At 48.1% G+C, this 287,020-nt stretch overlaps 4 protein-coding genes, 1 non-coding gene and 2 pseudogenes across 6 annotated transcripts; 2 read left to right on the forward strand and 5 right to left on the reverse strand.

Annotated features, from left to right (window-relative positions):
* Positions 1 to 31,896: 31,896 nt before the first annotated feature.
* On the reverse strand, positions 31,897 to 50,121 carry SYAP1 (synapse associated protein 1). The gene is made up of 9 exons (XM_056131297.1): positions 49,807 to 50,121; positions 45,874 to 45,992; positions 43,806 to 43,872; positions 41,946 to 42,019; positions 38,450 to 38,589; positions 35,930 to 36,078; positions 34,721 to 34,779; positions 33,664 to 33,811; positions 31,897 to 32,203 (listed from the first exon to the last, which is right to left on the reverse strand). Exons 1-9 carry the CDS (start codon positions 49,982 to 49,984, stop codon positions 32,076 to 32,078), a joined length of 1,062 nt encoding a protein of 353 aa, XP_055987272.1. The 5' UTR covers positions 49,985 to 50,121; the 3' UTR covers positions 31,897 to 32,075.
* Positions 50,122 to 50,349: 228 nt separating this feature from the next.
* On the forward strand, positions 50,350 to 182,400 carry CTPS2 (CTP synthase 2). Of its 2 annotated transcripts, XM_056131291.1 has the most exons (19): positions 50,350 to 50,550; positions 63,064 to 63,268; positions 68,692 to 68,862; positions 71,974 to 72,074; positions 82,839 to 82,955; positions 83,096 to 83,179; positions 85,755 to 85,835; positions 89,262 to 89,413; positions 94,295 to 94,427; positions 96,808 to 96,896; positions 98,409 to 98,503; positions 100,712 to 100,774; positions 101,359 to 101,402; positions 132,561 to 132,657; positions 142,903 to 142,958; positions 152,373 to 152,469; positions 158,648 to 158,792; positions 180,586 to 180,689; positions 182,175 to 182,400. In XM_056131291.1, exons 2-18 carry the CDS (start codon positions 63,103 to 63,105, stop codon positions 180,653 to 180,655), a joined length of 1,761 nt encoding a protein of 586 aa, XP_055987266.1. In that variant the 5' UTR covers positions 50,350 to 50,550; positions 63,064 to 63,102; the 3' UTR covers positions 180,656 to 180,689; positions 182,175 to 182,400. The 2 variants fall into 2 exon arrangements, with proteins under 2 accessions (XP_055987266.1, XP_055987267.1); XM_056131292.1 differs by lacking the exon at positions 50,350 to 50,550 and having other exon boundaries at positions 63,047 to 63,268.
* On the reverse strand, positions 64,928 to 65,037 carry LOC130039491 (U6 spliceosomal RNA). Its single transcript, XR_008794910.1, has one exon. It is a non-coding gene; the product is annotated as a U6 spliceosomal RNA (small nuclear RNA).
* On the reverse strand, positions 114,786 to 118,120 carry S100G (S100 calcium binding protein G). Its single transcript, XM_056131298.1, has 2 exons — positions 117,986 to 118,120; positions 114,786 to 114,890 (listed from the first exon to the last, which is right to left on the reverse strand). Exons 1-2 carry the CDS (start codon positions 118,118 to 118,120, stop codon positions 114,786 to 114,788), a joined length of 240 nt encoding a protein of 79 aa, XP_055987273.1.
* LOC130039475 (uncharacterized) lies at positions 146,241 to 146,474 on the reverse strand (annotated as a pseudogene).
* A 3,969-nt stretch (positions 182,401 to 186,369) lies between the features above and the next one.
* On the reverse strand, positions 186,370 to 187,716 carry LOC130039294 (poly(rC)-binding protein 1-like). Its single transcript, XM_056131139.1, has one exon. It carries the CDS (start codon positions 187,714 to 187,716, stop codon positions 186,370 to 186,372), a length of 1,347 nt encoding a protein of 448 aa, XP_055987114.1.
* A 46,459-nt stretch (positions 187,717 to 234,175) lies between these two features.
* Positions 234,176 to 242,823, forward strand: LOC130039295 (interferon-induced protein with tetratricopeptide repeats 5-like; annotated as a pseudogene).
* The last annotated feature ends 44,197 nt before the right edge of the window (positions 242,824 to 287,020 follow it).

Here is a 287,020-nt window from a genome sequence, read left to right on the forward strand (position 1 = left end):
ACTGGGGCCTGCTCGAGGCAATCGACGAACAACAGGATGGTCGTGATCATGATCGTGTACATTTCTGAAAAGTACCATTATCTTGGGCTGGAGTGATGGCACAGCGTGTTGAGCATTTGCCTTGCACGTGGCCAACACGGGTTCAATTCTTTCGTCCCTCTCAGAGAGCACAGCAAGCTACCGAGAGTATCCTGCCCACAGGACAGAGCCTGGCAAGTTCCCCGTGGCGTATTCCATATGCCAAAAACAGTAACAATAAGTCTCACAATGGAGACGTTACTGGGGCCCGCTGGAGCAAATCGATGAACAACGGGAGGACAGTGCTACAGTGCTACCATTATCTTATATCATAAGCAAAACACTTCGGTCCTATTCTGAGCTTTCAAACCTAGAGCAGTGTGAACCCAAACTCAGATTCTATAAAACAAAATCTCTCTGGGACTGAAGATACATGCCTTGCCTGTGTGAGTCCCTGGGTTCCTTTACTGGACTTGAGAGGGTGCAGGACAATAGCCTTATCCACCGCAACGCCATCTCTCCAAGACAAACGTCCCCGCAAGGAGCACATGCTCTGCTTGTAAAAGCCCCTGGTTCAATCTCCAGAAAAACATGGTCCTCCAGCTCCACCGCCAGTGGCCTGAAACCAAATTGTCCCAGCAAGAAAAATCAATTGGTAATGCTGCTTCTAAATAGCCACCCAGAAAACTGAATATCAAAATGCCCCTTAGCTATGGTACAGTACTAAAAATGATAAACAGGAAACAATCTAAGGGGCAGGGAATATGCCTCAAAGTACTAGAGCACATGCCAGATGCCCAAGGTTGGATCCCTGGCACTGCCTGGTCCCCCAGCAACCCCCCAATAGCTTCCAAGTTCTGTGTGATCAATAAACCAAGAAAATAATGGACTCCAAAATATAAATAATATGTGAGATTTAGAAAGAAATTTCGAACAGAGAGAAAGCTTAGCACACCGAAGCACATACTTTGCATGCATGAGGTCTACATTCAGTCACGGTTACAGCCTGGTGCCCCAATGCCACTGAGCCAAATACCCAGGCATTGAGCCAGGTGTAGTCCCTGACCAGTGTGGGGTGTGGCATTAACCAAAAAATTTTTCATATATGTAAAGAGAGTTGCTTGTACATTTGTGAAGAAATGTTCAGAGGATAGCAAGTTGAACATACCTGAACATCTACCTGAACATAGCAGGTAGAACGCTTGTCTTGGACATGGCTGACCGGGTTCCATCTCTGGCACACCACACGGTCTCCTGAACCTGTCAGGAATGATTCATGAGCATCACTGATGTACCAAAAACAAATAAAAACATTGACTAAAAAATGTGGTAGTTGGGCTGGAGAGATAGCACAGTGGGTAGGACGTTTGCCTTGCACGCGGCCGACCCAGGTTCGATTCCCAGCATCCCATATGGTCCCCTGAGCACCGCCAGGAGTAATTCCTGAGTGCAGAGCCAGGAGTAACCCCTGTGCGTCGCCAGGTGTGACCCAAAAAGCAAAAAAAAATGCGGTAGTCATTTTTACTAAAAAAGCAAATGAAAGTGGACACTGGTGAACAGATTGGTTCTTAAACATTGTATTCCTGGAACTCAATCATGAATAACTTTGTGATTTTGTAGTTCAGGTGACTTAATACATTTTGAAAAGAAAAGAAGTTAGAATTTATATTTATAAATGTCTCCATGTATAAACAAAGAATTGTGCAAATGATCTCAGAAATGAAGAGCGTTTCATTGTATCTCTTTTGTTTATACGTGTCCTTATTTCAAAGGGATTTTGGTGGATTGTGAACATATATATGGATATATATGTGTTTATATATACATATAATATGTGTATGCAGTGACCTATCCTGTCATTCATACACACACAAACGCGTGTACCCACGAGTTCCTGGGTTCACATATTCCCAAAATGAAAGGAAACTAAAGACCAGAAAAAAATTATTGGGACATTGTGTGACTGAAACCCAATCCTGAAGAACTTTGTAACTGTGTATCTAATGGTGATTCAATAAAAAAAAAAGAACAAGAAAATTAAGATGAAGTCATGGGTAAACTGAATCCCCCACACACATGCCTTGGGTCTTGTACACAAGCTGAAAGTGTGCCAAAGTTTTATTTTGAGCTTCTTGACCACTGAGGAAAGAATTTGCAGAGTGATTCACAACATTAAAAAATAAAAACATACTGGTTGCTCAAGAGAAACAAGTTGTGCTCCTGCAAGGAATAGTAATTTTCACGTTTTCTTGTAACACAATGGAATGCAAACAGTGGTGGTTTTTACATCTGTTCACAAGTTCTTTGTTTTTTATTGGTAATTTTAAATAAGTTTTATTTGGTGATGCTTAGAGAAGCCTTATTATATATATGTGTGTATATATATAGCTATTTAAACACTGTGCTTTACAAAGCTGTTCATAATACAATTGTTATGAGCTTTTGATGTCCTAACACCAATGCCACCACCTGAATGACCTTCCCTTTACCATTGTCCCCATTTTCATAATCATCCCCTAAGCCTACTTTCTTAAAAGGCACGCAATAATTTGTTTTATATTGCCTGTTGCAATCAAATGGGAGTTATCAAAAATACTTCAGTAAAAGAAAATTCGTGAAAATTGTTCCATCTCACCATGGGGTGATTAAGTCTTTGAGGAATTACTAAGCTGTTGGTTGCTAGTCAAGCCTACCGTGTTACTATTTTGGTTTGTTGGCTTCTATGTTTTTTTTTTCTCCCATCTCATTGGGTTAAATTTGCTCCTACTGGAATCTTAGCACTTGTCTACAGGTTCCTCGATGATGATCCCCCTTCTTCTGCTTTTAAGTTGGAAGGCTGCGTGGTTGGCTCTAGGCAAAGAGACTTGGAGCTTCCAAAGAAAGAGTAGCTCAGCCTGGTTTTCCAAGTCTTCACACAACCCTTCCTTGATCACAGATCCATGGTTCTTTGTCTAGATTTTTACCTTAAATGCTTTGCTAGAGCGATAGTACTGCGGGTAGGGCGTTTGCTTGCGCGCGGCCCACCCGGGTTCGATTCCTCCATCCCTCTTGGAGAGCCCGGCAACCTACCGAGAGTATTCCGCCCGCACAGCAGAGCCTGGAAAGCTCCCCATGATGTATTTGATATGCCAAAATCAGTAACAAGTCTCACAATGGAGACGTTACTGGTGCCTGCTTGAACAAATCAATGAACAACAGGAGACAGTGCTAGAGTGCTGCAGTGCTTTCCAAGAGGTTTCTGTCAGCTTTGTCCTTGGGCTCTATAAAGTACTTTATCTCGGTTGGGATCCATTTTCGGTGTTACCATTATTTAGTCTGAATTCTTTTGGGAGGGGCCATGCCCGGCGATGTTCAGGGATTACTCTTGGCTGTACACTGAGGAATCAGTTCTAGTGGTGCGCAGGTGACCATATGGGATACCTTGCCTGCTGTACTATCTCTTGAGGTACTCCAACAACTTTTTTAAAAATGTGGGGGTTGGGGCTGGAGTGATAGCACAGTGAGTAGGGCGTTTGCCTTGCACACGGCCAACCCGGGTTCGGTTCCCAGCATCCCATATGGTCCTCCAAGCGCTGCCAGGAGTAATTCCTGAGTGCATGAGCCAGAAATAAACCCTGTGCATTGCCGGGTGTGACCCAAAAAGCAAAATAAATAAATAAATAATAAAGGTTTTTAAAAATGTGGGGGTTATTTAGAGTCACACCCCTAGTGCTTGGGGCATCCTATGTTGTTCGGGGTCAAACCCAAGCTTCCTGAGTGCAAAGCGTGTGCTGAGCCCATTCGCCCTCTCTGACTCCTTTTCCACCTCCTAAAAGGGAATGCAATGGTCTGTCTCCGGTAAGTATTTTCACTTTTGCTCAAGGAGGTCTATTAAGAACTCGGCCTGTGTCTGCCAGAGAGGCAGGCTGGGGCAGGGGTGTCGGGTAGAAGAAGGGAAATTAGGGACATCAGTGGTGGGAAATGTACAGTGGTGAAGGGATGAGTGTTGAAGCATTATGTGGCTGTAACCGAATCATGGACAACTTTATAACTGTGTATCTCACAGTGATTCAATAAAACATTTTTGGAAAAAGGAACTATGCCTATGTGGGGATGGAGGCGTACCCTAAAGGCTAGTGGGTTTACTTTGCATTTTTTTTTGCTTTTTGGGTCACACCTGGCAATGCTCAGGGGTTACTCCTGGCTCTGCACTCAGGAATTACTCTTGGCGGTGCTCAGGGGACCATATGGGATGCTGGGGATCGAACCCAGGTCGGCCGTCTGCAAGGCAAATGCCCTACCCGCTGTGCTATCTCTCCAGCCCCTTACTTTGCATTTTGAAAGCCTGTTCTAGCATTGCATCATGGTCAGGGCCCACCCAGCACAGCACTGCTGGGAGTAATCCCACCCCTATTCCCAACACGATGCAAGGAGTAGCCCCTGAGTACCTCCAGATCACATCTGGCTGTGGCCCCCAAACAAAAAATAACTATTCTTGTGGCTGCAGGTATAGACAAGCGGTAGAGTACATGCCCAGCATGTGCCCAAAGTTTGATCCTGGGAACTCCTATGATAACAACAAGGGGGCATGTGAGAGGTAGTTAGAGGTTAGGGTGCTTGCCTTGCATGCTACCAATCCCGGTTTGATCCCCGGCACCACATAGGGTCCCCTGAGCACTGCCAGGAGTGACACCTGAGCACAGAGCCAGAAGTAAGCCCTGAGCACCTAAAGATGTGATTTAAAAAAGGGGAGAGGGGCCCAGAGGAGAGCGACCGCCTCGTGGATCTGAAGCCCCTGGGTTCCTGCCAGAGGGATGTTCACATAAAAACAACTCCACATAGGCTAGCGGGTAGGGGGTCTCTGCCAGACCCCCCAAAGGTTGATGAACGACGTGACTGTGATCCCATTTATTCAGATGCTCTTTAGACCGTCACGCGCAAGCAGCCACAAATATTTCTTTTTTTTTTTCATTTTTATTAGTGAAACACCATGAGGTACAGTTGTAGACTTACAAATTTTTGTGCTTGGGTTTCATTTATACAATGATTGAATACCCATCCCTCCACCAGTGCCCATTCTCCACCACCACTGATCCCAGTATCCCTCCCACCCCCCATTCCCCCATCCCCCTTGCCTTTGTGGCAGGGCATTCCCTTTTGTTCTCTCTCTCCTGTTGGGTGCTGTGGTTTGCAAAAGAGGCCTTGAGTGGCAATCATGTTCTGTCTATAGTCTACTCTCAGCACGCATCTCCCATCCTGGGAGGATCCTCCCAACACCCTTTATTTGCTGCTCCCTTCTCTATCTGAGCTGCCTTCCCCTTAGCATATGCGGCTGGCCTCCAAGCCATGGAGTAAACCTCCTGGTCCTTATCTCGGCCACTCTTGGGTGTTAGTCTCCTGTTTTGTTACTTTATGTTCCCCAGACAAATACTTCTTAATGTCAGTAAGTTCAAAGACGTCCCAGCTCTCTGCCCTTTAAAGGTACTTCGGGACCAGAGCGATATCCAGCCAGGAGGGCATTTGCCTTGCATGCGGCCTACCTGGGTTCTAGTCCCTGCATCCCACACAGTCCCCTGAGCCTGCCAGGAGAGATCCCTGACCACAGAGCCAGGAGTAAGCCCTGAATACTGCTGGGAGTGACCCAAAAACAAACCCCCCAAAATGAAAAATTAAAATAAACAAAATCGTTCCACCATCTCTTTGCATGAAAGATAAGACATTGTTTCAGAGATAGGATTCTGTTCGCTTGAACAGCCAGAATCAGGGGACTAGAAGCTTAGAGTTTAGAGCGGGCTCGGGAATTGAGTCCAGAATGTTATCCTTAAGGGAACAGACTTTAGCCTTGCTAAACCCTGCTCAAGCAAGAGGCTTTTATATTTTAAACTATGCACATATCCTGAATATCACTGATTTCACTAACTGAGCCCCATTCTGACATCCATTATACTAAATAACAAATGAGTTCATCAATAAAAACCCACTTATAATCAGTTTGCTACTTTGCAAAGCCACTGGTGTTGATTGAGCTATGTATGACTAATAGAAGCATTTACAGTAGCTAGAATACAGAAAACAGACGCCCTGATTAATGCAACTGACTCCTCCCCCAGCTGTCAACTCCTGAGCGAGTTATTACCAGCCCTTAGCACGAGCAGCGCACACACGCACACCCCCCCCATACACACACATGTGTGTGTGCACAGAAACCTCAAAAAGGGAGAGTGGGGGAGGCCAGGGTAGTAGAAGCCATCCATGCTGTTTAGAGATCAAGAATCTTGGTCCGGGAAAAGAGATTCAATCCCCTGCATCACTTCTGATCTGCCTAGCAGGAATGACCCTTGAGTACCAAGCCAGGAACCAGCCACTGAGCACCACTCGGTGTGGCCCAAAGATACCCTGTCAGGAAAAAAAAAGTAAAAAAAGAAACAGTTTCGTTCACAAGCATGTCTACAGGGTGGAGATAGAAGCTGTGTTACTCTAATACAATGCCCTTGAACAGGTTGATGTATTGTTGCTGTTGTTGTTATTGTAGTACCTGCTATGGACATGCTTGTGAATGGAACTGTTCCTTTTTTTCACTTCTTGGAGCAATAGCACAGCGGTAGGGTGTTTGCCTTGCACGCAGCCAACATGGCCAACCCGAGTTCGATTCCTCTGCCCCTCTCGGAGAGCCCGGCAAGCTACCAAGAGTATCTTGCCCGCACGGCAGAGCCTGGCAAGCTCCCCGTGACGTATTCAATATGCCAAACACAGTAACAACAAAGTCTCCAATGGAGACGTTACTGGGCCCGCTCGAGCAAATCGATGATCAACGGGAGGGCCTTTACCTTTTTTCTGATGGGGTATCTTTGGGCCACACCGGGTAGTGCTCAGTGGCTGGTTCCTGGCTTGGCACTCAAGGGTCGTTCCTGCTAGGCAGATCGGAAGTGATGCTGGGGATCGAATCTTTTCCCGGACCAAGATTCGTTATGTCTAAACAGCATGGATGACTTCTACACCTGGCTCTGCTCAGGGTTTACTCCTAGCTCTGTGTTCAGGGATCAGTCCTGGTGAGTGTGGGGGTGGCTCAGGAGATCATTCGTGGTGCCAGGTATCACCCCTGGTTCAGGCACATGCAAGGCAAGAGCCCTACCTGCTGCTGTATTGCTGCACTGACTCTCCAGCCCCCGGTGGAGAATTATTTTCTTTTCTTACTCATCAAACGGGCTTGAGCAATAGCACAACGGGTAGGGCGTTTGCCTTGCACGCAGCCAACCCAGCCAACCCAGGTTCGATTCCTCCACCCCTCTCGGAGAGCCCAGGAAGCTACCAAGAATATCTCGCCCGCACAGCAAAGCCTGGTAATCTCCCCATGATGTATTCGATGTGCCAAACACAGTCACAAGTGTCACAATGGAGACGTTACTGGGCCTGCTCAAGCAAATCGATGAACAGCAGGAGGACAGTGACAGTGACAGTGACTCACCAAACACCACTGCAATCTAGTTCCCTCCATGGGGCTGACTGCAGAGAGGGAATGTCCATTTCCATTTGCTATACATTTTCATGCTGAGTACAATTCCGAGTCTCAGTGCTCATAAAGGGACATCTGAAGCCTGCAAATCTGGGGTGTCCTCTGGGTGGTCCTTCCAGGAAGCCTGTCTGAGCTGCTCTGGGCAGTAGCACTGAGTAGTAGTACTGCCCAGATCAGGCCAGTCCTAGTCTTCAGCGGAAGGGCTTGTTTTCCTGACGATTTCCTGGGCTCAGGTGGTAAACAAGGTGAGGACCAGGACTGTGCCTGGGCACCCCGTATTCTCAGAGGCCAGGAAAATGCCAGGCTCAGAGAACATATTTCATGCACACTAATTGAAAACAAGAGGCTCTGGATAGACAAAATAGACGGATCACCCAGTTTCCTGAACCGGTAGAGGTGAGGCCAAACCCTCAGGTCCCCAGGGTGACATCTCCCTCTTCATGCCACCTCTTCAAAAGTCTCCTGGTGCTGAAGTGCCACAAAACTAGGACAATCGGCCTTGACCTCAGGCGAGCAGCTGTGGGACCAAGATCAACACATGGCAATGGAACATTTTTGCTTGTGATTAAACATTTACTCAACACTCATGTATGCCAGATACTTTTTTTTTTTTGCTTTTTGGGTCACACCCAGCGATGCACAGGGGTTACTCCTGGCTTTGCACTCAGGAATCACTCCTGGCAGTGCTCAGGGGACCATATGGGATGCTGGGAATCAAACCTGGGTCAGGCAAACGCCCTACCCGCTGTGCTATCATTCCAGCCCCTACTTTTTTTTTTTTAAACAAAAAGGTTTTTAATTCGGGGCCAGGCAGGTAGGACAACGCTTGCCTTGCATGAAGCCGACACGGGTTCTCTCCCTGGTACCCCTTATGGCTCCCTGAGCACACCACCGGGAGAAAGCCCTGAGCATCGCTGCGCATGGCCCTAAGATAAACAAATTGAAACTTGTTTCTTTCTTCTGGGTTGGAGACGCACCCAGCTATGCTTAGGGCTTACTCCTGGCTCTGTGCTCAGGGATCGCTCCTGGTGGCACTCAGAGTACCACATGGGTTGCAAAGAATTGACTCTAGGTCTGACACTTGCAAGGCAGTGCCTTACCCACTGTATTATCGAGACAACAGGAGCTGAGAAGTAGAGTGTAAGGTCACCTTAAATCTCCGCCCATGGAATAGGCAGCCAATACGAATGTAGAATGGGATGATTCTCTCTCTCTCTCTCTCTCTCTCTCTCTCTCTCTCTCTCTCTCCCTCCCTCCCTCCCCCCAACCTCTCTTACTCCACATGCACTCTGGACTCTCTCCTCTCCCCAGATCAGGTAGGGCAGTGCACACCCAGACAAAGGGCCCAGTACAGGAGGGTCAGACAGGGGCAGGTCCAGGCAGGGCTCAGGTGCCCAGGGTAGCTCAGGTCTAGGCAGGGCTGATGCCCAGGGTAGCTCAGGTCCAGGCAGAGCTGGTGCTCAGGTAGCTCAGGTAAGGCAGGGCTGATGCCCAGGGTAGCTCACGTCCAGGTAGGGCTGATGCCCGGGGTAGCTCAGGTCCAGACAGGCTCGGACGCCCAGGCAGTGACATGGTACTGAGCACAGGACTCTCACCATGAGCACGTGGCCATGGCCAGACTCTAGAAAAACCAGGACTAGACAACATGAACTGCTGGGGGACAGCTGAGTGGCCCAGCGAGGTTGGGAACCTAGGGCTCTTGCCCACGGGGCCAGCTGTGGCTGGAGACGGAGGAAAGCGACTTCGAGATAGCAACAGAGAGCAGTGCAGAGACAGGACCCAGCCGTTATGCACAGGAGGCGAGCAGACAGCGTGGGAGAGGACAGGAAAGTCGTTCACGGGACGGGCAGCATCAGGGACAGGACCTGGCCATCGTTCACAGGTAAAGGAGAGGCCTGGATGTCCCGGGAAGGACCCGGAACCGTCTACCTCTTCTGGACAATAAACTTTCAATCTTTCAATTTTTGTATGCGAGTCTTTCATACAATTCGCAAGAACCCACCAGGGCAGGAAAATCCACTTTAGCGCTAAGGTAATTTGGCAACCAACATGGGGCCACTCAGCATGGGGTTCGACAGAAACCAGCTGCAGGATGAGGAAAACCAGAGAAGCAGCCCTGGGAACAAGCAAGGACTGAAAGACACTGGTTTTGTTACCCTCTCTAGAGCTAGAGGAAGGAGAAAGAAAACTTGGACTTTGTAGCTAGTTCATTTCAATTTGCAAGCATGGAAATATGATGGAACCAGAGATATAGGGCGAGTCCTTCTCCATAGCAGCTTTTTCTCTCTACTTATGTTCCAAATCAGTGGGGAACTCAGGCACAGCAAGTTCAGGACCACTAGAGAGCTGGGAAATAGAACAGGAAGAAGTATCAAGAACACATCGTAAGCAAAGAAGAAATCCGAATGGCAAAAAGGCACATGAGAAAATGCTCTACATCATTAATCATCAGGGAGATGCAGATCAAAACAACAATGAGGTATCATTTTACACCACAGAGACTGGCCCACATCCAAAAGAACAAAAGCAACCTGTGTTGGCATGGATGTGGTGAGAAAGGGACCCTCCTTCACTGCTGGTGGGAATGCCGACTGCTTCAAACCCTTTTGGAAAACAGTATGGACGATTCTCAAAAAATTAGAAATTGAGCTCCCATTTTACCCAGCAATACTACTCCTGGGAATATACCCCAGAGAGGCAAAAAAGTATAGTCGAAGCGACATCTGCATTTGTTTGCTCATTGCAGCACTGTTTTACAATAGCTAAAAAGGTAAAGGTAAAGGCCCTCCCGTTGATCGTCGATTTGCTCGAGCGGGCCCAGTAACGTCTCCATTGGAGACTTTGTTGTTACTGTGTCTGGCATATCGAATACTCTCGGTAGCTTGCCGGGCTCTCCGAGAGGGGCAGAGGAATCGAACTCGGGTCGGCCATGTTGGCCGCTTGTAAGGCGAACGCCCTACCCGCTGTGCTATCACTCCAGCCCTGGAGTGATATCTGGAGCGATAGCACAGCGGGTAGGGCGTTCACCTTACACGCGGCCAACATGGCTGACCCGAGTTCGATTCCTCCGCCCCTCTCGGAGAGCCCGGCAAGCTACCGAGAGTATTCGATATGCCAGACACAGTAACAACAAAGTCTCCAATGGAGACGTTACTGGGCCCACTCGAGCAAATCGAAGATCAACGGGAGGGCCTTTACCTTTTACAATAGCTAGGATATGGAAAAAACCTGAGTGCCCGAGAACAGATGACTGGTTAAAGAAACTTTGGTACATCTACCCAATGGAGTACTATGTAGCTGTTAGAAAAAATGAAGTCATGAAAGTTACATACAAGTGGTACTACATGGAAAATATCATGCTAAGCGAAATGAGCCAGAAAGAGAGGGACAGACATAGAAAGATTGCATTCATCTGGGGAACGTAAAGTAACAAAATAAGAGACTAACACCCAAGAATAGCTGTGATAAATACCAGGAGGTTCACTCCATAGCTTGGAGGCCAGCCGCACACTCTAGGGGTAAAGGCAGCTCAGATAGAGAAGGGAGCACCAAATAAAGGGTGCTGGGACTATCCGCCCAGGATGGGAGAGGCATGCTGAAAGTAGACTATAGACCAAACATGATTGCCACCCAATGCCTCTTTTGCAAACCACAGTACCCAAAAGGAGAGAGAGAACAAAACGGAGTACCTGCCACAGAGACAGGGTGGAATGGGGGGATGGAGGGGTGGGAGGGATCCTGGGATTGGTGGGGGTGGAGAATGGGCACTGGTGGTGGGATGGGTACTCGATCATTGTAGAACTGAAACCCAAGCACAAACATTTGGAAGTCTACAACTGTACCTCATGGTGTTTCATTAATAAAAAAAAAGAAATGAAAAAAATAAAGAGAAAAAAGAACACATAGTAAGCATATGGAAAACTTGAGCAGGCAGAAACCAATAGAAGTATATTTTGCTCATATGCGAAACTTCAACTCGAGACCAGTAGATATGGCACAATCCAGATCCCTAGATAGATGGAGAATTGAAGAAGCATATCATACTCAGCCACTGTATTCCAGGCCTGCTCAACCTCTTCCAGCAAGGGAGTTTTATAGCTCAGCCCAAACTTATCCTCCGTTGAAAAAGCCTCTTAAGTGGCCAAGGATCAGGTCAGAAAGATTATGGAAAAGCTTTTCTCTTTGGACGTTGCTAGTCTTCGGGCCAAGGATGCAGTCTTTTTTTTTTTTTAAAAAAATTTCAAATTTTTATTAGTGAGACACCATGAGGTACAGTTGTAGACTTACAAATTTTTGCGCTTGGGTTTCAATTATACAATAATCAAATACCCATCCCTCCACCGGTGCCCATTTCCCACCACCACAGATCCCAGTATCCCTCCCACCCCCCAGCACCCCCATCCCACCCTGCCTCTGTGTCAGGGCATTCCCGTTTGTTCTCTCTCTCCTTTGCAGTCTTTTGTGTCTCTGTTCTAACAAAAAATTGGTTGAAGTTAGTGCTTCCAACGTGAAGAATCTTTTGGAACCTACCTCTGTGTTTACTAAGGAAGCAACGAAAGTAGGATGTGTTCTGGTACAAGAGATGGTAACTTCAGGTTCTGTCCTTGAAACCAAATTGAAGGATGATGGCTACATGTGTGCAAAGGAAACGTTTTGTTGGGTCTTTGCAAAGAGAAAGATTGGTTCATTCAGGTTTCGTCTTTTCAGAAGATGTGCTAAAGTCTATTGCCTCATTTGGGAGAAAAGCAAGAAATGTGGGATCTATGGTTGAACAAAAGGGACTCCTGTGGGGGCTGGAGCAATAGCATAGCGGGTAGGGCATTTGCCTTGCACGCAGCCGACCCAGGTTCGATTCCCAGCATCCCATATGGTCCCCTGAGCACTGCCAGCAGTAATTCCTGAGTGCAGAGCCAGGAGTAATCCCTGTGCATCACCGGGTGCAACCCAAAAAGCCAAAAAATATACATTGGGGGCTGGAGCAATAGCACAGTGGGTAGGGTGTTTGCCTTTCACGCGGCCAACCCAGGTTCGATTCCCAGCATCCCATAAGGTCCCCAGAGCACCACCAGGAGAGATTCCTGAGTGCATGAACCAGGAGTATCTCCTGTGCATCACCGGGTGTGACCCAAAAAAGCAAAAAAAAAAGGTGGGGGGACCGCTGTGTGGTTCTGTTCTGATGAGAGAGCTAACCTGAAAGGTGACGTGCTTGTCTAGTAACTGACTCGAAGTTTCCAGCCAGGCCCTATCTGGGAATTCAGATGCCGGCAAAGTGGCTCCTGGCCCCTCCTTGGATACCATTGCCAAGAGTGGGGAATACAGGCAGTTTACAGTTTTTTTTTTAGCGCAACACCTTCTAATAGAGGCCCCAGGGACAGGGGGCAAGTTTGCTGTTTGGCACACAGGTCTTGTGACTTGGCTGAATTCAGGACTCATACTGAGTGTCCACCAGAGCGTAGCTCTTCGGGCCCAAGCGAGGTGATGACTGTGGCCCTACGCACCACAGACAGCTTTGTGTACAGTGCCCCGTGGGTTTGTGGCGGCTTCCAGACCCAGGAGAGTTTTGAACTCCACTAGAGAAATGGCTTCTAGGCGCAGGGGTAAATGCGGCTCTCAGGTTTCTAAGCAGGGAAGTTCTAATGGCCCCCCGCTTCCGAGATGGGCAGCTCTTTTTTTTTTTAATTTTTATTAGTGAAACACCATGAGGTACAGTAGTAGACTTACAAATTTTTGTGCTTGGGTTTCAGTTATACAATGATCGAATACCCATCCCTCCACCAGTGCCCATTCTCCACCACCACTGATCCCAGTATCCCTCCCAACCCCCATCCCCCCTCCCCCGTCCCACCCTGCCTTTGTGGCAGGGCATTCCCTTTTGTTCTCTCTGTCTTTTTGGGTGCTGTGGTTTGCAAAAGAGGCAATGGGTGACAATCATGTTTGGTCTATAGTCTACTTTCAGCATGCTTCTCCCATCCTGGGAGGATCCTCCCAACACCCTTTATTTGGTGCTCCCTTCTCTATCTGAGCTGCCTTTACCCCTAAAGTGTGCGGCTTGCCTCCAAGCCATGGAGTAAAATTCCTGGTACTTGTCTTAGCTATTCTTGGGTGTTAGTCTCACGAGGAGGTAGCTCTTGAGCCCTCTCAGGTGGTGACAGCTGTAGGTGAGTCCAAACCATGCCGGGAGAAGCAGGCACTTCCTGCCCACACACACGGGGCAACAAGTCACCGGAAGGGGGTGTTTCCCCAAGTGGAAGCACTGTTTGGTAGGCAGATTTCAGGTCACGCTGTAGTCTTGGGAATGTGTCTTAAGCACCCAAGCTCAGTTCTGTTCTGTACGTGGCCGCATCCTATGCGCCTTTCCCTGACGGCATTGGCTCAGGTTCCCAGAGACGGGGAACCCCAGGCTTCAAGTATTGTGGGCACAGGCAACTTCCAGCTAAGCTACTGGCTTATCTTTAACCCAGGAGGGCAACCCTCAGGTCTGCTCAGGACTGCAGCATTCGGGACAGATGGTGCATCCTAGCTTCGGTTTCAGAAGTCTCAGGTGGAAAGGGAGTTGGTTCAAGTGAACTTTATAAGCAGCACATCAGGTTTCCATGGTTACCTGGAGGTTTCCCTGACAGTGAAGGTAAAGGGTGTTTTTTTTTTCCTTACCTTTTGGGTCACACCCGACAATGCTCAGGGGTTAAGCTCGGGCCTCTCCCACTAACATTTTGGGGGTCACACCTGGTAATGCTCAGGGGTTACTCCTGGCTCTGTATTCAGGAATTACTCTTAGTGGTGCCCGGGGGACCATATGGGATGCTGGGGATCGAACCTGGGTCGACAGTGTACAAGGCTAACACCCTACCCACTGGACTATCACTGCAGCCCCCAGTACAGGCATTTCTGCTCCCTGACTCCATCCCTCATGGAGAGCATCTAGAGGCTCAGAGACTGGCAGCTGAATTCAGGGCACGAGGAGCTATTCCGTGTATGGGAAATGCGGAGCTGAGTTCTGTACCTAAAAGGTATCAGGTCTTGAGCCAAGACAAAAGTGAGAAACTTTGGCATCAAAGATTTATATTGACTGACGAGTCTGCACTGGCAAACTGAGCAGAACTTCATGGAAAGGGGCTCAGCTATCCCGAGAGCCCTCAGTCAGGTCAGAGGTGGGGAAAGACTTCCTCAGTTTCTAGTCTGGATTCCCAAGATCATCTGCCAGGAACTCAATCTGGACAACCAACTCTCAGGCTTTTTCTCACAACCTGTGGTGACGTGCCAGTTCCAAGGAAAGTTATTCAAAGGCTCAGGCCGGTGTAGTTTTATTTCTGGGGAAGTGAACTTCCACTTCTAGTTCATGAGATGCCGCCTCTGGGAAAACAGCGTCAGGGCCAGTGGGGATGTGGTTATTCTCCCACTCACAGTTGGTTATTGACCCAGGAGCACAGAGACGCCTCATTCATGGGTGCTAACCCACTCAGTCACTACAGACGCTGAGTCTGGTGAGGAACGGAAGGTGTTGTCATCAGGATACTTCTGCTTGTGTGTGTATGGTTATAAGGCAGGTTACTTCTGATATCAGGAAAGAGCTTCTAATGCAGGCTGTGAGCCCTAGGCCTAGCCCAGATAAAAGCAGAGAGCACTGGAAAATGAGCAAAGGGACTTAAGGTGGTACATGAGGATATCTCAGACTGACTCTAGAAACTCGGGAATGCTACATCCTCAGACTCTCGCTCCCAATATGTAACACAGTGGATGGTAGCATACTGGCCACCAAATGTTTCTTCTCAGATGTATGTTCTCAGATGGGGAACTGCCAAATGGTTCCAGATGACACACCTTTGGGATGCTTATTGAAAAACTGGGAAAAGTTTAACTCGAGGTTTTTCAGTAAGGAAGGACTCACACGCTTCTTCACCAAGGTCTGGCCACAACACAATTTGGGAAATCAGGAGGGATGGCCAGCACAAGGAAGCCCAGATCATGGCACTGCCTGGGAGCTGGATCCGTTTTGTAGGAATAGGCGTAAGCACAAAGACATACCTTACATTCACCTACCTTATGCTTTATGAGAAAAACCTGAACTATGCCGCAACTGTAAAGTGGATCCCAGGGGGTGATGGGAGGGAAATTGGGGAACCGGTGCTGGGAAATATACACTGGTGGAGAGATGGGTGTTGGAACACTTTATGACTGAAAGCTAATCTTGAACAGCTTTGTAAGGGTCTATCTCACAGTGATTCGATTAAAAAAAAGTGGCCCCTGCTTTACTCGCTAAGGCCCTGAGACCAGAACCATGGGCAACCCTTCAAAGTCCTCTTCCCAGATTCCCACAGCCAGACCTTTGCCTCTGCCTTGTACCAGCAGTGAAGTCAGAAGATTTAGGACCTAGCGCTTTGTGTCCCCTCAGGAAGTACCCCAAGGAGCACAGGGAATGTTCAGGATCTCTGATCCTTTCTCCTTGAAAGATCTAGGCCAGATAAAGTCAGATCAGGGGAGATTCTTGGATGACCCTGATAAGGACATTGCGCAGTTCCAGGATGATCCATTCCATAAAATGGCATGGAAAGAGATGTCATTACTGCCACCAGGAAGGGCCCTGGACCAGGGAATGTTCAAACAGAGGAAAACTCTGCAGAGACCCTGCCCATTATAACATCACTGGTTACAGGACTGCCCACTAAGTCCTTGGTCACAGAAAGGGTTGCTCTAGATTCCAACATGAACCACAGCCTCTAGAAGATCTAAAACATCTCTTGAGGCCAATAGTTAAGGGTGTTCATCACTTGTAAATAGTTCTATATCTTTCTATGGGTGTAAGGGATTTCTTTATACTTTGTTTTTCTTTTTTTGCTTTTTGGGTCACACCCAGCGATGCACAGGGGTTACTCTTAGCTCATGCACTAGAAATTACTCCTGGTGGTGTTGGGGGACCATATGGGATGCTGGAAATCAGACCCAGGTTGGCCACGTGCAAGGCAAATGCCCACCGTGCTATCACTCCAGCCCCATGTTTCTTCATATGGGAATACATTCTCCAATGTTTTCTGATCTTAGTGAAATGGTTTTTAGTTGTGACATGTCTAACCATATCTGTCTCTCCAGAGTTCTGGAACCCCCAATGAGCTCTTGACCAGCCATCATAGAAGCTGGTCATGATGGTCATCACAAAAACACCGTCACTCTGGTTCCAGCACCTTCTCAAGTGCTCAGCAGATCATGATTTCTAATCAGGGCTCTGGGGCAGTGTGGGACAGCGACACACAGAACAATCACCGAATTCAGAAGACAGCGGTACAGAGATACTGCAAAGGAACCTCTTGAGGATTGATGTCCACCAGCGGCAGGGAGGTGGATGATGACATCTGCACCATTTCTGGACGGATCAATAGGAGATAAACTAAGTCAGCCAGTTTCATCCACCTCAGAGTATCTTTAAAGAAAGGAAAACTCCCGCTAACTTTTATTCTTTTTGTTTTGTTTTGGCACCATCCCTAACTTTTAAATCCTGGGTCTGAACTCAGGGATCATTCCTAGTGGCACTCGGGGGACCATATGGGGTGCTGAGGATCAATCCTGGGTCAGCTGGGTCAGTTGGATGCAGGACAAGTGCCCTACCCATTGTCCAATATCACCAGCCTTCCCACAATTTTTTTTTTCTTTTGGGTCACACCTGGCAATGCTCAGGGATTAAGCTCTGGAACCTCTCCCACTAACATTTTTTTTTCTTTTTGGGTAACACCTGGCAATGCCCAGGGGTTACACCTGGCTCTACACCTGGTTCTCCCACTAACTTTTAAAGCAGCCAAGAATAATTTTTTAAATTTTTATTTATTTATTTATTTATTTTTTTAAGCGACCAAGAATATTATTCCATCAAAAGAGTTGACTATTATGTTTGTTTAATACTATTGGGGTTGTAGGTAATCAAAAGGAATACTTGCCTTTTCATAGAACAAAGTCCTTACTGTTTAAATCCATTGCCTGAGACCATTCTTCTGAGCTAATTCTGATTCAGCATTTGCTATACACTTCCACATTTCTGGCAGACACTGAAAGCGTTAGAACATGCTTAGGCATATTGATGGCCAGCTGTGGTGAATACTCTTAGATTGGAGTACATGGCGGCCCAACTCCAGCAAGCAGAGGACGCTGCAAATAAAAACTTGTCAGAGAGGGCTGAAGAGACAGCACGGTACAGCAGAGAAGGCATTTGCCTTGCACACAGTCAACCTGGGTTGGCCTTGTGAAAGGCAAACGCCCTACCCACTGTGCTATCGCTCCAACCCCAAAGTTTATGTCTTTTAATTTAGTTCATCTATTTGTGTTTTTGAGAAAATATTTCTGGCACAGAGACAGTCCAGGGGTTAAAGCACTTGCCCTGCAAGCCTGGACTCTGGCTTGATCTCAAGCACCACATGACGTCAGAGCACCACTGGGAGTGACCCCTGAGCACAGAGTCAGGAATAGTCTCTAGCACTGACAGGTGTGACCCCAAAACAAAAACAAAATTAATAAAAGTCTGACTTCAGATATCATTCTTTATCCCCACTCCTTTCCGAAGTGGATCCTAGAGCTACAATTTCAGATTCTCTGAGGATGTTGGAGCTGGAGCGATAGCACAGCGGTAGGGCGTTTGCCTTGCACGCAGCCAACATGGCGGACCCGAGTTCGATTCCTCCGCCCCTCTCGGAGAGCCCGGCAAGCTACCGAGAGTATCTCGCCCCCACGGCAGAGTCTGGCAAGCTCCCCGTGATGTATTCGATATGCCAGACACAGTAACAACAAAGTCTCCAATGGAGACGTTACTGGGCCCGCTCGAGCAAATCGATGAACAACGAGAGGGCCTGAGGATGTTGAAATACACAGCCCAGGACCCCCATCCAAAGCTAATTTAAAGAAGATTGGCATTAGGGATAGTTGTCTTCCCATTCATGTGTATTATCTGTTGTGAGTTCAAAGTGTGGGTGCGTTTGGTGGCTGAGAACCGTTCCCCTGCTAGCGATGGACGAATTAAGAGACAAGGAATGGAGTCCCAGGCTGGTTGGTAGTCAGGGACTCACAGCATTAGTTACAGAGTGTTCAGAGAAATGGAAATTGTGAAGAGTTGGGGTAAACAGGGGGGGTTGAATATTATCATACCAGTAAACAGATGTAGAGCCCCTCCTTCTGGTGACGTTCTTCTAGGAGACTAACTCAGGGACAAAAATCTCATCTCAGGGTACAGCACTCTAGATTACTAGGAGATTCGCTCCAGGGTGGGATTCCATCTAAGGGTATATTGCTTTCTCCTTTCCATAGTTAGTAATCCATTTAAACAATCATATTTAATTTACTTCTCACTAAAATTTTTGTCATTTTGTATGAGCACAGTAAAGGTTAAAGGCCCTCCCATTGATCGTCGATTTGCTCGAGCGGGCCCAGTAACGTCTCCATTGGAGACTTTGTTGTTACTGTGTCTGGCATATCAAATACTCTCGGTAGCTTGCCGGGCTCTCCGAGAGGGGCGGAGGAATCGAACTCGGGTCGGCCATGTTGGCCGCTTGTAAGGCGAACGCCCTACCCGCTGTGCTAGCGCTCCAGCCCAGATATGAGCACAGTAATAGATATATTAAGCTCAAAGCGTGGGTCCTCCTGGGGACATCTTGCTATAGATCCCAAACTACAGTCCTCAGGCCAGGTTCGTCTTTCCTAACCCCAGCAGGGTTGCTTCTTTTTGGGTCATGACAGAGTTTGTTCCATGACCGTGGTCTTAACTTATTATACTTCTTATGGCACTTATCTGTCCCTTTTCCATGCCAGGTAGCTTATGGCTTGCCTTGGGCCCATCCAAGTCCATCGCTGAGATCCTTCTTTTGGGGGTGTTAGGAAGTAAGGGCAACTGAGGCTTCAATCAAGTAAATGTGATGGATGGCTAGGAGTAAATATTATTTGGATTTAATTGACGTTCATATTACAAAAGCATAGCATCAACTGTCTTCCTGTGTCTATACAAAAAGGACATAGCTAAATCATGCAAAGGACACAAAGGACAGAGAAAAGCAATATATGATTATTATTGCCTGATAGAATTGGGTGTGCCTCAAGCATTGTGGTGGGAGTAATTCAATAAATCTAAACTCCCTGTGGGAGAAGCAAGGACAAACTAACAGTATCATTTCAATTTTTAGGTGATTTTTAATATCTCCTTGCATTCAATTTTTAGGTGGTTTTTAGTATCTCCTTACATGTACGTGTTTGACAGGTTTATTCGTGGCTATCTTTTTTGGTCATTTAAAATGGTAAAATGAAGGACCAAAAAGGACAGCAGAACAATATACTTGCCTTGTACACAGTTGATTTGGGTTTGGTCCCTGAGCCTGCCACAAGTGATCCCTGAGCACCGCCCGTTGTTGACTGCTAAAGTGACTCTAATTTTGGCTTATATGTTTTATTCATTTCTGGTATTTTAATTTTCTTCTACTCTTCTTGGAGGTCTCTAATGAAATTGCCTTAAGATTTCAGACAGTAAAAATGATCACCGATAATCCTAGCGCTAAGACAGTCATTATTAACACTATATTATCTAGTTTATCAATTTTTCTTCCTAGATAAAGAACATACACATGCATCAAACATTTTGAAACCCATGAATTCTTTGTGCTCAAGGCTGTTTTCAGGAGCACCGGGGCCCACAAACAATTCTTGGCCTCCAGGGCCATAATTGGAAAGACTCTGGGAGCTTCTGGAACTGTATCCTTCAATGCCGGGGCGGGAGAGGGGCGCTAAGTGATGCCAGAAATCGAACTTGAAAACTTGAACCAGTTGAGGTGGTTTTTATTTTGGGGGGGAGGGGAGGGGCACGAAAGGAGGGGTACTCCTCCATCTGGTGATGCTCAGGGGTTAGTCCTGACCCTGCACTCAGGAATTACTCCTGGGGGTGCTCTGGGGATCATATGGGACGACAGGATGGCCGCGTGCAAAGTAAATGCCATATCTACTGTTCTATCAGTCCGGCCCCCTTGAACCAGGAGTTCTTACAGAAACATGTGCTTGATCCCTGGTTTATGAATTCTTGACTATGAGGATTGAGGTCCTGCAATTCTTAGGCATTCTCTCTTGATATCAAGAAAACACCCACAGCTCCAGCCATCACACCCAGGCTCCAAGGAATTGAAAAGTGAAGAGAATAAGACTGACTCAGCTTTTCTGGAAAGCCTCATAATTAACAGGCACCCTTAGTTCTACTTACTTCTTATTGGTCAGTCTCGTCTGCTAGGAATGCTGGGAAATGTAGTTTTACCCTACCAAACTACTCACTGCTGCCCCCCCTCTAGACATTGTTGGAAGAAAGAATTGAAATTAGATAAGGAGTCAGGTTGAAGAATGACATTGTCTCTTTAGTTGTAACCCATTCTCATTCCTAATATTATCTGTGCTTTCTTGTGTGGGTCCCAGAGCACTGTAAGGTGTACTCCCACCAAATATATTATTCGTGCCTTAAATTTTGCTTGATAGAATATTTTTTTTTTGCTTTTTGGGTCACATCCAGCGATGCTCAGGGGTCAATCCTGGCTCTGCACTCAGGAATTACTCCTGGTGGTGCTCGGGGGACCATATGGGATGCTGGGAATCGAACCTGGGTTTGCCACGTGCAAGGCAAACGCCCTACCCGCTGTGCTATTGCTCCAGCCCCTTGATAGAATCTTTTTAAAAATTATTTTTAGAGGCTGTAAGGCCCTGCATTGATTTGGGTTCGATCCCTGGTACCCCATATGGTCCCCTAAGCTGTCAGGAGCAGTCCTTGAGCATAGAGCTATGAGCAAGCCCTGAGCACTGCCAGGTGTAGCCCTCAAACCAAAAACAACAACAACAACAACAATAAAAACACTGTTGGGGGGGGCTGAAGAGTTAGCACAGGGTTACAGGTGTTTTCCATGCATGCGGCCAACACCAGTTTGTTTTCCTGTACCCTCAAAGTGACCCCTGAGCATATAGTAGTCCCTTAGAGCTGGAGCGATAGCACAGCGGGTAGGGCGTTCGCCTTACAAGTGGCCAACATGGCCGACCCGAGTTCGATTCCTCCGCCCCTCTCGGAGAGCCCGGCAAGCTACCGAGAGTATTCGATATGCCAGACACAGTAACAACAAAGTCTCCAATGGAGACGTTACTGGGCCCGCTCGAGCAAATCGACGATCAACGGGAGGGCCTTTACCTTTACCTTTTAGAGCACTTGTACTGATGGTTTAGCCCAACCTCACATGCATGAAATTCCTAATTGATTTTTGAAGTCCTTGATACAGGGCACATATATATTTTTTTCAAAACTGGGCCTGAGAGGTAGTACATTTACGTAGGGTATCTGCCTTGCATGTGGCCAACTCAGGTTCAATCCTCAGCACCCCATATGCACCCCCCAAAAAAACCCTTCCCAGAGTGATCCCTGAGCTCAGAGCCAGGAGTAAGCCCATAGCACTACTGTGTGTGATTCCCAACACTAAACACCACAACAAGAAAAGATCTGGGCCCATATGGATTTATTAGTAAGTTCTTCCAAACATTTAAAGAAACTACCGCATATAGGTACAATGGAATACTAATCAACTAAGAAAAGACGAAATTGTGCAATTTGCTGTTACATGGCTGGATCTGGAGAGTATCATGCTGAGTAAAGTAAGTTAGAAGGACAGGTAGAGACACAAAATGAACTCTCATATGCGGGATGCAAAGTAAAGTATGGGCTAGAGCGATAGCACAGCGGGTAGGGTGTTTGCCTTGCATGTGGCCGACCCGGGTTCAATTCCCAGCATTCCATATGGTCCCCTGAGGACCGCCAGGAGTAACTTCTGAGTGCATGAGCCAGGAGTAACCCCTGTGCATCGCTGGGTGTGACCCAAAAAGAAAAAAAAAAAGAAGTAAAGTAGTGGAATAACAATGAGCTCAACACAACAAAATCTGTGAACTGCTCTAAAGAACTGAGCTTACTAAGATGGGGAGATAGGGGGATGTGGCCTATAGACAACGTTGGAGGGAAACTGACCTTCTGGTGGGTGATGTGTTACTGGTTGAAATACACACGAAACCCCATCACGAACAGTACTGTTAATCACAATGAAAATTAAAAGTGAACTGAAAAACAAGTAAATAAGGGCCTTTGAATTAAAAAAAAATAAACTTCACCCGCATTAGCATTTTGCTGGTTGTGGTATATTTCTCTACACATATAAATGCGCCCTGCAGTTATGCTTGCACTATTTTTTTTTCGTTTTGGATTTTGGGGCCACACCTGTGGTGCTAGAGAGGGGGTTGACTCCAGACTACGCTCAACGGTTGCTCATGGGGTGCTCAGGGGATCCATGCAGTTCCATTGACCACGGTGGCCTCCATCCATCGTCAGCCGGCGGAGCGATCTTTCCAGCCCATGGATGCACTTCGGCAAAGAAAAGGCGTCGTCATTTTAAGTTTTGTGGCTTGCCTTTGATATTTCACTTTGACATATATTATGAACTTCTCTCTGGTCAAACTTAAAATCTGACGTAATATTCTTAAGTGGCCACTTGCGTTCCTTCTCCCAAAGAAACCATACGCCAAGTTTCATGGTACAAAACCGAGCGGATGATCATGGCGGAAGGACTCGCCCACGAGGGCCAGAGTTTCCGGGTCTAGTAGGTTTCCGCTCTGGGACGACGGACCCCAACGTCATTTGCATACCCCCAAATCGTTATCTTCCTAATTGATTTTTGAAGTCCAAAGCCCGTTTTCTTTAAAAACCCTTCTCTGGGAGAAGGAAATCTTCTCTTTGCCCATCGATGAAGAGAACTGCGACAGGTTCTTGGGCAGGAATTAACTTCACCCTGAGTGTTCTAGGAGTGGGAGTTAGTTGGGTAGGCATTGCAGCTCCGGCAGCGTCAAACCTACTTTCTTTTCACCACTTTTACAGAGATAGAGGTGGTGAAAAGAAACTATTGTGGAAGCCGTTGTGTACAAATTTTTGGAAGGGCTTTGCTTAAAGGGCAAAGCCCGACAAAGTGTGTTTAATAATAGAACTTGTTTGGTGGTAGCCGTTTCTTCTATGTAGCCTTGCCTCTTTTGGGTTGTATCCGGGTCTTGAGGCAAATTGGCTATGCGAGGGGCAGGGTAATTAAACCCATAATATAGCTACTATCTTAGTAGAGCCGGGTTTAATTTCTCTGTCCTCTCTTCAATAGCTCAATTTACCATGACTATTCGACATGCCGACCAGCGATGGAGACGTTACTGGTCCCGGCTTGAGCAACAGAGGACAGTGCTATAGACTTACCCCACGGGTTATTCAGATTTTGATAAAGTGAATTACTCTAGGGCTGGAGCGATAGCACAGCGGGTAGGGCGTTCGCCTTACAAGCGGCCAACATGGCCGACCCGAGTTCGATTCCTCCGCCCCTCTCGGAGAGCCCGGCAAGCTACCTAGAGTATTCGATATGCCAGACACAGTAACAACAAAGTCTCCAATGGAGACGTTACTGGGCCCGCTCGAGCAAATCGACGATCAACGGGAGGGCCTTTACCTTTTTACCTTTACCTTAATCTTGGTTGGTGCTCAAGGCTCTGTAAGGGATGTCATGGGTAGTTTACACCCAGGACTGTAAGTTAATTTTGTGTGCATAAAGCCATTTTTTGCTGGAATTTATTTAGGAAGATTTGAGAGGAGAAAAGTCTCCGTAGCAGACAAGGGAAGACAATGTTCATGGGAGGTACAGGCTTGGAGAGCCAGTCTATTGGGGTTGGTTTTGGGGCTGCACTTGGGAGTGCTCAGGGTTTACGCCTGACTCTGTGCTTGGGGTGGGGGGAGTGGGTGTTTACTGCTGGTGGTGCACACGGGGCCATAAGGGATTCCAGCAATCAAGCCGACGCTGTGCAAAGGCAAGTGTACCTACTGTACTCTCTCTCCCAGGAAATTGTTATGAACTGTTTCCCGGGTGGTGTTTGCCTTTTGAATTGTATGTCTGTTTTCTTAAGCATGAATTCTGTTGATTAATTCAACGAAGAAATTAATTTAATTTGTGTCATTAAAATTGTGGGCTGGAGCGATAGCACAGCGGGTAGGGCGTTCGCCTTACAAGCGGCCAAGCTACTGAGAGTATTGGGTATGCCAGACACAGTAACAACAAAGTCTCCAATGGAGACGTTACTGGGCCCGCTCGAGCAAATCGACGATCTACGGGAGGGCCTTTACCTTACATTACCATTAAAATTGTATTCTTAGGGGCCCAGAGCGATAGGGGTTCGAGGGAGCACTGCCAGGAGTAATTCCTGAGTGCAGAGCCTGGAGTAACTCCTGAGCATCACTGGGTGTGACCCAAAAAAGCCAAAAGAAATACATTGGGTTATAAAGAAAGCTCAATTGAGTTAAATTCATGTTTGCATGCTGCTCCCCCATGTTCTTGTCCCATTACCCAGAATTAAAGGCAAGTCACCCCAGAGTCACAGAATTGGGTATTGCCCCCATACCAAAATAGTTGTATGGGAGTGTCTGAGAGATAGTAGGGTGGGTGCTTGCCTTGCATGCAGCTGACTTTGGTTTGATCCCAACATTTCCTATGGTCTCCTGAGCACTGCCAGGAGTGATTCCTCCTGGGTCACTGGGCATAGTCCTAAAATAAAGCAAAAATTGAATTGAAATCAAGAAATAAAAATAAGGACTAGAGAGACGGTACAGCCAGTAAAATACTTGCCTTACATGCTCATCAGTTTAATCCCCAGCATCGTTTATGGTCTCCACAGCACTACCCGGAGTGATCTCTCAGCAAAGAGCCAGGAGGAAGCCCCAAGCGCTGCTGGGTATTGTCACCAAACCACTGTCACTGTTCTCCCGTTGTTCATCAATTTGCTCGAGCGGGCCCAGTAATGTCTCCATTTTTTTTGAGACCTGTTGTTACTGTGTTTGGCATATTGAATACATCACGGGTAGCTTGCCAGGCTTTGCCGTGCGGGCGAGATACTCTCGGTAGCTTGCTGGGCTCTCTGAGGGGCGGAGGAATCGAAACCAGCTCTGTCGGGCTGGCTGCGTGCAAGGCAAACGCCCTACCACTGTGCTATCGCTCCGCCCCCCAAACCAAACCAAAAATAATATCGGGTGGCCAGAGATATAGTACAAGGGGTTAATTTGCTTGCCTTGCACGAGGCTGACCCCAGTTTGAGCCCCAGGACCACGTGGTTTCCTGAGCACTGAGCTTTGGTGTAGCCTTGGCCTCCCTGAATGTGATATGAAAAAGAAAAAAAATTGTATTCTTGTGCCACACTGAGAGAAGCATCAGTACTCACGTTGTACATTAAGTTTCCATGAAAGACTTAAAATTACCCCGTGCTGTGACTATTGTGTGTATCCAGATTTTGGTGTTGTCTATACACACTTCATCACACTTAGGTACCGGATCGTGGTAGAGATTACACACTTACTGGCATTCTTGTGATTAGAAGGTGGGTACTTGAGTAGCAGTTCCAGAATCCTGCATTATCAGGAAATGATCCATTATCTCCATTAGGACCCAGGCTTTAATCTGGCCCCAGCCGGACCAGCTTTAGTTCCCACTGGACAGGCTTACTTTTTTTTGCTTTTTGGGTCACACCCAACAATGCACAGGGGTCACTCCTGGCTCTGCACTCAGGAACTACTCCTGGTGGTGCTCGGGGGACCATATGGGATGCTGGGAATTGAACCCGGGTCGGCCACGTGCAAGGCAAACGCCCTACCTGCTGTGCTATCGCTCCAGCCCTGGGCAGGCTTACTTCATAAGGAGCTGGCGGGGTCACTAGCTCCCACCAGCAGAAAGCATATGGCTCGTCACGGTCGCTGGGAAAGAACAAGACCAATGAGTATCCAATCCCCACTGCAGAAGTGGAAAATCCTCCAAAGAGTGATAGCAAAAGACCTACTGACAAGGCTCTAATGATTGGGAGGAGCACAGTGGCTAGAGCCTGTGCCCTGCACTTAGCCTGCCATGCTGCTCTTCCATGCTAGAAGGATATGATTTTATCCATTGTGGGGGCCACGTTGGCAGGCTGGGAGCCATGGGGATGTCTTCGGGAGGTGCTCGGGGGGCCATGTGGTCCTGGGTGTCGAACACAGGGTCTTCTTGCGCGTGCCAGGAATAGCTCTATTGCCTGAGCACCTCCCCAGCTCTGACTTCTCTGCATTTGAGAGATCTCCGGTCACGGTCACGGTCCTCCCGTTGTTCATTGATTTGCTCGAGCAGGCCCAGTAACGTTTCCATCATGAGACTTGTTGTTACTGTGTTTGGCATTCACCCTGGTCTGAGGGCTGCCCAGGAACTGCAAAGGCTCCCCTAAGCCCCGAGTGATTCCTGAGCACAGAGCCAAGAGCAAGCCCTGAGCACCTCAGGTGTAGCCCCCAAACCAAAGCCTTCAATATTCCATGCTCCTCCAGGCCGGGGGTGTGGCTTTGTGGTAGAACACACGCCTTAGATGAGGCCCTGGCAGCAAACCAGAACAATGCTCCTGACACTTAATTGAACAGTTATTGAAGCCCACATACCTGGGATCTTTGAAATGTCGAGAAGTTCCCCTTTATCAGATCAAAACTTTTCGCTTGGGCTGGAAAGATAGCATAGCGGGTAGGGCATTTGCCTTGCATGCGGCCGACACAGGTTCGATCCCCAGCATCCCATATGGTCCCCTGAGCACTGTCAGGAGTAACTCCTGAGTGCAGAGCCAGGAGTAACCCCTGTGCATCGCCAGGTGTGACCCAAAAAAGAAAAAATATTTTTTTTTCGCTATTCAGGGAAAACTTTTAACACTGAGTGAGGTTTATATGTATAATAGAGTTTTGCATACTGGAAATAAATCAGGATGCAATGATCAAAAAGCATTAAAAATCAGTTTGTTTAACACCCAAAGTCATAAATAACTTAATCTAAATAAATGACATTATATAAAAACCTGATAAACAATTTGAAGATGTGTGAGGGATATTTAACCACATATGTAATTTCATGTGAAGTTTCTCTTTACTAAAAAATGGGGTGTATCCAGGGGGAAAGAGTGCTGCCCTCCACCTGCTCCCCATTGGTTACTCAGTGGCTGCCATCCGCCAGAGGCCACTGGACAGTCAGGTTTGGGCCCGCAGTGACGAGACACGCAGGGCCTCACGGCATGGGGGTGGAGCCGGCCCTTTCTTCCTCACTCCAATGAGACCCTGAGTTGCCGCCCACGAACGGCCTCTCTGGCTCCTGATCAAGCTGCTTAATGGCCATGGTCCCAGAGACTCAGAAACAAACTCGGAACCCAGTGGTTTTTGGCAGAAATGTGTCTGGACCCTGCAGTAGGTTACTGTCGACGGGCCATTCCAGGTGGGAAAGGGTGCTGTCCCTCCACCTGCTCCCCCTAGGAGGCTCGGTGGCCGCCATCCTCCAGAGGCCATTGGACAGTCAGGATTGGGCCCTCAGTGATGAGACACGTGGGGCCTCACGGGATGGGGGTGGAGCTGGCCCTTTCCTCCCTGTCCCAACAAGACCCTGAGTCGCCGCCCATTAACGAACTTTCTGGCTCTCGATCAAGCTGCTTAATGGCCATGATCCAAGAGACTCAGGCACAAATTTCAGAACCCAGCAAGTTTGGGCAGAAATCCCTCCAGATTTAATTGTTAAAATTTCGAAATTTCAAAATCGCACGGCTACTACTGCAGCCATGCGACATCATGTGTTATTCATAACCAGCAATAGAAAACAAGTTGTCTACTGTTGCCTTTTCAGCAGATCTGAGCATTGGGGTCGATCGTCGATTGCCTCGAGCAGGCCCCAGTAACGTCTCCTTCATCCTAGCCTTGAGATTATATTCAAGGCTCTTTAGGAGAATGAGACCCATCATTGTTACTGGTTTGTTTGGCATATTGGGTACAACACAGGGAGTTTGCCAGACTCTGCCGTGTGGGCAGGCTACATTTGGTAGCCTGCCAGTTTGTCCAAAGTAGGAATGAGATAATAAGATGTTATAATAGGATGTTGTGCGGCCGCAAATGCGGCCGCGCGGTTCCGGAAGCTGGTTTTTATAGTCTCTGAGTCTTGGTCGTTGATGGGATTACATGGCGCCAGGGGGCCAGTTGGTGGGTGTGACCCCCGCCTACTGGAATTTGGAGGATCTGGGTGGAGGATGCTCGGCCCAAATCTGAGTAGGCTTGGAGATCTCGGCCCCGGAACCCGCGTGACTTTGTCCCTCTGCCAGTACCTTCATGTGTGCGGAGAGTGGTCTCAGCATGGTGGTGGCTGGTCCTGGAGGTCGTTGGCTGCCGGAGCCCTGGTCGGGGCGGGAAGGAAAGCTCAACCCGCTCCCCTCCAAGGGGCCCTTGCGGCGAGGACAGTCAGGCGCGGGGGCAGGAGACTGCACTGTTCTCTTCCGGGAGCTGGTTTTTATAGTCTCTGAGCATTGGGCTAAGGTAAAGGTAAAGGCCCTCCCGTTGATCGTCGATTTGCTCGAGCGGGCCCAGTAACGTCTCCATTGGAGACTTTGTTGTTACTGTGTTTGGCATATCGAATACTCTCAGTAGCTTGCCGGGCTCTCCGAGAGGGGCGGAGGAATCAAACTCGGGTCGGCCATGTTGGCCGCTTGTAAGGCAAACACCCTACCGCTGTGCTATTCGTTGGGGTAAAATCCCAAATAATAATGGTGGGTCTGGTGTCAAAATATTGAATGTAATCAAAATAGAGAGAGTAATGTGGAAATCATCTGCCCCACAGGTAGGGGGAGGGTGTGGGATGGGGGTATACTGGGGTTTTTGGGGGTGGAGAATGGGCACTGGTGAAGTTATGGGTGTTTCATTGTATGACCGGGACTTAGACCCGAAAGCTTTGTAACTGCTCTCAGTGATTCAATAAATACAATTATAAAAAATTAAAAAATATATAGAAGATAAATACATAGGCAATAGGTTCTTTTACTGATTTTTTGTATTTTGCTTTTTTCAGATTATACTACTTCCATTTTATGATTGCATGTGTACTCAAATGTATTATCTCAATTAAAAAATGGGGTGTGGGGGCTGGAGCAATAGCACGGTGGGTAGAGGATTTGCCTTGCATGTGGCCAACCTGAGTTCGATTCCCAGCATCCCATATGGTTCCCTGAGCACCGCCAGGAGTAATTCCTGACTGCAGAGCCAAGAGTGACCCCTGTGCAACGCCGAGTATGACCCCAAAAGCAAAAAATAGAAAAAACAGGGTGTGTGAGGGGAACTGGGGCCAAAGAGATGGTCTAGCATACCCGAGGGCAGACCCAGGAGTAAGCTCTGACCACCACCATGTGGCCCCAAAACAAAACAAAACAAAGGGGAAAGTCTATTGCCAGATAGAGCAACCATATACAGCAAGAACAATTAGGATAGAGCCATTAGTAAGTCCTGATTTGTTTTTACTTGCTTTTTTATGGTGGCAGGGGTGGACTACTCCTGGCTCTGTGCTCAGGGGTCATTCCTGGTGGGGGTCAGGGGACCATATGAGGTGACAGGCATCAAACTTTCAGAACTTGGTTCCATACTCAGTACCTTCCCAGCTGGGGAGTTTCTCTTCTTTTCTCCTCTGCTTTCCAATGAACCTTTCTAGTTAAAAAACAAACAAACAGAACAGTTCATGGGTGGAGAGTTAATAGAGGGCTTAAGGCTGCTGCCTCGTAGGAGGCTGACCCCAGTTCGATCCCTGCCACCGCCAGGAGTGACCCCTGAGCACCAATAGGTTTGGTCCCCAAATCCCCCTAAGTCCCTCCAAATAAGTAAAATAAAAACATAAAAAAATAACACCAGTTACCAGCATAGCTTACAAAATCAGACATTTTACTTCTTGATGGATCCATACAAATATAGCATAAGTCTTTTTTATGCTGTGTATAAAATCTTATTTTACCCTTTTGATTTTCATGGGGCAGTGCACAATTAGATTCTTTTAAACACAGTAAGACCATCCTGTAAAACTGACAGTTTTTCAACTTTCTTTGAACTCCTTCTTATTTATTCAACGGTCATCATTAAGTTTTAGTGTAAGACTGAGAGCAAGCAGTCATAACCTGGTCTGCTTACATCTAGCATTTTCGTCTACTTAAGAAACATTTGACATAATTCCATCCCAGCCCCCCCCCCCCAGCAAATTCTATTCAAAACAACAAAACAACAAAAAACTTCTCCCTTTGATGGGATTATTTCAGTTGCCAGTTGGCATTTCTGGATCTGAATTCAGTAATCCGCAAACATTGGTGCCACACATGGAAATCTCTGCTAACTGGGTGCGTGGTTTCACAAAATACATTATAGCCCAGCGCGGGCCCAAACCACGAACTCAAGTTTGCTTCGATCCAAACCTCTGATTCTCTTTTTCACCGTATCTCTGTCAAAGGATCATAGAATACTTTTTATGTGGCCAAGAACAGAAAGAAGGGATCCTTGAAAACTGTAAAAGGTTTGAGAAGCAAATGTCTTAGGAATACTCAGACATTAAATCACTTTTTTTTGTGCTAGACACGGAACCCAAAGCCTTATATTCTACCACTGGGCCAAAGCACTTTAAAAAAAGAACCATATTCTATGAACTCAGGGCTACTGGAGTCACAGAATACAAATAGGGTTGGGTCATTTAAGTTCCCTCAACTGTATTTCTTATATACAGATGCATGATTTAAGACAGACGGAAGCTAGAACATTCATATGTGCTGGCGATTTAAACAACTGGAAGAAGACTGTGAGTGGGCTTCTAAGGCCATTATTGCTTAAAGGATAAAAGGCCCTGCTTTGTACAAAATCCTGCTGCAAACGTTAGGGGTAACATTATTAAACGTTAGTTCAAAAACAAGAAAGAAGAGTCCCCAGAGGGGGAAAAAAAATCATCTGCGCAGCAATTCTGTCAAATTGTGCTAGGTTTACATCAAGATCAGGATAATTAGTTTATCTCATCTATCAGCTGGAATTTTAGAAAACACCTAGCAAGAAAATAGTTCTGAAAAGTGCTTTCTCTTAAGTTCTTTGGTACAATTTGGTCAACTTGAAAGCAATTCATTCAGTACTTTTAAGGTATGTGCGTCAATAAAAATGCACTCAGAATGGTTAGAAATCCACCAGGGAAGAATAAATTCTACTTGTCACCTCACAGAAAAAGAACTCTAAAACTTTACTTGTGTTTCTGTGGCAAAGATATCCATTCCAGGGCCAGATAGAGAGTACACAGGCACAGTGCTGACCCTGCATGCAGCTGGCCCAGGTCTGATCCCTGGCATTGCATATGGTCCCCTGAGAACCGCCAGGAGTGATTCCTTAGCACAGAGCCAGGAGTGAGCCCTGAGAACAGCTGGTTGTGGCCCAAACTTCTGACCTGCCCCCCTCCCAAAAAGATGCTTATTCCAACTATAAGAGCACCTCTAGCCAGATAAATATTAAAGAAATATTATATAAAGCATCCCTTTGATTAGAATAACTGTATTCATTATACATATATATATATATTTTACATATAAGAGTCAAGCTTTAGCTTGGAAAAAGAATAATTTGGAATTACACATGTGCCTTTTGATTTAATGAATGTCCAGATGTCAGTTACAGAATGTTATTGGATTATGCTTTTGACTCAGGAAAGAGTTAATCTTCCTCCTGAAGCATTTCCTCGATTTCTTTATCCCAGTTTTCATCTTTTTTTCCTGATTCTGCGACTACTTCGTATTCTTGAAGTTCCTGCTGGAGTTCCTTTTCCCAGTCTGCGGAATCTTCTGAAAGAAATCAAAGATACAAAGATTATCCCTGAATTCTTGGTGCAGCTTTTCACAAGCCTGATGTGTGAAAGAAAAAATGCAAGTCCTAGTCTCAGGAATTTTTTTTTTTTTTGCTTTTTGGGTCACATCCAGCCATGCATAGGGGTTACTCCTGGCACACACACATCCCAGATACACACCCCAGATACACACACACACACACACACACACACACCAGATAAACCCTAGTTGGCAGCTTCTCTTGGCCCGAGCCACACACACGAAGACACACCAACACACACACACACACCCCAGATAAACCCTAGCAGGATGGCAGCTCTTGGCCCGAGACACCCACACATCCCAGATACACACACACACACACACACACACCAGATAAACCCAAGCAGGATGGCAGCTCTTGGCCCGAGACACCCACACATCCCAGATATACACACACACACACACACACACACACCAGATAAACCCTAGCAGGATAGTAGCTTCTACTGGCCCAAGACACACACCCAGACACACCACACACACACACACACACACACCTAGATAAACCCTAGCAGGATGGCAGCTCTTGGCCCGAGCCACACACACACAGACACACCCGACACACACACCCCCCAGATAAACCCTAGCAGGATGGTAGCTCTTGGCCCGAGACACACACACATCCCAGATACACACACACACACACACACACACCAGATAAACCCTAGCAGGATAGTAGCTTCTACTGGCCCGAGACACACACACACACACACACACCCCCAGATAAACCCTAGCAGGATGGCAGCTTCTACCGGCCCGAGCTTCGCGGCCATCCTTGGGCTGGGATGACTCGGCCAAATTCCTTTGCCTCTTTGGCCCGTTTCTCCTCTCATTCCTGTGCAGGCCTTACACATGGGGGCGCGGGGCCTGGTCACCTCTGCCAACCCCCACCTTTCAGTGAGGGAACAGAGAAGGGGCTGCTTGGCAGAACTGCACACAGGCAGTACACGTGCTCTGCCACTAGAAGGCGCTCTGTGGTGCTGCTCTGGAGACACAGCTGACTTATTCCTTGCTGGGTGGGTGTTCAAGGGGTCACTCCTGGCGGGGCTCAGGGGATTAACTGGCTGCATGCAGTTTAACCCCTGGATCGTCTGGAACCCCAAGCAGCAAATATTGTTTGGAAGAGGGGAGATCCTCTCCCAAGCAGAACTCAAGCCCTCTGCCCCGTGGCTAACTCGGCAGGTGGCAGAAGATGCTAGACCGAGGGTGTGCGCGGCTTGGGACAGGGGTCCCGGGATCACCCGGTCATGCTGCTGTGCTGGGCACTGCACCAGAGCCAGTTGGGCGCACCTTAAACCTGGCATAATCATCGCCCCTCCCCACCCCGAAGCAAGTTGGATGCCAAAGTTCTAGAACGCTTTGGAAACGTGCAGCAGAGCCAAGTGTTCGGCCCGGAAGGGGCTTCTCGCTAATACCTTCCAGGGCCGCTGTCTCGGCCTCCTTCTTGTCTAGCACCAGCTGCTCCATCTCCTTCTTCAGGTCCTCCTGATCGAAGCTGCATGCGTCGAAGGCATCGCTGACAAACTCGGCCACGCCAGGGCTGGTGGAAATCTCCTCTTCATCCTGGAAGGCAACACGGGGACACAGACAGGCGACCCAGTGAACCGGGTGCCCACCCGCCAGGGCTCCGGTGTGGGATGGAAGCTCCCAGGGCCCTTTTCTTTTCTTTCCTTTTTTTTTTTGCTTTTTGGGTCACACCTGGCGACGCACAGGGGTTACTCCTGGCTCTGCAGTCAAGAATTACCCCTGGTGGTGCTCAGGGGACCACATGGGATGCTGGGAATCGAACCTGGGTTGGTCGCGTGCAAGGCAAACGCCCTACCCGCTGTGCTATTTCTCCAGCCCCCCCCAGGGCCCTTTTCAGGCTGACCCTTCAATCGAGGAGCAATAAAGGCCCCCAAAGCTAGCTGCTCGGCGATCTGCCTAGAGAAAGTCATGTCCCAAGGTCGTAAGGCAGGGGACAGACATACAAAATCAAATCGCCCTTGAGGAACTGTACCGGGCCCCTTCTCCGGGCATGGACCCCCACTGACCGCGGACCTTCTCAGCTGCTCTGGGGCTTGTAACTAGATGAGAGAGCCCAACATGTGCTGTGCTCGCTCGCTTGGGATCACCCCAACATTCTGTCCAATGCCCTGATGAGAGCTCAACAATGGTCCCTAACTGCCCCTCTTCCTGAGGACAGATGCGACCTGTATTCATAAGCAGTTTTTTTTTTCTTTTTCTTTCTGGGTCACATCCAGCGATGCACAGGGGTTATTCCTGGCTCTGCACTCAGGAATGACTCCTGGCGGTGCTCAGGGGACCACATAGGATTGCTGGGAATTGAACCCGGGTCGGCCGCATGGAAGGCAAACGCCCTCCCTGCTGTGCTATTGCTCTGGCCCCTCACAGGCGGTTTCAAGCGGCATCTAACACCGGGTGACTTCATTCCCAGACCTTCACAACTATGCGCCAGTGAAAGCGTATTACCTCTTGTGTTTTGAGCTGAGATTTGATAACAACGGGCGGTGTTTTGGGCCGTACTGCCTCTGAGAAGCGAGAATAAAAGAGACAATCACTGCTGGGTTCAATTCTGATACACACAACTTACAAGAACAACTAAAATACCCGTAGTATGATACTCACTAATTTTCTTTCTTTTTTTTAATGTAGGAATACTGTTATTTATTCAGCCACTGATTAGCTGACTGAGCATGAACTCCACTGATACTCACTAATTTTCATAAGTGAGCTCTTACATTCTTCTTTCTGTTTTTAAGTTATATATAAAAAAATATAGCCATGTGAACCTATCTTTAGGGGAATTTTTTTCTTTCTTATTTTTTTTTTTTTGCTTTTTGGGTCACACCTGGCAATGCACTGGGGTCACTCCTGGCTCTGCACTCAGGAATTACTCCTGGCGGTGCTCAGGGGACCATATGGGATGCTGGGAATCGAACTCGGGTCGGCTGCGTGCAAGGCAAACGCCCTACCTGCTGTGCTATTGCTCCAGCCCCTAGGGGATTTTTTTCTGTAAGGTTTTGGGTCACACCTGGCGATGCTCAGGGGTTCTTTCTGGCTCTACACTTAGGGATCACTCCTGGTGGGGTTCAGGGGACAATTTGTACAGGTTGCTGGGGATTGAACCCGGGTCGATCCCCGGCATCCCATATGGTTCCGTGAGCCAGGCTAGAGTGATTTCTGAGCGTTGAGCCACAAGTAAGCCCTGAGCACTGCTGGGGTGGTCCTAAAACTGAAATAAACAAAGAGAGAAAGAAGGAGAGAGAGAGAGAGAGAGAGAGAGAGAGACAGAGAGAGAGAGACAGAGAGACAGAGAGACAGAGAGCCCGAGCTAAAAAGAAACAGGGTAGACGCAGTGAGTGGAAGACAAGGATATAAAGTCCCACGGTGGAGGGCACAGAAAGGGGAAGATGGTTGGAGATGCAGGGGGGAGGTGAGAGGGGAGAGAATGATAGGGACAGGACGGAGACACAGACAGAGGCAAGGGGAGCTAAGGGTAGAGCTCTGAGCACCACTGGGGAGAGGGCTGGGCAGGGAGGTATTGGGGAGAGGCCCGTGCAGGGGCCACTTCCTCTGGGAAGGAAGGAATTTTCCACGCTCTGTTCCTGCACTCGCGGGCCGGCCAGGCGTAAGAGCGGCGAAGCGCAGCTCGTTCTGCAGAGCGAGTCGCGCTGGTACCTGTGAGCGGTGCCGCGTCTTCTCCGCGTTGGGCCTTCCCGTCCTGCTTGGCGGCCTGCTGCTGGGCGGCCAGGGCCGTGAGCTGGGCCGACTGCTTAATCAGGGAGACGCGGTAAAAGTAGTTCCTCCAGAAGACTTCTTCCTTCACTCTGGCGGGAACAAACGATACACGCGAGAATGGGCTTTATCCGTTGCCGGGAGACCATCACACTGTCACTGTCCTCCCGTTGTTCATCGATTTGCTAGAGCAGGCCCAGTAATGTCTCCATTGTGAGACTTGTTGTTACTGTGTTTGACATATCGAATACGCCACTGGGAGCTTGCCAGGCTTTGCTGTGTGGGCGGGATATTCTCAGTAGCTTGCCGGGCTCTCCGAGAGGGGCGGAGGAATCGAACCCGGATCAGCTTGGTTGGCTGCATGCAAGGCAAATGCCCTACCCACTGTGCTATTGCTCCAACCCAGGGAGACTGAAAGAGGCGGATTTTAGGGGCACTTTGAACTCAAAGGAGATTCTCATGTGGGTTTTTTTTTTTGCCTTTTGGGTCACCCTCAGCAATGCTCAGGGGTTCCTCCTGGTTCTGCACTCAGGAATCACTCCTGGCGGTGCTTGGGGGACCATATGGGATGCCTGGGATCAAACCGGGGTCGGCTGCATGCAAGGCAAACACCCTCCCTGCTGGACTATTGCTCCAGCCCTCGTTCTCGTTTGCTTCTGAATCAGAAAGCTGAAGGCGTGGCTCAGAAGGAAGACTAGCTTCTCCTTGGCAGCAAAAGGCAACTTTTTGAGGGGTACGGGGTGTGGAACCCCACTAGTGATTCGCTGCTTCCTAGTGAGCGAAGAGTGCTCACAGTGCTCACAGCCAAATGGACATGTGGTCGCGTCGGCCTCCTGGGAAAACAGGCCCATCTAGGGGGTGGCAGCGCCGAGTGCCAGGCACGGGTGGCCCCAGGCGTCTCTGAGGGCCGGGCACAGGCTCTGGGTCCTAAAGGGCAGCTGGTGGGTTTGGGCTGATGGTCCAGCAGGGAGGGTGTTTGCCGTGCATGTGGCTGACCTGGGTTCGACCCCCCAGCACCACACGTGCTCTCGCGAGCCAACGAGGAATGATTCCTGAGTGCAGAGCCGGGAGTAAGCCCCACGCAACCCCGGGCGTGGCCCCCAAATGCATTCAAAACTCAGGAGCCTCCAGCTCCCCAAAGGAGTTGGGACACCTGAGCTGCACCTGGGGAAGAGGGACTGTGGTGCACTCGGGGACAGCCGCCATAGCCAGGCACTTCCTGCTCCTGGGCCTGGGCCAGCAGTGTCCTGGGTGTGGGAACACACAGTTCTCTACCCTCGGAGGCTGCGCAAGCCCAAGCCCACACGCAGATTCCGAGAGTGAGAAAGGGATGCCCGGAACAAGGGACAGGCTCCGACAAGGGCCCCGAGGTGGCGGCACAGGGGACAGGAAGACCCGCTTATGTGCAAGCACGAGGTCCCGCAGGGCCTTGGGCCCGTGGGAGAAGGCGGGGCCCGACGCTTTTTCCCCAGGAAGGTGGGATCAAGCGGCTCATCACCCCAAATTCCAGGGAAGTTCACTCTCATCCCTGGTGCCCTGTGCGTGCACGTGCGTGTATAAATGTGTGTATGCGTGCGTGAGTGTATAAGTGTGTGTATGCGTGCGTGTGAGTGTATAAGTGTGTGTATGTGTGCATGTATGTATGTATGTGAGTGTATAAGTGTGCATACGTGCACTTTGTGTGTGCGTACGCATGAGTGTATGTGTGTGTATGTGTGTGTGCGTGGGTGTAAGTGTGTGTATGCGTGGTGCATGTATGTGTGAGTTTATGTGTGCATATGTATGCATGCATGTATGAGTGTATACATGTGTGTATACGTGTGTGCGTCTACGTGAGTATGTGCGCGCATGTGTGAGTGTATAAGTGTACGTGTGCATGCGTGCGGATGTGTGGGTGTATAAGTGTGTGTATATGTGAGTATGTGCGTGTATGTGTGAGTGTATAAGTGTGCATATGTGTGCGTGCGTGGGTGTGTGTATATAAGTGTGTGTATGCGTGGTGCATGTATGAGTTTGTGTGTATGTGGGCATGCATGTATGAGTGTATACATGTGTGTATGCGTGTGTGCGTATATGTGAGTATGCGCGTACATGTGTGAGTGTATAAGTGTATGTGTGTAGGTATGCGTGCGTGCATGCATGTGTATGTGTGAGTGTATAAGTGTGCGTATATGCGAGTACGTGCGTGTATGTGTGAGTGTATAAGTGTGTATGCATGCGTGTATACGTGTATATAAGTGTGCATATGCGCGCGTGTGTGCACGTATGAGTGTCTAAGTGTGTGTACGCGGGCGTGCGCGTGCAGGGTGTGTGCGTGCATTTATTCCTGCACAGGGAGAGGTGGCAGGGCCGAGGCTTGGAGCCTGTTTTTATGCTCACAGACTGCTGTGGCCCCTTCCAGGAGCGTCCCTGCTGCGGTGCCCTGAGCAAGGCCCCCAGGAACCCGCAAAGGCCGCTGCTTACAGTTTGGGCACGAGTGCAAATCTCATCTTGCTCAGCAGCTCATCCTCCTGCAGCATGATCAGGGCGACTGGGTACATCTGGTCGAAGTCAAAGGTAAACTGCACGCCAGCCGGAGGGTCACGAAGAAAATTCCTCTTGTCCTTTGAGAAAAATACAGAACGCAATTAGTATAATATCAGCATCATCGATGGGAAAAATACTGAAATATTATTTTTTAGTTTTCGGGGGGGGACGCCCCACACCTAAGAGTGCTCAGGTCTTACTCTTGGCTCTGTGCTCAGGGATCACTCCTGGTGGGCTCGGGGGAACCACATGGGGTGCCGGGAATTGAACTCAGGGTGGCCATGTGCAAAGCAAATGCCCTTCCTGGCGTACTATAGCTTTGGGTCTGAAATCTTTTTCTGGAGGGGGGAGGGCAGCAGGTCACAGCAGCCCTGCTCAGGAGCCACTCCTGGCTGTGCAGGAATCAGTCCTGGAGGTGCTGGGGGCCGCTCTGTGGGGCCAGAGGCTGAGTGCTGAGGGCAGCGATCAAAGCCAGCATCCAGCTGCTGAAGGCAAGCCCAGGGGAGTCACAGGTAAGAAGGAGGTGACGCTCTGAAGCGTCTGTCCACAGCGGCAGAGGTGAGGAGAGCCTGTACTGCATCCCAGAACGCAGCGAGGCTCGGGGGATACCCGACGTGAGGAAGTGCATCACGAGACAGCCGGGCACTGTGCCTTTCCCTGGCATTCTTTGTCTGCCCTGAAGTAGTCTGAGAGCACCCTTGGTCCCTTTGTCCAGCGTGGGGACACGGGGCAGGTCGAGAACATTTAGAAGCCGATCCCTTGCGTTGGAACGGGATGGCTACGGCATGTTTCAAACAATGACCTCACACAAGAGGCCCTTGAAAAATGTCTTCCTTAAGTATCATGCTCAGTGAAATGAGTCAGAAAGAGAGGGACAGACATAGAAAGATTGCATTCATCTGGGGAACATAAAGTAACAAAATAGGAAACTAACACCCAAGAATAGTTGAGATAAGTACCAGGAGGTACATTCCATGGCTTGGAGGTCAGCCGCACCTGCTGGGGGAAAAGGCAGCTCAGATAGAGAACGGAACACCAAGTAAAGGGTATTGGGAGGATCCGCCCAGGATGGGAGATGCATACTGAAAGTAGACTATAGACCGAACATGATTGCCACTCAAGGCCTCTTTTGCAAACCACAACACCCAGTAGGAGAGAGAGAACAAAAGGGAATGCCCTGCCATAGAGGCAAGGTGGGAGGGGGGAATGGGGGGTGGGAGGGATACTGGGATCACTGTGGGTGGAGAATGGGCACTGGTGGAGGGATGGGTACTCGATCATTGTATAACTGAAACCCAAACACGAACATTTGTAAGTCTACAACTGTACCTCATGATGTTTCACTAATAAAAATTTTTCAAAAAATGTCTTCCTTGGGGGTTGGAGCGAATAGTTCAGTGGGCAGGGTGTTTGCTTTGCACACGGCCGACCCAGGTTTGATCCCCGACGCCCCAGATGGTCCCCCGAGCACCGCCAGGAGTCTTTCCTGAGTGTAGAGCCAGGAGGAACCCTCAAGAAGAACCGGTGTGACCCAGAAAAGAAGAAACACCACCCCCGGCCCCCACTAAGTCATTCAATGATAGGCTATGCCTCCCACTTTGCAAGGAAAGAATCTGGGGCCGGGAGTATGGCTCAGTGATGGGCACCTGCCTTCCGCGTTCAGGCAGAGCCCTCGGCACTGTCCCATACCGCGGACGGTGATCGTGGGAACCCCATGACACAAACGTGCTATCTCGGGACGGCAGCCACGGAATGGGAGCACTCCCGTGGAAAGAGATGGGCTCAGACTTGGCATGCACCAGGCCTGGATTCGATCCCCGGGACTGCACGAGTCCCTGAGTGGCAGTGGGATCCCCAGCACCTCTCACTGGGGTGGTCCAAAGCGCATGCGGAAAAGAGACGATGTCTAGGCCATGCATGTCCCGGAGGCCTCAGAGAATTTTACAAAACTGTATTTAAAATGCCCCCAATGGAATGTCCTGCCACAAAGGTAGGGGGGGATGAGGGGATGGGGGGTGGGTGGGAGGGATACTGGGATCCATGGTGGTGGGAAATGGGCACTGGTGGAGGGATGGGTATTTGATCATTGTGTAATTGAAACCCAGGCACAAGAATTTGTGGGTCTACAACTGTACCTCATGATGTCTCACTAATAAAAATAAATAAATAAATCAAGAAAATGCCCCCAGTGGCGCACCTATGCTGCCAGAGCAAATGTGTCGCCCACACCTTCCCTCTTGAGATGTGGACTTTCATGTTTTCATGTCTAATGCTGGGATGTGTGTAGGGGCTCGCTCTGCCCTTGGAGAAGCTCGGGCTCCCTTTTGAGTAGGTTACTCTCTACTCTCTCTCACGTTCTCCCCCTCCTTCCCTTCAAAACCTCCAAATAAAAACGGCGTAATTTCAAAAATAAATAAATAAATAAATAAAATGCCCCCAAAAATACTATGCAGCTGTCAGAATAGATGAAATCATGAAATCTGCATATAAGTGGATCAACCTGGAGCGTATCATGCTAAGTGAACTGAGTCACAGAGAGAGGGACAGACATAGAAGGACTGCACTCATTTGTGGAATATAAAGTAACAGAATTGGAGATTAACACTCAAGGCCCAGATAAAGGCCAGGAGGGTCACTTCACAGCTTGGAAGCCGGCCTCACACGCTGGGGGGGAAGGCAGCTGGGACAGAGAAGGGACCACTAAGTGAATGATGCTTGGAGGGTTCGCTCGGGATGGGAGACGCGTGCTGAAAGTAGACTATGGATCAAACATGATGGCCACTCAATACCTGTATTGCAAACCACAACACCCTAAAGGAGAGACAGAGAGAGTAAAAGGGAATGTGCCTGCCACAGAGGCGGGGTGGGGTGGGGTGGGAGAGGCGGGAGGGATACTGGGAACATTGGTGGTGGAGAATGGGCACTGGTTTAGGGATGGGTGCTCACTGTTGTATGACTGAAACATAAGCATGAAAGTTTGTAACTCTGCAACTGTATCTCACGGTGATTCATTATATATATATATATATATATATATATATATATATATATATGGGCTGGAGCGATAGCACAGCGGGTAGGGCGTTCGCCTTACAAGCGGCCAACATGGCCGACCCGAGTTCGATTCCTCCGCCCCTCTCGGAGAGCCCGGCAAGCTACCGAGAGTATTCGATATGCCAGACACAGTAACAACAAAGTCTCCAATGGAGACGTTACTGGGCCCGCTCGAGCAAATATATATATATATATATATATATATATATATATATATATAATAAAATAAAATAAAATAAAATGCCCCAAACCATTCCAGGCTGTGGAGATGGCTCAGGGTGCGAGTGCGATTCTTGGAGTTGGCCTCAGAGCCCAAACCACACCAAGCACGCACTGGCCGTCGAAGGGAACCCCGCCAGGGTCACCCCAAGGCACTCACCGCAGATAAGGCCAGGATCTGCTGCTGAATGGTCTCTTCGTCATGACTGTCGACCCATGGGGGCAGCGCGACTTCTACGCGGGGTCGGTGGCAGAGAGGAAGGAGAGAAGGATGGGTTATACAAGGGTCACACCGAGTCTGCGCGTGGAAGGAAAACGTTTCCACACGCACATCTTCAGCGTGCCAACAACAAGCTCTAATGAGATACGCTCACCGTCCCTTAGTCTCTGAACCGAGTCACATGTCAGATCACTGAAATCACTCAGATTACATGGTGGCCAGCACCTGGACCCTTGGACCAAATCAGTCCCGCCCCCTCACCCCTGTTGCTGGGGGCCTCGCTGCCCTCACGGTCTGCTCTCTCTCTCTCTCTCTCTCTCTCTCTCTCTCTCTCTCTCTCTCTCTTCTCTCTCTCTGGACCAGGGGCTCTGCATTTGCTGGCTGGTTGCTTTCGCCATTTCCTGGCTGGATTTTCTCGCTGGCCCTCGTGTTTCCCTGCGTGTCATACCCCCTCCTCTCACCCAAACGTCTCAGATCTGAAAGCCAAGTCTTTCACTGTCCCGCGCTCACAGCTCCGTGCCTCAACTGGCCTCCAATGTTTCTGTGGCCCACGCAACACCAGGGGCTGTGGTCGGCCAAGCGTCTTTGTCCCCAAGAGCTGCTCCGCATTTTTCACTTTCCAGTCGCAGAAATGCCTGATGCACTTGGCTGGCAGCTCTTTTTGAATGTATGGCCTTGATCAAGTGAAATTATTTTCTGCTTGCGCCCAATTCAAAGACTTAAGGCCACAAACCATAGCACCCAAAAGGAGAGAGAGAACAAAAGGGAATGCCCTGCCACATAGGCGGGGTGGGACGGGGGGCGGGGGGAGATGGGGGGCTGGGAGGGCTACTGGGATCATTGGTGGTGGAGAATGGGCACCGGTGGAGGGATGGGTACTCGATCATTGTATAACTGAAACCCAAGCACAAAAACTTGTACGTCTACAACTCTACCTCATGGTGTTTCACTAATAAAACTTAAAAAACAAACAAACAAACAAAGACTTAAGGCCAGTTTAGGGCATGTGCACCAGCAAAATGTATAAGTGATCCTGGAAGAGCAAACGTTTAAAGGACCGGAAGGAGAAGGGTGGGCAGGGGCAACAGTACAGCCCAAAGGGCGCTTGCCTTGGATGCGGTCAATCTGTGTTCGATCCCCGGCACCCCACTGGGTCCACCAGAGCCCGCCGGGGGTGACTGCTGAGCACAGCTGGGTATGTCTTCCAGGCCCTCCACCCCACAAAGAGAGGAGCGGCAGGCTGGGAGCTAGGTCAGAGGACTTAGCACAGGCTTCGTGTCCCTTGTTGGTTTTTCTTTAGGGCGAGAGGGTGAGGAGGCACGAAGAGCAGAGAGGGGAAGGGTGAGGAACTCAGTAAAGAGAAGGAAGAGAAATATGAGTCCAGAATGCAGCGAGCCGGGGCTGGAGCAATAGCACAGCCTGTAGGGCGTTTGCCTTGCACGCGGCTGACCCAGGTTTGATTCCCAGCATCCCATATGTCCCCCTGAGCACCGCCAGGGGTAATTCCTGAGCACAGAGCCAGGAGTAGCCCCTGTGCATCGCCAGGTGTGACCCAAAAGAAGCAAAGAATGCAGCGAGCCTGCTTGTGTGTCTCCCGTCTTCGGACGCACCTGCCTCTCTCCTGCTTGGAGCTAGGCTCCCCAGGGGGGCCATAGGCACTGCGCGCAAACCCCCTGCCACCAGGAACTGCCTCTGAACACTGAAGGTTTAGGAGTTTGTCTCTCCAGCCCTAAGCACGGCCCCTGGCTGCGCAATACCCTGCACCCGGTCCGCCAGGCAGCAACTCTGGGCCGTACATACCTGACTTCTTGGTATGCTGTTCTTCCAGGAATTTTTTCTGTTCCTTCTGGAAATCACCTAAGATGGTCTGTTCAAAAACATATGAAAAGCCAAATTTACTTGAAAAGCTTCTTATGCAGGTGGAGAGATAGCACAGCGGGTAGGGCCTTTGCCTTGCACGCGGCCGACCCAGGTTCGATTCCCAGCATCCCATATGGTCCCCTGAGCACCGCCAGGAGTAACTCCTGAGTGCAGAGCCAGGAGGAACCCCTGTGCATCGCCGGGTGTCACCCCCCTCCCAAAAAGAGAAAAGCTTCTTATTAGGTAAGTATGACATGAGTGACATCCAGGCTTATGAAGGGTAAAGAGTGGCTAAACATTTTTCTTTCCTTCCTGTTTTTGTTTTGTTCTGTTTCTGGGCCACTCCTCGCTGTGCTCAAGGGCGCACTCCTGGTACGGCTTGGGGAACCATACGGGGTGAGGGGAAGGAAACCGGGGTCGGCTACAGGCAAGGCAGGGTGGAGGGCTGGCATGCAGGCAGATCTAAGCAAATTTAGGCATTCAATTTCCCTTCATTATAGGTAGTGCGACATCTTATTATGACATCTCATTCCTTCTTTGACAAACTGGCAGGCTACTGAATGTAGCCTGCCCACACGGCAGAGTCTGGCAAACTCCCCGTGGCGTACCCAATATGCCAAATACCAGTAACAATGATGGGTCTCATTCTCCTAAAGAGCCTTGAATATAATCTCAGGGACTAGGACGAAGGAGACGTTACTGGGGCCTGCTCGAGGCAATCGACGAATAACAGGATGATCTGTGATCTGTAATCTGTAGCCCTTAGGTTGGCCTTGAGACTGGTCACTACCTTTGGACTAGCCAAGGGCTGGCACGCAGGGGGCCTGGATTTGACCCCCAAACTGCAGTCCCCAGAGGACCCTGGAACACAGAGCCCAACCCCACTCCCCAATAATGGCCAACAGAAATGACGTTCCCTTTGCCCGTATCCTACCATCTGAGAAAACTAAACAAACTCACTCCCGAGGGTCTTATTATTTGATTTTTAGCTTGGGGTTATGCCTGGTGGTGCTCAGGGAGACTCCTTCTAGAAGCCTGCACCACAGACCACTGAGTTACCTCCCCGGTCCCACAACTTTGTTTTGTGGTTGTTGGGACCATACCCGATGATGCTCAGGGGTTCCTCCTGGCTCTGCACTCAGGAATCACTCGTGGTGGTGCCTGGGGGACCATGTGGAATGCCGGGTATCGAACCTGGGTTAGCCACGTGAAAGGCAAGCTCTGTATTTCGCTCTGCACTCCCCACCCCTGCCCCGCCCCTCCCCTACCTTCCTTTATTTATTTATTTATTTATTTTGCTTTTTGGGTCACACCCGGCGATGCACAGGGGTTACTACTGGCTCTGCACTCAGAAATTATTCCTGGCGGTGCTCGGGGGACCATATGGGATGCTGGGAATTGAACCTGGGTCGGCCGCGTGCAAGGCAAACGCCCTACCCGCTGTGCTATCTCTCCAGCCCAGACCTTCCTTTAGTTTTAAAGAAACTGTTCCTAAGGGCTTAGGAGTGTGAAAACCTAACTGCGTGATGCAAGGGCATAATCATCTTCTGAAAAGGTCCTAGTTAAGTTTTCTGTTTTGGGGCCACACCCAGCAGTGTTCAGGGCTCACTCCTGGCTCTGTGCTCAGGGCTCACTCCTGAAGGGGCTCAGGGGACCACAAGGCGTACCTGGAATTGAGCTATGACAGGGTGACCATGCAAGGCAAGCGCCCTACTCACTGTACTCTCCAGAGCCCAGAAATGGCCATAAATTCACGAGAGGGAAACTTGAGTCATGCCCTCAAATTATTGATGAATTTTAGAACGTATTAAAATAAAAACTTGTTATTTAAATGAAGTCAGTTTATAACATTTTTTTGAACACAAAGAGAAAAAAATCAAGACTCTCAATAACTATTATTTTCATCAGAATGATCTTCTATTTGGGTTCACAAAATTCTTAAGAGGGAATGATTAGCTGTGAATGAGCTTCATAACATGAGTCTGTTTCCAAGAGACCCCCAATGCACCTTGTCAATGATGCCATCTATCCTTCCTTCCTCTACCGACTTCTTGATGGTCTGTGCTGTCTCGGTAACAGAGTCCGTGATCTTCTTTGTTGCGGCCGAAGCGAAGTTAAATAGATAGCCTGTGGAGAAGACAGTCTTGGCTCCATTTGCACATTTACTTATGATTTTTTCTATTGTATTTATGATTTTTCCCCCCTGAAAGAGCTCTGAGAAAAAAATATACATATTTATTTTGCTTTTTGGGTCACACCCGGTGATGCACAGGGGTTACTCCTGGCTCTGCAGTCAGGAATTCCTCCTGGCAGTGCTCGGGGGACCATATGGGATGCTGGGAATCGAACCTGGGTCGGCCGCGTGCAAGGCAAATGCCCTACCCGCTGTGCTATAGCTCCAGCCCCGAAAAAAAGCCCGAATACCATGGGTTAGTTAGGAGTTGAGTGAGGATGAGAAGCTCCTCAGGCAGTTCCAGCGTGACTATGTTGGAATCACAATCATCTATTTTGGGGGGAAGTGTGGTATGGGGGTTGGACCACACCTGGTGGCACTCAGGGGACCATATGTGGCGCTCGGGATTGAACTGGGCTGACGCATCTTCATGGTAAGCACCCTACACTACTTCTCTGGTCCCAGTTCTTTTGCTTTTAAAAAAATTGTATTCTGAGGGGCGGGCTGCCATTGCAAAGATGTCACGTTAACGTAATCATCTGAATTCTCTCGTTTCAGTGATTCCTAAGGTGGAGGACACAGAAATACAGGCTCATGGGACACTTGCCCTTGGGGGATGCCCTCCAAAGCAAAAAAACACCTCAAACAAAACGAGGGGAGCAAGAACATTCCTTACAAGGTGGCACCCGGGGGCTGGAGCGATAGCACAGCTGGTAGGGCGTTTGTCTTACACGCAGCCAACCCGGGTTCGATTCCCAGCATCCCACATGGTTCCCTGAGCACCGCCAGGAGTAATTCCTGAGTGCAGAGCCAGGAGGAGCCCTTGAGCATCATCAGGTGTGACCCAAAATGTCAAAAAAAAAAAAAAAAAAGATCAACTGACCCCAGATTTTAATGAACTGGTTAAAAAAGAATGAAGATAAGAGTTATCAGAAAGTCACTGTCCTCCCGCTGTTCATCAATTTGCTTGAGCGGGCCCAGTAACATCTCCATTTTGAGACTTGTTATAGTGTTTGGCATATTGAATATGTCACGGGTAGCTTGCCAGGCTTTGCCGTGTGGGTGAGATACTCTCGGTAGCTTGCCGGGCTCTCGGAGAGGGGCGGAGGAATCGAACCCTGCTCAGCCGGGCTGGCTATGTGCAAGGCAAACGCCCTACCCACTGTGCTATGGCTCCAGCTATCAGAAAGTAACAAGTCCAATGTCCACGGCTCTGGGCCTCAGGCCCAAAGACGGGGTGTGATGAAACTGTGATCTTGAGGAAGGGAAGGGCAGACTGCTAACCTGAAAATGCTTAATTCCCCTTCATTTTCATAGTCTCAGTCTCCCGACTGTCCTGGGAAGAACAACGCTTTGTGGATTTGGCTTTTGGGGGCCACACCCAGCACAGGGGTTACTCCTGGCTCTGCACTCAGGAATCAGTCCTGGCAGGGCTCGAGGGACCATATGGAGGAGGGAACAGAAGCCGGTTGGCCACCTGCAAGGCAAGAACCCTGCCCACTGTATATCTCCCCAGCCTGAATAATGTTTTTTTTTGGGGTGGGGGGCGGAAGTTGGAGTGAGGGGTTGAACCTCCGGCATGCCAAGTATGTGCTTTAGCCCTTTGAGAGAGCCCCGGGGCCTACGAATTGGTTCAGTACTCCCAGTTTAGGACAAAGAAGCTGAAAGTCAGAGAGGGAAAATCGTCCAATCGGCTAGGGGCAGACTCTGCTGAATGCCAGGCCAGGGTCTGGTCCCCTTCAACCCTGTCAGAGGCGCTCCAAATTTGGTGGCTGCATCTCAGCAAACCTGGACCGGGGTTTTCTCTTGTGAGCCCCCAACTCAAACTTTCAGAGTAGTTATTGAGTTTCTGGGACCTCTTATACTAGGGAACCCGCCTCCTCATGAAGTAGCCTCGGGCACTGTTTCTCAACCTTTCTCCTGCAGTAACCCCTTCAGACCCAGTTTACCTTCTGTGGTCCCTGTGTCCTCCCGACTGTCCTCAAATTTCTTACTGTGCCCCCCCACCACACGCAACTTTTGTGATTTTCATCCGTGGCCCCGGGTCCCACAGGGCTCCCGGTTGAGAAATGCTGGCTCAAGGACGCCAAGGGAAGCTAGCAGCCTTCCGACAGCCAGCAAGGCACAGTGAAACTCCAAAGTACATTGCCACATCCAAAACACACGAAAAAGAGATGATTACCAAATGCAGATATGAAGTTTCAAGCAGACAATAAAGCGCTCATTATTTCAAGAAGCCACTCCTTACCCTCCCTCCACGAGGATACAGGACAGTGTCTCTCTGACCCCTGCAACCGTTCCAGCCCTCCCAACACCCTGACTGCCTAGAGTGACTCTCCCAGCTCGACACAGTCCCTGTGAGCAAACCCACCTCCTCAGAGCCCTCAGGGTGCCAGCTTGATTTCTTCCCAATTTTCTATACAGGAAATAGTTGTCCCCCCCCCCTTATTCCCCTGCATTCGTTATTGTGGTCGTTGCCTGGGGGCCATCCCTAGCTTCTCTCGGGGCTTACTCCTAGCTCAGTGCTCAGAATCACTCTTGGTGTTGTGGGGGTGCCCATAGGCGGTGGGGATCAGAGCGAGTCACTGTGTGCAACAGGAGCTCGCCAAAGCTCTGGACTCTCTCACACCACACTGCTTTTACTACTCTTAGACCGTTTGGGGGGCTGAGGTTGGGCTTAATGTACTACTGACCAGAGTTAAATCTTTTTTTTTCCAGTTCCGCCACGTCAGTGGAAACATTCTGAGTACCAGAACCTCTCTACGTGGAAATGGTGTTTCTGGGGCTGGAGCAATAGCACAGTGGGGTAGGGTGCTTGCCTTGCATGCAGCCAACCCGGTTCGATTCCCAGCATCCCATAGGGTCCCCTGAGCACTGCCAGGGGTAATTCCTGAGTGCAGAGCCAGGAGTAACCCCCTGCGCATCGGCAGGTGTGACCCAAGGGGAAAAAGAAAAAAGAAATGGTGTTTCTGCCCTGGTGGAGCACTCGGGCTACCTAGCCCCCTCCCCCACCCTTGAAATACCTTTCAGAGGATTTTGAAAATGCCGCCTTATCTTTGCTGTCTACAGCTAGGCGGTTCCTTCACTTGCAGGACAGTCTGCTTCGGGGCTGCTGCTCTAGGACACTGTTTAAGCCGGGGCGGGGGTGTGCGTCTAAGGGGAAGCAGTGTGTATGTAGATTGGTCACTCTGGTTCCCAACTCAGAGCGCGGCAAGAGCCGGGCTTGGCGAGCAGAGTTGGGTTCTCACGGCTACCCCGACACGGATGACCCAGGGATGACCGGGAGCCGCTCCCTCTGGCCTTGGGCTAGTCAGGTCAATCCTGCAAGTTTCCCGCCAGAGACAGTGACAGCGCGACACCCCGCCCCCGCCCCCCCTCCGGCCCCCCATGAGGGGAAACGGCCGCACAGCTCCTGGTAAGGTGACGGACACAGCTGTGACTCTTTCTCAATCTGGCCCCTCCAAGCCCCCCTTCTTGTCGAAGGCCGTGGGCGTGACCATTGGCGAGTTAGCCAAACAAAAAGGTTCCTTGTCAAGCCTAAGGAGGGCGGGTCGCTCGGGGCCAATGGTGACGCAGTTGGGGAACTTCAGGTGCCGGAGGTGGGGCCCAGACCCCCACCGATCGCTCCCATCCAGAAGAGCCTGAAACACCCCTCCCGTCCCCCTTCCCCGCCCTCCCCCTCCCCGCTCCGACGGGTGCGAGCCAGGGGGCGTCGGGAGCAGAAATCGGGGCGCTCCCCGATTCGCTCGGCCGACGGGGGCGACTCACTTCCAAGGCCTTTGGCCTGGTGAAGGATGTCCTGGTCCACCTCCGGCTGCGGGGGCCCGTCGGCCGTCGTCTCCGTCCCGTCCAGGGAGCTCGGCTCGGGCGGGACATCGCCCTCCGGAGGCCCGGCCCCCTCGGACGGCGGGTTCAAGCCCAGCCAGCTGCCCAGACCCCGGAACATCCTGCCTGTCCGCGACGCCGCGGCCACCGGCAGGTCACCCCCCCCTCCCAGCGGCGGCGTCGCGCCTCCGGACGCTTAGCGCGCCGCGCGCCCCAGGAGGAAGGTCGGAAGCGCGACCCCCTCCCGCCAGCTCCCCAGCGATCGGGTCCAAGTGCGCCGTCGCGGGGCTGCGTCACTTCCGGCCCGGGCCCCGCCCCCGCGCGTTTCCGCCGCTGACGCGCGTGGAAAGTCACAAAGGGTTTTCCCGCGGACGCTCCGCCCCTGGGCGTGGAAACGGCATCGGCGTCGCCCCGCGGCCAGCCCCGACCCTCCAGGCCCTGCGGGGCCCAACGGGCGCACGGGCCGGGGGGGGGAGGCGGTAACGGGCGCCGCCGGGTCCTGGCCGTCAGAAACGGTCACCGCGGCCCGCTCGCGTCCGTCCGAGGAACTGAGGCTGCGGGCGGGCGGGCGGCAACCTCTAACTTTTAACGGGATCCGACCGACGCGAGCCACGGGCCGCCTTCTGGATTTTGAACCTGGATCGTGGTTTTCAACAAACACGTCGGGGAGAAAAGCTCGGACGTTTTGTAAGAATTAGCGTTGCGAGCTGTGTCCACGCGATGAAAGGACTGTCCCGTCCAAACGATCGCGGTTGTGTTAGACCCCCCAGACGAAACCGACCGTCCTGGCCGTTTTCGAAGTGTACGCTTCAGTCGTGTGCGGTTCATTCACCGCGGCGGCGCGGCTGATCTCCAGCTTTCTGGTCCCTTGGTAGTCGCTGCCTGCTGTTGCTAGGAGTTCCGCCGCTGCAGGAACGCCTTAGAAGTGGAAGCATAACCCTAGTTTGGTCTTTTGTGGTGGGCTTAGTTCACTTAGCAAACGCTCTCAAGGTGCATGCCTGTTGCCCCAGGCGTCGGCCCTTGAAATTCGCCTTCAGGGCTATCATTAGAGATGGCATTTCTATGTACTACAAGGGTTGTAGTCTTGTTTTAATGATCCGTTCAACTATTGATGGACAGCGGAGCCGCAGATGTTTCAATTGTGATCGTACTCCGTGTGTGTGCTTGTCAATTTAGAATAATTCTTACTTCTAAGAGTTATACTTAGGTATTGGCCCGTGAACTAATAGGTTGTCTTGCATTTGCTTCAGACTATTACAGGTTGGGGTGAAACTGGTAGGAATATATTAGAAACAAACTTGGCTGTAAGTTGGGAATGCTGAATCGTGAGGTTAGGCTTTTTATGTCTAGATAATACGCTTTTCTACATAATTAGCTTTTCCATAATAACATGTAAACAACCCCCCAGAACTGGACATTTCCAATCAAGGGGGTTAATGAACACATTCACAAGCGCAATCTCCAGCAATCTATTGGCAAAGATCACCCTTATGAGATTAGCGCTCTTCTTCCCACTGTTTTGAGGATTGTAGTGCTGTTTCAGTGATCTGTGTAGGAATGTCACAGACAGGTTGAGCATGATAGTACAGCGGGGAGGGCGATTGCCTTGCCCGTAAGTGACCTGAGTTCAATCCCCGGCATTCCATGTGGTCCCCCAAGCCTGCCAGGAGTGATCCCTGAGTGCAGTGCCAGGAGTAACCCCTAAGTACTCCCTGGTGTGCCCTTACCAGCCCCCCCCAAAGATTTTAGGGAGACATGACAATTCTTTTTGTTGTTGTTTTGTTTATTGGGTCACACCCGGCAATGGTCAGGGATTACTCCTGGCTCTGCACTCAGGAATTACTCCTGCCAGTGCTCGGGGGACCATATGGGATGCTGGGAATCGAACCCGGGTCAGCCGCGTGCAAGGCAAATGCCCGACCTGCTGTGCTATCGCTCCAGCCCCGAGACATGACAATTCTGATGCCCTTGCACTCCAGGTTCAGTGCATCTATATTCACATTGTACTTGGGTTCAGGAGTTTGGCCTAACAAGTTCAGCCTGTTACTTTTTCGAAAACAGCTTTATTGACATGTAACACACATACTGAACAACTTACCTTATTTAATTAAGGTAACTTAATTAACCTTAACTTACCTTATTTAATTTTTTTGCTTTTTTGGGGGGGAGTCACACTCGGTGATGTACAGGGGTTACTCCTGGCTCATGCATTATTCCTGGCGGTGCTTGGGGGACTCTATGGGATGCTGGGAATCGAACCTGGGTCGGCCGCGTGCAAGGCCAACGCCGTACCCACTGTGCTATCGCTCCAGCCCCTCCTTAGCTTATTTTAAAGTGTACAGTCTGGGGACTGAAGAGGTGGTGACAGAGATAAGGCACTTGCTTGCATGCGGCCAACCCTGCTTTGATCCTCAGCACCACATATGATCCCCTGAGCACTGCCAGGGCTCATTTCTGAGCACAGTCAGAAATATCCACTGAGAACATCCCCTCCCTTCCCCTCCCCTCCCCTCCCCTCCCCTCCCCTCCCCTCCCCTCCCCTCCCTTCCCCTCCCCTCCCCTCCTCTCCCCTCCACTCCCCTCCCCTCCCCTCCTCTCCCCTCCCCTCTCCTCTACTCTCTCTGTACTCAGGGGCTACTTCCACTGCATTGCTAGGGTCAGACCGACTGTCCTGGGCATTGAACTGAGGCCTGGGTCTCCTTCGCAACTTGTTAGCTGCTTCCTCTCTCCCTGTTTTATTTATTTATTTTGTTATAAAGTCACAGGAGGCTGAAGCAATAGTACAGCGGGTAGGGCGTTTACCTTGTATGTGACCAACCCAGGTTCGATTCCCAGCATCCCATATAGTCCCCTGAGCACCACCAGGAGTAATTCCTGAGTGCAGAGCCAGGAGTAACCCCTGAACATCACTGGGTGTGACCCAAAAAGCAAAAAAAAGAAAAGCAATATAAAATAAAAAAGGGGGGGATCATGGGATCCAGAGAGATGGTACAGGGGCAGATGTGCTTGCTTTGCACACGGCCAGCCCTGGTGTGATCCCCAGCAGTGCCAGGAGTGACTCCTGATCACAGAGCCAGGAATGGGTGCACACACACACACACACACACACTCACACACACACAGCCAGAAGATCATAATATCTTTCCAGGTTGTCAAAGGGAAAGGGAATACTGAAATGTGATGACAACTTGGCAGTTATTATGTATGACATCCCTATCAACCCTTAAACATTTTTCTTTTCTTCGGGAGATCAACCCTCAGCTGCCTGGGTTCAAGGCCTGCGGTGCAGCCTGTTGAGCTGACGCTGATCCGCAAACATCCTTTCCACGGGCCCTCTGTGGTTTCATGAACAAATCAGATTCTTTTATGCTTCCAGGCTCTTCAAAATGTGTTTCCTCTTAAAACAAAAAGCCTCTGGGCTCATTTTCCTAAAAGTTGACATCATTATTCCAAAACCCTGGCCTGTTTCTTCTATAACACTACTCTAATCCTTGCTGGGACAAAATCTCCCTTTTGTGAATTTTGCCAGTCAGCCTTTCAGCCTTTGGGGGCGGTCCTGTGTGCACTGTGGAATATACAATGTTACATACACTGTGATACTATGTTATAAGTCTTTCTTGCTTGCTTTTTTTTTGCTTGCCTGCCTTCCTTCCTTCCTTCCTTCCTTCCTTCCTTCCTTCCTTCACTTCCAGCTTCCTTCTTTCTCTTCACACTCCCACAGTGCTCAGAGCTACCTTACTCCAGGCCCTGTGCTCTGGGGTCACTTGTGGCAGTGGCCAGTGGGGAGTTGGGGATGTCATGGGGGGGGGGGGGTCAGACATGCAAGACAGGCGCTTTACCTAAAGCCTGTATGAGAACTCGAGTCCCGAGTCCCGTAGTTTTCTTTCCCCGGCTTGGCTTTCATTTAGCATTCCTGGCGGAAGGGAAGTGTCTGTGAAAAGTATTCAGAATGCTCTGGAAGGTCTGCCTGGTTTTCAAGCATACTCCCCAGCCCTGTTTCCAGCAGCCTTTGCCCCCTTGGGGTTTGTGTGTGTTCTTCTCTGCATCTGCCCAACTGTCCCTGTCCCTTCTTAACGCGGATCACCCTTCAGACTTTTAAACGCCACACTGAAGGGGCCAGAGAGGCTACTACAGTGGGCTCAGGGGCTCGCCTTGCGCTTGATTCCTGAGCCCCACCAGGAGTGATACCCGAGCGCCCCAGAACCAGGAGAAAGCCCTGAGCAGGAGCCGGGGTGTGGCCCCCCAAAACAAACAAACCAAAAGTCACTCTGAGAAACCTTGGTTTCTTGGTCGCCTTCGGAGGCCTCTGCTACAAGGGGGTGGGGGGGGGAGGGCCCGCGTCCCCCCCTCCACGCCACCCCCCGCGCGCGCGCGGGGAGCCAGGGAGGCCCGGGAAGACGGAGCCCCCAGTTTGGAAGACGGAGCCCCCAGTTTCGTTTCCTGCCCCTCCTGGCGCCCCAGCGGTTCCCGGCGAGCAGCAGCTGGGAGGGGAGGAGCGGCGGCCGCGAGGACCCCGCCGGGGCCTCGTCCTGGCCGGGAACTTGGCGTTGGCCCCGCGCGTCCCCGAAGTGAGCCCGGGGGGCGGAGCCGGGCCCGGAGCGAGCCCGGGGCGGTGGCGGCGTTGCGCCAGGGGGCGGGGAGCACTTGGGGAGCGCTGCTTTCGCGAGCGGACCCCGACAGTCCCGCGGACCCCCAGCTCTGCCGGCGTGAGTCAGCGGGACCCTGGTGGGGCCGAGCGGGCCGGGCCGGGCCGGGCGCGGGGGGCGGCCGGCTGGGAGGGAGCGGGGGCGGTGGCGATTGGGGACCCCCCCACCCCCCCGCAATCCGGGCTGGCCCGACAGGTGAGCGTTGGGGCTGGCGGCTAGGCGGAGCCGGGCGGGCCGCGGCCACTCCCGGGGTCACCGCCCCTGCCACGCAGGTAACCGCCGCCTGGGGCCAGGCCCCCGGGGTTCCGCCACCCGCCGCCTCGGGCCGTCCGCGGGGCCCGGGGGCCTTTGTCCCTTCGCGGCTGCTGGGGTGGCGGGCGGCGGGGCGCGCGGGCGACGCGGGGGACGCGCGTGCGGACGCGGGGCCGGCGCCGTCGGGGGGCCCCGGGGCCGCGTTCTCCCGACCCCCGAGCGCTCGGGCCCGCCGCGACCCCAGCCCCACTCGGGCCCGGGCCGGGGTGGGGGGAGCCCGGGAGAGCCCCGAGATGGCGTTGGCGGAAGTGAAGCCCCGCGCGCGGACTAACGGCCTTTGGGGGGCCCCGGGCCCCCCGCGACCCCCGCACAGCCGCGGTGCTCAGGTGCGCGGCGGCCCCCAAAGTCGCTTCCTCGGGGCGATCGTCACTTATAAAAAAACCAGAAGTTGTGTGGCTGAGAGCCACGGGTCGGAGCCCTCGCGGGAGGGATGCTCTTAGCCGACTGGACACGTTGTCCAGCCCGAGAACCGCGGCCCCCCCGCCCCACCCCGCGGCGGGGACGGAGCCCCACGTTCCTGCGGCGGGTCCCAGTCCTGCGGGGCTCCCCTCCCCTGCCTGGATTTCGGTTCTTATGTACTTAATCCGGCCGCTTCCATAACTTCACAGTGCGAGCCATCGGCAAATATTCTTTTGTACGTGGCGTTGGTTTTGGAAACGGTCGTTTTTCGAGAAGCTTTTTTTTGGGTGGGGGGGAGATGGGCGCCGCGGTGTCTGAAAAACGGGGTGTCTGAAAAACTGGGTGTGTGAAGTTTCTACTTGCTCGGGGCCTGCTCTGCCCCCAGATAGGCGCAAGTTGGGATTTGGGCACCCCTGTTTCCCAGTTGCGTGTTGGAGAGAGCGATTGACTAGAATTTCACTCCTAAATTCTTAAGTCGAGTTTAGTTGTTAAGGTGATCGCAATTTTGAATCCATTGGGTTCAATCGGATGTTGAAAATGAGTATCTCTTTTAAAAAAAAACCAACAAAAACCAGCTTTTCAAACATGGCTTCTAGAAAATTTAAAATGACAAAGGTGGCTCGAGTAACTGTTTGCATTGGACTGAAGACAGCACAGCTGGATTCACTCCGATTTTGCAGTCAGTTGGCTGTACTTCACTGCATGGAAGAGAAATGAAAACTTGATTTTCACAAGGGAAAAACTACCCCGTTGAAGGAAATAGCTGGAAGAGGCTGCCTTTTCCTGCAGTTTTAAAACTGTTTCAGACATACTTGTCTGCTTAAAATAAGTGGAAAGAATTCGGTGTCTCCTTGGGAGGAGGTTGGACATTTTCGAGAAGGACTTGAAAAAATATTTGATGTGCTGATTAATAACGGTAACTCCTGCTTTTGAAAATAGCGAAAACTAGTCATTGCCCATAGCCCCTTCAACCTAAATACACCACAGAGTAATATATTGTTGGACCTTTTGCTCTGTCTTTTTTTTCTTTTTTTTTTTTTGTTACTTTTTTGGGTCACACCCGGCGTTGCTCAGGGGACCATATGGGATGCTGGGAATCGAACCCGGGTCAGCCGCATGCAAGGCAAACGCCCTACCCACTGTGCTGTCACGCCAGCCCACCTTTTGCTCTGTCTTAATTAAAAGAAAACACAGTGGGTTCGTGGAACCTAAGCATTCCTTAGACGAAAAGTTCTGAGCTCTTAGCCATCGTTTGATGAGGCTTCTCACGAAAAGACCCCCCCCCCCCTTTTCAATAATATTCTTTAGTTTTGCTGACTTGAACCAACGGGGAGGGGGGCGCGGTGATCTCAGTGGGATGCCAAAGCAGGCACGGTGACAGTGCGGCTTGTGACCCAGCCAGCAAAGGGGGAATCCAAGGGGCTGTGACTTTGCCAGGCTCTGGGGAGGGCCCAAACCTCGAACAGAAAAATGGCAGCAGGCACGTGCCACTTGTTCGGCTGGAGCAGGAGCTCGATGACTCGGAGATGACTCGGAAATGATTCCTGCCTTGGATCCTGTGGCTCTCCCGGCAAACATCTGGCTGCCCTCTAAACCGCAGGGGCTGTTCATTCCCTCCGTTATCCCCATCGGTGGAGGCAGTGGAAGCTTGGAAAAGTTGGGAGACCCTGAGGGGAGGTGGGGGGGGGGCTTGACTGTTAGGGAGTTGCCCCTTTGCAGGGAGCTGGGCCAATAGGACTGCCTAGAGCCGAGTGTTCAGGTGCCCCCTGGGAGGTGCCTCTACATCGAGAAATGTGCAGGCCAAATCTGGTTCTGGTTAGCGGTGGCTAGTGAAGAAGAATGAGGTGTAGGGAAAGGCGGGGCGCTCAGACTCCAGGCTTGGCCTGGGATGGAGTGGGAGACGCATATTTGGGATGACTCCAGTTCCCTCCCTCTGACCAAAGGCTCGCAGGCAGGCAGGTTCGAACTGCATCTCAGAGCTCTGCAGGGAGTGAGCTGAAATGAAGACACGTTGAGGGTTGTTTCTGCAAAGTGCTGAGGGAACTGCAGAATTTTCAAAATGGGCTTTCCTTTGCGGAAGATCAAGGATCAAGGATCAAGGTCCTCCCGTTGTTCATCGATTTGCTCGAGCGGGCCCAGTAACGTTTCCATCATGAGACTTGTTGTTACTGTGTTTGGCATACTGAATACGTGACGGGGAGCTTGCCAGGCTCTGCCATGCGGGCGGGATACTCTTGGTAGCTTGCCGGGCTCTCCGAGAGGGGTAGAGGAATTGAACTCAGGTTGGCCATGTTGGCCGCTTGTAAGGCAAATGCCTTACCGCTGTGCTATCGCTCCAGCCCCCTTTGAGGAGAACAGGCCAAAATAAATAAAAAAGACAAAGGGGAAACTGAAATCCTCTGTGATTGTATTTGTGCTTAATTTCCAAGTTTATAAAATGAATTCCAGGGCCAGAGAGATAGTACAGTGGGTCGGGCCCTTGCCTTGCAGGTGTTTAATCAGGGTTTGATCCCCGGCACCCCGTTTTGTTCCTTGAACTCATAAGGAGTAGCCCCTCACTGTAAGCCATGAGCATCTCCAAAAAAAGAAAACCCCCAAAAAGTGAATTGCAGGGCTGGGAGATGCTGGGGGGGGGGGGGGCTGAGCACATGATTTGCACGTGGGAGCCTTGGCTTCTAACCCTGGCACAGTGTGGGCCTTGGGGCACCCTTAGGAATGACCCCCAGCACTGTCAGAGGCAGCCCAGAAAACAAAGCGAAAAATTGTGTCACAGCAATAGAGAGATTTATTTTATTTTTTAATTAATTTTTTTTTTTTGCTTTTTTGGGCCACACCCGGCGATGCACAGGGGTTACTCCTGGTTTTGCACTCAGGAATTATTCCTGGCGGTGCTCGGGGGACCATATGGGATGCTGGGAATCGAACCCAGGTCAGCCACGTGCAAGGCAAACACCCTACCCGCTGTGCTATTGCTCCAGCCCTGCAATAGAGGGATTTAAACTTAGAAATTGTTAGGTTTTTATGGAGATGCTGGGGATCAAATTCAGAGCCTCACACATGCAAGGCAAGCTGTCTATGGCTGAGCTATGTAGTCTGGCCCTTACTTTCTTTTGCAGTTGTAGTTTTGTTAGTGGTCTTACTCAGTTCCCTACCCATGTTTTCACAAATAATCTTAAGACCTATTTTCAGGTGCCTGACGAAATGACAAGGATGGAAAGACCTTGCATCTGCTGCAAAATAATAAAAAAATAATAATACTTACAATTTAAAACAAGGGGCCGGAGCATTAGTAAAGCATGTAGGACTATTTGCCTTGCACGCAGCTGACCTGGGTTCAATCCACAGCACCCCGTATGGCCCCCTGAGCACTTCCAGGAGTGATTCCTGAGTACAGAGCCAGGAGTGACCCTGATTACACCAGGTGTGACCCCAGAAACAAAAAAAAACCCCAAAATTAAAACAAATAAGTAGCTTTGGGCTTCTTGTCTGCCTCTAAAACAGAAAATCTTGAATCAAATAGCTGAAGGGAAGTCAAATAATAATTGCTTGTGTCATATTTTTTTTCAAAAAACGATTAAAAAGATTTAGTGTTTAGCATGCTTCGTTAAGGGGGATACACTTAGTAGTAGTAGTATTTTGTTTGGGGATTACATGTGGCAGTAGTCAGGGCTTACTCCTAGCTGTGTGCTCATGAATCACTCCTTGGGGTGGGGGGGGACTGTGCATGGTGTCAGGGACCCCCATTAGGGCAGCGTGTGCAAACAAGCATCTTGCCCCCTGTAACATTCCTCCGGACCTCAATTGCTATTATTATTTTGTTTTCATCTTGGGCTATCGACAGGGCTGACTCCTGCCCCTGCATTCAGGAATGTGCTCCCGATGGTCGGTACATCCTCTGGGGACCATATGGGGGAGACACGAATTGAATCCAATCTGGCCATATGCAAGGCAAGCACCCTGCTTGCTGTGCTAAGTCTTGAACACCCCTGCAGTTATTATTATTTTGTTTGGGGGCCACAGCCAGAGGTGCTCAGGATTTACTCCTGGCTCTGTGCTCAGGAATCACTCCTGGCGGGACTCAGAGGACCACTTGTGATGCCAGGAATCTGATCTGGGTCGGCTGCGTACAAGGCCAGCATCTTACTGTGTAGTATGTCTTCGGCTCCCCTGCAGCTGTTAATAATGATGTAATGGCTAACTTTCATTAGATACATCCTGTATGTTACTGTAGGGCCTTTGTATTACATGCCAGGCCTCAGTGAATGGTTTCTGGAAAAGGCCAGATAGTGAATCAATCTATCTTTCTTTCTTTCTTTCTTTCTTTCTTTCTTTCTTTCTTTCTTTCTTTCTTTCTTTCTCTCTTTCTTTCTTTTTTTCTTTTGCCAGGCCTTAGTGAACTTTTCTGAAAAAGGCCAGATAGTGAATCTTTCTTTCTTTCTTTCTTTCTTTCTTTCTTTCTTTCTTTCTTTCTTTCTTTCTTTCTTTTCCTTCCTTCCTTCCTTCCTTCCTTCCTTCCTTCCTTCCTTTATTTCTTTCTCTTTTTGGGTCACACCCAGCGATGCTCAGGGGTTATCCTAGCGCTGCACTCAGGAATTATTCCTGGCAGTGCTCGGGGAACCATATGGGATGCCGCGGAAATCGAACATGGGTTAGTCATGTGCAAGGCAAACGCCCTACCCTCTGTACTATCTCTCCAGCCCATAGTGAATATTTCAGGCCAGCTGTTTGCAGAACTTAACTCTGCCATTGTGAGAAAGCAGCCTCAGATGAATGGTCAATGGTGTTGTGTGCCAATGACACTTAATTTAAAGGACACTGAAATTTGAGTCATAGCATTCGAACGCGCCATGAGCTCTCTCCATCATAAAAAAGTAAAAACCCACTTGTACTTTAGGGATTATAAAAAACAGACAGTGGCTAAATATGACCTATGGACCAAAATCTGGGGTTAGTGGACCCCTGAGTTACATCTTTGCTCTCTCTCTATTTACTTTTTGGGTGACACCCAGCGATGCTCAGAGGTTACTCCTGGCTCTGCACTCATGAGCTACTCCTGGCAGTGCTCGGGGGACCATATGGGATGCCAGGGATTGAACTTGGGTCTGCTGTGTGCAAGGCAAACACCCTAACTACTGTACTATGGCTCTGACCCCCGCTCTTATTTTTTAATTAAATTTTTAGGGGGGCACATCTGGTGGTGCTCAGGACTTACTCCTGTCTGTCTGCGCTCAGGCATCACTTCTGGTCGGGCTTGGGGGACCATATAGGGTGCTTGGGGACCAAATAGGCCACGTACAAAGGCAAGCTTCCCACCCGCTGTACTTTTATGTTTTGTTTTGTTTTTGTTTGTTTTTTGGCTTTTTGGGTCACACCTGGCGATGCTCAGGGGTTACTCTCCTGGCTCTGCACTCAGGGGTCACTTCTGGCAGTGCTCAGGACCCTGTGGGATGCAGGGGATCAAACCCTCGGGTCAGCTGCATGCAAAGCGATCCCCCCCCCCGCCCCCCCCGTACTGTCGCTCCGGCCCCTGTACTATCTTTTAATCCTCACAACCACTTATGTGATTTTTTTTATGTCGGTGTATTTGAATATGGAGTTCTTTTCAACAGAGATTTTATTTTAGTGATATTTGAAGCTCACAGCCAAACTGAGCAGACAGTACTAAGTACTGAGCTCCCACATTCTTCCTGCCCCCCCACCCCCCCGTGGCTTGGCCTCTCCTGCTGTCAACATCCCGCATAGGAGGGGCGTATTTGCTATGGTCACATGATTATCACACAGTCCATAGGTTCCACTCCAGCTTGTACTTGGTGTGCCATGTGTGGGCTTGAAGAAATCTATAAAGACCTGTCCCCATTGTTACAGGTCACCGGGCAGTTTCCCAGGACTGGGCCCTCCCTGCGGCCTGACACCCATTGTTTTGTTTTTCCTCTTTCCTTCCCCTTTGTTGTGTGTGTCTGTGGGTGGCTGGGGGGGGGGGGCTCACACTTAGATGGGGTGTTTGCATGTCTGCAATCTCTGATCTTTGCCCTAGCTAATCTTTTTTTATTTTATTTTATTTTTTGCTTTTTGGGTCACACCCGGCAATGCACAGGTGTTAGTCTCCTGGCTCTGCACTCAGAAATTACTCCTGGCTGTGCTCAGGGGACCATTTGGGATGCTGGGAATCGAAGTCGGGTCGGCCTCGGCTACGTGCAAGGCAAACGTCCTACCCGCTGTGCGATAGCTCCAGCCCCTCCCTAGCTAATCTTGATTTTCCCAGAACGTCAGAGCGTTGGAATGGAAGATGTGTTGCCCTTTCATACTGTTTTTGTCACTTTGTAATAGATAGCTAAGGCTCCTCAATGCCTTTTTTATGACTCATCAGCTCATTTTTTAAAAATTTTTTCTTTTAAATTAAATCTCAGCGAGATGCATAGTTACAAAGTTGTTCATGATTAGGTTTCGGTGATACACTGTTCCAACACCCTCCCTGCACCAGTTTTCACCACCAGTGCCCCCAGTTTCCCTCCTTCTAGCCCACATCCCCTGTCTGCCTCTGCAGCAGACACTTCTCTCTCTCTCTTTCTTTCTTTCTTTCCTTCTGGGCATTATGGTTTGCAGTGCAGGTACTGCAAGGTTATCATGTATATCCTTAACCTCCTTTCAGCACTCAGTTCTTGTCCAGAGTGATCACTTCCAACCATCATTGTCATAGTGCTCCCTTCTCTATCCTAACTGTCCTCTCCCCCACACACACGCTTGTGGCAAGCTTCCGGTGATTTTTCTTTTTTGGGGGGATTGCTTGCAGAACCAATGAACTTGACATTGTTATCACACAAAGTCATTGGATGCATTCCAGAAACTTAGGTCCTCCCACGTGCCAAGCATTCTTTCTGCCACTAAGGTCCATCCTGGGTCACCAGGAAAAGTTTGATTTCTCCTAATGAAGTTTGTTTCTTGAGTGAGTAAGGTCGATGGAGCTAGTGGCAGTTTCCCAAAATTCAAGGTTTGGGGATCAGAGAGATGGGACAGTGACTAAGGCACTTGCCTTGCACGTGGCCTCCCTGGGTTCAATTCCCAGGTCCTCTGAGCCCTGTCAGGAGTCATTCCTGAGCAGAGCGCCAGGGGTAAGCCCTGAGTACTGCTGGGCGTGGCCTCCCAACAAAAACAAAACAAAAAATTCAAGGTCTGGAAGATGACATCGATTCTAAATTTCAGTTACTCATTTAGGTCAGTGATTGATCGTCAATTGATCATCAACCTCTTTTTTTGTGTGTGTGAGGGGTGGGTGGGCAGGTTTGGGCCACTCCTGGTGGTGCTGAGGGAAGTATGGTGCCAGGGGTCAAGCTGGGATTGCTCCATGCCATAAGCCCTGGGATGTTGCTCCAGTCCCAGGTTTTCAACCTTTTTATACCTGGTGGTTGAAAATTGCAGGTTAAGATAGAACATTCTGTGGTTTCGTGATTCTGGGCTAACACACTCTGCTTACTGTCTTAGGAGTATGTTGTCTTTGGCAGGGAGACAGCCCAAAGGACTGAGCATATGCTTTGCACGTGAGAGCCCAGGGTTTGGCCCCTGGCATGTGGGGGTTCCTAAGCACCACCAGGTGTAATCCTTAAAAGGTAAAAACAGGGGGCTGGAGCGATAGCACAGCGGGTAGGGCATTTGCCTTGCACGCGGCCGACCTGGGTTCGATTCCCAGCTTCCCATATGGTCCCCTGAGCACCGCCAGGAGTAACTCCTGAGTGCAGAGCCAGGAGTAACCCCTGTGCATCGCCAGGTGTGACCCAAAAAGCAAAATAAATAAATAAATAAAAGATAAAAACAAACAAAACGTGATCCCTAATTTCCTCACTTTCAGATTGTCTCTGGGTGCTAGCACCCAGTTCTTCCTCTACCAATGAAGTACGTCCTGGTCACGGGTGGAGTCATCTCCGGCATTGGGAAAGGGATCATCGCCAGCAGCATTGGAACCATCCTAAAGTCCTGTGGACTTCGAGTGACCGCCATCAAAATCGACCCCTACATTAACATCGATGCCGGCACGTTTTCACCTTATGAGCACGGTAGGAAAGCGATCCCTTCTGCCTTCCGCGAGCCCCGGGTTAGTAGCGCGCTATTGCTCTGCGTTTTCCACCCACGTCTGGAGTAACTTCCCGGATAGAGCTGCTGCACCATATGTTATGAATATAAGAATGTTTTCACGGTTGGTACATTTTCCAGAGTATGGACGACTTGCCAAATTAGACAACCCTTTGCGAAGCGGCCCTTTGAACCATCTCCCTGGTCCAACTTTTTGGGGGGCTTTGGACCACACGCAGTGGTACTGGCTTCTGGCTCTGTGTACGAAGGATCGCTCAGTGCTGGGGACTGAACTGGGGTCTGCAAGACAAACAAGGGCTTTAACCCCTGTGTTCTCTCTCAAGTGCTGCTGGCCTGCCGAGCGGTGCCTAGGGGGTCTGTTGGCCTTGGCAGTGCTTGGGATTTAGTAGACCAGTGCTTGATTAATTGCAGAGCCAGCCCCTTGCGCGTTTTTTTTCCCACCCCAGCCAATGCTCAGGGCTTACCCTTGCTTCTGCACTCAGGAACTACTCCTAGTGGTGCTTAAGAGATCATATGGGATGCCAGGGATTGAACCTGGGTCTATGACATGCAAGGCAAATGCCTTCTCTACTGGCCTGTTGCTCCAGCCCCTGACTCTGGTGGTGCTTAGGAGCTTCTAGGTCTATGACTGGTGGTGCCAGCAGGGCACTGAACCTGGGTTGGTCACAAAGCCATGTACCCTAATACTCCTGCCCCTTATATACTGCTTTTTTGGGGGGGGTGAGGGAGGATCACACCTGACAGTGCTTTGGGGCTTGCTCCTGGAGATGCTCAGGGAATTCTGTGGTTCTGGGGCCAGGAGCAGTCAGCCTGTCGAACCATTACTCGGTCCCCTACATACTGTTTTTTTTTTTAACTTTTTATATACAAGCAGGAAAGTGAATAGATCCTAAGTGTACCATCTAGTGTGTCCAGCTTTCAGGCAAAGGAACAGGTCCCCCTTGGGTCCCCTAGGGTCTACCTCAGGGGTTCTGCTATCCTGTATTCTAACACTGTAAAAGGTTTCGCTTGGTTTTGAACTTGGAATGACTCGAATCTGACAATCACTGTTTTTATTTTCAGTTTGTTTGGGGGCCATGCCCTTCGGTGCTCGGTTTCTATTCCTCACTTACCGCTTGGGGGTGGCTCCCAGTGGTGCTTGGGGTACCGGGGATTGCACCCCAGTCTTAAATTCCAGGCTCCTCCATACGAAACATGAGCTCCAGCTCTTTTGAATGATTTCACCCTTGAATTTATTCCTATTGTCCAAACAGTATACTCTGTACATTTTAATATATTTTATACTATCCCAGAGTGGACAGGCCATGCAGTTACAGAAAATGTGTTCTAGTGTGTTGAGATTATGAACAACAGTCTGATGGAAACCTTTAGAATTAATTTTTGTGTTTGTGTGTGTGTGTGTGTGTGTGTGTGTGTGTGTGTTTGCAGTGCCAGAGATTGAACCCAGGGTCTTGCAAATGCAAAGCAAGTGCCCTGCTGTTGAGCTATATCCCCTGCTCCCCAATAAAGTTTTTTTATGTACATATCTTTTTTTTTTACACTTTTTTTTTTTAGTGAGACACCATGAGGTACAGTTGTAGACTTACAAATTTTGTGCTTGGGTTTCAATTATACAATGATCAAAAAATATGGAACACTTCACGAATTTGAGTGTCGTCATCCTTGCGCAGGGGCCATGCTAATATTCTCTGTATCGTTCCAATTTTAGTTTATGTACTGCCGAAGCGAGCACTGAAGTTTTATTTTTTATACATAAAGGCTATGTGCAGAATTTCTGATGCATTGTGTAGGTTAGGTGTGTTTTTCAGCCTTTTGGTCCAATAATGTGCATTGTCCAACGTTTTTCAATGAATCATTCCTTATAACTAACTCTGGAATCCCAAAGGTTTAAGTTCTCTGTAAGCTTGAGGCTCTTTATAGTCTCTTGACATTTGCTGAAAATTGAAAAAGCTTCATAAAGCTGTGACCAGCTCTAGCCTGTTATTTTACTTAGAGTAGGTTTGATTCTGGGGTGCTTTTGGTACATCTCCTAATATATGAAAAGTGTTCTCTCTTTTATCTTTCTTTAATCTCAAAACTGCCATGTTCCAACTCTGTCTTTGTCTTCCAGATTTTCTGACCAGCCCCCGATTCTATCTCACTGTCTCCTCCTCATCCTTGTCTAAGATGGCCCTTTGAAAAATAGATATGCTTGTTGATTTTTTAACCTTTCTAAACCCAAGAAGAAAAGGAACAGTCGCCTCAGAGCCCGCGTTGTTTCTGTTGAGATTTCTTTGATTTTCATTTTCCATGGACTAGCTTGTTCAGTCCAGCCATGGACTGCATGCCTGTCAGAAGCTGCCGCCCTCCCTCCCAGTACAGTTCCCCTTGACTTTGGACTTTGCCTGCCGAGGCTGGCTAACCCTCCTGGTTGGTTTGCTAGTTCCCTGCTTTGGAAAGTGAAAGTCCTGCATCCTGGGAACCCGGAGAGGCCTGGATAACCCAGAGAGGTTGGTCTTTGCATTGGACCGTGTGGTGTGTTTGGCAGTACAAACTGTTAGCGTGGCCTGTCTTGTTGAAGCCAAAACGCTCAGCACAAGAGCATGGTCTGCTGTGGTCTGGCTGCTCCTGGCTGCTGCCCCTGGGATAGTTTCTCTAGGTGCGGTTCTCTCCTTCTGCCTGGGACCTGGGGGGACACACACGGAGGCTCAGCTGCAATGGGAAGCTGCCTTAGGGGCTGCTCACTCTTCTGGAAGTTGCTGAGGTTTTAGAATGTGTGTGAGGTCTGTTGTCCTTTGGACATTTCCCCCCCCACCTTTAGGATTTCCAAGAATACTTTGAGGTTTATTAACCTCTGTCATATACATATATTTTCCACTCTGAAAATTGGCTTAATTTTATCTGTTAGATACAGCAAAAGTTTACCATTGGTCTGATTAAATGCCTCACCTGTTTCCTTTGTGGGTTCCTTCTTTGTGGTTCCCACATTTTCTCTATCCGGGAATCTTTTTTTTCTTTAATTTTTTTGGGGGGGATTTTTTTTAACGAATCACCGTGAGATACAGTGACTTACAAACTTTCATGATTACGTTTCAGTCGTACAATGTTCTAGTACCCATCCCTCCACCTGTGCCCATTCTCCACCACCAATGTTCCCAGTATCCCTCCTGCCACCCCCATCCCATCCCCCGCTGCCTCTGTGGCAGGCACATTCCCTTTTACTGTCTCTCTCTTTTTGGGTGTTATGGCTTACAATACAGGTACTAAGTGGCCATCACGTTCGGTCCGTAGTCTTCCGTCAGCACTATGCGGGAATCTTGAACCTGTATTTTCTCCAGTCTGTATTTTCTCCTTCCTTCCACGTTGCTAGCATATGTGGAATTTGATTTGGCATGAAGTGAGAAGAAAACATTTTTTCTCCTCCATTCTTCCTGATTCATCAACTGTTCCCAATCGTATTTATTAAAGATTTAAACAGGCTTTTTTTTTAAATTCTAGGCTCCATGATGAGACTGTTAATGATAGAGTTTAAGTATATAACATTCCTTCTGCTATAGACATTTCTGTAACTACTTGCCACATATTTACTTTACTGGAAATAGGTTCCTTTTATATTAAAAAAATAATAAGATCTATAGCATTCTATCATCACGCCCTCCACCAGTGTCCACTTGCCTTCACCATTATCAAAGGTTTTTATCCTTACTCCAAGATTTGATTAGCACCTTTTATTGCTTCCCACATTTCCTTTTTAATTTGATTTTGGAACCACGTCCAGCGATGCTCAAGGTTTACACCTGGCTCTATGCTAAGGGAGCACAACTGGTCGGCTCTGGGGACCCTATCGGGTGTCAGGCATTGAACCTGGGTTTATTGCATGCAAGGAAAGTGCTCTACCTGCTGGAGTATTGCCCCAGACCCGCTGAATGTTTTTGTTTAAAAAAATTTTAGGGCCACTCCCAGGATAACCTTGGGTCTGGCAGTGCATGGGGGTCACCACAGGGCTACACCTGGTGGTCCTTGGGGACCTATGCCACGCCAGGGATTGAACTCAGGACCAACACGTGGCAGGCTTGTGCTCTATTATTTGAGCTATTTTCCACATTCTGGGAAAGCTAAGGCTTGAAAACAGAATTTCCATAAGCACCGAGAAAATACCATAAGAAGACAGCAGCATTTTCCCTGATGCATTCTTCCTTTTTGTTTTTGGCCAAGTCTGGTTTTATTGAATTTATGGAGGACACTGTGTACCGACAAGGGAACAGACTTTCTTTCTTGGTCTTTTTCTCCCTGAACTCTTCATCTCTTCCTCCTCCTTGGTCCGGACAGTTTCCTCCCAGCGAGGGCTCCGCCAAGAGTATCTTCTGAGCTTGATTTGCATCAGCTTGTGTCCATGACCTGGGAGGATGGCTGGTTTCCAGCACATTCCTCTTTACTTTGGGGTGTGGGCGGTGTGCGATACATGGGGCGCTGTGTCTTCCTTGATTCGCGCTGTCCTTGAGCGGCAGCCTCAGAACTTTCCTCCTTTTCCACGCTTCCCTTCCTGGCGCACAGGCCTTCGGAGGCCCAGCGGCTAGCCAGGGGCTTTTCCTGACTTCCGGTCTGGGAATGGACAGTCACATCACTCTCCTGATGACCTGCCTGCTTTTGTTTAGCTTTCGGATCTGCCAGCGGCAGTTGGTGCTGGCCAATTCTTTATGGTTTCAATGGGGTCCACTGGCCAGTTCTTTGGCTTCACGCCCTCCACAAGTGTCTACTTGCCTCTACCATTATCAAAGGTTTTTATCCTTACTCCCAAGATTTGATTAGCACCTTTTATTACAATCTACATTTCCTTTTTAACTTTTTTTTTGCTTTTTGGGTCACACCTGGCGATGCACAGGGGTTACTCCTCGCTCTACACTCAGGAATTACTCCTGGCAGTGCTCAGGGGACCATATGGGATGCTGGGAATCAAACCCAGGTCGGCCACGTGCAAGGCAAATGCCCTACCCGCTGTGCTATTGCTCCAGCCCCTACATTTCCTTTTTAATTTGATTTTGGGACCACATCCAGCGATGCTCAGGGTTCACACCTGGCTCTGTGCTAAGGGAGCTCGGCCAGTGGGCTCTGGGGACCCTGTGAGGTGTCAGTTCTCTGCCACAGCCGAGGACTCTTCTGATGCCTCCCCACACTCATGCCTCTGGCCACAGGGGGCAAAAGGAAATGCTTCTGCCTCTTCGTGGCAAAAATTCAGTTGTTCAGTACTCTCACCGGAATAAGGACTCTGTGAGAGAAGGTCGCTGATAAATAAGTCTTGCCTGTGCTCTTTGCTAGAATGTTCGCAGCTCCTTGGGAGAATGTGCTCGCATTTGCAAAAGCAGCCTCGCGTGAACCAGATCCTTACGTGCACGCCTTTTCATCGTAGGTGAAGTGTTTGTCTTAAACGATGGTGGAGAAGTTGACCTAGACCTCGGGAATTATGAGAGATTCTTGGATATCAACCTGTTTAAGGACAACAACATCACCACTGGCAAGATCTACCAGCATGTGATCAATAAGGAGCGGCGTGGCGACTTCCTGGGGAAAACAGTGCAAGGTAGCCGGTTCCACCCTCAGCAGGCTCCAGACTGACGTGAGCAGGCCGTGCTCGGCAGCCTCACGCTCATTGCCTTCCTCCTGAGCTGTCCAGGCCACCCTGTGCATTGCCTTTGGACCAGCGTTTTCCCCAATGTCCTCATCACTCCATCTGCTGTCTCCTTTTGGCATTACATAGAGGGGGCCAGAGCCATAGTACAGTGGGGAGGGTGTTTGCCTTGCATGCGGCTGACCCAGTTCCATCCCCGCCCCCTACAACCAGCATCCCAGAATCTAAAGTCCCCATTTTACCTTTGTTCTGGGTCCAGTCTGAAAGAACTCAACTGGGTCTGCCTTGTCCAAATCAAGCTGCTTCTAGGGGCCGGAGCAAAAGTACAGCGGGGAGGGCATGTTCCTTGCATGCAGCCAAACCTGGGTTTGATCCCCGACATCCCATATGGTCCCCCGGGCATCACCAGGAGTAATTGCTGAGTGCAGAGCCAGGAGGAACCTCTGAGCATTGCCGGGTGTGCCCCCTCTAAAAAGCCCCCCTCAATAGAAAATATAGACACACACACGTTTGCCTTGCACACAGCCAACATGGATGACCCGAGTTCGATTCCTCCGCCCCTCTCGGAGAGCCCGGCAAGCTACCGAGAGTATTCGATATGCCAGACACAGTAACAACAAAGTCTCCAATGGAGACGTTACTGGGCCCACTCGAGCAAATCGATGATTAATGGGAGGGCCTTTACCTTTACCTTTACACATATAGGTATTTGGGTTTTGGTTATACCTAGTGTTGTGGGTAGGGCATTTGCCTTGCCTGTGGCCGACCCGGGTTCGATTCCTCCATCCCTCTCAGAGAGCCAAGAGTATCCCGCCCGCATGGAAGAGCCTGGCAAGCTCCCCGTGACGTATTTGATATGCCAAAAACAGTAACAATAAATCTCACAATGGAGATGTTACTGGTGCCCGCTTGAGCAAATCGATGAACAGGAGGACAGTGCTACAGTGCTACCTGGTGATGCTCAGGGCTTACTCCTGGTTCTGTGCTCAGTGCTTATTCCTGGCGGGGCTCAGGGGACCATATGGGATGCCGGGGTTTGACCCCCAGTTAGCCATGTGCAAGGTAAACGTCTTACCTTCTCGACTCGCCCTCTACTCCCGTCTCCTCTTTTAGCTTCTTAAGAGATGAGTTTGCTTTCTGTTTTTGTCGATTTGGGCTTCACGCGGGGCCCCAGTGGGCGGCGCTGAGGTCAGCATCCAGCTCAGCGCATAGGGTGATGCTGGGTAGGGAACACGTTCCATCAGGCCTCGCGTTAGCCCAGCCGGCCGGCCAGCGTCTCCCCAGCGCCTCCCTGTGAGCTTTTATTTATAAAATCTGTTTCGTCATCATTTCAGCCCGATCCGGTTACGGATCTATTTTGCTTTGGTGGCTGCCTGTCTTTCATTCGGCACGTTCCTTTCCCTTGCACAAGGGAAGACAGTGATGGGGCGACTTGGGGTTGAGGCGCCCCGCTGCGACCCTCTTCTCACTAAGCCTTTCCATGGGCCATGTGATGCTCTTTTTTTTCTTTCTTTTTTTTTCTTTTTTGCTTTTTGGGTCACACCTGGCGAAGCTCAGGGGTTACTCCTGGCTCTGTACTCAGGAATCACTCCTGGCAGTGTTCAAGGGACCCTCTGGGATGCTGAGAACCGAACCCAGGATGGCTGTGTGCAAGGCAAATGCCCTACTCGCTGTGCTATCACTCCAGCCCCTCTTGTTTCTTTTGTTAAATTGTTATAATAAAATGTTGGCTGCGTGAAAGGCAAATGCCCTATTTCTATTACTGAGACATCTTTTATTTATTTAATTGAGCCCGGCGAGCTACCAAGAGTATCTCGCCTGCACGGCAAAGCCTGGCAAGCTCTCTGTGGCGTATTCAATATGCCAAACACAGTAACAAGAAGTCTCACAATGGAGACGTTACTGGGCCCGCTCAAGCAAATTGATGAACAACGGGAGGACAGTGACAGTGACTTTTTTTTAAAATTGAATCACCATGAGCTACAGTTACAAAGCTTTCATTTTGAGTTTCAGTCATACAATGATTGAACACCCATCCCTCCACCAGTGCACATTCTCCACCACCAATGTCCCCAGTATCCTCCCCTTTCCAACCCTCCCCCTGCCTCCATGGCAGACAATTTTCCCCCTAGTCTCTCTCTGCTTTTGGGCAGTGATGTTCTTTTTCTTGGAAGAGAACCAACCGCCTGGCACCCTAAGGTTTTTTCCTATTTTTTGGTGGGGGGCACACCCAGACTCCTGACTCTGTGCTCAGGGGCCCTCCTGGGGATTGAACCTATGTGCGAGGCTTGCCTTGAGCCTCTGAACAGTCTCTGTGGCCCCCTCCATGACGTGTTGCATCACACGGTTGTGCCTGCTGGGCTGATGGTGACGATGGCCCACTCTCTTTATTGCTCTCAGCTTTGGCTTTGGGGGTTGTTCCTGGTGGTACTCGGGGATCACATCTTGCTGCGAGGGATCCCACATGCAGTCTTGGCTCAGCCCGCTGACCTCTCGTCAGTCTGTCCTGTCCGTGCTAAGTCACCTTCCTGGTGGAAACTGCTGAGAAGTAGACCGGAGTGGGTGGCTGTCAAGAGACCCGCTCTGGGATTGCTGAAAGGGATCGCGTGGCTCAGGCTTCTGCCACAATGGGGTCTTCTCCCAGTGTCCTCCAGAGCGTGGGGCAGGGTATTGCTACCTTACACCTGACCAGGCCCCACAGTGACCCCGATGCCTCTGCCCACGGGGTGCTGGAGGCCCCCCTCGCACACAGCATCCTCCTCCGCCCTGCTCCCACTCCGGGCCCCCATTCCTCTCAGCACCCTGGGATTTAGTTGCACACCGAGACAGCACTTTTGGGTCTCTTCCACTGACGTGAGCCACGTCAGGCCCTTGAGCTGGCGTCCGTGACAAGCCGGAACGAGCCGGGATGGTGGGTGGCAACCGCGTTGGCCCAACTCTGCCTTGACTGTGGGGGGCTTTCACTTCCGTGCGCCATGTCCTTGCTGGCCTTCAGGGTCTCCGGGAGCTGCTTCCGGAGACAGCGGCAGGCTCTGCCGTGCTAACTCTCGCTTCTCTCCACAGTTGTCCCCCACATCACAGATGCGATCCAGGAGTGGGTGATGAATCAGTCCCTGGTCCCCGTGGATGGGCAACCGGAAGCGCCCCAGATCTGCGTGATCGAGGTAAGCATGAGACTTCTCTTTTTATATACTTGTGTCTTTCTGAACTTGACAAATTTTTTTTTTTTTGGTTTCTGGGTCACACCCGGTGATGCACAGGGGTTACTCCTGGTTCATGCACTCAGGACTTACTCCTGGTGGTGCTCGGGGACCAGATGAGATGCTGGCAATTGAACCTGGGTCAGCCGCATGCAAGGCAAACACCCTACCCGCTGTGCTATCGCTCCAGCCCCATTGACAAATATTAATTACTCGCCAGCCACTGGGCTAGAGGTTGGGGCAATGGGGCCTTCTGCTCACCAGTCAGCAGGCCCCATCGGCATTACACAGAGTCAACAGTCCTGGGGTGGGTGCGATCTGCAGAGAGAGAGAGACAGTTAATGTCAGGGGTGCCCTGGTACCAGACTGGCATGGCCGGGGCACAGCTGACCTTGGGCAGGTGGCAGCTCACCCCGTCCACTCATTATGGAACGCCTGTGGTGAGCACTGTTTGGTAAGTATTTGCATCGAGGAGAGAGAGCCTGAGTGAGGCCAGGCTGCCGTGAGGTGATTTAGAGGTGATCGTGAGAGAAGTGGCCGGGTTGAAACAAAGAATACATAGTATGACATTTTTTAAAATGTATTATCGCGGCTGGAGCGATAGCACAGCAGGTAGGGCATCTGCCTTGCACGTGGCCGACCCAGGTTCGATTCCCAGCATCCCATATGGTCCCCTGAGCACTGCCAGGAATGACTCCTGAGTGCAAAGCTAGGAGTAACCCTGAAGCATTGCCAAGTGTGACCCAAAATGAAAAAAAAAATATTATCTTGCTGTTTTGAACTTTTTTTTTTTTTGCTTTTTGGGCCACACCCGGCGATGCTCAGGGGTTACTCCTGGCTCACGCACTCAGGAATTGCTCCTGGCGGTGCTCGGGGGACCATATGGGATGCTGGGAATCGAACCTGTGTTGGCCATGTTGGCTGCGTGCAAGGAAAACGCCCCACCTGCTGTGCTATCGCTCCAGCCCCTGTTTTGAACTTTTGGTGCCACACTTGGCTGTGTTCAGGGCTGACTCCTGGCTCTATGCTTCGGTGTCACAGCTGGTGGTGCTTGGAGAACTGTATGTGGTGCCCAGGGCCAACTGAGGCTGGGTGTCTGCAAGGCAATACTCCTATCCTATCGCTCTAGCCCCAGAATGGAGTATTTGATTTTTTTCCACTTTGATTTGTGTGTGTGTGTGCGTGTGTGTGTGTGTGTTTGGGCCACACCTGGCAGTGCTCAGGGCTTATTCCTGACTGTGCTCAGGGATCGCGCCTAGCGGGTTTCAGGGGACCATAAGAGGCGCTGTGGATCAAACCCAGCTCGGTCCTATGCAAGGCAAGTGCCCAAGCCTGTCCCCTCGCTCTGGCCCCAGAATGTAAGATGTGAACTTACCCCTTGGCCACTCCCACCCCTCCCGTGCACGGTGGTAACTGCAATCCTGTCCTCCTCGCCCAGAGAGCAGCTGGAGGCTGAGAAGTGCCCTAGGGTTCAACTGTGCCTATTTCTGCCAACAACTCCCTCACCACCCCCCAGAAGAGTGCGGAGCCAGGTGGCCTGGCCCTGTTCCGGTGTGCTCACCTCTGCTCAGGCTCAGACTCCCCCCTCAGTGCTCCTCTAGAGCAGTCAGGGGCTCCACCAAGTGCGTAGGAGCTATCGGAAGCGCTCACAAGTCATTAGTCATTATGAAAACGCCTGCTGGCAAGTTCTCTCTCGAAGCTGCAATGTGTCCCTCTATAGCGCGATGATAAAATGTACAATTATGACATAAACAAGATGATAATAACAGGGTAGTTAGGAGGATTAAATGCGATTATATAAAGCACTTGGCAATGCCTGGCATTTAGGGAAGCACCCTATAAATATACGTTAGCTGTTAATGTCATCATTATCAGCGGGAGCAGATGGATAGAGATGATCTTCCAAATCTGACTTGGCGGCTGGGGAGACGGGTCCGAGGGCGCCTGAATGCGTCCTGTTTGTACCAGTGCAGTGGTCGCCGATGCAGTTCCCGATGCAGTTCCCGCAAGTGCAGCAGTGCCCGTCACCAGGCGGCCTTTACCGTCCGTGTCTCCCGCTGCAACGAGGAGGCTGGATCCAGGCGTGTGCACAATCGAGTCCTACAGTCGTGACTGTGTTCGTTGTGGCTGTGTTCGGGGTCCCACCCAATGTGTGGCACTTGGTTGAAACCTGGGCCATGAACTGGGCAGATCCCGAGGGCTGACGGGGCAGCAGAACACTTGTGTCCCCTTGGATTTTCGAGTCCACAGAGTGCCCTGAAACAGCCCCTGCAGATGCCCAGATGTGGTCAGAGCTCTGTGTCAGGAGAGCCAAGAGGGAGGCTTGGGTTTCAAAATATTCTTCATTTGGGGGGTTTGGGGGCCATATCTGGCAGTGCTCAGGGATCACTCCTGGTGCTGTTTGGGGAACTCGTGTGGTGCTAGGGTGTGACCTGGGCTCAGTCAGCAGGCACCTTCAACCCTGTACTCCCTTTCCGGCTGCAGGTAATTTTTTCCCTTCGGTTTGGGGGCCATACCCACTGGTGTTCAGGGGCTCCTCTGGGCTCAGTGCCCTGGGAACCATGTGGTGGGGGGCTCCAACCTGGGCCTCCGGTGTGTGAAGCCTGGGTCCCAAGCAGGAAGTTCGGTTGTCCCCATGTTTGGGCTATCATGAATAATGCTACTCTGAATGCATGATGTAAAAATCTTTCCAAGTTAGTGTTTTCGAAGCCTTGGAGTGGCGGGTTGGATCAGAGGCCAGGAATTTTAGGTTATATATTTTGTTGTTGTTGTTGATTATGGGGTTGGAGCGATAGCACAGCGGGTAGGGCATTTGCCTTGCACATGGCCCACCCAACCGACCTGGGTTCGATTCCTCTGTCCCTCTCGGAGAGCCCTGCAAGCTACCGAGAGTATCCCGCTCACACAACAGAGCCTGGCAAGCTACCCATGACGTATTCAATATGCCAAATGCAGTAACAACAAGTCTCACAATGGAGATGTTATTGGGCCCGCTTGAGCAAATCAGTGGACAACAGGAGGACAGTGCTACAGAGCTATGGTCGTTGATTATGGGCTGGAGCGATAACACAGTGGGTAGGGCATTTGCCTTGCACGTAGCCGACCTGGGTTCAGTTCTTCCATCCCTCTCAGAGAGCCCAGCAAGCTACCAAGAGTATCCCGCCTGCACAGCAGAACCTGGCAAGCTCCCCGTGGCATATTCTATATGCCAAAACCAGTAACAACAAGTCTCACAATGGAGACGTTACTGGTGCCCGCTCGAGCAAATTGATGAACAATGGAATGACAGTGCTACAGTGCTACAGGTGTTGGTTATGGTGCACACCCAGTGGTGTTGGGGATTGAACCAGGGCCGGCAGCGTGAAGGAAAGTGCTGCCTCTCCAGCGAGTGGCGGGAGAGCCTCTGGTGCCTGCACTGTGTGAGGTTAGCGAGAGCTGCGGCCCTCCAAGTGACGCTGTGATGTGTGAGTTCGCATCCGCACCAGGACACTTTCAAGGCACTGGCTTCCAGCCCTGGAGCTACAGGAAGAAAGTGCTTGGCTTTCAAACACTGAGCTTCAAAGACTATCACGGGCAGAGAAGGGATGACTAATCGATGATGACTAATCGATGGAAATGGCCACTCTGGACAAGAACTGAATGCCGAAAGGAGGGAAAGGGACATACATGATAATCCTCAGTACCCGTATTGCAACTGTATGGCCCAAAAGGAGGGGGGTCTGGGAAGGGAGAGAAGTGTCTGCTGTAGCGGCAGGCTGGGAGGGAAACTGGGGACACTGGTGGTGGGAAATGTATATTGGTGAAGGGATGGGTGTTGGAGCATGACATGACTGAAATCCAATCATGAACAACTTGATAACTGTGTATCTCACTGTGATTCAATTAAGTTTTTTTTTTAAAATAAATACATTAGGGGCTGGAGCAATAGCACAGCGGGTAGGGCGTTTGCCTTGCACACAGCCGACCCGGGTTCGGTTCCCAGCATCCCATATGGTCCCCCGAGCACCGCCAGGAGTAATTCCTGAGTGCAGAGCCAGGAGTAACTCCTGTGCATCACCGGGTGTGACCCAAAAAGCAAAAAAAAAATACATTAGGGGCTGGAGCAATAGCACAGTGGGTAGGGCGTTTGCCTTGCACATGGCCAACCCAGGTTCGATTCCCAGCATCCCATAAGGTCCCCCGAGTACCACCAGGAGTAATTCCTGAGTGCATGAATCAGGAGTAACTCCTGTGCATCGCCGGGTGTGACCCAAAAAGCAAAATAAATAAATAAATAAATAAATACATTAACAAAAAACAACCGCAAAGACTTATTATGGAAAACATGTAGCATATCTATAATTGAAAACAAAACCGGTGACAACTGAAGAGACAGTCCTGGGGTTAAGGCATGTTGTGTGCAGCCTACTTGGTTCCAGCTCTCCCTTCTGGCACCACTGTATGCCACATTGTCCCCAAGTACCTCTGGGCACCACTGCTGGGCACAGAGTGGGGAGTACCTCTGAGCACCGCTGGGATGGACCCAAGCTTCCATGCGAACGGACACAAAGGGGATTGGTTGAAATGGGAATCTTTGGAGATACTGGGTCATATGAATCATTGTATTAAAATTAATTTCCCTGACTTTCTTTGTGCAGAGTTGGTGTTTGGGACACACCCAGCAGTGCTCGGGGCTCACTCCTGGCTCCAAGTTCAGGGCTCACTCCTGACAGTCCTGGGGGACCATCTGAGGTGCCGGGGGGCTGAATCCAGGTCATTGTGTGCAGTGCAAGCCTTACCCGCTCTATTTCTTTGGCCCTGCTTGTATGTTTGGTTTGTTATTTTAATTGAGTCACAATGAGATGCAGTTACAGAGTTGCTCATGACTAGGTTTGATTTATTTATGTGGGTGTTTTTTTTTTACAGTGGTAGCTAAAACCTTAACTTACTAGCTTCTGCTGTCCGAGCAACAGGGCACATGTGAAGGATCCCCAGGGAATTGGTTCCTGAGCCCAAAGTAACAAGCAGCTTTCTAGGCCTAACCCTCCTGCCACTCGGGTGGCACTGGGGGGGCCATGCCGTGTTGGGTCAGGAACTTGGGGGCTCTTTCAGCGGCAACCTGACCAGCAAACCTGAGCGCTCTCTTCACTTTTGCAGTGACATTTTTCTTTCCATTTTTCTTTAGGTGAAAGAATAGTCTTTTCTTAATACAAAATAGCCTTAATACAGAGTTTCCAACGGTCATGTGTTTGAACTTCAAAAGGTCTTGTAGATGAACTCCCTCCTTGCTAATCTTGCCCGCCTTCCCACCCCTCCCCTCCCTTGCCCTCCTCTCTCCTCTCCTCAACACACATTCTCATCTCAAAAGCCCTTTCAGTCAGTATTGCATTTCTTAATTTTTCACTGAGGTGATAATGGCTGGTGTCCATGTGTTTGCAGGAGACAGTATAAAGCACGTGGTTCACCATCCAAGTTCTTCGTCCATGGGACCCTTTTGGCTCTTCCCCTCACCTTGCCTCACAGTTTACTTTTCATTCCAGGAATGAAGGAGGAACACCGGGAGAGGCTGGCTCACACCCTGTGCTGGTGCTGGGGGCTACTTCTGGCTCTAGGCTCAGGGATCCCTCCCAGCACTGCGCAGGGTTGAGTTGGGGTTAGCAGCGTGCCAGCGAGTACCTTAGCCCTGCAGATCCCATCCCTGAGGGCCCTTCTGAACACCGTGTCCCCTTGATTTCTCTAGGTATAGTCCGAGAGTTTCTTTTTTATTATTAACACTTTTTAATTAAAAAAAATTTTTTTTGCTTTTTGGGTCACACCCAGCACTGCACAGGGGTTACTACTGGCTCATGCACTTAGGAATTACTCCTGGCGGTGTTCAGGGACCACATGGGATGTTGGGAATGGAACTCGGGTCGGCCGTGTGCAAGGCAAACACCCTACCCGCTATTCTATTGCTCCAGCCCCCATGGTTTTTGATTTTTTAATTAATTTCTTTAAAAAAATTTTTTTAATGAATCACTGTGAGGTACAATTACAGACTTACAAAGGTTCGTGCTTACGTTTCAGTCATACAATGATGGAGTATCCTCCACCAGTGCCCACTCTCCACCACCAATGATCCCAGTATCCCTCCCGCCACCACCCCCCATCCCCTGTTAACATTTTTTTGAAATTGAATCACCGTGAGAGAGACCCTGACAACTGCTGTTCTGTTTGTGATCGGGTTTCAGTCATACGGTGTTCCAATACCCACCCCTGCAGCAGAGGACATTTCCCAGCACCAGTGTCCCCAGGTTCCCTCCCACCACCTGCCCCCTTACACCCTCCCCCGCCCCCCCAGCCTGCCTCCAGGGCAGGCACTTCTTTCTCACTTTTCTTCTTGAAAGTCATTCTTTTTTTGTTTGTTTGCTTTTTGGGTCGCAGCCAGTGATGCCCAGGGGTGCCTCCTAGCTCTGCACTCAGGAATTACTCCTGGCGGTGCTCAGGAACCATATGGGATGCTGGGAATCGAACCTGGGTTGGCCACGTGCAAGGCAAACGCCCTCCCCGTTGTGCTATCGCAGCCCTCCAGAGTCATTCTTGAACAAAGATTTTCTGTTTCGCTCCTGGGGTTGTGCATGTGACTCACGCAAGCCAACTTTTCCCAAAGACACACACACACACACACACACACACACACACACACACACACACACACACGACATTCAGCTGCTAATGTTGATGATCTCACATGCTGAAGACAATATAGACAATACCAAAAAAATATAGAATTTTTTTTTCTTTTTGGGTCATACTCGGCGATGCACAGGGGTTACTCCTGGCTCTGCACTCAGGAATCACCCCTGGTGGTGCTCAGGGGACCATATGGGATACTGGGAATCGAACCTGGGTCGGCCGCTTGCAAGGCAAACGCCCTACCCGCTGTGCTATTGCTCCAGCCCCTGACAATCGAGAATTCTTAGTGCCAGCTCAAGCAAAATTTTCTCTCCACCAAAATTAGAAAGCAGAAATATTAGACCTGAGAGCTAATAATGAGGAGTGCCCCAAATGTCCCCGTCCTTTCCATTCTTCTCTCCAGCTGGCCTGACACACAGGAATTTAGTCCCCCGCATGCTCAGGCTCAGGCTCTCAGGGCCCTGGCATTGGATTCTGTCTCACCAGGCTCGGTCATCACAATGGTCAGTTTCCTGGGATGGGAGAAACTGCCCCGGGTTCCGCAGCAGCCTGGGTCCTCCAGCTCTTGGCGTGGATTCATTTCCGATTGTGTTCGTGTGCCTTGCAGCTTTCTAGAGGATTCCAAAGATGATTGTAGTTTTCTGTTTGTTTGTCCAGCCACCCCCACGGTGCTGACATCAGGGTCAGCTCGATGCAAGGCAAATACCTTAACTGGCACTCTGGCCCTTTGAATTTTAATGTTGACATGGCTCCAAGGTCCTCTCTCTCTCTCTCTCTCTCTCTCTTTTTGCTTTTTGGGTCACACCCAGCATTGCACAGGGGTTACTCCTGGCTCTGCACTCAGGAGTTACTCCTGGCGGTGCTCAGGGGACCATATGGGATACTGGGAATCAAACCCGGGTTGGCCGCGTGCAAGGCAAATGCCCTACCTGCTGTAGTATCACTTCAGCCCCCAAGGTCCTCTTGTGGGGTGACCTTGACCACAGTCAGCGGAGCAGCCTGTTTTTTTATTCCACTTGCAGGGGCTCAAAGCTTTGCTCTCTCTCTCTCTCTCTCTCTCTCTCTCTCTCTCTCTCTCTCTCTCTCTCTCTCTCTCTCTCTCTCTCTCTTTCTCTCTGTGTCTTTTCGGAGCTCAGGGATCACTCCTGGTGGTGCTAGGGGTTGAACCCAGATCAGCTGCTTGCAAAGCAAGAGAGGGACTTACCAGCTGAACTATCTCTTGGGCTCACCCTCCTTCGGTCCCTCCCCCAAGTTGAAAGGATTCCTTTACTGAAAAGGTTAAAGGCAGGGAGTCAGTGGTGCAGGCTGGAGCACTGGCCTACCTGGGTGAGGTCCTGGATTCAGTTCTTGTCACAGCATGGTCCCCAGAGCACTTCTGAGCCCCAGACAGAACAAAAACTAACAAGCAAAAAAGTAAAGCCTAACCAAATAAAGGGTGTTGTGAGGACCCTCCCAGGGTGGGAGAAGCATGCTGAAAGTAGTCTATAGACCAAACATGATTGCCACTCAATGCCTCTCTTGCAAAACACAGTACCCAAAAGAAGAGAGAGAGAACAAGGGGGAATGCCCTGCCACAGAGGCAGGGTGGGACGGGGGGGGATGGGGGGTGGGAGGGATGCTGGGACCCGTGGTGGTGGAGGGATGGGTACTTGATCATTGTATAACTGAAACCCAAGCACAAAAGTTTATAAGTCTATAACTATACCTCATGGTGTTTCACTAATAAAAAAAAAAGTAAAGCCTATTCTGTACATCTCACAATTTGTAATGTCAGTTTCAACGCAGTTTTGACTTTCAAATATTGTTGTGGGTGCTGCATTTCCTGTTTCTCAGGGAATTACTGAATTTAGGACTATTTTGGTAATAATGCTGAGTGTCTGATCACAGCGTCGATAAGAGAGGAGGCAGAGCTACAGAGCTGCAATACCTGTATCAGACACATGAGGGCAGTAGAAGACAACGTTTCCTTTTTGAGATTTCCTGCCGCTTTCCTGGTGCCTTAATAAATTAAACTACGAAATAATAACAATAATAATAATAGTAAAAAATAAAACCCGGGACTGGAGAGATAGCACAGCGGGTAGGGCGTTTGCCTTGCACGTGGCCGACCCGGGTTCGATTCCCAGCATCCCATATGGTCCCCTGAGCACCGCCAGGAGTAACTCCTGAGTGCAGAGCCAGAAGTAACCCCTGTGCATCGCCAGGTGTGACCCCCCAAAAAAGCAAAAAAAAAAACCAAACAAAAAAAACAAAATCCAAATAAGAATATCCTTGTAAATCATGGTGCTTTGATTAAATTTTTTAAATGTCATCAAGAAAAATAAAACATAAGATAGCCAAAAAAAAAAAAAAAAGCGAACATGGAGTTTTCCAATTTTTCCCCCACTTCTATTAAATTCCGACTCGTTGTGGTGAATGTTCACACATGTCAACCCTCCCTCCGCTCCCCCCTCCCCCATTTCTTGATTGCATGGGATGTTTGTTGAATTTTCACAAGTGCCATTCTTTTACAGGAAGATCTTCTATTTCTGTGTTCTACCTAGGAAACGTGAATTACAACGCTGTTTTTTGTTTCTTGTCTTGGCATTTTTTTTGCCAACGATTGAGATTCTCTGGTAAACATTACTGTTAGCAAGGGTTTCTCGCTCTCTTCCCATCCCATCTGTTTTGTTTCCTCAGTTCAAGTTTGAAAGCGGTAGCAAGGGCACCCCAAGACGCCCCTGCTCCAAGTACTGACTGTGCTGCGTGCAAGGTGCTGGGAGGCCAGACGGGATGGCTGGCAGTGACGGGGCAGCACAGTTGGGGTTACTAGCTGGGGGTCACACAGGTGGGCCTCACAGGGAGGCGGCAGTGGGAGCTGGAGTCAGTTTTGGGGGGGGGGACAGCCCAGCCTCCCAGTTTGAAGGAGAAATAGAAGAGATGCAGTGTGGGCCGGGCACTTGCTGACTGGGCAGGAAGGAAGAGTGTGGCCTGTGCGGCGTGAGTGTGTGTTTGTGTGTGTGTATGTGTATCTGTGTATGTGTGTGTGTGTGTGTGTGTTGTGTGTGGACAGGGAGCGAGAGCAAGTGACAAGAGAGATCGTTCTTGCTGGATTTGGGGTCCACCTTGCAGCTAGACGGCTGGTAGAAACTGCCTTTCCTTGTCCCTCTGTGGTCTGGATTTTTCTAGCATCTCTTTCTTTGCTTATCAATTCTTCCTCTTTTCCTAAACCCTCTCCCTTTCAAACTTAAAAAAAAATAAAATAAAAAGCATGACAGGGGCTGGAGAAGATAGCACAGTGGGTAGGGCGTTTGCCTTGCACGTGGCCGACCCGGGTTCGAATCCCAGCACCCCATATGGTCCCCTGAGCACCGCCAGGAGTAACTCCTGAGTGCAGAGCCAGTAGTAACCCCTGTGCATCGCCAGGTGTGACCCCCAAAAAACCAACCAACCAACCAAACAAACAAAAAAGCATGACAGTATTGGGGCTGGAGTGATAGTACAGCGGGTAGGGCATTTGGCTTGCACGTGGCCGCTGTGGGTTCGATCCCCGGCATCCCAGAGGGTCCCCTGAGCACCGCCAGGAGTGATTCCTGAGTGCAGAGCCAGGAGGAACCCCTGAGCATCACCAGATGTGACGCAAAAAGCCAAAAACAAACAAACGAATAAAAACCATGAGAGCATGAGTTTGGGTGGAACGGAAGGCAGCTAGCCTCACAGGGCCCCGCCCTCCTGCCACATGGCGTGCAGGTGGCACTTTCCCGTCCCGTCGGCTCCAAGGGAATCGGTCAGGCTGCTGGGATTTGTCACACCTGATGCGTTCGCTTCCCTTCACCCATCTCGCCACAGCTCGGAAGATCATTCTGGAAGCGCTCTTGACCCTGTTCTCTCTTCCCTCCGGGACCTGCCACCGGCCGCTCACCCGCTGGGGTTTCTTCTGCCTCTTGTCCTTCCTGTGCCTTCTCCCCTTTGGCGGTGCCACCAGATGCACCTGCTATCACAGGCGTCGCGTGAATGGTCTCGCGTTCCCTCGGGTGGAGTTTCTGCTGATGTGCGAGCCCTGGGCCAACCCCATGTCTTTCTGTCCCCTGCCAGCTGGGTGGCACCATCGGCGACATCGAAGGCATGCCATTCGTGGAGGCGTTCCGGCAGTTCCAGTTCAAGGCCAAACGGGAGAACTTCTGCAGCATCCACGTCAGCCTGGTTCCGCAGGTGGGCTTCTCGGGGGAGGTGAGATTCGGAAGGGGTTCTGCAGGTGGGCTTCTCGGGGGAGGTGGGGTTCGGAAGGGGAGCCTCTCAGAAGCACGGCCTGGCTGGTGTGCTGATGCACCACGTGACCCGTTTCTTTCCAGCTTACTGCTACTGGAGAACAGAAAACCAAACCCACACAAAACAGCGTGCGCGCGCTGAGGGGCCTCGGCCTGTCCCCCGACCTGGTGAGTTCGGGACACGGTGAGGGTCTGGCTCCAGGCTCTGCCTTCCTTTCCTCCCCTCTCCTCCCTTTCATCCCCTCTCCTCTTTTTTTCTTTTCTTTTTTTTCCTTTCTTTGGTGGGGGAGCGGGGCGCCACACCTGGTGGGTGCTCAGGGCTTACGCCTGGCTCTGTGCTCAGGCTCACTCCTGATGGGCTCAGGGACAAGGAAAAGTTCTGGGGATCAAAACCAGTTTGGCCACGTGTGAGACAAGTGCCCTGCCTGCTAGACTGTCACTCTGGAGGCCGGCCTGCCCTCCTGCCTCCTTCCCTCCCTCCCTCCCTCCCTCCCTCCCTCCCTCCCTCCCTCCCTTTCTCCCTTCATTCCTTCTTTCCTCCCTCCCTCCCTCTCTTCCTCCCTCCTCCCTCTCCCTCTTTCTCCCTTCTTCTTTCTTCCTTCCCTCCTTCCCTCCCTCCCTCCTTCCTTCTTTTCTTCCTTCTTTTCTTCCTTCTCTTCCTTCCTTCCTTCTCTTCCTTCCTTCCTTCCTTCCTTCCTTCCTTCCTTCCTTCCTTCCTCCCTCCCTCCCTCCCTCCCTCCCTTTCTGCCTTTCTCCCTCGCTCCCTCCCTCCCTCCCTCCCTCCCTCCCTCCCTCCCTCCCTCCTTCCCTTCCTCTGTGCTCCGGATAGGCCTGTGGAGGTGCTCAGGGGACCATATGTGGTGGCAGAGACTTGAACCTGGGTCACAGCTGATGTGCCCGCTTGCAAGGCAAGCGCCTTACCTCCTGCACAGTGTCCCTGGCTCTTGTTCTTTGACCGTGTCTGGGGGGGGGTCGGCCACACCCAGCCTCTGGAGTCGGTGGGCCCCCACGGAGGCCCAAGGTTTAGAGGCACTTGTCTTCCTCGCAGGAGAGAATATGAGTAGATTTTATTTGGAGGGTTTTTTAGGAAGGGGAAGGAGGGAGAGAAAGCGAGAGAGAAACACGCTCCAGGGAAAAGGCGAACTTCTCTAAAGGCATGGAGAGCCCCAGTCCACATCTCAAGAGGGGAGATGCAGGCGACAAACGACCAGGTGGGCACAAGCAGCCTTGGGCCTTGGGCAGCATATGCGCATTCTTCTTGTGTTCAAGGGGGCTTTTATGGGGTTCTCCAATCTGCCACCAGGTGGGGCTTTCTAGCTAGGTAAGAGTCCGTTGCTAGGGCGGTTGCCAAGGGGGCTACCTTGGTCTGGAGTTTCTCTGGCAGAGATGGGGGTCGTTCGGGTGTCCTATATCTCCTTCAGGTCCTTAATTGCAGTCTCTCTCTCTGCTGCAGTTTGTGTCTCTGTGGGGTCCAGCCTCCACAGGGTCTGTCACTGGCAACGGGAAGATCTTATCAGGACTAGGACTTAATTCTGGCAGCTTCATTGTTATTGGATTTCTTCTCAGAAATCCCGTTGCTACAGGCCCTTGGGCTTTCTCCTTCCTTCCTTCCTTCCTTCCTTCCTTCCTTCCTTCCTTCCTTTCTTTCTAAATTTTTATTAGCGAAACACCATGAGGTACAGTTGTAGACTTACAAGTTTTTGTGCTTGAGTTTCAATTATACAATGATCGAGTACCCATCACTCTACTCTGGTCCATTCTCCACCACCAATGATCCCAGTATCCCTCTCACTCCCTCATCCCCCCATCCCACCCTGCCTCTGTGGCAGGGCATTCCCTTTTGTTCTATCTCCCCTTTTGGGTGTTGTGGTTTGCGAAAGAGGCATTGAATGGCAATCATGTTTGGTCTATAGTCTACTTTCAGCATGCTTCTCCCATCTTGGGAGGATCCTCCCAACACCCTTTATTTGGTGCTCCCTTCTCTATCTGAGCTGCCTTTTCCACTAGCGTGTGCAGCTGGCCTCCAAGCCATGGAGTAAACCTCCTGGTACTTATCTCGGCTATTCTTGGTTGTTAGTCTCCTATTTTGTTACTTTATGTTCCCCAGGAAAGGCCCTCTCCTTTCTACTGGCCTGCCTCAGCTCTATGTTTCTGTGCTTGGGGTCATTCCCAGCAGTACTCGTGGGACCCTGGGACTGGGCTCAGGCGTGTGCAGCCCAGCCAGCCAGTCAGTGCTGTATCTCTTGGGCCCAGGACTGCATTTTCCATTCGCATCAGTGGTGCTGGCGTCCCACACTGCTCGCCCCAGGAAGTCATGCTCCTGGTGGGGCGGCCTGTTCCCCTGGCCCTCCCCTGACCTCTGGCTGAGCCCTGGGTCTGTGGCTATTTCCCCGAGGCCCTCCTGCCACTGCCACGGTCAGCCTGTCGGGGTCAGCACATCGGTGCATGGCCACGCTCATCAGTACCTGGAACCACCGCTCTTACATTGTCAGCAGCTGCCTTTGCGTGGCGACGGTGCAGAGAAGTGGCACCCAGACCGTCCGGGGGCACAGCTCCTCTAGTTTGGAAGAGGCCCCGTTTCTTGGCCCGGCAGGTCCGTGCTCAGTTGGGTCGCACTTTCCGACATCAGTGGCGAGAGCAGTTGCCAACGAGCCGGAGGCAGGAAGGGTCAGGGCCGGGCTCAAGACTCGGACCCTGTCACTGGCACCTGCCGCCTTGCTGATGTGTCACTCACCTTCCCCAGATCGTCTGCCGCAGTTCGACACCCATCGAAATGGCCGTGAAGGAGAAGATCTCCATGTTCTGCCACGTGGACCCTGAGCAGGTGAGTCTGCCCTGCCGATGCCACGGTCATCCAGCCACTGTGGAGGAGGCCACATTTCCCAGCTCAGGGATACCTGCTGTGGCCTTTGGAAAAGCTTTGGGAGCACTCACCCCAAGCAAGGCTCTCTGGCCCTGAGAAAAGGATGTTGGTGGGGGTGGGGATGACCTGACATGAGCCATGTCATCCCTAGTGGGACATTTTTTTTTTTTATTGAATCACCATGAGATAGTTATAAGCTTTCACGTTTGGGTTACAATCACACAATGATCAAACACCCATCCCTCCACCAGTGACCCCGGTATACCCCCCCTTTCCCACCCTCCCCCTGCCTCCATGGCAGACATGATTCCCCATAATCTCTCTCTACTTTTGGGCATTGTGGTTTGCAATACAGACCCCGAGAGGTCATCATGTTTGGTCCTTTATCCACTTTCTGCACACATCTCCCATCGCGACCGGTTCCTCAAGTCATCATTTTCTTAGTGATCCCTTCTCTATTCTAGCTGCCTTCGCCCCTTTGCTCATGAGGCAGGCTTCCAGCTATGGAATAGTCTATCTGTCCCATGTATCTACTGTCCTTAGGTGTCAGCCTCATGTTATGTTGTTTTATCCTCCACAAATGTGTGCAGTCCTTCTGTGTCTGTCCCTATCTTTCTGACTCAGTTCACTTAGCATGATACTCTTCATGTTTATCCATTTATAAGCAAAGTTCATGACTTCATCTCTCCTGACAGCTGCATAGTATTCCATTGTGTAGATGTACCAAAATTTTTTTAACCAGTCATCTGCTTTTTTTTTTTTTTTGCTTTTTGGGTCACACCCAGCGATGCACAGGGGTTACTCCTGGTTCATGCACTCAGGAATTACTCCTGGCCGTGCTTGGGGGACATATGGGACGCTGGGAATCAAACCTGGGTCGGGCCACGTGCAAGGCAAACGCCCTACCCGCTTTGCTATCATTCCAGCCCCTGCTTTTTTTTTTTTTGAGGGGGCCACATGCAGTGGTACTCAGGACTTCCTCCTGGCTCTGCGCTTGGGGGTTGTGCCCAGTGCTCCCTGTGGCTCCATCAGCGGTGCTGAGGGTTGAAGCCAGGTCAGCTACATACAAGGCAAGCGCATCACTCACTGTACTGTTTCTCCCGGCTCCTAGCAGCCTTCTTCTCATTGCTGGGCTGCGTCCTGGCAGTGCTCTGGAGAGCATCCTTGTGTTTCCCGCCCGCGCCCACAGAGCGTGTGCGGAGGTCCCTGAGCTGAAGGTCTCGCTGGCCCGACGGGTCCCCAAGTCAGTCGCCCCACGTGCCGCCCCTGGCAGTTTCGATGCCCGGAGGTTGACTTTGGACGGAAGCTCTTGTCAGTGGCATCTTAGCGCTGTACCCCCGCACCCCATCCGTGGCCCCGCCAACTGAGGAAGCTCACTCCGGAAGCTCCGCATTGGGAAGAGCCAACACAGAGAGTTGGCAGGAGGCTCCTTGGCATGGGTTTCGGGTGTGGGAGAGCCTGTATGGTCTGCCAGTAGCTCCTGGGCTGGTCTTAAGAAAGCGCCTCAGTCTGCGAGAGGGCATGTGAACATCCCCGCTGCCATGCTTAGACGCCCAGATGAAGGCAGCAGCTACGGCCGCAAGAACATGCGAACCAGCAACGCCCCCCCCCCCCCCGACGCATACTGAGGACACAGGGAACAAGGCCCACTCCTAGTCGGCGCTTCCATCTTAACCTGCTCTGCCCAGATGGGGCTTTGGGCCCGTGTCTTAGCACCTTCTCCCCTTCTGTGATAACAGGAACTTAGCTCTGCCATAACCACGCAGTTAGCACCAGACGCCGTAGGATGGTGGGGTGGGGACCACCCCCACTTCCTTCCTTCTTTCTTTCTTTCTTTCTTTCTTTCTTTCTCTCTTTCTTCTTTCTTTCTCTCTCTTCTTCCTTCTTTCTTTCTCTCTCTTCTTTCTTTCTTTCTCTCTCTTCTTTCTTTCTTTCTCTCTCTCTTTCTCTCTCTTCTTTATTTCTTTATTTCTTTTTTTCTTTCTTTCTCTCTCTTTTCTTTCTCTCCTTTCTTTCTTTCTTTCTTTCTTTCTTTCTTTCTTTCTTTCTCTCTCTTCTTTCTTTCTTTCTTTCTCTTTTTCTTTCTTTCTCTCTCTCTTTCTTTCTTTCTCTCTCTTCTTTATTTCTTTATTTCTTTTTTTCTTTCTTTCTCTTTTCTTTCTTTCTCTCTTCTTTCTTTCTCTCTCCTTTCTTTCTTTCTTTTTTCTTTCTTTCTTTCTTTCTTTCTTTCTCTCTCTTCTTTCTTTCTTTCTTTCTTTCTCTCTCCTTTCTTTCTTTCTTTCTTTCTTTCTTTCTTTCTTTCTTTTTTCTTTCTCTCTCTTCTTTCTTTCTTTCTTTTTGTTTTTTGCATCACACCCAGCGATGCACAGGGGTTACTCCTGGCTCTGCACTCAGGAATTATTCCTGGCAGTGCTCGGGGGACCATATGGGATGCTGGGCATCGAACCCAGGTCAGCCGCGTGCAAGGCAAATGCCCTCCCCGCTGTGCTATCGCTCCAGCCCTCACCACCCCCACTTCTGCCTGACTCACTGCACATTGGGCACTCAAATACCTGCCTCAGGTTGGAAAAGTCTCTAGAACAACTCACCGAACTACAGAAAGTGTGAGATGGATGATTACTGTGTCAGGCTATGGGTGAAAGCGAACAGCCAGATGGAGAGATACACAGCGGGGCACAGTCTAGAAGGGTGCTGGTGCCATCGGGTACATTCCTGCATTCGTCAATCAGGATGCTTCCCCTGTGTGGGTTCCCAGAGTTTGTGTTGGGGTTTCATAGGCATGAGTCACGCCCCCACACCCCCTCTCTGGTCTTTTTGGAGGTATCAGGTTTCTAGGGGACGGGGTTGGTTTCCCGGGTGGCCAGCTGGGGTCTATTGCAGCCTTTCTCGTTTGCATCTGTCTGCAAGTGCCTATCTGCAAGTCCCCAGGATATTCCAAGGGGACTGCAGGTCAAAACCATGTAAATGGGGGACCATGGCCCAGGATTAGGGGGGCAACTGGGAGGACAGGGAGGCCCCAGGAAAGGTTGGTTGGAAGGTCATGGTGGGAAAAAGGTTGAGAAATTGATCAAGTGGCCCCCCCACGCCATACCCTCATTAACATAACGAAGACACCCCTGTAGCCCAGGACATCCCAAAGGTGTTTGAAGCTCAGAAGCAGGAACCAAGGAGATACGTAGGGTTCTGCCCCAGCACTCAAGGCTCCAGGAATTCCAGCTGTTGGAAGGAGATGCAACCAGGCGCTCGCAGTCCTCAATCGTTGGGGTCAGAAGTGACTTCTTGGTTTTCCTCTTAGTCTAGATGCCGTCTGGCTCTTTGCTGGAGCTTCCTTCTGGACTTCCTTTGAGTCCTTCCCTTTAATCATGGCATTTCCTCTGCGTGTCTTAGGTGATATGCATCCATGACCTGACTTCCACGTATCGAGTACCCGTGCTTTTGGAGGAGCAAGGCCTTATTAGCTATCTTCGGCAGAGATTGAATCTGCCCATTGGTGATTCTTCGAGTAATCTGCTCTTCAAGTGGAGAAATATGGCTGACAGGTACGTGAGAGGAATTGCTACTCTAACCTCCAATACCTCTTGGGTTTGGGGACAGAAAGGAAAGTACCCGAGATATCTTTAGCGCATTGACTTTCGGTGTGTGCATGTTTTGGTTTGATGTCGTACGTTGTTAGAGTGCTTTGCAGTGTTTGAAGTTTTCTAAGGCCTTTGAGCTTGCTCTGCTTAACGTGAATTGCAGGATTTTGGTATGATTACATTTTTTAAAAATTCTGGAATATTTGATGGCTTATTTCTTAGTTTCTAAATATTTTAAAAAGCTTTATATATCACTGTGGTTTGATTTGACCTCTGATTTGCCTTTCTTTTTGGGGAGGGGGGCGAAAGGTGGGGGGTGATGTTTGAGCCACACCTGAAGGTGCTCAGAGGCTGTTCCTGGTTCTGTGCTCAGGAGTGCTCCGGCAGTGCTGGGGATTGAACCTGGGTTAGTGGCAAGCAAGGCAAGCACTTAACCTCCCATACTATCTCTCCTTGTCCTTTCCTGCTTTGCTTGTCTTAAAGATTTGGCCAACTTATTCTAAAGAAAATTCTTCTTAATGGTCAATTTTGGCAGGGTAATTATGGTTCCATTTTGCTCTCAGCGTCAATATTATTATTAAAACTTTGATGGCCAGCACAATAATGCTGGCTTTATACACGGCCAAGCAGGGTTTGATTCCTGGCACCCCATATGGTCCCCAAGCACCGCCGGGAGTGATCCCTGAGCTCAGACAGCAGAAGTAATCCCTGAACATCTCTGGGTATGACCCAGAAATCAAAACCAAAATTACAACCTGAGAGGTGTGAGTTTAAAACAGAATATGGGGCTGGAGGAATAGCACAGTGGGCCAACCCGGGTTCGATCCCCGGCATCCCATATGGTCCCCTGAGTTCCACCAGGAGTAATTCCTGAATGCAGAGCCAGGAGTAACCCCTGAGTATCATCAGGTATGACCCCAAAAGCAAAAAAAAAAAGGTAAAATATCAAGGGAAAGGGAAAAGTAGCAAACATTTCATAATGAAAAAGAAGTTAAGGAAAGAGGGGAGAGAAAAACCAGGTAAATCCAATAGAATACAGAGAGTAAATGAGAGATATAAAATCGATTCCCAGCATCCAATATGGTCTCCCGAGCACTACCAGGAGTAATTCCTGAGTGCAGAGCCAGGAATAACCCCTGTGCATCATTGGGTAGCACTGTAGCACTGTCCTCCCGTTGTTCATCGATTTGCTCAAGCGGGCCCAGTAACGTCTCCATCGTGAGACTTGTTGTTACTGTGTTTGGCATATTGAATACGTCATGGTTAGCTTGCCAGGCTTTGCCATGCGGGCGAGATACTCTCGGTAGCTTGCCAGGCTCTCCGAGAGGCATCGTTGGGTGTGACCCAAAAAGGAAAAAAAAGACAGAGTAACATCAGCAAGGTTGGTCTCACTTGAAGTTAGATGCAGTGCCCTCCCTTCCCAGCCATTGGAGTAGCCACCCAGATTCCACTGTGTTTTCAGCCACAGCTGGCGACACTTGTCCCAGCAGCCACAGGAAATGAATCCAAAGACCAAACACAGGCTTTGCACAGCTCAGAGACACGGAGGGGGGGATGATTTAGAGCTAATAAAATGAGCAAAGTCTTAAAACTCTTCATGCTTAAAGAGGATCGGCCCCAAGCTGAAAACTCCTACGAAGGGAGTTTTAGACAATAAATCCTTACATAAGACGTTTTTGAGTACCTAACTTCAGAAACGGCACTTTATTCCTGATTCTGCTTGCCCTGGAAATTCTAAAACACTCATCAAGTTTTTAATGAGAGGGTAAACGAACTTCAGTGCGCGGAAGCCAGTGATTTTACTCACTAGCCAGTCGTTTTCATGACTGCCACCAATATTTGTAACCAATATTTTACTGCCCGAGAGTGTACTTCGCCCTTATGGGTTTAATCTCACGGTTGCCACAACAGAGGCACTTCTCTTCCTCTGCTATACAGACAGGAGAACCAGACCCGAGAGGTAGAGTAATCTGCCCAAACTCACACAGCGAGAGGGAGCGGGGCTGGGCTCTGAATCCACACGGCCTGGTGCCAGAGTCTGATCTTATAACCACTGCACCGACCCTATGTAAGCATTGCCGTCACCTGTACTCACGGAAAGAGCTGGGGGCTGCAGGGGAGCCTTGGGCTTGATCCCCATCATCGTCTGGTCGCAGACTGGGGGTGGTTCCCCAAAGCCAAACAGCAGGAACTGTTTTTCTCTTAGGATATTGAGAAGTCTGAAATCCACGAGCGTCTCTGTCCTGCTTGTCCTCAAGGGTAGTTGTCTATGATCCAGGATGATCCTCCTCCTCTCTCTCTCTCTCTCTCTCTCTCTCTCTCTCTCTCTCTCTCTCTCTCTCTCTTTTGCTTTTTGGTCACACTCAGTGATGCTCAGGGGTTACTCCTGGCTTTGTACTCAGAAATTACTCCTGGTGTTACTCAGGGGATCACATGGGATGCTGGGAATTGAACCCGGGTTGGCCACGAGCAAGGCAAATGCCCTACTCGCTGTGCTATCACTCCAGCCCTCATGTCTCTTTTTTTCCTTTATTTCTTTTTTCTTTGTTGCTTGTTGGGTCACACGTAGCGATGTTCAGAGGTTACTTCTGGCTTTGCACTCAGAAATTACTCCTGGCGGTACTCAGGGGACCATATGGGATGCTGGGAGTCAAACCCGGGTCTGTTGCGTGCAAGGCAAATGCCCTACCTGCTGTACTATCACTCCAGCCCTCATCTCTCTCTCTCTCTCTCTCTCTCTCTCTCTCTCTCTCTCTCTCTCTCTCTTTTTGCTTTTTGGGTCACACCCGGCGATGCTCAGGGGCGACTCCTGGCTCTGCACTCAGGAATGACTCCTGGCGGTGCCCAGGGGACCAAATGGGATGCCAGGGATCAAGCCCCTCCCATTCAAGGCAAACGCCCTCCTCACTGTACGCTCGCTCTAGCCCTGGATCTTGTGTCTAGGGTCTGCCTTTCATTGGATCCACAGCGACCCTTTTGTCTAGATTCCGTCACGTGTGCCTTGGACTTTTGGCTCACTTCAAGTTTCAGCGAAGGGGCTGCTGCGTGTCAGCCCCCTGACAGATGCTGGCTGTGGTGTTGGGCCAGCGGAGATGGCGGCAGGGAGTTTGACTCGGGAGTCCCGGGCCGCGGCTGGGTGATGCTCCCCAGCTGGGTCTGGAGGAACCCAAGGTGTGCGGGCAGCCTCGGTCAGGCAGTCTGCTGCTGCTCTCAGCCTGGCTTCCACGTGGGAGTGGGAGCACTCGTCTGGGAGGACTCAGGCTGCTGGAGGGACCACCCTGCTGCTTCGGGGACCACTCTACAAGTTGCTCCTGACTCTGTCTGCTGCCTGCATCCCTCCGCGGTGGATGCCGAGTGGAGAGCAGGAGGGAGGCGTGGGCGGGGGTGAGTGCCCTGCAGGAATGCCTCAGTGTCTGTCTGCACGCGTGGGGACTCCCTCCTGCCCCTGTGGCCCTCTGTCAGTGGGCTCGCCCGCTGTGTTCACGGCTGTGGTGGATGGTTCTCTGGGTCCTCCATTAGGGCAGGAAACGCTGATGTCTAACATGGGCCTGGAACCCCTGCTTAGCCCTCTGTGAGCTTTCTGCAGAAGAGGCTGGTCCTTCAGTTGCCTCCTGGGCTGCCAGTCGGCACTGCGTCCCAGCCCGTGCTGTCACCTGGCTCTTGCACTCTTGGCAGAATCTGAGAGGCCCGAGGAATATTCCTCGACACGGTCATGCTTTGGTGCTAGGGTGATTGGGGAAGGGTGTGCTCAGAGCCCCGGAACCTCATCAGCACCAAGATTGGACAGGCCGCCTGGGTAGCACCTAAGCAGGCGTTTCTCCGAGTCATCGAACTGTTTCTCCTAATCATCGAACCGATGTCCTGGTCAGAGCAGTGGCAAAGCCTTGTCTCTCGTGGTGAGACGTGATTGGGCATCTTCGGGAGAATGGGACTCTGAAAAAAAATGATCAAAGCAACTGCTAATGTTTGAAAGTGTTCTTTTCTGGGCTGGAGCGATAGCACAGTGGGTAGGGCATTTGCCTTGCACATGGCTGACCCAGGTTCAATTCCCAGCATCCCATATGGTCCCCTGAGCACCGCCAGGAGTAATTCCTGAGTGCAAAGCCAGGAGTAAGTAACCCCTGTGCATCGCCGGGCATGACCCAAAAAGAAAAAAAAAAAGAAAGAAAAGAAAGAAAAGAGAAGGGGCTGGAGCCATTGTACAGCGGGTAGGGTGTTTGCCTTGCACACAAGCTGACCCGGGTTCAATTCCCAGCATCCCATGTGGTCCCCTGAGCACTGCCAGGAGTAATTCCTGAGTGCAGAGCCAGGAGTAATCCCTGTGCATCACTAGGTGTGACCCAAAAGGAAAAAAAAAGTGTTCTTCTCACAGACGTCGTTAGGCATGCCATGAAGAAACCCCTTTTGTGGGCCCGCTGGGAGCATAACAGTTTTTTTATGGAGACACTTGGGATGCATTTTCTTATGTAATGTCACCTTGCAGCTCCTGCCGCCTGTCTCCTGTTGACATTCAGAAGGCTGTTTCTTCCCCAGTGTTACTTACAAATGCCTTGCAGGGCACCTCATGTTTATGAGCTGGAGACAGCTTTTTCCCCTCTTTCCTTCTCAATACCCATCTTTTTCTCTGATACAATTTCCACCGATTTATGGCTCTGCTTTATTACGGAAGCAAACCGGGACTTCTCGGATTTCAAAAACCGTTGGCATCGATTTGCTTTCTCTGGGGACAGGGTGAGGATTTGAGAGAAGACCCTCAAATTCCAAGCTCCTTGGAAGTCTAGTGGGGGCTGCCGCACTTGGATTTTGTTCCCTGCATATAACCTTTGGGCTTGTCTTCCTTCCCAGGTATGAGAAGCTGCAGAAATCTTGCAACATAGCCCTGGTGGGCAAATACACCAAACTACGGGACTGCTACACGTCCGTGTTCAAAGCGCTGGAGCACTCGGCTTTGGCCATTAACCACAAGCTGAACCTGGTGGTGAGTCCCGGCATGCTCATCCATACACGGCAGTTGCGCCCCCCCACCCCCCTTGAGTGTCTGGGAGGCAGGTGGTGTGGCATGTCGTCAGAGCCACCTGCGGACTGACAGCCAGGCTGCGCTTGGTGCCAGGGAGGGGGGTCAGGGCCCAGTGAGCACAGGGAACCTGCTCGCAGGCACAAGCTGGCAGGAACGTCTTCCTGACGGAGTCCCAGCTCCGTGTCTCGTCACCTCCCAGCTTCATTCTCCCACAGTGAGCTGGGACATCCCACGGCAGCGCATTTGAGAGACGCGGACCCAGGGCTTTGACCAGAAGATCAGGGGTGCAAGGAGAGGGTGGGCACTCCGTGGGAATCCCGTTGGGCCTCCCTTTCAGCACTGCAAACCACACTTGCCTGCCCTGGGAAAAGTGGCGGGGACCCTCCCCAAGACCACTCCCCACCCAAGGACATCACGTAAGCCTGCTCTTTTAACTTCTGTGTGTCTACAGCTTGAAGGCACAATTTCAGAAGGCAGGGAGAATTCCATACTTCCTGCTTATTTAAGTGCATTGTATTTACCTAACAAGAACACCCCCCCCCCCGCCCCCTTCTACATGGAAATTGAATCTAGGTTTTCGTTTTTAATTAGTTAATACATTTTTGGTTTGGGGGCCATACCTGGTACTGCCCAGAGCTGGCGGTGCTCCTGGCTCTGTGCCCAGGGAACACTCCGGGTGGGACTTAGGGGACCATACGTGGTGCTTGGGATCGAATCTGGGTCAATTCCAATTCTCTACCGTTCCACTTCTCCTCTACCTGTCATTCCCAGTTTGATGCTCGATTTCTGGACTTTTCTGCCTGTAAACATTTCTGATGATATTCTATTTGGATATGTCATGATTTAAAGCAGCCTGATGCTCTCGATTCAAATGGTAAAACCTTTACATAAATGAACAGAGATGACATGGATATGTTTCAGACATCACCTAGCTTGACCGAGACCCCAGCTCGGACCCTGGCTACTTGCTCTTTCACTTTTTCATGATCTCCTTTCCTAACTATTTGTTTTGGTTCTCTCTTGAAGAAATATTTATGTTTATTTAGTTTCTGTTTGTTTGGGGGCACACCCAGCTATACTCAGGGGTTTCTCCTGGCAGGGCTTGGGGATGGTGGGGCTTGAACCCGGTCAGCCACATGCATGGCGAGCACCCTACTTGCTGGACTCTCTCCCCAGCCCCTCTCCAAGGATTTTTTTACTTGCTGTGTTTCCTCCTCTTCCAAGTCTTCTGTCCCTCACAGAAAAAATGGAAGTAGGAAACATGCTGTAATGCACATTTTATGAAGCCATAAAAATTTTGCATGTGATGATTCATCCAGAAATACATTCTGTGTTATGAAAGATTAAATACTGAAATAATACAGCTCTGCAGGGACGTAGGGATTGTTGCACGATTGTTTCGCTGAATAGAATTTGTTGGCTTCAGTTCTTACCAGGTCCAATTTGAGTCCTGGTTGCGTTGTACTTTTTTTTAGGTCCAGTCTCTGGTTGTGTTACGTTGCCCACCCCCCCCCCCCCCCCGGCCTTCTGCACAATCTCCCAAGTGATTTTTTTCTTCATTTTATTTTTTGAAGGGGTCACACCCAGCTGTGCTCAGGGGTTACTCCTGGCTCTGCACTCAGGAATTGCTTCTGGTGGTGCTCGGGGGACCATATGGGATGCTGGGGATCGAACCCAGGTCGGCCAAGTGCAAGGCAAATGCCCTCCCTGCTGTACTATTGCTCCAGCCCATCATCTTCATTATCTTTTCACTTTTTGGTGCTCAGGGGTTTACTCCTGGCAGTGCTTGGGAGACCATGTGGCGCTAGGCATCGAACCCAGGGCCTCGCCTATGCCTAGTTGTGTGCTCTGCCCATCTAGCTGATGTCTACTTGCCACAGCGTCCCACAGAGTGCTCTTTCTCAGCTCACTCTTTGTTCCTGAGACCCTTTCAGTGATTCCCCGTGTTCGGAACTTCTCTTGTGGGGGCAGTTTCTTTTGAGGTTCCCACAGTGGCCCCCACTTCCTTCCTCAGAGCTTTCGTATAAGCTGTTACAGGCTTATCTCGCCAGAGCTCGCCCTGGCAGCCTCAGTGTCCTAGATGTGTCCTCTGTGCTCCTCCTGCCGAGATGTGATTCCTTTCCTTTTCCTCCCCGAAGTGTGCAGGTCCAGAGTGGGTTATGCTCCCAGTCCCTTCGGCACCAGTCATTGCCATTGATGGGGTCTCCTGGCCCCGAGACAGAGGTCACGCTCTTCTCCCAGGGCTCTGGTGGCCTTTGTGTAACTGGTGAGTGAATTCCAAAGCTTGCGTGACCCAGGCTCTGTCTCTAATGCTGCTCTCATCTCTTGGCTATTTTCTCAGTATATCGACTCCATTGACCTGGAGCACAGCACGGAAAACCAGGACCCTGTCAAGTTCCATGAGGCCTGGCAGAAGCTCTGCAGAGCTGAGTGAGTACTGGGTCGGGGGTGGGGGGCATCTGCCTGTGCCAGATAGGAGGACGCCTCCCTGCTTTTTCCATCAGAAGCCGACTCACCCCAATTTCCAATCTTGTGCTTTGAGAAAGGTAGTCTGGGAACTGGCGGTGGGGCCCAGATCATTCTGTATTTCCTCTGAAAAAAGAAGATGCTTTGACTTGGGGGGGGGGTGGAGAGGGAGGCTGCCTTGGAGAGACAGTGTTTATTCAATGGAAAGAAGCGCTGGATGCATCATCTTCGGACAAAGGTAAATCCAGGAATAACAGTTCTGCGGGCTGGCGGCATAGCACAGCGGGTAGGGTGTTGCCTTGCAAGGGGCCAACCTGGGTTCTCTCCCGGGTATCCCCCACGGTCCCCTGAATACCTGCAGGAATAATTCCTGAGTGCAGAGCCAGGAGCAGCCCCTAAGCACCACTGGGTGTGACCCCAAACAAACCAAAGAATGGCAACTCTTTGCCTATGTGTATATATATTTTTTCCATGGCCTTTGATTCTAGGTTTCCTTTTGGAAGGAAAGCAGAGAAATTTTGGGGGCCACATTGCATTGTGAGGGTCTTACCACACCCTGTTCTCCTTTCCGACTGTCTTGCCCCACCTGTTTATTGGTCTATGGGATCCCTTCCCAGCGGTAGTCCTGGGGGAACCATGTGGAGGACCGGGTCCCCCCATTCAGGGCAACACTCCAGCTGTCTGAGTGCCCTCTCGGGCCCTGGGCACATGCTCTCGCCATGCTGACAGGAGTCTCCAGCCGGGACACTTGCATGCTGCCCCCACCTCACCTGCTTAGGTGGGCTAATTTGGCCAGATGAACTCTTTCCGGTGATGGAAAAGATCTTGGTATTTATTTATTTTAATTAATTAGTATTGTTTTTCTGGGCCACATGCAGTGATGCTCAAGGGTTCCTCCTGGCTCTGCACTCAGAATTAGTCCTGGCAGTGCTTGGGGGACCATATGGGATGCTGGGGATCAAACCTGGGTCAGTCGTGTGTCAGGCAAGTGCCCTACCCGTTGGACTATTAATGCTCCGGCACCAATTTTAGTGCTCTTAAAAGAACCTTAAATCAAATTCTAGTTCTGCTAGCTTTTCCCCCCCTTTCTTTAAGTAGAGCCCACACAGAGGCAGGAGCAAAGTACATGCCTTGCAGGCAGCTGACCTGGGTTCAATTCCTGTTCAATTCCATACGGTTCCCCGAGCGGCCAGGAGTGACCCTTTAGTGCCAAGAGTAGCCCTGAGCACTGCCAGGGATCCTCCAAAGCAAAACACAAAAATGTGAGAAAAAGATAGAGGCCACACACTGTGGGTCTTTGGGGGGGTGGGGGTGGGGTGGGGTACATGTCGTGCTGGGAATTGACGCCAGGACCTCGCACCTGCCAGACTCCCCTGGCCGCTTGAAGCGCAGACCCCCATAACTTGGAAAACAGAATTGTTTTTCACTCACCGCGTTTCTGCCGTGACCACCTGTTGTCTGGTGTTGCTTTTGCAGTGGTATCCTCGTGCCAGGAGGCTTCGGCATCAGAGGCACGCTGGGAAAACTCCAGGCCATTGCTTGGGCAAGAACAAAGAAGATTCCTTTTCTCGGTAAACTTTCTATTTATGGGTCGGAACTCGTGCGTATTAGGCGTTGGAGGCCTTGCAGGATCTGCCGCGGGCCTCAGTGGGCGTTGGCGGGGGCCCGGCTGGCTCCTGCCAGGCCGTTCCATTGGAGTGCAGCTGCAGCCGTTTTCTCGCGATTTTTCACGGGCTGCTTTTGTGGTGCCATTATAGGGCAGAGACCTGTGCCCCTCCCCCACTGCCCGCCACACACATACCCCATGACACCTTGGTTGTCTAGCATGGCAGATGAGTGGGTTGCTGAGCTCGCGGGCCTCTGTGCTGTTTTGAACTCACTACGCTCAGCCAAGCTCACCCAAGAGAGGATGTCACTGAGACATTGCAGGCCATGTACTGGCGACGCTGTGCAGAGCAGCATCTTTGGAATGCTTTTGTTCAGATTGCATTGGGGCGGAAGTGCAGCTTGAGGACCCATAAGGGCCGAGGAAACGGCCTTCTGGCCCGGGAGCGTGGAGTGGGGCTCGGGACCAGCTGACCTTCCAGGGTTCTTCTCACCCTCAGCTTGTCCATGCGCTTCTCCTGGGGTCCATTTGTGCCCAGAGCAGCCAGGGGGTGTCGCTCGCACACCCTGTTTGGTCTCCGCTGGTCTCTGTTTAAAGAGCCCTGCCGGGCATCTACACAGCAGTTAGCGGGTTTCTGACTGTTTTCCCTCAGTCTCACTGCATCCTCAGTGCCGTGGCTCTGGGTGTCTGAGCCCCCTCTCTCTGCAGGGCCCCCTTCTGCTCAGCTGCTGGAGCGAATGGCTCTGAGCTCCCTTGGGCTCCTTGCAGACCCCTGCACGGCCGGCAGTATCCAGAGCGCTCTGTGACTGGGGCTTAGTGACGGCCTTCCTAGAGCCGTGGCACCTGTCACTCCAGGTCTCGGACTATGAATCTGTTCCTCTCTTTCTTTTTTGGTTTTGGGCCCCACCTGGCAGTGCTCAGAGGTTCCTCACTCCTGGCTCTGTGCAGGAATCACTCCTGGCAGGCTTCCGGGACCATTCGGGATGGCAGGCATTGAGCCTGGGTGGTCTATTCGTCTTCTTCGAGTCCTCCCTTTGTGTGGACCTCCCAAGATTCGCATCTTTGCTCTCCCCTCCCCGGCCCTGCTTCCTGCTCCTCAGTCAGCCTGCGGCCAGCCCGAGGCAGCCCTCAGGCACGGTCTGTACTTGAGGCCCTGGAGTTACCCGAAGAAGAAGGAGGAAGATGCCTCGGAGGCCCCTGCTGAAGGAATCAGGCTGTGTGGGAAGAAGTGGGGAATTTTCCTCTGTCCTTTGGGATTTGGTCTAGCATGACACAGAGGAACTAGAGGACACCCCCTCCCCCCATTTAATCTCGATTGTTTCTCTGATGCCTGCAGGACCTTGACTGCAGCCTGAAATAACCCGCAGCAAAGTGGCATATCTTAGAGGCCTTGGTCTGCCTCTTCCAGGCACCCTGACTGCAGGGAGGCCTATTTGCCCTTTAGAGTGAGTGACGCAGGCGGCAGGCGAGTCAGAGGCGGCGGCGGGTCTCTGTGTTTCGTAGCGATTCCCAGGTTCTTCTGTACTTTCAAGAATGAAAATAGGGAATAAAAAAGATGCGCAGACTCAGAGTTGGAAAGTAGAAGAGTTTATGGCAAAGGAGAAGAGAAAAGGAGTTCCCCAAGCGGGAGGAACTTAGGATAGGATGAAGTTAACTGTGGTGCTTTTTGGTGAGGTTTGTTTAGGAAAACCGGATCTTTGTGTTCCCGAGAATGCGGGGACTCCACAGGCCAGTTTGTCTGTCTGGCCACCTGCCTCGGGTATTGTCCATTATTTTAGTCTTGCGACTCCTTGTTCTGGGCTAGAAGGAAGGGGTCTGGGAACACCAGGAATGTTCAAGATAGGGCCTTGAGGGTGAGATATGGTCAGTCTGTGTGGAGACACGAAACTGCTGGCGAGGGGAAACTGGGCGCCCCTCTCGTTGGCAAGGGGAAACTGAGGCTTTCTTTTCTCATTAGCCTGGTTGCTCCTGCCCTGTCCTGATGGTTATTTTTTCTCTCTCAGCTCGGGGTCTAACTCCCTCCCTTGCGGCTGCAGGATCCTTCTGAGTACAGAGGTTCGGCGGGCCCCGACGGGCCGCTAGTGTCTTCCAGATAGCGGAGCAAATGAACAAAAGGTACCGAGCAATAGCTATTGTGCTAATTTGGTTTTCATTTATGTTCTTGTGAAAACAGGTATTTGCCTTGGGATGCAACTAGCTGTGATTGAGTTTGCCAGAAACTGCCTTGACATCAAAGGTAAGCACTGTCATATTTATATATGTGTGTATGTATATATGTGCACATGGGACTCTACGTGTGTGTATCTATTTTAAACTGTTCGGGGAGTTTGGGCTCCACTCTGCTTTGCTTCGGGCTTACACCTGACTCTGAGCTGAGGTCACTCCTGGCGGGCTCTGGGGACCATGGTCGGTGCCTGGGATCGAATTGGAGTTGGCTGCATGCAAGGCAAGCACCTCACCTGCTGTTGTATCTCTTAAGCACTCTCTCTCTCTGTCTCTCTGTCTGTCTCTCTCTCTATGTATGTGTGTATGTGTGCATGTGTGTGTGTGTGTGTATAAACCTATAGCCTTTTTTAAAAAAATTTTTTTATTTTATTTTATTGCTTTTTGGGTCACACCCATTGATGCACAGGGGATACTCCTGGCTCTGCACTCAGGAATCACTCAGTGCTCAGGGTAGCATATGGGTTGCTGGGAATCGAACCTGGGTCACCCGCGTGCAAGGCAAATGCCCTACCCGCTGTGCTATTGCTCCAGCCCCAAACCTACAGCCTTTTTAGCACTGTGGGGGAATATTGAACTTGCATTTTTCTCTTCCAGATGCGAATTCCACAGAATTTGAGCCAGATGCCCGCAGTCCTGTGGTAAGTGGTCTGTTTTGCTTCTGTCTCCTGCCTAAACACATAAGGGACTCTTATGATTTTTCTTCACCACAAACGCCAGAACATTTACGATTAGCTACGATTCGATTTGCTCGTTATCCCGCGGCTCCTGGTGACCGTCGATCAGCCTGCTCTGTCCTCCACGGCCATCTTGTCGGCTGTGCCCTGAAGACAGACATCGCCCTGAACTGATTGCTCTCTGCCGCGGTTTTCAGGCTTAATGTTTAGGAAAGGGTTCAATTGACTGTGACACCCGTTCCTAAGCGCTAATAGAAATCAACGGGCTGTCCTGTCTCCCATCAGCACGAACAGGCTTTTCGGCAGCTCCTCAGCTTGCTCGTCCAAGGATGCGGCCGGCGGTGGGGCGGGGGGGGGGGGGTGGTGGCTTGGAGGGGCAGTGCCTGGGTGAGGCTCTGAGCTTCTGCCCCGAGGGCCTCCAAGCATCGTCCAGGGCATCCTGTGCCCTCTGCATCCCAGAAGGACTGGGTGGCAGCAGAGCACTGGACCCCCGTCCCTCTGTCTGCCTTGCCTGGAGTGTACCCAACCCACTGGGACAGGGGGTTTCTTTGAGCCCTTCTCTCATGCGGTAGAGAATGTTTCACGCAGTGACTTGGAGCTGTGAAAGTCATTGTTGTGGCACCAGGGAGCCAACCCAGGGCCTCAGATGTGGCCGCGTATGCTCCACTGCTGGCCCTCGGGGCCGCCAAGTGGTGTTTCCGCATCTGGGCACCGTCTGTCCCACTGCTCACTCATCGCTTCCTAGGCATGTGTCTGGTTTCCACTTTCTCGTTCTGATGTAACTCTGATCATTAGTTAGGTTTTGGGGGAACACGTGTGCTGGCTACATAGGGAGTGCTTCTGGCTTGGTGCTCAAGGATCAATCCTGGCTGTCCTAGGTGAAGCTGGGGATTGAACTGGCTGTATTCATGGCAAGCACCTGACCTCTGTGCTGTCTCTCAGCCCCTAGTTTTTTTCTTTCTTTCTTTCTTTCTTTCTTTCTTTCTTTCTTTCTTTCTTTCTTTCCTTTTGTTTCCTTCCTTCCTTCCTCCCTCCACCCCTCTCTCCCTCCCTCCCTATTTCCCTTTTTCTTTCTCTCTCTTTCTTTTTTCTTTCTTTCCCTAGTTCATTTCCTTCCTTCCTTCCTTCCTTCCTTCCTTCCTTCCTTCCTTCCTTCCTCCTTCCTTTTCTTTTCCTTTTTTCCCCTCCCTCCCTCCCTCCCTCCGTCACTCCTTCCTTCCTTCCTTCCTTCCTTCCTTCCTTCCTTCCTTCCTTCCTTCCTTTCTTCCTTTCTCTTTCCCTAGTTTACTTTCTTCCTTCCCTTCTTTTCCCGACCGCGCTTAGGGCTCAGTCCTGGCTCTGTGTTCACAGGTTGCTTCTGGCGAGGATCAGAGCGCCATAGGGGTGCAGGATTGAACGGAGGTTGGACGCCCTACCTGCGTTCTACTATCGTTCCAGCCTCCTTGTTGTCTTTTTCATTCTGACCATCCTCTCGGGTGTGAGGTGGCATCTTACTATGGTTTTGACTAGCATTTTCCCGATGACTAAGGACAGTGAGCATGTTTTTGTGTGGTTGTGGCCTCAGAGATCATCTTGGGAGAATTGTCTATTTGGATTCATTGCCCATGTCTTAGGGCTTTTTTAAAATAAAAATTATTATAAGTGGTAAGAGTTCTCTATTCTAGATGCGAATTCTTTATTCGATATATAATTTGCTCCATTGGCATCTTGGGTCTGATCTTGTGTTGTCTTGGGGACTGTCCAGTGCCCTGCAAAGTGATTCACAGCTTGCCTGGGGGTTACCAATAAAACCCTCCTCCTGACCCCCGCCTGCCCTGACCCCCACCTATGATAATGAAATTCCCTCCAGGCACTGCCCCTGACTCTCCCCTGCGAACAGCGGGCAGGCGGAGTGGTCCCCAGTATCCCGGAGAAAGCTTATTTCCCTCTACACAGTCTGATGGTTTTTCCAAATGGGTTCTCTTTCCCGCTCGGAAGTCGGAGTCAAGCTGTGTCGCCTACTTATAACCCTCTGCCCTTAGGGAAATGGCAGCACCTTCTACCCCTGGCCATGGAGGACGAGAGAGACATTCTTCACTCCTTTTTAGAGCTCGCAATTCAGACCATAATGAACCATAAGTTCCCAGCAGATGGTCCTTTTAAGGCTGATGCTCAGAAGCCCCAATACTAGTGAAGAGCGCCTTATGAGCTCTAATAGAAACATATTTCCTGACTAATGGCTGAAATGGCTGTATAGGCAAACCAGAGGCCCCCCCCCCCCGCCCCATACTCTGGGAAAGAAAGTGACTTAGCCAGTAGGTGCCACTGTTAGCTTTGGCAAAGCGAATTCTTGGCTCATACCCTTCACTCTGTGTATGTATTTAGAAAAAATTTTATTATCGGGGGCAAAAGCCTTACAAAAGGGTATCAAATTGCTCTTCACTGCCCCTTCCTCACCTCCGTTCCCTTCATTCATTTCTTCTGTTATTTTCCCAGAGGGGTGTGTGTGTGTGTGTGTGTGTGTGTGTGTGTGTGTGTTTGTGTGTGTGTATATGTGCACGCACGCTTGTAAGCCCACTGTTGCACACATGTGAACATTCTCCATTTTACAGAAACACATGTGCTAGCATGCTTGAGACGCTTTCACCTTTGCTTTTGGACCTGCGCACTGCATGTCAGTGTGTGTGTGTGGGCGTCTGGCCTGCATTTGCTTTTCTTTAGGCTCTTTGGGTCTCTCAAGCAGCCCTTAGGGGACCCAGGGGCCACTCCTGGTGATACTCAAGCGATAGGGTTCAGTGCTGGGCATCTGAGGATGCAGTGCTGCTCCAGCCCTATGGTGCCTGGGGTACCCTGTGCCCAGTTCCTGGAATTTTCCATGATTCCTACACACACACACACACACACACACACACACATACACACACACAGATACTTTTCCCCCCCGTCTGGTATGTGGCTTATTTGCTTGCATGGTCACACAGTTGATCGTATGTGTTAAGTCTTTATTTAACTCATCTTATATTGAGGAGAGTCTCATTTAAGATTGTGTGTATTTGAACTTTTGTCGTGTGTGTGTGTGTGTATGTGTGTGTGTGTGCACCGTCGGTGCTAGAAGGGGGCTATTTCTAGTTCTGGCATCCAAAGCATGTGCTCAGTCCTTTGGGTTATCTCCCTGACCTCAGGAGTGTGTCCATTCTTTGGCTGTTCTATTTCTGTGGGTTCTATTTCTGTGGGTCCCAGGCAGTGGTGTGGTGTTTTAGGCTCACTCCTGCCTCTACGCTCAGGGATCACTTGTGGCGAGGGCTCAGAGGACCCTCTGTGGGGGTGGGGACCAAACCCCGGTCAGCTGTGGGCCAGGCAAGCGCCCCTGCCCCCCAGTCCTATTGCTCCGGCCCCTCTTTCTCTGCTTTCAATCTGGCTGTTCCTCTCTGGGTCCAAGCGTCCTTGCGCATGTCTGTGCGCTGGATCCTGGGAGAGGATGGCGCAGGCAGAGGTGATGTGCGTTTTTATGTTTTGATACTTCTCTACTTAGGAGTGAACCAAGAACAAGAAAACCTCCTTGCGACTAAATGTCTTTATGGCCTGCAATCAGTTTCTTAGCGGAAAAATAGCCTGCAGAGCCGGCATTTGTGATGCTGGTGAGAAGTGTTATTAAAGTAAAAAGAAGTCCAGTAAGTGAATCGTCAGACTGAAAGCACCAGGAAGCCTCGGGAATCAAATTTGAACAAAGAGCAATGACTTCCAGTGGGTAATGGTCATTCTGGCCCTTCTAGCTAAAAAAAGTTAATAATTCGGAAATCAGGAGTCACCTCTGGCCTTATTTGCTGCCGAAATCTGTTTCCTGGGCCTGGGGAGGGAAAAGGATTTGCCTTCTACCCCGTGGGTGCTTGGCCGAGCACCCCTGTAATAAAAGACAAATTAGCAGGACAAAAGCAAACAGCAGTTTAATAACACATGTCCCTCCTGTGTCCGTGGCAGAGACTCAGGAAAAACAGCCCCCCCCCCCAGCTATGGCTAGTCACAGCCGGAAATAGCGCCTCAGCCCTCAGCCCGAGACAAAGGCTGATGTATATGCCGCTGCCCTCTCGCTGCCCTCTCTGTTACTTCCGGCCGCCCTTTCTTTTCTTTTCTTCTCTTTCTTTTTTTTTCTTTTTTTGCATCACACCCAGCGATGCACAGGGATTACTCCTGGCTCATGCACTCAGGAATTATTCCTGGCGGTGCTCAGGGGACCATATGGGATGCTGGGAATTGAACCCGGGTCGGCTTGTGTGCAAGGCAAATGCCCTACCCGCTGTGCAATGGCTCCAGCCCCTTCTCTTTTCTTTCTTTCTTTCTTTCTTTCTTTCTTTCTTTCTTTCTTTCTTTCTTTCTTTCTTTCTTTCTTTCCTTTTTGGGTCCCACCCAGCGATGCACAGGGGTTACTCCTGGCTTTGCACTCAGGAATCACTCCTGGCAGTGCTCGGGGGACCATATGGCATGCTGGGACTCGAACCCGGGTTGGCTTGTGTGCAAGGCAAACGCCCTACCCACTGTACAATGGCTCCAGCCCCTTCTCTTTTCTTTCTTTCTTTTTTTTGGGGGGGTCACACTCAGCGATGCACAGGGGTTACTCCTGGCTTTGCCCTCAGGAATCACTCCTGGCGGTGCTCGGGGGACCATATGGGATGCTGGGACTCGAACCCGGGTTGGCTGCGTGCAAGGCAAATGCTCTACCCACTGTGCTATCGCTACAGATCCTCCCCCCCTTCAAAGAGAAATTTCTCTTCTAAAACAAATGGTTCAGCAGGTGCCTTCAAGCCTGGTTCCATCCCCAGCATATCGTATGTTTCCTAAGCATCACCAGGAGTAATCCTTGAGCACAGCTGGATGCGACCATGAAACAAAAATCTGAGTTCTCATAACATACAACATGCTGAAAGCAATTCATATCCCCCTGTGAAAACATATCAGTTCATGCATGCATGCTTGGATGGTGGTATTGGTAAGGAAAAGAGCAAATTCCAAACATTTTGAGCAGTTGCAAGGGGATATTTGATATAGCTATATTTGAGTAGACATTTTAGTATTTACCACAAGATTAGGCTCCTTTTGCCCCCCTTTTTTAATCCAAGGATTTCAAAGATGAAATCCACTTTACATCTGACAAATGTCTTATTTTTAAATTAATTTTTTGGGGCTTTGTGCCACACCTGGCGATGCTCAGGAGTTACTCCTGGCTCTGTGCTCAGGAATTATTCCTGGTGGTGCTCAGGGGACCATATGGGATGCCGGGGATGGAACCCGGGTTGGCTGAATGCAAGGCAAATGCCCTACCTGCTATCCTACCGCTCCGGCCCCTTATGTCTGTCAAATGTCAAATGTGAAAGCGTCATATTGATGTTGGTGGGCCCCACCAGTGACTTATGTGAAGTGGGGAAAAGAAAGATGGTCACTTTCTCCTGATCCACCTCTGCCACCTGGGACCCAGGGTTACTGAGTTTTTGTCTCGCCTCGCAGAAAGGAATTTCAGGAGTAGAAAAGCACTGAAGTAAATAGGTTTTATTTGGAGGGTTTTTGAAGGTGTGGAAGAGAAGAGAGTGAAAGAGAGAGAGTAACGCACTCAAGAGAGAATGCGAGCTTCTCCAAGGGCGGAGAGAGCCTTTACACACATCCCAGCATTATACATGAAAGCATGAAAGTCCACATCTCAAGAGGGGAGATGCAGGCGACACATGTGCTCGGGCACCACATGTGCTCAGCCACGTGGGCCCAAGCAGCACATGGGCTCGGGCACCTTATGTGCACCCTTCCTTTGTTCCTTTGTCGCTTTTATAGGGATGTCTCTGAGCTGAATCACTAAAGTTAGGGTATTTGAGGAATTTCCTTCATGGGGGGGGGGTCAGGTGCTGGCGCCAGGTGAGGGTCTTATCAGGCCTGAGATCCTGTTTCCTGCAAGGTTGGCCTTTTGCAACTTCAGAGCTATTACTTCCTAGAAAATTTAGTGCCATCGCATCACGTGGGGAGGGCGCCTTCCCCATCTCCCTGCCTGCCTATGTCATTATATAATTAAAACTCGAGGGGACGGGGAGATGGCTTAAAGGGCTGGGTACAAGCAGGCAGCCTGGGTTTGATCCCTGGCACTGCATGGTCCCTGACCCAGCACCCCACTCCCAGTACCGGGCTATGCTAATGTGGCCCCCAAACAAACAGAAGTGAAGTAGGGTGCAGGATAATTTGGGTTATATATAAGCACAATTTAAGGGTAATATTTTTCTACCTTTGGTTAAAGCCCTGTTTCAAGTATTTTCTTCTTCCATGTAAGTTTTTAAGAACTTCATATGGGATGCAAATTAATGGGTGTTGGAAAATCAACAACCAGACAGACCCTTAGAGTAACCTCTTAGTCAATTTTTATTACTTCGGAAACTACTCTGCCGTTATAGAACTTGGAAGTGTCTCCCAAGTAACGAAGCATGCAGGAGTCATTTGGAGCTTCCTTTGGACTCCAGACAAAGTTCTTTTTCCCCGTAAAGCAGACGTCTGGACTTGGAGAGAGCCCCATTAACAGAATCACCAGGGTAGTCCTCGATGTTAACAGTCAATGAATGACTAAATGAGTCCTTCAGGCTAATACATTTTATTATTTTTTTCAAGGATAATGTGTTTTAAAGCTTTTGTACCTTGAGCTTAATGGGAAATGCCACAGGAATAGGTATTACAACGTCTCGAAAGATTTTTTTTTTAATTTTTGGTAGAAGTAACAGAGGTAGTTGGAGATTATTAAGAGAAAGGAAGTGCTTATGCTTGGAGCTTGATGAATAACGGGAGGACAGTGCTACAGTGATTGAAAGAAATGCTTGTTTACCCTGCAAGGGACCAGTTGAGATGCAGAACGTTAGCTAAATTGGAAAGCTAGTATGTCCTAGAGAAACCCCCAACTATAGAAGAATGTTAGTCAATAAAGATGTGAAAATCTTTATTTTTATTCATGTTTTGGGTTATGGGCTATACCCACAGAGGGTCAGGTCACCCTATGGCATGCCAGGGATGGAACCTGAGTCAGCTGCATGCCAGGCAAGCATCTTACCCACTGTTCTATTGCTCTGACCCCAAAGGTCTTTATTTTTAAATCTTTATTTATTTATTTATTTTACTTATTCGGTCACAGAGGTTATACTCCTGGCTCTGCACTCAGGAATGACTCTTGGTGGTGTTTGGGGAACCGTATATGAGATGCCGGGGAATGAACCCCAGTGGGCTGCATGCAAGGCAAGCGCCCTCCCTGCTGTACTATGGCTCCAGTCCCCCCAAATCTTTCATGTCATATTAGAGTGTCTAAACAGAATGAGAACCCCCATACCACCAGGGCTACGCAACGGGCAGTCTGTGCTATCTAACCCCAGGGCTCACAATTTTATAGAAAACTTGGAAAAGATAGATACTTCATTAACAAAAGGATAAACATCTCTCGCAACCCACAACGCAGTAGTACAAGCTCAGTGGGAAAATAGTAGAGGATTCCTGTTAAAACCAGAAAGGAAGTAAAAACTCTGTACCATGTGACTGCTATGGCTGGCCACACGAGAGCGAATGACTCCGCTGGAAATGAGAACGAAGCTGGCCTTGTCCCCCATGTGTAGACATGTGAATCAATACAGCCTTTTGGAAAGTCAATTAGGTGGTTTGTTTCATAAACCATAAAAATATTCATACCCTGTGACTCAGACATTTATTTCTTAGAAATTCTCCTAAGGAAAGCTTATGTATTGACAGAGATATGAAGTGGTACTCATTATAACATTATTTAGAAGAATCAGAAATGACAATAATCGAAATTATCCACCATGGGGAAATAGCTAAGACCATTACGAGGTATCCCGACAGTGGATTTTTATTTGTCATTAGAAATGTTTAAGGCTTTTGATGCCGCGAGAAGGCCCCTTGTGCTGCATTATAGTCATACAGCTTGTATTTAAACATTCCCTCACTGTTGATAAAAATCTCCCCGCTTGTTTGGTGGAATGGTTAGAAGTTATTTGACTTCTTTCCCTGTGATATTTCTGAATATTTGAAATAGTCTTCAATGAATTGCCCAGATCTCAGATCAGGTTTTTATTTATTTATTCTCTGTTATGGGACTCAGGCCCGCGGGATTGAAAACTCAACATGCACAGGACTGGGATGGAGTTTAGCGGTTCAGGACATGCTTTGCCTGCCTGAGAGACTCAGGGTTCCAGCCCCGCGGGGGCGTGGGGAAAGGACAGAAAAGAGAAAAGAAAAATCAACATATATAATAAGAAAGGAAAGCATAGAGCCTGGGGGGATAAGACAGCCGACTGGGTGCTTTCCTTGCACGGGGCTGACGCAGGATTGATTCCTGGCACCCCGTAGGGTTCCCTGAGCCCTGCCAAGAGCGATCCCTGAGCACAGAGCCAGGAGTAAGTCGTGAGTACTGCCAGGTGTGACCCATAAGCAAAACTATAAACAGAAAAGCAAGCAAGCAAAGCATGGCTGTCCTGGTGCCGCCCGGGTCTACCCGCTCTCCTGACAGTAGCTTCTAGAAACGCTCCCTGAGGCTACCCCAGTGTCACGGCCAAGCCTATGTGCATATTCCCTGCTGCCCCCCATCTACTGCAGAATCTTCAGTTTGTGCTTTCCCGCTTCTGGGTCTTGATTCTTTTCCTGGGCATTTTGGGCCACACTTGGTGGTGCCCAGGAGCTACTTTGCACTCAGTGTTGGGGTGCGCCACAGCTGTGATGCTTGGGGACCATTACTTTGGTAGATGCTCCAAACCTTCCACTGATCTCCCCCAACCCCTCTTGTTACAGATTCTTTTTCTTTTTTGTCTTGGGCCACAGCTGGCAATGCTCTGGATTGACTCCTGGCTCTGTGCTCAGGAACCACCCCCCCTTTTTTTTTTTTGCTTTTTGGGTCACACCCAGCGGTGCTCAGGGGTTATTCCTGGCTCTGCACTCAGGAATTACTCCTGGCGGTGCTTGGGGGACCATATGGGATGCCGGGGATTGAACCCAGGTCGGCCGCGTGCAAGGCAAACGCCCTACCCGCTGTGCTATCACTCCGGACCCCCACCCTTTTTTCAATTTTCATTTTTCAATTCTTGAGCGATAGCACAGCGGGTAGGGCGTTCGCCTTACAAGCGGCCAACATGGCCGACCCGAGTTCGATTCCTCCGCCCCTCTCGGAGAGCCCGGCAAGCTACCGAGAGTATTCGATATGCCAGACACAGTAACAACAAAGTCTCCAATGGAGACGTTACTTGCCCCGCTCGAGGAAATCGACGATCAACGGGAGGGCCTTTACCTTTACCTTTTAATTCTTGAATCACCATAAGATACAGTCACAAAGCTTTCACAATTGAGTTTCAGCCACGCAATGATTGAACACCTATCCCTCCACCAGTGTATATTTTCCACCATCACTGTCCCCAGTATCCCTCCCGCCACCCCCACCCGACCCCAGCCCCTGCCTCTATGGCAGACAATTTTCTTCTTACTCTCTCCCTACTTATATTATGGTCTGCAATGCAGAAACTGAGAGGCCATCATGTTTGGTCCTGTATCTACTTTCAGCACACATCTCCCATCCCGAGCGATTGAGGGACCACCCTTGGCGTGGGTCTGGGGACCATATCTAGTGCCAGGGTGAACTGCGTACTAGGCAAGCACCTTGCCCACTGACTTTCTCTCTGGTCCCCTTTGCTGTAGCTTCTTCTTTCATCGACCAGGCCTTCCCTCTCTGAGGTCTGTAGAGGCAGGATATTCTTCCTTTCCCTTTCAAGGTTCTTTTGACTGATTCCATAATTATGTCCATGTAAGACTGATTAATAGGAGGCAAAGTTAATTGCATAGGTAAGGTGATCCTTCACTGAGATAGAGTTCCAAAACTGTCACGCAAAACCAAGGTTTTTTTGGAGGGTATTTTGGGTGACTGCTGGTGATGGTCTGGTCGTACTCCGTGGGGTCACTCGCTGTGGGGGTCAGCAGGGCAGGCAGAGCCAGGGTTTGGGAATCAGAGGGCCTGAACCCTGTACTCTCTCTGCCCTTGCCAAAGCATATGCCATCTTGAGCCAGGGAATGGAGAGGAAGGTCACTCAGGAGAGCGGATGTCGAGTAGTTGGTAATTAGAAGTTTGCCCCTCAGGACGACAGGCCATACGGATAAATGTTATCTGTACCAATAACTTTTTCCTTTTTTCGGCTCAGCCCCTTTCTAAATTCTTTTCAGTAATAGAGGGAGAGGTCGAAGCATCTCCTTGAATCTGTTGGCTCTCAGTGACCAAAGTGCTTCCCCTTGGATGCCTTCAGGTGCCACCGGGGCTTGACTCCACAGTGAGTGGAGTCCTGAGCTCATGAAGCCCAGCCGAGCACTGTGAGGGCTTGAGGAGTGTAGAAACCACTCAGTATTGCCATTACCTATCAAGAGGTTTTTTTTGTTTTTGTTTTTGTTTTTGCTTTTTGGGTCATACCTGGCGATGCTCAGGGGTTACTCCTGGCTCATGCACTCAAGAATTACTGCTGGTGGTGCTCAGGGGACCCTATGAGATGCTGGGAATTGAACCCAGGGTTGGCTGTATGTAGGGCAAATGCCCTACCTGCTGTACTATTGCTCCAGCCCATATATCTAGATTTAAATGAGAAGCAGTCTCCCATCTGGTTTTTGGGTTTGTTTGTTTGTTTGGGGGTGTACGCAGGGCTTACTCCTGACTCGTCATGAGTGGCTTTTGGCTCCCTGAACACTCTTAGGACGGATCCCCCCAATATATATATCTATATATATCTATATATATATATAGATATATACACACACACACACAAACACACACACACACTTGGGGATCAAGACACAGGCTGATCTCAGGCAGTATGTTAGTATGCCGTCCTTCAAACTAACAGTGCTGTTTCTATTAGGGTAGAATATATCTGTGTAATTTGATATGATAGCCACCAGCGACCCACCAGCATTCGGGAACCATACGGAGTGCTGGGGATTGAACCCAGCTCGGTCGCTTGCAAGGCGAGTGCCCTCCCCGCTGTACTGTTTCCCTGGCCCTTCATGGTTGAGTTCTAAGCAGACAGTGTTCCGGCAGCAGTGCCAGCACCACTGCGACTTCCCTCCACCAGTGTCCCAGATTCTCTCCCACCCCTCAGCCTGCTTCCTTTGACAGGCACGTTTATAAGTTTGGTTGTTATCGTTTGGAATACTGTGCAGCTGCAAGAACGACAAAATCATGCAATGTGCTGCAACTTACATAGGACTGGGGGATTCCATGCTGAGTGAAGTAAGCCGGAAGATGGGCAAACACAGGATGGTCTCACTTAAGTGTGGTGTATAGAATAATAGTGTGGGGCCGGAGCCATAGTTCAGTGGGGAGGGTGTTCGCCTTGCACGCGGCTCACCCGGGTTCTATCCCCAGCATCCCATATGATCCCCCAAGCACCACCAGGAGTAATTCCTGTGTACAGAGCCAGGAGTAACCCCTGAGCATCGCTCGGTGTGATCCAAAACGGAAAGGAACAACAACAACAACAACAACAACAACAAAACCCACAGGGCAAGGGAATAGCACTGTCCTCCTATTGTTCATCGATTTGCTCGAGCGGGCCCAGTAACGTCTCCATCGTGAGACTTGTTGTTACTGTGTTTGGCATATGAATACGTCACGGGTAGCTTGCCAGGCTTTGCCATGCCGGCGAAATACTCTCAGTAGCTTGCCAGGCTCTCTGAAAGGGGCGGAGGAATTGAACCCGGCTTGGCTGGGCCAGCCACGTGCAAGGCAAACGCCCTACCGCTGTGCTATCGCTTCAGCCAGGTTTGCATGCTATTAATTTTTTATTTTGAATTCATGCTATTAAAGGGGTGGGTAATGCACGCTATTAAAGGGGTGGGTAACTCAATCACTCCTGACTCCAGAATAAAGGAAGGAAGACAGAAAGGGAAAGAAATCATGGAAGGTAGCAAGAAGAATTCCCTGTTTTGCTGACGTCAACTAGAGATTGCAGAGCAGTTTTAGTCCTAGAGAGTTTCCCAAAGGGCCACTACCCCTCATCAGGGCTGTTAGCCTCATGCCACGGGTGGCGCTTTCTTTTCTTTCAGAAAGGTTTAATTCCACGGGGGTTGGGGTTATTTTCTGAATAGGGGTCGATAGGACCAGTAAGTTTGGGTACCTCTGCCTCGAGCCTGAATTCAAAATAAAAAACATTGTTCTAAGATAATATCACTTCCAGGTGGGTTGAAATAGGTTGTGAAGGAGTAATGGACCGGGACAAAAAAACCTGAGTCCATAATTAAGGCACACACTGCCCGAGATCAGTCCCCAAACACAGTTCATCCGGGCAACTCAAATTGCACTGTGAAAGGCACGGTGCCGTTAAGAAAAAACAAAAAGTTTAACAAGGATCGTTTGGAGGACATAAATGAAGCCAAAGGCTGGAGTCCCACTGTGGGAAGGAAATGTGGCTCTTGGTGGTAATTTGTGGGTGCTTTGAGAAGGGGAAAGGAAGTCGGCTTCTGAGTACTTCAGTGTGGACAGCCTGAATTAGTTCGAACTTGATCATTTTTTTCTCCGTTACTATTTTGGGCCCCACCGGTGGTGCTCAGGGCTTACTCCTGGCCCTATCCTGAGGCAGTATTCCTGTTGGGGCTCGGGGACCGTGTGGGGTGCTGGGGAATGAACCGGGTCAGCTGTGTGCAAGGCAAACACCCTGTCCACTGGAACTTGGAACTTGAACACTTTAACTCTCTGCTAAGGTGGGCAAGACAGTTCCTGCTCCAGATAGACCCACCTGGTGGTTCCTGGGCAGTAGCTGTCTGTTCCATTTCACAGATCACACACCAGAACTGAGGCCATCCGGGTGATGACCAAGCAGAACTAGCTCTTGATCCTTTTTTTTCTGGGCACTCCCTCGGGTGCCATTGATGGGAACAGCACAGAAGTGCTACATGGCCCGGAAGTCATGTACTGAGTGCAGTGAAACAGGAGTGGAGATTGGAAGTGACATGAGCACCGAGCAGTGGTGGGGGGGTGGAGGGACAGACTGACTCCGGCGGAGGCATGGCGTGAGAGTGTTGGTTTACCTCTTCAGCAGTGTCTCCCTATGTCTGCTATCATGTTTGTAGTCTTGATAAAGACTGGGAAACTCTTCTGGGCCAAATTTTTATTTATTCCATACAATCAACTGAAGCTGACTATGGTCACTTGTGGAGTGGGCACAGCTCAGTCCATGGCAAGGGGAGGGCCGTCTGAGCATTTCTTCGGACTCAAGGGACCTCAGTGCCAGATGGGAGCGGCAAGGAGTTGAACACAGACGTTGGCGGTGCGTTCCAGAGCTCGCCCTTCAGTGCTCGGCATCCTGTTCTGCTTGTCTGTCACTGGGATATCTTTTTTACCAACGCCTGGAATTCCTGGAAACTGACTTCTCCATCTCCATTTTTGTCCAGTTCCTTGAAGAGCTCGTCTAGGGTGCTCGGACCCTGGTTTGAGAGAGAAGGCACGGGGGAGAGAGGAGAAGAAAAAAGGAGCCTGTTACCTGGGTGTCTGAGCACGCTGTGGGAGCGCCCCTAGCGGTGCCTTGGCGCCGTTGCAGCACACGCTGCCCTTCACCCTTCGCGGGCTCAGTCGTTCCTTCTTTAACTTCTGATAACGGGAAATTTAGGATCCTTGCTTTCCTCTGTGATTTTCAGTGAGGCTTAACATGCCCCTACAAACGTTCTTCCCCCAGGAGTCTGAGAACTTCACGTAAGAGCCTGTGCTCCCGGCTTTCCCCAAGACTTGGTTTCCCCCCTCCAGGGCCATGCAACCTCTGACGTTTTCCTAGCCATCCCTGGGGGGGGGGGGGTAGACCTCCTTTCCAGATGAGGAAGCTGAGGCATTGACATGACCAGTAGCCAGCCCAGGGCCTAGAGTGTGTAAATAGAAAGGATGTAGGTTTCCAGTAGTGGCTCCGCCTTAGTTTCTCCCACGATCGGAGTTGTGCAACTTACCTCTGTAGGGGGCTGACTTTGGGGCAGTGTTTGGTACCCTTTGGCATGGCCAGAGTTACCAGCTGGGCTTTTGTGCCTGTTGGCATTGACTCCCACAGCTTCAGATGCTCTGTGAGATTGTGCTCGGCCTGACTCCCTTTTGACTGCTGATGGTCCTATAGTCTCACTCTCGTGTCGGTCTTACAACTCAGATCTCAAAGCTCTTGGAACTCTGACCCTCAGCTAAGAATCAACTTGTGATCGATGAGTTCCTAGAGAAGATCCTCCGAGAATGCTTTCGCCTCTAAGTTAGCTTCAGATTTTACAATATTACGATAAAACATATATAACAAAATTTGGCATTGTAACTATTTTCAAGTCTACAGTTCCATAATGTTAAATACTCCTGTGTTACTGTACAACCCACCTGTATAGAAAGATATGCTTTAACCCTTAAGATTCCCACCAGGACACTTAGTGCTGTGCTATGATCACAAGAGCGAAGTCTGAGTTGGTTAGTGTCAGACAAGTTGCTGTGTCTGACAGGTAATCGGAAACTATCAAACAGATTGACGAGAGAAAAAAGTAATAATTACAACATGTACACTTCTTTTTATGTGTGTGTGTGAGGAGCAAACCTGGCAGTGCTCAGGGCTTATTCCTGGCTCTGAGCTCTGGGATCACTCCTGGAGGACTTGGGGGACCATATGTGGTGCCAGGGATTGAACCCGGGTTAGCCATGTATGATGCAAGTGCCTGCCTGCTGTACTATCACTCTGGCTCCAGTTTTTTTTTTCTAATTCAATCTTTCTCAAATTATATTTTGTGATAAAATAACAAACATTTCTTTTCTTTTTTTGTGCCTTTTGGGTCACACCCAAAGTGTTGCACAGGGGTTACTCCTGGCTCATGCATTCAGGAATTACTCCTGGCAGTGCTCGGGGGACCATATGGGATGCTGGGAATCAAACCTGGGTCGGCTGCGTGCAAGGCAAATGCCCTATCCGCTGTATTATCGCCCCAGCCCCTTATTTTTATTTAAATGAAAAGATTTTTATTTCTGTCAGAGCCTTTAACTTTTTTTTCTTTTATGGGGTGGGGGAAAGGAATTGGGCCACACCCAGCAGTGCTCAGGACCTATTCCCGGCCCAGTGCTCAGGAGTGACCCCTGGCTGTACTCAGGGGATCATGTGCCGAGCTATGGTCAGTGGGATGCAAGGCAAGTGATTTAACCCTCATACTACCTCTCCGACCCCCTTTAACTTATTTTTAAAATCATCTGCTACTTTAACTGTCAGAAAATAAGTCAGCATCAGATTATAGGGTTCGGCCCCATCTCAGTACTAAGAAACAGAAACCTGCTCAGACAAGAGAACCCCAAAAGTCTCACAGACTTTTGACAGAAGGTGCATTTCTGCTTAAAGTTTGGGAAGCAGAAACCTTCTTCCAGAATCACAGCTGAATTCAGCCCAAGTAATTTCAGTACAGTCGCTTCCGTTTCGGAGGCTGGTTTTTGATGGAAAGGAGTGTGAATCGGGCCATCATGGAGTGAGCAGCTCCTCATTGCCTCTTGCTTTCGACAACCCTAGGATGGCCGTGATGGGAAACTTTATGGCTGAGAAAATTTAATCCTTTCCTGAAAGTTGTTTAGAAATGCATCGTTGCCTCTGTGACACAAATTCAGTTGCTTAACACAAATTAATACAAATTAAAGGCTTTGGAATAATAATGGGCTGTCAGGGAGGGCAAACTGTCAGACTGCCTACTAAGTGTGGGTTTTTGTGGGATCCACCTCTGACAGCCAAGCACGCCCAAGGCTAGTGAAGATGATTCTACAGACCCTGGTTTGCCCAAAAGCCTGGCACAGAGGCTGAAGGTGAGAACATGTTTGCTTGGCAATCTGAGGTCTGGGCTTCACCTTAGTGAACAGACCCTGGTTGTGTCTATTTTTTTTGTTTGTTTTCTTTTGAGCCACACCCAGCTGAGGCCTGACTCCTGGCTCTGTGCTCAGGGATCACTCCTGGAGGGGCTCAAGGACCTAGTTGGATGCCGGGGATCAAACCCAGGTCAGTCTTGTGCAAGGAAAGTGCCCTGCTCGCTGTATATCTCTGGCCTCTGTTCATGGTTAATTTTGATTACACGTTGAGGCCATTCTGGGCAGCTGAAGTTATTTATTTATTTATTTATTTAGTTAGTTAGTTTTGGAGGCCACACCTGGCGAGGCTCAAGTCTTACTCTTGGCTCTGCACTCAGGAATTGCGCCTGGCAGGGCTCTGGGGACCCTATCCCTATTGAATGTCAGAGATCAAACCAGCCTTGGCCACATACGGGGCAAATGCCTTACCTGCCGTGCTATCTCTCTGCCCCCTCCTGCCCCCCCCCCCCCGCCCGGTTGCTTCTGTTGACCACGATGCTCCCCAGGCATTCTCTACTGAGGCTACGGGGCATAGTTTGCCTTCTGCGGTGTGGGTCCCACCAAGGGAGGCGGTCAAGTGACCCCCCTCTTCAAGTGCCACTGGCACAGGACCAGTGCAGAAGACCTCAGCTCCCTGGCACCCGGCATCCTCTCCTGCCCCTACCCTTTCTTCCCCACCACTGTGACTTGCCTGCAGCAAGCTGGGGAATTCGGTCTGAACCAGAAGCTTCAGCTCCTCCTTGGACAGCTGCTCGGGGTCACCTTCTCGGGCAGCGTACTTTTCGAAAATGCTCTTCAGTTCCTCGGGAGATTTCTGGGCACACATCCTGGGCTTCTGTCCCTGGGGGAAGAGATGAGCTTACAGAAAACGGCTGGAACAGCGTTTTTTAGGCTAACGACCCCCTGCAGGATTTTATCACTCCCTGTTTGTTGCCTTGGCAGAGATGGGGAGAAGAAGCTAAGTGCTGAAGGGCTGGAGCGATGTGCAGTGGGAAGGCTCTTGCCTTACACCTGGCCACCCCGGTTCAATCCTCGGCATCCCATATGGTCCTCTAAGCACCGCCAGGAGTAATTCCTGAGAGCAGAGGCAGGAGTAACCCCTGAGCACCACCGGGTATGACCCCAAAGGCCAAAAAAAAAAAAGAAGAAGAAGAAAGCAAAGACTTGAGGGGAGGGCAAGAAGAAGGAGGGAGGAGAAGAGAGGAGAGGCAAGTGTGAGGGAAAGCTTGTCGGGAAGATGACCTCGTCTGATCGATTAGTCTGTTCCTAGATGACCTCTTCCAGGAGGTTATCCTGGGAGCGGGGCCCCGTGACTGGTGCCCCTGTACCCTCTGTTGCTGGGATCTGAAGAATACCCACTCCAGACTCTAGGTCCCTGACACTCGCCCTCTCCAGCAAAACCCGCATCTGAGCCCACAGTGTTTCCCGCGTGCTGAAAGGAAGCGGGGTGCCGGGCAGTTCCGGTGACTCACCTGCTCTCCTGGCTGAGGTGAGGTGTGGCTGCACGCAGCAGGTAGGGGTGAGTGAGGTGCTGTGCGCACCGCGCGCCTTTTATAGCAGTCACTGATCCACCACCCTGATTATAAAATTTCCCTTTTGTTTGCAGTTTAAGGGTAATTATTAATGATTTTTGAAACCCAGGCTGCAGACTGCGTGACCCTCCTAATGAGGGGCAAGATCCAATAAAGAGCAAGCTCCAAGGCGGCTTCATGGTTCAGAGTCCCCAGCGGGAGCTGAGACTCCCCCTTTAGATTATAGTGTTTTCTCCAGCATGGATTTCATGATATTTGTTTATTTTAGAAAGTAGAAATTTGGAGGGTGACTTTTGTTTTCTCTTTCATTTTAGTCATTGGACCAAAAAAACACTTCTTCATATTTAGAAAAAGTTGCAGCTAAAATAGCTTCTGAAGTCCCTTTGAAGTTTCGTATATATCGAGTGCCAACACTTTTCTTTTTTTGTTGTTTGGGGTTTTTTTTTGTTTTTGTTTTTTTGCTTTTTGGGTCACACCCGGCAATGCACAGGGGTTACTCCTGGCTTTGCACTCAGGGATTACTCCTGGCGGTGCTCATGGGATGCTGGGGATCGAACCCAGATTGGCCGCGTGCAAGGCAAATGCCCTACCTGCTGTACTATTGCTCCAACCCTGAGTGCCTACACTTTGAATACATATATGAATGGAGCATATACATATATGAACATACATATATGAACTTCAGTGACTAGGAAATATCGCTGAAGTAGGTTTAAGAAGTGGGCGGGGGGGTCGGAGAGAAAGTGCAGGGGTTAAGGTGCTGACCCTGGCTTAACCGCCAGCTCCTCATATGCTTTCCCAAACTGCGACTAATCCCTGAACACGGAGCCACCGGTAAGCCCCGAGTACCACACCGTGCGGTACCTACCAGCCTATACCCCCTGTCTCAGCAGGGGCATTTGATAACGCAGTAATCTGTGTTTCTGTTGGCAGAGCAAGATTACCGAGTAATGTTACCCTTCCCCTTTCTCATTGTCTCCGTGTTTGCTTCTTAGTTCTCATTATTCTTTCCCTTGCCAAATGTGTTGTGTTAATCATCCCACAGACTTGTGAAAACACTTGCCCTTACTTTTATTCAACTGAAAATGCTTCAAAACTCTGTGGAACTGCCAAGATTTACAACTGGAGACTAAATTTATTTCTACTGGAGAGGGTTTCATGAAAAAAAAAAAACGAGGACATTTCCAGAGGACATTGATCTAATGCTGATTGTAATTCACCAAGAAGGGCTTCCAGATCGATGGTAAAAGCATGTATCAGCATTTAAGCCCTTGTCTGCTTCCATGCTTGTATCATGTCACCACCTTCATTATATCACAAACAAATTGCAGAGAGAAGGTTTGGACCATATTTCTCTAGGACGCTGTTTATTTCTAAAATTCTTGGGTCACATTTTGAAGATCAAATGTGAAATCTCAGTGTGTTAAAAAGCTTCCCACCAATGCTGAGAGTTACCTATCCAGAGATTTTTTTTTTATATCTTGATTTTACTGGCCTTGCTTTGATTGCAGACTGCACTGTCCTCCCGTTGTTCATCAGTTTGTTTGAGCGGGCCAGTAACAAACGTTGTTACTTGGGAGACTTGTTGTTACTGTGTTTGGCATATCGAATACATCACGGGTAGCTTGCCAGGGTTTGCCGTGTGGGTGAGATACTTTCGGTAGCTTGTTGGGTTCTTCGAGAGGGGCGGGGGAATTGAACTCGGGTTGGCCACATGGGTTGCGTGCAAGGCAAACGCCCTGCCCGCTGTGCTATTGCTTCAGCCCAATTGCAGACTATTATTATCTTAATTTTTTAAAATTTTTGGCACCACAGTTTGCAAACCTGTTAACATCAGGATTTCGTGCATAAAACATTGCCATACCACACCCTCCATCAGAGTGTCCTCTTCCTGGGCAAGAGCCACAGGACAGCAGGTAGGGCACTTGCCTTGCACGTGGCTGACCTGGTTTTGATCCCCGTTACCTCATATGGTCCCCCAAGCCCACCGGGAGTGATCCCTGAGTGCAGAGCCAGGAGCCAGCCCTGGGCACCGCCAACTGTGGGCCCAAACAAATGCATTGTTTTTCAGAGTGTTCTCTTGCCTCCTTTGTTGTTCTGGGGTACAGGACCCCACCGCTTCTCAGCCCCCCTATCCCAACTTTCTTATGCTCAGCTTCCTGCTCAAGACCAGCTCTTACTTCCTATTGCCTTTGGGCACCAGTTATGCCCCCATTATGTTCCTTTCCATCCTGCAGATGAGAGATCATTCTATGTCTGTTCCTCTCCTTCTGGCTAACTTCACTCAGCCTGGAATCTCCAGATCTAGCCACATAGCAGCAAAATTACGTGATTTCATCCTTTCTTAAAGCTGGTATTATTCCGTTGTGTATATGTGTTACAGTTTCTTCAGCCAGTCATCTCTTCTGGAACATTTGGGTTGTTTCCAGATTTGGGCTATTGTGAATAGTGTAGATAATCTGCCTTTGGGATACCCCGGTACTGAATATGTATCCACTCTCTTTTTTGTAGTCAAGATTGGCAAAATAGCTTCACTTGGAAGATTTTATACAAAAGGGTTCTGATTTTGCTAATGCAATCCAATCGGGGTTTTCAGGAACTTGTGGCCTTTTCATACTTTTGGTCTGGTTTCCTGGGGGAGGAAACAGACCTTTGTTGAACAGCCATAACAAGAATGATCTTGTTCCTCTCACACCTTTTCCCCAAATTTCAAACTTTTGGAAAACTTGCAAGCGTAGTAAATGAGCATCAGTCCACCCGCTTTCTGCCCGCTTTCACTGATGACTGATATTTTCACATCATCTTTCTCTGTGGATGAGGAGCTGTTGCCATCCTGACCCTCCCTTCAGCTTCCGTCATGACTCCTGCCTGAGAACAGGCCTTTCTCCTGCGGCCATGGCCCATAGTCCACCTCCCCCCACCCCCAGTTGCTGAAACAGCACCTTCAATCATTGGTTGGCTCAAGTGACCACTTGTGAGCGAAAAAGAATAGGGCCTTGGTTATCTTTTTTTCTTCTGGGGCTTGGGGGCCCCCAGGTAGTATGTAGGAAGCCTGGCGGCCCCTGCTGGGAATGACCCAAGCCACTCTGGCAGTGCTAGGGGGCCTCCAGGGTGGGACCGGGGAGCCTTCTTGGCTGCACCCAGCAATGCTCAGGGGTCCATGTGGTTCCAGGGATCGAACCAGGGTCTGCTGCAAACCAAGCGAGCACCTTACCCCCTGAACGCTCTCCAACCCCTATTTGGAGCTAATAAGTAAAATGATTTCTATAACTATGTATGATCTTAATAACAATATAACACAAAAACCATAAGACTTTATTATTCTTTTTTTCTTTTTGGGTCACACTCAGTGATGCACAGAGGTTACTCCTGGCTCATACACTCAGGAATTACTTCTGGCAGTGCTTGGGGAACCATATGGGATGCTGGGAATTGAACCCGGGTTGGCTGCGTGCAAGGCAAATGCCCTACCCGCTGTACTATCACTCCAGCCCCCAAAACCATAAGACTTTAATAACTATTATACATCAAATAACCTGCTCCATGTGGCATACTTCTATACGATGTTCGTGTATACTATATAGACACATAAAAATGCATTCAGCTCTAAGAAAAAGAAGGTGGAACATACTGATTGACAGGCTTTTAGGCTTCCAGCCTGTCATTTCTGGGGAGGAGCTGGGGGCACCTGTCGTGTGGCTCGGTGGCAGCATGTGTCACCCGCAGGAGGCCTGGGCTCAGCCTCCAGGACCGCACAGAAGTCACAGTGGGGTTCCAAGGCTGCGTGTTTCCAGAGCTTATGCCTGGATTAAATGTTAACAGACCGGGTGGGGCTTTCGAAGATTTTACTTGCTCTTCTCTGCCAGTCACATGTTCTCCTTGCTTATTTTCTCTCATTTACCTGTAGACTCAAGCGTGAGGGTAAACCTTCCGACAGTGAGAAGCACGGACTCCATCAATAGATATTCTCATGAAACATTAACTAAAACTATATGGTGATGGGCCATAAATGCGGGGTGCGCCCCTGCGAGTGCATTTTGAAACTGGAGAATGGGAAAAAATGACAGGCGCAAGATTGGTAATGGAAAAACGGAGAGGCAAAGGTCACTTATCACACTGCCGTTAATTGCCTGATCTTTGGACAGCCTTAGTCTTTCCTAGAAAAGTGAAGAAAGAGCTGCCTTGTTCCCCAGGCCTTGGGCACCGCAGACAGCCGTGGCACGCAGGGCCTGGGCAGCAGGGCCCAGTGCTAGTTCCCAGCTTGCCACATGTGGTGGGCACGGGCCCCCGCGCTCTGATCCTGAGCAAGAAGGGCCCCCGTTTCCTCCTTGTCTTGTGCCTTCTGAGAGTGGGACTGGGGGGTTTGTGCCTGTTGGCTGGCTCAGGAGTTCCCAGCGGCCGTTTCACTGGGGACCTGATATTTAGGATGCTGGGCCCTGTACCCCGCCGTGCTCCCTAAGTCACTCCTCCCTGCGCCCCAGGCCGAGGTTCCATCTGTCTCTCGAGAGATTGCGGGTCACAGTGCTGAGGACGGGGAGATCTGGGTTCGAGGCCAGGCCCAGCTCACGTGTTCCCCCCAGGCCACCTGTGCCTCTAGGCTGAGACTGAGCAGAACTGGGCCACGTACCCGGGGGACGGTCACACCAGAGGCCTTCAGGATGCTCTTTTCCTGGTGAGAGAGCCACGGGACCTTGCTCTTGCTGGTTGAGGGGGTCAAGGACCAGAAAAAAGCGCGATGTGGTTTCTGCGGTAGAGACCGCACGGGCCCCTCAGCAGTGCCAGGTGGGCCCCTCACCAAAATAAATCAAGAGCGATATTTCTGGGACTGCCCAGGCTTTCACCGGGGCTGTGTCGGTCCCCACAGCGCCTCCAAGAGGCTGAGACTGGGAAGGCAGAAGGGGAAATGAAGGGCAGAATCAGCTTGGAGGCTCCCCCCCACCTTTTCCCTTCTGCCAAAGTGGGCTCCCTGCAGCTTAGTAATTCACCTGTGGGGGCATTCGACTCCTGCTCTTATGGCCCACCAGTCCTTTAGTCTCCTGTTGGCTTCTGATAAAAAGCTGGGGAGATTTCACTGTGAGGCCCTGGATTGGAGTGTGAGTATTGTGCTACTGGCACAGGTCATCTAGTTTGGGTTTGGTCACTGCACTTCAGCTCCAGAGCACAGGTGCATGCAGAAAGTGAGGGAGGTTAGAAAGAAAGAAAGAAAGAAAAGAAAGTGAGGGAGAGGGACTGGAGTGATAGCACAGCGGGTAGGGTGTTTGCCTTGCACGCAGCCAACCCAGGTTCGATTCCCAGCATCCCATATGGTCCCCTGAGCACCGCCAGGAGTAATTCCTGAGTGCAGAGCCAGGAGTAACCCCTGAGCATCGCCGGGTGTGATCCAAAAAGCAAAAACATAAAAAAATAAAGTGAGGGAGGTATATTCCCAGAAATGGTATTGCGGGGTCAAATGGGAGCTCAATTTCTAGTTTTTTGAGCAATGTCCATATTGTTTTCCAAAAAGGCTGGACTAGTCAGCATTCCCACCGACAATGAATGAGCGTTCCTTTCTCACCGCATCTGCGCCAGCTCTGGTTGTCCTTGTTCTCCTGGAGGTGTGCCAGCCTCTGTGGTGTGAGATGATACCTCATTATTTTGATTTGCATCTCCCTGATAATTAGTGATGTAGAGCATTTTTTTTTCATGTGCTTTTTGGCCATTTGAATTTCTTCTTTGAGGAAGTTTCTGTTCTTTTCCTTTCCCCATTTTTTTTTCTTTTTGGATCACACCCAGTGATGCTCAGGGGTTACTGTTACTCCTGGTTTTGCACTAAGGAATTACTCTTGGCAGTGCTGGGGGTACCATATGGGATGGGATGCCAGGGATTGAGCCCTGGTCGGCTGCATGCAAGGCAAGTGCCCAACCCATTCTACTATCACTTTGGCCCCTTCACCATTTTTTGATTGTGCTGGATGTCTTTTTCTTTCTTTCTTTCTTTCTTTCTTTCTTTCTTTCTTTCTTTCTTTCTTTCTTTCTTTCTCCTTCCTTCCTTCCTTCCTTCTTTCTTTCTTTCTTTCTTTCTTTCTTTCTTTCTTTCTTTCTCTCTTTCTTTTTGCGTCACACCTAGCAATGGTCAGGGGTTACTCCTGGCTCTGCACTTAGGAATTACTCCTGGAGGTACTTGGGGGACCATATGGATGCTGGGGATTGAACCCAGGTCGGCCACATGCAAGGCAAACGCCCTACCCACTGTACTATCACTCCGGCCCCTCTCCCCATTTTTTGATGAGGTTGGATGTCTTTTTCTTGTAAAGTTCTACCAGTGCCTTATACTTATATATCTTTCGTATTAACCCCTTATCAGATGTGTATTGGGTAAATAATCTTTCCTATTCTGTGGCTCTGTATCTTGGTCACCATTTCTTATGAGGTGCAGAGTTGAATATAGTCCTGTTTATCTTTGCTTCCACTTGCTTTGTCAGTGAAATTTCATCCTTGAAGATGCCTTTAGCTTCAATGTCATGGAGGCTTCTACCTACATTTTCCTCCGTGTACCTTATGGTTTCAGGTCTGATACTGAGGTTTGTAGTCCATTTTGATCTGACTTTTGTGTCTGGCATCAGAGAGAGGTCTGAGTTCATTTTTTTGGCATGTAGCTGCCCAATTTTCCCAGTACCACCTGTATAAATGGGTGGAGATGGAGAGTATCGTGCTGAGTGAAAAGAATCAGAAGGAAAAGGACAGACACAGAATGACTGCACTCATTTGTGGGATATAAAATAAATAGTATGAGACTCATATCCAGGGACAGAAAAAATAGGGGCCAGGAGGACTGACCCATGGTTGGAAGCTTGCCACGAGTATGTGGGGGATGGAGGGCACTTAGGGTAGAGAAGGAACAGCTGTGACAATGATAGTTGGAAAAATAGTTGGAAATGATGCCTCTGGACAAGAACTGAGTGCTGAAAGTAGGCAAAGGGATATGGATGATAACCTTTCAGTGTCTGTATTGCAAGCCATAAAATCCAAAAGGAGGGAGGCAGGGTGGGAGGGAGAGAAAGAGAAAGGGAGGGAAGGATAGAGAGAGATAGATACGAGCAGGGAGGCAGGGGGGTAACTGGGGACATTGGTGGTGGGAAATGTGCACTGGTGAGGGAATGGATGTTGGAGCATTGTGTGACTGAAAGTCAATTCTGAATAACTTTGTAACTGTGTATCTCATGGTGATTCAGTTAAAAAAATTAATTAACCAAAAAAAAGAAAGAAAAGAAAGGGAGGGAGAAATTTCTGGGTACATCTCCTATAGGGCTTCATGCATTTCCTGTGGTTGCTTAACAGATGTCCAAAAAAAGTGCAAACAACGCAGACGAATCTGTTCCTGGAGCTCAGAAGTAGCAAATGGATTGACTGCGTTCTTTTGGAAAGTTCTAGGAGAGACTCTGTTTCTTGGTCTTTGCAGCTTCTGCAGCCCCCACCTCTCAGGGCCCCTTCCTAGGTCTGGAACTAGCAGTGCAGTGTCTTGCCGTCTCTCTCCCTCTGTTGGTCTGCTTGTATCTCTCTCCCCATGTCTCTGACTTCACTGTAGCTTCTCCTGTGCCTAACTATCCTGCTTCCCTTCTAGAAAGGCCGCGTGCTTTCACTGAGGCCTCTCAGATAGTTCAGGGGCATCTAGCCAACCCACAGACCTTGGTTAATCAGATGCACCGAGTTCCCAGAAGTTTACATATTTCTGAGTTCTGGACGAGGATGTGGAACTCTTAAGGGCAAGGGTTGGGCAGCATTATTCAGCTAATATAAGCAGTAGCTGAAATGAGGGACGTTTGGTTGGGTTATTAATTTGGTAGAGTGAGCATACCAGTGGTTTCAGGATGGGGCAGCCGGAAGTGAAGGGCACCTCTGAGGACAGAACCCATGCAGAATAGAGGGGAGAAGACTTCTCAGGAGAAGTAGCCAAGAGGTGCTCTGTGTGTGTGTGTGTGTGTGTGTGTGTGTGTGTGTGTGTGTGTGCCTGAGGTCCTCAGGACTGGAGCCAGGGAACACTTGGAAGTGGACCTTCTTGAATGGCTGAGTCTGCCCAACGACTCCAACAGATGGTTCCCGACTGAGGGGACCTGAGTGCCCATGGACACTTCCAGTTCTTCTGCAGCTCTGGAAATGCCTTGTTCTGCTGGGATGGCGGTTGTGGGTGACAGGATTGATGGCAAGCTGGCTTGGACTTTTTACTCAAGTTGAATATGGCATGGAGAGAATACAGTCAGAAGCAGGCTTCAGAGAGAAAGAGCAGAGAAACTAATGGCACGGAGGACAGGAGCCACTGAGGGAAAGCCTCTCAAAGAACGCTCGAAGGTCTGAGAGAATCTGTGTGGAAGCGGCCTCCTGCAGGGCCGGCAGAGAGCCGGGGATCCTGGGCAGGCCAGAGGCTTCTGCTTCAGCGCACCCCACCTTTCAGGAATTTCATCTTTGATAAGATACCTGAACTTCCTGAGACTTGATTGTCACAGGCACCTGGATGCATGAACCCATTACCCTTTTATCACGGCTGCAGAGCTGGTCAGGGCCAGCGGGAGGGTAACCTGCAGCAAAGGTTAATTAGTGCTGTGTTTGTCCTGTGCTATTTTACATCTCCTAAGGTTTTATCACCACCAGCGTTCGTTACTTATTGATCCTTTTTTATTTTTTTCTGGGGCTTTATGGCTGGCTTCTAAGAAATGACAGCCTTCCCGTGAGGCTCACGGAGGAGCCTCCGTTTAGGCAAATCGCGGTTGGCCACGGGGCTCTGTGCCAGTGGCAGAGGCATTGGACCCTGAGATGCCAAAATCTAGGCAACATTTGGGGGATGTTGGGACTAAAATGAATGCAGGTTTCAGTTGCTTTTCTGGACCCCTTCGGGTGTTGGAATCCCCTCTACTGCCCTGATCTGAGCCATCTTCTCTGAGTCTAGGCTGGACAACCCCAGCCAGGCCCCCTGGGCAGACCAGAGGCATGGTGGCACCTGTCTCTGATGTCCAGCGTATGATCTGGGCTTGGAAAGCTTCTTCCCCTGCTCCTTCACCTTTTCTCGAACATTCTATGGTGGCAGTAGACTGAGCAAGTTTGGGAACCCATGAATCCATATGATAAACATCACCATTGGTGCCTTCAGTGTGTGGTTCCATTAAAATGAGATAATGTACAAAGTTTTCGAAGTTGCTAGTTCCAAAAGACCCCCTAATGAAACGGATCAGTGACCCTCACTTCCTCCCAAGCTTCTCAGGTCATTCTTCTTTCTTTCAAAGCATTCCTCTTGTTCTTCAGGTCTGTGTTTCCACACGCATGTGTGCACGCATGCACACACACACACACACACATTTTCCAGCTGCTCTGCCAAAAATCTTCAGACCATGCTCAGTGCATATTCCTTTTCTCTCTTCATCCCTACATTAATTTTGGAACTAATTCCTGCTAGTTCTGAGTATTGATAGATTGTCAGGTTCATCCTAGTAATCAGTAAGGCAGGTTTTATGGACTCAGAATTTGACAGTTCCTATTGGGTTCTAGCAGACTGTTTCTGGAATACCAATAAACAAGGGCTGGAGTGATTGCACAGCATTTAGGGCATTTACCTTGCCCATGACAGACCGGGTTTCTATCCTCAGCATCCCATGGTCCCTCCCACTCCCGAGCCCACCAGGCTATAGAGCCAGAAGTAACCCCTGAACATCACTGGGTATGGCCCCCAAATTAAAACAAACCAAACAAACCCCTCAAAAACAAACAAATAAATAGAACAAACTACATTAATTTCCTTGGTTATGTCAAGCAATGCAGGCTGGAGCAATAGCACAGTGGGTAGGGCGTTTGGCTTACACGCGGTCGACCCAGGTTTGATTACTCTGACCCTCTCAGAGAGCCCGGCAAACTACCGAGAGTATCTCACCCACACGGCAAAGCCTGGCAAGCTCCTTGTGATGTATTCAATATGCCAAAAATAGTAACAAGGGGCTGAAGCAATAGCACGGTGGGTAGGGCGTTTGCCTTGCACGCGGCCAACCTGGGTTTGATTCCCAGCATCCCATATGGTCCCCTGAGCACTTCCGGGGTAATTCCTGAGCACAGAGCCAGGAGTAACCCCTGTGCATCTCCGGGTGTGACCCAAAAAAGAAAAAAACAGTAACAAGTCTCACAATTTGTTGTGAGACATTACTGGTGCCCGCTTAAGCAAATCGATGAACAACAGGCGGACAGTGAAGCGCTATGTCAAGCAATGCAGGGAAGTGTGGACCGAAGCACCACGGAGAAGCACCCTGGGGGGTCTGTTTGCTGTGGGTTCCTAGAAGGTTTTAGTTGCTTCAGACCAGTGTTTTCCAACCTTTCCATACATTCAGGCTGGGCAAAATTGGGGAAATATTTCGTTGACCACTAGGGCAGAAATAAAATCCTTTATTTGTAATAAGAATATTTTTTTGTGTGGGGGGCTGGAGTAATACTACAGTGGGTAGGACACTTGGCCTTGTACACAGCTGACCCAGGTTTGATCCCTGGCACCCCAAGTTCCCCCCCGAGCCCCGCCAGGAATGATGCCGGAGTATGGAGCCAGGAGTAAGCCCTGAGCACTACCGGATGTGGCCCCCCCCAAAAAATATTGATTGTGATGCCATTGTGTCAGTGTCTGTGAGCTCATTCGGCCCCATGCTCCGGGAGCTCCGTGTGTTAAGCGCCAGGACCTTTCTTGCAGATGAGCACCAGTCCAGCTATTGCAAACTACTGGACTTGAACTTAAGGGCAGTTGAGAGTGAATAAACTTAGGGCTTCCGAGTCTGGTGGTGTAGCCAGTCTTATCTGCCCTTTCCTAGAAAGAGCACTGGGGTCAGCATTTGTACACAGCATCAGTGTGTGACCGGCAAGCTAATGCCCAGTCATGATCTTCTAATACTTAATCCGGCCTTAATTATAGGAAGAAGATAGGAAACCAAGGTCATGAGCACTTCAGAGCTGAGCATTGCGTTCATCTGGGGGGGTTGGTAATCAAGCTTTTTTCCCCACCCCTTCCTCCTCAGTGACTTGAACTTGGGACATAGGGTTCAGATGGCTTTGAAAGTTCTGGGCCACTGATAAGATCAGAGAAGTTCTTGGAAAAATTTCCCCTCTAGAAATCTCTGGTGTCAGGGGTTCCGATTAAGCAATATCTGGCAGTTAGGGTAGAGTTAAAAAAAATAAAAAGCAAACAAAAGGAAATGTTTTATGAGCTGGAAGCCTCAGCAGTTCCATACGATCTGGCCAACTCGGTTGTTCGAACCCCCCAACTCCGGGCTCACAGTGAACAGGTTGAGAATACAGACCAGTGCCTGCGGGCAGGCGTTCCCTGAACATCCTCTTTCCTTCTGGAACTTCTGTGGGTGCACGCGGCCTGAGTGAGCTCTGTCCTCATCATCTGTACCGAGGAGCAAGTGGGACTGCCCTGTCACGCCAAGTCCAGCACACAATCGGCTCTCTGGGTGCACACGACAAGGCCGTGGCATCTCAGGAGAGCAGCTTCGGTTGGATTGCGGAACCAAGGCCTTGAGACTGAGGATGGTTTACTAGGACAAGAGGGCAGGGGCCAGGGATAGACGTTCGGATTGGAAGAAAGAGCATGTGCCAAGTCCCTGGGGCAAGAGGAAGAGACCTCGAGGGCCTAGAGGAAATGCCCGGTGAGCAGAGCGCTGAGGGGCGGGTATCACATGCCTGAGGCTTTCAAGCAGGAGCCATGCCCGTTATGGTCTCACCAACAGCACACAGGGAGGCCCGTCAGGAGAGTCTGGCCCCAGGCCCGATTTGGGTGGTAGCTGTTGCTGTGCATGGCTGTGGCGGGCACAGAGGACAGAGGGATGGAGCCCGACGAATCGGCTGAGCCAGGTGAGGGACATCCAGGATGGCACCCATTTTTCTGACACACAGAAGGAACACAGGCATGGACAATAATAGCTCTTTTGCAAAAGAAATGGGATTTTGTTGGTTTTTCCTTTTTTACTGAATCACCATGAGATGCAGTTACAAAGCTTTCATGTTTGAGTTTCGATCATACAGTGATCGATCACCCATCCCTTCACCAGTGCACGTTCTCTACCACCCAAATCCCCAGTATATCCCTCCCATTCCAACCCTTCCCCTGCCTGTGTGGCAGACAGTTTCCACAATACTTTCTCTCAACTATGATTACATTCAATATTTCGGCACCAGTCCCACCACCACTCAAACCTGCTAAAAAAAGCAATGCTAGACAATTTGTTTTGTATTGCTTGTTAAGGAGAGCATGTAATGTTGTGCGGCTGCAAGAGCGGCCGCATGGTCTAGGAATTCTAAAATTTTAATAATTAGGGTCTGGAGAGATCTCTGCAGTGAGCTGCTCGGTTCCAAGATTCATGTGTGTCTTTGGATCGTGGCCGTGTAGGGGCTTAATAAGTAGCTGGGGGCAGTTTGTGGGCATCATCTGAGGGTCCCATTGGGGTGGGGAGGGTGAGGAAGGAGAGGGACCAGCTCCTCCCCTGTCCCGTGAGGCCTGGCGTTTGCTGCCTCTGCTCCTGCCTACCTGGACTTTTTGTTGAGTTCTAGAAGCTGGTGGCCGCCAGGATTCCTAGGGGGCAGGCGGAGGGACAGCACCTGCTCCCATCTGGAGTGACCCAGTGAAAGTGGCCTATTGCAAAGGCCAAAGGCAACTCTGCAGCGAGCTTCCCGGTTCCGAGATCTGTATGTCTGTGTGTGTGTGTTTGTTTTGTTTTGTTTTTTATTCATACATACTGTGCTTTTGATTCCGAGCCATGCTTCCGAGAGTTCACAGATTTAGTTCCAAACCACCTCCATAAAGCAAGTATGAAAATAAAGCAAGCCACACAGTGTTTGTCTTTCCCACTGTACTTCAACACTGTACAGTGTAGTCTATCAAGTGTGGAATGGCCTTGCCCCTAGAGCAAGCAGGCACCACGAAGACCGAAGTCACCTCAGAGGAATGTCAACTGCACGGTGGCAGGGGGGTATTGGCACTTCGGTGTTGAGTAATGTTACCCGAATCAGTGAAAAAAAAATCATTAAAAAGCAACACGTGCCAAAGCGATAGCACAGCAGGTAGGGCATTTGCATTGCACGCGGCCGACCCGGGTTCGATTCCCAGCATCCCATATGGTCCCCCCAGCACTTCCAGGAGTAACTCCTGAGTGCAGAGCCAGGAGTAACCCCTGAGCATCACTGGGTGTGACCAAAAAAAGCAAAAAAAAAAAAAGGAGCAATATGCCTGCCTTAAATGAATGTAGCCAGCCATGCAGCGGGCCAGTGTTGCTGGGAAATGGTGCTCAGAGTCTGGCTTGGCACAGGTTCACCTGCCAGGTGTTAAAAGGTCGATACCCACCTTCCAGTTGTAGCCAGGTGATGTACAGGCAAGGGGTACGCCTGTGCTTTTCTGCCAGTGTTAGTGGCTTTGCTTCTAGAAAGTCGTTAGGGAATGCGGTGGGGTGTGAGGGGGGCAGCTCACACAGGCACACACTGAGTGGGAGGTAGGAGCCCCCAGAGCCTAGCCTGGCTTTGACAGGTTGTGACCGGAGCAAGGTCATCATGAGGCTCCTGATGCCTCTTGGGCGGGTGATGAGCTGCCGAAGGGGAGGCAGGAAGGCACGCGGGACCTTCCTGTGTCAGAGCATCCTCCCCCGCCCTCCCCCCCGTGACCATCCTCCAAATGCAAAGCCACAAAGCGGAGAAGGGACAGTTTGACATGATGATAAAACCCGACTCCTTTTGTTTTCGAAGGTGATTGACATGCCGGAACACAACCCTGGCGTCATGGGCGGAACAATGAGGCTGGGGATCCGAAGAACTGTTTTCCAGACGGAGAATTCGCTCTTGAGTAAGTGTCCCGGGCTCGTGTTGGCTCTCCCTCTCCTGCTCCCCTCCCAGCGGCCTCGCCTCGCCCGGCCTCCCTCTGACCGCAGGCTGTCCCTTCAGACTTGATCTTGGTGATCACCCAGCCTGCTCTGTGGCTCCATGAGTTTGACAGTGACCCTGGGGACATCCTTGGACAGGCAGACTCAGTGCTTAGGGATCCTGCATTCTCCCCACTCTATTTAAAGCCAACTCTCTGTTTAATTGCTCCACACCTGCCTGGTTTCAGTGAACTACTGTATGAATTTCTTGAGGAGGAAGGCAGGTCCGTCTTTCGGATGGATGTTCCTCTCCCAGGTGGCCAGGGGTGGGAAGGGGAATCTAGAATGTAGCTTGCCATCTGCTATGTGCTGATTTTTCTGCTACCACTAAGCGAATTCTCATTTCTGTGGTCCGTTCCCCATAGATGATTAACATACCGAATGGGAATAACCGTAGGAACAGACCAAGCCCCGCATTCAGCTTCCTAAGTATCTCTTGAATGCCTGCTCTGTGCCATGTGCATGAGCTCCGTTCACGATCTGTAGGTGGTTAGGATGTCCACTATAGGACCTCACTCGCAGCAGAAGGACTGTGATGGAAGCAGCCAACGATGCTGGAAGAGCAAAGAAATGCAGCTCTCCGGACCACCCCACTCCATTCCTTCTCAGAGCACTTGAGAGAATGCTTTTGGATTTTTATTGGTTGGGGGGCCTCACCTCGCGGTACTGGCAGCTGGGGAGCTGCTCCTGGTGGTACTAGGACACACGTGCCAGGGGCAAAACATTTGCTGTATCCCTTTGAGCAATGTCCCTGTCCCCTTCTCAGTGCCTTCTCAGTTCACAGCAGGCTGCGACCAGAAATGAATGTGATTCTGGTAGTGCTCAGGGGACCATATGGGATGCTGGGAATCGAACCCGGATCGGCTGCATGCAAGGCAAATGCCCTACCTGCTGTAATATCGCTCCAGCCCCAGTTTTAAGAAGTTTTAGTTCTTATCTTTTACCTGTCTTGAACATTTTAGTTTTTGGTTGGGGGACTATGCCCCTCAGTGCACAGGGCCCGCTCAGTTCTCAGTGTCCACTTAGGGGAACGAACATTTGGCCTCATGGGGATGTGCCTACACTGCCTGTGAAATCACTCAGTCTGGGCGGAAAACATGGTGATGGTCTTCTTCATTATTTTTTTTTAGTTTTTGGGCTACACCCAGCAATGCTCAGGGGTCACTCCTGGTAGTGCTTGGGGGACCATATGGGATACTGGGGATCAAACCCAGGTTGGCTGCGTACAAGGGAAACGCCCTCCCCACTGTGCTATCGGTCCAGACCCCTAATGGTCTTCATCATTTTGGGCCACACCCCCTGATGCTTGGGGGACCTGCAGTGCCCTGGATTTAACCTGAGGCTCCTGCGTGTACAACATGTGCGCCAGGCCTTTGGGTGTGCTTTATTTATTTATTTATTTATTTGCTTTTTGGGTCATACCCAGCGATGCTCAGGGGTTACTCCTAGCTTTACACTCAGGAGTTACTCCTGGCGTTACTCAGGGGACCATATGGAATGCTAGGATTCGAACCTGGGTCAGCCGTGTGCAAGACAAATGCCCTACCCACTGTGCTATCGCTCCAGCCCCTGAGTGTGCTTTATTTTTAATTTAAACTTGACTTATAGGTCTGGGGAGATAGTACAGGGCATAAGGCGGTGGCCTTGCCTACTATGGACCCTGGCTTGATCCCAAGCACCAGATATGGTCCCCTGCCTACTACTGGGACTGATCCCTGAGCACAGAGCCGGGAGTAAGCCCTGAGCACTACTGGTGTGGTTCAAAAAACAAAACAAAGCAAAAAAGAAATTATAGGCCGGTGACTACATTACTTGAAAATTATCAGAAAAACAGAAAAGTAGAGGTTTTTTTTTTAAATAGAGTGCTCAATAATACTCTAGTGCTAAAGAAATTGTTAGACACAAGGGCTGGATTTCTAGGTTGATTCTACTGCTTTTGGGGGCACTTTGAGCCACATGGGGACCAGATGTGGTGCTGTGGATGAGACCTGGGTGATGCTACTTATATTTATCAAGAACAATTCTTTCTTCCCATTTGTCAGTGTGTTCCTTAAGGATAATGGAAACTATGAGTGTCGTTTATTTCTTTAAAAAAAATGTTGAGGCACAATTGACAGCCATAAAGTTGAACCTGATTAATGTATACAGCGTGATGGGTTGAATTTGAGTTTTCTTTTAGAGGGGTTCGGGTTCGGGAGCTACACTCAGCAGTTGTTGGCTATCCCTGACTCTGTGCTCAGGGGTTACTTCTGGAGGTGCTTGGGGGTGGGGGCAGGCAGTGCCAGGGATTGAACCCTGGTCGGCAACATGGAAGGCAAGTGCCCAAATGGCGAGTCTTCTGAAGAGTTCTGAAGTGATTTGAGATATAAAGTAAGTTGGGTTAAGTACTGCTTATTACCATCTACTCTGTAAGAAATGTGTTACGGGGGTTCACTTCTGCTCTGTGGTGTGTGTGTGTGTGTGTGTGTGTGTGTGTGTGTGTGTGTGTGTGTGTATTCTTCTCCTGCAAAGACTTCTTATTTTAAAAGGCTGTATGGTAGCATGTAGGGACCTTCGAAGCTGGTTCAGTTGTCTTTAGAAATTAAGTATTTTCCTAGACTCTTTATCTCTAACCATTCGCCTAGGTATTAATTGCATATTCCTGCTCTTCCGAAACTTCATACATCACGCTTAGTTTGTATGTAGATTTCATTTAAGTCTGTGCTTTTCATAGACTTAGCCTTCACGTCTGTTACCTGAGTTGAGGAACCATAACGTACTGATTAATTTTCTTGTTACACGTTTCAGGTGGCTTCTGGGCATTTTGTGAGCAAAACTGCTGATGTCGCCTTCTTGATAGGCTTCACTGTTTGAATTGTTTCCGTTGGGTTAATTTTCAGGAGTCAGACTGTTCGGTCAAAGGGAATGAACACTTTTATGACCCATCATTCTACCGGATGGTTTGAAAGGAGAGGTGAACCAGTTCATAATGATGGAGCTTGGACTGTTTGCAGTGTTCTGCTTTCTCTGTTCTTTTTTAATCTTGGGCCACACCCAGCAGTGCTCAGGGGCTACCTCTGGCTGTGCTTAGGGGACCGTTGGTGCTGGGACTTGAACCTGAGCCTCTTGCGTACGTGCGAAGCGTGAGTTTCAGCCCCCCTGAGCTACCTCTCTGGCCCTTTCTAGTCTTAGCCAGTGATTTTGTTTTTTCTTTTAGTTCTCTTAGCAAGGACCAAAAAGCACCCTGGATTATTGGACTTGACTTGGGATTTCTTTGCGTTTGTGAATCTGTACGTCCTTCCCACTGGTTGATTTACCAATGTGTTTGCTCTTGGCTTTCCAGCCCAGCACTGAAACACGGGCGGGGGGGGGGGAACTTCGCTGCCCAGAGTCTGTTCCCTGCTAGCTCTAAGCCCAGGGTCAGTGTGTTTTCTGTAAAAGGCCGCACAGTAAATATTTTCAGCTTTAGGGCCCTGCGGTCTGAGTCCCAAGTACTCAGCTCACCTTTGTGGGGTGGGAGCAGCCGGCGGCAAATCCGTAAACAGATGTGCAGAGCTGCGTTCCAAGAACCCTCTGTGTAAGGGCTCTGAAATGGGAGTTTTATGTCACTTTCATGTACCATCAAATCCACTCCTTTGTTTTTAGCCGTCTGAAAATGTTACAGCAACGGCAGCAACAAACAAAACTGTCAAGTGTTCTGACCTCCTCGAGCAGAACAGACGTCAGAGGAGCCCTGTTGGGCCTCCAGGTGCCACGGTTGGTAGCGACCTGGAGCAGACGGAGCAGGCCAAGCTGGTGAGGCCCGGGGCTGCTGTGGAGGCAGCTGCACTCCTGGGCGGATTCAGATCCATCTCACTGCTCGTCCCTGGCCTGCCTGAACATCCCATTTAGTGGCAGAGTAAGGTCAAAGGGCTTTTAGAAGTTAGTGCTCCCACTGCTGTGTTTTCAGCCCGGGAAGCCAAAGGCTCAGAGGTGAGTGGCACGGAGTCTGTTGGAAGGGGTCAGGGCCGAGGAGCTAGTACTGGGGTGGAGACCTTGCCCAGTAGGTCAGCGACTCTGCTGTGATCCCAGCTATACTTACAGTCCTCGGAGCACCTCCGTGGGCTCACCCTGAGCACATAGCAAGGATTCGTAGGTCGGCACTGCTGAGTGTGGCCCCCAAGCCCAGCTCTCTGTCCCCAAAGAGGCCCAGCCAGTCCTCAAAGGGGTTCCAGGGACTGGAGTGATAGCACAGTGGGTAGGGCATTTGCCTTGCATGCAGCCGACCCAGGTTCGATTCCCAGCATCCCATATGGCCCCCTGAGCACCGCCAGGAGTAATTTCTGAGTGCAAGAGCCAGGAGTAACCCCTGTGCATCCCCGGGTGCAAAAACCAAACCAAAACAAAACAAAGGGGTTCCACTCTCTCCCTGGAATCCGTGTCCTGGCTCTGTCGCCATCCCCAAAATGGAACTCTTACAGCACACCTTGTACCACGGTTAAAATCATCAAGTGCTCTACCCTTCAGAGCCATGTATTTGATCCCATCTAAATTACACTTCAATTAAAGAAAACACCATTTATCTGGCAAGGTAATCATAGGACTTGTCTCCTTCGGGTGACACCAATTGCTTGATTGATGGATTCATTAGCTGCTTTTTTGAAAAGCTGGGAGCAGTGGCACCGAGCCTTTCATTGGAAATGGGACGGTTTGATGGTTTGATGATCTCCATCTCGAGATGGAGGGTGAGGCTCAGGTGAGTGGAGGGCCAGGAAGACTAGGGAAGAAGTGGGTTATTCCAGGTCTTGAAGACCCCCTCCCACCCCAAATAAACCATCTTCTTTTGCTTGGGGTTCTCAGCTGAGTTAATGGGCACCCAGTGAAGCCCAAAGCAGTTAGACGAGAGTTCAGAGTTCATTCCAGAGATGAACTTGACAGTGGCTCCCAAATATTATTGGTCCCAGCCTTCCTTTGAGGGGAAACAGGTCCCAGACACGATGCCAAGACCTCCATGAAGGGAAGGGAAGCAAATCTTGGATTATGTCCATGGTGGTTTTCTTTTTGTTTCTTTTTGGCTTTTGGGACATCCGTGGTGGTACTCAGAGGGGTTCCCAGGCGTGACCCCTGCCTGTGTGATCAGGGATCACTGCTGGTGGGCTCAGGGGGCCTTCGGGGGTGGGGTGGGGTGGGGATCAGCAGCATGCAAGGCAAGCACCTTCCTGCTGTACCGGGTCTCTAGCCCAGCACCTGCTCTTTGGGCCGGGCTGGGAGCGTGCTTGAACAGTGTGCGCGTGCGTGCAGAAACACTGATGGGGAGTCTCAGCGTAATGGCCCTGCACTCCACTGCCAGTGCCTCAGGAGCCTTGGTGCTGTAGACGAAACTGCAGAAGGGGCGTGTGGAAGTGGCCTAAGAGGAAAAGGGTGCAGGGGTACGGGGGTGCTCGTAGCATTTGCCTCTCGCGGCTTCCCAGTGCACCCATCCCCTTGGTCTTCCCAGCATCCTTAAGTTGAATGGGAAGGAAGTAGGAATCCCAGTATGGATGTATAGACAGCTGGGACCAGGTCCCTGTGATTTCCCATCAGCCTCTGAGAAGACAAGTCTGGTGGCCAGGACAGGGCATGGGGCCCAGGGAAGCAATGTGCAGCCGGGAACACAGCTGGCAGGGGACACTAGTGCCAGGGTGCATGCCATCCTTTAGGAGAAGGCTATGGGGAAGGACCCCTCTCTGCACTTCCTTCTAAGAAGGAGGACTTCTTGGTTCTATTGTTTTGTGGTTTTGGTTTGGGGCCACACTCCTGACTCTGTGCTCAGGGTCACTCCTGCTGGGGCTCAGAGGACCCCATGGGGTGCTGAGGATTGAGCCCAGGTCAACTGTGTGCGAGGCTAGCCCCCTCCCGGCTGTCCTAGCATTTCACTTCCGCTTGCTTCGCTTTTATTCCAAGAGCAAAGGTCTGGCTTTGGAGAGAACGGAGGCAACGAGCGAGTCCCTGGGTGTGCGGTGGGAAAGGCTCGGAAATGCGGAGGGGCGGAGTGTTGTCCAGTTGGAATGAGCTGCGTGTCGTGTAGGGATGGCGGCGCTCCCATTCACAGGCTGGGAGCACTGCTTTGACTCTTCCTTTATCTCTTCTGAGCGCTGCCTCCAGTTCCTGGCGCGATGAGATTGTCAGGAAGTTTAGGAAGCACAGCGCTCCCAGGACTGTGATTGGGTTAATGAGGCGATTGACAGAATAGCTTAGAGGTCACCAGGGACTGGGGGACAGTGACTGTCCCTGACATGCTAATTTGTCGTGCTGAGACATACATTCTAAAGGATGCGCCCTCCCGCCCACGGCTGGCGCAACCGTTCACTCCTGCTCTGGGGGCTCAGCGCTTGGTGCCCCCCTCGCTGGGCCAGCAGTGGCCCGAGCACCTGACCCTTGGGAACTAGAGGAGAGACACCGTACAGAAACATCAGAGGCGACTTCGGGTCCCAGTCTCCATCCTGGGCTGTGCAGCACCTTCCTTGTACTGTGTTTCCGTGATGATCCAGTGGGAGGATGTAGTGCTCGCGAGGGCGCAGACACGGGGATGTAGAGCTCAGTGCCCGGCACTGGAAAAGCGGGACTCCAGTGCGCCCGTCGCATTGGAAATGGGAATTGTCACGTGGTCTTAAGAATGGGGTTCCCTGGGCAGTTGCGGGGAGGTGAGCCTGATGGTAGGTGGCAGTGCACGCATCCTCTTGGTCTTGCAGTTTCTCTCTGACTCCACTCTGCTGCTCTCTGCTCCCCACCCACTAATATGGATTAGCAGGAGGACCAGGAAGCAAGTGTTACAAATGGGGTGACTTAAATGAGAGGATTCAAGCAACGATCATGAAGATAGCACTGGTACTTTTTTGTTCCTTGGTTTGTTTTGGGGGCCAGACCAGGTGGTGCTCAAGAGATACTTCTGGGGAGAGAACAAAAGGGAATGCCCTGCCACAGAGGCAGGGGGGATGGGGAGGATGGGGGGTGGGAGGGATACTGGGACCCGTGGTGGTGGGAAATGGGCACTGGTGGAGGGATGGGTATTTGATCATTGTATAATTGAAACCCAAGCACAAAAATTTGTAAGTCTACGACTGTACCTCATGGTGTCTCACTAATAAAAATTAAAAAAAAAGAGAGATACTTCTGGGGACCGGAGTAATAGTACAGCGGGTAGGGCACTTGCCTTGCATGCAGCTGACCTGGATTTGATCCCTGGCATTCCATATGGTCACCCAAGCATCACCAGGAGTAGTTCCTGAGTGCAGAGCTGGGAGTAACCCCTGAGCATCACTGGTTGTGACCCAAAAAAAAGCTGCCTCGAAAAAAAAATTTTAAAAAAGGATTCTGGCTCAGTGCTTGAGGAATGCATTTTTTAAATTTTTAAAAAATTTTTTAAAGTTTTTTTTATTAGTGAAACACCATGAGGTACAGTTATAGACTTACAAATTTTTGTGCTTGGGTTTCAGTTATACAATGATCAAGAACCCGTCCCTCCACCAGTGCCCATCCTCCACCACCACGGGTCCCAGCATCCCCCTCACCCCCCATCCCCCCTGTCCCACCCTGCCTCTGTGGCAGGGCGTTCCCCCTTGTTCTCTCTCTCCTCTTTCGGGTACTGTGTTTTGCATTTTACAAGAAAATTTAGCTCCAAGCAGATCAAGAAGAACAAAGTTAGGGAAAAGGGAGGTGTTTAGATGCTTTAAACAAATGAGATGTTTTATAACAATGCAAGAAATGATATGCTAAACTCACAAAGTAATAAGGAGAGAGATTATGGCTTGCTTAGAAGGTCCCCTTTCTAAGCAATTTTGAAGCAATTAGGGCATAATGAGATTCTTCCAGTGATCCCTCTCAACCCCTGGGGAACCCAGCTGTATTTTGCAGAAAAGAATCTTAGCAAGCTTAAGTCACTTGCCAAGAATTCAGACTTCCAAGTCAGAACTCTTGATCACCTTGTTAAATTGCATGATGGCCCGACAGAGCAGACGGAGAAACCCAGAGTTCTGCTTTGTCAGGGATTCTGATGGCTTCAGAAGTGTCTTGTGGGAGGTGAGCAGGGACAACCAGGTTGCACCCCTGGTTGCTGAAAGCCAGTCTCAAGCTGTGAGCCTTGCCCAAGGAGGAATATAAGCACTGAATCCGCTTTGGACTCGGCAGCTGGACCAGTGAGCCACCTGAATCAGTAGCAGCCGCACTGCGCCTCAGGTAGAGAGGCCGTTAATTGGGAGTGGGGAAGACGGGCAAATTGGCCAGCTCATCAAAGAGGTAACTGCTGTCGTGGATTGTTGCATTTGCAGTTCCCATCGCGGGTCTTCTCAATTTTCAGGAGAATCTGAGAATCAGAGGTTCTGTGGGAAACCTGAATTGTTACTGATGGCTACAAGTTTAAAATTTTCAAACACCGCATGTTGCCAGACATCTGCACCCTGGGTAGAGTGTGGGAATCTGTGAATTAGACTAACAACAGCCTTGCCACCTAACCAGAGAACACTCAATGATGCTTGATGAGCACAGGACACACTCCTGGCAGTTTTAAAAGGGAATCCGATTCAGACTGGGGTAGCTGTTGAAAGATCTTTATGCAAAACCAAGGCAATTCTTCCCCCAGAAAGAGCTAATGAAGCCCACGAGGTAGCAATTTCCGCCTGTCGCAAACAAAACAAAACAAAAACAAAACAAAAACATAAACAAACAAACAAACAAACAAAACGCTCTGGGGGCTGGAGCAATAGCACAGTGGGTAGGGCGTTTGCCTTGCACGCGGCCGACCCGGGTTCAATTCCCAGCATCCCATATGGTCCCCTGAGCACCACCAGGAGTAATTCCTGAGTGTATGAGCCAGGAGTAGCCCCTGTGCATCGCTGCGTGTGACCCAAAAAGCAAAAAACAAAAAACAAAAACAAATCATCCTGGGTGATTGTTTCTGGCCTCTGCCTCTAGGAAGCACAGAGTTGAGGCGGATGAGAGTCGGAAGGTTTTGAATGGGACCTGACAGGTTTTGTGTGATGGCTTCCGGGGGAGCGAAGGTGGGAGAAGAGGGGTGCTGTCTTGGGCAGGGGGCCCCAGCTGAAGATAAGAAGTAAACGGGGCAAGGGGAGGGCCCAGAGGGGCAGGGATCTGGGAATGGGGTGTCACCCAGCTCCCCACTGATGACAGATCTGCCGGGATGTAGATTAGGAATGAATGCCAGGTTACCAGGGGCCGTGGGATAAGGAGTGCTTCAGGACAGGGGAGGGAGAAGGCCCACACGCACGGGTCCTTCGTGACGGATGTGTGCTTTTGGAAAGTATTCCTACAGCAGTGGACATGTCCTTGTTTCTATTTTCTGGGGTCAGTTATTATTGTTATTAATATGAGTGTGTGTGTGTTCACGCATATATGTGTGTGTGCACGTGTGCACAAGCCAGGGACAGAACTCAGGGCGTGACAGATGCAAGGTTATGTGCTCTACTACTGGGTAGCATCCCAGCCCTGGAGTGTATTCCCTTTTCATTTCCTGTTCAATTTTCTTTCCCCTTCCTTGCCCTTCGCTGTTGTTCTCGCTACCACAACCCGGAGTTACAGACTTGTCGGGTTGTGGTGCTAGAACATTTGTTTGTGGGGCTCACTAGGGTCCTGCTGTAGGCTCCACACATCGTTCGTTCTGGTACTTGCACAAAGCGAGCTGCAGTGCTCCAGAAAAAGTTCCCTTGTGGTGTTGGGGGTCTAGACAGGAGTCGCGTGGACCCCACCCAGCTCATGGAGGCAGCTCCAGGCATGGGACTGGAGGCCTCATGGTTGCCAGGCAAGTGGACACTTAGCCAGCCCCTGGTGCATGGGTGCGAGATGGAAGGTCAGCTGGCCGAGTGTTAGGACGTGCATGCGTCTCCGGTGGGGTTGGATGGCATGGGTCCAGAGGCATTGGGGTCGCAGTGGTGTAGTGGCCAGGGCTGCCCTGTGGTCAGCCTGCATCCATCCATCAGCCATCATCTGTCAGATGCGTTCTAGGTGCGGAAAGGCTATGCCAGCCTGGCCATAGGCTTCCAACTCTGAGAGAGAGAGAGAGAGAGAGAGAGAGAGAGAGAGAGAGAGAGAGAGAGAGAGAGAGAAAAGAAAAGAAAATCTCGCTTGCTGCACAGGTGCGGTGCATGTTCCGCATCCCTGCCCACACTTGCTGTGGGGGTGACACCCAGTTTTCATCTCCCTCTCATCTCTTTTTCCAGGAAAACTCTACGGTGATGTTCCTTTTGTTGAAGAAAGACACCGACATCGTTACGAGGTATGGCCTCCCTGCTCCCCTGCTGTGTAGCGTGAGGGATGGATGGGCTCTGGGAACGGGGCCAGGACAGCCCCAAGCCCTGGAGCTCCTAGGATTCACCCCCTTCCCCGGAGGGGATATTCGCCTTTCCAAAGGCAAAATCTTTTCATTTTTTTAAAAAAAAATTATTTTCCATTGTTGGGCTGGAGTGATAGCACAGCGGTAGGGCATTTGCCTTGTGCGCCGCCAGCCTGGCCGAGCCGGATTTGACTCCTCCACCCCTCTCGGAGAGCCTGGCAAGCTACCGAGAGTATTCAATATGCCAAACACAGTAACAAGAAGTTTCACAATGGAGACGTTACTGGGCCCGCTCGAGCAAATCGATGAACAACGGGAGGACCGTGACCGTGTTAGTGTTACAATAGTGTTAGTTTCTGGATCGATGAACACAGTTACTGCCATCCCCCCCCCCCCCCCCCAGTGTGCCTTGCACCCTCTGTCAATGACCTGGTGTCATCTCCAGAGTGATTTTCTACCTACTCCCCTTCTCCCCAGCATCTGGATGTCTGTGAGTTTTATATTCTAAAACCAAGAGTGTGTCATGGTACTGTCTGTTCTCTTGTTTTATCTCTCTGTTTCACAGATGGAATTTAGAATGAATTCTATTTGTTCTTCTCCCTCTAGCTTGTTTCGTTTATATGGTACCCTCTATGCTAACCACATGATTTCATCTTTTTGCGGGGGAGAGCCACACCTGGTGGTGCTCAGGGGACCATATGGGGTGCTGGGATTTGAACTCGGGTCAAAAATGTGCAGGACAAGCACTTTACCCGCAGTACTCTCGCTCTGGCCCCTGGTTTCATCACTTGTTTCAGCTGCATAGTACTCCATTGTGTATATCTTCCCAAGTTTCTATACCCATTCATCTGTTGCTAGACATCTGGGTTGTTTCCATACCTGACTGTTGTGCTAAGCACTGCCATGAGCATAGGAGTGTATCTATCTTTTCATATGAATGCTTTTGTGTTTTGGAGGTAAGATGCTTAGAAGTGCTGTGTTGTATGAAACTTCTGTTCCTCCTTAAAAAAACAAAACCAAACCTCCATACTGTTATCCAGAGAGGATGACTCAGATGATATTCCCACCAACAGTGATCAATGTTTCATTTCTCACCAGTTCCAAGCCAGCACTGGTGATTTCCAGTCCTCTGTTGTTTTTTTGTTTTGTTTTGGTTTTTGGGTCATACCCTGCAGTGCTCGGGGCTAACTGCTGGCTCTGCGCTCAGGGATCACTGCTGGTGGGGCTCAGGGGACTCTGTGGGGTGCCCGGGATCAAACCTGGGTTGGCCATGTGCAAGGCAAGTACTCTACCTGCTGTACCATTGCTCCTGCCCCTCCAGTCTTTTTTGCTGTATGCCATTCTCACTGGTATGAGATGATTTTGCATTGTTCTGATTTGCATTTTCCTGAGAATCTTTCCTGAGATGAGGAGCCTCTTTCATACACCTGCTGTCTATCTGTACATCCTCTTTGAAGACGCATTTACTCAAATCCTCTGGTGTTTCTTTTTTAATTTATTTTTTAATAGGGATGCTTATAGAGCTCAGGGACTGTTCTGGGTACATTCCCCAGGGGTTGCTCCTGCCAGTGCTTGGGGAACATGTGGTGCCGGGGATTCACCCTGAGACTCCTGCATGGAGAGCAGGCTCTCCAACTCTTTGAGATATTTCCCTAGCTTCCAGTGTGGTTTGGTTGATTTTTTCCCCATATAGTTTTAATGCCTGACACTTTTTTTTTAGTATAGTCTAAAATCAGATAATGTTATGCCTACATTTTTTTCTTTTTCATGGTTGCCGTAACTAGTCAAGGTCTTTTATTCCACATAAAACTTAGTATATTTTGTTCTGTTTCTTTAAAAAATACGGAATTTGACTTTTGGTCAAATTGGTATTTTGACTATATTAATTATTCCCACCCATACACAAGGAATATTTTCCTGTTAATGTATCGTTCTATACCTGTCTTGTAACTTTTGTACTGCAGGTCTTTTCACCTCCTTTATTACATTTATTCCTAAATATTTAATTCTTTTGGATCCAATTGTAAATGGAATGATAAGTTTCTTAATTTCTTCTTATTATTTGAGTATAGCAGTGCAACATTTTTTATATAGATTTCACAACCAGCTGCTTTGCTGATTATGGTTTCTAATGGCTTTTTAATGGAGTCTTTTGGGTTTTGTGTATGTGTACGTATATGTTATATATATACACATATGCATATATGTATATATACCATATGCAAATAATACATGTTTCACTTCTTTTTAAATCTGGATTCCTTTTATTGTCTAATTGCTCTAAGACTTCTAGTACCAAATAAAGAAGGGTAAAAACAGACAGCCTTGTTTTGATCCTAATGTTAAATAAAAACTTTCAGGTTTTCACCATTAAGTATATTAGCTTCACAGTATATGACCTTTGTTATGTTGATATGTTTCTTCTATACTACCATTTTGTTGAGAATTTTTATTATAAATAGTTGGTGTTTTTTGTTTGTTTGTTTTGGTTTCTAGGTCACACCTGACGGTGCTTAGGGCTTACTCCTGGCTCTGTGCTCAGGGGTTACTCCTACTGGGATCATTGCTGGGGACCATATGCGGTGCCAGGGACTGAAGTGGTATTGGCAGCATGCAAGACAAACCTTAACTTCCGTGCTATCTTTCTGGTTGCAAAATCTTGTCAAATCTTTTCTCAGCATCTTATTGATATCATTCAGTTTTGGTTTTCCTTTTACTGACATATAGCGTATTACATGGATTGTGCATCTTGGACCATCCGTCCCTGGATAAACTCCATTTGGTTATGATGCACAATCCTTTTGATACTATTGAATGCGATTTGGTAGTATTTAGAGGGGAAGGTTGCTAGGGATTGGCCTCTTCTCTGGTGTCCATTTGCTAATATTTTTTTAGTTTTGTTTTTTGGGCCACACTCATCAGTATTCAGAGCTTACTCCTGCCTCTGTGCTCAGGGATCAATCCTGGCAGGGATTGGAGGACCATATGGGGTACCAGGGATTGAACCCAGGTTCATCACATGCAAGACAAGCACCTTACCCACCTTATTCTTGCCCTACTAGTGTTTTTCTGAGGAATTTTTTTTTGGGAGGTCACACCTGGCGATGCACAGGGGTTACTCCTGGCTCATGCACTCAGGAATTAATTACCCCAGTGGTACTCAGGGGACCATATGGGATGCTAGGAATTGAACCCGGGTCAGCCGCATGCAAGGCAAACACCCTACCCACTGTGCTATCGCTCCAGCCCCAGGATTTTTTAAAAACTGGAACTATTCAGACTGGAAGAGACGAGTGATCATCAATGGTAAAAGACAGTTACAAAGCAACACCTAGAACTGGCTTCTTCACCCTCAGGAGAGGTTGCTTTGGCTCCTCCTCATGGTTTCCGGTGCTCTACACCATCAGAGAAACTTCGCTAGTAACGAACTATAGAAATGACCCCTGAAAGTATAGTCTTTGCTGAGGATTCTTTGTTAAATTTTATTTTATTTTTATAAAATTGTTCACAGTGATCTTTTACATTCGATATTCCAACACCAATCCCACCAGCATTCTACCTTCTCACCACCATTATTTCCTATTTCCCCAAACACCACCCAAGCCTGTCCCGATAGCAATCCCAAAATGATTAATTTTGTGTTGCTTGTTATGATTAATTCGCTAAATATGATCCAAAAAAATTTCCTTAGAAGGAAGTGTGTGAAGATTGCTGTGTCTCATGCTGGAGCCAGTAAGCCCTTGTATAAAAGATTACTAACCGGGGCTGGAGCAATAGCACAGCGGGTAGGGCATTTGCCTTGCACGCATCCAACCCGGGTTTGATTCCCAGCATCCCATACGATCCCCCGAGCACCGCCAGGAGTAATTCCTGAGTGCAGAGCCAGGAGTAACCCCTGAGCGTTGCTGGGTGTGATCCAAAAAGAAAAAAAAAAGATTACTAACCTATTGTTACAGGTTAAGCCTTGTGTGTTAATATTTTCTTAATTGATATTGGTTGCTTTCACTTTACAACCATCCGGGTTGAGGATTTTTTGCACCCACGCTTATCATGGATAATTGTAATTTTCCTTTATTATGATGTTCTTGCCTGGTTTTGGTACCGAGGTAATGTTAACCTCATAAAAGTTATTTGTATTTGGCTGCTTCAGGTTTTTTCTCTTTTTGGTTCAGTCTTGGTAGATTGTAGTAAAAGAATTATTTCTTCCAGTTTTGCAAATTCATTGGCATATTATTGTCTTAAATCCTTTGTATGTCTCTGATATCTGTTGTAGTTTCTCATCTTTCAGTTCTGATTCTGTTAGAGTTTTTCTCTCTTTACATCCAGCTAAAGCCCAGCTATCAAGCTGATTTTATCTTTATTTGCTCTTGGAACCACACCTGGCAGTACTCAGGGATTATTTCTGGCTCTGTGCTCAGAGTGACTCCTGGCAGTACTTGGGGACCATATGTGTGGTGCCAGGGATTCAAACTTGGGTCAGCCTCATGTGAAGGACATTAAACTTTGCACTATCTCTCCAATCCACTAGCTCTTGGTTTTCGATTTGGTGGAATTTTTTTTTTTTTTTTGCTTTCATTTGGCTGGAGCGATAGCACAGCGGTCAGGTGTTTGCCTTGCCCACAGCCAGCCCGGCTGAGCCGGGTTCGATTCCTCCGCCCCTCTCGGAGAGCCTGGTAAGCTATTGAGAGTATCTTGCCTGCACAGCAAAGCCTGGCAAGCTACCCGTGACATATTCAATATGCCAAACACAGTAACAGCAAGTCTCAAAAAAATGGAGACGTTACTCGGCCCGCTCAAGCAAATTGATGAAAAATGGGAGGACAGTGTTTGACAGTGTTTTGTTTTCATTTTGTTTAATTTCGTTTAATTCTTCGACCCGAGTTCGATTCCTCCGCCCCTCTCGGAGAGCCCGGCAAGCTACCGAGAGTATTTGATATGCCAAACACAGTAACAACAAAGTCTCCAATGGAGACGTTACTGGGCCCGCTCGAGCAAATCGACGATCAACGGGAGGGCCTTTACCTTTACCTTTACCTTTTAATTCTTCTTTGAGTTTTTAAATTTCTGCCCTTCTTCTAACTTCCATTTTATTTATGTTTTTTCCTAGTTGCTTTAGTTGTGAGCGTAAATTGTTTACCTGCAATTTTTCTGGTTTCTTTATGAAGGCCTGTATCACTAGTAACTTCCCTCATTGTACCGCTTTTGTTGCATCTCATACTTTCTGGACACTTGAGTTTTCATTTTCATTTGTCTCTCAGCAGTATTTAGTTTTTTGTTGACTCAGTGGTTGCTAAGATGTGTATCATTTAGTCTCCACATATTTGAGGTTTTTCTGGTTTTCTTTTCCTGGTTGATTTCAAATTTTATGGTATTGGGATCAGAAATTATTGATATTTGTTTTGTGTTCCACCATATGGTGTGTCGTTTTAAAAGTTTTGTGTGTACTTGAGGGGAAAAAAAGTGAAAATATAGCTGTTTGGGGGGTGAAATATTTTATAAATGTGTTAAACCCATCTGTTCTAGTTTTATCATTGAAGTCTATTGTTTCCTTATTTATACTCTGTTTAATTGGTTTGTTCATTGGTGAAAGTGTGATGTTAAAATCTCTTACGATTGCTGTATTGCTATCAGTTGCACTCTTTAGTTGTATTAATAATTGTCAGATGGGGGCCAGAGTGACAGTACAGCGTGTAAGGTGGTTGCCTTGTACGTGGCTCACCAGGTTCGAACTCCAGAATCCTATATGGTTCCCTGAGCATTGCCAGGAGTTATTCCTGAGTGCAGAGCTAGGAATAACCCCTGAGCATCACCAGGTGTGGACCAAAACAAACAAACTAATGTATTTTTTGCATCTTTACTTGCTATATATATAAGTATGATATCTTTTTTAATTAATTCCTTAATAGTTACATAATGTCTCTTCCTATCTGTTATCTGAAACAAGTATAGCTTTTTATTGATTTTTATGTTTTAGGGGTTTTGTTCTTATTTTTGTTTGGGGACCACTGTTGGTGGGCAAAAGGTCTCCTGAGCACCGCTGGGCATTGCCGAAAGTGATCCCTGAGCACAGAGCCCGGGGTAAGATCCTGAGCAGATCTGGGTATGGCTCTAAAGCCCCAGTGAAAACCCAACCAAAAACGGCCTTTTCTTTTAGATTTTTCAATCTTTTATTTTTAACATATATATGCAAAAATGTCAGATTTTGTTTTTTATCCATTCTATCACTTTATGACTTTTAATCATTTAATTCAAACCATTAGCATTTAAGATAATTCTTGAAATACAACTCTTTACTGCCATTTTATTTTTAAGGTTTTTTTTTTCTTTTTGGATCACACCCAGTGATGCTCAGGGGTTACTCCTGGCTCTGCACTTAGGGTAACTCCTGGCGGTGCTCGGGGGACCATATGGGATGCTGGGAATTAAACCCGGGTCGGCCACGTGCAAGGCAAATGCCCTACCCGCTGTGCTATTGTTCCAGTCCCTTAAGGTGTTTTCTTGATTTGTAATCGTTCTCTTATTTTTCAAACATTTCATTCTTCGTATACTTTATTACCTTGTACCTTTTGGGTTAGGTTTTAGTTTCTTATGTTTTTCTTCTGTAGCCTTTGTTTTAAGGTTATCCTGAGGTAAAGTTCTATATTTGTAGTCTCTGAGGTAAATTGGTTTGACGTTAATTATATTTATTTAAAAAACCAAAGTTTGTTTTGGGGCCATACTAGCAATGGTCAGGCATTACTCCTGGCTCTGAACTCACGAATTATTCCTGGCAGTGTTCAGGGGACTATATGGGGTGCTGAGGATCGAACTTCTGTTGGCCACATGAAAGGCAAGTGCCCTACCCACTGTACTATTGCTCTGGCCCCTGATTTAACATTAATTTTAATGTACCACTTTGATGCTCCTACACCCTCTCCACAATCTTGTCCATTCTGCTCTTTATTTGCTCTTGTGTGTTTTCCATGATTATACTTTCAGCAGTTCTGTTGGCTTTCTCTTCTTGTTGACTATTAAACTGCCTAGTGCATTTTTTTAAAGATCATCTATTATATATATTATTATTATTACCATTTTAAGTTTTGGGCCATGCCCGGCAATACTCAGGAGCTATTCCTGGCTCTGTGCTGAGGAATTACTCCTGGCGGTGCTCAGGGGACTATCTGGGATGCCGGGGATTGAACCCCTCCCTGCTGTGCTATTGCTCCAGCCCCGATCAGCTACCATATGATGAAGCCCATTATTTCTGTTTGAAGCTTTCTGTTTCTCTGTCCTTGTTATAAATCTCATTTTGCTTATTGATTGCTTTTCACATTTCAGTCCACATAGTTTGACTTTTTTTTTTTTGAATATTTTTTTTCAGGCAAGCTGCCCAGGCCCCATTACATTTGAACCTGCCCACAGGTTTCGCTCCATCATCTGTAGCAAATGCCTGCTTCCTCGTTTTGTTCAGCGTTGGCTGCCAACTCGTGCGGCCTGGGTGGATGGGTCCCCTTCCCTTGGGCTTCACCAGGCACTCTGCTGTCCGTTGCTTCTCATGCCTGGTTAATGAGCACTGGGGTGGCAAGGAGCAGGGACTCCCCGCGTCCATGCAACCAAAACGGGCGGCTTGTGCTCCTGGGAAGGGCGCACCCTGTGCAGCCTCCCTGGCCTAGGCCACGGCCACATTCTGGACTTTCCCAGCCACTCCTCATCCTCAGTTGCTCTCAGCTGTGGTCCATCCCGTGTGGACAATTCTGCTGGTTGGAGCCTACACTGGTACATCAGTGCGAAGACCAGCCAGGAGCTTGTTTCCATGATGGTCAGCTGGCCTATGGTCAGCTCATTCTGTCATAATCAAGCTCCACAGCTGAGTCATTGGCCCCCCAATGTCCAGTGCCAGCTGCCTGCACCCAAGTTCCAGGCTTGAATTATTGGTGCACTCTCCCCCACCCCCACCCCGAGTCCTGGCAGCTATGGGAATGTTCCAGGGGTCTCTGGCAGCCCAGCAGCTTGGCTCTTTGGCTCCTTCTTGGCTGTCGGGTCTCTCAGTGCTCTAGGGAGGAAGCCCTCCCCCCCCCCTTTTTTTTAGTGAAACACCATGAGGTACAGCTGTAGACTTACAAATTTTTGTGCTTGGGTTTCAGTCATACAATGATCAAGCACCCATCCCTCCACCACCAGTGCCCATTTTGCACCACCACGGGTCCCAGTATCCCTCCCACCCCCATTCTCCCATCCCACCCTGCCTCTGTGGCAGGGCATTCCCTTTTGTTCTCTCTCCCTCCTTTTGGGTGTTGTGGTTTGCAAAAGAGGCATTGGGTGGCAGTCATGTTTGGTCTAGTCTACTTTCAGCATGCTTCTCCCATCCTGAGAGGATCCTCCCAACACCCTTTATTTGGTGCTCCCTTCTCTGTCTGAGCTGCCTTTACAAACCCTAGAGTGTGCGGTTGGCCTCCAAGCCATGGAGTAAACCTCCTGGTATTTATCACAGATATTCTTGGGTGTTAGTCTCCTATTTTGTTACTTTATGTTCCCCAGATGAATGCAATCTTTCTATGTCTGTCCCTCTCTTTCTGGCTCATTTCGCTTAGCGTGATATTTTCCATGTAGTACCACCTGTATGTAAATTTCATGACTTCATCTTTTCTAACAGCTACATAGTACTCCATTGTGTAGATGTACCAAAGTTTCTTTAACCAGTCATCTGTTCTCGGGCACTCAGGTTTTTTTCCATATTCTAGCTATTGTAAACAGTGCTGCAATGAACAAACAAATGCAGATGTCAAAGCCCTCTCCCTTTTGTGTCTGCTCATGGGCCATCCCCTCCCTGACACTGTATTCCAAGTATCAGCCCGTGCCCCACCTCCCTCCCTCCCTTATCCCTAACCCACTTGGCTTGTTCCCGACCCTCGTCAGGAAGTTGAAACTTCAGGAGGCGAGTTCGGGTCCATCCTCACCCAGCTTTCCTGCTGGAGTCGGATGCAGGACTTTTCTCTTGGGGAGTGCTCCCAGCTCTGTGCTCCTGGAGATGCTTAGGGGCCATGTGGTACTGGGGATCAAACGTGGGCCGCCTGCATCCCCTATGCTGTGTCTCCCATCCCGAAGGGCGCTTTTCGCAGCTATATGTCTGTATTACTTAACTAGCCCAAGATGCTTGGTTTTTTGTTTTTTGTTTTTGTTTTTTTTTTGCTTTTGGGGTCACACCCTGCAACACACAGGGGTTACTCCTGGCTCTGCACTCAGGAATTACTCCTGGTGGTGCTCGGGGGACCATATGGGATGCTGGGAATTGAACCCGGGTTGGGGGCATGCAAGGCAAATGACCTACCCGCTGTGCTATCGCTCCAGCCCCAAGATGCTTGGGTCTTGTGTTTGCAGGTGAACCCTAATGTGGTCAGCTACTTTGAGAAGACGGACATGAGCTTTGTCGGTCAGGACATCCAAGGAGAGAGAATGGAAGTCATCGAACTGGCAAGTAAGTGGCCACTCTGTTTGGGCAAATGTTCACAGTGAGCTTGGGTGGTTGACCAGATGAAGGGGAGCCCATGGGAAGTGCGAGAGCCCTTCCGCACCCTCTTCCGGGGAGTCGGTGTGCAGGTCAAGAGAAGTCCCACTAAACACAGAGTGCACGAAACATGCTCAGGGAGGGCAGCCAGGCCGCCGACATGCAAAGCATGTGCTCTGCCCATGGGGCCTCTCTCCAGTCCCCTGTAATCCTAGTCATTTGGGGGCCTACCCATTTGGGCCGACCCTGGGATGCTGCATTGAGTACGACCTCTGCTCCGGCTAGTTCACTTCCTTCTTGTCTCTGCCCCTTTCCTGGAGCTTCTCTTGCGTCTGCTCGGGCATCAGCCCACTAGGAAGCAGCCTCTGCTTTTTCCCTCCTTTGAGGGTGAAGGGCCCAGTGCCCCCTCGGTACTCCTGCGGGAGGCTCAGTTAGGTACAGTGTGTCCCCTCGTCCCACCTGCTAGATGCCCCGCCTCGTTGCCAGCGCCCCATGGCCAAACTCCAGCCACTTGTTTACTTACATTTTGTTTTGTGTTTGGAGTGTGGTTCTACCCAGCGGTGCGCTCGGGTTATTCCAGGGTTTTCGCTCAGGGGACCAGGTGGCACTGGGGATTGAGTTTGGGGCTCCCATGCAGTGGGAGTCCTCAGAGCTACCTCCCCAGGCCTTCTTTCCTTTCGGAACACTAGTCACTACTCTCAGAGAAGGTCTTAGGACAAACGCAACCAAAAAGCACTGTCCTTCCCTGCAGGGTCACTGCAGAAGGTGTGTGTTTGTGGCTGGGCCGGGCCCTCTTCCCGTGACAACCAGGCAGGTGACAGCGTTTTCATTCAGAGCTGCCGAGTCTTGGCAGGCTTGTGGTCACAGCGGATCTCCACTCTTTCTCTTCACATTGTGTTCCGGGGCTCGGTGGCCTCCCATGTTCCAATCTGAGGGCCACATGCAGCTTGCTGCCTCGTCTGTGCAGCTCACGAGCTCACGTTACCTTTGGCCTCTTTACGTGGTCTCAAAAATAATCTCTAACATGTGGATATTCCCTGGAGTTTCCGTGTCCACAAATAAAAGTTCCCCTGGCACAAAGCCACGCTCCTTCACTGACGTATTGCTAAGAGGTCTAGATGCCTCAGTGGGAAAGAGATAAGGAAGCAGAGCAGAGAGACTAGCGTTACCTCCACGTGGCCCTTACCAGAGCAATCCTCCAATCCCCGTTTTAGACCCACATGCCTGCACTTAAAGCAACCGCGCTTTGAACGTAACATCTCAAGGCGCCTCTCTGGCCTAATTGTCTAGCGGGATATATTTTGCCACTTCCAATGCATCCCGGATGAAATTGACAGTTTCTCTAAACTTCCTCTTCTTCCCTACTATTTCTGTTCTGGTTTCATTGGCCTCCTTGTACCGGTTTTCTCCCCATTGTCACCATTGCCATTTGGATGGAATGGGGTCATCCTTGGTTGTGGAGGTGGTCCTGTGGCCAGTAGGATATTTGGCAGCATCCACAGCCTCTCCGCATGTGACAGCAGTAGCCACGCCTCCTCTCCTCCAGGTTTGCCTAAAGTATCTGCAGACACTGTGAAATGTCCCCCTGGTGGGAAGAACACCATCAGCCTTGACAGTGGACTGGCATTTTTTTTTTTTTTTTGCTTTTTGGGTCACACCCGGGGATTGCACAGGGGTTATTCCTGACTCGGCACTCAGGAATTACTCCTGGCGGTGCTCAGGGGACCATATGGGATGCTGGGAATCGAACCCGGGTCTGCCATGTGCAAGACAAATTCCCTACCCCGCTGTATTGTCACTCCAGCCCTGGACTGATTTTTTTGTATGTGTGTGCTTGTCATGCTTCCAACTTATAATCAGTTGTCAAGGCCCTAGATTCCGGCTCTGGAAAGACTTGGGTTTGGGATTGCATTCCCTCCCAACCGCTACTGCCTGGCTCTGGGAAGGAATTCCCAGCTCCTTCCTGCCTCCCCGGTGCCCCTCTCGAGTAAGTGCTGCTGAGACCGGAGCTCTGTGCGGTGCTCAGAGCAGTCATTTCCTGAGTGCTTGGTGTGTCCGCTGGACTACGGAATTGGTTGCGTCATTTTTCTTTTTCTTTTAAATTTTGGGACACACCGAGCAGTGCTCGGCGAGTGCTGGGGCCCTGGACTCGGGGGTCAGTCTCTGGCCTTGCTCAGAGATCCAGGTCATTCTGGTGATGGAACCGAGGCCAGGTGCGGGGAAGGCAAGTACCTTAGCTCCTGTGTTCCAGAGCCGGCCGTGGTAGTGTGATTTGACCGCATCTCCCTTTTGGCCTGCAGACTTTAGACTCGAGGTGATTGGCACGTATTCTTCTCTTCACTCTGCCCTCCACTTCCTTCATCTTAGTCCCTGCCACTACTGTCTACTTCAGACTCCCTTTTCTGGCCCTTTCCTTTTCTGTCTCTCATGTTCGGGTGCTTCCGGAGTCCTGGGCAGGGAGAATTGAAGTGGGAGAAGCCTTTGAAGGCAGTAGCCTGTTATTGCCTGGACTCTGAAAAGGGGCGACAATAGACACTGTGTGTGTGCTGTCTAGATTCTTCTCACCAGACCCCTTGCTAGGACACCACGTCTTATGTCACTTAAAGGTAGGCGATGTCGCCCCCACTCACAGGGAAGGAGACAGTGCCCTACCCGGAGAGACCCCCACTGTGCGGGGTTATTATTCTTGTTTACATGGGCTATTCCTGCATTGGGAGAAGCTCTGAACTAGATGATGATGATGTATCTCCTTTAGTATGTCTGATGAAAATGCCTGTTCTTAGGGATGTTTGGGATGTAGATCAGCGTTTGGTATTGGGGTTTAGTGGGTCTTTCTGGCACATGAGGAAGCAGAGAATTTCTCCAGTAGAGCAACTGTTTGTTGGCCTTAAGTACTCATTCTCTTTCAGTTTTTCCGCTTCTCATTATTGTCAGCGAATTTTGGAAGACCCTGTTTCACAGGAAGGGTTTGGATTCCTTTTGACACTTTAAATTTCCTGTGAGCAGGAATGGAATTGAAAGTCACTGTAAAATCTTACAATTTCAAAAGGTGACTGATTGCAGGGGAATTCACTGGTTTCAGGATGAAGGGGAATTCACTGGTTTCAGGAAAACACCCTCGTAGATTTCGGTGTTAGCGAAGTTTTAGAAAGTGTATTCACAGGGCCAAGGAGATGGCTCAAAGGGCTGGAGCATGTGCTTTGCATGTAGGAGGCCAGGGTTTGATCCCCGAAGGCTTGACTGCTTGGGTGCCTGAGTTCTGACAGGATAACCCCCCAACATCAAGTTGGCAGTAGTCTCCCAAGCGGTGGGAGGTGTTCTCCACACCCCCCACCCCCTCAAAAAAAGGTGTATTCATAAATCTTTACATTCCTAAAGATGTTCATAAAGGCATGAGATAAGGAGAATGTCAGAATTTGGGTCAAAGAAATTAAGAGCATTATTTGAAGATAACACTTTGTTCCGCTAGAATGCCATCGACCCCCAAAACATTTTCAGTTTCCTTCCCCTTATGGGCACAGGGGATTTGGGGGATAAAGTGATTCAGTGCAAAGATCCATTCTGTTCCAGTATTTTGCCTCTCTCTGTGAACGCTCCTTAGCTTCTATCTGGAGCGGTAAAAAAACACACATCATTGTGTGCTGCTTCCCACGCCATCCTAGACACGGGGCTGTAAGCTTCGTTGCACTTGAAACTGAAGTACATTAATGAGTTTCCTCCCCTAAGTCTCTAATTTCTCTTCTTCTCTTAAGGAGACCTTGCTGGGGAGGAGCTGGCATTGCCATCAAGCTTTCATGTCAGCATGTTCCTCTAATTCACTTCATGTGATGGAGATGAACTTGGAGCTGTCCAGTAGAATCTGATGGCAGTGCAGGAATTATTTTGCTGCATTGAGCGTGGTAGCTACCAGCTATTCGTGGCTGTGGGCCACTTGGAACGTGCTCTGTTATTTGGGATGCATTGTACTAAGTGGACAGGGGCTTCCCCATTGTGTAGCAAAGTTTTAAATGAAAGTACCTTAGGACGGTGGAGGGGCTGGAGCAATAGCACAGCGGGTAGGGCATTTGCCTTGCACGCGGCAGACCCAGGTTCGAGTCCCAGCATCCTAGATGGTCTCCGAAGGCCAGACCTTAGGACGGTGGACATTTTGGGATTATTTTCTCAGGGATCCAGGGGGAGATGTTTAGGATTTGTGAGTTTTGAATGCCGTACTACAGAGCTCCTTTCATAAGGCATCTCATCAAAAGGTATAAAGCTGTAAAATTTAAATTTCACAAAGTTCAAGATTATTCCCCCCTCCCCCGTGAAATTTGTGTTTTATCATCTTCAGTTTGATATATTACTTACGAAAGTGATTTTCAAAGTAAAAAACTAAAGCGCCCTGAGCATGCTTATGCCCGCATGATTGTGGGGTTGGAGAGTGCCCAGTCCCTAGGTGGTGCTCTCTGATCTGAGAATGACATACCTGGGGGAAGGTTTGGGTTTGAGCCACACCGGCGGTGCTCGGGGATCACTGCTAGAGGTGCTTGGCAGACCCGATGTGGTGCTGGGCTTGAACAGGACTTGGTCATGTGTAATGCAGGTGCCTTATCTCCTGGATTATCTCTGCAGTTCATATCTTTGAGAGTTCCGAGTAGGGAAAGGAATCAGGAAACCTAGAATATTTCTACTCAAATGTAGTAGTGTTGCTCGCTAGATATTTCCCACTTTGAAGCAGAGGAGTTCAGGTACCTGGGGAAGGCTACTTTTCTATTCGCATGACATCTAGAACTTGAATTACCCATCAGTGACTTTTAAAACCCTCAATTTGAGAAGAGCTTATTTTTTTTCCTCCTGATAATTTAAGTACTATATGTTTGCTGTAAAGGCTCATATGATGCGGAAAAGTACGAGGAAGGGAACTATAATCCCTTGAGCCCTTGCCCCCCAGAACTATAACCACCATAAATATGTGACAGGCCATCATTTTGTTGCCCGGGGACTCTTCATCAGGAGGGCTGTTAGCAGATGCGAGTTTGGCTTCCTGGTGCTGGGATAAATATCTAAATTTTAGCTGTGTCTCAGCAGTCGTATTTGCTACATTCCCAGGGAACTTCCCAGGGAAAGAAGACCTAGTAGAGGGGCCGGAGCGATGGCACAGCGGGTAGGGCATTTGCCTTGCTCGTGGCCGATCCAGGTTCGATCCCCGGCATCCCATATGGTCCCCTGAGCACTGCCAGGAGTAATTCCTGAGTGCAAAGCCAGGAGTAACCCATGAGCATTGCTGGGTGTGACCCAAAAAGAAAAAAAAAAAGAAGACCTAGTAAAAAATTTCCTGAAGCACCAGCTACGAGAAATAATGGCCTACGTACATTTATTTAGAGCACGTGGGCCACCATGGACATGGAACCTTCCTGTCACAGGCAGATTTGGGGACAGGGTATCTGCCTTGCAGTTCAAAAGTTATGCCTACATTTGTTCACTCTCAGGGCCAGAGGGGTGGCATAATGGGTGGAGCACATGCTTGGCATGTGGGAGGCCCAGGTTCTAGCCTCAGCACAGCATGGCTGCCTGGACTCTACCGGAAGTGACTGATCCCCACCCCCAAGTGTCATGGAGTGTGGTCCTAAAAAACAAAATAAGATGAAAAGTCACTCTAATACCTCCCATGAACGAAATTCCAATCTCTTATTTTGTGACCTAAGCTTCATAGATTGAAATTCGACTGTATGCATCTTTTTTTTTCTTTTTGGGTCACACCTGGCGATGCACAGGGGTCACTCCTGGCTCATGCACTCAGGAATTACTCCTGGTGGTGCTTAGGGGACCATATGGGATGCTGAGAATCGAACCCGAATCGGCTGCGTGTAAGGCAAATGCCCCACCAGCTGTACTATCACTCCAGCCCCTGCATGCATCATTAAAGCAACACGTTCGATACTCCTGTGATCAAGTTAGTGAGTTTGGTTTCTAACATGTGTCCCTGGCTGCTCCAGGAGTCACACAGACAGGTATAGTTGAGAAACTGTTTTAAGCAGGAGCACAGCCCTTGGAGCCATAGTGTAATCCAAATCCTGCTTGTAGCAAATGTTTTTAGTGCAAAGATAAGATAATGAAAGCACTTCTCATATTTGTCTGCCTCATCACTTCATGATTATTCTCATTTCAGATCATCCATATTTTGTTGGTGTCCAATTCCATCCTGAGTTTTCTTCCAGGCCCATGAAGCCTTCTCCTCCCTACCTGGGACTGTTACTTGCAGCAACTGGGAACCTGACCAACTACCTGCAACTGGGGTGCAAGCTGTCTGCCAGGTAACCGGCTTCCTACCCACACACTGACCCAGCACACACTTCTCAGCACCCCAGGGTTCTCATCAAAGCAGCATCACCACAGGACATTCGTTCACATGAGCAATGCCCTTTCCCCCCTGAAAACAAATCTTTTTCATGAAAATGATTTGATGACATCTACCACAGTTACTCATTGGCTCTACAAATATTCCTCATTCTGAACATTATTTTAGAAATCTTTGACATTTGGGTAAGTGAAAAATGAGATTTCCTTTTGTCAAGTCTTCAGTTCATAAATATATGAAGTATTTCATGGCTGGCCTAATTCCCTTTCCCTCCTTTTGTTATTATCTCTTTTTCTTACTGGCTGGTAATCTTTTAATATTGAAAGACTAATCATTTGTTGGCTGCAGATTTTTTAAGTGGTTTTGTTTAAGTTGCTAATGGTAGTTATCATTTTCCTTAAAGAGTTCTAAACAAGGACTTAATGTCCTCCTTATGTATTTATTTATTTTGTCCAGTTCAGCCTTTTATTCTGTGGATTCTGCCTTTAGTGCCAGGATTGCAACCTTTTCCTATTAAAAAGATTATATAGAAAATGAACTATTTTTCCATGATCACTTTGATGGTTTTAGTTTTAGAATTTAAATCTGTAATATGGACTTTATTTTCTGATGTAACAGTGATGTGAGGATCTGTTTCGCTCTCGAAACTTAAGTTATAAGGAAGTTGAGTACTTTAGATTTCTTTCAAGAATTTCTATTTTGATAGATTGATGATTTCACCTCTTCTGGAAACCTCACTACACATTTCATTATCATAAAATTTTATAAATCAAGCCTTTATTGGTTTTATTCCAATAATTTTTCCATTTCAAAATATGTATTTACTCATCTTCCATGTCAATTATATAAGGATTTTAAAAAATCAGGTTCCGATTTAAAAATCCCATACAGATTTATTGCTCCTCCGTATCCCGGCGTTGGGTGTTATTTTAGTTTGGGGGCATACCCAGTGGCTTTCAGGGCTGACTCCTGACTTTGTGCTCAGGGATTACTCCTGGTAGTATTTGGGGGACCATATGTGGTGTTGAGATTGAACCCAGGTTGGCTGCATGCAAGGCAAACACCTTACCCAGTGTAAGGTAAAATTTTTATTGAAGTTTTCTTGTAGTTAATATTGGGGAGAATTTGTATTCTCCCTTCTTTTTTTATATGTAGGAGTACTGCTATTTATTCAGCCACTGATAAGCTGATTGAATTGGGAATGAACTCCATCTTACTTTTTTTCATAATTTTATTTATTATTTTTTCTTCTTATATTTATTTATTGAATCACTGTGGGAAAAGTTGCTAAGCTTTCAGGTTTAAGTCTCGGTCACACAATAATCAAACACCTTTCCCTTCACCAGTACTCATTTTTCACCACCAAGAACCCCAATATACCACCCTCCCACCCCTCCCAATGCCTGTGAGGCAGATGATTTCCACTTAACTCTTCTCTACATTGATTACATTCATTATTTTGACAGAAGATGCACCATTATTGTTTAGAATTCCCCCCCCCCCCCAACAATCAGAACTGCTGAAAAGGCATTGTGAAATATTTTGTTTTCTATAGCTGGTTATGAGAATCATATAATCTCACCTGGCCGCAATAGCACCCTCGCAATTTTGGATCTCTGCAAAGAGCCAGATAATTGGGAGATTGGTTTCTGTGCATCTGGTGTTATGGCTGTGCCGGAGAGCTGCTCGTAGGGGGCAACTCGTGACCTTGGTAGGGTGCGAAGGATGAGCCAGTACCGCCCCCCTTCCCATGAGACTGCAGTTGCCCCATCATAGCTCATATCTGGCTTTCCTATAAGCTCTGAGGCAGCAACCACCTTGCTGCTGGGGGGAGGGGGAAGGCGGAAGGGAGCAACACCCTTTCCCTCCCAGGGAGGCGTGGCGCCATAGTTTAACCATGGTCCATTCACTTTTCTGCTGCAAGCAGCCAGGCTCTGGACTAAGTACTTTTGTCTCTAGAGCCATGGCCGTGCCGGAGAGCCACTTGTGGGGGGCAACTCGTGACCTTGGTAGGGCGTGAAGGACGAGTGTATTCTCCCTTCTTTTCATCCAAGGTGAATTTATTTCCTAAAAGCAAAAAGAACCAATCAAAATGTCAGAGACTGAGGTGGAGTTGATTGCCCGCAATAAGCAGATAGACGATACTGAGATTCCCTGGGGTGATTATAATTTGGCTTCATACCTTCGACCACTGTTTAGCGTGGTTGGCTGCAAAGAATGACAGAGACCCTGGGGCTTGCTGAGGTTCCTCAACAAGAGGATAAGCTGGCCATTCCGTGTACACAAATTTTGACACCCCCCCATCCCTGCCCCAGTGGATCGCTGACTCCAGACACAGAGCCACGATTTCCATGAACAGGTAGGTTTAGGACACTAAGCAGGGACATCAAGCACCAAGGCTGCGATACTGACTCATCCAAGGCCCCGAGGGCTGTCGGTAGGCAACCTCAGTGCACAGCTTCGAAGCAGGGGAATCTCTTCTTTTCCTGCCTGGCCATGCACATTGGAAGCCTCTTTTGCTAAAGTAGTGATTAAAATCGTGGTCATCTGTTCCGTACTCGCCTGGGCGCGCGTTTGCAGCCCTGATGGTCTAAAACAGCCAAACTTTCTTACCCAGGGGCCTCTCTTGACCTCAGGGTTCTTAAGGGGGTGATTCCCCGCAAATGTCATTGCTGACACTCATCTTGGCCAGTGACCTTTGCGGTAGCACGGCTGCACACTGCCAGCATAACTGTGCGCTTCATACGTGTGTTTGCTCACCAGAGACATTACCTACGAGAAACTCAGAGCACTTTAGCCTTTCTTTGAAGTGTGTGGTCAGAGGGAGCAGCTCTCCTGCACACTGAGCACCTTCCGGAGTGAAGAATCGCTCCTGGGACTTGGATTTTGTTGGTGTCCAAGTCCATCCTGAGTTTTCTTCCAGGCCCATGAAGCCTTCTCCTCCCTACCTGGGACTATTACTTGCAGCAACTGGGAATCTGACCAACGACCTGGTTTCTTTCATGTGGGGCTGCAGGCTGGCCAGCTCTGAGGGGTGGCCCAAGGGTGCCTGGTTCTTTCCACAGGGGGGTGAGGAGAGCCACTCTGTTTGGCTCATGTGGTCACAACTGGGCCCGAGACTGCACACAGATGAGGTGCTGGGTCCTGAGGCTGTATGGTGTTCACAAAATTCCAGCATGATCGCCTGGGGGGGAGGGGGTGTTCAGTGACCCTTCTCAGCCTCCTCATTGTCTCAGTCAATTTCCGATGCTCATAGACGGAAGGAGGGTGCTAGTGGGGAAAAAAATGAGCTGGTGGGGAGAAACAAGCAATGCAGGAGGAGGCACAGAGAGCTGTTTGCAAGTTGGCAGCTAATACGTGAATGGCGCCTGGTTCATGTGTCCCACCAGTGCCCACAGGGGCGGCAGGGGGTGGTCAACTGCTCAAGCTCAGGGCCACTTTGGGGAGTGATTCCTCAGCTGGTGACTCCTGAGTAAGACACAGTATATTTTAGGAAGGAGGGAAGACTTCTGGACATAACTGTCATGGCAGTGTCAGAATCAGCTGGTTTGCAGGCTTTGGGGAGAGCGTTCCTGTGGACCAGCCCCCGGCTGGTAAGGTCAGCCAGCGTTTCATCTACCCGTCTCTTCAACTCCTGAATACTCAGGATTCCTTATTACCCAGGAGGATGGAGCTCGTTGAATCCATGCTCCACATTTGTTGCTGGCTAAGAATGATGACGTAGCACTAATCCGCAGATCAATCCCAGGATCCCAGCAGAACTTGCACTTGGTCTCTGCCTTGACCTGTGGTCATTGGATGTTGAAAAACACATAGGCGCTTTCATGGCCGGGCCTCTCTGAGTTTGGGATTGCATTCCTGTCAAAAAAAATGACTGCGTGTGATCAACCCTAAACAAAAAAACGACAAGATATATGAGCACAGCAATGACTAACTTTTCCTGATAATTTTCAGCTGTGTGGTACATGCACTGGTGACATCTTGAAGGCACAAAATAGAGAAAAATCCTTGGCTTTGAGTCAGTATACCCAAGGTTTAGCCTCTGCATTTGGCCCATAGAGGACATTTCTCTTTTGGTCCCTGGAAAATTATAGTAAGAATATTATTTGGTGGTGGTGGAGGTGGGGGCAGAATGATAGGACAGGGGTTAAAGTCTTTGCCTTACATGCAGCCAATCTTGATTTGATCCCTAGCACCACACATGGTCCTTTGACCACTGCCAGGATTGATCCCTGAGCACAGTGCTGGGAGTAAGCCCTGAGCACTGCTGGTGTGACCCTATCTTCCGCCCCAGTTATTATTTTGACATCTAGAAGCAGTGAGCTCAGTTCCCAGCCACTCCCCTGTCGATAGAACAATGACGAAGACAGGTGTCACCTGGCTTGTGTGGGTCTCTTTTCTGTTGGACTGTGCTCGTTTCAGGATGATGATGTTTAGGTTTTCATAAGTTACTCCAAAGTACATTAAAAATCATTTTATTTTGGGGATCTGAGGTCACCCACACATTTGATAACTCACTATCAGAAAGGAGAATGGAGTTAGACTTTTGGCCAACGTCTATTAGCTGGAACGGGGTAGGGAACTGTGTCTGGAAGGAAGGGGAGCCAGCCAGCAGAGTGGGTAAATCTGCACTGTCCTTCAGGCCGTGGCAGTGCTGCGTGTGTGATGTTGGCACCCGGAGAAGCCCATTCCCCATCACAGTTCAGGGTTTTTACCGGGCCACTCACATTTGTGGTCCCTTCCTGGAAACCACCCAAATCCCAGCCCCCTAACAGGGTTCGCCATGAATCAGTGTTGGCACACACAGCCCGGGCCTCATGAAATGGCTTGACCAGTTCGTCATGGGAAAAAGATTGGGAAAACCAAGTTCACAAGCCCCCCTGTAAGCAGGCCGGCTAGGGACTGGCCTCAGGCCTGCTGTGTGTACTCCTTTTGGCATGAGTCTGCTAAACAATTTTACTGGAATAAACTTGTTAGAATAAACAAAGCCATTGGGAAATTATGGCCCATTCAGTGAATTATTAGCTTTCCTTGCTAATATCTCTCCCTTCGTGTCTAAACAGAATGTGTCCCATGTGTAAAAGGTAACCAGACATTTGTATGGTCTTGTAGGCATATAAGGGAATTGAATGACCCAGCTTCATGTAATTGAAGGAAACATTTTGATAGGTGATTTGGGCTAAAAACGTATAAGAAGCTGCTAGGAACCCTTTGGCATCCAGAAACAAAGCATAGAATCTCTGTCCAGAATTCCGCCTTTAAGTAACGGAATATGGAAGAGGGATTGGAACTTAAAGTTCACAGTTCGCTTTTCCCCCCTTTTTCTTTTTCTTTTCTTTTCTTTTCTTTTCTTTTCTTTTCTTTTCTTTTCTTTTCTTTTTCTTTTTGGAGTCACACCCGGTGTTGCACAGGGGTTACTGCTGGCTCTGCATTCAGGAATTACCCCTGGTGGTGCTCAGGGCACCATATGGGATGCTAGGAATCGACCCCGGGTCGGCTGCGTGCAAGGCAAACGCCCTCCCCGCTATGCTATAGCTCCAGCCCCTCCCCCTTTTTCTTTCATCTTTTTTTGGTTTTGTTTTATTGAATCGCTGTGAGAGAGACCCTTACAAAGTTGTTCGAGATTAGGCTCCAGCCATATAGTGTTCCATCACCCACCCCTCCACCAGTGTACATCACAGGTCGCTTTTCAGCACGCATGTGTCTGGGGTTGTTCCGCAAGCTGCTTCCTCCACCCCTTACTCACCGTCTCTAGGGTCACCTTCTAGCTGTCTAGAAGCCACAGCCATGGGCTGTGATGCCAGAAGTCATGGTGCTCATTTGTTCAGTTCAGGGTAAGATCCTGTTTAGACAGTGCTTGTTTGCAAATCAAGAACCTTGATGGGATTAGCAGTTCATAGATGTGCAGCTCTTGGAGAAAATGTGTCCTTAAAGTATAAAAGTGAAATAATAAATGTATTTTATTTAAAGGGCTGGAGTGATAGATAGCACAGCGGTAGGGCATTTGCCTTGCATGTGGCCGACACGGTAGACTAGGGTTCGATTCCTCCACCCCTCTCGGAGAGCCCGGCAAGCTACCAAGAGTATCTCGCCCACACGGCAAAGCCTGGCAAGCTACCCATGACATATTCAATATGCCAAACACAGTAACAACAAGTCTCACAATGGAGACGTTACTGGGCCTGCTTGAGAAAATCGATGAACAATGGGAGGACAGTGCTACAGTTCTATTTTATTTAAAAATTTTAAAAATGCATCAGCACTGTTAACAGTACTTATGGTAACTGTGTTTCCAACACTATTAATGATCAGGTTTTGTGCATGTGGCCTTCACCAGCATGGCTGCTGTCCCCCACCCTTGTCTCCAGATCCCCCCTCAACCCCCTTCGTAGGCTCCACCCTGTCTCCCTGCCATGGCAAGCTCAATTCTATAGATCACATTTCAGGTCCTGTTGCCTTTGGCCCTTTGTTATCCCTGCGCCATGCTTCTTTATATCCCACACATGAGAGAGATCATTCTGTGTCTGTCCCTTTCCTTCTGGCTGACCTCACTCAGCACAGTAACCCCCCACCCTAGATCCATCCATGTAGCAGCAAATTGCATGACTTCATCTTTTTTACAGCTGAGTAGTATTCCATGGTGTACATATACCATAATTTCTTTATAGGATCATCTGTTATTGGACGTTTGTGTTGTTTCCAGATTTTGGCAACTATGAATAGTGCTTCAATGAACATAGGAATGCAAATGTCTTTTTTGGGTAGAGTGTATAGATGCCCTAAATTGCAATTTCTGGATCATATGGAAACTCAGTACTTAGTGTTTTTGAGGAGTGTCCATACTGTTTTCACAAAAGATTGAACCAGGCGACAATGCTGTCAACAGTGAATTAGGGTCCCCACCCCCACTTCCACTCCAACGCTTATTTTTTGCTCTTTGTGATGTGTTCCAGTCTCACTGGTGTGAGGCGCTATCTCTTGTTTTGTTTATTTGTTTGTTTATTTTTGGCTTTTTGGGTCATACCTGGCGATACTCAGGGGTTACTCCTGGCTTTGCACTCATGAATCACTCCTGGTGGTGCTTGGGGGACCATATGGGATGCTGGGAGTTGAACCCAGGTAGGCTGTGTGCAAGGCAAACACCCTGCCCGCTGTGCTATCGCTCCAGCCCCTCTTTCTTATTTTGATCTACATTGCCCTGATGATCAGCAATACAGAGAATTTTGTCATATACCTATTGGCCATGTATATGTCTTCTTTGAGGAAGTTTTTGCGCCTCTGGGTTGCTTGTAAAATGGGAATCTGAAAACATTTAAATAGTATTTTATTTGCAATTGTAGGGTCTTAGAGTTCATGAGACTCCACACAATATGTGCAGAGAAATTGTCTATTTGTGGTCACACAGAAGGCAGGTTGAATCAGAACAACAGTTATTTGGTGATTCGTTGTATTTATTTGACTGTTTCAGACTCAGAGTTAAAACTCCCTTGTACTTAAAGGGTCTGAAAAGGAAGCACCTACCCAAGATCCCGTCCCTTTCATGTGCTTCTGGAGGCAAAGTCACTCATTTCTTTGTCCCTGCTTCTCATGGAGACCATTGGAGGTTTCCTTTCAGGTGACATCCTAGCTTCCAGTTTGGGAAGATTTTGTTTTCTTTTGGCTTCTAGATGTCACATTACAGAAGATTTGGAAATTTGATGATGGTGGTGGTGGTGTTGGTGGTGGTAGTGAAAGCTACGTAGCCTAACACATTCACTGTGTTCTCTTTGAAATAGTTTCATCTAGTCTTTATCCCCATTATACGGCTCTTTTTGTGGTTATAATCATGATAGAAATATATGTATCTACACATGTATTTTTATTTAAAAGCTTCCAAAACTACAGAAAAGATCAGTAGTACAGTGAATTCTTATATGCCTCCCTCTTAAAAGCATCAGTTGTCATTTTACCACATTCTCCTCACTTCATATAAATTTATTTTCAAACCATTTAGATGTAAGTTGTAAAACATCCTAGCAGCTCACACATAAATATTTTATCATGTATATCTTTAAAAAATCACAGGCATTTTCTCACTTGACCACATTATCATATCATGCCTAAGAAAATGAACATTAATTCATTGACATCATTCAGTATCCAATCCATAAGGTGGTTTTAATTTATTATTATTATTATTATTATTTTGGGTTTCAGGGTGGCCATATAGGATGTTAGGGAAGGAACCCCAGTTGGCACATGCAAGGCAAATGCCCTACCCTCTACTGTCGCTCTGGCCCCAGCAGTCTATATGTTTATTTCTTTGCTTATTCCCAAATGTCTATTTTTTTCCTTTTGATAATTGGGTAGTGCTGGCTCTGTGCCCAGGGGTTACCCCAGGTGGGGTTCGGGGGACTGTATATGGTGCCAGGAGTTGAGGCAGGTAGGCTGCGTCCATGGCAACAAGGAGGGCCCTTACCTGCCATGCCATTTCTCTGTTCTCTCCCTGGAACGTCTTTTTAACCTTTATTTTTTAAAAGATACATAAATGTAATCAGTGACTTATCTGAGGCTTATTAGACTGTTTAGATTTTAGTTATTTTTAGAATGTGGATACAGTTTTCCTTCTTCTTTTTTTTTTTTTTTTTTACCATTCAGGCTAGCTATAGAAATGACCAAAGCCTGGATTCTTCTGATGGCTTCTCGTGGTTAGAATCAGATTAAGCATGTCTGGAAGAATAGCTTCTTGGACTGTTGTGTACAATTCGTAAGACCAGTAAGCCTCACTTAACACTGTTGATATGAGAACCAGAGAGAGAGGACAGCAGGTAGGGAGCTTGCCTTGCATGCAGCTAACCAGGGTGAAATCCCTGGCACCCCATATGGCCCCCCAACTCCACCAGAACTGATCCCTTAGCAGAGTCTCAAGGAGCAAGTCCTGAGCACTTCTGGGTGTGGCCCTAAAACAACCCTCACCAAAAAATAAACCCAACTAACCCCTCCCCCCCAAAAAAACCCCCAAAAACATTGTTGATATGGCCTGGAAACTGTGACTTTCAGTGAAGTGCTGTATAATGAGAGCAGATCATTGAATACCATTGTTTTGTTCAGTATGTCTCCTAGATTTTTTGGTTTTGTTTTTATTTGTCTATGTTTCCATCAATGTTATCTTGAAACAGCATTAAGGGAAATATTTTCGAATTGCGCATCAGGAGACATGCAAGGCACTCCGTGCTCCCTTTTTTGGTCCCACAGTGGGTGATGCTAAGTGTATCCTCTGGTTAAAATAGTGACTGTCCGGATAGATCTTTTGTAAAGGCATATTTTTATTCATTTTGGTTTCTAAAATGCCACCTCTCGCTATGAGCCCTAGAAATGATCTAGGGCCCCTGGAAGAAATAGTTGAGTTGCTGTTGGGGTCAGGGAAAGTACAAGATGATCCTGGAACGTATTGTCAAACTTAAAAGATGGGAAGGCTTTCAAAACCCATCAGGGAGGTTTCCTGCATGTCAAAGAAACTGGCGTGAGGGCTCCTGCTGGTCTCATTTTAGACAGTTTTATCAGCAAAAAGAATAATGGCAATATTGGATTATAACACACTGCATTTAGAAAACTCCCAAAATGATACTCAGAAGCAAAATTGAGACGGCCAGTTGAAAACGTGGTTGCAACCCTCAATGTAATAACTGAGTCAGAAAGGGTCATCAGTGGGCCCAAGAGATCGCTCAGCGGGTAAGGGCCTTGCCTTGCGTGTACTTGATCCCTGGTCAGTCCAGGGTCCTGGATAGCGCCCCTCTAGCTCTGCCAGGAGTAATACCTGAACAGCACCAAGTGTGCCCCCCCCAAAATAACCCCAAAATAAAAGACGGATCCTTGGTGGATGCTGAAAGCATTGGATAGAAGGTGGTAGCGAATTGTCTGCACATATGTCCTCCAAGCATCGCTGTGGGTTGTTTAATCAGTTCCCAGGTCTGCCTGGAACTTCACACACCCTGGGAATTCCCAGGTCTGCCTGGAACTTCACACACCCTGGGAATTCCCAGGTCTGTCTGGAACTTCACACACCCGGGCGCTGAGGCTCGGGCTCTTTGCTGCACCGTTTGCATTCAAGTCTACTTTCTCCCACTGCTTGTAGAACACTACTCCGAGCTCTTTCCACTTGGGTGGTGACAGGCAACCTCTGATGTAACTTGGGAAGCAGCACGGACCCACCAGTCGGGATGTCCTTTTCCCATGGTCCTGTCCTGAAAGCCGATGACGTTCCTTGGGGTCCTGGCATAAGACCCCAGCCAAGGAAGGACGTGGGTGTGTGAGGCCCTAGCTCAGCACTGTGGGGAATGCCAGCATTCCTGCCAGGTCTCACATTCGTGGCCTTGGGGTGCTGCCCGACTCCCAGACCCAGGAGAAGACCACCTGCTAGCAGCCCGTCCCCGCGTGCCTGGCCGGACCCCACCCCCACCCACATCTCCCGTGCCTCTCACAGCCCTGGAACTTGCTGGTGGCTGGGTTCCTTGGATTACACCCGCACCCTCCCCAAATGCACCACGCCTCAGAGGACAGGGACCTCCTGGCTTCCGTGTACGGGCCCAGAAGCCTCACTTGCTGAGTTCAAACCCAGCTCTCATCTTTCCTGGCTGCCTGTAACCTTATTCTTCTCTGCATCCATGTCTTTCTCTTTTGTTGGGGAGGGGAGGTGGGGTGGGGTGGGTTGGCTAAAGCTTGGGCCATATCTGTCAGTGTTCAGAGGTTACTCCTGGCCCTGTGCTCAGCGATTATTCCTGGTGGTGCTGGGGCGGCGATAGGCCATTCCAGGGATCAGACGGGGCTTGGCCTCCTGCCGTGGAAGCACCCAGCCCCTTCTCTCTCTCTCTCTCTCTTTCTCTCTCTCTCTCTGGCCCCGCATCCATTTCTGTATGCAGAGGCGATGGCAGTAACAGCCACCAGGCACGGTGGCAGTGAAGGTGGCATTTTGTGAGTTTTGCCCAGTCTGTGGTAGGAAATCCAACTCTCCTGTTGTTTTACCTGAGCCCCGGCCGTCTTTCTCTTGACTCCCGCACAGCTGAGCTCTCCGGTTCCTCTCTGCCCGGCCCTTCTGCTGGCAGAGTGTTTCCCGACGTCATTTAGCAGCTCAGTGCCTTCCCAGTACTGCAGGATCAAGTGGCACCGCTCGGCACCCCCTCCTGTCCCCGGGCGGCTTCCGGGCCTTTGTGGGGGGACTTGCACCCTCTCTCATCCCGGCCTGCTCAGTGAGAGGGGAGGCCTGCCTCCCATTAGGGTGCTCCTTGTGATTGCAGTAGACCCCGTTGTGGACAAAGCGCCTTTCCGCCTTTCTCCAGGCGCCCTTTGCCCACGTTCCGGCTACTTTCTCGGACTCGGGTCCTCCTCTCCCTGCCCAGTCGGGAGCCGCATCTCCCGGCACCGCTGGACACTTGGTGTTACCTCGATTTCCTAAAGAATGTCTTTTGCGGGGCTGGAGCAATAGCACAACGGGTAGGGCGTTTACCGTGCACGCAGCCAACCCAGCATCCCATATCGTCCCCTGAGCATGGCCAGGGGTGATTCCTGAGTGCAGAGCCAGGAGTAACCTCTGTGCATTGCTGGGAGTGACTCAAAAAGAAAAAAAAAAAAAAAGAATGTCTTTTGCACTGTGTGCTCGATATTGGCCAGTGACCTTCTCACAATTGATGGTGCAAATATTTTATTTAAATATTTTCTTTTTGTGGTGACAGTATGGGCAAGTGGAATACTCTGGGTTTCATTTCTGCATCTGCCAGTTACTGGGGAAATATATTTTTTTTGACCCCAGGTTCCTACTCCTAACCTTTAGGATCTTCATCCTTTAAGGTTCTTTAATTTATTTACAATAGTGGAGTTTTTTTTTTTTTTTGGCTCTTTGGGTCACACCCGGTGATGTGCAGGGGTTACTCCTGGCTCATGCACTCAGGAATTCCTCCTGGCGGTGCTCGGGGGACCATATGGGATGCTGGGAATCGAACCCAGGTCGGCCGTGTACAAGGCAAATGCCCTATACGCTGTGCTGTCGCTCCAGCCATACAATATTGTTTTTGTAAACTTTAAACTGATCTAAAAACTCTCCTCCCCAGACACTCCTCCTCACACACGCACCTCCCCCGCCCCTTGCCCAATCATGCTGTATTTCAAGTAACAGTGAGTTGGGGGTGGGGGGAAGAGTACTTTTTGTTCTTCTCTTTCTATTTCTAACTTTTTTTTTACCACACCCAGTGATACCCAAAGTTCACTCCTGGTTCTGCACTCTGGGATCACTCCTGGCAGTGCTCAGAGGATCCTATGGGTTGCCAGGGATTGAACCCAGGGTGGCCATGTGCTGAATCCCCTACCCACTGTGCCCTTGCTCTGGACTTGCTTCCTGTTCTCGAACGACAAAATAGTTCTCGGAACATCTTTTCAAACAGCTCTCCACCTGGGATTGTTTGCTTCCAGTTGCACTTTAAGAACTGTCCCGGCAAAGTACTGCTCGTGGGGCCACTGAATCTACCTTCCTGTGTGGGCCAGCTGTGGCTTAAGACTCTTTCTTTCTTTCTTTCTTTCTTTCTTTCTTTCTTTCTTTCTTTCTTTCTTTCTTTCTTCCCTCCCTCCCTCCCTCCCTCCCTCCCTCCCTCCCTTCCTTCCTTCCTTCCTTCCTTCCTTCCTTCCTTCCTTCTTTACTTCCTTCCTCCCTTCCTCCCTCCCTCCCTTCCTCCCCCTCCCTCCTCCATCCTTCTCTCCCTCCTTCCCTCCCTCCCTTCTTTCCTTCCTTCCTTCCTTCCTTCCTTCCTTCCTTCCTCCCTCCCTTCCTCCCTCCCTCCCTCCCCCTCCCGTTCCCTCCCTCCCTCCCTCCCCCCTCCCTTCCTTCCTTCCTTCCTTCCTTCCTTCTTCCCTTCCTCCCTCCCTCCCTCTCTCCCTTCCTCCCTCCCTCTCTCCCTTCCTTCCTTCCTTCCTCCCTTCCTTCCTCCTTCCTTCCTTCCTTCCTTCCTTCCTCCCTCCCCCTCCCCTTCCCTCCCTCCCTCCCTCCCTTCCTTCCTTCCTTCCTTCCTTCCTTCCTTCCTTCCTTCCTCCTTCCTTCCTTCCTTCTTTCCTCCCTTCCTCCCTCCCTCCCTCTCTCCCTTCCTCCCTCCCTCCCTCTCTCCCTTCCTTCCTTCCTCCTTCCTTCCTTCCTTCTTTCCTCCCTTCCTCCCTCCCTCCTTCTCTCCCTTCCTCCCTCCCTCCCTCTCTCCCTTCCCCCCCCTCCCCCTCCATCCTTCTCTCTCTCCCTCCCTCCCTCCCTTCCTTCCTTCCTTCCTTCCTTCCTTCCTTCCTCCCTCCCTCCCTCCCTCCCTCCCTTCCTTCCTTCCTTCCTCCTTCCTTCCTTCCTTCCTTCTTTCCTCCCTTCCTCCCTCCCTCCCTCTCTCCCTTCCTCCCTCCCTCCCTCTCTCCCTTCCTCCCCCTCCCCCTCCATCCTTCTCTCCCTCCTTCCCTCCCTTCTTTCCTTCCTTCCTTCCTTCCTTTCTTCCTTCCTTCCTTCCTTCCTTCCTCCCTTCCTCCCTCCCTCCCTCCCCCTCCCCTTCCCTTCCCTCCCTCCCTCCCTCCCTTCCTTCCTTCCTTCCTTCCTTCCTTCCTTCCTCCTTCCTTCCTTCCTTCTTTCCTCCCTTCTTCCCTCCCTCCCTCTCTCCCTTCCTCCCCCTCCCCCTCCATCCTTCTCTCCCTCCTTCCCTCCCTCCCTTCCTTCCTTCCTTCCTTCGTTCCTCCCTCCCTCCCTCCCCCTTCTCCTCCCTCCCTCCCTCTTCCTTCCTTCCTTCCTCCCTCCCTCCCTCCCTCCCTTCCTTCCTCCCTTCCTTCCTTTTTTCCTTTCTTCCTTCCTCCCTTCTCCTTTTCTTTCTCCCTTTATTTCCTTCCTTCTTTCACACTCCCTCTCGCTCAAGGTTGGCTGCCGCGCTGATGATGTGGTCTCAGCCAGCAACGGAGTTAATGGTGACAGAGACCAGTGTTTCTCCACCTTTCCCCACTGTCGTCCCCTTCCTGGGCTGCCTCTATCCTACTGGTGGCCTACGTCCCGCCTCCCCATTTTCACCTGTGGCCTCCTTGGAACTACCTGGGGGCCCACAGAGGACCATAAGGCCCCCGGTCAAGAGATGCTGTTATGGATGACCCTGCGTTACAACTCCCTGCTGCGTTTCTCTCTTACCTTTTACTATTCAGCGCCAAACTCCAAGCACACTGGGCTTTTATTCCATTGCTCTTATATTTTTATGGCTTCCGGGGGCTCTTTGAGAAGGAAGTAAATATAGTGGCAACAGCGCTTTGGGGAAAACTGTGCACGGCAACCTGTTTTAAAAACCTGCTTTTCCCACATGAAATAGGTTTGGATACAGAAGTATTGCAGGAGCGCCTGCATGCTGGGAATCCTAACTATGCCGTTACGAATTGCTTTCCATTCCAATCACTTTTCCTGTTAATGGAGAGGGAGTGGTGGAAGAGCCGCCTTGGGCTGCACAAAGAGACGAGGCACAGAAGGCTTCCTGCGCCCTCACCCTCGGCCCTGGCGTCCATGCTCGCCCACCCCGGGCACTGATGGAGAATCAGCAGCCCTTGGCCAACAGGTGGCTAGGCCAAGTCTTCGTTGGTCAGAGACCCCACACAAACCCTCGCAGTCTGACAGGGCAAGCCAGTGTTCGGGGGTGCGGGGGTGGGGCAGTGAGTCCCCTGCCTGTCTGTCGGGGTTTTAATGTCATCTCATAAGAACTTGTACAGTAGGGGCTGGAGCAATAGCACAGCAGGTAGGGCATTTGCCTTGCACGCGGCTGACCCGGGTTCGATTCCCAGCATCCCATATGGTCCCCCGAGCACCGCCGGGAGTGATTCCTGAGTGCAGAGCCAGGAGGAACCCCTGAGCATCGCTGGGTGTGACCCAAAAAAGCAAAAAAAAAAAAAAAGAACTTGTACAGTAAAAGAACAATAAGGGCGGTGTACTCTTCTAGGGGCAGGCATATGCATGCAGGAGAGATGCTGTGGTTGTAATGACTGTGCAGAAGCCTTTAAAACATGCATGCAAGGCTGCAGCAATAGTACAGTGGGTAGCCTTGCATACGGCTTACCCAGTTCGATTCCCGGCATCCCATATGGTCCCCTGAGCACCACCAGGACTAATTCCTGAGTGCAAAGCCAGGAGTAACCCCTGTGCATCACCGGGTGTGACCCCAAAAGCAAAAAAAAATTTTTTAAATAAATAAAATAAAACACACATGCTTTTTGTGCATGCTAGTGCTGGGGCTTCTTCTGCCTCTGTGCTCAGGAGTCACTCCTAGAGGTGGTCCAGGGAGCACAGGCTCCAGGGAGCACGGGCTGTCGGGGGATGGGACCAGGTGATGGAACTCATTCCGCTGACCCCTCTCTCTGTGCACTTTTTCTTTTTCTGGTGCCTGGGCCACACCCAGCTATGCTCAGGATTCACGTCTGCCAGGGTTCTGGGGACCGGAAATGGTGCTGGGGATGGAACCCCGGTCACCTGCACACCAACTAAGCCCCTTGCCCACGGAGCTCTCCCTCCCGGTGCACACGCCCATCGCTGGAAGGTAGCCATCGCTCTCTCCAAGGTCCAGGCAGACTCCGCCTTCCTCTTCATTTTGCTGCTGCTGCTGCTTGCTATGACCAGGGGCCATGCATGCTTGGCTGTAAAGTCTTCCAGGGGCCACCCTCCCGCTCACAGTGCTCATGGTGGGTGCGCCCTTCCGAGATCCTGCACTTTGTTGCTGTACTGAGGAGCACCACCAAACTCGTTGCATGGGGCTGGCCCGGCGGATGTAGCTCGGGTCTCATGCCTTGCAGTCAGCTGCATTTTTGCCACCGAACCATCGCTGGGCTCCCTGTGGTTTGGCATTTGTTGTTATGGTTTGTGGAGGGGGGAGTCACACCCGGTGATGCCCAGGGGTGACTCCTGGCTCTGCACTCAGGAATCACTCCTGGCAGTGCCAGGGGGTTCATATGGGGTGCCAGGGGGGTGAACTTCAGGCAGCCACGTACAAGGCAAGCACTGTAGTCATGCTCCAGCCCCCGTGGTTTGTGTGTTTGTTAAGTCACTGCCATCCAGTAGGACTTTCCGCTCTCTCCAGTCTGGCAGCCCACATGCACGGCTGAGCACTTGCGGGGTGCTCCCGGTGTGCAACTAAGGGATGGAATTCGCATTTTGTTTTAATTGCTTTAAACTTCAATCGGTACTGTGGCTTCTGGGTACTCTATGCGACCCTGCAGGTTTAGGATGTTCTTCTCCTGCAGTGTAATAGGACACGCTTGAACAGCTCTGTGTTCTGGGGCATTTCCACTCATCTAAAACCCAGCACCCTAAGATCCAGGAACCTGCACACCAAGAAACGTGTGTGTGTGTGTGTGTGTGTGTGTGTGTATAGAGAAGAATGCGTTAGTGTTCCGATCGCGCTGGAACATCTTGAATCAAACGAAAATACAGCCAAATAAGTATTTATGACTTCTTGAAGTTCAAGGCAGAAATGAACCCCAAAGTCCTATGCAGCCGAGTAACGCCCCCTCCCCTCCATTTTATTGCTGGTGCAGGTCCCCTGTTGTCTGGCATGAGAGGGTAATCCACATTTCATGCCTGGCAGTTGTTTCCACTGGCACACAGCCGCCAGGAGCCGCAGTTAGCCGCAGTGCTGCACTTGATAGCTCTGCTCTTTGGTGTCATGGTTTATTTTCCCGCCTCTGGCCCTGATACCTTGGCAAGAAAATGAACGAAGCCAGCCGTCGCCCCTCAGAGAGGGCAGAATCAAGGTGAAGCACACTTGGTCCTGGGATGCTGGAAAAACTCGGGGCCGCACAGCCTCTGCTCAGACGTGAGAGCCGTAGCCCTCAGGTGTGTTAAGAAGCCCTATCCCTGGGGGCTGGAGAGATAGCACAGCGGGTAGGGCGTTTGCCTTACACACGGCCAACCCGGGTTCGGTTTCCAGCATCCCATATGGTCCTCTGAGCACCGCCAGGTGTGACCCAAAAAGCAAAAAAAAAAAAAAAAGAACCCCCATCCCCGCCGCAGTCCCGGTGCCCTCCCTGTCTGTGGCAGCTCCCAGGGCTGACTTCACGGGGTTTGTGGCCTTCCCCCCCAAAGAGCAATATTTTCTTTTCTTTCCTGAACATGGGCTGGAGCGATAGCACAGTGGTAGGGCATTTGCCTTGCGCGCAGCCTGCCTGGCCGAGCAGGGTTCGATTCCTCTGCCCCTCTCGGAGAGCCCGGCAAGCTACCGAGAGTATCTCGCCCTCACGGCAAAGCCTGGCAAGCTCCCCGTGATGTATTCGATGTGCCAAACACAGTAACAAGAAGTCTCACAACGTTACTGGACCCGCTCGAGCAAATCAACGAACAACGGGAGGACAGTGGGCAGTGTCAGCTTGAACGTGCTCTTCTGGTCCTCGTGCCCATGGGAGAGGCAGTCGGGGGTGTTGATCGTTTTCTATCTGGACTCTCCCAAGAGGGTGAGTGACTTGCCCAAAGGGATGTGGATCCTAAGACATGTAGACAGCGCAGGGTGGAGAAGGGTGAGGGTCCCTCTGCTCTTCCCTGGTGGGGAAGTGGGAGAAAGCTGGCAAGTGCTGCCCTGGAGTCTTCTCACTGTGGCGGCAGGGGCCAGGCCTGAGGGCAGCTGCCCTAGCGAGGTTGTGCGGATCACGAGACATTTCTGGGGAAGGGGCATTAAACATTTTTTAAATTTACTTTTTTATTTGGAGGGGCCATGCTCAGCACTGTGTATTCATATATTTGTCAAGCAACCTGGCCTTCCTCCTGGCTCTATGCTTCAGGATCACTCAGGGGAACACATGGAGTGCCACGATCGAATCCAGACTGACCACATGTTCTTTCTGGATGCACTTTGCACTTTCTGGATGCACTTTCTGGCCCTGAAACAGAGTTGGGGTTTTGTTTTGTTTTTGCTTAAAAAAATTAAGTGCCTAGTTTATTTCCTTTTTTTTTTCTTTTTGGATCGCACCTGGCGATGCACAGGGGTTACTCCTGGTTCACGCACTCAGGTATTACTCCTGATGGTGCTTGGGGAACCGTATGCGATGCTGGGGATCGAACACGGGTCGGCCACGTGCAAGGCAAACACCCTACCTGCTGTGCTATAACTCCAGCCCCTCTATTTTCTTTATTGGAAACCCTTTTCTACCAGAGGTGATTTTCCTGAATTAAACTCTTGAAGGGATCTTATGTTTGATTGATTTTAAAAACATTTAGATGTTACTGAACAGGCTTTTTCTGACAATTCTATTCCTTAACAAATTTTTTTTTTAAATCTTGAACAGTGCCTGGCATAAAGCGGAGGGCCCCCCCCCCCACATCTGAAGCTTATGCTGTTCCATGGGATGTACCCCCAGCTCATTCTTCTTTTCAATTTTATTTTTATGAAGTTTTTTACAATAATTTATCATATTCAATATTTCAACACCAATCCCACCACCATTAACCTTTCCACCACCATTATTTTGAATTTTCCTAATACCACCCAAGCCTGCCCCAAAGATAGACACTAAATAATTTATTTTCTATTGCTTGTTATGAATAAGGTAAGGTAAGGTAAAGGCCCTCCCATTGATCATCGATTTGCTCGAGCGGGCCCAGTAACGTCTCCGTTGTTACTGTGTTTAGCATATTGAATACGTCACGGGTGGCTTGCCAGGCTCTGTCGTGCAGGCAAGATACTCTCGGTAGCTTGCCAGGCTCTCCGAGAGGGGCGGAGGAATCGAACTCGGGTCGGTCATGTTGGCTGCGTGCAAGGCAAAAGCCCTACTGCTGTGCTATTGCTCCACACTAAAAATGATCCAAAAAAGTTTTTCTTGGAAGAAAGTGTGTGAAAATTGTTGTATCTCACCTTGGAGCCATTAAGCCACTCTAAAAGAGATCACTAACATGTTGTCACAGGTTGAGCTTTGTGTGCTAATATATATATATATATATATATATATATATATATAAAATGTACTATATATAATATATATTAGCCTTCTACTTTATACCTCATTCAACATGGTGTGCTACTCTTGGTGTATTAGTGGCATAAAGTATGAGATGTCACAGCCACACTCCAGGAATTCTATAATTTTAAATAGGGTACTAGAGTTGGAGTTAATCTTTTAACTGGATGGTGACTTTGGGGTCCAGAAATATATCTGCAGTGTGTTGCTCCCTTCTGAGCTTTATTTGTCAGTCTCTGTATCACAGCCCTTAATGAGCTTATATGGTGCCAGAGGCAGTTCATGGGCGTGACTGCCAGGCACTGAAACTACAGGAAGGTGGGTGGGAGGAGGCCCATTCCTGACTCCATGTGAGCCTGGAGGTTTCAGTCACAAAACCCGCATACTTGGGTTTCAGCAGCTTCATTCTCATGCCTGAGGGGCTTTTCCCTGAGCCTTCGAAGATCAGCCATAGCATGGTGGGGATTGGGTTCTGGGGTTTGCATGGTTCATTCTTAATCTTTCTGTAGCCCCTCTCTATATGCTAGGCCCACCCCCTCGCCAAGATTTTGTTCCAAACTCAGGTGGATCAGGAAGAAAATGCTAATATAAACCAGAAAACAGACTGTCTTTGATGATCTTATTTATCTACTTCTTGAAGTTTCATATGTTTACAGCAAAACTGTCTTCTAATCTCTCACCTTACTGTTTCTCTGATTGGTCCCTTCCTTCTTTGAAAAAAGTAAAGTGTTAGAGAATTTCAAATTCTCTCTACAAGTCTGCAAATGGGGGGCCTAGGCTAGGAATGGATCAGGCCTGGGATGCTTCCTGGCAGTGATGCTTCCTCCAGAGGTCAGTAGACCCTTCCAGTAGTGGAGTTTAGGGAGCCATATTTGGTGCTGGCAATGGAACCAGGGTTTGCCACATGCAAGGTCAGAAACTAAACCCCTGTGTTATCTCTTCGGACCCTGGAATGGAAAACTGTCATGCTTGCCGGCCTACCAGTCACGACAGAGGGACGTGGAGTAAGTAAGGTTTCAAAGCAAGGTTGGAGAATAGTGCAGGCATGGATTTTAGGTACACTACTGGCTCTTTACCTTTTCTTTCTTTCTTTCTTTCTTTCTTTCTTTCTTTCTTTTTTTTTTGCTTTTTGGGTCACACCTAGCGATGTGTAAGGGTTACTCCTGGCTCATGCACTCAGGAATTACTCCTGACAGTGCTCAGGGGACCATATGGGATGCTGGGAATCGAACCTGAGTCAGCCATGTGCAAGGCAAATGCCCTCCCTGCTGTGCTGTCACTCCAGCTCCTGGCTCTTCACTTTTCTGGGTTTTGAGGTAACATGAAGGTTTTAGTCTGGTGATCAATAAGTTCAACTTCCTTGTGGGTTTTCTGGCTGGGGATGACCAGCTCCTCTATAATGGTGTTATCCAGGCAACTACCATGGTTCTCCAACGCAGAGGCCAAGCGCAACCTACCACTAAATAGAAAACCTAGCCTTTGACTACGAAAATCAGGGCTATAGACCTGTGCTGAACGCTAAGCCAGTGGTTTTCAGTGCCTATCGGGACCAGTCCTGGTCTGTTGCAAGCCACCACTCTATGTTCTTTCCTGTTGTCAAAGGAAAATCCTGCCATGGGAAGGGTGAAAAAAAGCAAAGCCTCGAGTACCAGATACCATTAGATGCTATGTTATTGGACTTGAAAACAAATTGAGGTAGGTTAGGGCTAGATCTTCATGCTACTCGACATGAGATAGACTGAGCTTTAGGCTATAGGATAATGAGAGGAGATTGACAAAAAAGAAATGGGTCTATCAGCTCAATCTCTCAATGATGTTCAGGTTGAAAATGTCCATCCAAATTGAAATGATTTTATAATTTTTTGTTTTGTTTTTGCTCAGGGCTTACTCCTGGCTCTATGCTCAGGGACCACTCCTGGCAGACACAGATGACCATATGAGGTGCCAGGGCTTGAACCTGGGTCAGCCATGTGTAAGGCAAATGCTGTACCTGCTGTACTACCATTCCAATCCCCAACGTTTTATTTTTTTTATTTTATTACCTATTATTTATACTTTTTATTTTTTTAATTTTTAAAAAATTTTTATTTAGTGAAACACCATGAGGTACAGTTGTAGACTTAGAAATTTTTTTCCCCTTTATTTTATTTTATTTTTTTTAAAGTTGTAGATTTACAATATTTGTGCTTTGGTTTCAATTATACAATGATCAGATACCCATCCCTCCACCAGTGCCCATTTTCCACCACCATGGATAATATCCCTCCCACCCCCATCCCCCCATCCCCCCTGTCTCTGTGGCAGGGCAATCCCCTGTGTTGTCCTTGGGTTTCAGTTATACAATGATCCAGTACCCATCCCTCCACCAGTGCCCATTCCCCGACGTTTTAAAGTCTCTGAATAGACTACTTCCAATTTTTTTTTTACATTTTTAAAAAAATTTTTATTAGTGAGACATCATGAGGTACAGTTGTAGACTTACAAATTTTTGTGCTTGGGTTTCAATTATACAGTGATCAAATACCCATCCCTCTACCAGTGCCCATTCCCCGACGTTTTAAAGTCTCTGAATAGACTAGTTCCAATTTAAGATGAAAGCAAACAATCAGATCCTCTGACCAAAGAAGGATGCTATTGTGTGGGTTGAATTAACATCCTTCTGTAATACCTAGAAAATGAGAAGACTGTTCTTTCTTATTTTCTGTGAGTTGGGAGTCATGGGAAAGTGTTGGGATTGTAAGTGCGATAATCATGCATGCTGCTTTTCACCTTGCTGAATTGGCTTCCCTTTTATCTAGTGACAGATACAGCGATGCCAGTGATGACAGCTTTTCAGAGCCAAGGTTCTCTGAGCTGGAAATATGCTGAGACACACAAAGTTTGGATACCAGGGCCTCCAAGGGTAAGAAGGGTCTTTCAGTTCTTGCTTATTTCACAGACAAGCTGTAATTTTGGTGTAAAGGGGGCCTTTGCTTTCTCTCAGGCTTCTCCTTCCTTCCCTCTGTTGCATTCATGCACACATACGCTCATGGAAACACACACACGCATTCTCTGTCTCTGTCTCTGTCTCTGTCTTTGTCTCTGTCTTTGTCTCTCTCTCTCTCTCTCTCTCTCTTACCCACACATACACACACCCCTACTTGGCTTTTTAGAGAAATAAAACATACTGAGACCAGGAGTAAACATATATGTGCACCTATGAATATATACTAGGGTTGCAGGGCTTACATTAGGGTAATTGTTTAAGTCAGATGTGAGCAAAACTTTGTCCGCAGCTTATAAATATTTTTGACTCTGTGGACCCTGAAGTTCCTTATTGACTTATGCTGCCCTTTTAGAGGGGAAAGCAGTCACATGCAATATGAATGGGTATGGCTGTGTCCCAATAAAGCTTTATTTATTTATTTATTTAGGCTTTTTGGGTCACACCCGGCGATGCTCCGGGGTTACTCCTGGTTCTGTACTCAGGAATCACTCCTGGCAGTGCTCGGGGGACAAGATGGGATGCTGGGAATCGAACCCATATGGGTTGGCTGCTTGCAAGTCTTTGCTGAGGCTGGCTTGGCTCCTGGACCCAGCATCATGTCCTCGTTAGGCTTTATTAGAGAGGAAAATGGCCTGAGTAGTTTTCTGAAATTCAGGCTTAGAAGCAGTGTTGCTTGCAAGAACTTACTCCTGGGAGTCTAGCAGGCACAGAGTCTTTGGCTGTGCCTCTTTGGAAGCTGGTATCTTTGGGATCCTATGCAGAGTTACTGGCTCCCATGTAAGAGCCTCTCCCTAGCTTAGAAACTGGTTGGCCTTGGTTTAGGTTCATCCCAAGCATGGAGACTTTCAGAAATGATCCCAAATGGGGTAGCAACCAAGGAGTATTTTCAAGATTTAGGGCTGGAGAGATAGTACAGCAGGTAGGGCGTTTGCCTTGCACGCGGCTGACCGGGGTTCGATTCCTCCACCCCTCTCAGAGAGCCTGGCAAGCTACCAAGAGTATTCCGCCCACACTGCAAAGCCTGGCAAGCTCCCTGTGATGTATTCGATATACCAAAAACAGTAACAACAAGTCTCACAATGGAGACGTTACTGGTGCCCGCTCAAGCAAATCTATGAACAATGGGAGGACAGCGCTACAGCACATGGTGCTTTCTGATGTTGCTAATATTATCTAAATTAATATTTTTTCACACTTTCAATGCATTTAATCACGTTAATATCTATAAATAGAGTGCAGTCAACAGTTACTTTAACAGTGCATGCTAATTATTAGGAGGATCTATTGCTGTAAATGGTGCTCTGCCAATTTTGCTATGTCTGGGGAAAGTATTGGGGATACAGTTCATTTTTTTCCTTAATCAATTAATGTTTTTTTAAATGTCTTATTTTTCCTTTCTAGGCTTGGAAGTAAGGGAAACCCAGATGAAGGAACTCTGAAGAAATCACTACACTTCTTAAGAATAATTTTGTTCTCCACCCCAAATGAGATGTTAAGATCTGGGAGGGAGTATGATGCCTATCTTCCATAAACCAGAACCAAAGGCCTTCTTTCCCCTTTCCCCTCTAGAAGGTGGCCTTTATTTCCCCCACATTCCTGTAACCAAGTAAACTTTGCCCAAACCTTTGCTGGGAAGAGTGTGTGCTGTTTTGTCTGCCCTATCATGGTGCCCAGCTCGCGACAAGTTGTGCTAGATGAGGGCAGAGTACATGTGATGACAACAACCCAAAGAAACCAAACCCATGGACTCTACTTCCTGTACGTTTTTGCTGTTGTCATGGTTGTTTCGATGACGGAAGTCCCACATTTTGGTTGCAGGGCTCACTGGGGATTGCATAGTTCAGTGATATTCTTACACACTTGGTTGTGGTGCACTGGAGATGTGTAGCTCACTCCAGGGGAGGGGAAGGGTGTTACTGCCCCATTCTTGGATTCACCCTTGCAAGGCAGGCTGGTCTGATATATGTGCCCACTAAGCCTTCCCTAGGATGGCAAGTTTGAAGTTAATGGGCCTCATTCTGTTACCTGGAACTCAACCACCTGGATCATTATTTGTGTTTAGCCCAAATGGACTTCAATTTCTAACTCAGTTTCCTTCCGGTTAAAAACAAAATTAAGAGGCCAGAGTACAGCAGGCTGTTTGCTTTGCATTGTAGCTGACCCAGGTTCGAACCCCAGCACTCCATATGGTCCCCTGAGCCAACCAGGAATGATCCCTGAGTGTAGAGCCAAGAGTAAGCCCTGAGCGCTGTTGGGTGTAGCCCCAAAGCCAGAAACCACCTCTTGCCCCCATCAAAAAAAAAAAAATCCCAAAACCTAAAACAAAATTCAGCAGGTTCGAGAGAGGTGTCAAGTAAGGCCCTCACCTCAGGGCCAGATTTTAAGGGCTCACAAAAGACCCAATAATAAGATCAGTTACATATTTTGCTTGAATTAACAGGACAAAGAATGTGTTGCCTTAAGGTGAACAGGGCCCAGAAAAGAGAGAGAGAGAGAGAGAGAGAGAGAGAGAGAGAGAGGAGAAAGAGAGTACAGCGGTCAGGGCGCATGCATGACGTGGCTGATCGGGGTTCAATTGCTGGCACTATATATGGTCCCCTGAGTACTTGCCAGGAGTTGACCCCTGGGAACAGAGCCAGGAGTAAGCCCTGAGCACCAGGGGGTGTGGCCCCAAACCAAAACAAAGTGCTTAATTTTAGGTGGCCAGAGAGAGAGAGAGAGAAGAGTGGTTAGAGCATATGCCTTGGATGTAGCCTGCCCTGCTTTGATCGCTGGTATCACATGGTCTCAGGTGTAGCCGGGGCTCCTGAGCAGTGCCGAGTGTGGCCTGGAAATCCCTGAACAGTGCCAGGGAGGCCCAGGAAGTCCCTGCAGGGCATTCAGTGGTTTCAATTATGTTACTGCCACCTTTACCTACTTCCAAAGTATTTCCGTCACCCCAAAACAAATATCCATTCCCATTAGCATTAGTGTTTACTCCCATTCCTCCCTTCCCCCCCCCCCCCCCGCCCCAAGAACTGCTAATCTACGGTGTGTTTTCATAATCAGGGTATTTCACACTAGTGGACACATGACATGTTTCAGCAAGTTTCATCCTTGTCGCTGGAGTGAGACTTCTTTTCGATGGATGGATAATATTCTGCTCTAGGGATCTACCATAGTTTGCTTATCTATCTGTGGATACACATCTGCATTATTTACACCCTTTGATGGGCTGGAGCTATAGCACAGCGGGTAGGGCATTCGCCTTGCATGCGGACAACCTGGGTTCGATTCTTCCGTCCCTCTTGGTGAGCCTGGCAAGCTACTGTGAGTATTCCGCCTGCACGGCAGAGCCTGGCAAGCTACTCGTGGCATATTCGATATGCCAAAAACAGTAACAAGTCTCACAATGGAGATGTTACTGGTGCCCACTTGAGCAAATCGATGAACAATTAGAGGACAGTGACACCCTTTTACTGCTCGTGTGCATATGAATGTGCTAATAATTTGTTTTTAATTTGAGCAGGGATAGATCCAGGAATGGAATTGCTTGGTCAGAAATTCTGTTAAACGTTTTCTTTTCTCCCTTCCTCTCTTTTGTTGTGATAAGTTACGGCCATCCCTGTGATTGTGGTGTGGGCACACCTAGATACAGTTAGACGAGAGATGGCACCCTGCCTGCTGCTGCAGTCGCCTTGCACATGGGGGCAGTGCTTGGGATGGAAATTTGATCTCATGACTGCAAAGCAGGTGTTCTCTCACAGCTATCCAGGGACCCCGTTGATTGTAGCTTTCAGGGAAAAAAAAACTGATGTTTTTCTCTGATACACGGTAATATTTTAATGTGCTCTTTTGGGGAATTTGTTTTGTGTGTGTGTTTTTGAGTCACAGCCAGTGGTGCTCAGGACTTATTCCTGGTGGTGCTTGGGGGACCTTGTGGGATGCCCGGTGTGGAACCCAGTTTGGCTGCGTGCAAGGCAAGTGTCCTTTCCTCTGTACTGTCACTCTGGCCCCTATAAGTGCTATTTTAAAATATGAAAATTGGGGGCTGGAGCAATAGCACAGTGGGTAGAGCATTTGCCTTGCATGCGGTCAACCCGGGTTCGATTCCCAGCATCTCATATGGTCCCCTGAGCACTGCCAGGGGTAATCCCTGAGTGCAGAGTCAGGAGTAACCCCTTTGCATCATCAGGTGTGACCCCCCCAAAAAAGTAAAATATGAAAATAAATTTTTAAAAAATTTTAACCAACCTTTGTTTGTGTTTTCGGCCACACTCAGCTGAGCTCAGGGCTTACTCCTGTCAGGGCTTGGGGAACTATACAGGGTGCCAAGGATCAAACCTGAAAGTGCCCTACTCATGGTACTTTCTCTCTGGTCCCTCCAGCCCATTTTCAACTTAAAAAAATTGATATTATGGGACCCAGCTGAAATCTACAACATTGCACTTTCAAAATGGATCTATTGCTTGATAAATTTTCAAACACCCACCACCCCATTCCCTGTCTCCCCTCCCATTTGGTTTCCTATGGCTACAAACATTTCCTATAACCCATCCCTCTTTAAAGTAAAAATGTTGAGATGGATAATGTAGTTTCCTTGATGGAAACCCTTTGCTTGTTGTAGGTTTGGAAGGGCTGGCAAACATTTTCTGTAAAAGAAATGGAAATGTTTTAGGACATATTGACCAAATAGTCTGTGTTGCAAGAACTCAAGTTTGTTGTAGGTCTTACATAAACAAATGTGGAGAACCTGGCAGGCTACTGAAAGTATCCTGCCCGCACGGCAGAGTCTGGCAAACTCCCCGTGGCGTATTCAATATGCCAAAAACCAGTAACAATGACAGGTCTCATTCTCCTGACCCTGAAAGAGCCTCGAATGTGGCACTTTCTAAAATCTCAGGGCTAGGACAAAGGAGACATTACTGGTGCCTGCTTGAGGAAATCGATGAACAACAGGATGACAGTGATACCGTTTCAGTAAAACTTTATTTAGAAACAAGGTAGGAGGAGACTCCAAGTCCAAGATAGGCTACCATGAACAACTTCTCAGATTTTTCCAAAACCTGCTGAGTCTGGAACTCGAGATGGGACAAGGAACCCACTTTCAGAGGACTCATTTGGCTGATTTGGGTGCCACTCCGTGGTGAAACTGGTCTGTAGCTATTTCTCAACCTTGGCTACACAGAAGAACTGGACCCATCCACCCCACTGACATAAGATTCTAAGGTTGGGACTCAGGCTCAGTTACCTATAAGGTTCCCTTCATTGTGATGTGCACTCCAGCTCCTGTCACCAAAACTTATAGGACTACTAGAGTCTCTTTTCTCCTCAAAGCATCTTTTTTAGCAGAAATAAACAGAGCTCAAACATTCCACTCTTACACTTTTTTTTACCACCAAACAAAACCTACATACCAAGGAACCCCAAACTAAAAACAGGAAAGAACTTATCAAACTATACATGGTAGCATTAAATCACGAACAGTGTGATTAACTATTAACGGACGACAAAGTTGCGAAACACATTACTTAAAACCTGAAAACAAGCAAAACTGGCCAAATCAATGTAACTGGACGGAGGGAACTTGCTGAAAGGCGTTGGGAGCATAGCGCCCCTAGGGCCTCTGGTTGCTCAGGCTGGAGATGACCATAATGTGGGCCACGACGATACTGGCAGGTGTACCAGTGATCCTAACCAGCCTCAGAGAACTGCCTTCCATCAGCGGGAAGATCTTGACCCGGGCACCGGATTTGCGGCGGATCTCGCTAATATTGGCTCCCTGGAGGCCGATGACGCCGCCAATAAAATCGTTGGGGATCATGAGCTCGTGGATGATCTCCATCGGTGGTTCCCTGACACTCCCGCTGGATCCGGCCGGCTGCCCCACCACGGGCCAGCTGAAGGGAAGCATGGCAGGTAGCACGCAGCTGGAACTCGGCTGTGGCGGCGGTGGCGGGGGCTGCCCCAGCAGGTAGGGCACAGGGTGCGGGTAGCCCACGGCCTGGGGGTTGCTCCCGGCGTAGGGGTAAGGATTGCCCCCAGCATAATGGATGCCTCTGGTGGAGGGGTCACCCCCGACATAGGAGATGCCCCCGGCATAGGGGATGCCTCCAGCATAGGGGTCACCCCTGGAATAGGCGTTGCCCACGGCATAGGGATCACCCCTGGCGTAGGGGTCGCCCCCGGCGTAGGGGTCGCCCCTAGCGTAGGCGTCGCCCCCAGCGTAGGCGTCGCCCCTGGCGTAGGGGTCGCCCCCGGTATGGGGGTGGCCCGTGGCACCGGGGTCATCCACGGTGTAGGAGTTGCCCCCGGAGCAGGAGTAGCCCCTGGCATAGAGGCGGCCCCCCGTGTAGGTAGAGCCTTCAGCGACCTGGCTGTGGTCATCCGCAGGGAGAGCCGGGCCCAGTGTGGGCTGGTTGGCAAGGGCTGGGCCTCGCTCCTGCAGGGTCTCGATGAGCGTCTCCAGCAGCTTCTGGCAGATCAGCTTCATGCACTCGCTCACGCAGTGTGGCCAGCCCGTCATGGACAGCTCGCTGTCACCGGGCGGCATGCTGCCGGACACGTGCACCTGGGTCCTGGTGCGAGCGCAGATATCCCTGACTCTGGAGCCTCCCTCTCCAAGCAGCAAGATGCAGTGTGCGGCCGGCACCCTCAGCAGCAGGGTGACGATGGGCTGCGGGCCCTCGGTGAGCGACAGTGTGCTGCAGATGTCGTCATAGATCTTATCGATGACCACGATCAAGGCCTTGAAGATGACGTCGCTGCTACCGCTCAGCGTGAGGTTGCGCTCGTACCAGTTGTCACTGGACATAGTGACCTGAGCTCCGCTCACTACCTGGAGGTGCCTTGCAAACTCCCTCTCCTGGCCCACGTGTCTCCAGCTGCCTGGGCCGTGCACGGACAGCCGGACGGTGAGGTTGGCCTGGACTCCGGTTGCCATTCCTCGCAGGCTACTGTCCATGGTGACCGGCTCAGCGTTCACCAGAGTCTCGCATGCGCAGTTGCACAGGCGGGTAGCGAAGGGCGTTGCGGTCCAACCGCCAACTACGGGAGCCCAGGAGAGTGAGGCCCAGGGGAAGTGGCGGTGTGGGCAGTCGCAGGAGCTGAACAGTCACAGACTGGTGGAGTTGTCGAGCGTCACAGGCTCGGGTCCAGGCTCGCTCAGGAACGTAGCACGTCTCACCAGTCGTGGTACAGCAGGTACGAACACTGGCGTCGTCCTAGCAGGCACACATCACAGATACTGACAGACGTCGTATCATAGCGGCATGTGTGCGCAGGCGCGGGTAACGTCCTAGCCCAACGTGCGTTCTCCCAGCAAACGTGCGTTAGAGGTGTGCGTCACAAGTGCGCGACGCAGATGTGGACATCGTCCTAGAAGGCATACGTCACAGGCGTGGACTCACGTGGTGTCATGACGGCCTTGCGTCGTGGGCGTAACCGTACGTGGTGTCGTAGCGGCCGTGCGTTGTGGGCGTAGCTGTACGTGGTGTCGTAGCGGCCGTGCATCGCGGGCGTAGCTGCACGTGGTGTCATGGCGGTCATGTGTCACTGTGTAGACGTCCGTGGTGTCGTGGCGGCCGTGCGCTGCGGGCACAGATGTTAAGTGGTACCCATCTTGGGAGCTGAGGGCGCCGAGTGGGCCAGGAGGCGTTAGCATCCTTGCGCTGCGGGCACAGATGTTAAGTGGTACCCATCTTGGGAGCTGAGGGCGCCGAGTGGGCCAGGAGGCGTTAGCATCCTTGAGCTGCAACCTCGCCGCAACATAAGATTTTAAAGTCAACGCTTGTGCTGAGTGAAGTTAGAGGGAGAGGGACAGACCCAATGCAGCAAGGAATAACAAAGGTTCAAAGGCGGTAGGAATGCGAGAGCAGGAGGAGAACTGGCGTTCTATAGGAAACGAGCTCCTGGGATAGAACAGGGATAGGAACGCTATGACAGTGGTGGTGGGAATTGCCACTCTGGAGAAGGGGGGGGGTACTGAAAGGTTGTAAAGCGTCCTTGAAGGTATGTGATGAATAGTCCTGTAAACCACAGTGCCTAGATGGGGGGAAATAGGGGGTCTGCCATGGACGCAGGCTGGGTTGTGGGAGGGAAACTGGGGACACTGGTGAAGGGACTGGTGTTGGAACCTTGTATGCGTGCAACTCAGTCATGAATAACTGTGATTCACGGTGCCTCTATTAAAAAGAAAGAAAGGTAAAGGACATCAAGGCACCCTCGAACCCTTCAACTCCCCCTCCCGCATTCTCCTGTGGAGTGTGTTTGAGATGGCTTGGTGATTGCTCAATTTTGAGCTTTTCACTACTAATTGACACATTTTAGCTATTCAGTTCTTTCTTTTCTTTTCTTTCTTTTCTTTTCTTTCTTTCTTGTGATTGTCTTTGGCATTAGTGTTACACAGCTTACTTTAGTTAAGATGATGCAGAAATTTATTCTACCCATGCAGATTGGAATGACTAATTTTGGTAAGCTACAACAACAAATTAAAGTGCTTCAGGGGCTCCACTTGTGAAAATTAGAGCTTGAGGAGCAGGAGAGACTGCTAATGAAAGGCCCACAAGGTAGGTTAAAAGCTGCAGTAGGCAGCTTTCATGGAGGGAGCAAGCAGAAAGAGGACACGTTTAACATCACTGTCCTCCCGCTCATAGATTTGCTCGAGCGGGCACCAGTAATGTCTCGATTGTGAGACTTGTTGTTGTGTTTGGCATATCGAATACGCCACGGGGAGCTTGCCAGGCTCTGCCGTGTGGGCGGGATACTCTAGGTAGCTTGCCCGTCTCTACCAGAGGGATGGAGGAATCAAATCCGGGTCGGCCACGTGCAAGGTAAACGCCCTACTGGCAGGATACAGTGCACGAAGTCCCAGCGAAGGGACACAGGGGACAGGGTCCAGCTGCAGTTTTAGACTAGGAACACTGTCTAGGGAACCCTGGGGCGAGCAGACAGTAGGGGACAGCATTCAGGGTGTCATCCCCTGGACCAGGCATGGAGGGACAGATGAGTTACATCAAACACAGGAAAAAGGAGATGCAGGGGGTGGAGCTATAGCACAGCGGGTAGGGTGTTTGCCTTGCACGCAGCAGACCCGGGTTCGATTCCCAGCATCCCATATGGTCCCCCGAGCACCGCCAGGAGTAATTCCTGAGTGCATGAGACAGGAGTAACCGCTGTGCATTGCTGGGTGTGACCCAAAAACAGAGAAAAAAAAGAATACAGGCCGTCCAGTTTGCAGTGGAGACCCACACCAGCCTGCCTGCGCAGGGAGGCACACACACAGGGCTGGCTGGCCCCAGTGGGCAGAAGGGGCTGCTCTGTTCCACGAGCTCCGGCAGCCGGCCGGGTGCCAGCAGCACCTTTTACTTCAACAGCACCTTCAACAGCACCTTGTACTTCAACAGCACCTTCACAAAGGGGTAGTGTGGTTTAAATGGAAGTTTTCCATTTTAATGATTATAGTTTCTAAAAGTCACTTATAACTTAAGTGCTTTCATTGCCAGCTAATGATGCATGTAAATAGTGCTGGAAGGAAGGGCACTTAAGAAACAATAAACCAGCCTCTTCTGTTGTTGCTAAAGGAGATTTTTCTCTTTGGGGACAGCCCTTGAAGTTGGAATCCTGGGAGGCACAAAGGCAGCAGTAGCCCAGCTGCTTAGGATGGTGGACCCGGGAAAGGGGAAAATGAAGTGTGCGTTGGGGGAAGCAGCCCGCCTTTGGGGAAAGACTCGCACTAAGTCTCTAGGAAAACAAGCGTTCTGTTAGAATTGCGATCTGCTCAGTGCGGTCTGAGCCTGGTAAGAATCTGGATGGGAGAAACATGCTGAAAGGAGACTATAGACCAAACATGATTGTCAGCCATTGCCTCTTTTGCAAACCACAACACCCAATAAAAGAGAGATAGAACAAAAGGGAATGCCCTGCCACAGAGGCAGGGTGGGATGGGGGGGGATGGGGGGTGGGAGGGATACTGGGATCATTGGGGGCGGAGAATGGGCACTGGTGGAGGGATGGGTATTTGATCATTGTATAATTGAAACCCAAGCACAAAAATGTGTAAGTCTACAACTGTACCTCATGATGTCTCACTAATAAAAAAAATATGTAAAAAAAATTTTTAAAAAAAGAATCTGGATAAAGGGTCTTGTGAAATAATGAGTGAGGAATCTGCTGAAGTAATGGGAAAGCTGGAGCTAGGGATGGTTTCCTGAGCGCTGCTGGTAGATGTTTCAGTGAATTTGTAACTGTGGCCACACAGGTAAGCCTGGCTAAGGAGAAACTGCTTCAGGGATGTGCTCTACCACCCGGGAAACAGTGGGGTGAATGGTGGCGTTCCCCGGCAGTGTAAACCCTCTGGCAGTCAGGCGATACTTTCACTCGATTGCTATTTGGATTGAGCAGAAGTGAAAGGGACTCATTGTTTTCTATTTTCTCTGTATTGGGGCTCTGGGGGAAAATCTCCCACTCCTGGGCTGGAGCGATAGCACAGCGGGGAGGGCGTTTGCTTTGCACGAGGCCGACCCGGGTTCGATTCCCAGCATCCCATATGGTCCCCCAAGCACTGCCAGGAGTAATTCCTGAGTGCAGAGCCAGGAGTAACCCCTATGCATGGCCAGGTATGACCCAAAAAGAAGAAAAAAAATCTGCCGCTCCTTGGCATTCTTTCTGGCCTGGACCAGTCAACAGAACAGTATCAAGCTAGCAGAGGACAAATCAGTTTAGTAGTATAACTATAGAAAAATTTGCATGGTTGTAAATTTCATTTACTTACTTACTTGGAGGCCTCCCAAATAATGCTCCGGGGCCTGAGGACCCCACCAGCAATTCTCAGCAAAGTGAGCAGGTGGTTCAATGTAACGGCAGAGGATGTGCTGGTGCTTAGGTCCTGTGGTACTAGACATTACCTAGGCCACCCCTGTGATGCTCTGGGTACCACCCGGGTAATGGCTGAGGCCGTTCACTGGCTTTCGGGCTGACTGTGGCAGTTCTTAGGAGAACCATGACATGTTGAGTCAAAGCCATGTTGGTTGCATGCTAGGCATGTACCATAACTGCTGCACCAACTCCCTGATCCTGTGGTGATAAATTTTTAAAGTAAAATTAAGCAGACCTGAAATATTTTTTTAAAGTTTTATGTGTATATTTTTTTAATTGAATCACCGTGACCGTTACAAAGTTATTCATGATTGGCTTTTAAGTCACATAATGTCCCCACACCCTTTCCTTCACCAGTGTACATTTCCCGCCACCAACAGTCCCCAGTTACCCTCCCCCTCCGTCCCCGAGCCTGCCTCAATGGCAGACACTTTTCTTCCTGTCTTTTTGCTTGTAGGCACTGTGGTTTGCAATACTGATACTGAAAGGTTATCAGATGTATCAGTTTCCCTCCTTTCAGGACTCAGTTCTTATCTAGAGTGATCGTTTCCAACTATCCTTGTCATAGTGGCCTCTTCTCTGTCTTAACTGCGCTTCCCCACAACTTTTGGCAAGTTTTAGACCTCAAATCTTTAAGCTGTGTTGAGAGACCTGGGATTACCAAAGATGGGGGTAGGGGGATAGGGGAGTGGGTGGGGTGGGGTGGGAGGGAGTTTAACTTCACCTGCTGAGGTGGGGATGACCTTATCTTTACTCTGAGCAGAAAGATGAGTTTTTTTTATTTATTTATTTTAATTTTTATTAGTGAAACACCATGAGGTACAGGTGTAGACTTACAAATTTTTGTGCTTGGGTTTCAGTTATACAATGATCAAGTACCCATCCCTTCACCAGTGCCCATTTCCCACCACCACGGGTCCCAGTATCCCTCCCAGCCCCCCATCCTCCCCATCCCACCCTGCCTCTGTGGCAGGGCATTCCCTTTTGTTCACTCTCTCCTTTTGGGTGTTGTGGTTTACAAAAGAGGTCTTGAGTGGCAATCAAGTTTGGGCTATAGTCTACTTTCAGCATGCATCTCCCATCCTGGGAGGATCCTTCCAACACCCTTGATTTGGTGCTCCCTTCTCTATCTGAGCTCCCTTTTCCCCTAGCATGTGTGGCTGGCCTCCAAGCCATGGAGTGAACCTCCTAGTACTTATCTCGGCCATTCTTGGGTGTTAGTCTCCTATTTTGTTACTTTATGTTCCCCAGATGAATGCAGTCTTTCTATGTCTATCCCTCTCTTTCTGACTCATTTCGCTTAACATGATACTTTCCATGTAGTTCCACTTGTATGTAAATTTCATGACTTCATCTTTTCTAACAGCTGCATAGTACTCCATTATGTAAATGTACCAAAGTTTCTTTAACCATTCATTTGTTCTCGGGCACTCAGGTGTACGGAGAACATGTTTACATAAACCTATGCTTGGATGACTAACTCCCCAATGGACGTTTTTCTAGGTCGTGAAAGGGGTGTCACTCTGCCATGCTGGGGTCTTAGGACTGGCCAGAGAGCCAGCCATGGGAGCCCCCCTCACTCTGCCCGGTAGCGGGGGAGGGGACAGCCTTTTGAGGGATAGTGAGCATGCAGAGCTGAAAAAAAAAACACGCACTCCAGGAGACTCTGCAAGGAGAAGACTGGGTTTATTGCAAGCAGTGTCAGATTTATATACCTCAAACAACAGGGATCAAACTTTTCATGGGGGTTCCCAGCACGCATTTACACTAAGGCTTAATAGGATGTTTATGATCCTTCCTTCTTTGTTGGGGTTCCTGTTTGCTCAATTGTCCCCTAGTGCCACGGAGCTGACTGGATGTCATAGCTGGCTGCCAGAGGGGAGGGGAGAGGGGAGGGGAGGGGAGGGGGAGGGGGAGGGAAGGGCAGAGGGGCCCCTGCCAGGAAATCAAAAAGGGAAGCAATGGGGGCGGGGATACTTACCGCTGGTCCTGTTCAGGCCAAGCCTCTGGGGGCTCCATCTTCACCCCTAGTTGCTCCCCAATTGTTCCTTGAAAAGTCCCACAACTGGGGAGCAATGATCACAAACACGAAAAGAGCAAAAGAACGAGACAAAGAAAAGAACATTTGCTCAGTCTCTGGGTCCTACTGCTATTCTGAACTGAACATAATGTGCATTTTTGTTTTTGGACCACATCTAGCGGTGCTCAAGACATGACTCATGATGGGGCTCAGGGAACTATATGAGGCCCCAGGAATTGAACCCGCGTCTGCTGAGTACAAGGAAAGTACCTTCCTGCTTTCCTGCGTACTATCTCTCTGGCCCCTAGGATTTTTTTTTTAGTTGAATCACAGTGAAATACACAGTTACAAAGTTGTTCATGATTGGGTATCAGTCATGAACTGATGTTCCAACACCGACCCTTCCACCAGTGTACATTTCCCACCGCCAATGTCCCCATTTTCCCTCCTGCCACCACTACCCCACCCCCACCTCTATGGCAGGCACACTTCTCTCTCTCTCTCTCTCTCTCTCTCTCTCATTCGCTGATAATTGGGGGGGGAGGGGCACACCCAGTGGTGCTTAGGACTTGTTCTTGGCTGTGTATTCAGGGGTCACCCTGGCTCATATGGGGTGCGGGGGAATGTACCCAGGTAGGCCTTGGGCAAGGCAGGTGCCCTACCCACTGAACTACCTCTCCAGCCCTTTATTCCAGTCTTTGAAAAGGAGTTTTTTGACGTTAAGATTGTTTTCCAGCCTCTGACTTTGACCCTTTGTACACCCTGACTGTTCTAGGCAGCAGAAAGTTGGTCTCAGTTCTATGACCCATTTTGCCACTCTGTCTCTTGATTGGAGAGTTCAGGACATTGATGTTGCAGAAGGTTTTTGGGATGAAGGAGTTCATTGCCATTGCTTTGTGGAAATTATGTGTGTTTGTGAAGTTGTCTTCTCATTTAAAGGAGCTCCATTAAAACATCTTATTAAACTGGCTGTTTACTTTCTAAGCTGTTGTTTGACCACGAAACTTTATATCATTCCTTCAAATTGAATAATAATCTTGCTGGCTTAGAATATTCTTGGTGGGGTGGTCATTTAATTTTTTTTTTAAAACATGACTATATCTCACCATTATCTTCTGGCCTGAAGATTCTCATTGAATTAGTCTGCTGTGAATCTTAGGGAAGTTCATTTGTACTGTAAGTTCCTTCTTTGAGCTTGCTGCTTTCAATATTTCATTTTTGATTTTTGTCATCATGGTTACAGTGTGTCTTGGAGTTTTTCTCTTTGGGTCTGATTTGGCTGAGAAGCTTCTGACCTCTTGAATTTGGGTGCATGCACTCCTGAACTCTGGGAAATTCTTATCTATGATTTCCTTTGCTTTTTGCTTTTTGGGTCACACCCGGTGATGCACAGGGGTTACTCCTGGCTCTGCACTCAGTAATTACTCCTGGCAGTGCTCAGGGGACCATATGGGATGCTGGGAATTGAACCCAGGTCGGCCGCATGCAAAGCAAACGCCCTCCCCACTGTGCTATTGCTCTAGCCCCCTCTATGATTTCTTCGACTTATGATTCTTCTTTGAGTTTGACTTCTTGTTCCTCAGGGACTCATGATTCTTATATTTTTCCTTTTTAACTCACCCCATAGTTCTCTGGTGTATACTTTATTTTTTTCAGACTTTTTCTAGCTTTTTTTTCTAGAGGTTTCTCTGCTGCTGAGTCAAAAAATTGAGGGTTTTAAAAAAGATTGTTTTTATTTTTTATTTTTATTTTTCAAGTGTCTTATTTCTGCACTGCTAGCCATCATTCATTCCTGTATCTTAATTTCAATGAACAGATAATTGCCATGTGTACTTCTAGGATCCAGGCTTGACAAAGCATATCAAAACTCTGCCTTTGTGGAACTTCTATTCTTTTTTTTTTTTAATTTTTATTAGTGAAACCATGAAGTACAGTTGTAGACTTACAAATTTTTGTGCTTGGGTTTCAGTTATACAATGATCGAGTACCCATCCCTCCACCAGTGCTCATTCTCCACCACCGCTGATCCCAGTAGCCCTCCCACCTCCCCATCCCCCCATCCCACCCCACCCCTGTGGCAGGGCATTCCCTTTTGTTCTCTCTCTCCTTTTGGGTGCTGTGGTTTGCAAAAGAGGCATTGAGTGGCAATCCTGTTCGGTCTCTAGTCTACTTTCAGCATGCATCTCCCATCCTGGGAGGATCCTCCCAACACCCTTTACTTGGTGCTCCCTTCTCTATCTGAGCTGCCTTTTCCCCTAGCGTGTGCGGCTGGCCTCCAAGCCATGGAGTAAACCTCCTGGTACTTATCTCGGCTATTCTTGGGTGTTAGTCTCCTATTTTGTTACTTTATGTTTCCCCTATGAATGCAATCTTTCTATGTCTATCCCTCTCTTTCTGACTCATTTCGCTTAACGTGATACTTTCCATGTAGTACCACTTGTATGTAAACTTCATGGCTTCATCTTTTCTAACAGCTGCATAGTACTCCATTGTGTAGCTGTACCAAAGTTTCTTTAACCAGTTCTTAGGCACTTGTGTTTTTTCCAGATTTTGGCTATTGTAAATAGTGCAGCAATGAACATAGAAGTGCAGATGAAAAAAGATTGTTTTTAAATGTCAGCTACCATTCTCTTCAACTCTGTCACTCCTCACTATAGTTTTTTCATTTCCATACTCATAATTTCTTGTGACTTCCTGTTCCGTAATTTATTTGAGCTTATTTAACATTGTCATCAATGTGTCTCTGAAGTGATTATCTGAGAGGTCATAGAGTTGATACTGATACAGGCTTCAGGGAAATTATCTTAACTCATCGAGCTTGATGGATGTCTTCATTGCTTCTCCATTGCATCTGCTGTGCTCTGAGAGAGTGAATCTTTCTCGTTCGACTCTGTGAGAGCTCTCTGAGGGATTGGGCTGAGTGTCGCTCCCTTCCTTCCCTGCTGCTCTTCCCCAAGTGACTTCTTGCTGTGTCTCCTTTGTGGCTTTGCCGGCTGGTATGGATTCCAAAGTTGTTTTGAGTGCGCCTTGGCCTCCCTCTCCTCTAGATCTGATTGAAGGCGCTTTGATTTCCTACCACCACTACTGCTCTTGCGAGGGCTGTTCTGTGAGATAGGTCGATGGAACTATGAGTAAAATGTTATTAGTATGAAACTCTCGGTGGCCACCAGAGATACCCCTGAGTCCGTGGGTTCATCACAAGAGGTATTTGTATGTGCAATGTCAAGTGCAAAGGGTAGAGTTGTCAGGCGACAGGCAGTGATGAATAGAATTATGAGCACAGGGTGTGGATGTGGGCCTGCAAAGACAGCAGAGTCATTTCCAAAGGCTGCCAGGACCCAGATACAAGGGAGGGGACGGTGGGGCTGGAGCGATAGCACAGCGGGTAGGGCATTTGCCTTGCATGCGGTCAACCCAGGTTCAATTCCCAGCATCCCATATGGTCCCCCGAGCACCGCCAGGAGTAATTCCTGAGTGCAGAGCCAGGAGTAACCCCTGTGCATTGCCAGGTATGACCCGAAAAGAAAAAAAAAGGAGAGGATGGCAATTGTTTCTACGTCTGAAAAATCCCCAGGGGTATCAGCCAGGAGGTCAGCCTCACCTGGAGAATGGAGTGAGCAAAGGGTCTGTATAATTCATTTTTAAGCCTTAATGTTTGTCAACTTTGAAACTTTCTTCTTTTTTCTTGAAGAAGGTATTATTTTGAAAAGAAATATATTGTTCTGGTGTATTTTCTGTGAGAAGGGTTATACTTTCCGTTAATACGCTGAATGTTTTCAGTAGAGTAAGGAGAAGCTTAGAAACTGGCATTTGGAGGCAGTTTCCCAGAAAAGAAAATTTTCTACACTGGATCCCACCTCACGGGTGCTCTCTGAACTAGAGAACTGTCTCCACATGCCATAAACCAGATAATGAAATGACTTGTTATGACGGGTAATTATAGAGAATTTCATGGTAAGTGAGCATGTCTACTTAATTAAATGACCTAAATTTATGGTGTAGCGATTTCTGAGTTTATTTGTCCAATATATAGTATTTTCTTTTTTAAATTTTTAAAATTTTTAATTTAATTTAATTTAATTTTTGCTTTTTTGGGTCACACCTGGCAATGCACAGGGGTTACTCCTGGCTCTGCACTCAAAAATTGCTCCTGGAGGTTCTCAGGGGACCATATGGGATGCTGGGAATCAAACCCGGGTTGGCTGTGTGCAAGGCAAATGCCCTACCCGCTGTGCTGTTGCTCCAGCCCCCAATATATATTATTTTCATGTCAAACCTGAGAAGCCTGAAGACTCAGAAATAAGCTTCAATGTAGAATATGACTTTTTTTGTTACTACTATTGCTTCATACTGGGAGAATTTCCTATAGGATGAGAGCTTTACATGACTTTGGAAAGATCTTTGCTTTTGAGTAACTATTATAATAATGAGGTTAAAAGAATCTTTTTCCTAAAGGGGTTTTATCCCATAAACTAGACATTTTCCTTCTATTTCCCATTATTTTTGTTTGTTTTCATCTTCCCAAATGTACCTTTAACTGGGTTGAAAAGAGATGTTCTAATATGCTTAAGAATGAACAAATAGGAGCTAGAGCAATATTACAGTGGATAGGGTGCTTGCCCTACATGCAACTGACCCGGTTTGATCTCCAGCACCCAGTATAATCCCCCAAGCCCACCAGGAGTGATTCCCTTCCTCTTCATCCTCTGTGTTGTTTTCCTTTAGGAAATGTGAAACCTCCAGAATCTGGTAACAACTTGAATGCCCAAGAACAGACAACTGGCCAAAGAAACTTTGGTACATCTACACAATGGAATACTATGCAGCTGTTAGGAAAGATGAAGTCATGAAATTTGCTTATAAGTGGATAGTCATTGAGAGTATCATGCTAAGTGAAGTGACTCGAGAGGGACAGACAGAGAATGACTGCACTCATTTGTGGAATATAAAATATAATATGAGACTGACACCCAAGAACAGTAGAAACAGGTCCAGGAAGATTGTTGCATGATTGGAAGCCTGCCTTATGAGCTGGGGGAGAGGGCAGATGGGATAAAGAAGGGATCACTAAGTCAATGGTGGTTGAAAGGATCCCTTGGGATGGGAGGTGTGTGCTGAAAGTAGATAAAGGACCAAACATGATGGCTTTTCATTAACTGTATTGCAAACCATAATGCCCATAAATAGAGAGAGAGTAAGAGGGAAACTGTCTGACATAGAGGCCGGAGGAGGGGTGGGATGGGGGGACGGGTAGGGATACTGGGGCATTGGTGGTGGAAAATGTACACTGGTGGAGGGATGAGTGTTCGATCATTGTATGACTGAATCTCAAACATGAAAGCTTTATAACTGTGTCTCACAGTGATTCAATTCAAAAATTGTCTGCCATACAGGCAGAGGGAGGGGTGGGATGCGAGGGAGCAGTGGTAGGGTGGGGAGGGATACCGGGGACATTGGTGGTGGAAAATGTGCACTGGCGGAGGGATGGGTGTTTGATCATTGTATAACTGAAATCCAAACATGAAAGCTTTGTAAGTGTTGCTCATGGTGATTCAATTTAAAAAGGGGGGGGAGGAAATGTGAAGTCCCCCAAAATAAGGAAATAATGCCCTACAAGTTGGCTGTGTGATAACTCCAGAATGGAATATATTTGATTGATTAATCCTCTGCAAACGAATGAAATCAGAAGGTCCTATTGATACTATTTTTTTGGACATTTATCTAGAAGTGAATTCTCCATACTGTTTCCCAAGAAAGTTGCAGAACACTTCCAGGAGCAATGTATAAGTCAACATGTGTGTGGGTGCGTGTGCGTGCACACACACACATGCGTGTTTGTTGCAAAGAATAAAACCCATGGCCTTATATATGCAAAGCATGCATTCTACCACTGAGTGACATCCCAGGCCCTGCTTTTCATTCTCTTTCCTTCCTTCCCAGCAGTGTGGGGGATCAAACCCAGGTCCTCTGCATTCAAGGTGTGTACTTTTTTTTTTTTTGCTTTTTTGGGTCAAACCTGGCGATGCACAGGGGTTACTTCTGGTTCTGCGCTCAGGAATCACCCCTGGCGGTGCTCAGGGGACCATATGGGATGCTGGGTATCAAACTCAGGTTGGCCGCATGCAAGGCAAATGCCCTACCTGTTGTGCTATTGCTCCAGAACTAAGTAGTGTTTTAATGTTACAATTGTTAGCACCAAAATACAGTCATTTTCGGTGTGAACCAAAGTGCGTCCATTTTAGTTATTAGTAACCATTATAGCACAGCGGTAGGGCGTTTGCCTTGCACGCAGCCAACATAGCCGACCCGAGTTCGATTCCTCTGCCCCTCTCGGAGAGCCTGGCAAGCTACCGAGAGTATCTCGCCCACACGGCAGAGCCTGGCAAGCCACCCGTGACGTATTCAATATGCCAGACACAGTAACAACAAAGTCTCCAATGGAGACGTTACTGGGCCCACTCGAGCAAATTGATGATCAACGGGAGGGCCTACTATGACAGCTGAACTGGGCACCAACCCTTGACCACATCCTGGAACACATCCTAGATACAGAAACAAAACAGATGGAGAAACAAAGGCTTGGGTGCTTGCAGGTGGCACCAGCCATTCAGTGTAGGGAAGGAAAGAACATGGTGGTCAGTCCAAGATGAAGTTTTGGGCTACTTACACCCTCCCCAGCAGTCAGCAGAGGTCGTACTGTGAGTCATAATGAGAACTCAAAGTATTCTTCCTAAGAGGCAGAGACCTCCAGGTGATGAGAAACCACAGTTCCAATTGTAGGTTTTAGGGCACTCAAGGGCATTTTATTCCTCCCTTTACTACATCCTCTGCCCCTCTCTGCCCCTCTCGGAGAGCCCGGCAAGCTACCAAGAGTATTCGATATGCCAAACACAGTAACAACAAAGTCTCCAATGGAGACGTTACTGGGCCCGCTCGAGCAAATCGACATCAACGGGAGGGCCTTTACCTTTACCTTTTACCTTTACTACATCAGCGGCTCTCTAGTCTGTTACCAGCTCGAGTAAATAAATGCTAACAACATGTATCACTTGAAGATGTTCACTAGCTTGTCAAGCCTGTGTTCTTTGCATCTCATTTACTTGTCTCAATGGTTCTCTGCTTGGCTATTTCCACTCTGGAGAAGCTTGTGTTCTTTTGAGCATGTACTGCTACCACTCTCTCCCCTCACACCTTCCTTTCTTTCCTTTTTTTTTTCTCTTAAATCTATACACAAGTGTTTTCCCAAATTGTGTGTGTGTGGGAGGGGTGGAGGGGAGGATGATACCAGAAATATTTTCTGATTTTGTTGCCTTAGCTTTTTAATCTAACATTCAAATTTGTCAAATATTCTTTGAAGAAGATTTCCTGCTAGAGAACTAGATATTTTAATTGTTGTTTGTTTTGGTTTGGGGGGTCACACTCAGCAGTGTTCAGGACTTACTCCTGGCTCTGTGCTCAGGCATCACTCCTGGTAGTCTTGGGGGGACCATGTGGGATGCCAATATCGAACCCAAATTGGCTGGGCGAGAAGCAAGCATCCTACCTACTGTACTATTGCTCTGCCCCTCCCCTCACATCTTTCTAAATAAATCCAAATAAAACATATCTTGTTCCTCTCCTTTCTCTCTGAGGTGATGGGAAATATACACTGGTGAAGGGACAGGTGTTGGAACATCTCATGACTGAAATCCAATCATAAAACTACTTTATAACTGTGTATCTCACAATGATTCTTTTAAAAAATATCTTATTACACACACACACACACAATTCTAGTAGCCCTATTAGAAGAGAAAAGGAAAAGGAAACAGGCAAAATTAAGTTAATAATAGATTTCCACAGTGTATCTTTAGTACAGGCATAGCTTGGCTTACTGTACCCCCACTTTATGATGCTTTGCAGATAGAGTGATCTTTACAAAAGGGAGGTTTGTGGCAACCCTGAGTGTCTAGGTGTCTTGTCTGTCTGCATTCAGAACTGCAGTGCCTGGGGGACCATGTGATAACTGGGAATCAAGCCAGGCATCTTGCAGGCAAATATGTGCTCAAACCCTTTTGAACCATCTCCCAGCCCAGAAGAAGCAACTTGGAAAGAAAACCGTGCTAAAACACACAGGTCACTCAATCCATCCAATGTATTTTGCTTTGCCAGTCCAGTGCTAGATAGTGACTTTGAACCCTGTGCTCAGAGAATTCAGAGTGATGTTAGGGGCATGTTGGAAGAAACAGTCACATGAGTGACTGCTGAGTGTTTGCAGCATGGTTCCTTGGAGGCATGGAACATTGGCATGGGTTCTTACGGGGTTAGTGATAACATGCATGTGAGGCTTCCTGTGGAACCAAAAGAAGCTTCATGTCCATGTGAACTTGCCCAAGAAGAATTTGTTCCAATCTAGGTTAGAATTGACTAGGTGTATGGAATTCTGACATGTTTTATAAAGGGGTTCTGTAATAACAATAATAAAGCTTTTAGCTGTTGAAAGACCAGTGGGAAATGTAGTCATGCTACGTTGTTGGGAATTTATTAAATTTGTAAATTGCACTCGAAGCCCTTTCCATGGCTCTCCTGATGCCTGACTATTTCTGGCTTGATAATAAGTGATTGAATATTTGTGTAATTCTTTTCTAATCTAAAACAGAATAATAGCAATGTTGGAAGCCTGTGGGTGGGGAGCCCCTAATACGAATGACCCAGTCAAAGTGGTTTAAAAACATCAATTAACAAAGGCAAGCCATAATTGTGGAGCAGAAAATCCTTCAAGTCACTACATGAATGATATTTCTTAGAGGTGAGGTTAAAATGTTCACCGGCATTTGTTTAAAATTTTGGTATATTATCTGGGTCTTTTGGTCTCAACAGCTCATTTCAGTTCAGACTGGCTTCTCTCCAGACCTTCTCTATTCCAGACTCCAGAAGATATCCTTTGGGTGGGGGTGGGGGTGGGGGTGGGGGGGGGTGACGATGCATATCTGATTGTCTCAGGGCTACTCTTAGCATGATATAGGGGACCATGTGGAGCCAAAGGATGACCCTGGGGCTCCTACCTGCAAAGCATGCACTCAGCCCACTGAGCTAGTACTCCAGCCCCAGAATATGTTCTTAGTAAATTGTCTACCATAGAGGCAGGGGAAGGGGTAGGATGGGGGGAGGGGATACTTGGGACATTAGTGGTGGAAAATGTGCACTGGTGGAAGGATGGGTGTTCCATCATTGTATGACTGAAAGTCAAACATGAAAGCTTTATATCTGTATCTCACGGTGATTCAATCAAAGTGTATGTATAATGTTAATTTCTGTCTTCATTGATTAGAAGAGTACAGCTTTCCCTATTCCTAAAAGTGGAGGGTTATTATGAAACCTTTTGTAAGTTGAAATGCTGTAAAGCAAAGAGGTGATTATCATTCATTTATATGGAAAATTTTAGCATTCCTAATCCCCCAGAACAACACAATCCCCCTAAAATAGCATGCACTATAGTAAAAGCAGGAATGCTCTGGGTATACAGAGCCTTGAACAGAAGCTGCAGGAGGAGCGTGGTAGACCACCCTCCTGCTCGCGGTGATGCTGCTTCTAGAACATCTAGTGCAAAGCCAGTGTTCTGTGCTGTTCTCGCTCTTCGCCTTCTGTTATCAATGGGAATATCTGCTTCTGATTTCCATCTGTTAGTGAAAACAGAACCTTATGCTGATCTTTGGCAATGAACTGGTGTACAGTGAACTTTAGAAAAGCAGGGGTGGGAGGCTGGAGCTATAGCATAGCGGGTAGGGCGTTTGCCTTGCACGCAGTTGACCTAGGTTCGATTCCCGACATCCCATATGGTCCCCCAAGCACCACCAGGAGTAATTTCTGAGTGAATGAGCCAGGAGTAACCCCTGTGCATTTCTGGGTGACCTGTCCAAGAGCAATAAACCCTTAATTTATGGTTGGTGTATTGCAAAATTGGGATGCCTAAAGGCCCCAAACCACTTTCCTAGAGAAATGCTACCTTTTTATTTAAGAAAAATGGGACTAAATTCTCAGGTAAGGAACCTGGCTCAGAGAAGCCTAAATAAATACTTTAGGTTTCTTTAGAGCCTAGAACATTACTGAGCTAAATGAAATAGAAGATAATCTCCAATATCTACTCTAGTCAGACATAGCCTACTCTTGATTAGGGTGTGGTGGTAACTGCATTCATTTTCCCTGGGTTTACTTTGGAGCTGGCTAGTTTCAGAATGTCCGTTACCTGCTCTCAATATCTGTCTGGTCTTATAGTAACAGCCTAGCTTAAACTCAGTTCACCTCAGGATGACAGAAGAATTCAGAAAGAGGCTCAAAGGGAAAAAAATGTGTGTACCCTGGAATGTCGGACTGGAGCGATAGCACAGCAGGTAGGGCGTTTGCCTTGCACGCGGCCGACCCGGGTTCAATTCCTCTGTCCCGTCCCTCTCGGAGAGCCCAGCAAGCTACCAGGAGTATCCCGCCTGCACAGCAGAGCCTGCCAAGCTACCGTGAGGTATTTGATATGCCAAAAACAGTAACAAGTCTCACAATGGAGACGTTACTGGTGCCTGCTCGAGCAAACTGATGAACAACAGGAAGATAGTGACAGTGACAATGACCCTGGAATGTCACATGGAGGTACAACATGACAGGTAAACTCTTGAGGTGTTTTTATGCTTTTACTTGTTGCTCTTTGCATCCTCAGTTGCAGCTTTACTTTTCTGTCAGTCAGAAACTCAGGAAGGCAGTCATGGCAGCACCTCACAGGGGTTGGCTGCAAACACACAGCAACCAGTTGTTTCACAAAATGGGTTTATTTGGTTGGGTTTTTTATTATTATTTTTTTCCTTTTTTAACCCTGGCGATGCTCAGGGGTTACTTCTGGCTCCGCACTCAGGAATTTCTCCTGGCAGTGCTCAGGGGACCATGTGGGATGCTGGGATTTGAACCTGGGTTGGCCACATGCAAGGCAAATGCCCTACCCGCTGTGCTATCGCTCCAGCCCCCCCAAAATGGGTTTATTTGGAAACAGCGGCACAAAAGACAGTTTGGACAGCACAGGCTCGTGGCAAAACATGCCCATTCTTTTAGAAAGCAGAAGCTGGGGCCACTTACATAGATTTTTAGAAGGGTTGTTGGAACTCAGAAATTCGATGGAAGATGCTGGTAGTTTGGTTTATGGTAGCTTCTCATTTGTAAGGCCCTCCCGTTGATCGTCGATTTGCTCGAGCGGGCCCAGTAACGTCTCCATTGGAGACTTTGTTGTTACTGTGTCTGGCATATCGAATACTCTCGGTAGCTTGCCGGGCTCTCCGAGAGGGGTGGAGGAATCGAACTCGGGTCGGCCATGTTGGCCGCTTGTAAGGCGGACGCCCTACCCGCTGTGCTATCGCTCCAGCCCGTTGTTGGTTTACAGCATTCTCCCTGTGGCTGAGCTGTGAACAGGGCGAAGAGGCGCCTATTCCTTCCTTCCTCTGCACAACGAAGCACCTCAGTTGGTTCCTCAGGTTGACTGATTGCATGTACTTCTGAGTGTGCGTGTGTGTGTGTGTCTGTGTGTGTGTGTGTGTGCGTGTGTGTGTGTGTGCAGAGACAGAGAGAATGAGAGAGAGCATATTCATTTAGGTAGACCTTGTAAAATAAATTAAATTTCACAGGGGTTGGGGCTGGAGAGATAGCACAGCGGGTAGGGCGTTTGCCTTGCACGCGGCTGACCCGGGTTCGATTCCCAGCATCCCATATGGTCCCCTGAGCATCGCCAGGAGTAACTCCTGAGTGCGGAGCCAGGAGTAACCCCTGTTCATTGCCAGGTGTGACCCAAAAAGCAAAAAAAAAATTTTCACAGGGGTTAAGTCATTTAGAATTTCAGCCCTAGAAGTAGAGTCTGTTGGAAAGAGCAAGCTGTCATTAGTAGAATTCCACAGCTTGGAAAAAATGCCGAGTGCCTCTAAACTGGCAACCCAATCAAGATCTTTTACTTATTGTCCAGATTTGAGATTTTCAATACCTTTAAGTCCTTTGCTGTGCAAAGAGAATAGTGACGTGAGTCAGTATAGTGGCATCCTAATGGAAAATGCCTAATTTTCCCCGCTCTTCTTGCCTTTTCTTTGGTTGCTGTTGTTGTCAGGAAGACTGAGGGTCACACGCTCCTGGTTGGGGTCACACACAGTTTTAGGTGTGGTGCTTGCAGACGCCCGGCTTGCCTCAGAGATAGCATTCTGTTGGCTCTGGAAGCACAGATGGCAGGCTGTGTGTGGGTGGCCACAGGATTTGACTCATGACTTCATGCTAGGAAGGCAGACACAACTTGGAAAAATCCTTATTGGGGTCTCTGCTTTACAACGCTGTCACTGACGGCGTCATGCATTCCAACACCACACCCCCCACCCAAGTACCCCCTTCTTCCCCTCAAGGTCCCAGAGCCCCACACCCCACCCCATGCAAACACAACCCCCTCTACCTGCTCCATCAATTCAGTTTTGTAGGTCTGGAGTGATAGCACAGCGAGGAGAGCGTTTGCCTTGCATGCGTCTGACCCGGGTTCGATTCCTAGCATCCCATATGGCCCCTGAGCACCGCCAGGAGTAATTTCTGAGTGCATGAGCCAGGAGTAACCCCTGACTATTGCCGGGTGTGACCCAAAAAGAAAAAAAATTCAGTTCTGAGACTGGAGTGATAGCACAGCAGGTAGGGCGTTTGCCTTGCACGCGGCCGACCCGGGTTCGATTCCCAGCATCCCATATGGTCCCCTGAGCACCGCCAGGAGTAATTCCTGAGTGCATGAGCCAGGAGTGACCCCTGTGCGTTGCCAGGTGTGACACAAAAAACAAAAACAAAAAAAATCAGTTCTGTGGACCAACTCTCCAGTTCTGTAAGGCAGGCACTTTTTGCAACTTCCTCTGAGTCCCCAAAGATACTTTTCTCCCCCCTCCCACAAGACATCTTGCCCTGCCCAAGAGACAGACCTAAAGAAGGCCTTGAGCATGAAAGAAAATGAATACTTTTTAAGCTCTTCTGTTAATCTTATTCAACTTTTAGAAATTCTATCTTATGATAGTAATCGAAGACAAAGTGGTAAAATGATAAATCACATGTAATATTGCTATATTGAAAGTAGTACGAGTATAAATCATTTCTATGTAAAATAGCTATATGAAATACAAAAGCAATTCATTGAGGAAAGTTGGAAATAGGAATAGTTATCTTTGGGGAATATAGATGAGGTTATTTCCCCCCTTTTTTTGGTCTAATTTCCTTTATTTTTCAAGTCATCTGGAATGAGTCAGTAGATGTCTAACTTTTGTTATTTTTTGAATTTTTTAAAAAAATCTCTATTGGAAAAAAGCTTCCATTATAGAAGAGCTTCTTTGCTTATCATGCATGATTTCTCATGGTCAGCCCAGAGCCTCTGATTCTGTTAGTACCTTCCCCTTATTCTTGAAAAAGTGCTGACCCCTAAGATAGTCACAGCGTTGCTTCCTGCATGTTTAAGTTACACGAATGAAATTGTACTGATTATTGTTCCACTTTTAATTGTTATCATTCAACACCATGTTAACAATGTCTACCCCCAGTAAATAAATTAAATAAAAGCTCTATTACCCCACGCCCCCTTCCAAATATATTTCCATATTGGTATATGTGCCAGTTTCAGTTCATTGCTTGGGATTGCTGCACAATATTTCTTTCTTTCTTCTTTTTTTTTTTTTTTTTGCTTTTTTTTTATGGGTCACACCCAGCAATGCACAGGAGTTACTCCTGGTTCATGCACTCAGGAATCACTTCTGGCGGTGCTCGGGGGGACCATATGGGATGCTGGGAATCGAACCTGGGTCAGTCGCGTGCAAGGCAAACGCACTACCCGCTGTGCTATTGCTCCAGTCCCTGCACAATATTTCTTAAGTCTTTTTCCTTTACATTTACCTCCATATTTTGTCCCCTCCCTACCCTTTCCATACACTCCCTTTCCCCCCTCCCACCCCAATTTTTCTTCTTTTTTGTATATCAGGGACTGGAGCGATAGCACAACAGTAGGGTGTTTGCCTTGCGCGCAGCCAGCCTGGCCGAGCTGTGTTCGATTCCTCTGCCCCTCTCAGAGAGCCCGGCAAGCTACTGAGAGTATCTCGCCCACACGGCAAAGCCTGGCAAGCTCCCCGTGACATATTCGATATGCCAAACACAGTAACAGCAAATCTCAAAATGGAGACATTACTGGACCTGCTTGAGCAAATTGATGAACAACGGGAGGACAGTGACAGTTTGTATATCAGCCACATCTGGTGGTACTCAGGGGATATACCTGGCTCTGTGACCAGGAATGACTCCTGAATGCTCGGGGGACCACATGCAGTGCTGGGATTTTATTTTTTGGGATGCAGACCATACTTGGTGGTGTTCAAATGTTAGCCTAGCTCTACCCCCAATAATTACTCCTGGCAGTACTCGGGGCACCATATGAGATGCCAGTGGTGGAACTCAGGTCAGTCATGTGCAAGGCAAACACCCTAAACTATACTATTTCTCTGACCCTCAGTGCTGGGATTTTTGAAGTGGAGTTTGCAGAATGCGAGACAATTGCCTTAACACGTGTACTATCTTTCTGGCCACTACTTGCATGTTTCTTGACTGTGTGCCCCTTCCATGATACCACAAATAAGGCCATAAAGAATATTCTTGCATACGTAGTGCAATGGAGCTCTGTGTGAGCTTCTCTGGAATGCACACATGCAGAATGAAATTGCTGGACAGCAGCAGATCGCTATTCTGAGTTGAGCTAAGACTTGCCAGCTTTTTTTTTTTCCTACCTGTCCACATTTCTATCAGCATATCCGGAGCATGCCAGGCAGCTGCTTTCTGTCTCTTTAGATATTTCTCTTCTGATACTTCACATAATTGGACTGATACAATGAGGTCTTTTATTTTATTTTATTTTTTGCTTTTTGGGTCACACCTGGCAATGCACAGGGGTTACTCCTGGCTCTGAGCTCAGGAATTACCCCTGGCGGTGCTCAGGGGACCATATGGGATGCTGGGAATCGAACCCAAGTCAGTCGCATACAAGGCAAACGCCCTACCCGCTGTGCTATTGCTCCAGCCCCTACAATGAGGTCTTTTATGGCTGCTTCCTCTTAGCTAACATAGTGTGATTTGAATTTATCGGGATTCGTTCGTGTTGCAGTGTGTGTCAGTATTTCCATCATTCCTTTTTATCGCTGTATATTATTCTGCTGTATAAATAGACCATGTTTTGTTCTTCCATTCCATATGTGATTGATTTTTGAGTTGTTTGTGGTTTTCAGCTACCATAAACATGTGTGGATCCATGTTCTTATTTTTCTTGGGTATATACTTTAGGAGTGGATTTGCTGGGTCATGTGGTGATTGTCCTTAACCTTTTAAGGGATTATCTGGCTTTTACTTGTATATATCTATATATATATATATATATATATATCTATGTAGATATATGTGTGTGTGTATGAAACACTTCCTTGTATTTGTAGGTCTATTTTAAGTCTAAATATCTTCTAATTTCCACATTTGTTAAGTTTCACTAAAAGATTCTTCGTTGAACAGAAATTCTTGATTTTTATGTAGTCAAATACAAATTTTTACATTTTCTTTGGAGATTTTGTATATAAAATTGATCCCATAATCATTTTCTCCCACTCTTTTTCTCATATCAGCCTTAGCATTTTCACAACTTGGTCTTTAATTTGTTCATTTTTTTTTCTTCAAAAGTTTCTTGTGTACTCTCTCTTATTTTAATTGCTAGGTGGGTAGCTGTTATTTTATTTTATTTTATTTTATTTATTGTGCAGTACCTGGCAATGCTCAAGGCTTAACCTTGGTGAGCTCAGGGTACCATAGGTGGTGCTGAGGCTTGAACCTTGGTCAGCCACATCAAGGCAAGCTTCTTGACCCCTATACTCTCTCTCCAGCCCCTATTTTTTTTGTTATTTGGACCACAACTGGTGGTGCTCAGGGGCTTAGAAACATGCATTTTGATAGTGAAAACAGTATGAAATAGATTTTATATTAAACTTTCATCAATTAACATCCTCAAGCATCAAGGCAACTGACCAAATCAGTTTGTTTTTATTTAGTCATCCAGAGTTTCTGTGTGGGGTTTTTCACAAGATTTGCACTACTCATGGCATAGCATCAGGCACCAAGAAAGACTACAATAGCAAGTGTTTAAGAGGCACGTGTGTAGGATGCAAGACTCCTTATAACTCAGGCCTGGAAGTCCCAACAGTATATGGTCATGTTTTCTTGGGAAGGGAAGACTTTGAAACCACCCCAAAATCAAGGAAGAAGGAAGTGAACCCCTGCTGCTATTGAAAGTAGCAAATGATCTGTGGTCATTTTTTTTTTCTTTTTGGGTCACACCCAGTGATGCTCAGGGGTTATTCCTGGCTCTGCACTCAGGAATTACTCCTGGCGGTGCTTGGGGGACCATATGGGATGCCAGGAATCGAACCTGGGTCGGCCACGTGCAAGGCAAACGCCCTACCCGCTGTACTATCACTCTGGCCCCAATCTGTGGTCATTTTTTATTTACCACAGTGGACTTTTGTGGTGATGACTTTATGTGTATATTGGAATAGGGTGGTCCTGGTTAGAGTCCCAATCTTTTTTTCCAGTTTTCATGAGACCCTTTGCACCCAAGATCTCTTGTGCACATATAGGGACATTTACTGCCCACCTCCCTCCAGGTGAACTCATGTGTTTTGAGTTTTTAGTTCATATTCTGTTTTGGGCCTTAGAAATCAGTTTTCTAGAAAGCTAAGCAATACAGTTAAAAAGAATCTTGTTATATTTTGTTCATCATTCTTTAAGTAGGCTTTCAAATTTTCTAATCATATTGCCATAAATAGAACTACCTACACAATAAAAATATGTTTGTTTAACTTTTTAATTATTTCTTTCTGCTGGGTATGCATAATTGGAATCAAACTACCCAAAAGGGAACAACATGAATAGTTTACTTAGAAGTAGGTAAACATGGTAATCGGAAATAATTATCACCTCCTAAATCACACAGAAGTGCTTAGAAACCTAAGCATTGTCTCCTTCCTGCAGAAGATTTCGTTGATAGTCTGCTAATGTAATATGAGTTCTATTAGGTTCCACCTTCCTTTGGACTTTTATTCATTATATGACCTCATCAAAGCTGCTCTTATTGCTTGTAAATGGCATCCTTACTGCTCTTACCTGTAAAATGTCCAGATATTTGGCCGGTTGGGCGACTTGTCTGCCTCTGTTTAGATGCTTCAGAAAACCCAAGCTTTGGTTCACGATGATCCCTCTGAAAGTAGAAAACAAGGCCAGTCTATGGCTTCATTCTGGAAGCAGCATACACCCTGGCTACTGATCTTCTCTGTCTAGGTCTGTCAGCCATGCTCTGCTAACATGGTACAGTGCTCAGCAAGGAAACCCTCCCCTCCACTTCTCGCAGGGAGGGCCTTGAAGGACACTTGGAGAGGAAATCCTGTGGATGCAACCTGATTTGATCAAGGACCTCTTCTCCATCACCAGGCAAATAAATCGGATGGGTCTTTGCATGGTCCAGGAGAATCATGGCTGAGCCTGAGATGTTCCCCTCTATTTCTCTTTTTTCTTGAACAATTTCAGTCCCTTTATCTTCATACTGTTTATCAGATCATCCAGCACACACATCGCAGAGCTGGGAGACAATAACCTAGCTCAGCCTAACTGAGTTGTGGATATCGCCAAAATACACTTGGTAACAACTGAATGGGGAGATTGACTATGATTCAGAGTTATCTCCTAATGAGGTAAGGTCGATTCATTTTTTTTTTCGTTGTATGTTTGTGGGTAGCTAGCTGTGTTTTGTAGGGTGATAGCATTAAATATTTTAAAAAATTAAGTTATTTTAATGTAGACAAAAGCTACAACTGTTGATACAATTTCTAGAGTTGAAATTGATTAGATAACAAAGCTCCAATATTAAAATCAGTAAGAATAAAAATAATTTTAAAATGTGAAAATTAGTGTATCTCGGGCTGGAGCGATAGCACAGAGGTAGGGTGTTTGCCGTGCATGCAGCCAACATGGCTGACCCGAGTTTGATTCCTCCACCCGTCTCAGAGAGCCCGGCAAGCTACCGAGAGTATCTCACCCGCATGGCAAAGCCTGGCAAGCTTGACGTATTCAATATGCCAAATTCAGTAACAACAAGTCTCACAATGGACATGTTACTGGACCCGCTCAAGCAAATCGATGAACAACGGGAGGACAGTGACAGTGACAGTATATCTCATCACAGGGTTAAGTCCTTGTCTAAGAATTTACCAAGCTGTTTGTTGCTAGGTGAGTCTTCTGTGTTATTGGGTTTTTTTTTTTGGCTTTTTGGGTCACACCTGGCGATGCACAGGGGTTACTCCTGGCTCTGCACTCAGGAATTACCCCTGGCAGTGCTCAGGGGACCATATGGGATGCTGGGAATCGAGCCCGGGTTGACCCGGGTCAGCAGTGTGCAAGGCAAACGCCCTACTCGCTGTGATATCACTCCATCCCCTGTGTTATTGTTTTTGTATGTTGAGTTTAGTTGGTGTCTATGTTACTTTCCCATGTAATTTTGGTGAGTTTCTACTGAAATTTCTGTGTAGAGGAATTAGGAAGTATCATGTGGTCCAGAGACTTCAGGATCGACCGTCTGGGCAAATGACTTGACATGGCGGAGGACAGAGGAGGTGGGTGTGACTGCCAGGGCTTCCAGAAATATTGGAGAGGGGCTGCCCAACCCCATTCCAAGAAGACATCAGAGCTCTCGGCTTGAGCATCAGGATACCTGAAATTATTCGCAGTTTGGCATTTCTACAGAGAATGTCAGTGAAGCAGTGGAGTTGAACCCTTTGTGTGGCCACAGTGGGTGGGCTGTGGGTGCAGCTGCTGGGGCTTCGGCAGGGTGGTTATGCCACCTGGCTGCTTCCTGAGGGTGCGCCAGAGTTCTCAGTCTTGGGCACTGCTGTTGCCAAGAATTTTAGCTGCTTGGCTTGCAGTAGAGCAGGACCAGTGGGTGAGTGAACACGGTAGAGGCTGTGGAAGGTGAACCCAGTTGGTAACATTTTTTAAAATGTATGCAGGGCCTTGGGGCTGGAGCAATAGCACAGCGGGTAGGGCGTTTGCCTTGCATGCGGCCGACCCGGGTTCGATTCCCAGTATCCCATATGGTCCCCTGAGCCCTGCCAGGGGTGATTCCTGAGTGCAGAGCCAGGAGTAACCCCTGTGCATCGCCAGGTATGACCCAAAAAGCAAAAAAAAAAAATGTATGCAGGGCCAGAATGACACGACAGGAGCGTATGTGCTTCCCTTATGTGTGGCCGATTCTGATTCAAACGCCAGCACCACACATGGTTCCCTGAACATGCTAAGTGTGCCGTCCCCCAATTTTTTTAGTGTGCATAGGAATAATGGTGTGTGTGTGTGTGCATACATGCACACACCCCTTACATAACTGTAAAGGATAAAGGTAAAGGTAAAGGTAAAGGCCCTCCCGTTGTTCATCGATTTGCTCGAGCGGGCCCAGTAACGTCTCCATTGGAGACTTTGTTGTTACTGTGTTTGGCATATCGAATACGTCACAGGGAGCTTGCCAAGCTCTGCCGTTCGGGCGAGATACTCTCGGTAGCTTGCCGGGCTCTCCGAGAGGGGCGGAGGAATCGAACTCGGGTCGGCCATGTTGGCTGCGTGCAAGGCAAACGCCCTACCGCTGTGCTATCGCTCTAGACCAAAACCCTATGGTAAAGGATAGACTGCAGTATCCATTTATTATTTTGTTTTCCCAGAGCAGGGAAGAAACCTGTATTAGATTCCTGCTATGGCAATGCTTCATAATGACTAATCCCCCCATATTTCAATGGATTATAAAAGCAAGCATTTTTTAAAAATTTATGCTCTGCAGGTGTTTGTGACTGCAGAACTTGACTGCTATCTGTGGTTTGGATTTTGGTCCACTCCCTTAATCACTAGAGACTACTTAGGGCATGTTCTTTCCATGACCAATAACAGATGTGCAGAAGAGGTCAAGCCAAACCATGTGTACACTCTTAAGTTTCTGCTTTTATTGCACTGGCTTAAGCAAATTTCGTGGCCAAGTTCCAAATATTTGCAGTCTGGGAGGGTCTTCTCACAGTAGAAACCCTGGCAGTGGAGGGAAGGGAAGAAAGAAAGAATTGAGAACAAATAGTCTATCTCACCATACTTCCTCTTGTGAGAAATCAAAAAAGTGGTTAAATATATTTCTGTTTTCTTCTTCTTTCTTTCTTTCTTTCTTTCTTTCTTTCTTTCTTTCTTTCTTTCTTTCTTTCTTATTGGGGGTGGGGGGCACACCCAAAAGTGATGAGGGCTTTTTTTTTTTTACTTTTTTAAAATTTTAATTAGTGAAACACCATGAGGTACAGTTGTAGACTTACAATTTTTTTGTGCTTGAGTTTTACAATGATTGAGTACCCATCCCTCCACCAGTGCCCATTCTCCACCACCACTGATCCCAGTATCCCTCCCACCCCCCATCCCCCCCATCCCACCCTGCCTCTGTGGCAGGGCATTCCCTTTTGTTCTCTCTCTCCTATTGGGTGTTTTGGTTTGCAAAAGAGGCAGTGGGTGACAATCATGTTTGGTTTATAGTCTACTTTCAGCATGCTTCTCCCATCCTGGGAGGATCCTCCCAACACCCTTTATTTGGTGCTCCCTTCTCTATCTGAGCTGCCTTTTCCCCTAGCGTTTGCGGCTGGCCTCCAAGCCATGGAGTAAACCTCCTGGTACTTATCTCGCCTGCTCGTCTCCTATTTTGTTACTTTATGTTCCCCAGATGAATGCAATCTTTCTATGTCTATCCCTCTCTTTCTGACTCATTTCGCTTAGCGTGATACTTTCCGTGTAGTACCACTTGTATGTAAATTTCCTGACTTCGTCTTTTCTAACAGCTACATAGTACTCCATTGTGTAGATGAACCAAAGTTTCTTTAACCAGGATGAGGGCTTATTTTTAATTTTGTTCTCAGAGTCACTCTGGTCAGTGCTCAGGAAACCATATGCATAATGGGAATTGAATTGTGGCCGGCCAAAGGCAAAGCAAGTGCCCTAACCCCTGTATGTCTCTCTGGCCCTATGTTTCCTTTTAATTAGATCATTTTATTTTTTGTTCCGGTGCATGTGTTATAATCCCGAGATAAAAGAGAAGGTTTAGGGGACTGGAGAGATAGTAAGTGTGGGTAGGGCTCTTTTTTTTTTTTTTGCATGCGACCAACCTGGCCTCAATCCCCGGCATCCCGTAGGGTCCTCTGTACCCCTCCAGGAGTAATTCCTGAGTGCAGAGCTAGGAGTAACCCCTGAGCACTTCTGGGTGTGACACAAAGCAAAAATAAGCAACAGAAGACTTGGTCCATTTGCGAAAGGACGAGTGTTATCAACTTTGGAATCGCTAAGTTTGAGGTGACTGTGGTGAAAAATAGGAGGCCGTGGGCTGTCCACGTCCAGAGTGAAGCCATTTCGGTGGTTGATTTTGCCACGTTAACACTCACAGGTTTTGAGCAGAGCCAATGATGAGTATTACCAGCTATTTAAAATCCTCTCCACTAACATGTTCTTATGGTACAAATCTTGTAAAGTTGCTCTGGATTCAGAACCAGGACTGATCCTATTTCATTTCCTATGTGAATTCGTTTGTTACATGTTCATATTCACGTTCTTTGCATGAAGTGCCCATGCAGGTTTTCATCACTTCAGTGTAGTTGTATGACTCAAGGGCATTGGCAGGTCACATTTTTCAATCAAGACCTTTCGCCTGCCATTTGTAAGTATTCTCTTTTAGAAGAATTTTCTATGTTTGCGTAAATACACTTGAGTCATCATATCTCATGCAAATTGTCTGTATTGATTAATGCACTTTTGTTTGCTTCCTTTTGCTTGTTGTATTTATAGCTCACATTACTTATAATTGTTGGACAACATAATATGGACCAGATGGCTTCATTATTCGGCATTTCACATTTTGAATTTCAAATGTTGTGTTGGATTGCTTGTCAGTGGCCAGCTGTGTCCCGGAGGAGACGACGAGGCCATGCTGAGTTCAGAGATCTTGGCCCAAATATCATGGACAGGGAGTGTGGTTGAGAGGCTGAGATCGGGACATCCCTGCAGTTCTCGCAGTGTCTGCCTCCAGAGAACCCCTCCCAAGGCATCGGGGAGATGAGTCATTGGCAGTAGCTATGCCACATCTGGAAGGAGAAACATGCGTTCAGCAGGTCGTAACCAGGTGGGGCCTCTGTGTGACCCAGCTCCTGTCAAGAACTTGAGGGGAAGAGTGTGAGAAGAGAGGGTGGGTACAGTGACTCTGAGTTCAGAAATCATTCTGCTGAGATGGAGGTACTTTCTGGCATTACTCCTCTTAGTAAGAACACAGTGGTTGAGTTCTTTGGAACACTCGTCTACTTGTGGAGTTCATTAGCATCTTGATGATGGTACGTGAGAGATTGCTTAGTGAGGGAGCAAGACTAATGTCGATGAAAATGGAAACTTGGAGCAGGAGAGTGGGAAAGTCATCCATTTAGGATGGAGAGACATTCAGAGGGATGCAAAGGAGAAAGGTGGGGAGTTGGGGGAGGCATTGAGACCCTTATATACTCACTTATGACCTCCCCCTTGCAAGCTCTTCAATTGTGAAACGTGTTAAAACTCACAACATGCTCAGGATGCGTGGGTTCCTTGTGGTAAATGAATGGAGCGATATGATAGCACAGCAGATAGGGCATTTGCCTTGCACTTGGCCGACCCGGGTTCGATTCCTCCACCCCCTCAGAGAACCCGGCCAGCTTCCGAGAGTTTCTTGTCCGCAGGGCAGAGCCTGGCAAGCTCCCTGTGACGTATTCGATATGCCAAAAACAGTAACAACAAGTCTCACAATTTGTTGTGAGACGTTACTGGTGTCCACTCGAGCAAATCGATGAACAACAGGAGGACAGTGACAGTGACTGTGACAGCGCTGATACAGCCAAACAGCACAGCTGAAGGGAACCACAACTCTGGGAATAAGTAGAAATCAGCGGTAGAATCTGGAGCTTCTCAGGCTGTGACCGGGCCAGGCCTCTGTGCTCCTTTCTCTCTGGCCTTCTAAGTGCCAGGGGTCACAGCTGGCATCTCTGAAAAGGGTTGAGAAAGGGAAACTGAGGAGGTGGTCGGAATTTTTCCAAAATGCTGTTAAATTTTCTTTTTGAGTCACTTAAGTGTTGCTCCTTCCTTGAACAGATAATTGGTTTAAATGACTTTTGGAATTTCTTCTGGCTTGATTTATGACTCTGTGAAAGGAATCGGAAATCGTGCAGTTGTTGGGTACTTGGAATATTTTTTTTCTTGAAAGATTCTTAGGAATTAGGCAGAAGGCTTTAGCTGACTCGGGGTTCTGTTTTCAGCATCTCATCCAGCAACTGCCTAATTCTATTTTATCTTCTGTGTAATTGTTAAATATTCATTGTCTGTCTCTCTGAAATTCATGAGTCATAGTGTACATTTTTCATTCCTAATCCTTATTTTCAGGCAGAAGAGCCTTGTTTTTACTTTCTCCAGAGCCTTCTTAGACTTCCATATTTTTGGTTGATACTGTTTCCGTGTTCTTTTGGAGGTTTGGGCACCAGACCCAGAAGTGTTCATGGGCTATTCCTGGCTCTGTGCTCATGAGAAACTTATGGTGGTCCTCAGGGGACCATATACAGTGTCAGGGTCAGCTTAGAGTTGAACTAGATAAAAAGAAGAAAGCAAAAACTCCTAGGAATTCACTTCCAGGTTATCACTTCAAACCTGTGTTTGTTCCCCAGATGAATGCAATCTTTCTATGTCTAGCCCTCTCTTTCTGACTCATTTCGCTTAACATGCATTCATCTGGGGAACATAAAGTAACAAAATAGGAGACTAACACCCAAGAATGGCTGAGATTAGTACCAGGAATTTTGCTCCATGGCTTGGAGGCCAGCCACACATGCTAGGGGAAAAGGGAACTCAGATAGAGAAGGGAGCACCAAATAAAGGGTGTTGGGAGGATCCTCCCAGGATGGGAGATGCATGCTGAAAGTAGACTATAGACCAAACATGATTGCCACTTAATGCGTCTTTTGCAAACCACAACACCCAAAAGGAGAGCGAGAACAAAAGAGATTGCCCTGCCACAGAGGCAGGGTGGGATGGGGGGAATGGGGGGGTGGGAGGGATACCGGGATCCGTGGTGGTAGGGATGGGTATTTGATCATTGTATAATTGAAACCCAATCACAAAAATTTGTAAGTCTACAACTGTACCTCATGGTGTCTCACTAATAAAAATTTTTAAAAATAAAATAAATTAAAAATCTAAAAAAAAAAACCCACCTGTGTTTGTGCTCCCTACCTACTTCCCCTTTAATTTCTCCACTGTGGTTGGCAAAATCATGTTCCTCTCCCCACCCTTATCCCTCCTCCCCCCAAAAAAAATTCATGTTCAGACTTCTAGATCCTGTGAATATGTTGTCTAACATGGTCAAAGTGACTTTGGAACTCTGGCTGGGTTATGGTCTTGTAGCACTGTTCTCCCGTTGTTCATTGATTTGCTCGAGCAGACACCAGTAACGTCTCCATTGTGAGACTTGTTGTTACTGTTTTTGGCATCTCAAATACACCATGGGGAGCTTGCCAGGCTCTGCCGTGCAGGCGGGACACTGTCGGTAGCTTATCGGGCTCTCTGAGAGGGACGGAGCAATCAAACCCGTGTTGGCCATGTGCAAGGCAAACGCCCTACCCGTTGTGCTATCACTCCAGTCCTATGGTCTTGTGGTGGGAGATTTTCTTGTGGTAGGAGATTTTCTTGGACTATCCAGATGGGTCAAGTGTAATCACAAGGACCCATATCTTGGGAGGCAGCAGGGTGAGATATGAACTGTGATGGGTGGGAGAGATAGGATTGGGATTAAGGTACTTCTCACACACCCTGGTTCTCTCCCTGTACCACAGAATCTCCACAGAAGAGTTTATGAATACTGCCAGATGTGGCCCCACCCCTCCCTTAGCCTCCCACCCCCAAAAAGGGTTCTGATGTCAGATGCAGAAATCAGTGATGTGAGGAAGTGACCAGCTTATGCAGGCAACTTTTCGAAGCTAAAAAGGAAAGGAAATTTGTTGCGTTCAGAAAGAATAAATAATGTCCCGCAGACCCATTTTAAGCTTCTGACTTCTTAACTATAAGCTTAAATATATATTTAATATAATTATTAATATTGTTATAATTATTATGATATAATAATTATATTAATTTAATATTAATATAACTAAATATATATTTGTATTTTTTGTTTTGTTTTGTTGCCTTTTTGAGTCACACCCAGCGATGCACAGGAGTTACTCCTGGTTCATGCACTCAGGAATCTTTCCTGGCGGTGCTCGGGGGACCATATGGGATGCTGGGAATCGAACCCAGGTCGACTGCGTGCAAGGCAAACACCCTACCCGCTGTGCTATTGCTCCAGCCCCTATATTTGTGTTTTTGTTGTTTATTTTTATTTATTTATTTATTTGTTTATTTATTTATTTTTATTGAGGTACTGTGAGTTACAATACTGTCAATGACTGCTTCATGTATATATGGTTCCATCCCACCCCTGTCACCCAGTGTCTGCTTCCCACCATCAATGCCTCAAGGATCCCTCACCCTACCTCCTCCCAGGGAAACTCAGTTCTGTAGACCAACTCTTCATGATTAAAACAAAATAGGGACTGGAGTAATAGTACAGCAGGTAGGGCATTTGCCTTGCATGTGGCCAACCCAAGTTCGATCCCGGGCCTCCCATATAGTTTCCAGAGTACTGCTGGAATTCCTGAGTGTAGAGTCAGGAGTAACCGCTGAGCATTATTAAGTGTGGCCCCCAAGCCAAAAACTTAGTTTCTAAGTATAGAGGCCAGCGCTACATACATGCATGGCAAATTCCTGTCTGTTGAACCACATCTCTAGCCATATACATATTTTTTCATGTTTTAAGTAATTAGATTTGTAATAATTTGTTTCAGCAACAAAAGAAAATGAATTAATTTATCTCTCAGAGTCTTCTGGTGTCTTGTCTAGGGTTTTTTTGTTGTAATGAGTGGGTCAGCTGGAGTTGGGTATCCTTACTCCATCTTTTTTTTTTTTGCATTTTTTGGGGGTCAAACCCAGCAATGCTCAAGGGTTACTCCTGGCCCTACACTCAGGAGTTACTCCTGGCGGTGCTTGGGGAACCATATGGGATGCTGGGGATTGAACCCAGGTCAGCCATGTGCAAGGCAAAACACTCTACCCGCTGTACCATTACTCCAGTCTCTATTACTCCATCTTGACTGGAACTATTACTATATAGTAATAGTAACTGCACTATTACTCCAGTCCTGTACTATTACTCCATCTTGACTGGAACCTGTGTCCTATATGCACTTGCTTGATCTTTTAAAAAAATTGTTGTTGTTGTTGTTGTTGTTGTTGCTGCTGCTGCTGTTTGGCTTTTTGGGTCACACCTGGGGCAATGCTAGGGATTGAACCTGAGGCAGTCACTCAAGGCAAATGCCCTACCCACTGTACTATTGCTTCAGCCCCATTCAAAAAAATATTTTTAAGCAGCATTGGTTTAAAACATCAGGTCTTGGGGCTGGAGCAATAGCACAGCGGATAGAGCGTTTGCCTTGCACGTGGCCGACCCAGGTTCGATTCCCAGCATCCCATATGGTCTCCTGAGCACCACCAGGAGTAACTCCTGAGTGCAGAGCCAGGAGTAACCCCTGTGCATAGCCGGATGTGACCCAAAAAGCAAAAGAAAAAAAAAAACATTATCAGGTCTCTCCAACATTACAACTAGAGACCTGTAGCTTCTACATTAACTCTTATTTTTTTATCTACCACCATAACATTTATCCCTTTCATTCAAATTCCACCTTCCTTCCCACCTAGTAACTACCATTTTGCTCTGAAAACCTGTCACTTGGTTTTTACTTTGCTTTGTTTGTTCATTTTTTAAAAAAATGTTCTTCTTGGGCCACACCAGCTGTGCTCAGGGTTTATTCCTGGCTCTGTGCTCCGTTAATCCTCCCTGTGGGGATTAAGGGACCAGATGTGCTGGGGCCTGGGGCCTGGTCAGGGGCAGCGCCTTAAACCCTATACTACCTCTTCAGCTCCTGTTTTGTTTCTTTTTCTTCCACATCTAAAAGAACTAATACGAATGAAGGATGGTGCCTTTCTCTGTCTCATTTGCTTTGTTTAGCATAATCACCTCAAGGCCCATTCCTTTTATTTCAAATGACAGAATGTCACCTTTTCTAAAACTAGCTGAATAATTCTAAAAATTCCATTGTATGTGTGCGTGTGTATCAATTAATCACATTCTCTCTTTCATCTTCTCATTTGTCAGTTGGGCACGAAGGTCATTTCCATATTTTAAAAAAGTTTTAATTTCTTTCATTTTTAAAAATTGAATCCCTGTAAATTACAGTTACAGAACTGTTCATGATTGGGTTTCAGGCATCTAATGTTCCAGCACCAATCCTTTCTCCAGTGTCCACTTCCAAACACCAGTGAACTCTGTTTCCCTCTACTAATGTCCTCCACCAATGTCCGTGGTTTCTTAGATACAGAAAAGAAATGCTGGCTTCATCAGTCTTAACTTTTTACATTTTGTGACTTGGAAGAGTATGAACTGGTTTCTCTGTGCTCTGTGTCCCACCTGCTGATCTTTGAAAACGTCCTTACTTTCCGACTTAATACAGTGTCTTATTTCTTTCTGGTTCAGATCTGAGAATGAACATTTCTCTGAAGAAATTATAGGGGATCCAACTCAGGTTCTCTTCCTCTTTGTGTCCACACAGAGTACACTGGACCTTTCTCTGTGCTTTTCAATTTCCTATTGCTCTCATTAAAATGGTAAGAAGAGGGGCTGGAGAGATAGCACAGCAGGTAGGGCGTTTGCCTTGCACGCGGCTGACCTGGGTTCGATTCCCAGCATCCCATATGGTCCCCTGAGCACTGCCAGGAGTAACTCCTGAGTGCAGAGCCAGGAGTAACCCCTGTGCATCGCCAGGTGTGACCCAAAAAGCAAAAAAAATAAAAATAAAAATGAACTAAAGCTTCTCGGATTCTTAAATAAATAAATAAATAAAATGGTAAAAAGAAACGGACATCAATTTTAGTACTCTATCTGATTTAACCCAGTATATCCAAACTATTACTATTTCGGCATTTCATGACTGCGTGATTAATGAGACATTTTCCATATCACAACTCTTGAACTTAGCTCTGCGTCTGTTTCACATTTTCAGCAACCCTCAACTCAGCCTTGTCCCAATTATAGCGTCCGGCAGCCTTATATGGCTACCATCGTGCATAGTGTGGACCTCACAGTGTTCTGTGATTATGGAAATAATTCCAAAGCCTTTTTAGAAAAACAAACGGGACTTGCTGTGAGCGCCTGCTTATCTCAAAGACTGCATTTACCTTTGCCATTAAAAACAAAACCCAATTCCATCCTAGCGGTCTTTCTTTCAGAAGCCTCTCCTTACAAAAGCCGCCTGAATTGCTTCTGTCCATGGGTGAATTCTGAGTGGGCAGACGGAATTAAGCCCATAGAGAGATGAAAAATGGATGGCTGTAATCAGCGATGGATTGAATAATAAAAATATTACGGCCACATCAGGATAATAGTTACTTAGTTGGTCCATCTCAGCGGGAGCTAGGTTTAAAATGCAACTCCTACTTCATTTATTTTCAGGAGTCTTCTGAGAAAATGTCATGTTGTAAGAGAGGTGGCATTAATTCATTGGCATGGAAGGCAAGGGCACATGTTCATTGATTAGAAAGGCTGTCTCGGGCTCATCCACTTTCTTGTGGGTAGGGAACCCCAGGCTTCCGGAGATACCAGTGATACCCTTGCTAGCTGAAAACAGCAGTCACAATGCTCAGACATTTCTATAATTCAGGAGTTCCATCATTCAGGTAAACATTCTAATAGGAGCATTATTTCTCATTAATAGTCGTCGTGACCGTGCCATGTGGCAATAGGATAAACTCAATCCGAAATTTACTTGGTCACGCAGCTTTGGAATGATGAGGTTCTTGAATTAAAAAAAAAAAAGCTGAGCGAAGAATTATTTCCTGTTTCCCACATAAGATGAGACTTCATTAATTTTCTCCCACTGCAGGATTATAAATGTGCTTAATACAAATGAGAAGGAAATGAGCTCAGCCTCCACCTCCAGCACTCGGCTGGAACTCGGATCTCTGCAACTCCTTCCAGATGGTCTTGGGAGTCCCAAGGAGGCATATCCTGAAGGATCCTTTGGTCGCCCCATGCCCCCATCTTTATTTCCTCTTTTACCCAGAACCGCTCTGGGAAAGTCTCTTCATGCTGTGAAGGCCCAAGATGGTAGCTGGTTCACTCACTGTTGGTGGTTTCCAAAGATGAGGAAGGAGTTGACATTTGTCATGAAGCTGCTGAAGTCCCATGCTGAGAGCACTGATGTCTGCCTGGGAGGCACTGCCTCTTTTTGCTATGAGAGCCGTGGGCAGTGGGTCCTGTAGTTTAGGAATGGAAATGAGCCCAGGTTAGTGCCTCGAAGGTTCAGCTCATATGGGTTTTGCTTCAGGACTCTGGTTCTGGAATTGCCTCATAAATCCAGACATTCAGCACATCTGTCTCCTTGTCCTAGTGCCTATACTATTTATTATTTCCTGCCCTTAGACTGACTATTTTTTTTCTTTTTGGGTCACACCCGGCGATGCACAAGGGTCACTCCAGGCTCTGCACTCAGAAATTACCCCTGGCGGTGCTCAGGGGACCATATGGGATGCTGGGAATTGAACATGGGTCAGCTGCGTGCAAGGCAAACGCCCTACCCGCTGTGCTATCACTCCAGCCCCAGACTGATTTTTTTTTAAAGGCACTTCTCCATCAATATTCAAGGGCCCCATTTACTTTCTCCCAAGTCTCTAAATATATCGGGTTACTATGATCAACAAAATTTTAATTCAAACTGAGTTCCTTTTCTACTTAAGGAGAATATTCTAAATCACTCTCCCCAACTCTTTGCACCTTCTTTAGCCTAGTGCTAAGTTATCCTGTGGGTAGCATCATTTCAATTTTAATTTGATAATCAGCATGCTGAATAAAGTCAGTACACAATAGGTAGTCACTGAATATTTGTCAAGTGAATGAGAGTTTTCATTGGGAAGGAAATGTTCATTTTGAGAACCAGAGTCCTCTGGTACACTAATCAAGGTCACATCTCAACCTTTGTTCAGAGCATCTGTTTCTTTTGGCATTTTTGTCAGTTGTCTGAATGGAGATGGGGCATATGCCAACACAGCAGCCGAGTTTGAGTCAGGCAGACCCAAAGCTGCATACTGATTGGGCAAGTTAGTTGACTTTTCTGATCCCTTTTCTTTGCTGTGGAAAGGGACTAACATCCTCACACGCAAGCTTGTGTGAGGATCCAATGAGGCAACAAGTTTCTAGTATAATACCTGTCACGTACTGTTTGTCCAACAGATGGTAGCTATTAAAAATAGTATTGATTTTTTCTATTTTAAATACTTTATTTAAACACCATGGTTTACAAAGCCATTCGTAATATAGTTGTTATGAACTTTCAATATTCCAACACCAATCCCTCCACCAGAGTGACCTTCCTTCCCATTGTCCCCGGTGTCTCAATCAGCCCCCAAGCCTACGCTCTTAGGCACACAATCATTTATTTTATATTGCTTGTTACAACTAAATGGCTAAAGAAATGATCAGAATATTTCAGTTAAAAAAAAAAAAAACAACTGAGAATGTTATTGTACTTTACCATAGGGTTTTGAGCTGAAGCGATAGCACAGTGGTAGGGCGTTTGCCTTGCACGCAGCCAACATGGCCAACCCGAGTTCGATTCCTCCGCCCCTCTCGGAGAGCCCGGCAAGCTACCGAGAGTATCTCGCCCGCACGGCAGAACCTGGCAAGCTACCCGTGATGTATTCGATATGTCAAACACAGTAACAACAAAATCTCCAATGGAGATGTTACTGGGCCCGCTCGAGCAAATCGATGAACAACAGGAGGACAGTGACAGTGACCATAGGGTTTTAAAGTCTTTGTCTGAGGATTTACTAAGCGGTTTGTTACTAGTTGAACCATCTGTGTTATTGTTTCTGTTTGTTGAGTTCACTTGGTTTCTATGTTCCTTTCCCATCTAATTTGGTGCTCCTATTGGGATGTCAGTATTGTGGTGGGATTTGGAGGTGACTGGGCAATGACTCAACTCGTCAGCTGGAGGAGGTGGGAATGGCTACTGGGATTTCCAGATGTATGAGAGGTGGGGGCTGGCTGGCCGCTCCCAATCCGAGAACACCCTAGAGTTCTCAGCCTGAACACCAGAGTGCCTGGAATTTTTTGCAGTTTGGTGTCTCTGCAGAGAGTATTAGTGAAGCAATGAATTTGGGCCATTGGTGTGGCTGCGGCAAGTGGGTGTGGGTGCAACTGCCAGGGGCTTCGTGTGGGTGGGGACTCGGTCAGCCCGCCTCCTGAGGGCGCCCTGAGTTTTCAGCTGGGAGACCAATGTGTCCATGAATTTTAGCAGCTTGGCTTGCATCTCCTTGGAGATTTGGTCGTGAATCTGAAGAGCAGGGCCAGTTGATACTTGGAAAAAAAGGAAAAAGAGCCCTACATGTTTGGATGTTACTTGAGTTTGTTTTCCATGACTCTGAGTACAGAGTTTGGGAACCGTGAAATTTCAAATATTATACAAAGGCAGTTAAAGCAAAATATCCCTGGGCTGGAGCGATAGCACAGCAGGTAGGTCATTTGCCTTGCATGCGGCTGACCCGGGTTCGATTCCCAGCATCCCGAATGGCCCCCTGAGCACCGCCAGGAGTAATTCCTGAGTGCAGAGCCAGGAGTGATCCCTGTGCATAGCCGGGTGTGACCCAAAAAAGAAAAAAAAAAAGCAAAATATCCCTAAGGGCCAGAGAGATAGCTCAAGGGCTAGAGCACATGCTTTGCCTTGGGGGGGGGGGGTCTAGAGCTCATCATGGTCCCCTAGCATGAAGTTGGGAGTAGCCCCAGAGCACCAGTAGATGTAACCTCAAAACCAAAAGAAAAAACTCCCCTAATTTCACATATATACACGCATGTGCACACACATATAGTAGTTTGTAGTTCAATGCATAAGAGAGTATTTGGGGGAGGAACATCAGTTTTTCTGCTTATGTATGATTGCCTCTCTGTGTTCCTGGATCAGAGACTAGTTTTCTTGTTCCTTTATATTAAGTATGTGAATGCAGTGCCAGGAACTGAATCAGTGTTTGGGCAATGATTGCAACAAGGAACTCCATTTCTGAAATACCTTTTTGCTCATTAATTGTGGATGAAGAACAAAGGGAAGTCGCTGCAATGTTATTGTCTAGGAGAAAACATAGTTTGAGATTTGTACTCTATGAAAACTACTTTAGCGAGGGCTGGAGATATAGTACAGCTAGTAAGGCGCTTGCCTTGCACTGCATTTGGTCCCTTGAGCATCACTAGGAATGATTCCTGAGCACAGAGCCAGGAGTTACCCCTGAGCACTACTGGGTATGACCCGAAGCCCTCCAAAATGCAGCCCCAATACCCCCAAATTAGTCAACAATAAAGTTCATATTCTTCCTTCATTAAAAATTTAATTATTATTATTTAAAAATATCGGTGGAGGCGTTGTTGGGACATATCAGCAAAACAAAATAAACAAACAAAAAAGTGGGCTTTTTTTTTTTTTTTGCTTTTTGGGTCACACCTGGGGTTACTCCTGGCTCTGCACTCAGGAGTTACTCCTGGCGGTGCTCAGGGGACCATATGGGATGCTGGGAATCGAACCCGGGTCGGCCGCGTGCAAGGCAAACGCCCTGCCTGCTTTGCTATTGCTCCAACCCAAAAGTGGGCTTCTTGCGTGGAAGTATGAGCTCCAGTCCATTAAATCATCTCACCAGCCCTCTATTATTGCTTTTTTGTTTGTTTATTTGATTTTGTGGGGGGGGGGGGGTTTCCAAGCATTATTGGAAGGCCCAGGATCTCCACCAGCAATTCTCAATCTATTGACCATTGGTTCAGCACAAGGGCCCAAGGATGCAATACTGCTTGGGCTTTGCAAGGTCAGGGACACCTGGACCATCCCAGTAGTGCTGAGGGACCCCAGTACTATACCCGGAGTTTCTTGGGGGTCTCCAGGACTGCACCCAGTGACACTTGTGAGACTGGGAATTGAACCTGCATCAGGAACATGACCGGCACAAGCACTAATCACTGTACTATCTCCTGAGCCCTCTTTTTTTTTTGTCACACCCATGGCTTATTCCTGACTCTGGCCTCAGGATTACTTCTTGTGGGCTTGGGGTACCATATAGGGTGCCAGGGATCAAACCTGGGTTGGCTGGATGCAAGGAAAATGCCTTACTCTCTGGCCCCATGCCTCTATCTTTTTTTAAAAGATAGTTATACTAATATTTACATGTTAAGAAGTCATATACTTAAATACTATATGCTGAGTTAAAATGTACAAAAGAAATAAATTAATAGTTGTATCAAATTCATGTGATGCTTCAATATACTTTTGAAATCTCTAGCCACTGGTATAATTGACCAAATGTCCCACCCAGTACACAGCCATGACTATCGCTCAACGCAAAGCTCTTTTAGTGTATTTATTTTGGGGGCTTGCACTCTGCAGTGCTCAGAGCTTACTCCTGGCTCTGCGTTCAGGAAGCACTATGGGTGGGTTTTTTTGGTTTTTTTTTTTTTGCTTTTTGGGTCATACCTGGTGATGCTCAGGGGTTACTCCTGGCTCATGCACTCAGGAATTACTCCTGGCGGTGCTCGGGGGACCATATGGGATGCTGGGAATCGAACCCGGGTTGGCCATGTTGGCTGGCCCTACCCGCTGTGCTATCGCTCCAGCCCCTATGGGTGGTCTTTAAGGGACCCATGTGGTGTCAGGGATCAACTTAGGGTCAGCCAAATGCAAGGCAAGCATCTTCACCCCTGCACCCCATTTTTCCAGCCCCCATTTTCTTACCTCAGGTTCTGTGGGGCAGAAACTCAACAGCTGCTTGGCTAAGTGCCCCTGGATAAGGATTTTGGATGAGGTCATAGTCATTGGAAAGCTTGGCCAGGACTGTAGGAAGCACTTTCCAGCGACTTAACTAGGGGTGCTGTTGTTGACAGGAGGCCTTAGTTCCTTCCGATGGGGTCTCTCCCCAGGCTGATTGAATATTCTCTCGATATGGTGTAATTCTTCTAAAAATATTTTTTGGCTTTTTGCGTCACACCTGGCAATGCTCAGGGGTTACTCATGGCTTTGCACTCAAGAATTAATCTTGGTGGTGCTCAAGGGACCATGTGGATGCTGGGGATTGAACCCTGGTAAGTCACGTGCAAGACAAATACCCTACCTCTGTACTACCACTCTGGCCCCCACAGTAAAGATTCTCACCCAGAAAATCAAGGGAGAGCAAGGTTGAAGTTTCATTGAGTCTTTGGTCTAATCACAGAAGTCATGCACCATTTCAGCTATATCCTATAGGTTACAAAAGTTAGCCCAATTCAGTATGGAAAGGGTCTACACCAAAGTATGAATTTCACGGGATCAAAGTATAATTGGGGTGTCATTTTGAGAGCTAGCTGTAACAGTGCTCCAACATATGGATGCAAAGCTCAGATGAAGGTAGATAAATATTAAGGTAAAGGTAAAGGCCCTCCCGTTGATCGTCGATTTGCTCGAGCGGGCCCAGTAACGTCTCCATTGGAGACTTTGTTGTTACTGTGTCTGGCATATCCAATACTCTCGGTAGCTTGCCGGGCTCTCCGAGAGGGGCGGAGGAATCGAACTCGGGTCGGCCATGTTGGCCGCTTGTAAGGCGAACGCCCTACCCGCTGTGCTATTCAGCACGAGTAAATTTTATTGTATTCTTCACATGAATGTTATTATTGAAATCCAGTAATGATTCATCACCATAAAAAAAACACTTATGATTCTGTGGCAAACTGGATGACAGATAACCCATCTAGCTCCAAGGAGCCAGAAATGCTGGATAAGATAGAGTTAACTTCCTTTTAAATACAATACCAAGTTCATGAGGAAAGAAGATACTTGTGAGGTAAAAATAGAAATTCACCCATCCATCAGCCCCAAGACTGACAAACAGAAATCAAAGGTTTTGATGGTCTCTGGGTAGTGTGTGTGAGGAGAGTTTTTCAGTTCGAGTAACCATGGTAACTGGATTTCAAAGGCCACGTAGGAACAGGGAAAGAGATCTTGAGTCTGTTCAAGGAAGAGAAATGGAAGAGAAACGGGCTATCAGAACCCTGGATCGCTAGAAAAGTTCAATGCAAGTTTTATCAGAAAATAATCTGTCACTATTGACTCAGAGAGTCAATAAGGAGATTTTATCTGTTTTTGTTTGTTTGCTTTTTAAGGGGAAATGAATTCCCTAAGGACTTGTGAATGGTATGCTTCCTTGTAATTTGGGTCTTGAATTTATACTACCTATATGGAAACTCCAACTCAAGAAACAGGTAAGAGAAATGATCCAGGATGATAATATCTCTGGGTCCTTAACAAAAAACATCAAAACATGAACCCAACAACTGGTAATTCTCACAGATAAAATCCTACTGCACATCAGCTCATAAGTTGAGAACAATTAGTAGAAATCTATTAGGAAGAAAATTTAGCAAATATAACAGAAAGCAAGGAATTATTGACTGTACGTTATTTAAAAATGTCTATTTTATTGTGGCAACTGTTTACAAGAGTGTTATGTTTTTATATGTTTTTAAGGGTACAAATTCATACTCCTTCAAAATGTACACACCACACCTATCCCCAAAGTCCCAATATCCTTGCCACACAGTTCACTGAATGCCTTCTCCCCTTTGGTCACCCCATCTCTGGACCAGTTCTGCTGCCAGAATTCAAGGGTGTTTTTTTTTCATTTTTCTTTATTTCCTTGTTTTATTTCTCTATATCTCATATATGAATGAGAGCATCTTGTATTTCTCTTTATCTTTCTGACTTAAAATAAGTGTCTCTAAAGTGACCTAAGACAGGCCAGAGGGACAGTACATGGGTTAAGGTGCTTGCCTTGTACGTGGTCCCTCCTTCTTTCACCCCCAGCACTGCATTTGGTCCTCTGAGTACTGCCAGGAGTGAACCCTAGCACAGAGCTCTGAATACTTCTGGGTGTGGCTCCAACACCCCCTTCCCACAAATCACAATCACGATCACGACCATCCTGTTGTTCGTCGATTGCCTCGAGCAGGCCCCAGTAACGTCTCCTTCGTCCTAGCCCTGAGATTTTTAAAAAGTGCCATATTAAAAGCTCTTCCAGGTTAGGAGAATGAGACCCATCATTGTTACTGGTATTTGGCATATTGGGTATGCCACGGGGAGTTTGCCAGACTCTGCCGTGTGGGCAGGTTACATTAGGTAGCCTGCCATTTTGTCCAAAGTAAGAATGAGATAATAAGGTGTTGTGTGGCCGCATTTGCTTCCGGGAGCTGGGTTTTATAGTCTCTGGATCTTGGCCATTGATGGGATTACACGGCGCCAGGGGGCCAGTTGGTGGGTGTGACCCCTGCCTACTGGAATTTGGAGGATCTGGGTGGAGGATGCTCAGCCCCGATCCGAGCAGGCTTGTAGATCTCAGCCCCGGGACCCGCATGCCTCTGTTCCTCTGCCAGTACCTTCATGCGTGCGGAGAGTGGTCTCAGCATGCTGGTGGCTGATTCTGGAGGTCTTCAGCTGCCGGAGCCCTGGTCGGGGCGGTGAGGGAAACTCAACCCGCTCCCCTCCAAGGGGTCCCAGCGAGGACAGCCAGGCACGGGAGCGGGAGACTCTGCCTTCCCACCAAAGTAAATGATAATGATGATTTAGTACCAGGATAATGGTTCTTAAGCCTGGGTGTTTGCTCTGCATATGGCAAGCTTGGGTTGAATCCCCAGCATTGCTTGGTGTGACCTCCCCAAGGCCAAAAACAAATCAAGAAGCATCCATTTATGGTCCTCCAAATGCTCTATAATAGAGATACTTATTTTTGTCTATAGCCATACCGCCCTGAACAGGCCTGATCATCTGATTTGGAAGCTAAGCAGGGACGGGCCTGGTTAGTACTCGGATGGGAGATATTTAATTTCAATTTTGTTAAGCTATATATTAGTGGATATATATATATATATATATATATATATGTATATTTTTGCATGATCTTGATTCTTACTGCCTTCCCTTAAGGGAAGGTGGTTTTGCCGAATAAAGTCCTTTGTTTTTTAATTACCGTATTTCACCCTCTAAAATCTTCCCATTTTGTGCTGCCTTTTTCAGAGCCTTTCAGCTTGGTAGAAGGAGTGTTGCCCAACTCACAAATCCTTTAATGAGGCCAATTAGAGCTCTAGGTTTAATTGGGTGGATTGTGTTTTCGACACAATGAGTGCTAAAAATTAAAGGAGAAATTGCTAAAAGAACAGTATGGATAACATCCAAAGCAATTCTCATAAAGAAAATATGAATCAATAAGAAAAAAAGAAATAAAGAATTCCTATAAGAAGAGTGGAACAGAAAGTATAATATAATGGTTTAAAAATCAGCTTTAATAATGATGTTTCTATCATAAAATAGCACATGTTCTTGAAATGCATTCTGTGAAATGGTCACAGTCCTCCCGTTGTTCATCGATTTGCTTGAGCGGGCCCAGTAACGTCTCCATTGGAGACTTTGTTGTTACTGTGTTTGGCATATCGAATACGTCACGGGGAGCTTGCCAGGCTCTGCCGTGTGGGCGAGATACTCTCGGTAGCTTGCCAGGCTCTCCGAGAAGGGCAGAGGAATCGAACTCGGGTGGGCCATGTTGGCTGCGTGCAAGGCAAATGCCCTACCGCTGTGCTATCGCTCCAGCTCTGTGAAATGAGACATTAAAAATTAGGTATCTAGGGGCTAGAGAGATAGTATAGAGGTTGTGGCACTTGTCTTCTTACTCGCTGAGCTTGGTTTGATTCCTGACACCACATTTGGTCCCCTGAGCACCACCAGGAGTGATACCTGAGCACAGAGACAGGAGTAAGCCCTGAGCACCGTTGGGTGTGGCCCGAAACGAAACCAAATGAAAACAGAAAAAATTAGGTACCTTAAGGGAATAAAAGCATGGGGAAAGACGATATTTAGCTATAGTCTTTTGTTTGTTTTGATTATGCTGTTAGCCATAGTCTTTTTTTTTTTCACATTAAGAACAAATGTATTTATTTACATTAGCTTCTTATAGCTATTTTAGAGTCTCAGAGACCAAGGCAAAAGGAACAATAACAAAAAAAAATCATTAGACAATGCTAGAAAAAGTACACAGTATACAGCTAAACTTTTGATAACAGAATTTGACACTAAAAGAAAACAAAACATTTTACCTTCAGGGTAGTCATAAGACCAGTACCCGAAAAATTTAAAATTCTAGCAAGAAGACATATAATTTAATTTTTTAAAAATTTTTATTAAAAAGGTACAGTTGTAGACGTACACATTTTTGTGCTTGGGTTTCATTTGTACAATGATCAAGTATCCATCTCTCCACCAGTACCCATTCTCCACCACCAATGATCCCAGTATCCCTTCCACCCCCCATCCCCCCATCCCACCCCACCTCTGTGGCAGGGCATTCCCTTTTGTTCTCTCTCTTTTGGGTGCTGTGGTTTGCAAAAGATGTTATCCATAGTATTGATAGCCAATAATATCCAACCAGAGAGGCAGTTATGGAGAGAGAAAAGGATCACAACATATAATTGCTTCAATGATTTTTGTGGCACACTCGCTCTAATCAAATATTTCTTTGGATATTCGAAGGCTTCTCTTTATGTGATTTCACTTTCTTCTATTAATATATTTAGTGAAATATATTTTCCTCACGGCAGAGCAGCCAACTGGGGTGGAGGGTATGAACCGGTGGACGAGGATAGCTGGAGAGAAGAGATGGAGACGGCCAAATGGTTGTCTGTACTTTCCCCCCTTGTGAATGTATCTTAGTATTTTAACTTCGCCGTCGTATAATTCACAGCAAATATCGCAATGTGTGCCTTCCTTTTTCCTCTTTTTGGATGGTAAACCGGCCCAAATTGATCTTACTTGCAATGCAAGCCATAGAGGACGGACCGTCAAGGTTCCATTGAAGATTGGTTCCGCCAAGATTGGAACCATTTCAGATTTTCCAGGGACACTGCCCATTTCAAAACGTTTGTGTGACCTTTCCGTGCTGGGGTGAGGGGACACGGATGCATGTTTACCTGAGGAAAACAGGCTGGTGTTGTAGTCAATGAAAGGTAAACAATTACCCTGGAGGGAATAACCTGTGAGCGTGGTTGCAAGCAGCGTTGCTATTCAAATAATGAATAAGCTTTTGGATACCTTGGGGAGGCTCAGTTCTGCTCGGAGGGAGTATGAGCCTGGGGACCAGATGGGCACTGGGCATTTGCTCGCTGCATGCCAACAGTGCTGGCTGACTGTGGCATCTTTGCAGCCGATGACAGTGTCCTCTAGCTAGGAGGACACGTACAGGTGGGTGCTGGCTCATGGCAGTTGTGGTGGGCAAATTGGAAGTCCCCGAATGGACCCAGGCAGTACCCATCTCCAGATCTGGGGTTAATCAGGAGAGAGCGTGAGATCACTCGAACGGCTTGGGAAAACGGCTCGTTACCAGTTGGTATGGTGACATTTCCATGTTTGCCGACATGGGAGGGAGGGAGGAAGGGAGGAAGGGAGGAAGGGCGGGAAGAAGGAAGGAAGGAAGAAAGGAAGGAAGAGAGGAGGAAGGGAGGAAGGAAGGGAAGAAGGAAGGAAGGAATGAAGGAATGAAGGAATGAAGAAAGGACGGACCAGAAAATTAGCTCAGTGGGCTAGCGCCTGTATGAAAGAGTTTGAGGTTTTATTTGTGTTTGGGGGCTACACCTGGTGATGGGATTACTCCTGGCTCAACACTCAGGAAACACTCCTGGCAGTGCTCAGGGGACCATGTGGGATGCCGGGATTGAATCTGGGCTGACCATGTGCACGCTGAGCACCCTGCTTGCTGTACTATTGCTCTGACACCAAAGTTGAGGTTTTTATCCCTGGGAACCTCATGGTCCCTAAATCCCTCTGGAAGGGGCCCAAGCATAGGGTAGCGACAGAGCACCACCCCCAAAGCAAACCGAAAAAAAGAAAATCGCAGTCGAACCAGATTCAATCTCCAGCACCCCAAATGATCCCTCGAAGCCCCCTAAGGAGTGAACCTGGGCCAGTAAACCCTGAGCAAAGCCGAATACAGACACTCTCCCCCAAAATAAAACCCCCAAAACTAATGAACAAAGAAATTCCCTATGATTCAGCAATACCACACCTAGGTATTTATTCAAAGGATCTAAAAATATTAATTTCCAATAATATTCATAGGCCCGTGCTTAGAGCAGCATTATTCCCAGTAACCAAAATGTGGAGTCAACCTAAATGCCCAGTGACAGATGACAGATGCAGAGCTGGGACACGGAGACCCAAGAGAATGCGACTTTGCCATTAATAAAGATGAAACTGCCTTTGGGTCCAAAATGGATCTACCAGGTAGAGAACTGAAATACAGTTACTGAATGGTTTCACTCACGTGGAATAAAAAAAAATCTAAAGACTGGGTCTGTGCTCAGAACTTTGGTGATGGGTGAAGTGAACCTTTCCCACCTGGAGAGATGTGAAACTACACCCCTGAAATTCTAGAATGTCATAATCTAATGATAAATCTATCTAAAAGTGAGAAAAAGAACAATGAATAACGAATTTGATAAATTGAATTACAGGGGGTTATGGGACAGAAGATAGTGCATAGGGTTAACGCAGAGGTAGGGACCCCCCAAATTTCCTACAGATGGCAAGAAACTTACCCTGGGCTTTTTAGAATCCCTCTGTTCGTGAATAAATTGGTTTCTTTGGTGCTTTTCTTTTATTTTCTTTCTTGACAGTTTGACATACCTTCTAACTCCCAAGTTGCTTTGCTCTTACAGAAGATTAAAATTCCCTCCCAGAGAGCCAGGCTGCCCACTAACCAAGATAAATTATAGTTGCAAGCATGAGTGGGTTTCGTTCAGTATTAGCTTTCAAGGGAGGTGTTCATGAAAAATCGTCTGCAAAATTAATTTATGTAAAAGGATACATTTCTTTCAGCTGATTATGTTTTCAGAGATAACACTTTGGAAAATGAGATCTAGAGCTCAATAAAAGATATTTTGCTCCAAACAAAATGCACTGGTTGCAAAAGCCTCCCTGGTTTCAGACAGGCAGTGAAAAGTCGGACTTCTTGTCCTACGCTGTGAAACTGGCTAATTTATTCCGTAGAACGAATTTGGATTTGAGCTCTCTTCTAAGCCCTGTTTTTTATGGATAAAAGAATTATTTAAAAAATCTATTCCCAGATGGATATCTATATGTAGATATATATACTTATACATATATATACTTATACATATATAGAGTATATATATATATATAGAGAGAGAGAGAGAGAGACAGAAAGAGAGAGTGTGTTATCTGCTGTTATGTGATGTTTTCACTAGCTGAGAAATTCTTCATATTGGCAAGATATCACACAGTTCAACTCAGTTACAGCATTCATGCCATATAGCAGGTCCCTCAAAAGAGCACTAGACTAAGAGTCACTCTTTCTTCTAGGTCCCATTCAGCAGCAAGGAAGGTGTGTGGCTTCTGATTTTTGTGTTTCAGGAAGAATAACAACCTTTTCAATTTTTTTAATTTTTAAAATTACAGTTTAGTTAACAAAGATTCCAACACTGTAACATTTATGATATTGCAATACACAGTTACTGCATCTCACCACCACCATAGTTCCCAAGATTCTCCACCACTGTTCCTAAATTCCTTTAGCTTTAGGTTACTTCTAATATACCTCTTCACTTCCTGTGTAACATCCTTGTTTCCTTCCATTCCACGCCCCCCCCCACACACACCTTGTTAATCTTAGTTTTGTGATTGAAGGCCAAGGGTTTATCATTGGGCACTACTGTCAATTCCCTTGTTCTGTTTCTCTGTACACTAATGATGAGTGAGATTATCCTTGTTCTCCCTCTGACTTATTTCACTTAATGTGATGCCCTCTAGTTCCATCCACATTGCAGTGAACTGCAAGACTTCATCTTTTCTTATAGCTGTATAGTATTCCATTGTGTATATAGATCAATTGACCAAAGCTGCTTTATCCATCTGGGCCTTTTCTATAACCTGCTATTGTATTTAGTGCTGCCGTGAACATATACGTACATATTTTTTTCAAATAAATGCTTTTGTGTTTGGGGGGCTAGATACCAAGAACTAGAATCGCTGGATCATAAGGAAACTTTATTCTTACACTTTTGAGAAATCTATATACTTACTCCATAGAGCCTGAACCAGATGACACTCCCATCAACAGTGAAAGAGGGTTTCCTTTTTCACCAGATCTCTCCAATGCTGGTTATTTCCAGTCTTTTTCATACCTGCCAGTCTCACTGGTTATGAGATAACACATTGTCATTTTGATTTGCATCTCCTTGGTAATAACTGATGATGTCCCTTTTCATATGCTTATTGACTGTCTATATGTTTTCTATGGGGAAGTGTCTGTTCATCTCCTCTCCCCACTTTTTGTTGGGGTTGTTGATGTTGGTGTTTTGTTTGTTTGTTTAAGCTTTGTGAGTGCTTTCGGAGTCTTGGATATTAACCCTCTATCTGATATATGGATGTGGAAATGTTTTCTCCCAGTTAATAGAGTTTCTTTTTATTTCACCCTGAGTTTCTTTAGCCACGTAAAACCTTTTTAATTTGATGTAGTCCCACTTTTTTTGGTTTATGTTTTTGTTCTTTGCCAGTGCAGCCAAATCACTGAGAACACGTCTGAGGTCATATCCTGGAGTGTTCCATTTATGTCTCTCTTAATGTATTTTATGAATTCTGGTTTAATCTTGATATTTTTAATCCACGTTGAATGGTACTTTTTAAAATTTTTTTATTTTATGCTAGTTCACAATATTTTATTACATTTGATATTCAAACACCAATTCCACCACCATGACACCTTCCCACCACCAAATTCGGGATGTTTCCATCCCAAGCCCCAAGCCCTGTCCCAAAACACAATCAAAAGAATATATTTTGTATTGTCTGTTATGAAGAACTGCTGAACATGCTTATAAAAAAAGTATTCATATAGGAAACAGTGTGAAGATTGTTCTATATCGGCAGGAGCCATTAAGATCATTTGTCATTTTGATCAAAATGACATTCTATAGGATATCACTAACATGTTGTTAAAGTTTGGGTATATGTGAGCTTAGGTATATATATATGAAAATATGTATATATGCATATGTATATATATTTATATTTCTCTCTGATTTGTTGCCTACTGTCTGAACCCCATCAAATATAGAGTAGTAATTATGGAGAATGGGTAGGGTGTGTCTTATGATGTGTCATATGGCTGTGAAAGTGGACACGCCATCCAGGAATATGTTCACTCATATGTGAGGCTCGGCCCAAGCATGTGGGAAGTGGTCTGGAACATGGCAGCAGTTGATTAGTGGAGGTTGACTGCCGGGGCTTTGTCCCTTGGGGAGGGGAGGGCTCTCACCCGCTCCCCGTCTGTGGCGCCCTGAGTGTGGAGTCTGGTGGCATGGCTATGGGGGCCTCATTTTATGCTCACTTCCGGGAGAAGCAGCTGTGTGATCTCTTGAATGATCTTTTATGTTATGGTATTAGATATGGAGCGATAGCACAGCGGGTAGGGCGTTCGCCTTACAAGTGGCCAACATGGCCGACCCGAGTTCGATTCCTCCACCCCTCTCGGAGAGCCCAGCAAGCTACTGAGAGTATTCGATATGCCAGACACAGTAACAACAAAGTCTCCAATGGAGACGTTACTGGGCCCGCTCGAGCAAATCGACGATCAACGGGAGGGCCTTTACCTTACCTTTTACCTTACCTTTATTAGATATGTATCTAGTTTCTTTTTTCTTTTTCTTTCTTTCTTTTCTTTTCTTTTCTTTTTTTTTGCATATGGATATCCAGTTTCTCTAATACTGTTTGCTGAAGTGTCTTTATTTGCTGTACTTCATGAACCCAACCCCTTTATCATAAATTAGCTATCCACAAATTTGAGTTTTTTCTCTAGTGCTAATGGTCAATACCGGGGCCAGTCTTCCTCTGAGCCTTCAGCTTCATTGTTCTTCTGAGCACAGTCTCCAACGTCTATATTCATAGAACATCTGCTCTGCTATGTCTCTGGCTCAATCCCTCAATCCCACCTCTGTTTCCCTTGGACTCTAAGCCCCTTTCTGGACTTAGTTCCTTCCCTCTTCAAGGTGGACTTCAGAGCATACCACTCCACCAGTCTCTGGTCTCTCGCCCCAGTGTCTTCATTCCTTGTCTTTCTGGTTGGATGCCCTCCAAGTCCAGATCAGGACACGTGCAATCTTTACTCTGACCATCTTTCCACCTGGATTGTTGAGGGCTCTTGAAGAAAACTGCCAAATTCTGTGGACTTGCTCTGTGAAGTGATTGCTAGAGTACTAGCAGGAAAGAAGGGAGGGAGGGATGAAGGGGAAACACGCAAGCTGACTGATATTCCAGTGGTCCAGGGGACTGGATGTAGATTCCAGATATAGTCACAGTCCTCCCGTTGTTCATCGATTTGCTCGAGCAGACCCAGTAACGTTTCCATCGTAAGACTTATTGTTACTGTGTTTGGTATATCGGATACATCACGGGGAGCTTGCCAGACTCTGCCGTGGGGGCGAGATACTCTGGGTAGCTTGCCGGGCTCTCCGAGAGGGGCAGAGGAATCGAACTCGGGTCGGCCATGTTGGCTGCGTGCAAGGCAAACACCCTACCGCTGTGCTATTGCTCCAGCCAGGTTCCTAAGTCTTTGACTCTGCTTTATGTCTTTTAGTCTTGCGTTAGCTAGGTATTCCCTGTATTCCAAGCTAGGGTTGTCTCCATTCTTTCTAATGGCAAGAAGTGCTTAGAACATCTTAACCTTTTCTAAAATGGGGTCTTCTAAGAAAGTGTGGTATGTGGGCAGGCAAAGGCCTGAGATCTGGCAAATGGGCAAGAACAAGACTATGGCTACGGGAATTTTCTCTGGCCCTTGTTATTCATTGCTGGATGCCTGTATCCCAGAAGACAGAAAGTTATGTGACTCATGAGCCACTGGACTTTTCAACTTGAACCAAAGCAGACTAATGATTGATGACTGCTTGACTAATTTGGGGTTGGGCACTTTATGATCCCAGAGGAAGTGAAAGGAGATGGGTCCAGATAATTGAGACAGGCTTTCATGCCAGCCAGGAGAAATTAAGCCTCAGAGTCCAGCTGAGGTTGACTTAACAACCATTGAGAAATGTGCCCTTTTCCCACCCATATTTATTTATTTTTTTAGATATAACTTTTTTAATTTTAATTTTAATTTTTTTAAATTCTTTAATTTTTATTAGTGAGACACCATGAGGTACAGTTGTAGACTTACAAATTTTTGTGCTTGGGTTCCAATTATACAATGATCAAATACTCATCCCTCCACCTGTGCCCATTTCCCACCACCACGGGTCCCAGTATCCCTCCCATCCCACCCCCCATCCCACCCTGCCTCTGTGGCAGGGCATTCCCTTTTGTTCTCTCTCTCTCCTTTTGGGTGTTGTGGTTTACAAAAGAGGCATTGAGTGGCAATCATGTTTGGTCTATAGTCTACTTTCAGCATGCTTCTTGGATACAGAGACAGAACCCCACCCTTATTTTTTAACCCAGCTGTGTGTGTTGAGATATAACTTCGTCTTCCATTTAAAATGTCAAATATATTGGGGCTGGAGCAATAGCACAGCGGGTAGGGCGTTTGTCTTGCACGCGATTGACCCGGGTTTGATTCCCAGCATCCCATATGGTCCCCTGAACACCTCCAGGGGTAATTCCTGAGTGCAGAGCCAGGAGTAATCCCTGAGCATCTCTGGGTGTGACCCAAAAAGCAAATAATAACAATAATAATAATAATAGTAATAATAAATAAATAAAATGTCATATATTGGGACTAGCGAGGTAGTAGAAGGGTTAGCCACTTGCACGAGACCTTCTCAGGCTTATTCCCTGGTCTCTCATATGGCCCACTGAAAAATGCCCGAAGTGATCCCTGAGCACGGAGCTAGGAGTAAACCTGGAACACTGCTGGGTGAGGCCGAAAAGCCAAATAAAATAAAATGTCTAATGAACGGTAGATGTTAGCGAGGGCAGTCTCCACAATTACCTGGTTGCCTGAATCTGGCCCAGTGTGCAGTATCAAGGGAGTGGGGAAAGCAGAAACGATGTGAGTAACCAGATCTCCGGGATGGTTGCAGGCACGTCTGATTTCTTTGCACTTCTGAGCACACAGAAGACTAAGAACCTTCTGCAGAGAAGGCAAATTTGTAGGCTTTCTTTGACCTAGAAAAGGGCACCTGGGGGACTTGTGGTTTTTGCAGTGAGCAGAGGCCAAGGAAAAAAAGACATTCGGCTATCTGACGCACTGAAATACATTTATTCTAAGCAACATTTCTGCCTGAATACATTAACCAATGCGAGAACAGAATTTGAGGTTTCAGTTCATTATCATTCCAGGGTTGGCAGCCTTATTTTCCCTGAGGCTTTTAATTCTTTCTGCGGAGTTCTCTATATTAACTTTGAATCTTTGATGTGTTTTCAAATATTGGCTTAAAGCGTCATAGGTGGTTATTTTATTTAAGAGAATAAATTGACTGTCTAGATGTATCCTAGTTAATACACCGCAGAATATTTCCGTGCAGGTAAACACATTTCCATAGGAAGCTGTTTATGATAGAAGTTGTCACAGGAAAGCCGTGTATATTTATTTACTCTTAGAGTCCCGACTTCTTGATTAGGTTATTGTTAAATCATTTATACCATTACCTTGTTAGTAGAGGGACTAAATGTCCCAGAGCATTCTTTTTCTTATTTATTTATTCCCTGTATCACAGACGAATTTTCAAAAGAAAACCTTGTTGATTTATAAACGGGAAGGATTTCTCTAGCTCTAAAATTATTTCAGTGAAGGCTTCTCGGGCTTGCGGGTGCTGAGGAGAAAAACCCAGAGAACCCTAGTGTACTGATCCCCCCTAATCCCATAAGCAAAGTTCCTAAGGGGGTCCTTGAAGACCATTCTCTTGGGATTAGAAGGGCACTTTACGTGGAGTCCACTTCAGGAAGACTTTGAACTATTTGACTGGCAAGATACAATTGAGCAGCAGCTTAGTTTTTTTTTTTCTTTTTGGGTCACACCCGGCGATGCTCAGGGGTTACTCCTGGCTCATGCTCTCAGGAATCACTCCTGGTAGTACTCGGGGGACCATATGGGATGCTGGGAATCGAACTCGGATCAACCATGTTGGCTGCGTGCAAGGCAAACGCCCTACCCGCTGTGCTATGGCTCCAGCCCCCAGCTTAGATTTCTTACCAGGAAAACCATCCTAACTCTTTCTAAAAAACTGGCCTGTGTGAAAAGCCTACAGAGCCAGGATAAAGAATGTGCTTGGAACAAGCAGAAGAACTAATCCAGCAAGGACATTCAGACATTTGGTGACACAGGGGACAAGAGGCATGGGTGAATTTTCACATGGACCAGCTTAAAGCAGCTCAGAGGTACAAAGACAAGTTAGGGGATGTCTACGGGAAACAAGCTGGAACGCCCTGAGGTTGTACCTTAGATGGTACCTTTTGACATTTGGAAGAAAATATTACCAAAAGGCAAAGGGACTTTCGAGAATTTTCTGAAAGTGGAACCTGATAGACCAGAATTTAATATCCTCTACGCTCTTATTGGGCTGGGGTGATAGCACAGCAGGTAGGGTGTTTGCCTTGCACGTGGCCGACCCGGGTTCGATTCCTCTGTCCCTCTTGGAGAGCCCGGCAAGCTACCGAGAGTATCCTGCCTGCACGGCAGAACCTGGCAAGCTCCCCATGACATATTCGATATGCCAAACACAGTAACAAGTCCCACAATGGAGAAGTTACTGGTGCTCACTTGAGCAAATCGATGAACAACGGGAGGACAGTGCTACAGTGCTACGCTTTTATCATGTATGAGCTGGGTGGTTCTGACAGAGAAGGGTCTACAAAGAGTTTTTCCTCTGGGCCCTCTGAGGAAAGCTGTTAGCCTGAACCCAGTCTGCACCACCAATAAGGTTTTTCCATCACTGGAGTTCGGGATGTACATGCAGAAACTGAAGGGGAAAAGTATGTCAAGGAAGTCCTGGACCAAATATGTGCAAGGAGCGATAGCACAGCGGTAGGGCGTTCGCCTTACAAGCGGCCAACATGGCCGACCGGAGTTCGATTCCTCCGCCCCTCTCGAGAGCCCGGCAAGCTACCGAGAGTATTCGATATGCCAGACACAGTAACAACAAAGTCTCCAATGGAGACGTTACTGGGCCCGCTCGAGCAAATCGACGATCAACGGGAGGGCCTTTACCTTTTATGCCTTTTGCTATGCAGCTGAATTCTCCAGGAGGAAAAATTCCTGGAACAAAGCTCTTCAACTTTTGAAGTGATACAAAACTCTTGGAAATGACACCAAACTCTTGTTTCTTGCTTCATCAAATGGGACTTTGCTCTAGATCACAAATGATTGAAGTCAAGAAGGCCATAGGTAACAAACCTGAAGGAAAGGATGCACGGAGGTTGATGACTGACTACATCTGCTATTTTTCATTTCAAACCAGCTGCGAATTCAGACTCTCTGTTTGCTTTTGCCTACACAGGTCTAGAGCAATGCTGAAGACATTTCCCAGAAAGCTCTTTGTCTGGACAGTATAACTGATCACAAACATCAGATCTGGTACCATCATGGGTGCTTTCAGGAATTTCATCATAACTCAGAAAAATGCTGCCAATCAGCATTATTTAGATGCCATAAAGGTAAAAGACGGGTTATCCCCTTTAGTTCTCTGAAGAAACTGGCTCCCAAGAAACTTGATCACGATGGTTCAGATGTTCAGGGTTTGTGTACAGGATGGAGGGACAGAGGAGGGAAGGTACCCACCACTATGGACGGGCCCAAAAGATAAATCCAGAAATGCAGAATTCCTTATAGCTCCCTGGGAGCTTTGATTTTTCTGTTTAAATGTATGGGCTGGAGAGATAGCACAGCGGTAGGGCATTTGCCTTGCACGCAGCCAACATGGCTGACCCGAGTTCGATTCCTCCGCCCCTCTCGGAGAGCCCGGCAAGCTACCGAGAGTATTGGATATGCCAGACACAGTAACAACAAAGTCTCCAATGGAGACGTTACTGGGCCCTCTCGAACAAATCGATGAACAACGGGGAGGACAGTGAGAGGACAGTGACAGTGACAGTTTAAATGTATACACTATACATACGAGGGTCAGAGAGACAGTAGGGGTAAGGTGCTTGCCTTGCACGTGACTGACCTGCATTTACTGCCTGGCACCCCAGATGGTCCCCTGAGTATGCCAAGAATGATTCCTGAGCACAGAGTCAGGAATAAGCCCCAAGCACAACTGGGTATGACAAAAAAAAAACCAAAAAACAAAAAACAAACAAACAAACAAACAAAAAAAAAAACCCCTATCTATCTGAACACTAGGAAATTGGTTCTAAAATAAATGATTCCCTTTCTGTACTTTCCCTCTATCCATCTCAGTTATTTGCCTTTCAGACCTCCTTCCACAAGATCTCCAGAGTCTTTATTAAATTGTGAAGCTCGCCTCATGTTTAGCCAATGATAGAATTGAAAGCCTGGAAAGTACTTTATAGCCATACCTCTCAAAGTGGGGACCATTTTGCCTCACTCCTGTTAACAGCTATGAATCTCCATCTCTGGCCAGAGCCTTCAGTATGCCAGATGTGCTTAGGCAACAGGTTTTCGTGTCTCAGTGTCTGCTAGTACATTAGGGTCAACGTGCTTTAAACCCCACCAAGTAAGTAAAAGCACGCTCGACACAGCAGCACGCAGACAGACCATTACTCCTCAGCTGCGTCCTTGTCTAGATTCTTGTTTGTCCTGCATCTCGTCGCTTATGTCACCTGAAGGAGCAGAAAAACACCTCCTTCCCCACCCTCCTCCTCCACCCCAGTCTAACCAGCTCATAATCCAGGAATGTAATTTCCATCAGGCCCCGGGTCGAGATGTCTTCTCTGGTCAGCACTGCAGTTCTCATCTATGTCTTCACTGTCTCTTCCTTGTCTCAACTCGAACTTTTTTCTTTGGTTTCTATAATCTCTCTTTTCACTAAACTATTTGCATTGTCCAAAGCTATGTGGCAGATTACCAGGATGACTCTAACATGCAATGACTGAAATGGACAAATTCATGGTTCCTACTTGTCAGAAAACTCCAAAGCAGCATGATTGGTGGGGTGTGGGGACAAGACCTAGCATGAGGGGATGAGGGGGCAATCAGAGTAGCAGTGCTGGGGGCTGGAGTGATAATATAGCGGGTAGGGGCACTTGCATTGCATGTGGCTGACCTGAGTTCAATCCCTGACACCCCGTATGGTTCCCTGAACCTGTCAGGAATGACGCAAAGAGTGCAGAGCCAGGGGCTGGAGTGATAGCACAGCGGGTAGGACATTTGCCTTGCACGCGGCCGACCCAGGTTCGATTCCCAGCATCCCATATGGTCCCCAAGCACTGCCAAGAGTCATTCCTGAGTGCAGAGCCAGGAGTAACCCCTGTGCATCACTGGGTGTGCCCCAGAAAGGAAAAAAAAAGAGAAAGAGGGTGGAAGGGGGGGTTCTTGGTGGTGAAAAAATAATTACTGGTGAAAAGGAAGGGTGTTTGATCATTGTATGACCGAGACTTAAACTTGAAAGCTTTGTAACTTTTCTCACCTTGATTCAGTAAATAAATTTAAAAAAGAAAAAGAGAGAAAGAGTGCAGAGCCAGGAGTCAGCCCTGAGCACTGCCAGATGTGGCCCTCCTCAAACAAAAAGTAAACAAAGGGAGAAGGGTTCCATTCCAGCTCTTGAGGAGAGTATTGAAGGACTCAGACTTCAGAGCCACCAAGTTTCAGTTATCCCCGGGCCCCACTTTTTTTTTAATCTCTTTCCCATAGGCCAAATAAATATAAAAGAACTTGTGGAGATATCTTTAAAATGCCCCATTATCCTTCACAGAAGCTGCATCCTGGACACGTCTTTGTTCTGAATATTTGCATGCATTCCACTTTACGTGGACAGCAGGACTCAAGTCCTCTAACCATCTGGCCCTAGTGACGGGAGTCATTTATGTATAAATACCGCACACAGTGAAATCAGATCCCCCAAATCCTAAGCACACTTGAAAGTGGCCATTCTGTCCCCTCATGGCCGCCACTTTCCCGGGCTGCAAGATGCTCTTTCTGTTTAATTTTGCTGCGAACATCCTAGCTTTACTCTCAGACATTGCCTCCTTCATAAAGTGTGGCCAATCTCTCCAAAATAGAACTCGAAAATTCGATTAAAATGCTCAGAGCACAGGCACCTTCTTCATCTCTGTTTCCCTCCAAATAGGAAGCAGATTTCATTGTTTCCAGCAAATGGTAAATGAATGTCAATTATACTAAGATTTTAGATGAAACAAACATGGACTTGTTCGTGCCCCACGCTGTATATCAATACGGCGATAACGTTTTGTTTGTTGCATGCAATCTGTCTTTCAGAGATTTCATGCTAAACTTGCTACGTGCGGGGTCCCCTGACAACGTTGGCGGTAGAATTGCAAAATCCTGGAAACATCTTCAAAGGACCAGCCTCTGCCTCTGTGCTAGAGGACCAAAAAGAGTGAATTTCCCGACATGTATGGATGTGCTGCGTAGATCTCACAAGGTGGGCTGGAGGGATTCTGTGCTGCTGAATTGTGTTCAGCTATGCTAGAGTGCCCACCTCCGCCTCCGCCTCGTTTATGACTTTCCACCCTCCCATTCCCTTCCCTCTCTCCCTCCCTCCCTCCCTCCCTCCCTCCCTCCCTCCCTCCCTCCCTCCCTCCCTTCCTTCCTTCTCTCCCCCTCCCTCCCTCCCTCCCTCCCTCCCTCCCTCCCTTCCTTCCTTCCTCCCCTCCCTCCCTCCCTCCCCTCCCTTCCCTCCCTCCCCCCTCCCTGCCTCCCTCTCTCCCTCCCCCCTCCCCCCTCCCCACCTCCCCGCCTCCCTCCCCCCTCCCCGCCTCCCCGCCTCCCTCCCCCCTCCCCGCCTCCCCGCCTCCCTCCCTCCCTCCTCCTTCCATCCTTCCTTCCTTTCTCCCTCCCTCCCTCCCTTCCCTCCCTCCCCTCCCTTCCTCCCCCATCCCTCCCTCCCTCCCTCCCTCACTCCCTCCCTCACTCCCTCCCCCCTCCCTTCCTCCCTCCCTCCCTCCAACTCCCTGCCTCCCTCCCTCCCTTCCTTCCTTCCTTCCTCCCCTCCCTCCTCCCTCCTTCCCTCCCTTCCTTCCTTCCTTCCTCCCTCCCTCCTCCAACTCCCTGCCTCCCTCCCTCCCTTCCTTCCTTCCTTCCTCCCTTCCTCCCTCCCTCCTTCCCTCCCTTCCTTCCTTCCTTCCTTCCTTCCTCCCTTCCTCCCTTCCTCCCTTCCTCCCTCCCCTCCTTCCTTCCTTCCTTTCTTCCTCCCTCCTTCCTTCCTCCCTCCCTCCCCCCTCCCTTCCTCCCTCCCTTCTTCCACCTCCCTCCTTCCCTCCCTCCCTTCCTCCACCTCCCTCCTTCCCTCCCTTCCTCCCTCCCTCCCGCCCTCCCCTCCCTCCCTCCCTCCCTCCTTCCTTCCTTCCTTCCTTCCTTCCTTCTTCTTCCCTCCTGTCTTCCTTCCTCCCTTCCTTCCCTTCCCTCCCTCCCTCCCTCCCTCCCTCCCTTCCTTCCTTCCTTCCTTCCTTCCTTCCTTCCTTCCTTCCTTCCTTCCTCCCTCTCCGTCCTTCCTTCCTCCTCCTCCTCCTTCCTCCTCCTCCCTCCCTCCCTCCCTCCCTCCCTCCCTTCCTTCCTTCCTTCCCTTCCTTCCTTCCTTCCTTCCTTCCTCCTTCCTTCCTTCCTTCCTTCCTTCCTTCCTTCCTTCCCTCCCTTCTCATTCATTTGTCCTTTCTTCTTGCCTTTCATCCTTTTTCTCATTGTCTTTATCACTTTTGCACCTGACAATCTCCACTTTCTTCAACACTGTTTTCAGTTGTTATATGGACATTCTGATGGACTGCTTCCTTTTGAATTTAGTCAAATGGAAGTTCTCCTTCGCTAACAGTTTTATTGGAGGTATAATCTACACACCATAAAATTTATCCAGTTTAGATATACAGTTCATATTTTTAGTAAACTTACAGAGTTTCATAATTATCACCCCCAATTTAGACAGCACAATGTGACCCAAATGGTCTGTGCTGATTGAATTTTAAAAAATTTGTTCCAGAGCCAGAGAAGTAGTACAGGGGTTTGGGTGCTTGCCTTGCACTCAGCCAAGTGATCCCTGAGCACAGAACAGGAGTAAGAAGCCTGGAATACCATCAGGGGTAGCCCCTAAAACCAATAAAATAAAAATAAGGAACAAGGACTGAAGCCATAGTACAGCAGGTAGGGCATTTGCCTTGCAGGTGGCCGACCCAGGTTCAATTCCCAGCATCTCGTATGGTCCTGCCATGCACTGTGAGGAGTAATTCCTGAGTGCAGAAGCAGGAGTAACCCCTGAGCATCACCAGGTGTGACCCAAAAAGCAATAAACAAAATAAGGAAGAAGACAGCATTGGGTATGGTCTTTTGGTAAGAGGGTGAGTATAATTTTTGCTGTACATCGAATAGTTGCGTAATGTTGGGAAATCACATTTTAAAAACTATACCTGGAGGAGGCTGGAGCGAAAACACAGCGGGTAGGGTTTTTGCCTTGCATGTGGCCAACTTGGGTTCTATTCCCAGCATCACATATGGTCCCCTGAGCACTGCCAGGAGTGATTCCTCAGTGCAAAGCCAGGAGTAACCCCTGAGCATGGCCTGGTATGACCCAAAAAAGCAAAAAACAAAAACAAAAACAAAAAAACCCCTATACCTGGAAAGAAAATCACAGATAATCTCAGCAGACTCACGTCCACATCGCAGACCCTCTGTTTCTCCAACATTCCACGTGAGGTTAACCTCCAGACTGACATCCCTGGGGCCCTTTTGGAACTGGATGCGGATGTCATTTCCTTCCGGCTGGGTTGTGGAAGTTTCCATGCCCACCCCCTGCCATCTCAGCATGCCTAGCTCCACATCTCCGGAATTGCATCATCATATATGTGGCCAGGCAACAACTCTCCTCATTGTCCTTCACACTGCTCACACGTAACACGTCCTGACACTGGGTGAAGATAAGTAGGGAAAGAGAAGAGTAAGACTCAGCCTAATTCCTCAGAGACTCGTACGGGGCTAACTAAAAGATTAACTCTCATCAGGAACCAGCAAACACAATGGGGGAGACGTGCAGAAGCCCACCAAACTCAATGAGTGAAATAATAGCACAGAAAGCTGAACCTTCCAGCTAGCTCTGTTGAGGATGCTTAAGGAGCTCAAAAAAAAAAGATGTGAAAAATAGAATTGTCACAACCATGCACAAGAAAGTATCGGGGCCTAAATAAAAAACTACTTTCAGAAGTGACAGAAATGAAGAGTATGGGAGATGATATTTAAAACCTCAACAGAAGGTCTGAGCAGCAGAGTAACAGCAGCTGAGCAAAAGATTGAGGAGCTCCAAGATGAGATATAGGAAACCTCTAGAAAATAACAGAATATAGAAAAAAGTCTGAAAAGAAATGAACAACGTACCAGACAAATAAGGGATGAGTTCAAGAGAAACAAGATAAAAGTCCTCAGAGTCCCTGAAGAATAGGAAGGCAAATTCATCGAAGAATCACTAGTCCAAGAAAATATAGATAAGAGTTTGCCATAGTTGGGGCTGGAGCGATAACACAGTGGGTAGGGCGTTTGCCTTGCACTCAGCTGACCCGGGTTCGATTCCCAGCACCCCATATTCCCAGCACCGCCAGGAGTAATTCCTGGGTGCAGAGCCAGGAGTAACCCCTGTGCATTGCCAGGTGTTACCCAAAAAGAAAAAAAAAGAATTTGCCATAGTTAAGGAGGGCAGGCACCAAAATTTGAGGGGTCCAAAGGGTCCCAGTGAAAAATAAACACAAATAGAAAACCCCCATGGAATATAATAATCAGAATGATCAAAGGAAGTGGGCACTCAAAAGGCATGTGGTATTGGAATAATGGATACATAAAAAGTATAATAAATAATAAATAAATAATAAATCCTGAAGCAGCAATAAAAACGGTGAAAAAAGAAGAAAATTACATAGATTCTAGAAAGTCCAGGAGTAGACTACAGTAAGTTCTGATGCCATTATTAGATGCATCTCTGACTAAAACTAATATTCCTTCTCTCTTAGTTTTCACTGAATCCAACCATGAAGTTCCCTTTTCAATGTAATGTTTATTTTGATCATTTGCAACCAGAATGATCATGAGATAACAAGTACATATTTAATTATATTATCTCAAAAGCCTTATATGTTCATTTATAGCCTTATATATTTATTTATAAGAGAAAATGGCATTAATAACTAATAATCTAGACATCAATTTCAAGTAGATCTATGTATTTTCTAGAGTATAAACTCCTTATTTTTAAAAACAGGTGTCAAAAATCAGATGGGCTGAACATGTAATGAGATTCGGAGACAACCTCTGGACAAGAGCCGTTACCAACTGGATTCCACGGGACATCAAAAGACCGCGTGGCTGCCCACCTACAAGATGGTCAGACTTCTTCGTCAAGACCCTGAACGATCGGTTTGAGGCTCTTCTTGTTCCTAGAACGAACAGACGCCATTGGGCTACACTACTAGCACAAGACAGGGATGATTGGAGACGTTACTGGCAAATCGATGATTAACGGGAAGTCAAGTGATCAAGTGATCAAGTGATTTTTAAAAACAAACACCACATCCACTAGTTCTCAAGGGCCCATGTACTGCCAAGGGACTGAACTCAGGCCGAGGCTTTTGCTAGAAATATTCAGCCATTTGAACTCTCTCCACAGCCCTAGCGTATAAACTGATATATTTTTTGAAATTTATCCTTTGAAGAGAGGAAATATTTTTTCACCATGTTGGGATCCAAACATCTGATTAAGTTAATTCATGGGTAATGTACTTCTCAGATTTTAGTTAATGGCTGTGGCCATTTGTGGCTTTCAGACATAAAGGGATTAGATAATTCGTGATGCTATTTTAAAAATTACGTTTCATCATTGGTAAATACATTTGGGGGTTACAGTGTAATCTGCATGATCATTTTAACTGGCGGGACATAGATAAGAACCCGAGCAAAGGAAATTTTGCAAGTAATTCCCTAAGCTATAAGTCTTGTGTATGCAACTCACAGATGTCTGGAGATATTTTAATGATGTATTAATGCTGACAGAAAGAGAATTAATTTCATTCATAATTAAATTACCATTTTGAATAAGATGTTAAATATTACTTCTCTGTTCGGGCATTGAAGACTTTTCTGTATATATAGAACATTTCAATGCAAGTCAAATCGGAAATGGGAAAGATTAAATTACTTAGCTTACTTACTAAAATTCACATTTTTTGTGTGAAATAAATCCATACATATGAGGCATGTTCTCTACCACTGAGCTACGACCCCCAACCCTAAAATTAACTATTAAGTGGGCCAGTGTTTTAAGACAGCAGGTAGGACACTTGCCTTGCAGGTTTGATCCGCAGCATCCCATATGGTCCTTGTCAGGACCATGGCCAGTAGTAATTCCTCTGTAGACCCTGGGCAAGACCAGGTGTGGCCCCAAAACAAAACAAAACAAAATTCACTATTAATGGACTGCTTTCAAAGACCTTTTAAAAAAACTTTTTAAAATGGGTGTTTTCCCCATTTCAAAAATTTCATCTTGTTTTCTCATCCCCCCTCCCCCCCCCTCCACTGCTTAAAAATAATCCTTTTTAAGAGTTGCAGTGTAGTTTGGGAAAGAAAAAAAATGAGATGTATTTGTAAAATGTTGTTTTCATTTGCAAGGGTTTGGCTCGAACAGAAACTGAGAACTGACCTTTTTTGGTTTTGTTTGGTTTTGTTTTAGGGCCACACCAGGTCACACTCAGGAATTCCTCCTGGCTCTGTCCTCAGCGATTACTCTTGTCAGTGCTCGGGGGACCATTTGGGATGCTGGGGATTAAACCTGTGCAAGGCAAGTGCCCTACCTGCTGTGCTATCACTCCAGCCAGAACTGGTCTTTAATAGGAAGCTGGTCACTATTTGGGGTATGGTGCAGGGGGTGAGGGTGGGAGCATTTGGACTGAGGGCAACTGATACTCTGGTGGAGGGGGTGGTGTTGGAATGTTTTGTTTTGTTTTGTTTTTGCTTTTTGGGTCACACCTGGCAATGCACAGGGGTTACTCCTCACTCTGCACTCAGGAATTACTCCTGGCGGTGCTCGGGGGACCATATGGGATGCTGGGAATCGAACCCGAGTTGGCGGCGTGCAAGGAAAATGCCCTACCTGTTGTGCTATCGCTCCAGCCCCGGTGTTGAAATGTTTTATGCATGAAATCTGCCAGGATTGATATTGTAAATCATGGTGCCTATCATAAAATTTTAAAAATAAAAATATTGTAGAGTAAATGAGAAAGAAAATAACAAAACGATGTCCGTCTCAGAATAGATCACAAGTGGCAGCTAGTAGTACTGCAGGTGATGGTCGTGGAACAGAGTGGGGTGACCCAGTGGGTGTCATGCCTCCCCATGCCTGCAATTAAACTGCCTGTAAATTTGGATGAGCCTATTCTACCTACATGTAAAGGCACGCATCTCTCAGGCTATGCCAGATTTAGCTTTGTGATGACTGCTCGGTGGAATGCTTATGAGCTTAGACTGTGAGCTATACTAGGAAACAGGACCTCCTGAGCACTGTTGGGTTGGTAAGTGGATCTCTGTGGCATCACACCAGCTTCTAACATTACTTCTGTTTTTCTTCTGGGTGGATCCTTCATCTTCGTTGTCTATTTGCATAGTATTTCAAATTCTTTTTCTGTCTATTTTGGTTTTGTTGAATTAACTTCACCATTGTGCCTTAGTGCGTGGTAAAACAAACAAAAAAATGTTTCCTAAAAGGGAATGCCCTGCCACAGAGGCAGGGTGGGGTGTGGGGATGGGGGGTGGGAGGGATACTGGGACCCGTGGTGGTGGAAAATGGGCACTGGTGGAGGGATGGGTATTTGATCATTGTATAATTGAAACCCAAGCACAAAAATTTGTAAGTCTACAACTGTACCTCATGGTGTTTCACGAATAAAAATCTTTTTAAAAATGTTTCCTGTGGGGCTGGAGGAGGTCTCCATTTGTGCAGACACCAAATCATATCAAGGCCTATTGGTATTTATTCTTAAGCATCTTGCAGATCCGATGATCCTAGGAGAAAGAGCAGGATGAAGACACCATCCCTGCCCTTTGTCATTGTAAATTTAGGACAAAGGATAAGATAAAGCACATAAGTGACTTAAAATAAGGCAGAAAATAGCAAAATAGAGGCGATGATAGAATGTCTTTACCCTTTGACCAGTCTTTTAAGTCCTTTCAAATAGCTAATTCGTGGGCTGGAGCCATAGTACAATAGGGAGGGAAGCCTTGGATAGGCCAAAGCAGGTTTGATCCCCAACATCCCATATGGTCCCCGAAGCCTTCTAAGAATGATCTCTGAGTGCAGAGCAAACCCTGAGCATCGTTGGGTGTGGTCCCAAAACAAATAACTATACAACTAATTGACGGGGCTGGGGAGCACAGGGGTTAGAGTGCAGGCAGTCAGCCTAGGTTCAATCCCTGGGACCATGTGGCTTTCTGAGCGTCCATTGGTGCAGCCCCGCAAGTGTTTGAGTGTTGCTGAGGCAGACCTGATGGTTCTCAACACTGCAGGCCTGGAACAGCACCATATCCTCAAATCCTAACACAGAACTGCTGTCCTGGTTGGGTGAATGTCACAGAAGTGAGTCCAACCCTTCTGCAGCACTTGGGAGGTTTCCCCAAATACCTGAATACAAAGAAAATATTTTAAAATAATTCATGAGGGGCTGGAGAGATACTACAGCGGGTAGGCATTTGCCTTGCACGCAGCCGACCCAGGTTCGATTCCCAGCATCCCATATGGTCCCCTGAGCACCGCCAGGAGTAACTCCTGAGTGCAGAGCCAGGAGTAACCCCTGTGCATCGCCGGGTGTGACCCAAAAAGAAAAAAAAAGCAGAAAAAAATAGTTCATGGGCTGGAGAGATATCACAGCGGGTAGGGCGTTTGCCTTGCACGTGACCAACCCGGGTTCAATTCCCAGCATCCCATATGGTTCCCTGAGCACTGCCAGGAGTAACTTCTGAGTACAGAGCCAGGAGTAACACCTGTGCATCGCCTCGTGTGACCCCAAAAAGCAAATAAATAAATAAATAAATAAATAAATAAAAATAGTTCATGCATTAGACCTTTAGGAAGTTATTATTAGCTTCATTTTTATATGGAGGAAAGTAAGGCAAACAGAGGTTAAATAATTTATCTGAGATCCTACAGAATCTGTTGCCAGTGTCGGCCTGGCACTGTGCCCATGTTGAGGTGTGTGCTCTGTGTCGGTTCACAGGGGTGTGGGGTATTTAAAGATGGTGCAGCACTGAGTTCTCTTATTTGCGTTTCCCTTACCTCTGTGTTCAGTTGTTTATAGCCTTCTCTCTTCTAAGCAGTGCAGTGGTCCTCTCTTCGAAACGCTTTGAAACGCCGAGACTGCTTCCTCCCATTACCTATTCCAGTCGAAACCAGTTGGAACTTTCTGACTTTGGACCAAAAACCTTGCAAAAGTTCCAGGGCAAAATAAAGTTACATTGCAGGTTTTTTTTTTTTTTAAGGTTCTGTGGTTTCAGACAGAACAGAATAAAAGTCGAGTGTCTCACCACATACTATAGGCTTGGTTTTGTAATGGGAATTATACAACCAATTCATCACCGTGTTCAACTGATTCTTGTGTCCGAAATCACTTTAGCTCTGATTTGTGAGGCTCACCAAGCGAAGAGAGGACGGCTGATGAGTATGTGCTTGTCAGAATCCCTGCTTGGGCCTAAGCTGTGACCGGTCTTGAAACTCAGTGTTCCGTGGAGAGAGATGCTTAATGGGGCATCCAAGGTCTATAGGCAGGACTGTGGGGGGGGGGGGGGGGGCGGGGAAGGAGCCAGAATGCTCAGAGTCTTCTGAGGAAAGACTTCAAGGATAACAGTATGGTGCTACCTGGAAGACACTCCAAAATGGCCCCCTGGACTCACACCGGAAGTCTGAGATGCCAAAGGAGCTGCTGCCCAGAGGGTCTTAAGAGACCAGAGCAGAGCAGTGCCAGGTGGATGCCCGTGGCGTAAATGAGACCAGGGTAGGGTAGAGGACACTTTTTCTTCTTGTGGAGCGTTGTGTGACCTCTGTGGAACAAGAAACTTGGTGACTGTCCCCAGGGATGGTGGCCAAGGGCCAGTGGAGTTCAGGCGGAAGGGACTTGGGGGACTTGTTGGCAGTGTGCATGGGTCACATTCACGGGTCCTTGGAAATAATTCTCGAGATTCTTACCTAAAACATGTATGAACTGGAATAATTCTGGCGGTGGGAGGCTGGCATGGAGGGGTGAGAGGGTGAGATGTGTGTGTGTCCCGGTCAGCAGGCCTCTCGGCAGCTAATGCAGCCCTGGAGATGGGCTGCATGCTGACGTCTCTTTGGTGGTTTAGGTTTAGTCTTTTTGACTTTTAATTTTTTTAACTTAAATTGTTTTTAGGGGTCAGAACAATAGCACAGCGGATAGGGCGTTTGCCTTGCACACGGCCGACCCGGGTATGATTCCCAGCATCCCATATGGTCTTCCCCAGAACTGCCAGGAGTAATTCCTGAATGCAGTGCCAAGAGGAACCCCTGAACATCGCCGGGTGTGACCCAAAAAGCAAAAAAAGAAAGGTTTTCAATTGAATCATCGTGAGATACACAGTTAGATACAAAGTTGTTCATAGCTGTGTTTCAGTCTTACAACGTCCCAACACCTGTCCCTTCATCAGTGCACATTTCCCCAATGTCCCTAGTTTCCTACCCTCCCACACTGCCCCTACCCAACACCCCAACCTCACACCTCACCCCCTCACCTCCTCACCCCAACCCTGCACCCCCGCACCCCACACCTCACCCTCTTGTGGCAGATACTTGTCTTCTCTCTCCCTCCCTCCCTCTCTGTCTCTGTCTCTCTGTCTCTGTCTCTGTCTCTGTCTCTCTGTCTCTCTGTATCTCTGTCTCTCTGTCTCTCTCTCACTTTATAGACACTGTGGTTTGCAATACTGTTACTGAAAGGGTATCTTACATATCACTTTCCCGCCTTTCAGCACTTAGTTCTTGTCCAGAGTGATCATTTCCAGCTATCATTGTCATAGCGGTCCCTTCTCTGTCCTAAATGCACTTCCCCTTCCCTCTGTGGCAAGCTTCCAACCCTGGACCTGTCCTCCTAGCCCTTGTTGGTTCTGCTTTGGGGCTGATTAGTTCTCGACTGAATCCTGCTGCATGAATTTGTGAGGGTTCAATGACTCCATTTCAAGTTTGCTGCTGTTCTCAATTCATAGCATAAGCTAAAGAGACCCTGAGACAAAGATTCAACACGAATAATTCTCTGATCAGATAGTTTCAAGCAGGACTTGTGCTTGAAACTAACTAATCAGGCTAGTTTGATAAGAGGAAGAGAGTGAAATGCAAGAAAGTGGGGAAATAAAGGCAGCCAATGAAGGATGGGTTATTAAGCCAGTTACTGCTGGGGCAACTGGGTCCCAGTATCATTGCGGAAAAAATGGGAAAGACCGTACTCCTCAGAGTCATTCTTTGAGAGACAAAGGACATGGGATATTGTCAATCCTTGGTGGAAGGTTTCTCCCAAGGGGGACTTGATCACTTTGGATAGAGAGCTTCTCTGGCAGCAGATGTAGGCCAAGGACTGACAAGGCATTTGGTTTGTTTTTTTATTTTTAGTGTTGGTTTTTTCTTTTTTTTTTTTTTTTTTTTGCTTTTTTGGGTCACACCGGGCAATGCTCAGGGGTTACTCCTGGCTCTGCACTCAGGAATTACTCCTGGTGGTGCTCAGGAAACCATATGGAATGCTGGGAATCAAATCCGGGTCAGCCGCGTGCAAGGTAAACGCCCTACTCACTGTACTATCGCTCCAGCCCTTTGTTTTCGCTTTTTGGGTGACATCCAGTGATGCTCAGGGGTTACTCCTGGTGGTGCTTGGGGATTATACATGGGATTATATATGGGATATATGGGATTAAGGGCTGGAGCGATAGCACAGCGGGTAGGGCGTTCGCCTTACAAGCAGCCAACATGGCCGACCCGAGTTCGATTCCTCCGCCCCTCTCGGAGAGCCCGGCAAGCTACCGAGAGTATTCGATATGCCAGACACAGTAACAACAAAGTCTCCAATGGAGACGTTACTGGGCCTGCTTGAGCAAATCGAAGATCAACGGGAGGGCCTTTACCTTTACCTTACCTTACATGGGATTATACATTATATATGAGATTATACATGGGATTATATACGGGATGCCAGGGATTAAACCCAGGTCGGCCACATGCAAGCAAATACCCTACCCCCTGTGCTATAGCTCCGGCCCCAGGTACAGGCATATAGAAGTGGGATTGGTTGGTGAAGAGAGAGAACATGCTGGGGAATGGGTGGGTGGTAGATTGCATTTGCTGTCGTTGTGGCCTGGAAGATCTTTCACTAGTTTGTTCTGTTGTTTGGTTTTGGTCATGGAACAGTCTCTGCTGACCCTCATATGAGAGCTTCTGCTGGCCCCCATCTGCCTGCTTCTGGTGTGCATGACCCTGTCTCTTAGTCTCTCCACTTAGCTCTGCCCATTGACCTTTACCATGGGGTGCGGGGTGGGGGGTGGCAGAGGTAGTTCAATGGGTAGGACAGTTACCTTACATATGGCCAACTGGGGTTCCATCCCTGGTACCCCATATGGTTCCCTGAGCCCTGCCTGGAGTGACCCCTGAGCTCAGAGCCTGGAGAAATAAGTCTAGAGCACCCCTGAGTGAAGCCCAAAATCATTTTTTAAAAAAACACTGTAGCACTGTCCTCCCCTTGTTCATCCATTTGCTCGAACGGGCACCAGTAACATCTCCATTGTGAGACTTGTTGTTACTGTTTTTGGCATATCAAATACACCACGGGGAGCTTGCCAGGCTCTGCAGTGCGGGCAAGATACTCTCAGTAGCTTGCCGGGCTCTCGGAGAGGGGTGGAGGAATCGAACCCGGGTTGGCCGAATGCAAGGCAAATGCCCTAACCGCCGTGTTATCGCTCAAAAAGGTAAAAAAAAAAAAAAAGGTAAAAAAAATTAAATTAAATTTTAAGAAAGGTTAAAAAAAGGTTAAAAACATAAAAAACATTCGCTGGGGCTTTGGTATCGAAGATCCATGGGAACTTCCTTTTCTGATGTCTAAGGTAATAATAATATCTCTTTTTTTTTCTCTTTCTGGTGGGGGGGGGGGTCACACAGCAGATCACACTGTGATTAATTGCCCTCAAGTTACCTCCTGTACTATCTCTCTCTGGCCCTAATAATATATTTTTAGGGGCTGGAGAGATAGCACAGCGGGTAGGGCATTTGCCTTGCACGCAGCCGACCCGGGTTCCATTCCCAGCATCCCATATGGTCCCCTGAGCACCGCCAGGAGTAACTCCTGAGTGCAGAGCCAGGAGTAACCCCTGTGCATCGCCGGGTGTGACCCAAAAAGCAAAACAAAAAACAAACAAAAAATAATAATATCTTTTTAGAACTGCAGTGTCTCACGGGAAGTGAGTTATCGTATAAAAATTTACACCACAGTCTGAGCTCAAGAGGACTAGTTCTTTTTCTGAGGCCGTACTTGTTTTTCTTTTGGCAAAAACGAAACTTGCAGGCCAGGGCCTAGGGGTGGCTCAGTGGCAAAATCTCCCGCCCTGTCAGTGCTCGGGGGTGGGGGGGTACTAACCTCAGTTTGGAGCTAGAGAGTTGCTCCTGATGATGATCAGAAGACCAGGTGTTAACCAGGGGCCAAACTCAAGCCATCAAACTCAGAGCCCACAAAGCTTATGTGCGGCCTTCTGAACCTTCTCTCTGGCCACAAGTCTCCTACCTTGCGGGAGGCCGGGAATTCTATCCACGGCATCCTCCACATGTATTAAGTGTGGTCTGGGAAGCTCTGTTGCTTGGAATCCCAGAGCTGCAACAGCATGGACAATGCCTAGTGTGTGACCCTGGCCTGTGTGTGTGTGTGTGTGTGTGTGTGTGTATGTGTGAGCACACAGTGAGAGACAGCCACCCTCTGGCCTGCTTGTGTCCACACAGCATAACTAAAAATGCTCTCCTCCCAGCGAGCACCAAGGCTGAGTGTGTGAGCACCACCACGCGCACAAGACCCGCTGGAAATATGTGTGTGACCCTTGGTTCATTACAAAAATAACAACAAACAGCAAAGGGAACAGAGAGGCGCCCCTCCCCCCGCAACTTAAGGATCTTGTCTTATTGCGATCTCCTGAAGTTGAGGTGTCTAGTCTGGGTTTGTCCTCTAAACTCTGTGTTTGATGATTTTTCTGATACGTTACCACTTGATTTGTCATCTCAGAAAAAGCACGGTGAAACGGAAGGCAACACGGGGTTTTATTGGCAATGAAACGACTTCAGTTGCAAAGGATGTCCAACCAGCACAGGCAGGAGAACGGCTTCAGAGAGACAAACTTAAGGGTTTTATGGTTTTATGCCCAGCAGAGGTTGAGGGACATACAGCTTATACATATTCTAGTAGGTTCTCAAGAAACTCATACGTATTCATGAGGGAGAATGGCGACGATACACAATTGAGGAACATACGTCACATGTACAGAAAACAGTGCGGAAACCTCATGGGCGGTGGGAGGTCTATTTTAGTTTGGTAATGAAGACAAGGAAGCTAGAGATGGGCACCACCTGCAGTCTCCAAAGGCCAGGACTGTCTGCCCAGGGGCCTGGGGGCCTTATTAGTGGGAAATGTTCCTAAGTTTTCCCCTGGGCCCAGCCACAACCAAGAGAATAGAGGGGGGTAGCTTTTCCCACAGTAAATCTGTTGCACCCTCCAAACTACAAGCCTCAGGCCAACCTTTAGTCCTATTTTTTTTTCCTTTTGGGTCACACCTGGTGGTGCTCAGGGGTTACTCATGGCTTTGTACTCAGGAATCATTCCTGGTGGTGCTCGGGGGACCATATGGGAGACCGGGGATCGAACCCGGGTCGGTGGCGTGCAGGGCAAACGCTGTACCCGCCGTACCGAAAGTCCCACCCGGTCTGTTAACATTGAATCCATGCATAATTTCTGGAAACAGGCAGCCTTGGAACCCCACTGTGGCTTTTGTGCGGTCCTGGAGGCTGAGCCCAGGCGGGTGACACATGCTGCCACCGAGCCACACGGCAGCTGCCCCCAGCTCCTCCCCAGAAATGACAGGCTGGAAGCCTAAAAGCCTGTCAATCAGTATGTTCCACCTTCTTTTTTCTTAGAGTAGAATGCATTTGTATATGTCTATATTGTATACACATAATATATAAATATGCCACATGGAGCAGGTTATTTGATGTATAATAGTTATTAAAGTCTTATGGTTTGGGGGCTGGAACCATAGCACAGTGGATAGGGCATTTACCTTGCACGCGGCCGACCCAGGTTCAATTCCCAGCATCCCATACGGTCCCCTGAGCACCGCCAGGAGTAATTCCTGAGTGCAGAGTCAGGAGTAACCCCTGTGCATCACCAGGTTCGACCGAAAAAGAAAAAAAAAGTGGAGGAAAGTAAAAATCCATGACTCGGCCCTGAATTTAGGCCAAGTTCAGAGTCTTCTTATGTGACTTCGCTGACTGTGATTTTTTTTTTTCTTGCTGGTAGTTTGAGTCTTCAGTATCTGTGTTGGCTGTTGATTCAATGGATTACTGTATTTTGCTGCAAATTATTTACCATGGGGGTGGGGGGAGGGAAAAGGAGGAAGGAGAGGGAGAAGGAGAAGAAAGGAGAGTTATTAGTGTTGCTTTCTGAGTAGCGGGTAATTGTTATAATGGCACTTTCCTTGCTGTGCTTGTGCTGTCTCTGATTACCCTTTCCATTCATATATGTTTTAAAACTTTAATCATCATAACTATCCAGTAAAATGAGCAGGAAGAAAAGAACAGGTTTGTGCTGAACTTTTGGAGGAAGCAGCTGTGTCTAGGAGGAGAGTTTCATTTTTTCATTTCATCATCCTGTTATTCGTTGATTGCCTCGAGCGGGCCCCAGTAACGTCTCTTTCATCCTAGCCCTGAGATTATATTCAAGGCTCTTTAGGAGAATGAGACCCATCATTGTTACTGGTATTTGGCATATTGGGTACGCCACGGGGAGTTTGCCAGACTCTGCCCTGTGGGCAGGCTACATTTGATAGCCTGCAAGGTTGTCCAAAGTAGGAATGAGATAATAAGATGTCATAAAAAGATGTCCTGATAAGATGTCGATTCGCGGCCGCGCGGTTCCGGGAGCTGGATTTTATAGTCTCTGAGTCTTGGCCGTCGATGGGATTACACGGCGCCAGGGGGCCAGGTGGTGGGTGTGACCCCCGCCTACTGGAATTTGGAGGATCTGGGTGGAGGATGCTCGACTCCAATCCGAGTAGGCTGGGAGATCTCGGCCCCAGAACCCGCGTGGATTTGTCCCTCTGCCAGTACCTTCATGTGTGCAGAGAGTGGTCTCAGCATGGTGGTGGCTGGTCCTGGAGGTCTTCGGCTGCCGGAGCCCTGGGCGGGGCGGGGAGGAAAGCTCAACCCGCTCCCCTCCAAGGGGTCCCGGCGAGGAACAGCCAGGCGCAGGGGCAGAAGACTGTTCTCGTCCGGGAGCTGGATTTTAAGGAGAGTTTAAGGGGGAAAAAAAGTGTTGATCCAGGCACGACAGTCCTGCCTTTAGTGTTCATAGAGAAGAATGTGCTTACATATTTATTTATTGATTGTTTTTTAAATTTTATTGAATCACCATGAGATAGTTGCAAGATTTCATGTTTGGGTTATAATCACACAATGTTTGGATTACAATCACACAATCAAATACCCATCCCTCGGGGCTGGAGCGATAGTACAGCGGGTAGGGCGTTTGCCTTGCTTGCAGCCAACATGGTCGACACAGGTTTGATTCTCAGCATCCCATATGGTCCTCCAAGCACTGCCAGGAGCAATTCCTGATTTCATGAGCCAGAAGTAACCCCTGAGCATCGCCAGGTGTGACCCAAAAAGCAAAAAAAAAAATACCCATCCCTCCACCAGTGCACACTCCCCACCACCAATATCCCCGGTATAACCCCCCCCCCTTTCCCACTCTCCTCCATGGCAGACACGATTCCCCATACTCTCTCTCTCCTTTTGGGCATTATGGTTTGCAATACAGACACTAAGAGGCCATCATGTTTGGTCCTTTATCTACTTTCTGCACACATCTCCCATCCCAACTCGTTCCTCAAGCCATCATTTTCTTAGTGATCCCTTCTCTATTCCAGCTGCCTTGTCCCCTTTGCTCATGAGGCAGGATTCCAGCTATAGAGCAATCTACCTGTCCCGTATACCTACTATCCTTAGGGGTTCACACATATTTATGAGGGAGAATGGCGACGATGCACAACTGAAGAACATACATCACAGGCACAGAACCAAGAGAAGGAAAAGGGGAAGCTTTTCCCACAGCGAGGCTTTCTGCGATGGCCTGCCAAATGAGGTACTGGGATTTCCACCAGCATTAGCCTTGGTGGTTCTGTGATGAATCATCTAGAGAAAAGCTGCTGATTGGGGCCTGAATGATAGCACAGCTGGGAGGGCGTTTGCCTTGCATGCGGCTGACCCGGGTTCAATTCCCAGCATCCCATACGGTCCCCCAACACCGCCAGGAGTAATTCCTGAGTGCAGAGCCAGGAGTAGCCCCTGAGTATCGCTGGGTGTGACCCCAAAAGCAAAAGAAAACAAAAATAATAACATAAATAGAGAAAAGCTGCTGATGACTAGGAACCTCGGTTTTGGTGCCAGTATCCCCCAAATTCCCCCACCCCTGCCCCCCATTCCATGACTTATGAGAAATGGCCACTTTCTCTCCATCCACCTGTGTCACCCTAGGACCAGCTGGGAAGGCTAGGACTGATAAAGTCTGCGATGAGCCCCCATATGGCATGGACCTTGAGTCCCGATCACTAGGTGGCCGTCAAACCACACATGATGTCCACTTGCTCTGCCCAGCATGGGAGCTCATCCCCACCACCTGATTTCTGGGGGAGCCGTGGACTCAGGCTGGAGCAAGGAATTGCTCTTTGCAGGAAAGGTAAGTCAGGACTAGGTCTCACCTAGGCCTTTCAGGCCTTGCCTTCTCACAGAGAAGAATTTCAGGAGGAGACAAACAGTGAAGTAAAAACAGATTTTATTTGCAAGTTTTTGAGGAAGGATAGCACAGCGGGTAGGGTGTTTGCTTTGCACACAGCCGACCCGGTTCGATTCCCAGTATCTCATATGGTCCCCTGAGGACTGCCAGGAGTAATTCCTGAATGCAGAGTCACGAATAATCCCTGTGTATGGCCGGGTGTGACCCCCCCCCCCAAAAAAAAGGGAAGAAAGAGAGAGAGAGAGAGAATGTGGACTCCTCCAAAGGTGGAGAGAGCCCCTACACACACACATACACACACACACACACACACACACACACACACACACACTCCAGCATTAGATATGAAAGCAGGAAAGTGAAAGTATACACCTCAAGAAGGCACATGCGGGTGACACATGTGTTTGGACACCACATGTGTTTGACCACATGGACACAGGTAACACACAGGCTTGGGGAGCATACACACACGCTTCCTTTGTTCAAGTTGGCTTTTATAGGGTATTTCCCAAGCTGCCCCACATGGGACTTTGTACCTAGGTAAGGGTCTGTTGCTAGGGTGGTTGCCAAGGGGGTAAAGCTGGGATTGGTAGATGGTCCCCTTTGAAATTCCTTTCTTTGTTCCTGCTGGAGCTTCTCTCAGAGGTGGATTCCAGGCTTCTCTGGGTCTGTTGGTGCCAGGAAGATCTTATCAGGACTTAATTCCTGTTGCTTTCAAGGTTGGCTTTTAGCAACCTTAAGGATAAGTTGGTTTTATTACTTCCCAAAGGATTCCATTTCCATGGGGGGCCCTTCCCTATCTGCCTGTCTGCCTCATAGTCTTCATGTGCAAAATAGAGATAAAAATATGCATAGTATTTCAGTGCATCAGATGATGGTAAGAATTTAACAAAATGAGGAGTCAGAGAGATAGTACAGGGGTTAATGCACTTGCCTTGCATGCTGCTGACCCAGTTTGATTGCCAGCATCGTATACCCCTGGTTTGGTACCTTGAGTACCTCAAGAGTGATTCCTGAATACAGATCCAGGAGTAAGCCCTGAACATTGCTAGGTGTGGCTCCAAACCTCCCCCACCCCCCCAAAATTTTTAATAAAATGTGTATAATAGCAGGTTCCAAGCTGCAAATGATATTGCAGATCTACATGTATGATATGCTGGCTGGTACTTCTCTAAGAGTGAAGAATGATTCTGTAGCATCAGGAGGATATAAAACTTCAAGGGGATGGAGCCGTAGTACAGCTAATTGGCCATTTGCCTTGCACAAAGCTAACCTGGGTTTGATCCCCAGCATTCCACATGGTACATCACAAGGAATGATCCCTCAGCACTTCTGGGTGTGTCCCAAAAGAAAAAGAAAAGAACTTCAAAACCAAAGCAAACTTTTATTTTCTGTGAATGTTTGTTTTTCAGACACACCAGCTGTGCACTCAGGGCCCACTCCTGACGGGGACTGGGGGGTCAAACTTGGGTCGACAGTGTTCAAGGCAAGTGCCCTCCCCGCTGTACTATCTACCTGTCCCTTTCCCCCCTTTCTTTTCCTCCTTTCTTCTCCTCTTTCTTCTTCTTTATCCTCCTTTCTTCCTCTTCCTCCTCCTTATTTTTAAAAAATTTTTATTAGTGAAACACCATGAGGTACAGTTGTAGACTTACAAATTTTTGTGCTTGGGTTTCGATTGTACAATGATCAAATACCCATCCCTCCACCAGTACCCATTTTCCATCAACATGGACGCCAGTGTCTCCTGCCCCCACGCCTGGCTGTCCTCGCCAGGGCCCCTTGGAGGGGAGCGGGTTGAGTTTCCTCCCTGCCCCAACCAGGGCTCCGGCAGCCGAAGACCTCCAGAACCAGCCACCACCATGCTGAGACCACTCTCCACACGCATGAAGGTATTGGCAGAGGAACAAAGGCATGCGGGTTCCAGGGCTGAGATCTCCAAGCCTGCTCGGATCAGGGCTGAGCATCCTCCACCCAGATCCTCCATATTCCAGTAGGCAGGGGTCACACCCACCAACTGCCCCCCTGGCGCCGTGTAATCCCAACAACAGCCAAGACCCAGAGACTATAAAACCCAGATCCGGGAAGCGCGGCCGCATTTGCGACTGTGCGACATCTTGTTATCTCATCCTTACTTTGGACAAACTGGTAGGCTACCGAATGTAACCTGCCCACACGGCAGAGTCTGGCAAACTCCCCGTGGCATACCCAGTATGCCAAATACCAGTAACAATGATGGGTCTCATTCTCCTAACCCTGAAAGAGCCTTGAATATGGCACATTTTCAAAAATCTCAGGGCTAGGACGAAGGAGACGTTACTGGGGCCTGCTCGAGGCAATCGACGAACAACAGGATGGTCGTGATTGTGATGGACCCCAGTATCCCTCCCACCCCCAACCTTCTCCTTATTTTTTAATTTTTTCATTTGTTTATTTTGGGCCACACCTGGCAGTGGTCAGGGCTTACTCCTGGCTCTGTGATTAGGAATCACCCTTGGTGGGGCTCAGGGAACTGTATTGGATGCTGGGGATTGAGCCAGGGTTGGCCACATGCAAGGTAAGTGCCTGTACTATGGCTGCAGCCCTACTTCCTCCTTATCTTCTCATTGCAGACAAGTGACTTAAGGCACAGATCTGGACCAAATGAAGAATCTAATCCTTGGCTTCTTTTAATTAGCCAAGGATCATTCTCATCCAAGACCTGACTGCTTAATAGCATTGTTGGGGACCCAAAGTTTGCTTTTTTGGAGGTTCAAACCTCCAATTTTGTCTCATACAAAATTGTTTATTTGTTTGCTTTATTTTTTTGTTTTGTCCCATACACAATGGTTTTGAGGCTCTTTCTAACTCAATGTTTAGGGTTGACTTGTAGAAATTCTGGGGGACCATGCCGTGCTGGTGATCCAGCCTCCACTTCCTGCATGCAAAACATGTGCGCCACCCCTTTGATCTATCTCTCGGGCCCTGATTATTTGCTTTTTAAAATAAGATGACAATTCTGGTTTATCCAGACCTGTATTGAGTGCGGATGGTAGCCTCCACTGAAATATTCTGTGGAGGCACATAATTCAGTAATGTTGAGGAGAGTGATTCGCAGTAAATATAGAATTATTATGACCTTTCTAGATAATAGCAGGAAACTCCACTGTGGTGGGTTGTCGATTTTGTAAGTTCCATCATTGTGAAGATTGAATGAAACACAGGGTGGGAAAATTCTCCAAAATCTATAAATAACTCAATAAATACAAGGTGATATTTATAGTATCATTACTCATGTTTAAAGAAATGAAACCAACAAATAATGATATCAGTTAGAGAATCTAGCCAGAAATTAATGAGGTATAGTCAATATGGAGACACAGATTGCTTTTTGATAATGATTTCTTTCCATCTGGTTTTAGTATGCAATGCTTACAGGTGATAAATGGGGAACTATGCAAATGTTCTTATTTCAAGATTTACAACTAGCTTTTCTGGCAAGTTGCAAACTTCTAAAGAGCTTCTTTTGCACTTATTTGGTCTAATGTATGTTTTAGATGTAGAAGACTGAAATTAAGTCTGCTTCAGTGCCCAATAGCTCTGTAAGGAAGCTTATAGGGTAGGATAATAAACATATGTGTGTGTGTGTGTGTGTGTGTGTGTGTGTTTGTGTGTAGTGAGCAAGTGTACATCCATTTGTCAAAGGTCAGTTTAGGAATTCCAGTTCTGCAGTGTTAAATGACTATCCAGGCTAGGTCTCTACTGGGTACCTTTATTTATTTATTTATTTATTTATTTTTGTATTTTTGTTCACACCCGGCAATGCACAGGAGTTACTCCTGGCTCTGCTCTCAGGAATTACTCCTGGCAGTGCTGGGAGGCCATATGGGATGCTGGGAATCGAACCAGGGTCGGCCGTGTGCAAGGCAAATGCCCTACCCACTGTGCTATCGCTCCAGCCCCTCTATTGGGTACCTTTAATGTAGTGAATTTGCCCTAATTCATGTTTTGGATGTCAGCATTGTAGTGCATTAACTGCAGCTTTGTCTACCTTTAGAGACTAGATTGTGCTTTTGGGCGGGGGAGGGGCTTACATTATCCCTACTCGTCACATGAATTTTAAGACCTAGATACTGATTCATTCATCTTAAAGAAGAAAACAAAACAGTTACTAAGAAGCCTAGAGTTTTCTGGTTAACATAAGAGAAGCCAAAGCACAATCAGAAAAGTTGCTTGAGGAGCATGATAGTCAAATAGGCATCATTAGCCATCTAATTGGAATGTGAAAGGAGGTATCAGTCAAGTTTCTTGAGCTGATGCAACAAAATTAGGTTGGTTCACATAAACAGAAAAGGAATTTGTTGGAAGTTCTTGGGAAGCTCACAGAGATGTTGGGTAGGGGCTGGAGCGATGGCACAGTGGGTAAGGCATTTGCCTTGCATGCGACCGACCCGGGTTCTAGTTCCGGCATCCCATAGGGTTCCCTGAGCACCGCCAGGGATATTTCCTGAGTGCAGAGCCAGGAGCAACCTCTGAGTATCACTGGATGTGACCCAAAAAGAAAAAAAATAAAAGAAATGTTGGACAGACTAGAGAACTATGCTCAGCAAACAATGGGTGCCAGAGAGGCTCTGAGAAAAGGGCATGGCAGGCAGGTACCAGCCTGCTTAGTGCCCTGTTGCCATTCTAGCTCTGCGGCTACCCGTGGCTTCTCAATGCTCACGTTGCAGCTTCTCCTTGGCATGTACTTATACCACTCTGCATAGGTTAACTGTCTCCGCGTCTTCATTTCTTCCCCACAAGACCCAAAGACACAGGAAAGAACATCTGGCTACAGGGTTTAGGTCTCATAAAATTACATGAGTAGCAGGATGTTGGAAGGCATACATGGCTCTACACCTGTCCTTTTTCAAGTGTAGTCTGTAGGCAAACACCAGGGGATAGACTAGTTGCTTCTGTCTTGGGATAAGGTAGAGCACTTGAGCTAGAATGCAGTGCTTGACTGAGAGAAGTTTGCTGTAGAAAGTGGCAGCCTAATGACACAGTGTCTGCCAAGCAGAGGAGCACTTCTTTAGACGTTATGGTGTGATCTAGAGCCTGCCATCAGGTGCTGGAGTGATAGCACAGCAGGTCGGACATTTGCCTTGCATGCAGCTGACCCAGATTCGATCCCCGGCATCCCATATGGTCTCCCAAGCACCGCCAGTCGTAATTCCTGAGTGCAGAGCCAGGAGGAACCCCTGTGCATCACCGGGTGTGACCCCCCTCCGAAAAAAAAAGAGCCTGCCATAAGAGGACTCCACACAGAAGAACGGTATTTCAAAACCGTGTAATCGAAGAATAGCAAATATTGACCACAGTTGAGATCTGGCTGAGTAAGCCCGAGGACTTTTCTTCTGCCCTAGAGACATACTTACCGTCTGGAATGTGTCACGTCTGGATGTGATGGCTGCTTTATTTGGCATGGTTATATTCACTCTATTGTACTTCCTTTCCCTCAGGGAAGTTGTCTAGCTACCATCTCGAGGAGGGAAATGTGAGGGACTTATGCTCATTTAAGTTGACTGACCAAGACTTCACCTTGATGGCAGACCAGGGACCCTTAGATCACGATGGAGTGGGGTCGTCATTTGACCATTTTGAGTCCTGCCCATTTTGTATTCTCAAAGCCAGATACTCACAGCAATCTTGATGTCAGCAGCACCTTACTCAGTGGCTTAGGAAATGATTCTGGTGTATAGAGTTGGTGGATGATGTGAGAAGAGGAAGGATTGATATGAAGTTCTGTGACTCAGTTTGGCTACCTTGGTCCTTTGTATTAGGGATAGAGGCCAGCTCCTCACTGTTTAGACCATGGAGTGTATCTTGCGGATGTCTCCTCGTTTTGTAATTCTTCTGCTTCTCCTTAAGCTCTTTCCTTCAAGTGCTTCTCCACTGACTGTCTCCTTCTGACACCTTCCCAGGGATTGCTAACCTTCCTGTCATGGTCACGTTCACGGTCCTCCCGTTGTTCATCGATTTTGCTCGAGCGGGCCCAGTAACGTCTCCATCATGAGACTTGTTGTTACTGTGTTTGGCATATCGAGTACGTCACGGGGAGCTTGCCAGGCTCTGTTGTGCGGGCGAGATACTCTTGGTAGCTTGCGGGGCTCTCCGAGAGGGGCGGAGGAATCGAACTCGAGTGGGCCATGTTGGCTGCATGCAAGGCAAACGCCCTACCGCTGTGCTATCGCTCCAGCCCTTTAGAATCGTTAATTTCCTATCCCTTCATGAGACTGTAAAACTCAGACTTCCTATCAGCCTAGATGCAAAGGTCCTTTTCCTCTGTTTTAGCTGATAGTAGAGTAGGGGATTGTTGGTCCCGTACTAAGAATGGGAAGGGGGAAAAGATGAAAAACTGCAGATAATCTCTCTTTTAGATTCCTCAAACTTGAAAACCACTTGCCACCGAGGACTTGCAAAGATGCCTTGAAAATTGTGTAGTAGAATCAACACGACATTGGAGCTATTCCTTATTGTTATAATCATATATTCACTGCTTATGCATCTTGAATTTAAGTCTGAAACTTTCCATGAGCTCGATGATGAGTGGCACCATAGTGCAATTGTTTTTCTCGAAGGTTCAATGTTTTTCCTGCCTCTAACTCTATACATGGAGTAAGGGAGTGTGGAGGTGAAGTTTTAGTTCAATCTACCTTATGCTCCTATTCTGTGTCCCCCCCCCCCCCCAGCTAAAAAAACTCCCTTTCTCATAGATAGATTCACTTTCTTTCTTTCTTTCTTTTTTTTTTTTTTTTTTTTTTTTTGCTTTTTGGGTTACACCTGGCGATGCACAGGGGTTACTCCTGGCTCTGCACTCAGGAGTTACTCCTAGCGGTGCTCAGGGGACCATATGGGATGCTGGGAATTGAACCCGGGTTGCCTGAGTGCAAGGCAAACGCCCTACCTGCTGTACTATCTCTCCAGCCCCTAGATTCCCTTTCAATCAGGCCAAAGATACATTTTGTAGTCTGAGAGCATGTCTGTACCACTGAAATAATCTGTAATGTTTGGATATTATGGATTAATCTGAGCTGCTTACAGGATTCCTCATAAACTAGGAAGGCTCATTTGCATTTTTTCATTTTAAATTGAAAGTCTCTGAACAGGTGCATCTAATACTATGAAGTCGCAAGCACAAAATAAAGAAAAGAAAAGGAAGAAGGAAGGAAAAATTTAAAAAAGAAAGGGACGTTTGAAGGAAATAGAAGAAAAACTCATTCAGATATGGAGAGGAGGACAATATTTCTGCATCTTTTCAAATATTATGTGCTGGGTAAGTTACAGTAATTGGAATTTCCTGTTGTAATTACTTGCAATAAAATGGTTAATATCCTGCATCTGTCTATAGGCTCATGTCATAATTATTAATATTTCCTCTGAGGACAAGAATCTGAGATCATGTCAGTGCAAACACTATCCGAAGGAATTTATCCTTGATCAAGGAAATAGCTTTTTTCTTGAGGCAATCTCATGGCAAACATGTTTTCAAGCTATGATTCCATTAAAATTTGATCTTTGGCCAGAGCAGTGGGTAGGGCATTTACCTTACATGCAACTGACCCAGATTTGATCCCAGACATCCCATATGGTCCCCCAAGCACCACCAGGAGTAACTCCTGAGTTCAGAGCCAGAAGTAATCCCTGAGCATTGTGGGAGTGTAACCAAAAAAGCCAATTAAAATATTTTTATATGTATATATATCACTACATTTCAATGATATATCTATATATATATACATATATATATCTATATATATATAAAGACCAAGACAAGTAGGAGTGAGCCCTCGACCAGGAGCAAGGACAGAGCAGGAAGCCCGCTCTCCCTTCAAAGAGCACTGCATGTGGAGTGAGCCTGAACATCGGCGTTCATGATGATTGAACATGAGCCTGCAAGGCAAACACCCCACTGCTGTGTTATTGCTCCAGCCCCTCATATATCTATATCTATATCTATATCTATATCTATATCTATATCTATATCTATATGATCACCCTGTTCTGCACCCCATTTGAATCCTGACTCTTTGAAAATGCCTCCAAAGCCACCTGTCCCTATGTTGTGCTGGCGTGAGCCACGAGTGAACAGAGAGAGAGACAGCTCAGGATAGGACAGTGAGTTTATTAGAAGCTCAGTGCTGAGGACCCCGAGTCAGAAGAGAAGGAGACTTGTAGCCCCGTTCGCTGAGAGGGTCTCTTTTTGATCCTCTAAAGGTGGGCTACAATCTACATTTATATATTTATATATATTTATAATATATATTTATATATAAGATATATATATATATGATCTGTACCTCCTACGATCTGTAATATAAGAGGAACTTGATTTCACTTAGTTTATCTCTATCTTTATGAAAACAAAAGTGTAGAAAGTGACTGTAATAGAAATGTGAGCCAAAATGTGAGTGGGAACTGAGGAGGAAAGAGAGTTCCTTGGAGGAGAGAGGGACTTACACCAACATCTTGTTGGCAGTTAGGAAGGATCTAGAGAATTTCTCGTCTACATGAAGTTCTCTGATGCTTCAATTTGTGGGACAAAAATCAACGAGAAGTTGATTGAGACATGATACAGGGACTAAGGCACTTGCTTTACATGTGACGGGTCCCACTTTGATCCCTGGCACTGCATATGGCCCCCAGAGCACTGCCAGGAGTGACCCCCGAACACAGAGCCAGGAGTAAGCCCTGAGCACTGCTGAGAGTGCACACCCCCCTCCGACAACAGCAACAAAAAACAACGAGCTCATCGGCAAATACTTTAACAAATAATCATGTATAGAACAATGGGAGGATGCTGGAAGGTGTTAACATGAAGATGTATGCAGAATTATAGCACTGCATTCTCTATGGTAAATGCTGATGGGGCAATAGAAATAAGAAATGTCAAAATGACCTCTGAGAGGTCACCTGGAAGGACATAGACCTGAGGTCGATGCTGAAGGGTGGGATGATTCCATCAAGAACTGAACTGGGCGGAGGGGCTGGAGCAATAAAACAGCAGATAGGGCGCTTGCCTTGCACGCGGCCAACCTGGGTTCAATTCCCAGCATCCTATATGGTCCCCTGAGCACCACCAGGAGTGATTCCTAAGTGCAGATCCAGCAGTGCATCGACAGGTGTGATCCAAAAAGAAAAAAAAAAACTGAACTGGGTCTGAGAAATGACCCTTCCTCTAAGCTCCCAAGTTAGCCTCCACTTCATGCGTGCTGATAGAAGATCTAAGACTCCCGGGGAGAAAAATAGATTGTATCGCTTAGAGCACAGCAAGCAGAATGAACCAGAAGTGTTGTTATTATTGTCACTGTTATTTCTAAAGAGAAATTCACAGAGGGAATAAGAAGGGAAAACAACGAGATGAGAAACTACAACTTGTTCCTTACACAGTAGACAGGAAGAAGCCCAAATGGGCTTTGACACAGTTCATGCAGTGCTGATGTTCAGGCTCACTCCACATGCAGTGCTCTTTGAAGGCTTCCTGCTCGGTCCTTGCTCCTGGTCCAGGGCTCACTCCTGCTTGTCTTGGTCTTTGATTCCTACAGAGTGTAAGCTCAGCTGCTAATGCAGCTTGATGGAAGAGGGTTAGTGTCAAAGGGTGTGTTTTGAGGGTCAACTTCCCTTACACCTGTGCCATCCAGTACCCCAGTACCACCGCCATGAGAGACATTGGCTGTTGAACATTTGAAATGTGACCAGTGCGATTTGACATGTCCTATCAGTAGAAAACACACTCTAGGTCTCAAAGATTTAGGAAAGACATTATGTATAATACTTTGGAGATATTATTTAAATAAAAGACATGATTAAAATAAACTCAGTTGTTGACCTTTTAACAATATATGGCTTAGGGACAAGGGGAAGTTTGAGGACCTGCCTCAGGGATGGGAGGCCAATGAGGCTCTGATTCCATGCTGGTACCACCCGTCATGCCTGAGTGTGACCCCAGAGACTCTGCTGTTTGCTATCTCTGGTGTACTGGAATCAGGTGTGTGTGGGTGACTCAGTATGTGGACCCCTGATCCTTGCACAAGCAACAAAGGGGAAGGGTACGAAGGAAAAATGTGTGATGATCTCTGCGGCTACAAGAAATATAATGGTAGTGACGTGATTGGCATTTGTGGTGGACATACGTTGTTGTTGCACTGTGCTAGCCAGGTCTATCTGAGACAGCATGAGGTCCCCGGTCCCTTCTTGTAATCCTCCTAGATCTCTGCAACTTCCTGTGCTCTCATGAGTTGTAACTGGGCCAGGACTAGCCAGTGATTGGTATTAAATTATAGTATTTAATGATCAAACTATTTGAGGTATCCCCACGGTGGGCCCTTGAGAGTATTCTTAGAGGATGGGAAGGGAGATATGAACAGGACTTCTCCCCTCATGATCCTGTCCCTCTGTTCCCATCATAGCACCTGCCCCGGCCCCCACCACCACAAAGAATAGAAGGTGAAGGATCAAAGAATCTGAAATAGGGGCTGGAGTGATAGTACAGCGGGTAGGGCATTTGCCTTGCACGTGACTGACCCAGCTTCAATTCCCAGCATCCCATCTGATCCCCCGAGCACCGCCAGGAGTAATTCCTGAGTATAAAGCTAGGAGTAACCCCTGTGCATCACCAGGTGTGACCCAAAAAGCAAAAAAAAAATACTAAAGAGAATGATCTACAAAGCTGTGCATTGATTACACCTTTTGTGGGGGTTGTACTTCTGGTGGTGCTTGGGGAACCATGTGGTGCTGGGGAAAGAATCCAGGGCTCTTCTGTAAAAAGCACATGCTTGGATCATTGACCCATCCCTTTGACTTCTGATAATGTCTTTTTTGTGTGTATGGGGGGGGTGTTAGACCACAATTGATAGTGCTCAGGGTTTACTCATGGGCACCCTGGAAGTGCTCAGGGGATCATATGCGGTGCCAGGGATTTGAACAAAGGTGCAGTCACTGCAAGACAAATCCCTTACCTCTGGTACTATCCCTCGGCCCTTTGGAGACCATTTTATTGTGGTTTATAGCAGATGTATTCAGGGATTGAAGCTCTTCATGGGCAAATCCCTTGGGGGTGCAATGTAGTTTAGAATTCTTAATCCAGCTCTCCTGAACTTGACTGCATCAGGAAGACCATCTCCTAATAGCTCTCACGATCCGCAGCTCAACTTTACAAAAGCCAACTCAGAATAATGGTATTTTCCAAGCATATCCCTCCTACTCTGTTCTGCACCCCGTTTGAATCCTGACTCTTTGAAAATGCCTCCAAAGCAACCTGTCCTTATGTTGTGCTGGCGCGAGCCTCGAGTGAACAGAGAGAGAGAGACAGCTCAGGATAGGACAGTGAGTTTATTAGAAGCTCAGCACTGAGGACCCCAAGTCAGAAGAGAAAGAGACTTGAAGCTCCGTTCGCTGAGAGGGTCTCTCTTTGATCCTCTAAAGGTGGGCTACAATCTATGTAAATTCTTGTCAGTGAAACAGGGGAGACAGCAAAAGAAAAATCATCAATGGATCGTCCCCACTATTAAGATGCAGATCGTGATCTCCCTTTAACGACAAAGAGACTCCAGAGACTGCAAACAGCAAGCAAGGTTTATTGTAAGACTGGCCAGCCAGGGTCGAGCTGCCTACACAGACAAGCTGGTCGATAGGTTAGGCAAGACCCCGAACTTCTTCAAAGGGGATCTTATATAGGCCTTCACTGGCCGTTACAGCAAAGCCTGCGCATTTCATAGCTAATAGATTTGTAACAACATATACTTTCTTAACCAATCCATTTAAAAGTACAACACTCCTTAGCCTATAGATTCAAAGATCAGCATTTGTGTACATGGGCATTGTGGCTAGCGGGCATCTCATAACTCAGACATCTGGTTATCTTCCATGTCCACTTGGATCTCTGTGATTTGCAGCTCACGGCACCTACATTCTGGTGGAGGCTGATGAAGGGAGAGTTACTAGAGGAGGGGCAGATAAGATAGAGTCAACAGAGGAGGCAAGATTCACATTCCAATTAGGAAGAGTCAACAAATGGAGACAGAATTTACATCTCAAGGCTTTACTAGGGAGGGGGCAAGATTTACATCTCAAAGCTTTACCAGGGAGAGGGCAGCTAAGGAAGAGTTACTAATTAGCAGAGTTTAGCGCTGGAATTTCCCTCGGAGTCCCAAGGGACCATACACCCACATGGTGCAGCCTTCAGGGGCTCAAAAGGAAAAAAATCAAAGTGTCGGTACATCTTGCCCATGTTGGTGCGGCCTTCAGGTTCCATCTTCTGGGCGCTCCCATAAACCTGTCGGGCCCAGTGTGCTGCCATCAATCTGGTGGGTGGGTGAGCACTTTACTCTGTTGATTGGGGTCATGAAGCGAATGCTTTTCCCTCCCTTCTCTTGTTTAACCTAGGGGTCAGTTTCAGTTTCCTAGTCCCGTTGATGTCGGTGGACCCCACGGGTGACTTATGTGAAGTGGGGAGGAGAAAGACAATCACTTTCTCCCCACCCGCCTCTGCCACCCGGGACCCTGGGTAGGCTAGGACCGGTAAAGTCTGCAGTGAGCACCTGCTCGGCACGGGCCTAAGCCCCGCCAGCCCCACAAGGTGGCCGTCAAGCCACACCTGAAGTCCACTTGATCTTCTCGGCACGGGAGTTAATTCCCGCCACCCGATTGCTCGGGGAGCCACGAACTCAAGTTGGGGTGAGAATTTGCTCTTCGCAGGAAAGAAGAGACCAGTCCCAAGCCTTACCCAAGGTTTCTGGGGTTCTTGTCTGGCTCGCAGAAAAGAATTTCAGGAGTAGACGAGCAGTGAAGTAACAGGTTTTATTTGGAGGCTTTTGGAGAGGGAGAGAAAGGGATAAGCAGATAAGCCGGGGAATGGAGAGTAAGAGAGAGAGAGAGAGAGGGTAACGTGTCCAAAGGGAATGCGGGCTTCTCCAAGGGTGGAGAGAGCCCCAACTGGGCTCTTGAGCTGGCTCTTATAGATCCTTCCGACTCAGAATGTTCTGGAATCTCCTTGGGGCTGGGTCGCTGGAGTCAACCGGATTGAAAGCAGGTTCAAGAATCATCTGACTTGGAATATCCTGGAATCTCCTTGGGGCTGGGTCGCTGGAGTCAACCGGATTAAAAGCGGGTTCTCGGAAAGGAGGAATTTCATGGGGAGGAGGCCCATATCTTCAGGGTGTGGGGATGGTCTTATCAAGTCTTTATTCTCTGTCTCCACAGGGTGGGTCGGTCCTAGAATTCTTCTTCTATGAGACTTTGTTTCATTGCAGAGAGCCTTTCCCTATCTACCTGCCTACATCACCGGCACAGTTTCTTAATTTTCATTACAGTTTCATAATTCCCATTACATGCAGCTTCTTATTTGTTATTACAGCTAAGAGGAAGCTGAGTTCATTTTTACAGTACGGAAGGCAGCATTACCTTAATAAGACTCTTGGTAGTTGCCTTTGTGGGTATGGCTAAATTTGGGGTATCTTCTTGTGATCCAAACAGGCCTTTTATAGAGAGGCTTGATTAGCATGAGGTCAGGCTCATGAAACAAGAGTTGAGGATCGGTGGACACAGCCAGGTGTGGATTTTGAGGAGACTGTTTGCAAGAGCCTTTGGGAAGAAGCAGGTATGGATACTGCTGGGTGAATAGTCCAACACTTTGGTTTTCATTTCTTTTCTCTCAGAAGGTTTCGGGGAACAAACAGTAAGATTATTTGGGACTTGTATCCTCTTAGCCAAGAATCTGAGGGAAGAACAATGGCACACTGCGGAAGATGGTGGATGAGTCAAGTGGCGTAGGTACAGCGGGAGATGGGAAAGGCAGGTAGGAGCGGACAGAAATCAGTAAGACAGCTCTGTACCCCGCGCTGATGAGATTGCGGGGCTGCAGAAGGGAAGTCTTGGTGCTCTGTCAAGGGAGCAGATAGGTACGTTGTCCCCTCCAAAGAGCAAGGCGTGTACCAGCTCACCACATACATAGCATATTTGCCTATCCTTTTTTTTTTTTTTTGCTTTTTGGGTCACACCTGGCGATGCACAGGGGTTACTCCTGGCTCTGCGCTCAGGAATTACCCCTGGGGGTGCTCAGGGAACCATATGGGATGCTGGGAATTGAACCCGGGTCGGCCGCGTGCAAGGCAAACGACTTACCTGCTGTGCTATCGCTCCAGCCCCACATATTTCCCTATGTTAATCTGAATTTCTCCTAAACAGAACCCAAGGCCAGGAACGGGCCCAGCTGGTTATATGGGAAGTGAAAGTTGGCAAATCAATCAAGAGTTCATGAACAAACGGGGGGGGGGGGAGTTGGAGCGATAGCACAGTGGGGAGGGCTTTTGCCTTGCATGCGGCCAACCCGGGTTCAATTCCCAGCATCCCGTATGGTCCCCCGAGCACCACCAGGAGTGATTCCTGAGTGCATGAGCCAGGAGTAATTCTTGTGCATCGCCGGGTGTGACCCCAAAACGCCAAAAAAAAGAGTTCATGAATGAATGGGCTCCCACGGTGAACCATGGAGATCACAGCTATGCAGGACATTTCTAGAGACTGCAACATCCCTCTGCCCCGGGAGAAGGAAGCTGAGGTTTTCAGGTCTCTGCTCCCATACTAGCACCGTTGGGATGTGTAGGTAAATCTTTTACTGAGCAACAACCTTGGGGGTCAGGGGTGGGAAATTAGTTCCCTTAGAAGGGAATTCTTTGCAAGTGACCCTTGGAAAGGATCAAGTGAGCTGGCTTGGATGTGCTCAGCCTCTGCCACTTTGTCCACTCAGGGACCCCAAAACCCTTGAGAGCTATTTAACAAATCTTTATTGAATAACTGATGAACACTTCATTTAAGGCCAAGCCTTTAGGCTCAGACTACTATCTAAACTTGATGTTACGATCTTCCTCTAACTGCAGGTTATAGGGCTATGCATTTCACAATAGAGTTAGCGCCTCATGTTGTTATGCATCTACCTCCTCTGGTTTCATTTCTTCTTAGACCTGCCAGGAATAAGAAGAGGGTGAGTTCCTCTTTTTTTTTTTTTTTTTTTTTTTTTTTTACTTTTTGGGTCACACCCAGAGATGCACAGGAGTTACTCCTGGCTCTGCACACAGGAATTACTCCTGGTGGTGCTCAGGGGACCATATGGGATGCTGGGAATCAAACCCAGGTTGGCTGTGTGCAAGGCAAATGCCCTACCTGCTGTGCTATCACTCCAGCCCCAGGTGAGTTCCTCTTAATGGCAGCTCCCTCAGCTTTAGGACTGGAAATTAACTTACAAAGACACTGTTAAGTTCTTAGGTGGGAAATGCTCCCATTCCATCGCTGCTGCAGGGATCGGGGACTTTGCTATGGGGATGGGGTGCTAGGTGTGTTATTCAGTTACAGACTTGTTTGTCTTGTTTGTATTAACAAACAAAACGAAACACTGTCACCCGTTGTTCATCGATTTTGCTCGAGCAGGCCCAGTAACGTCTCCATTTTGAGACTTGTTGTTACTGTGTTTGGCATATCAAATACGTCACGGGTAGCTTGCCAGGTTTTGCCGTGCGGGCAATACTCTCGGTAGCTTGCCAGGCTCTCCAAGAGGGGCGGAGGAATCGAACCCGGCTCAGCCGGACTGGCTGCACGCAAGGCAAATGCCCTACCACTGTACTATCACTCCAACAGCTTCACTTTTTTGTTTGGTTGGTTGGTTTTGGGCTACACCCAGCAGTTATCGGTGCTTACCCCTGGCTCTGTACTCAGGGATCACTCCTTGCAGAGCGGGGGACCATATGGGATGCCAGGGATCTAACCCCAGGCTGGCTGCGTGCATGGCAAATGCCTACCCATTGCACTATCTTTCCAGTCCAAACTTAGTAAGATTTTAGTAAAATGTGTACATGAGGAGGGTCCTCTGATAATAGATCCTTCCGGGTACGTACTCAAAGGTTTATTAATAAAAAATTGTGGGTCATCAATGACATATTAGGTACTGTTGCTAATCTTACATGCCTGCTTGCTTGGCTATGAAACGGTAAAGCTGCATTGCTACTGAATCATCCATCACTTCCTTTGGGACCAATCTGGGAGGTACCAAATATCACCATACTGTGCATAAAGTATGCATGCTAAAGAGCATTTTTCTAGAAAATGTATGATTAAAATCACCTTTTCAAATGGGAAAAATCCCTTTAATATGCATACATGCTTAAAATATACATATATAATTCATAGTTGGCTAATTAGCCAGCATCAACACAAACTCCATGACCATGAAATAATTGTGGAAAAGCTGATTACCTTTAAATTTCTTATATATATGTAAATTTGTGCCAGGGCAACATTGATTTTATCTTTGACAGGAGCCCTTAGTCTTTTATACCCTTGGTCTCCCACGTCATTTCTCCATGTTTTGGGGAAAGGCCATAAGATTCAAATTAGAAATTTAGAAGAGACTTTCTCCTCTTTTCATTGAGCTACTGTGATTTACAATACTGTTTTTTTGTTTGTTTTAGTTTTAGTTTTTGGGCCACAGCCAGCAATGCACAGGAGTTACTCCTGGCTCTGCACTCAGGAATTACTACTGGTGGTGCTCGGGGAACCGTATGGGATGCTGGGAATCGAACCCGGGTCGACCACGTGCAAGGCAAACTTCCTACCCGCTGTGCTATTGCTCCAGTCCCGATACTGTTTTTTTGTTTGTTTGTTTAATACTGTTATGATGGTTTCATGCAGACGTCACATTACCACCAGAGTGCCCTCTTCCTTTCACCATTGTCCCAAGGACTCCTCCCATCTACTGGCTCCTAAAATCAAGACTTTTATAGCAAATATAAAATAAACATATATAAAATACTGTATGAAATATATGTTTTATTAATTATGGAGAGCAGTGAGATGAACTATCCCCAGTTCAAAGCTGAATTCAAAGAATTACATACATACATATCAAAGCAACCGGAAATACTTTTAAGAATTTAGAAATAGAGCCGAAGAGGTAGTACAATGGTTAGGGCTCTTGCCTTGCACACGGACAACCAGGTTCAATTCCTAGCATTTCATATGGTCTCTGGAGCCTGCCAGGAGTGATCCCTGAGCATGCAGAGTCAGGCACAAGCCCTGAGCACTGCGGAGTGTGGCCCCCAAACAAAACAACAACAAAAAGCATTTAGAAATGAATGCAAAGCTGGTCAGTATTCACAGACTATAATCCATCCCATTCCACACATTTGCATCAGTCTCATTTTTCCACAACATTAGAGTTGTGAAATAGCTCAAAGACATTCTGTCAGGCACAAACCAAAGAAACAGATTAACTTGGAAGTTTACAGCAGATAGAGCAACCAGAAAATAATTTTGTGGGGTCCATTTCAGAGTTTTTCACATGTTTTCTGGAAAGAAATAGAAAAATGTACACAGTCATCTATTAGGAAGCAAAATGTAGATCACTGACTTGCCAGGTCCTTAATTATTTTTTTTAATTTGATTACAGAAATGTTTTTAGAAAGTTTTTGGTAGTGGAGTGGAGTTTTAGGCATATAATGTTCTGGCATCAGTCTTACCACCTATGGATCTTTTTTTTTTTCTTTTTGGGTAATGCCCAGCGATGCTCAGGGGTTGCTCCTGGCTCTGCACTCAGGAATTACTCCTGGCGGTGCTCAGGGGACCATATGGGATGCTGGGATTCGAACTTGGGTTGGCTGTGTGCAAGGCAAATGCCCTACCCGCTGTGCTATCGCTCCAGCCCCCACCTGTGGATCTTTTACATGAAAATAAAGATGACATCTCGTAGCAACAGTGCTTGTTCGGCAGGAGCTGAGTGACGTGTCATTGGCGATGCATCTTTTACAAACAAGAGTACAGAAAGTCCGTGTTTAAGATTGTTTGACCTCTAAATTTCCAATTTTATGATGATGGGAAATCAGGAAGGTGATGTTCTTTGCTTGGAACAGAGTTTGTGTTCAACAAGAGCTCAGGAAGTGTAACAGTGGCCTGTTCAAGCTAACTGTCAGTCCCTATGAGAAAGACGACACCCTGGGCAGGCTAAGGCCAAGATTTTCCTAGTCATACCTAGCTTGTGGTGATGATGACTCCTTTGGTTCCCTCTTTTCCTACTGGTGGCAACAAGTTACCTCATGCCATCTTTCCTTGAATGTTGCTAGTCTGACCAGAACTGACATATTCAGCTGGGTTAGGCAAGTGCTCACTGGGAGAATATGTTCACTCATTCAATGATTCTGTCACTGTCACTGTCCTCCCGTTGTTCATCGATTTGCTCGAGCGGGCCCAGTAACGTCTCCATTGGAGACTTTGTTGTTACTGTGTTTGGCATATCGAATACATCACGGGTAGCTTGCCAGGCTCTGCCGTGTGGGCGAGATACTCTCAGTAGCTTGCCGGGCTCTCCGAGAGGGGCGGAGGAATCGAACTCGGGTCGGCCATGTTGGCTGCGTGCAAGGCAAACGCCCTACCACTGTGCTATCGCTCTAGCCCATTCAATGATTAGTTGAAAAAAAAAAAACAGCAGTTGACACTATAATACACTGGTTCTGTGTTAGGATTTGGAGATACAGAAATGGATGGAACTGTGACTCCTCGTCTGGTGGAGAGACCCACTTGCCAGACTTCCGGAATAATGCTGTCATCATTCACTGAATGCAGTGCTAGGTGCGGAGAATAAGTTTGGGGAAACAGTGAATCCCATTTTGGAGGTGTTCAGATTTTGGAGCTTCTATGACATCTAAATGGTACCCTATGACATCTAAATGGTACCCTGGTAGGTAGTTACAGCTATATCTGAGTCTCAGACAAATATATCCAAAATGAGATTTGTGAGTCATCACTTTACAGATGCTAATCGAAGTCATTGACATTGGTAAAGTCACACAGAGATTCTTTAGAGTAAAGAAAGGAGAAAGATTAGAACTGATACCCTGGAGAATCCTTCATTTTAAGCAGTGACATCTGATGAATGCTATTGTCTGAATACACTTGGTTCTCACATCACTTAATTTACATTTGAAAAGCATGAATAAACTTGCAAAACACATTCAAAAGAAAATTATCACAGCAAATACAGAGGCAGAACGTTTTGAAAGTAAAAAATTTAAATTCAGACAATAATAGAACCCAAAGTAACTTCAGAATCAAAAGGGAGGTAAGGCATTAACTATATTAAGGGAGTGATATAAATAAAGTGGTAAGAGTTTCTCAACTCAAACTAAGCTCTAAAAAAACCTTGTCTGTTTTTATGGGAATCATGAGCCGTAATATTTGAAATCATGGGCCATAATATTTGAAATTGGAGCTGTCTGTAATGCATAGTTCAGATCAATATAAAAACATTCAGGTAACAAAAAGACAGTTCAAACATAAAAACTAACAAAAATAAAAGGTTATCTGGGATTCAGTCTTCTTGATACCCTTGACTGTGATGGATTGGATCAATAAGCAGTTATTTCAAATTTCTCAAAATTTAGTAGCTTACCTTTGATGATAGTGGAGGTACAGTAACTTTGTACTCCAAAAGCATAAATGTTAACGCTTTTGTAACAAATGTTGCATCAACTACAATAAAAAAAGATTTAGCAAATAAAGTAAAGTAAAGTAAAGGCCCTCCCGTTGATCATCGATTTGCTTGAGCGGGCCCAGTAATGTCTCCATTGGAGATTTTGTTGTTACTGTGTCTGGCATATCGAATACGTCACGGGGAGCTTGCCAGGCTCTGCCGTGCGGGCGAGATACTCTCGGTAGCTTGCTGGGCTCTCCGAGAGGGGCGGAGGAATCGAACTCGGGTGGGCCATGTTGGCTGCGTGCAAGGCAAATGCCCTACCGCTGTCCAATTTATTATTTTCATGGATTCTGTGATTTGGTTGGATTCTCCTAGACAGTTTGGCTAGATGTAGGGTGTAGGGTCTATTGTATTCAGTGGGGAGTTCAGCTGGAACTGGAATGCCTATGGTGGTACATGTTTAGCATACATGCCTAACCTTACATGGAATGGTCTGGGACTGGCTCTAACACTCTGCTTTTCTCAATTAGGGCTCTCACCTGAGTTTTTATTTTTATTTTTCAACTTATCAGTTGATTCCCCAAACCACACAGAAACTATGAATCTTCTTAAGTCCTTAAAATTCTTATGGTTCTTGGGCTGGAACAACAGCACAGCTGGTAGGGCATTTGCCTTGCCCATGGCCAACCCGGATTCGATTCCCAACATCCCATATGGTCCCCCGAGCACTGCCAGGAGTAATTCCTGGATGCAAAAGCCAGGAGTAACTCCTGTACATTGCCGGGTGTGACCCAAAAAGCAAAAAAAAAAAAAAAAAAAAAAACCAACTAAAAAAAAAATTATGGTTCGGGGCTGGAGCAATAGCACAGTGGGTAGGGTGTTTGCCTTGCACGCGGCCAGCCTGGGTTCTATTCCCATCATCCCATATGGTCCCCTGAGCACCACCAGGGGTAATTACTGAGTGCAGAGCCAAGAGTAACCCCTGTGCATCGCTGGGTGTGACCCAAAAAGAAAAAAGAATTATGGTTCTTAAGAGTTGTAGAACATCATTTCTACCTCATTCTATTGATCAAAACAAGTCAGAAGCCCAGTCTAAGAAAAAATTGGCTCCATCTCTGATGGAAGAATTAGCATGTGTGTATAGGGACAGATAGAATTATTGGTGGCTACCTTTGGGAATAGCACAGTGGTAGGGTGTTTGCCTTGCATGCAGCCAATATGGCCGACCTGAGTTCGATTCCTCTGCCCCTCTTGGAGAGCCCGGCAAGCTACCAAGAGTATCTTGCCTGCACAGCAGAGCCTGGCAAGATACCCGTGACATATTCGATATGCCAAACACAATAACAAGTGTCACAATGGAGATGTTACTGGGCCCGCTCGAGCAAAATCGATGAACAATGGGAGGACCATGACCGGACCGTGACCGTGACCTTTGGGAATAGTCAACCACAAGAATTGACTTCCATTTTCAACGTGGCTGCAGGCGAGAGGTGTGACTCCCACTAGCAAAGAAGTAAGGCCTCTCCAGTGGTTCATGTGAGGTGGGAGGAGACGGGGTGGCCTCGAAAAAGAAGTCTACGATCTCTCTCTTTCTACTTCAGTCACTCAGGGGCATGCCTAGGAAAGCTAGAACTGATGAGAATTGCCGATGAGTCCCGGTGCAGTGCAGACCTCACATCAAACCACACTGGGGTTCCACTTGTTCTGCCTGGCGTGGAAAATCATCCCCGACATCCAAATTCTACCAGGGAACTCAGGCTAGAGTAAGGAACTGATGTTGGCAAGAAAGGAATGTCAGTCCTAAATATTACGCAGACTTTTGGGATTTGTCCTTCCTCACAGTAAAGAATTTCAGAAGGAGACAAATAGGAAAATATGTCACTGTCACTGTCACTGTCCTCCCGTTGTTCATCGATTTGCCCGAGTGGGCCCAGTAACATTGTGAGACTTGTTGTTACTGTGTTTGGCATATCGAATACATCACAGGTAGCTTGCCAGGCTTTGCTGTGTGGGCGAGATACTCTCGGTAGCTTGCTGGGCTCTCCGAGAAGGAGGAATCGAACTCGGGTCGACCAGGTTGGCTGCGTGCAAGGCAAACGCCCTAATGCCGTGCTGTTACTCCAGCCCAAATAGGAAAGTAATACAAGTTTATTAAGGAAAAGGAAGGAAGGAAGGAAGGAAGGAAGGAAGGAAGGAAGGAAGGAAGGAAGATAGGAAGGAAGGGAGGAAGGAGAGTAGTAGGTAAATATAAATAAATGCTCAAGAGAGAACAGGCCCATCTCGAGAGTAGAAAAAAGTACAAAGTAGATTTTTGGGGAAGGTTAAATATGGATATTTTCCATATTTACCTTTGTCCCAAATTCTTCTTCTTTTTTTTTTTTTTGGCTTTTTGGGTCACACTCGGCGATGCTTAGGGGTTACTCCTGGCTGTGCACTCAGGAATCACTCCTGGCAGTGCTCGAGGGCCATCGGGGATTGAACTCCAGTTGGCCACATGCAAGGCAAACACCCTACTGTCACTCTGGCCCCTGTCCCAAATTCATTACACAAGTAGGAGTTAATAGACTTGTGTCAAATGTCTTACTGCCTTCAGGCTGGTTTAGGTTTCAGACAATGTTTTCCCACCTTACACTACCTTCGGCAGGGTGATGCCATTTCACCGAAACTCTTCAGTGCCACCCTCTAGAACATCATGCAACGACTGGAATGGGAAGGAATGGGAGTGAAGATAGATGGTCGGCAACTACACCACCTCCGCTTTGCTGATGACATTGTTTTAATAACACCAAACATTAGCCAAGCGGCACAAATGCTGGCCGACTTCGACTGTGAGTGTGGAAAGGTCGGACTACAGCTGAACCTTACGAAGACAATGTTTATGAGAAACAGCCCTGTTCCTGACGCCCCATTCGCTCTCAACGGAATGGCCATCTGTAAATGCAACAGCTATGTGTACCTAGGTCGAGAAGTCAACATGACAAATGACCTGGCATCCGAGCTGTGCAGGAGGAAGAGAGCGGCTTGGAACGCCTTCAAGAGCGTTGAAGAAATAGCTAAGAGGACGAAGAACCTACCTCCGGCTCCGGGCACATCTCTTTGATTCCACTGTTCTTCCTGCATTAACATATGCCTCAGAGACCTGGGCCCTACGCAAACAGGATGAGAATGCTATTAGGGTCTCCCAAAAAGGAATTGAAAGAGCTATGCTTGGAATATCATGTTTCACTCAAATGAGAGAAAGAATCCAGAGTTCCGACCTCCGTCGACGATCAAGAATCAGGGACGCTGTCTTGTTTGCCAAGGTGTCAAAAATCAGATGGGCTGGTCACATAATGAGATTTAGAGATGACCGCTGGACTAGAGCTGTTACCAACTGGATTCCATGGGATGTCAAAAGACCGCGTGGCTGCCCACCTACCAGATGGTCAGATTTCTTCGTGAAGATCATGAACGATCGGTTTGAGGCTCTTCATGTTCCCAGAGCGAACAGATGCCATTGGGCTACACTAGCACGCGACAGGGACAAATGGCGTCTGCTCGAGCAAATCAACCATTAATGGGAAGTCAAGTGATCAAGTTACACTACCTTCACCCCCTTCTTCCTGCCTGTGCAGTAAGTAGTATATTCTGCTAAGTCTTTTCACTTCCAGGTGAATACTAAGAGTTTCCAATGGCCTTGTAGTTCAGACAACTTTTGAATATATTTTTCAAAAAAAAAAATAAATCAGCTGGAAGGGAAGTGCATAAGCATACTTAGACCCTTTCGTAAAAGACATTTGTCACTTATCATTTTTTAAGATTCTCTTTGAACTTCCTCTTAATGTCTGCCAGCCTTCTTTTAGACGCTACCGTAGTCTTCTAATGAATTGAACATGGTCAGAGTTCAAAATTCCTAGGGGAGCAACTTTTGTAGTTCCAGGTCTGAGAACGATGAGGGGCTGGGAGTAGACATGGGAAAGTCTATTGAGAGTTCCATCGAGGGGGGCGCGCTGAGAGTTTGGGGAGATGATTTATATCATTCGTTCTTTGGGCGTTCAAAATTGAAATAAAAATATCAGAGGTGAATTTTCACAGAGCCATTCTTTGTCATTATTGGTAAAAAAGGAAGAAACTGTGCCTTTGACTGATGGCAAATACGCAGCACTGCTTCCCACTGTATATCAGCCCCCTGTTGAGGCAGCTCCATTGAAACAGATTGATTGAAAGACTGGGCCAGCCAGGGAATCTCCTAACAAAAAAAATTGGGGGGAGACATACCCAGTGATGTTCAGGGGATATTCCTAGCTCTGCACTCAGAACTCACTCCTGACAGGCTCGAGGGACCATATGGTATCAAACCCTAGTCCAAAGCAAGCACTCTACCCGCTGTCTTATCTCTCAGACTCTTTAAAATTGTTATTCATGGGGCTGGAGCGATAGCACAGAGGATAGGGCATTTGCCTTGCACGCGGCCGACCCTGGTTCGATCCCCAGCATCCCATATGGTCCCCTGAGCACCCCCAGGAGTAATTCCTGAGTGCAGAGCCAGGAGTAACCCCTGTGCATCACCGGGTGTGACCCCAAAAGCAAAAAAAAATTGTTATTCATGCACTGGAGTGAGGGCTGGAGGAAGAACACAGTGGGTAGGGCATTTGCCTACCTGGGTTCGATTCCTCCATCCCTCTCGGAGAGCCCAGCAAGATACCGAGAGTATCCCGCTGGCATGGCAGAGCCTGGCAAGCTCCCCGTGGTGTATTCGATATGCCAAACACAGTAACAACAAGTCTCACAATGGAGAACGTTACTGGTGCCCGCTCGAGCAAATCAATGAACAACGGGAGGATAGTGCTACAGTGCTACAATGCACTGGAGTGATAGTACAGCAGGCAAGGCACTTGCCTTGTGTGTGTTTGACCCAGATCAACTCGAGTTCGATCCCCAGCATCCCATATAGTCCCAGGGTACCTCTAGGAGTAATTCCTGAGTGCAGAGCCAGAAGGAACCCCTGAAAATCTTTGGGTATGGCCCTCCCCAATTATTATTCATTTCTTTGTTTTGTCTTATTTTAGGGGCATACCTGATGGTGCTCAGGGCTTAGTCCTGGATCTGTGCTCAGAGATCACTCCTGACACGCTCAGGGGACCATATGGAGTGCCAGGGATTGAACCCAGGTCATTTGTGAGCAAGGCAAGTTCCCTACCCACTGTACTATCACTTTAGTCCCTCGTTTCTTCATCGTATTCTTCCCCTTCTTTTCCCTTTATTGCCTTGCTGGGTGTGATGGCAGGCACTGCACAGTCTTGCTCGTAGTACTTGCACACTTGGTTATGCTCACAGTGAAAGGGGGTGCACGCTTTACTTGCAATGCACTAAAGACACAAGACACATTATCTTG

Source organism: Sorex fumeus, unplaced genomic scaffold (assembly GCF_029834395.1).
Source record: "Sorex fumeus unplaced genomic scaffold, SorFum_2.1 ptg000086l, whole genome shotgun sequence".
NCBI classification, from domain to species: domain Eukaryota; kingdom Metazoa; phylum Chordata; class Mammalia; order Eulipotyphla; family Soricidae; genus Sorex; species Sorex fumeus.

Excerpts from the sequence above, each read along its gene's own strand:
- SYAP1 (XM_056131297.1), bottom strand. The coding sequence starts at position 49,984 with ATGTTCCGGGGTCTGGGCAGCTGGCTGGGCTTGAACCCGCCGTCCGAG. Across the intron at positions 43,873-45,873 it reads TAGATGGCATCATTGACAAG|ACCATCTTAGGTGATTTCCA; the intron begins GTGCATTGGGGG and ends GTTTTTGAACAG. Across the intron at positions 34,780-35,929 it reads AGACGCGGCACCGCTCACAG|AGGCAGTACGGCCCAAAACA; the intron begins GTACCAGCGCGA and ends CTCGCTTCTCAG.
- CTPS2 (XM_056131291.1), top strand. The coding sequence starts at position 63,103 with ATGAAGTACGTCCTGGTCACGGGTGGAGTCATCTCCGGCATTGGGAAA. Across the intron at positions 83,180-85,754 it reads TCGGCCTGTCCCCCGACCTG|ATCGTCTGCCGCAGTTCGAC; the intron begins GTGAGTTCGGGA and ends CACCTTCCCCAG. Across the intron at positions 94,428-96,807 it reads ACCACAAGCTGAACCTGGTG|TATATCGACTCCATTGACCT; the intron begins GTGAGTCCCGGC and ends CTATTTTCTCAG.
- S100G (XM_056131298.1), bottom strand. The coding sequence starts at position 118,120 with ATGTGTGCCCAGAAATCTCCCGAGGAACTGAAGAGCATTTTCGAAAAG. Across the intron at positions 114,891-117,985 it reads AATTCCCCAGCTTGCTGCAG|GGTCCGAGCACCCTAGACGA; the intron begins GCAAGTCACAGT and ends CTCTCAAACCAG.
- LOC130039294 (XM_056131139.1), bottom strand. The coding sequence starts at position 187,716 with ATGGACAGTAGCCTGCGAGGAATGGCAACCGGAGTCCAGGCCAACCTC.